General features: G+C 39.7%; 1 protein-coding gene and 2 pseudogenes across 7 annotated transcripts; 2 read left to right on the top strand and 1 right to left on the bottom strand.

Moving 5' to 3' along the window:
* The first annotated feature begins 49920 nt into the window (after positions 1 to 49920).
* On the top strand, positions 49921 to 50672 carry LOC103018501 (ferritin light chain-like; annotated as a pseudogene).
* A 22962-nt stretch (positions 50673 to 73634) lies between these two features.
* Positions 73635 to 74070, bottom strand: LOC103006416 (40S ribosomal protein S3a-like; annotated as a pseudogene).
* Positions 74071 to 93088: 19018 nt separating this feature from the next.
* On the top strand, positions 93089 to 288001 carry SCAF8 (SR-related CTD associated factor 8). 7 transcript variants are annotated; one of them, XR_003623742.2, is made up of 22 exons: positions 93089 to 93622; positions 125539 to 125622; positions 129559 to 129603; positions 134270 to 134431; positions 136668 to 136821; positions 137900 to 138030; positions 140057 to 140233; positions 141629 to 141708; positions 143447 to 143564; positions 149685 to 149816; positions 150075 to 150187; positions 151722 to 151915; positions 155145 to 155245; positions 157789 to 157902; positions 158887 to 159043; positions 160903 to 161039; positions 162667 to 162811; positions 164573 to 164641; positions 167020 to 167238; positions 169270 to 170737; positions 265100 to 265185; positions 287955 to 288001. XR_003623742.2 is itself a non-coding variant. In XM_028167450.2 (21 exons), the coding sequence occupies exons 1-20, from the start codon at positions 93593 to 93595 to the stop codon at positions 170721 to 170723; spliced, it is 3816 nt and encodes a 1271-aa protein (XP_028023251.2). In that variant the 5' UTR covers positions 93089 to 93592; the 3' UTR covers positions 170724 to 170737; positions 229037 to 230091. The 7 variants fall into 7 exon arrangements, 6 of the variants coding, with proteins under 6 accessions (XP_028023251.2, XP_028023252.2, XP_057384034.1 ...); XM_028167450.2 differs by lacking the exons at positions 265100 to 265185; positions 287955 to 288001 and adding an exon at positions 229037 to 230091; XM_028167451.2 differs by lacking the exons at positions 265100 to 265185; positions 287955 to 288001 and adding an exon at positions 99074 to 99138 and having other exon boundaries at positions 169270 to 171391.
* The last annotated feature ends 357 nt before the right edge of the window (positions 288002 to 288358 follow it).

The raw sequence follows: 288358 nt of genomic DNA, 5'->3' as shown, positions 1-288358 counted from the left end.
TTAATCAAGTCCTGGAAGCACAGAGAGTCCAATACAGGATAAACCCAAGGAGAAACATGTCAAGACACATATTAATCAAACTGTCAAAAATTAAATATAAGGAAAACATATTAAAAGCAGCAAGGGAAAAACAACAAATAACACACAAGGGGATCCCCATAAGGTTAACATCTGATCTTTCAGCAGAAACTCTACAAGCCAGAAGGGAGTGGCAGGATATACTTAAAGTGATGAAGGAGAAAAACCTACAACCAAGATTACTCTACCCAGCAAGGATCTCATTCAGATTTGATGGACAAATTAAAATCTTTACAGACAAGCAAAAGCTGAGAGAGTTCAGCACCACCAAACCAGCTTTACAACAAATGCTAAAGGAACTTCTCTAGGCAAGAAACACAAGAGAAGGAAAACACCTACAATAACAAACCCAAAACATTTAAGAAAATGGGAATAGGAACATACATATCGATAATTACCTTGAATGTAAATGGATTAAATGCTCCCACCAAAAGACACAGGCTGGCTGAATGGATACAAAAACAAGACCCATATATATGCTGTCTACAAGAGACCCACTTCAGACCTAGAGACACATACAGACTGAAAGTGAGGGGATGGAAAAAGATATTCCATGCAAATGGAAATCAAAAGAAAGCTGGAGTAGCAATTCTCATATCAGACAAAATAGACTTTAAAATAAAGACTATTACAAGAGACAGAGAAGGACACTACATAATGATCAAGGGATCAATCCAAGAGGAAGGTATAACAATTGTAAATATTTATGCACCCAACATAGGAGCACCTCAATACATAAGGCAAATACTAACAGCCATAAATGGGGAAATCGACAGTAACACAATCATAGTAGGGGACTTTAACACCCCACTTTCACCAATGGACAGATCATCCAAAATGAAAATAAATAAGGAAACACAAGCTTTAAATGATACATTAAACAAGATGGACTTAATTGATATTTATAGGACATTCCACCCAAAAACAACAGAATACACATTTTTCTCAAGTGCTCATGGAACATTCTCCAGGATAGATCATATCTTGGGTCACAAATCAAGCCTTGGTAAATTTAAGAAAATTGAAATCGTATCAAGTATCTTTTCCAACCACAATGCTATGAGACTAGATATCAATTACAGGGAAAGATCTGTAAAAAATACAAACACATGGAGGCTACACAATACACTACTTAATAACGAAGTGATCACTGAAGAAATCAAAGGGGAAATCAAAAAATACCTAGAAACAAATGACAATGGAGATACGACAACCCAAAACCTATGGGACGCAGCAAAAGCAGTGCTAAGAGGGAAGTTTATAGCAATACAAGCCTACCTCAAGAAACAGGAGACATCTCGAATAAACAACCTAACCTTGCACCTAAAGCAATTAGAGAAAGAAGAAAAAAAAAACCCCAAAGCTAGCAGAAGGAAAGAAATTATAAAGATCAGGTCAGAAATAAATGAAAAAGAAATGAAGGAAACAATAGCAAAAATCAATGAAACTAAAAGCTGGTTCTTTGAGAAGATAAACAAAATTGATAAACCATTAGCCAGACTCATCAAGAGAAAAAGGGAGAAGACTCAAATCAATAGAATTAGAAATGAAAAAGGAGAAGTAACCACTGACACTGCAGAAATACAAAAGATCATGAGAGATTACTACAAGCAACTCTATGCCAATAAAATGGACAACCTGGAAGAAATGGACAGATTCTTAGAAATGCACAAACTGCCGAGACTGAACCAGGAAGAAATAGAAAATATGAACAGACCAATCACAAGCACTGAAATTGAAACTGTGATTAAAAACCTTCCAACAAACAAAAGCCCAGGACCAGATGGCTTCACAGGTGAATTCTATCAAACATTTAGAGAAGAGCTAACACCTATCCTTCTCAAACTCTTCCAAAATATTGCAGAGGGAGGAACACTCCCAAACTCATTCTACGAGGCCACCATCACCCTGATACCAAAACCAGACAAAGATGTCACAAAGAAAGAAAACTACAGGCCAATATCACTGATGAACATAGATGCAAAAATCCTCAACAAAATACTAGCAAACAGAATCCAACAGCACATTAAAAGGATCATACACCATGATCAAGTGGGGTTTATCCCAGGAATGCAAGGATTCTTCAATATACACAAATCAATCAATGTGATACACCATATTAACAAACTGAAGGAGAAAAACCATATGATCATCTCAATAGATGCAGAGAAAGCTTTCGACAAAATTCAACACCCATTTATGATAAAAGCCCTGCAGAAAGTAGGCATAGAGGGAACTTTCCTCAACATAATAAAGGCCATATATGACAAACCCACAGCCAACATTGTCCTCAATGGTGAAAAACTGAAACCATTTCCACTAAGATCAGGAACAAGACAAGGTTGCCCACTCTCACCACTATTATTCAACATAGTTTTGGAAGTGTTAGCCACAGCAATCAGAGAAGACAAAGAAATAAAAGGAATCCAAATTGGAAAAGAAGAAGTAAAGCTGTCACTATTTGCAGATGAAATGATACTATACATAGAGAATCCTAAAGATGCTACCAGAAAACTACTAGAGCTAATCAATGACTTTGGTAAAGTAGCAGGATACAAAATTAATGCACAGAAATCTCTTGCATTTCTATACACTAATGATGAAAAATCTGAAAGTGAAATTAAGAAAACACTCCCGTTTACCATTGCAATGAAAAGAATAAAATATCTAGGAAAAAACCTACCTAAGGAGACAAAAGACCTGTATGCAGAAAATTATAAGACACTGATGAAAGAAATTAAAGATGATACAAATAGATGGAGAGATATACCATGTTCCTGGATTGGAAGAATCAACATTGTGAAAATGACTCTACTACCCAAAGCAATCTACAGATTCAATGCAATCCCTATCAAACTACCACTGGCATTTTTCACGGAACTAGAACAAAAAATTTCACAATTTGTATGGAAACACAAAAGACCCCGAATAGCCAAAGCAATCTTGAGAACGAAAAATGGAGCTGGGGGAATCAGGCTCCCTGACTTCAGACTATATTACAAAGCTACAGTAATCAAGACAGTTTGGTACTGGCATAAAAACAGAAATATAGATCAATGGAACAGGATAGAAAGCCCAGAGATAAACCCACGCACATATGGTCACCTTATCTTTGATAAAGGAGGCAAGCATATACAGTGGAGAAAAGACAGCCTCTTCAATAAGTGGTGCTGGGAAAACTGGACAGCTACATGTAAAAGAATGAAATTAGAACACTCCCTGACACCATGCACAAAAATAAACTCAAAATGGATTAAAGACCTAAGTGTAAGGCCAGATACTATCAAACTCTTAGAGGAAAACATAGGCAGAACACTCTATGACATACATCACAGCAAGATTCTTTTTGACCCAGCTCCCAGATAAATGGAAATAAGAACACAAATAAACAAATGGGACCTAATGAAACTTAAAAGGTTTTGCACAGCAAAGGAAACCATAAACAAGATGAAAAGACAACCCTCAGAATGGGAGAAAATATTTGCAAATGAAGCAACTGACAAAGGATTAATCTCCAAGATTTACAAGCAGCTCATGCAGCTCCATAACAAAAAAACGAACAACCCAATCCAAAAATGGGCAGAAGACCTAAATAGACATTTCTCCAAAGAAGATATACAGATTGCCAACAGACACATGAAAGAATGCTCAACATCATTAATCATTAGAGAAATGCAAATCAAAACTACAATGAGATATCATCTCACACCGGTCAGAATGGCCATCATCAAAAAATCTAGAAACAATAAATGCTGGAGAGGGTGTGGAGGAAAGGGAACACTCTTGCACTTTTGGTGGGAATGTAAATTGATACAGCCACTATGGAGAACAGTATGGAGGTTCCTTAAAAAACTACAAATGGAACTACCATACGACCCAGCAATCCCACTACTGGGTATATACCCTGAGAAAACCATAGTTCAAAAAGAGTCATGTACCAAAATGTTCATTGCAGCTCTATTTACAATAGCCAGGACATGGAAGCAACCTAAATGTCCATCGACAGATGAATGGATGAAGAAGATGTGGCACATATATACAATGGAATATTACTCAGCCATAAAAAGAAATGAAATGGAGGTATTTGTAATGAGGTGGATGGAGTTAGAGTCTGTCATACAGATTGAAGTAAGTCAGAAAGAGAAAAACAAATACAGTATGCTAACACATATATACGGAATCTAAGGGAAAAAAAAAAAAGGCCATGAAGAACCTAGTGGCAAGACGGGAATAAAGACACAGACCTACTAGAGAATGGACTTGAGGATATGGGGAGGGGGTGGGGTGAGATGTGACAGGGTAAGAGAGTGGCATGGACATATATACACTACCAAATGTAAAATAGATAGCTAGTGGGAGGCAGCCGCATAGCACAGGGAGATCAGCTCTGTGCTTTGTCACCACCTAGAGGGGTGGGATGGGGAGGGTGGGAGGGAGGGAGATGCAAGAGGGAAGAGATATGGGAACATATTGTATATGTATAACTGATTCACTTTGTTATAAAGCAGAAGCTAACACACCACTGTAAGGCAATTATACTTCAATAAAGACGTTTAAAAAAAAAAAAAAAGAAAACCACTCTCCCTTCAGGCCCAAGACTGTTCCTTTGGAGAGCCTAATGAGAGGCATTTATATAATTTTGCATGCATTTATAATTGATATATAAATTTATATAATTCATATAGTTATACAATTTCATATAAATTTTATATAATTTATAGTTGATTGAAACCTAAGTGTTTTTTAAATTTACAAACTATTACAAAGAAACAGTCAATTCACTAACCCAAATATGCAGGTATGACAAAATCCAAAATGTTTTTTAGATTAACAGCAAGAGCCAATGCTCCAAAGCTGAGAAATCAGGACAAAATGGAATTCTGATGCCTGGCACACATGGTGGCTGTTTCATATACATTTAACAACTGGAGAAATTTTTTGCCCAAATTTACTTGATTGGAAATTATGCCCAATTCAAGAATGAAAGTAACTGACAACTGAGTGTTTATAAAAATGTTTTTGAGATGCCACAGATTGAAACAAGCATCTCTGTTCCAGAAATACTAATGTGAAAAACTGTGCCTCAGAATCAATGAAGTACTAACAGAGGTTTAGAAAAGGGCATCTAGATTCTCTTATTGATACATTCTAAGTAGAACCCCAACCCGGGAAAGGGAAACCTTCCCATGATGCAGTCGCAAAGGTAACAGCTGAGCTTTGACTTCAGCAGTGAGGAGGGGAAAGCCCTCAAGGGAAGGCTGTGTTTTACATGAGGTGAAGAAAATGCAGAGGAACGTGGAAGATTTTGAGTGAGCATAAATGGCTCCTACTGCGGGTGTTCAAAACTACCCAAGTAAATTCTGAAATTCAGAACTGTTTTTCCATCTATGGAAAGAGTACATTGTTCCAGTTAAAAGCAAAATAGCCACCCAAGAGGGAAGAACTCTCAAGCTTCTCTTTCCAAGTTGCCCTTTGGGTTTCCGGTAGCTCCAGGTTTGGCACTCAACCATAATTACCGTCACCTGGGCCGGCTGGTCTTCATCTACTGGTACCAGAGCCCAGAGACCTTGCAAATAGCATTAATGAATGCAAATGGGTCAGGAGGCCCCAAAGCCAGATCCCCTTTGTAATCAATTCTTTCTATATTCCGATTCAACCAATGATAATCAAAGACTCTGGACTACATGCAGAGTATTGTTTTAGAAATGGGACCAGGTGCAGAATATTTGGTCCTAAGGGATGAGAAAGTGACTCAAATTTGGCATCCACCTGGAACTTCATTCCGTGCCGGGAATGAAGGGAATATTAATGGGGAGGGGGGCTAGGGAGAGGGGGAGGAGGAGAGGCAAGGAGAGGGAGGTTTACATCTATAAACAGTCCAATTTTCCTAGTGTCTTAGATGGCCCTAAAAAGAACTTTACACGGAAGTGTAGGAAAGCCTGCCTTCTGGTAATCCTTTGTAATCCATCAATCAGAAATTTGTAAGAAACTGACAAAGTAATCCCAAGTTTCTCTGCATCTCACTCTCCCCCTACCCTCACCAGCCTATGACTGTCTCATTTGTAAATGCGTAGCACATTCCCTATATAAGAATGTGACTTTTGGATCCATCTCCCCAGCTGGTTTGGAAGCATTTTTGCATAAAGTTTAATCTTTTGAGCAAACCTCTGAATGAACCTACTGCTGTTTTGCAGACGAATGGAGTATCATTCAAGACTGATTCGTTTTGGAACTTCCCTGGCGGTCCAGTGGTTAAGACTCTGTGTTTCCAATGCAGGGGATGAGAGTCAGGGTCGATCCCTGGTTGGGGAGATGAGATCCCACATGCCGCGCAGCCAAAAAAAAAAAAGACTGATTGATTTCTTACTATAAAACCTGGAAAATGATCAGCAGCATAATTTATCATCCTTTTTAAAATTAGGGTAGAAAAAGTATATCTTATTTTTATCCATTGAAAAATATCTTCTTTGTAGAATAATTAACAGTTATGTTTCTGTACTTTCATAGTTATTTAATAATAGTATTGCTCTTACTCTATTACAAGTAATTCTAAATGGTTTAATGTCTTCCATTTATGATTTGGATCTAATGTTACTTGAATTAGATCACTGAACATCTGGGACTTGGAGATCTTATATTTATACAGGGATTTTTAGAAAATAAGATTGGCATTTATTATAGCAGGATCTGGCAGGCGTCTATCAGGAGACTGTCTCAGATCATCATTTACCTAACAAATTTTCCTTGTTTTCTATTTTTCATCTTATGTATTTTTAAAAGACAACTGTACAAAACATATAAATAAATAGGTTTGGTTAAATTGTCTCTAGTCTTTTGTATAACTAACCCATAGATGTCATTGTTAAAGTTTTGTATCACGTTTTTCTCATTGGCAAACTGAGTCAGTAATGTATTCATAGCCTGTCAGCTCTAATTTTTGTATTATCTTTCAAGCTTACTGACCTCGTGGCAAAGAACTTGAAGTCTTTTCCACTACCCCCATTCTTCCTGGTATTTTTCTGACATGCCTGAGCGCTAGGGTTTATGCCATTATGTCTGTGTATCTAAAAGATGGAAATGATAAAGCACATGACATCATGTAAACTATGTAATTTTGACTTTTAAGTTTTCCTTAAATATAAATCCTGGCTCAGGCTGCCAAGAGGTCTGACAAAGGTCAGCCTGGTTTTACTCGAAGTGGGTGAAACCAGAATTCCTTGGCCTTATAAATTCCTGTGGTCTCCATGAACACCTCTCTTTTCTAACATCGAGTTCATATTCTGTGTTTACTCAAATGTGTTTGGCCCTCTTTTAATGAGAATGCAGTTCCCTGCCAGAAGTCGCATTTGGATCATTTACTTTTCCTTTGTTGATCATGTCAAGCAAGTCATTACAAATAATAATACTGTAATCACATAGTTCTTTCCAGGAAATGCCATCTTACTGATGGCATCTAAGACTGGATATTATTAAAATCTGACTTGTTTTTTCATCCTGACTGCACTGCAATTTAACACCCCTTGAAGAGAGATGACGTGGAGAGATTTTCTGGCTTGTGATCAGCATTTCAGGTTGGTGGTCAGATGAAAGTTCTGTTAGAATTCTTTCCAAGGATTTGTTGTGCCCACTCAGATTCCTTGTTCTATGTTGACTCTAGCTGTTTTATAACATACCTTTGTAAAAACAGGTCATGGAGGCAGTTCAGAATTAAATAGAAAATTTTTTCATCTTTTAAAAAAATTTTGGAACATGTATAATCCAAATAACTTTATTATCCCTTAATGACAAATTAATGCAAAATATGCCAAACCATGCAAAAACTTTACAAAAAGCTCATTCTGAAATAAAAGCATTTGCCTCAATCTTTTATTTCATCTACTCTTATTCCATCAGTTCTGATGTTCTACCAACCACACAGAAAGAGATTCTCCTCAATTAAAGAGTGAAACGGGGCTGGTTTCAATGAACCATACAAAATCTGTCCAAAGTAATATTTGTTTCCAACAGAATTTTGTAGAGCACACTGGTAAATCACTTCTCAGAAAAATGGCAAGAAGTACTTCTTTGGCAGTAGACAGATAACAAAAAAGGGGGGTGGTGGTTAGAGTCTAGGGGAAAAAAACTTTCAATCTTTTTTTAAAATATTTTTTTTTTTTTTTTTGGCTGCGTCGGGTCTTAGTTGCAGCACGCGGGCTCTTTGTTGCAGTGTGTGGGCTTCTCTCTAGCGGTAGCGAGGGCTTGTTAATTGCAGCAGGCGCGTGGGTTCCAGGTGAGTGGGCTCAGTAGTTGTGGCGCACCGGTTGTCTAGTTGTGGCACACGGGCTCAGTTGCCCAGTGGCACGTGGGATCTTAGTTCCCCGACTAGGGATTGAACGGGCGTCCTCTGCATTGCAAGACAGATTCTTAACGACTGGATGACCAGGGGAGTCCCAAAACACTTTTAATCTTAATGTCAGGATCTATTTGACTAAAATTACAGAATACCCAGTCAAAAATAACAGACAATATAAGAATTTCTGTTTCATTTAACCAGAAGCTTGTTAAAGGATTGATAGCACAGCTCAACCATGTCAGAGCCCTGAGTCGACAACGTCTATTGAATTCATTCATTCTTTCATCCAACATGCCCCTTTACTTATTCCCTTGGCCTCCTCTGTGCCAGCTCATGTGCCAGGAGAAGGTGGCACCTGCTGGTCCTGGACCCAGTACCATGCAGGACTCTGAGGCTGATACAAACAAAAAGCAAGGTAGGGTTTTGTAGTTCAGAAGTGAACTCCCTCTTTATCAGGAAAAGGCGCATATAAACGAAACCAAAGTCAAACAGTCTGACACAGTAGTCAGACATTCATTTGATTGTCACAGACAGTATCCGTCTGGATATGGGTTCTGGCAAACTTAAAGCCGAAAAAGAATTTTCTGGAAGGTTATTGAGTGGCTCACAAAATTGATTGGAAGGCTGGAGGACTACATTTGGAAAACAGGACAAAACCAAAGGAATCCACAACAGGGATCATGTAAAAGGAACTGTTTAGTTGCTAAGCCGCCACCAGACTCCAGGTACAAGACACGGCCACTGCCAGATGGATTCTAAATTGTCTTTGTTTGGTTGCCTTGTTGGCCCCTTCACAGTAAGAATTCATATCTACTATGAGTTTATACTCCGTGGAGTCTGTTCTAAGCAAGTTAACACCATCTCATTTAATTCTCACTGACACCCGGAGGAAAGTAATTGTCCCATTTTACAGGTGAGGCTACTGAGGCTCACAAAAACTGAGCAGCTTGCCTAAGGCCCTCAAACCCAGGCAGGCCAGCTCCACCACTTTATCTGCCTCTCAGAGTCTAAGGAGCAGCCTCTGAATTCCTGAGCCAATGGCTGGTATCCTAACTGCCAGGAGTCAGAAGAAGCACATGAGTGACTCTTTGGCTTCCAAAACTTACACATGGCTGATTCTCCAACGCAGGAAGGGAGGTCAAATGCTGGCAAGGACAAATTTACAAATATCACTCCAAAGAATACAGAGAGAGATGTGTAAGAAGTAAAATATGTGAGAGATCCAAACTTGGGAAGAAATATCCTAATTATTCTCAGAGTGTAATTTTCTACATTCAGCTATATTCTGAATGTTTGTTTCAGCTTAGGAATACCTCAATATTTTGTTGTTGTCTATGGGAAGACAAATTAAAGTCATGTAATACATTTTCCCTTTTCTCTCTCTTTAAATTGTGCAAAGACAATTCTGGCAAAAGATAGCTATCTAGTTTGAGTGTTCAAATCAATGAAGATAAAAATGTCCTTATGCCATCCTACTTCTCAAATATCTAAATGATTTTCAAGAAATCACATACTCAAGCATGGTTTTATTGAACGCAAAAGAAGGAAAACCAACCAAAACAAAAGAACCTTATATTTTTATTCTCCCATATAGCTCTGGCTATGGAGTAGAAGGAAAGAATGACCATTTTATGGATGCCAAGTTAAGCCAGCCAACTTGAGGCCATCTTTTCTTTCTAAGGGATATAGTTAAATAATTGTGACCAGAACTTGCCTTTGTCTCTCCCCTTAGCATTTTGCCCTGAATCTACAGACTATTTCAGTTTATATTCTAATAGTAGCACAGAAAAGACACAAATTGCCAATGTTCACATAGATCAACCCTATTTGTTCCCAAATATAGAGAAAAAGAGTGTTATTCCCAAATTACTTATTGGATTTATGTATCCAATATACATTACAACATATATAATATTGATGTATTTTCATAGCAGAGATAGGGAATGCAAGAGAGATCAAGGGAAATTTTAAACTCTTTAGAAACGAAGCCTTATTCCAAATCATAAGAATAAATTATAAGGGACTTCCCTGGTGGCACAGTGGTTAAGAATCCATCTGCCAGTGCAAGGGACACGGGTTCGAGTCCTGGTCCAGGAAGATCCCACGTGCCACAGAGCAACTAAGCCCGTGCACCACAACTACTGAGTCTGCGCTCCAGAGCCCGCGAGCCACAACTACTGAGCCCACGTGCCACAACTACTGAAGCCCACGCGCCTAGAGCCCGTGCTCTGCAACAAGAGAAGCCACCGCAGTGAGCAGCCCATGCACCGCAACGAAGAGTAGCCCCCGCTCGCCGCAACTAGAGAAAGCCCGCATGCAGCAATGAAGACCCAACACAACCATAAATAAATAAATTTTTTTAAAAAAGAATAAATTATAAGAACAAATTTTTGAAGAAAATGCTAATGTCTTTTGATAAAAGTATATACATAAATATCTAAAGTATATAAGTACTTAGTATTTTTCTTACAGAAGAAAGTCTGGCTTGGTAAAATCCAAAATGTGAACTTCAAAGGACACATGCCACAGGATCTGGCTTAGCTAAGTTAGGAACAAAGAGAAAAAAACTAGGAACACATCTCAGAAAAGAATTCTGTTCTATTTCCTTTTTCATATTTTGCAGACAATCTATCCTCAATTTCCTGAAATGTCATCACTCTCCGCTTAATAAACAACTGATAAAGAAAGATCAAGTCTTGAAATCAGTGACACAATAGTCTTCATTTAATTTTTTTAAAACCCTACAGTTAGTTCTAAAGGTCATTTTGATTTTAAGCCTAGAGCCAATGACTTTTTGAGAAGTTTCCTGTTTTCTTTTTAGAAGAAAAACAGCCAGCATGAAAGATAAGAATTTGTGGCAAATTCTAAACATAAGGACTGTTGCATTTAAATATTTCTACAGATTTTAATTCTCGCCACAGAACTCTGGCTTTCAAAACTTCATTTCTTTTATAATTCCACAAATATGAATTTCCCTGAATGTACCTCTTGACAGCTTTCCAATAGCCAGAATGGGCAATTGACTTTATTGTTTTTCTAATAACATGGGCAGTTAGGGAAAAGGAATCTCATTCATTTGTTAGGAACAAATATTAGGAACAAATACTGTTCCTAATATTTGTTTTTCATTTGTAAGGATAAATATTCTGAAAGGAAGTTTTTGGTGACTGGAAGAGACATAACGTTATTTCTATTTAAACTGACTTTCATTAAGAAAACTTCCTACTGATTTAAACCAGCCTATTATCCTATTCCTGACAGGGATGGATTCTGAAAAGCCATGGTTGCCTTCCATGAAGTTAAACTCAAAAGGTCAAAAATGTACTCAGAAAAATTCTAGTTTTTCTTAATAATATAATCCCCCATAAACTTAACCTCTTTGTAGTTTAACAGGGAGCATTTTCTGAGGAAATAAGTTCCATGAACTTACTCTTCACATAGAAAAATCATTCTTGTTTGTCCTAAAATGATTTAGTTGAGCTTTCCAAGCTGCCCCTAAACCTCTTTCTGATATTTGAAAACTTATTTCAAATATTTTCTTTATAAGGCAACACATTTTACCTTCTCTTAGGAAGACTGATGAATTAAAAGATTTTTTATTTTCTCTCCCTACTTTCTGTATTTTTATGCATTTCTATAAATCCATAAATACTTTGTTTTAAACCTGTTTGCTAGTAATATGAAGTCTGTAGACATGTTATCTGATCTTATTGATCCTTTATTTCTTAATCAGCAAAAGGAGAAGATTAGCTAAAAATTATCTCCAGAGTAACTTTCTGTGGTTCAACTGAACTTTCAACGAAAGCTTAAACTTATTCACAATATGCATTCTATTTCAGCCCTACACTACTGTTGACTTGGAAAAAAAAACACACAGTGTAAGAGCTGTGAGTTGAGTATATTCAGTGTTTTAAGGAGGACTATTGCCCAGGAGACTGCCTCTCAGAGAGCGCTAAGAAACTGTTACGAAGAGGTAAGGGGGGAGGTCAGGATATATGTGATTTTGGCAAAGGGTACGTGCAACCAAGCACACATCTTGGTAGAAGGTTCTGTTAGTCCCAAGGAACAGACATCTTAGTTAATGGTTTTAGTGCTTTTCTAAGTATGGGAAGATGCAAGAATCCAGTTTCATAAAAAATTTCTCCTGAAAATATCTAATTATCTGAAGGCCTGTTCTGCCAGTTTTCCCAGAGCATAGAGTGCCTCATTCCTGATCTCTGCCCTGAATTCCTTTCAGGGTGTGTTGAAGGTCAGCGACTGCTGTGGCTAATGACTTAATTCTTGTAGAACTGGGTGACAGCAAGTCGCCTTCTTTAGCAGGCACTACACTTTAACAAAAACAGAGTAAATAACAACCAAGGTCACTCTTAAGTAGACATAAATCCAAAATGTTTTACTTAGTCGAATTATCTGTTTTTACTTTAAATTCCTTAATTAGGTTCAGTAAAAGTTAGCAAAATGATAGAGAAAGTTAACAATTTTTCTTCTGCCTTTGGCCCTGAAATCTGTTTATTGACATTTCCTATCTTTCCGCTGTGGTATCCTTTCAATGCCCCCATGCTGGAGAAGTTAAAAGTTACAAAAGGCTTCTGTATGGTCTGGGCTTACAAAATGACCTCTTTCACATGGAAAAACATCCTAAAATACATCAATAAGACTTACTTTACCCAATATGTTAAACACTGATTCTTTTGCAGGAAGTGTTTATTTTTGAGAGGTGCAATTAAGTTCAGCCTCAAATTACGCAAAATACATTTTTCAATCCGTAATATTAAGATATTTTTTAATGATATAATGGAGATCTTGTACTACAGAAAACAATGTTTATACAGTTAACAATCTACTCGGTAGTGCTTTAAATGTTTCATAACCTTCATGGGCACACTGATTTATTTCTTATTAGATTCAAATTTCATTCCTTCTAAGAGCCATTGTTGGTTCTATAAACCACAATGATATGGTAACTAACTTTATGAGAGTGGGCATATCGATGACAAAGCAATCATCTGATATGGTAACAAATTTAAATTAAAGGATCTCACAAATCATACCAACATAAATTTCAGGTGGATCAAAGAATTAAATGTAAATGGAGAGAAAAAAAGAGAGAAAGCCTTAACAAAACTCATGGTGAAGCCCTTTTTAAATATGACTCAAAATATAGAAACCATTAAATAAAGAGTTGCTAATCTTGGCTACATAAAAGTAATATTAAACTGGAAAATACTTGCAATTCTTATCACTGACAAAGAGCTCATTTCCCTAATATGTACAGATATCCCAGAATTAAGGAAAAAATCAGACACTTCCCCGGTGGTCCAGCAGTTAAGACTCCGTGCTCCCAGTGCAGGGAGCCCAGGTTCAATCCCTGGTCATGGAACTAGATCCCATATGCATGCCACAACTAAGAAGTCTGCATGCCGCAACTAAGAGTCTGGATGCTGCAACTAAGAAGCCCACATGCCACAACTAAGAGTCTGCATGCCACAACTAAGAGCCGGTGCAGCCAAAATGAATAAATATTAAAAACGAAAACAACAACAAACCAGAAAAATAGGTAAAAGATATTACCAGACAGATCACAGAAAGGGAAATACAAATAGCTTTTTAACATATGAAAATACAGTCTACCTCACTTGAAATCAAGGAAATGCTAATTCAAATTTTACTGAGGTATTTTTTTCCAATGATCAGATCTGTAAAGATGAAAAATTTAATGATGCAGTGTGTTAGTGCATCCTTGGACATTACTGACTGAGTTGTACTTGATGCCTCCATGGAGGGAATTTGGTAATAACTACTAATATTTAAAATATGCATACCTACTGTATAGCACAGGAAACTCTACTCAATACTTCATAATGACCTGTATGGGAATAGAATCTAAAAAAGAGTGGATATATGTATATGTATAACTGATTCACTTTGCCGTACAGCAGAAACTAACACAACGTTGTAAATCAACTATACTCCAATAAAAACTAATTTAAAAAAATAAATAAAATAAAATATGCATACGTTTTAACGTAGCCAATTACACACACACACACACACACACCCTACATATATACTCACACCTCTATAAGATGATATATTTTAAGGCTATTCATTAATTATAGTAGAATATTAAGTAGCAAAATAGCAAGAGTACCATAAAAGTCAATCAAGAGTTGGCTGGTTTGAAAAATCATGACACTTCCTATGTTGGAACAGAATGCTAAAGAGCTATTTAAAGATAGGATGAGGAAGCTCCTTATATTCTTTTTTTTTTTTAAATAAATTTATTTATTTATTTTTGGCTGTGTTGGGTCTTTGTTGCTGCATGCGGGCTTTCTCTAGTTACGGCGAGCGGGGGCTACTCTTCATTGTGGTGCGCAGGCTTCTCATTGCGGTGGCTTCTCTTGTGGAGCGTGGGCTCTAGAGCGTGGGCTCAGTAGTTGTGGCGCACGGGCTCAGTTGCTCTGTGGCATGTGGGCTCTTCCCGGACCAGTGATCGAACCCGTGTCCCCTGCATTGGCAGGCAGATTCTTAACCACTGCACCACCAGGGAAGTCCGCTCCTTATATTCTGATGTGCAAGAAAAATCAAGATATATCTTCAGATGAAAAAAAGCAAGATGCAGAATATCATTTGGGTAAAAATGGGGCTGGGGGAACCAGACATGTAACTATTGGAATATGCAGAGATTGTCACTGGAAGGACATCCAAGAAACTGGTAGCGTTCCCTTCTGAAGAGGGTAACTGGGTGGGCGGGGAACAACGCAAAGTGTAACTTTTCAAAAGTCGTGGATCAGTGAGTACTTATTACTTATGTAGTACTGAAACCGCACAACTCAGACGGGACTTGAACCCATGCGCAGGGACCTGAGCCCAGCCAGAACCCAGATTGGGACTTGAACCCACTGTCTTCTAATTGAGATCACACACCTGGTCTCAGGACTTAATGAAGTTCAGGGTCTTGATGTCTCGTCACAGAAAGAATTCAGTGAGAGAAAAAGTGATAGGCTCTTACCTATCACTCTATTTATTTAGAGAGATACTCATTCATAGAAAGAATGCATGGGGCTTCCCTGGTGGCGCAGTGGTTGAGAGTCTGCCTGCCAATGCAGGGGACATGGGTTCGAGCTCTGGTCTGGGAAGATCCCACATGCCGCGGAGCAACTAAGCCCATGAGCCACAACTGCTGAGCCTGTGCGTCTGGAGCCTGTGCTCCGCAACAAGAGAGGCCGCGATAGTGAGAGGCCCGCGCACTGCGATGAAGAGTGGCCCCGCTCGCCACAACTAGAGAAAGCCCTCGCACAGAAACAAAGACCCAACACAGCCAAAAATAAATAAATAAATAAATAAGTAAAATTAAAAAAAAAAAAGGGATGAAAAAACTTAAAAAAAAAAAAGAAAGAAAGAATGCAATTTGTCTCAGAAGACGAGAGCAGCCCCAGGGCATGGGGTCATCTCAGAAAGTAAGAGCGGCCAAGGGAAACACACACTCCACAGGCAGAGTGTGGGCCATCTCAGAAGGCGAGAGGCCTGAGATATGGGGTGGTTAGTTTTTATGGGCTGGGTAATTTCATAGGCTAATGAGTGGGAGGATTATTCCAACTATTTGAGGAAAGGGCGGAGATTTCCAGGAATTCAGGCACCGCCCACTTTTTGGCCTTTTATGGTTGGGACAGCCTTGGGACTGTCATGGTGCTGGTGGGTCATTTAGCTACTGCATTACAATGAGCATATAATGAGGCTCAACTTCACTGGAAGTTGAATCTTCCATCATCTTGGACCTAGATGGTTCTAACCAGTTTATGTCCTCAAGGGCTATGTCATTCTTTTAAAGGTTGTACCCTGCCCGCTTCTCTCCTGTTTCAGTACCACCAGGCACTGTGACACACAGGGAGGATTTCTTATGAAGATACAGTGTATTAGAAAGAGAAAGCTAGCAAATATGATATATTAGAAAACCATTATGTATTAAACTACTTGGCCTTACTTGTCTTTTTTTTTTTTTTTTTTTTTTTTTGCCACGCCGCATGGATTGTGGGATCTTAGTTACCAGACCAGGGATTGAACCCAGGCCCTCAGCACTGAGAGTGTGGAGTCCTAACCACTGGACCACCACGGAATTCCCTCCTGGCCTTACTTGTAAATGCAACTGACATGCAGAGGAGCTAGAGACAGAAAGACTCGTGGAAAACATCTGTGCTGTCATGGAAGAGTCAATATTCCAGGCCGCGGCACTAGCACAAAAATGTGTGGGTCAGCCTGCCTGTGTCTAGAATTTGGTAGTAACTACGAATACTTAAACTAGTGGGAGCTAATGGTATCTTTTTCCTTCCTTCCTTCCTTCTTTCCTTCCTTCCTTCCTTCCTTTCCTTCCTTCCTTCCTTCCTTTCCTGGTCTGCTCCTGCTGCTTTCTCCTCCTCCTCCTCTTCTTCTTCGTCCTCCTCCACCTCCTTTTTCTTCTTTCTTCCTGAAAGTGGGGTCCTTAGCATTCATATTTCATGACTACGGGTCTTTCAAGCACTTTGATGATAAGCAAGTAAACACCAACCTCCAGTGATCTTGCCAGTACTTTCCTGGGCATAGAATGAGGTCTCTATGTTTCCTGTGTTTTGGGTAAGTACATACTAATCCAATGGTCATGAGATCATTCTTATGTACCTAAAGCATTGGATATGGCCAATTGATATATATATATATATATATAAACAAATTGATTAGAAAGCAAATACTAGGAAGTGTCCATATTTAATAATACCAAATTTACATCCACAGCAGTAGAAGTACAATAGAAGCTTCTCTCTCTCCCGCTCTAGCTCTCTGTATCTCTCTCTCCCTCTGATAAGCTATTGTGAATGAGAAATTTAATTAAAATGCATGTATTTTGTATATGGAAGAGTGAAAGCAACAAAGTTAAAACTTCAGTATCACTGGCCCTGATTCAGCAGGTTAGAGGGACCAAACCTCTGGGTTGTAGTTGCTTTTTTCATCATAAGATTTTTTCCATCTTCCCACATCAATTCTGAATTGAAAATTCCTAATAACTGTCCAAGTCTGCAACAGAGACACACACACACAGCTTGCTTCCTACTCTGGAAGTCTTCCCTGTGCCCTTGGCTGGAAAGAACGCAGGAATCAAAGCATTTCCTTAAACAATGGAAGCCAAGATAAATCTACTTATTCTGAGAAACAATAGAAATGAAATTTCCACTGGGATCAAACTCCACAGAGCTGATTAGCATTTCTTTCATGCTAAGTATTTGGCTCAGATGTCAGGTTAGGGGTTAGTAGAGGTGAGTCCATTAGCCATTATATTAAACATGGACATTTATTCACATTCAATTAACCTGTGTTTTACTTCTTCAAATGCCCTTTCTCATTCTTAATGATCAGAATTAAGTATCCTATCTTGAGCCATAATTTTTGTTTGGTTCTTACATTTTTCCAGTTTGACAGTAAGAGGCTTATTCTAGAACAATTAACAAACCAGACCACCCACCAACTGCCAACTGGTAATATTTTGTTGTATTTTATGTTGTGTTTTTTAATCCATCTTCAGTAGAATTTATACTCTGTTAATGAAAAGACTCAAGTTTCCTGTTGTTGTTTCTATTCAACATGTAACCTAAGTGGACAGGAGTAGGAATCTAAGAAAATACCAGAAGATGTAATATGTTCTTGGCAGGGGGAGAGTATGACCAACAATGTTTATGCATCCTTTACCAGGTAATTAAAACTTTTATCTTCTTTTTAATAAAGATGATACTTAAAACGGAATCAAGTGCAGTTTATCTAGGTTTGCAGTTAAGACAAAGCAGACCTAACCACAGGTTCTTGTGAGTTCCAGAGTTATATCACATTTCCTGCACATATATTTTTTCATCTGTTTTCTTTTGTTCCCCTGGCCACCTAGCCCAATGTACTTACCCTTAATATCAAACCTCCAACACCAGCAGTTACCTGTGCTTCATTTTACCCTTCTTCACTCTTTTTTAGGATGTTAATTTCCCCATTCCCTTCTACTGTGGATTCATTTCTTTTTGTTGCCCCTGTCTCAAATTTCTGGCTTTGAAACCTGGCCTGCTTATCTTCTACTGACCTGCTTCACTTTTTTACCAACCTCCAAATGCCTCACCGTGTTTTTAGATCTCTGCTTAGCTTTACTCTTTCTAACTACACATTTCCTTCATTTTTGGCATTCATCATGCAGCTCTCACCCTTGGGCAATCAGGGAATCAGGAAATATCCATCTTAGGAACGTGTTTTGAAAGGAGCAATCTATACTCATCTTTATACTGGAATCTGTGTTCATTGGGGTCCAGTATAAAATCATGTTCATTATTGTATCCCCAACATCCAACACAATGTTGCACCCATTAGATTCTCAACCAGAAAATGTCCACTGAATGAATTTCTAACATAATAACAAAAGATATTTCTGCCATTTGCCCACATAGTTAAACCAATGGTTTTGATTTGTTGGCAAGATGCAGGTTACCGTCCCTGTTATTTATTTTTCTGCTTTGTGAGCATAGCTACATTGGGTAGCACAGAATATGAACACAATGGATTCCATGGATTCATCTAGACCTCATGAAATGAACTTTCAGCAAGCAAACTGTCTGATGGAAATCATGACACTACTGTCTGAGATTACGATGAAATTCTAAGATTCCCAAATTAATAGCAAGTAGGAAAATCAGAGAAGGCTCAGAAGATTGGCTTAAAGGTAATCAAGAAATTTTAAAATAAAACATGTAATTGGTCTGGGATGCTGTCAGAATACCTATTATTTTCTTTCCCTAAAACCTCTATTTTCTTAAACCAACTTTCATAAGACTCTAAACCTTGCCACCAAACATTCGTTGTCTGAGACAAAGATGTATAAGAAAGTATATTGTTATGGAAAGATAAGGAGTGACTTCTTGAGGAGTGAGTTATAAAAACAGCATGGATAATAAAAGTCTGTTTCTGTAAAATTGTACAGACAGAGAGAAGTATCTGGAAGATTTTTTAATTGATATATAAAACATATACAGTTAAGTGCACAAATCTTTTACAGCTTGATGAATTTTTATTTTGTATACACCCATGTGACTACCACCCACATAAAAATATAAGACATTTCCAGGACTCCAAAAGGCTCCCTCAGGCCCCTTCTCTGAAGAATGTTTCCAAAAACATTGAGTGTGTACCCTACGGGAGGAATTTTAAGTGATTTTTCAGCTTTCTTCTTTATGCTGTTCTGTTGCTAGAGTTTTCTGCATTAGTATTACCTATATAATCAGAAGAATAATAACATCATTTTCCTTGTTGATTTTTGGAGCAGCAGAACTACAAATGAACCAATCTCAAGGAAAGAGACTTGAGGCATCCAAATTCCTGATTCCAGCATTTACATAGCTTTCAGTATTTAACGATTTTATTATTCTTGTTTTTCTTGGTATATTTCTTTTTTATTTCTTATACAATTTTTAAAGGTTACACTTCATTTACAGTTATTACAAAATATTGGCTATATCCCCTACGTTGTATATAATACATCCTTGTAGCCTTACACCCAATAGTTTGTACCTTCCACCCCTGCAACTGCTTTATTGCCCCCTCCCCACTGATAACTACTAGTTTGTTCTATCTGTGAGTCTGCTTCTTTTTTTTTTTAATATTCACTAGTTTGTTGTATTTTTAGATTCTACATATAAGTGATACCATACAGTATTTCTTTGTGTATTTCTTGCTTTCCTTTTTTGATCTCTCCTTAAAACTTAGCAAAGCTTTCTTTTCTTCCTAACAAGCTAATCTGTTCAACTGTGCAGGGTGATATGGCCATGCTTTCTGAGCCTTGCAGGAAGAACAGCACACTCCTGGACATTGTGTGGTGCTATAGACTGAATGTTTGTGTTTTTCAAAATTCATTTGTTAAATTCTAACTCCCAATGTGATGGTTTTGGGAAGTGGGAACTTCGGGAGGTGATTAGGTCATGAGGGCTGAGCCCTCATGAATGGGATTAGTGCCCTTAGAGCAGAGACCCCCAGAAAGTTACCTTGCCCTTTCCACCATGTGAAAGAACAGCCCTTACCAGACACCAAATCTGCTGGACACTTGACCTTGGACTTCTCAGGCTCCAGAACTGTGAAAAATAAACTTCTGTTGTTTATAAGCCACCGAGTTTGGTGTTTTATTATAGCAGCCTAAACAGACTAAGAACTGTGACCATCTGAAATCAAAGTGGAATGAGCCCAATTAAGAAAGAGACACAGCGTCAGAGAGAAAAGAGATCAAATTATAAGCTTTATTGCTGATGAGGCAGCTTGGACCTGTAGCCGCAATCAACCTCCTAGTATCTATGGCCATGAGTTCTGCTTAAATACCCACAAGCCCATCCACTGCAGAGACATCACCCTCTCCAGGAAGTGCTCCACTGGATGAGAGATAAAGCCAACAGCTTCAGGACACACCACTCTGAGAGACAGGGAACCAAGCCACTGAGGGCTCAGGGTTCTCTCCAATCTCATCAAGCAGGTAAGTCACCAAGTGGAGGTAGATGACAGAAAAGCAGAAGTTATCCTCCTAAGGTTCCCTCTAAGGAACTAGAGTGGACATTCTCTTTTACGAAAACATGAAGATTCAGAAATATGGTCCCCTCAAGTCTCTGGATACGTGGTTGACTGAATGATCCTTAAGGGCTCCATAAATCGAGATTCTGTGATTCCAGAGGAAAGAAATGCAGTCTTCCTTTTCTATCTTTCACTACAGGGTTTCTTTTTTTTTTGTTTGTTTTGTTTTGTTTTGTTTTTTTCCACACACACACACTGTATTTTATTTTTACAAGAGATAAATAGACTGACACCAAGCATTGTACATGGATGACCACAACAAAAGCAACAATGATTGCAATTACTAAACATGAAACACACTCATACTATGTCATAATATTGACATTCAGTCCAGTAATCCTCCACTGACACAGCTCCTTTACTTTGCAGTGAAAATTGATTTGTATATTCTTTGCCTCTGAGTCCTTGTGGGATTTTTTTTTTTTAATTCAGACAGAAAGTCACAAAAATTATACTCATCCTCATCAGTTCACTCAGTCCCATGTAATTAATTTTTTTTTTCCATCTTGATCTTTTGTTAGCACTTTTATGAGTTCATCAGTTTTTCATTAGAGTTCTGAAAATGCTTATTCATTCAGTTCAGCAGTACAGTCAGTTACCAGAAACCTGTACTTGTCAGAGTCTTTTCCATGAATTTCTTGAAGATGAAACCCTTTTATAGGAACATATTTGCAAAATCATCAGAGTACACCCAGAACTGTCTGTAAATGACAAAAGACTTAAAAATGACCATGGTTAAAGAGTTGATGAAAGTTCATAATAATGCAGTTGACAAGAAAATTAGTTATTTCTGAGATATACATTTTAAAGTAATAACTAGGATTATTACTTATAACATTATACCAGAACATATAAGATTTTTAGACGTTTCCTGTAATGTCTGAAACATTTATATTAACATATTTCCATACATATTTCCATACAAATACAAATATAAGATTTTTAGAAATTTCATGTAATGTCTGAAACATTTATATTAACATATTTCCATACATATTTCCATACAAATACAAATATAAGATTTTTAGAAATTTCATGTAATGTCTGAAACATTTATATTAACATATTTCCATACAAATAACCCAATGAAAGTTTAGTATTAGTTGTTTTGTTTGTTTTTTTATACTGCAGGTTCTTATTAGGCATCAGTTTTATACACATCAGTGTATACATGTCAATCCCAATCGCCCAATTCAGCACACCACCATCCCCACCTCACCACAGTTTTCCCCCCTTGGGGTCCATATGTCCATTCTCTACATCTGTGTCTCAACTTCTGCCCTGCAAACTGGCTCATCTGTACCATTTTTCTAGGTTCCACATACATGCATTAATATATGATATTTGTTTTTCTCTTTCTGACTTACTTCACTCTGTATGACAGTCTCTAGATCCATCCACGTCTCAACAAATGACTCAATTTCGTTCCTTTTTATGGCTGAGTAATATTCCATTGTATATATGTACCACATCTTCTTTATCCATTCATCTGTCAATGGGCATTTAGGTTGCTTCCATGACCTGGCTATTGTAAATAGTGCTGCAATGAACATTCGGGTGCATGTGTCATTTTGAATTACGGTTTTCTCTGGGTATATGCCCAGTAGTGGGATTGCTGGGTCATATGGTAATTCTATTTTTAGTTTTTTAAGGAACCTCCATATTGTTCTCCATAGTGGCTGTATCAATTTACATTCCTACCAACAGTGCAAGAGGGTTCCCTTTTCTCCACACCCTCTCCAGCATTTGTTGTTTGTAGATTTTCTGATGATGCCCATTCTAACAGGAGTGAGGTGATACCTCATTGTAGTTTTGATTTGCATTTCTCTAATAATTAGTGATGTTGAGCATCTTTTCATGTGCTTCGTGGCCGTCTGTATGTCTTCTTTGGAGAAATGTCTATTTAGGTCTTCTGCCCATTTTTGGATTGGGGTGTTTGTTTCTTTGATATTGAGCTGAATGAGCTGTTTATATATTTTGGAGATTAATCCTTTGTCCGTTGATTCATTTGCAAATATTTTCTCCCATTCTGAGGGTTGTCTTTTCGTCTTGTTTATGGTTTCCTTTGCTGTGCAAAAGCTTTGAAGTTTCATTAGGTCCCACTTGTTTATTTTTGTTTTTATTTCCATTACTCTAGGAGGTGGATCAAAAAAGATCTTGCTGTGATTTATGTCAAAGAGTGTTCTTCCTATGTTTTCCTCTAAGAGTTTTATAGTGTCCAGTCTTATATTTAGGTCTCTAATCCATTTTGAGTTTATTTTTGTGTATGGTGTTAGGGAGTATTCTAATTTCATTCTTTTACATGTAGCTGTCCAGTTTTCCCAGCACCACTTATTGAAGAGACTGTCTTTTCTCCATTGTATATCTTTGCCTCCTTTGTCATAGATTAGTTGACCATAGGTGCGTGGGTTAATCTCTGGGCTTTCTGTCTTGTTCCATTGATCTATGTTTCTGTTTTTGTGCCAGTACCATATTGTCTTGATTACTGTAGCTTTGTAGTATAGTCTGAAGTCAGGGAGTCTGATTCCTCCAGCTCCATTTTTTTGCCTCAAGACTACTCTGGCTATTCGGGGTCTTTTGTGTCTCCATACAAATTTTAAGATGATTTGTTCTAGCTCCGTAAAAAATGCCATTGGTAATTTGATAGGGATTGCATTGAATCTGTAGATTGTTTTGGGTAGTATACTCATTTTCACAATGTTGATTCTTCCAATCCAAGAACATGGTATATCTCTCCATCTGTTGGTATCATCTTTAATTTCTTTCATCAGTGTCTTATAGTTTTCTGCATACAGGTCTTTTGTCTCCCTAGGTAGGTTTATTCCTAGGTATTTTATTCTTTTTCTTGCAATGGTAAATGGGAGTGTTTCCATAATTTCTCTTTCAGATTTTTCATCATTAGTGTATAGGAATGCAAGAGATTTCTGTGCATTAATTTTGTAACCTGCAACTTTACCATATTCATTAATTAGCTCTAGCAGTTTTCTGGTGGCAGTTTTAGGATTCTCTATGTATAGTATCATGTCATCCGCAAACAGTGACAGTTTTACTTCTTCTTTTCCAATTTGTATTCCTTTTATTTCTTTTTCTTCTCTGATTGCCGTGGCTAGGACTTCCAAAACTATGTTGAATAATAGTGGTGAGAGTGGACATCCTTGTCTCGTTCCTGATCTTAGAGGAAATGCTTTCAGTTTTTCACCATTGAGAATGATGTTTGCTGTGGGTTTGTCATATATGGCCTTTATTATGTTGAGGTAGGTTCCCTCTATGCCCACTTTCTGGAGAGTTTTTATCAGAAATGGGTGTTGAATTTTGTCAAAAGCTTTTTCTGCATCTATTGAGATGATCATATGGTTTTTATTCTTCAATTTGTTAATATGGTGTATCACATTGATTGATTTGCGTATATTGAAGAATCCTTGCATCCCTGGGATAAATCCCACTTGATCGTGGTGTATGATCCTTTTAATGTGTTGTTGGATTCTGTTTGCTAGTATTTTGTTGAGGATTTTTGCATCTATATTCATCAGTGATATTGGTCTGTAATTTTCTTTTTTTGTAGTGTCTTTGTCTGGTTTTGGTATCAGGGTGATGGTGGCCTCATAGAATGAGTTTTGGAGTATTCCTTCCTCTGCAATTTTTTGGAAGAGTTTGAGAAGGATGGGTGTTAGCTCTTCTCTAAATGTTTGATAGAATTCACCTGTGAAGCCATCTGGTCCTGGACTTTTGTTTGTTGGAAGATTTTTAATCACAGTTTCAATTTCATTACTTGTGATTGGTCTGTTGATATTTTCTGTTTCTTCCTGATTCAGTCTTGGAAGGTTATACCTTTCTAAGAATTTGTCCATTTCTTCCAGGTTGTCCATTTTATTGGCATAAAGTTGCTTGTAGTAGTCTCTTAGGATGCTTTGTATTTCTGCGGTGTCTGTTGTAACTTCTCCTTTTTCATTTCTGATTTTATTGATTTGAGTCCTCTCCCTCTTTTTCTTGATGAGTCTGGCTAATGGCTTATCAATTTTGTTTATCTTCTCAAAGAACCAACTTTTAGTTTTATTGATCTTTGCTATTGTTTTCTTTGTTTCTATTTCATTTATTTCTGCTCTGATCGTTATGATTTCTTTCCTTCTGCTAACTTTGGGTTTTGTTTGTTCTTCTTTCTCTAGTTTCTTTAGGTGTAAGGTTAGATTGTTTACTTGAGATTTTTCTTGTTTCTTGAGGTAGGCTTGTATAGCTATAAACTTCCCTCTTAGAACCGCTTTTGCTGCATCCCATAGGTTTTGGGTCGTCGTGTTTTCATTGTCATTTGTCTCTAGGTATTTTTTTATTTCCTCTTTGATTTCTTCAGTGATCTCTTGGTTATTTAGTAACGTATTGTTTAGCCTCCATGTGTTTGTCTTTTTTACGTTTTTTTCCCTGTAATTCATTTCTAATCTCATAGCGTTGTGGTCAGAAAAGATGCTTGATATGATTTCAATTTTCTTAAATTTACTGAGGCTTGATTTGTGACCCAAGATGTGATCTATCCTGGAGAATGTTCCGTGCGCACTTGAGAAGAACGTGTAATCTGCCGTTTTTGGATGGAATGTCCTATATATATCAATTAAATCTATCTGGTCTATTGTGTCATTTAAAGCTTCTGTTTCCTTATTTATTTTCATTTTGGATGATCTGTCCATTGGTGTAAGTGAGGTGTTAAAGTCCCCCACTATTATTGTGTTACTGTCGATTTCCTCTTTTATAGCTGTTAGCAGTTGCCTTATGTATTGAGGTGCTCCTATGTTGGGTGCATATATATTTATAATTGTTATATCTTCTTCTTGGATTGATCCCTGGATCATTATGTAGTGTCCTTCCTTGTCTCTTGTAACATTCTTTATTTTAAAGTCTATTTTATCTGATATGAGTATAGCTACTCCAGCTTTCTTTTGATTTCCATTTGCATGGAATATCTTTTTCCATCCCCTCACTTTCAGTCTGTATGTGTCCCTAGGTCTGAAGTGGGTCTCTTGTAGACAGCATATATATGGGTCTTGTTTTTGTATCCATTCAGCAAGCCTGTGTCTTTTGGTTGGAGCATTTAATCCATTCACGTTTAAGGTAATTATCGATATGTACGTTCCTATGACCATTTTCTTAATAGTTTTGGGTTTGTTTTTGTAGGTCCTTTTCTTCTCTTGTGTTTCCCACTTAGAGAAGTTCCTTTAGCATTTGTTGTAGAGCTGGTTTGGTGGTGCTGAATTCTCTTAGCTTTTGCTTGTCTGTAAAGCTTTTGATTTCTCCATCAAATCTGAATGAGATCCTTGCTGGGTAGAGTAATCTTGGTTGTAGGTTCTTCCCTTTCATCACTTTAAGTATATCATGCCACTCCCTTCTGGCTTGCAAAGTTTCTGCTGAGAAATCAGCTGTTAACCTTATGGGAGTTCCCTTGTATGTTATTTGTCGTTTTTCCCTTGCTGCTTTCAGTAATTTTTCTTTGTCTTTAATTTTTGCCACTTTGATTACTATGTGTCTCGGCGTGTTTCTCCTTGGGTTTATTCTGTATGGGACTCTCTGCGCTTCCTGGACTTGGGTGGCTATTTCCTTTCCCATGTTAGGGAAGTTTTCGACTATAATCTCTTCAAATATTTTCTCTGGTCCTTTCTCTCTCTCTTCTCCTTCTGGGACCCCTATAATGCGAATGTTGTTGCGTTTAATGTTGTCCCAGAGGTCTCTTAGGCTGTCTTCATTTCTTTTCATTCTTTTTTCTTTAGTCTGTTCCGCAGCAGTGAATTCCACCATTCTGTCTTCCAGGTCACTTATCCGTTCTTCTGCCTCAGTTATTCTGCTATTGATTCCTTCTAGTGTAGTTTTCATTTCAGTTATTGTATTGGTCATCTCTGTTTGTTTGTTCTTTAATTCTTCTAGGTCTTTGTTAATCATTTCTTGCATCTTCTCAATCTTTGCCTCCATTCTTATTCCGAGGTCCTGGATCATCTTCACTATCATTATTCTGAATTCTTTTTCTGGAAGGTTGCCTATCTCCACTTCATTTAGTTGTTTTTCTGGGGTTTTTTCTTGTTCCTTCATCTGGTACATAGCCCTCTGCCTTTTCATCTTCTCTGTCTTTCTGTAACTGACTACAGGGTTTCTTAAAGCAAGTTTGTAAATAAGTAAACAAGCAAACAATTTCAGTGAAATAAAAAGAAACTTTAAAGAACTGTATGGAGTCTGATACTTAAAGGACATCGTCAGTCATACAGAGGGTTGAAAGCCGCTGAGAATATCTACATTATTGAAAAGACAAACAAAGTGAAACTGGCTTGCTAGTAACTGATCCTCTCTGTGCCTGAACTTCCAAACTCATCTTAATCTCATTGTCACAACCTGAGATGATGAGTCACTGGAGTATCTATGTCAAGTGCAGTTGGCAGTAGATTAAATACTGAAACTGAAATTCCCACCAAGCTGGTTTTTGTAACCTGTGAAACACATCCAGACTATTCAAGACCCATTTCCTGAAAGGATATTCTCAACTTTCCAGCTACTCTGCTAACTTAAAATTGGACCCAGCCTTCAGTTGGAGACTGTGAGGATCCTGAAAAGGAAACAACTTTTTCCTCAAGTAAAAAATTTCAAGGTGGGGTGGGAAAGGGAAAAGTTTACAAGATAATGATTTGCCTCCCCTTCAAAGATTTCTCAGAAAGACTCCATGCATATGTATTTACTTATTTTGTAAGTTAAGTTCATTTTATTGAAATATAACATACATGTAGGAAAGTGCACAAGCCGTGAGAGCTTGTTGAATGTTTTAGAATGAACACATCTGTGTAACCACCCCAAATCAAGATCTAGAGCATCACCAGCACTGCCAAAACTTCCCATTGCCTCTTCCTCTACATTACCATCCCCAAAGGGACTGCTATTCTGGCTTCTAATGCCGTACAATAATTTTGCCTAATTTTGAGCTTTATGTAAGTGGAATCAGACAGTATGTACTCTGTGTGTCTGGATGCTTTTGCTCTGTGTTACATCTGGGCGAGTCATCCATGACTTACATGTAGTAATAGAAGTAGTTCCTTCATTCTCATTGCTGTCTAGTATTCCATTGCATGAATATGCCTCAATTTATTTATTCATTTTACAGTTGCTGGAGATTTGGATAGTTTCCAGTTTGGAGCTATTCTGAATAGTACTACTGTGTGGATTCTAGCATATGTATCTTGATAAGTATTGGTACACATTTCTGTTGGGTTTAATGCAAGGAGTCATTCATAGATCACTAAGCTTGTGGTAACTTGTTATAGCAGCAGTTAGAAACTCACATAGTAACCTTTTCATATACCTATTGGCTGTATGGATACCCTTTTTTGTTAAGTGGCTGTCTGGTTAAGTCTTTGGTCCACTTTTTTAAATTGTTTTTTTGTTTGTTTTGATTTGTGGGAATTCCTTATATATTCTGCATTCAAGACCTTTGTAAATTACAATATTTATCATGCTTTCTTCCATGGCTTATTTCTTTCACTCAATGCAATCTTTTGAAAAACAAAGTTCCCAACTTTAATCATGTCCAATGTATCTGTCTTTTCCTTTATGATTACTGCTTTTTGGCAACTTTTAAGAACACCTTGCCTGGGCTTCCCTGGTGGCGCAGTGGTTGAGAATCTGCCTGCCAATGCAGGGGACACAGGTTCGAGCCCTGGTCTGGGAAGATCCCACATGCCACGGAGCAGCTGGGCCCGTGAGCCACAATTACTGAGCCTGCGCGTCTGGAGCCTGTGCTCCGCAACAAGAGAGACCGTGATAGTGAGAGGCCCGCGCACCGCGATGAAGAGTGGCCCCCACTTGCCACAACTAGAGAAAGCCCTCGCACAGAAACGAAGACCCAACACAGCCATAAATAAGTAAATAAATAAAATTTAAAAAAAAAAAAAAAAAAAAAAGAACACCTTGCCTACAAGTTCATGATGACATCTTGACCAAGTTATCTTCTCTAAGCTTTATTATTTTGACCCATCTGGAATTGATATTTGGATATCATGTAAAGTAGGTGTCAAGATCTACTTTTTTTTCCAATTAGATAACCAAATGATCCAGCATCATTTATTAAAAATTCCTTCTTTTCCTCACTGTATTGCAGTGACGTCTTTGTCATATATCAGGTATATGTGTAGATTCACTTCCAGAATTTTCTCCTGTTCTATTGCTCTACTTATCCATCTTTGCACCTGTTCAGAAAAGATTTAAAAAAGCAGGCCTGAGGATGCTATCCTTTGAGAGGCCTGCATATAGGGTTGGTCCTTGGCTTGAGTGTGGGAACTTAGATTTGGGGAGAGTTCCTATTACTCCCAGACCTAATAAGAGTGTCTCACTGTGTCTAAACTGTTTATACAAACAATATGGTTTATGCTGAATCCTTGTTTTCCTTCTAGGAGTTTGGAACTTGGGCGTATGCTAGGTAGAATGCGCGCACATGACAAGCCCCCGGTAAAAGTCCCGGGCAGTGAGTGAGAGCTTCTCTGCGAGACATTTCATATATGTTGTCATCACTTGCTGGGGTAATTAAATGTGACTCCACCAGGAGAAGACTTTTGGAAGCTTGCTCCTGGTGTCCTCCGGACTTCACCTCCTGTGCCTTTTCCCATATCTGATTTTGCTTTGTATCCTTTCACGGTAATAAATCATATCCCTGAGTATGACTACATGCTGAGTCCTCTGTGAGTCCCCCTAAAGTATCATCGAACCTCAAGATGGTCTTGGGGACCCCTGATGCAGCATTAGTTACTATAACTTTAGAGTCATGATATCTAGTAATAGAAGTTCGTCAAATTTGTTCTTCCTTCAGATAGGCCTGGCTATTTTTACCCCTTGAATTTTTACATAAATCTAAAGATCAACTCAATGTCCACAAAATTATACTTGCAGTGATTTGTATTGGGATTTTATTTGATCTACAAATCTACTGGGGAGAATTTTTTTTTTCTTTTTTTGGCTGCACCCTGAGGCTTGTGGGATCTCCATTCCCTGACCAGGGATTGAACCCGGGCCCACGACAGTGAAAGTGCGGAGTCCTAACCACTGGACTGCCAGGGAATTCCCTGGGGAGAATTGATATTTCTGCTATATGGAGTCTTCCAAAACTATAGTTAGGTCTTCTTTCATTTCTTCCAATTTTCTAAACAACATTTTGTAGGGTTTTTTTTTCTTTTGGTAAAAAGGTCTTGTGTAGCATTTATCAGATTTGTTACTAGGACTGTGGTGGTTTTGATGCTAACATAAATCATATTTTTCATTTCTATTTTCTTTTTTTTGCTGTTTTATAGAAACATGAATAATTTTTATATATTGACCGTATATCCAGCAACTTAATAAATTCATTTATTAATTCTAATAGTTTAGCCATAGAGCCTTTTGATATGCTATGTAAATAATCATGTCATCCATGGGTAACAGGAGCTGTGTTTCTTCCTTTTTAATCATTGTTATGGACTGACTTATGTCTTTCCAAAATTCATATACTGAGGTCCTAACCACCAATACCTCAGAATGTGACCATATTTGGAGCTAGGGCCTTTAAAGAGATAATTAAGTCGAAATGAGGGCCTTAGGGTGGACCCTAATCCAATATGACTGCTTATTAGAAGAGCTTAGGACACTTGTACAGATGGAAGATCATGTGAAGACACAGAGAGAGGAGAGCTGTCTACAAGCCAAGAAGGGAAACCAACCCTGCCAACACCTTGATCTTAGACTTCTAACCTCCATATAATTCACCCATTGTAAGCAAATGTGCACTTACATTGTACTGTAATCCAATGATTTTAAGTGAATTTATTGAGTTGTGAAACAATCACCACAATTTCCATCACCCCAGCAAGTTTCCTGGTGCCTGTTTACAGTTAATCCCCACTCCCACACTCAGCCTCAGGTAACCACTAATCACCATATCTATAGATTTCCTTTTTCTAAACATTTTATATAAATGGAATTATACAATACATGGTCTTTTGCATCTTACTTTTTAAATTTAGCATAATGTTTTTGATATAATGTTCATCAATGTTATAGCATGTAACAGTAGCTCATTTTTTTTTATTGCTGAATTGTATTTCATTATATAGATACATTACATTTCCAACAGGCACATGAAAACATGCTTCACATCAGAGCACAAAAATCAGAGAAATAAAAATCAAATGAGTTATCACCTCACACCTGTCAGAATGACTATCATCAAAAAGACTACAAACAACAAATGTTGGAGAGGGTGTAGAGAAAAGGGAACCCTCCTACACTGTTGGTGTAAATGTAAATTGCTGTAGTCACTGTGGAAAACAGTATAGTGGTTCCTCAAAAAACTAAAAATAGAATACCATATGATCCAGCGATTCCACTCCTGGTTATATATCCAAAGAAAGTGAAAACATTAATTCTAAAAGATACATGCACCACAATGTGCATAGCAACACTGTTCACAATAGCCAAGATACGGAAGCAACCTAAGTGTTCATCAACAGATGAATGGATAAAGAAGATGTGGTATATATATATACAATGGAATACTACTCAGTCATAAAAAAAGAATGAAATTTTGCCATTTGCAACATGGATGCATTTGGAGGGTATTATGCTTAGTCAGACAGAGGAAGACAAACACTGTGTGATATCCGTTATATGTGGAATCTAAGAAATAAAACAAACTAGTGAATATAACAAAAAAGAAACAGATTCACAGGTATGGAAAACAAACCAGTGGTTACCAGTGGGGCAAGAGAAAGGGAGAGAGACAATAAAGGGGTAGGGGATTAAGAGGTACAAACTACTATGTATAAAATAAATAAGCTACAAGGATATATTGTACAGCACAGGGAATATAGCCAATATTTTATAATAACTATAAATGAAGTATAACCTTTAAAAATTGTGAATCAGTATTATCATATACCTGAAACATATAATATTGTACATCAGTTATACCTCAATTAAAAAAACATTGTATTACAATTCAATATAAGTGCACATTTGCTTAAAATGGGTGACTTTTATGGTATGTAAACTTATACCTCAATAAAACTGTTAAAAAAAATAACCAACAAGGGATCAGATGTAGGGACACACAGATAAAACAAGGTTGGCAATATATTAATGATTATTGAAGCTGGATGATGGGTAATGGTATTTCATTATGCTATTCCTTCTACTTTTATGTATGTTTGAAATTTTTCTCGGTAAAAACCTTAAAAAAAAGGTAACGAGAGATTAAATTTAAATTGCTTTATAAAGACACACTCTATTAAGTATTCAATATAACTCAATTGTTATACTTACCTTTACTTTTCAAGGCATTCCACTAAATGTGGGAATATTCAACAGAAACCTGACTGAGGAGATGCAAATGACTGACACGTTAGCTATATCTGTATTTACATGTTGCATCCAACAACCTTAATTGGCTTAATACAACTCAAAAATCATGATGTCAAGAAATCATAAAGCTTAAAGAGACTTAGAGAAGTCACCAGATGACCTTTGCTTCTGAAAATGTCTCACACAATAAAACTATCTTTTTCTTTTTAAATATTTAGAGATGTGCATAGAAGAGTTATTCAAAACCCTTTGGTATTTTAGGTCAACACAATCCAGCTGTGTTAATAAATAGCTTGCTTTAATCTATTGACAGCCAAGTCAATAGAAAGAAGTTATGCATCCATTATATGTCTGGCTTTCAATAAATAGAAGAGGCTAATGAAAGAAAATTACTGAGGAATTCAACAAATGTATTATTAGAAAGTTTTTAAGAGACTTTGTTCTTAAGCTATTATGATACTCGATTGGCTCATGGGGCAGATGTACCTGAACCAGTGGTTGATTAAGTGGAGAGCGGGATTTTTTTTATTTGTCTGGAGGGTTTGCCCTGGAATAGCTGGCAGTAAGATAGCACCATCTGTTGGAAAGAAGCAATGTCAATCACCAGTTAAACATTTTTGATATATGAAAAAAATGTTTGCCTTTCTAAAGTGCTTGATAAAGAACCATATTAGGATTAGAAGCCACAGTTCAGTGGAACAAGTACCAAATTCTGTTTATATATCACATTTCCCATTTGTGTAGTAGTCTATTTGTGTAGGTTGGGCTGTTAAACACATACAAAGTCTAAATTATTTTATATATAATATATAATTTATATATCATTTATATATAAATATTAAAATCTTTATTAATTTTTGCAGCCTGTAGATATCTTTGAAATGTCACCACCTTTACTTCTTCCACTTCTTTAAACTCTGAAACAACTACACTTGTCACACAGAATCTGTTCCTCTGAATTTTTGGAAGTTTTTGATTTTGATAGTTACATATTATACTCCTATAAACCACTGCCAGATTTGAAGTGATTGTCAATAAATTTTGCACAGTACATTAAAACCCTCTTTCCAAAACAAATAAATTAAAACTTAAATAAATAGACATTCTCATTGCAATACCAATCCTTGGGAAAGATGATATGTTTATTTCGTATTTTGAACAAAATTTCTGGCCTATTACAATGCATAAACATCTAAACACCAGAGCACCTGGTCTTCCTACTTGAGTTCAGTAAGTACAAGAAGGGAAGAAAATGTATTATCACTAATCACAATGACCTAGAAGCCAATCTTTTAGATCCAAATTCTTTCCTCAACCTTTCAAGCTTCCTAAAAACTCAATGCTTCTAAAATCACTTTCTGTGGGCTTCCCTGGTGACGCAGTGGTTAAGAATCCACTTGCCAATGCAGGGGACACGGGTTCGAGCCCTGGTCCGGGAAGATCCCACATGCCGTGGAGCAACTAAGCCCGTGCGCCACAACTACTGAGCCTGTGCTCTACAGCCCGCGAGCCACAACAACCTGAGCCCGTGTGCCACAACTACTGAAGCCTGCCTGCCTAGAGCCCGTGCTCCGCAGCAAGAGAAGCCACCACAAAGAGAAGCCCGCGCACCTCAACGAAGAGTAGCCCCTGCTCACCGCAACTAGAGAAAGCCCGCCTGCAGCAACGAAGACCTGACACAGCCAAAAATAAATAAATAAATTTATTTTTAAAAAATAAATAAAATAAAATCACTTTCTGTGATAAAAATAAATAAAACATAGGTAGTTCCAACCATGAGCACAGAAAGTTCTTTAATCCTTTTCTGGAAGATATCAGCTATTACGCAAAAAATATATTTTTAAAAATCTGTCTAGCACATAGGAGTTCCTGTGTTTCAACTTTATGATTCCTAAATTTGTTATTAGTTTTGATATAAAAAGTTATAGATGAGTCAAAGTATATTCACTACAAAAAAGTTCAGGCGTCTTTCATATTATAGAAACATATCACATGAAATCTTATACATGCAATTTACAGTTTCTGGATCCAACTTGCTAACCACTGTTTAATTGCTTGCAGTTGTAAACTTTCAGATGCTTGTTGATTCCTCTGTACAATTTCCACTTGATCCAGCTTAGGAAGAACCCACTTGAAAGAGTCAAGAAAGAGTTGTCAAGGGGTGTAACTTACCATGATCTAAAAATGGAGACCTGGAGTGGGATGTCTTGTGACAATAGAAAAGACGCAAAAATGAATGTAGAGTAGCCAACCCACGTGAGAAAATCCTAACTCCAATCAGAGATGTCAACCATCTGGAGCATACAGCATCCTTCTCCCTTTGCTTGACAGACATTGATACTCAGTAAGAACTGAGCCTTCTCCCATGCTGTGGGTTGTTTATGGTTTCCTAAGCAACCGACAAGTGATTAATCTCCAAAATATACAAACAGCTCATGCAGCTCAATATCAAAAAACCAAACAACCCAATCAAAAAATGGGCAGAAGATCTAAATAGACATTTCTCCAAAGAAGACATACAGATGGCCAAAAAGCATACAAAAATATGGTCGACATCACTAATTATTAGAGAAACGTAAATCAAAACTACAATGAGGTATCACGTCACACCAGTCAGAATGGCCATCATCAAAAAATCTATAAATGCTGAAGAGGGTGTGGAGAAAAGGGAAACCTCCTACACTGTTGATGGGAATGTAAACTGGTACAGCCACTATGGAGAACAGTATGGAGGTTCCTTAAAATAGAGCTACCATATGATCCAGCAATCCCACTCCTGAGCATATATCTGGAGACAAACATAATTTGAAAAGATACATGCACCCCAGTGTTCATTGCAGCACTATTTACAATAGCCAGGGCATGGAAGCAACCTAAATGTCCATAAACAGAGGAATGGATAAAGAAGATGTGGTACATATATACAAAAGAATATTATTCAGCCATAAAAGAGAATGAAATAATGCCATTTGCAGTGACATGGATGAACCTAGAGATTGTCATATGGAATGAAGTAAGTCAGACAGAGAATGACAAATATCTTATGATATCGCTTATATGTGGAACCTAAAAAAATGGTACAAATGAACTTATTTACAAAACAGAAATAGAGTCACAGATGTAGAGCACAAACTTATGGTTACCAAGGGGGAAAGTGGGGGAGGGATAAATTGGGAGATTGGGATTGACATATGACATAGTAGACATATAAAGTCTACTATATACAAAATAGATAACTAACAAGAACCTACTGTATAGCACAGGGAACTCTACTCAACACTCTGTAATGACCTATATGGGAAAAGTATCTAAAAAAGAGTGGATATATGTATATGTATAACTGATTCACTTTGCTGTACAGCAGAAACTAACACAACATTGTAAATCATCTATGCTCCAATAAAAATCAATCGAAAAAAAAAAAAACAGGAGGAGAACTGAGCCTTAATCTAGCCTGAAAATCCAGTTCAACAAGTGCTAAAGAACTGTTGTTTCCAAAGTGGACAGATAAGACAGTTCTTTGTGAGGTACGTAAATATATATATGAGGGGAGGTGAAAGTAAATAAGTTGTATGCTTTACCAATAGGAATGAGAAATCAAAGAAGTCTGGAGTTTGCTATTTTAAGGTGCCATAACCAATCAATTGGAGTTTTTATAGAAGATAAAATCGAATTGCCATCCCTACTCTAGAATCTCTCTAACATACTGCAGCATCTTCTGCACAAAAAACAAACAAAAAACTTGACTTACTACTTTACTTCCTGATCAAAGAAGAGCTTCCTTCCCCCTAAGCTCATGACCAATATTTAATAATGACTAACATTAAAATCCCATTTTTCTCCTAACCTTGAACCACACTTCTCATTTAGTGACTCTAGCTATGAACAAGCATCTTAGAATAGTCCATCTTTTAGATAATTGTATCATCAACATCATTAGGAAAAAAGATTTGATTTACAGGATTTTATTTACCACGGTCTCATCTATTTATGTATGGAGTGTGAGAGCCATTGGCGCTAGTTTCCAGTAGTTCCAGTTTTCTGCCTTCTGGGCACACAGTAGGACTGGACGTCCTGGTCCCATTAGGGGTGGGGCCATATGACTGAACTGGCCAGTGGAATACGAGCAATGTCACTTCTGTTCTGGAGGATTTGATTTTCAGTGTGAGATTTCCTGGGTTCTCTCTTTTCTCCCTCTATCATGGCGACCTTCTCCATCAGCCTGAAGATCTGAAGGACCACTGTAAGCAAAGCCCCTCTGTCAACCCACTAGAATATGTAGCATGAGTGAGAAAGGAACCTTTGTTGTTTTCAGCCACTGAGATTTGGGGGTTGTTACCAGAGCATGACCTGGTCTGCCCCCATGACAGCTTGAGAGATAACTGAAATTCCACTCAAAACCCAACAAGTCATAACTCAAAGTTTTGGTTAATAAGCTATTGTATATTGCAAGAGATCCAGCCTTCATTTAAAAACTACAGGAAGTTCTCTATTAATAAATCCCCAAATAGACAAGTTGGTCCTACATATTCCTATAGTTTTGAAAGGGGAATTTCTCCCTTTGAAATTTCAAAGGGGAGTCTTTGGTATCAGGTGCCAGGTTGGTCTGCTCCGAGAGCAAAAAAGCAGGAAACTGTCCTGTTTGATCCCGACTTGGAATTTTCAACCTCAAGACCTCGTATCTCGAGGTAAGAGCAGGTAAGATTTGCAGAACCGCTTATTCTTCCCATTTTTCCTTAATGTCACTTTAAGTGAAAAGAGACTTAATCTGATGTAATCAATTCCTCCCCCAAAAGTCCATCTATATTTCACAGGGGATTAGTGTCCAAATATATTCTCATACCGTTTTACTTTCATCCTAAGTCACTATATTTTTTTCACCCCAGCAGAATAGGAAGGAAGAGATCTGTGCTAGGCTTCTCCCCAGAGCCTCACTTAAACACAGGAGGCAGCATGGCTCAGTGGGTGAGGACTGAACTCGGGACATGTGTGACTCGGGTCACAGCTCTGTCACTAACCAGCTGTGTGATCTCACAGGCCTCTTAACTTCTGTCAGCCCGTTTCGTCACCCGAAAAGGCAACTCATAAGAGTGTCCTTGCCTCACTTTAAGGCTTGTCCGTTTCTAAAGAGACTTTATATCTGAAAACAATCAAACAGTTGAATTACATTATTGGAAGGATCATCTGTTGTGGGTATTTACGATGCATCAACACAGATTTACTCTCTTATAACATTTTTAATCAAATAGTCTGACACTTTTCTACGATTTTTAATTTTTTATTTCTCCTTTCTTATTTTTTCTCACCTCCATTTACAGAACCAGACGCGCTAGTTTATCCCGCGAACTGGGTAGAGGCCAGTTCAAGGCAAAATGGGAAGCTTCAAGCTCTCAACCCGGGCCATCTCCCTCTTCCTCTGGGTGCCTGCCTTTGCTTTGATTCGATTTCAGGTGTGTACAGTCCCCTGAAGTTTGTCGTTTTTTCTGCCTGTCCATTGTCCTTACACTTCAGGATGTGGCTTCCCGTATTTACCCACTTGCCGGTCAGCTGACCTGACAGAATCATGTGCGCTAAGGAAGCCTCTCCTGCCTCTGGGATGGCCTTCTGCCCTCGCCCCACCTGCCTCACTAACCAGAAAAGAAATTACGTGGTTCAGCCTTGGGAACAGATAGAAAGGGAGAACAGTATTTTGAGAAAGGGGAACTTGAATCACATTCTGCAAACCACCATGTTCACAGCCCATAAACAGGGGACACTGGCCAAGCCAGTGTGAGACCTGAGCTGGAAGACTGGGCCAGAACCAGGAACCAGGCAGGGGTCAAGTTCTGCACCAGTCACCAGTGGAAACAAAAAGAATAATCCCAGCGACGCTGAGAAAGCAAAGGAAAAGAGTGTTTCTTGTCTCTTTTCTATAAGGGATGGAAAATATATGTTTGGTGTCTGCCTGCCAAAGAAAACCTCTGGAGTTTGTGTTGCTGGCCTTGAGCTGCAAAGTGTGGAAGGAAATGAAGGGAATGTTGTGAGGGGTGTGTGCGTGTGTGTTTGATTTTTAAATGATCACTGGGGGCTGGTTAGGAATTTCTGGGTTTGTGATGTGTTGTCCTGTTGTGTTTTGTTTTTAACGACGTGGAAAACGTGCCACTTTCAGGGAGGAGGGCCTGGATAGGAGGGAGGTTCATGGAAAAGGAATCAAAACAAGACTGGGAACTCCCCGAATGCGCAAGCATCTCAAACCACGTGACCGCAGAGGCAGCGGCAACTGAGGAATCAAGGCAGGCTTTCCCGTGAATCGTGTATGTCTTTGTGATCACAACAGCGCTTCCTGTCTGAGTCAACAGTGCTTTCAGGGTGGAGTTCATGAGAAAACCTTAGTCATGAAATATCAATTTTCAACTCTTTAATAGAGCCAAGCAATATTCTGTAAGAATATCGTGTCCAGAGTTTGCAAAAAAGATTTCTGAAGAAGTTTTGAATCTTATTGTTGGGCACAGAAGGGGGTACAAAATTAATTCAAGGCACGTCCCCTGCCCTGAAAGAGCTTTCGGAGGCCCTTCTGGGAGGTGTGGGATCTGAGAAGTGCAATGTGAGGATGGGGCAGAGAACCACAGTGAAAGGCACTGGACCCGACTTGCTTTCTGTAGCTCCCATTGAATGATCAGCCTATGCAGAGCCAGACCCTCTGAGCGCATGCACTCTGCCTGCTGGTCCTCTGGTTTTCTTTCTCAGCAGAGAAGGGCAGGAGAGTTCAGCTGTCACCATGAAGGGCCAGTCTCACATGCATTTGCCTGCCTGGATGACAAAATGGAAGCTGGGAGGGCTCCGTGACCCTAAAATATTGGTCCCTAATCTATTACAGCATCTGAGGTTCTATAATTAGAGAGTTCTTCCTGTATAGGCAGTGTGATAAAGTAGAGGGAGCTTGGACTTCAATTTCAGGCAGACCTGAGGTCAAATCTCAGCTCTTCTGCACACTATGGACTTTTAGCAGGTCGCTTCTTCTGTGAACACTTATTTCCACATCTGTTACCTGGGGATAATGTATGTGAAAATGGTGAGACATAGGAACTAGGCACAGACTATTTTCCTTCCTTTCTTTTCCAAGTCTAGTGGCATAAATACTCCAGAGCTGAGCAACACCCTAAGCTCTTATGTTCTGGCAAACTGGATGTCTCTGTAGGGAAGTTAATTACCACCTTCAGCTGTTATCCAGAATATTGATTCTCTAACCACTCAAGGATGTAATACCTTTGGCAAAGATTTCTCTCTTGTGATTTTTTTCCCCCTTATTCTCATAATCTTCTCACTTCACTAGACCATCCTGGAGACGAAGGGCTATATCTTATTCATTTTTGTATTCCTGGCACATGGCATAGAAGGTATTCAATAAATGTCTGCTGGATGAATAAATAAATGTATGAAAATAATTTCTAGGGAAAAGAGTAAAAGAGAGACAACGTTAGTTAAAGGAGAAAGTACCCCAGGACTAAGAAGAGGAAGATGAGAAGGCAAGACAATTTTTTGCCTAATTTATCACTTTACCCAGAATCAGAACTGCTGCTGCTGCTTTAGAGAGTACGGTACCCCTCCAACTCCCCTCCCTGCCACAGCCACCTGCAGGGTTACAGGTGCTGCTTCTGCTGCTGCGAATGGTGACAATGACGATACCGTGGAACAGGATCAGGAAACCACCTTTTCTTAAAATGACCTTGGCAATTTTTGCAACTATTTTGCTGCTGACTTTTTAAAAATTTTTTTGATTAATTAATGTATTTATTTATTTTTGGCTGCCTTGGGTCTTTGTTGCTGCGCACGGGCTTTCTCTAGTTGCGGCAAGCCGGGGCTACTCTTTGTTGCGGTGCGCGGGTTTCTCATCACAGTGGCTTCTCTGGTTGTGGCGCACGGGCTCTAGGCACTTGGGCTTCAGTAGTTGTGGCACGTGGGCTCTCAGTAGTTGTGGCTCGCGGGCTTAGTTGCTCTGCGGCATGTGGGATCTTCCCGGACCAGGGATGTGAACCCATGTCCGCTGTTTTGGCAGGCAGATTCTTAACCACTGCACCACCAAGGAAATCCCTGCCGCTGATTTTCTGAAGGATTTCAAGCCATATCTGCTTTCTAAGCCACAGCTGTTTTCAATCTTGACTACACTAAGTACAGAACAGGTGTGACTTATTTTAATACAAATCTGGCCTCACTGGGGATGGGATGAGCTCCTGAAGGGGGCATGCAGGGTATTTATTTCTCAAGCTTCAGGAGCTTTCCCGCTGCCCCTGGGGTACCCGCAGGTACCAGTTCATCAATGCAGGCTGAGTTGTGCCCTATCCTGGGTGCCAAAGCCTCATTTTGTTTGTTAGGGTAACTCCCACAGTCAGACATCACATCCCAAAACAAAACGAAACGAAAGCTTCCCACCTGTTATCAGAATGACCTTTATCTCTGCTTCATATCAGTAGCAGGTAGATGTCATATTTTAAACATGGCCATCTCATGGATATGCTCTACATGCAGGAACAGGTAGATGTCGTATTTTAAACATAACCATCTCATGGATGTGCTCTACCTGCAGGAACAGGTAGATGTCATATTTTAAACATGGCCATCTCATGGAAGTGCTCTACATGCAGGAACAGGTAGATGTTGTATTTTAAACATAACCATCTCATGGACGTGCTCTACCTGCAGGAACAGGTAGATGTCATATTTTAAACATGGCCATCTCATGGATGTGCTCTACATGCAGGAACTGGAACCCTGACTCCCCTCTCTGACCCCCCCTCTCTCCCCTCACCACTTCACTTTCAAACTCAAGAGCTGGGAGGCAGGATTGAGTAGACTATGCAGTGGAATCAGATAAACCCTGAAGTCTGGGCACTTTAGAACACCAGAAGTTTATTTCTCACTCACGACATACTCTGATGCCGGTCACATGGCTCTCTTCCAAGGGGTGAGTCAGGAACATATGTATTCTATACAAATGGGTAGTTTCAACGTGTCTCCTATTGATGCTTTTACAAACAATTCTGCATTTTCCAGGAGGGGAAGGGGGCAACAGGGAGGAAGAAGAGGATGGAAACCAGATATATCTGGGTAATATTTATAAGTGACCTTTATTAATAGTCTGTGTAAAAAATTCCTGTGAAAATGGCCGTTGTCTCAGGGGTAGAATTAGATTTGGTAACCAGGGAAAAGGCAAACTAACAATGGGTGAGGTAATACGTTTGTAACTCAGTGTGTAAAGTCTGTCCTTTGGAAGGTTGTCTATTGATGACACCTTGCAGTTTGGACCCAGCAATACAGTGAATGTGAAATTCAGACCCCACTTTCCGTACTCAAGCTTGAGTGAGCCTGTGATTCTGAGAGTGAGTGAGACTTCACAGAGGTCCATGCCCCAACTCGTGTGGTTCAGTGACCATTAGCAATAAAGGCTTTTATTTATAATGAGAAACAGTTGAAATATGGAAGGAAATGATAGAATGACAGGATTTCCTGTAAAGTGCACGAACAAAGCAATAATACACAAGGTACCTTTACAAAGAGCTCTAATAAATTTTACATAAATGCCTGACATGACCTTTTGTGCTTCTGAGCTACTTCAGTTACAGTAACATCAGAGACAGTGGCCAAAGCATTTACTATAAATTCAAATGCTTTGGGACTTCCCTGGTGGCGCAGTGGTTAAGAATCCGCCTTCCAATGCAGGGGACACAGGTTCGAGCCTTAGTCCTGGAAGATCCCACATGCCGCGGAGCAACTAAGCCCATGCACCACAACTACTGAAGCCCGCGCGCCTAGAGCCGGTGCTCTGCAACAAGAGAAGCCACCGCAATGAGAAGCCCGCGCACTGTAACAAAGAGTAGCCCCCAAAGAGTAGCCCCCGCTGGCTGCAACTAAAGTCTGCGTGCAGCAATGAAGACCCAACACAGCCAAAAAAAAAAAAAAAAAAAGCTTTCCTATTAATGTGAATCAATGTATGAAAATCAATGCATATTTCATACTGACATGCTCAGAAATGCTATGCACAGGCACATACACAGGGAAAAAGAATGTCTATGCCCTGATCTCATTTTCTTTAAAAATGTTATACTCAGGGAGCCCCAGCAAGTACACATAGCCTAGGGAAGGAAACAGCAGACTTCATTAAGCAATTAGGAAATGCAAGTCAACAAGTTAGCATTCTTAAATCGTATGGGAATGACTTCACGGAGATTTGTCCTAAATAATTAACAAGTGAAACACTTTTTCCTTAAGAGCCAAGAACTTTGCAATATTAAAGAATCATTTCATTAATTGACTTTTAAAATTCATGGACTTCTCCTTTATATGTATTTGAAACTTTTTAAGTTTAAATTTTTTAACTTTTAGAAATAAAGGGAGATATTAGTCTATCCTGCACTCTCAAAGCTTTTTTTCTTCCTTTATGTTACTTTCGTCAACTGTTGCTATCAAAGAAAGCAATTTCCTGTAACGTTTTATTTTACTGCAAAATGATTTTCCTGTACTTTATCTGGAAAATATATCGTGATGTTGCCTCAACACCAATATGGGAATGCCGGCAGGCAAGACACTGACAAGAGGGACCAGATGAGAGTAAGGGAAAGTGTAAGCCTCTGGGGACTTGGCACGTCAGAATAACAGGAAGAGCTATTTAAAATGTATGTCTGGGGCTCACCCTCTGAGGTTCTAGTTCACTACAAATATTATGAGTGGGCACACTTTTTTTGCCACAGGGGCTATCAGAACATTTGGGCCTGGTCTGGGGTTCACCTCCGTCACGTGCCAGCAACACGTGTGCATCGTCCGCCAACATCACTCCTGGGCCCACCTTCTTTCCTCCTCACGTTTTCTATTTACCTATTTTTTCTTACTTATTTTTAGTTGATCTTGCTAAATTGTGTGCATCTTTATATGCAGACTTCAATTCCTTTTACTCTGTGGATAATTTTAAGTAAGTGATTAAATAATAACGCTCCAGGGCAAGTTTTCCAATAGGGAGAGTTCATATTGCATATTACAGTTCTGTCCTTTCCATGACCTTTTGTCTTACTTCAGAATTCCAGTGCTGTGGTGTTCGCTCCTCACACCATCAACCCTGTTCTTGGGAGAGCACCTCATACTCATCATTTATACTCAGAATAAACTTAAACCAGTGTACAACCCCTGCCAAGGGTATTTGCTTTTCCTCTAATTGCAAAATAAGATTTACTACCTCAAATCAATTTTAGATATCAAGGAAATGGGAGAAAATAGAGGAAATAATCATGGACAGAAAGATGTCTTCTCAGTACTGCAAAAATGATACCACCCACCAAGGATTATTTTTGCTTATAACATTTTAAAGAAAAATGTTAGGGCTTAAGTTACAATTTTAATTTATTTCTTTATTGATGGCCTTCTGTGAGCCATATGAAAAGCCAAATTAACAAAGACGCTGAAGAGAGAATGAAAGAGAAGGCTATGTGAAAACTGAAAGGCAATCTTGAGGAAGGTAAGTAGCTACTGACTGTCCATTTGTGTGAAAGGGAGACAGAAGAGGTCCAAAATATGTATTAAGGAAGAAAAGGTTAAATAAAAATAACTTGATCATTGTTAGGCCTGGATGAGTGTTCAAGGATGGACTTTAAAACACAAGGTCAGGGACTTTCCTGGTGGTGCAGTGGTTAAGAATCCGCCTGCCAATGCAGGGGACACAGGTTTGAGCCCTAGTCCAGGAAGATCCCACATGCCGCAGAGCAACTAAGCCTGTGTGCCACAACTACTGAACTTGTGCTCTAGAGCCCACGAGCCACAACTACTGAGCCCGTGCACCACAACTAATGGGCCTGTGCTCTAGAGCCCGTGAGCCACAACTACTGAGTCCACGTGCCACAGCTACTGCAGCCCACATGCCTAGAGCCTGTGCTCCACAAGAGAAGCCACCTCAATGAGAAGCCCACGCACCGCAACGAAGAGTAGCCCCCGCTCGCCGCAACTAGAGAAAGCCCGTGCACAGCAATGAAGACCCAACACAGCCAAAAGTTAATTAATTAATTAATTAATTTTTAAAAACCCACAAGGTCATGTGTTTGAGTGGCTGTGGTGGCAATTGCTGCTTGTTCTGCATTTTGGAGAGAATTTTGCCTATTTGTTTGGACTCCCCTGTGTGGACTCAGAATACAACGTCTCTGTTATGGATTGAATTGTGTCCCCCCAAAATATATGTTTAAGTCTCAACCCCCAGTACCTGTGAACTTGACCTTACTTAGAAATAGGGTCTTGGAAGATCTAACCAAGTTAAGATGAGGTCATGCTGGATTCGGGTGAGCCTTAACCCAGTATGACTGGTGTTTTATAAGAAGAGGGAAATTCAGAGACAGAGACACACACAGGGAGAAGACCGTGTGAAGAGGAAGGTAGAGGTTGGAGTGATGCTGCTACAAGCCAAGGACACCAAGGATTGCTGGGAGTCACCAGAAACTAGGAAGAGGCAAGGGAGGATCCTCACCTACTGATTTCACAGTTCACACAGCCCTGCTGACCCCTTGACTTCAGACTTTTAGCCTCCAGAACTGTGAGACATTAAACTTCTGTTGTTTCAAGTCAAGTATGTATAGTACTTTGTTACAGCAACCCTAAGAAACAAATATAGTCACTGTAAGTGCAGAAAGAGATGTTGTGGCAGATGTAACAGCAAACAGAGCAGAATGAGGCCTCTTTCTGCCCCGGACCCTCCAGAACTCACGTACCTCTGACAAGAACACCTTGCAGGCCAGTTCTCAGCACAGCTTCCTTTCCAGGCATGTTTTCCCTCCATGGCCTCGGGGCTACAATTCCAAATAATCTAGATGACTCCCACCACCCCACAACCAGCCCTCAGAATAAGTAAAAATAAGAACACAAAAGTTCACGTGTTTTTATGGATTCCTATACTTCTCAAATATTTAGTAGGAAGCACGTATTAATTTTGCAGTAACTAGTAAAAAAAAAAAAAAAACTTTGTCTAAAATATCTTGTAAGAAAGGCTCTTTGCACAGTATTTAACAGTTTTCTACAACCACCATGAGTCCTGTGTCCTAAAATCTCTAATTGCACCTGAGAAAACTTAAAATTTTGGTGACATTGGTGTAATCATGTCTCTCAGCTCCCCAATAAGTCTACACCTTCTTTGTTGGGTGGGGGGTTGTCAAATGTTGGGGCAACCCTCTTTCGAGTTCCTTTTCACTCTGTTGAACATTTGAGAGAGACCAAGTGAAGACACGTCCACCAAGTGAAGACACGTCCACCAAGTGAAGACATGTCCACCAAGTGAAGACAGACACGTCCACCAAGTGAAGACACATCCACCAAGTGAAGACAGACACGTCCACCAAGTGAAGACACGTCCACCAAGTGAAGACACGTCCAGTGGTGATGCTCAGTAACAACTTGACTCGCCACCCAGAGGTCCGGACACTGCCCTGGGGCCCAATCTGCAGCCACTACACAACTACACAACTCTGGCTTCAAACATCTTGATAAGGGTCTTCAGACTCTCATCTTTGGGTTTCCTTCCATGTGTCATTGAAGGAATGGCCTGGGTATGAATTGTTGCCTCAAATTTCCCAAGGAACTCTTCTGCCCTGAAAGCTACAAGAATGAAACTCTGGAGTCCAGATGTTACTAAGAGTGTTGGGGTCCAGAAAAAAAAAAATCTCACTATAAAGGATGCTTTCCCCTCACACCCTCATATCCCCATCCCCATCTGAATTCATAGAGATGAAGACAGGTTAAAATAAAAATTAGGAGCAGACTTGAAGCCAATAGAGAACAGTTCAATCTCACCTCCTTAGCTTTAGCTTAATGGGTGGCTTGGAGGAGGATAGGTGAGGAGAAATAGGGGGATGCATATGGCCTTAGTTTCCTTGTGGTTCTTTTTTGTTGGTATACCAGATGGCTTAATGATCCATAATTATCCATACAGCTCTTTCTGTACACCCCCAACACTTCCATCTTTTTATAAACTACCATTTATTGAGAAATTTCTGTCAGTCACTATCCTAAGCATTATTTCATTTAACCTTTTCAGTGGAATGTGAGGTAGTTACTAGTATTATCTCCATACCTCAGATAGAAAGGTTAACTAACTTGCTCAATTCCATCCTGCTGATAAGAGACAGAGCTGGTCTATCTGATTCCCAAGCCCATTCTCTCCCCCTAAGTTATGTGCTGCCTCCGGACTGCTCCACTTGGCTGTAACTACAGTCTCTTAAGTGTCCCACAAGATACAATGGTGGGGAGAAGTTATATGAAATCCATTGACTGAGAATTCTGAAGAAACTAAATGGAATTTAATGAAGAAATTGAATGGGAAAAGGATTCCAAAGTCTGGAGGAAAACCAAAAGGATGGAGCATGGAAAAGGTACATTTTAGGAAAGGAGGAGAAGTGAACAGAAAAATAGGACTACGGCACACACTTATACACACTGTACCTGCTCAATTGCAAGAGGGAACCATTCACTTATATTTTATGTAAAAGATGTCTTCCAGGGTTGTTCAGTGCACAACCTGGGCAGCCGAGTGAGGTGGCCCTGGGAATGATACTGTACATGCTCCAGCATTGGTAGTAATTTTTTTAATATTTATTTATTCATTTATTTATTTATTTGGCTGCGCCGGGTCTTAGTTGCAGCACACAGGATCTTTGCTGCGGCATGCAGGATCTTTAGTTGCAACACGCAGGCTGTTAGTTGCGGCATGTGGGATCTAGTTCCCTGACCAGGGATCGAACCCGGGCCCCCTGCATTGGGAGTGTGGAGTCTTAACCACTGGACCACCAGGGAAGTCCCGTATTGGTAGTAATTTGAAGAAAAGGAGCTGGGGTTCTTGTTTAAAAGAAAAGGATGACCCTGAACAGACACAGTATAATATATGAATGGTTTTGTTCATGTCACTCAGGCTTCTGACCTGTATCTAATGTTAATAATTATTTATGGGACATACATATGTACATACATAAAATACATATGAATTGAATACTCGAATACAATGTAATTGTTGTATTATGATTTAAACTTCTCTGAAAATTAGTTTTTCTCCTTCACGGATATATTTGTAGTTCATTCAGATTACATTCAAATGAACTTTTGTAAGAGGTGGGAGTGAAAGTAGAGATTTGGCAAAGGTTAATAGAAAAAATGAGAGCGAGAACATGCAATAAACTTGCCAAAAAAAGAAAATGAAATTTTGGAAAAACGCTGCATGTGGTATAAAGTCCAAGGTTTTTTTAAAATTAGGGCATTGTTGGGCTTCCCTGGTGGCGCAGTGGTTGAGAATCTGCCTGCCAATGTAGGGGACACGGGTTCGAGCCCTGGTCTGGGAAGATCCCACATGCCGCGGAGCAACTAGGCCCCTGAGCCACAATTACTGAGCCTGTACGTCTGGAGCCTGTGCTCTGCAACAAGAGAAACCACGATAGTGAGAGGCCCGGGCACCGTGATGAAGAGTGGCCCCCACTTGCCACAATTAGAGAAAGCCCTCGCACAGAAACAAAGACCTAACACAGCCATAAATAAATTAATTAAATTAAATTAAAAAAAAATTTTTTTTAAATAAAGGCATTGTAGACAAGAATATTAAAGTGATCATTTTATTATACTTCAATAGGATTGAAGACTTGAAGAAACAGTGTGCCCTTCATATCAGTTGTGTAAATAATCCAAAATAAGAGACGCATGAACCCTAAATTTCTAAAACCACGTATTTGTGGCCTAAATTTGCTCCCAAACTCCTACATCTTCAGTTATTTCCTGCATGGGGGGCAGGAGATGGAGAGGCAAGGCAGCATAAATCTACCAGCTATTCCCAAAAGATGTGACATTTCCCAGATTAAATGATTTTTGCTCCCAAAAGTCTGGGATTACAACAAAATTCTCATCAAAGAAGGAAGGGGTAAAATAAGAGGAAATGGAGTGGGAGATACAGCAAATTAGAAGTCCTGGGGTCTTGATGGCACTCTGGTCCTCCCAGAGTCCACCTTTGTGAAGCTTTAACCAGGACACGGTATAAAGAATTCCTGCTCAGTGTCAAGGCCGTCCAGCCCCAAATTCAGTCTAACTTTGAAGTTAGATTAATCTGGGTTCATGTCCTATCTTATTTATTCACTTAATAATTATTCACCAAGCACCTGCCACATGCCAAACACTAAAAGTAAAAAATAAAATAGAGCATGTCTTTCCCTTTGAGAGCTTAATTACATGCCATGTGCCCTGGAGCAATACCAAACCTCTGCTGGCCTCATCCATGAATGGGGATTGTTAATAACCTCCTCTCAAAGGTGGAGTTCCTGGGGAAGGGGATAGGGTTCCCTTAAATGTTACCCTTCCTCCCCAACGTAGCGGGGTGATTTGAGGAAACTTTCCTGCCCCCAAAACTTTCTCTGTGACCAATGCCTAGATCATGGAAGTATGTTGAAAATATGAATGTTATAATATGGTAAGATCTTATCATATTCATTGACTCTCTATTAGAAGCCTTACTACTCATTTTTTATTTTTTTCCACTCTTGATTATTATGCAGTCCTTCACTCAAATATTCCTTCTTTATTTTATTGTGGTAAAATACACATAACATAAAATTTACCATTTTAATTACTTTTAGTGCAGTTCAGTAGTATTCAGGACATTCACACTGTTGTCCAACCACTACCACCATCCGTCTCCAGACCTTTTTCACCTTCCCCAACTGAAACTCCATAACCATTAACCACTAACTCCCCATTCCCCCTCCTATAGCCCCTGGCAACCACCCTTCTACTTTCTGTCACTATAAATTTGGCTACTCTCAGTACCTCATGTAAGTGGAATTACACTGTATTTGTCCTCTTGTGACTGGCTCATTTCACTGAATAATGTCCTCAAGGTTCATCCATGCTGCACCATGTGTCAGAATTCCCTTCCTTTCTGAGGGTGAATAATTATTTCATTGCATGCATGAGCCACACTTTATTTACCCATTCATTCATCAATGCACAGATGGATTGTTTCCACCTTTTGGCTGTTGCGAATAGTGCTGCTATGAACATTGGTGGATTTATTCACTTTTGCCTGCTGGGTACATATAGGGTTATGAAAATTACAACCACATAGTCCATAGATTATGAGTCTGAAAATGTGCTTGGAGATAATGGAATCAGGCTGCCACACTGTGCCAACAAGGAAGCAAAGTCACAGAGGGATTACGCGATACTTCCAAGACTTGAAGAACTTCCAGGTTCTTCATAGCAAAGCCTAGCAATGAAACTCACTACATCAGTGAAACTTACTACAAGTGGTAGTGCTGTATTCATATGTGGATCTAATCAACAAATCATCCAGCATATATAAAATATTTATCAACAAAAGAAGGGTTATAATTCTGGCCCTAAAGCAAGTCTCAACATATTTCAAAGGACTGAAATCACACAGACTATATTCTCTGACCAAAATGAAATTCAGATGAAAATTAATAACAAGCCATATGTAGATTACCATCTATTTAAAAATTAAGAAATATGCTTCAAAAAACCAATGACTCGATTCCATTGCACTCGGCGGTTCCCCGGATCTGTCTCTTGCTTCAACAGTGTTTGGATGGAACAGACCCAGGGTCGCCCTTTCCTCCAGCCTCCGACCACCCTCCAACCTTCGGAGTCAGCCACTCATCTATCCACCCTCCAACCTTCGGAGTCAGCCACTCAGCTATCCTCAGTCACCGGGACCAGCCAACACCATTTTTTGAGTCGAACTCCTTATTACCGATCAACCATGAGCTCCCAGATTCGTCAGAATTATTCCACCGAGGTGGAGGCCGCCGTCAACCGCCTGGTCAACATACATGTGCAGGCCTCCTGCACCTACCTCTCTCTGGGCTTCTGTTTCGACCGCGACGATGTGGCTCTGGAGGGCGTGGGCCACTTTTTCCGCGAATTGGCCGAAGAGAAGCACAAGAGCACCGAGCGTCTCTTGAAAATGCAAAACCAACGCGGCGGCCGCGCCCTCTTCCAGGACGTGCAGAAGGCATCTCAAGATGAGTGGGGGTAAAACCCAGGACGCTATGGAAGCCGCCAGTAACATGGAGAAGAACCTGAACCAGGCCCTTCTGGATCTGCATGCCCTGGGTTCTGCCTGGACAGACCCCCACCTCTGCAACTTCCTGGAGAGCCACTTCCTAGATGAGGAGGTGAAACTCATCAAGAAGGTGGGTGACCACCTGACCAACCTCCACGGGCTGGCTGGTCCCCAGGCTGGGCTGGGCGAGTATCTCTTCGAAAGGCTCACCCTCAAGCACAACTAGGAGCCTCCAGAGCCCAGTGGCCTTTGAGGAGCCCCTGTGGTGTCAGGGCTTCTGCCTGAAGCCTTCTCTGCAGCCACTAGGCAGCTTTTTAACCACCCTGGAGCCCTCTGCCAAGCCTTGGACCAAATGGAAACAATAAAGCTTTTTGCAGCAAAAAAAAAAAAAAAAAAAACCCAGTGACTCAAAGAAAAAATTATAAAGGAAATTAGAAGATATTTGTAACTGTGTAACAATAAAAACATATCAAAATGTATATCAAAATCTTGTAGTATTTAAAGCACACTTATGATCCTTTTGTATTAGAAAGGAATTAAGTTAAAAAGCAATGAGCTGAGTAACCATCTCACGGAGGTGGAAAAGAACAGGAAATAAACACAAAGAAAAGTTAAAAGAAAGTTAACAATAAAAACAAAAGCCAAATAAATAATATATAATGAAAAGAATCAAGATAATCAAAACGTTGTTTTTTGAAAAGATTAAGAAAATTAATAAAACAGTTGGTGAAACTGATTAAGGGAAAAAGAAAGAAGGCATGAAAGACCAATGCAAAGAATGAAAGGAAGCCATAACTATAGGTTCTACCAACATTAAAAACATAAGAGAACTTTGTGAATAACTATGCCAATGAAGTTGAAAATTTAGGTAAAATGGACAAAATTCCAGCAAAATGAACCTTACCAAAATTAGTTTATGAATATCAGAAAATCTGAATAATCAGTTTAAAGTCTGTGTCTGATAACTCTAACATTTGAGTCACTTGCAGATCTTTTCTTTCTCTAAATCTTGTGCTGAAACAAGTAGTAATTTTTATTGAATGCTGGACATCGTATATGAAAAACTGCAGAAACTCTGAGTGATCTTTTTTTTTTAACATCTTTATTGGAATATAATTGCTTTACAATGATGTGTTAGTTTCTGCTGTATAACAGAGTGAAGCAGCTATACGTATGCATATATCCCCTTATCTCCTCCCTCTTGCCTCTCCCTCCCACCCTCCCAATCCCACTCCTCTAGTTGGACACAAAACACTGAGGTAATCTCCCTGTGCTATGCGGCTGCTTCCCACTAGCTATCTATTTTACATTTGGTAGCGTATATATGTCCATGCCACTCTCTCACTTTGTCCCAGCTTACCCTTCCCCCTCCCCGTGTCCTCAAGTCCATTCTCTACATCTGCATCTTTATTCCTGTCCTGCCCCTAGGTTCTTCAGAACCTTTTTTTTTTTTTTTTAAGATTCCATATGTATGTTTTAACATATGGTATTTGTTTTTCTCTTTCTGACTTACTTCAGTCTGTATGACAGTCTCTAGGTCCATCCACCTCACTACAAATAACTCAATTGCGTTTTTTTATGGCTGAGTAATATTCCATTGTATATATGTGCCACATCCTCTTGATCCATTCATCTGTTGATGGACACTTGGGTTGCTTCCATGTCCTGGCTATTGTAAATAGTGCTGCAATGAACATTGTGGTACATGACTCTTTTTGAATTATGGTTTTCTCAGGGTATATGCCCAGTAGTGGGATTGCTGGGTCACATGGTAATTCTATTTTTAGTTTTTTAAGGAGCCTCCATACTGTTCTCCATAGTGGCTGTATCCATTTACATTTCCACCAACAGTGCAGGAAGGTTCCCTTTTCTCCACACCTTCTCCAGCATTTATTGTTTCTAGATTTTTTGATGATGGCCATTCTGACCGGTGTGAGGTGATACATCATTGCTGTTTTAATTTGCATTTCTCTAATGATTAGTGATGTTGAGCATCCTTTCATGTGTTTGTTGGCAATCTGTATATCTTCTTTGGAGAAATGTCTATTTAAGTCTTCTGCCCATTTTTGGATTGTGTTTTTTGTATTTTTGATATTGAGCTGCCTGAGCTGTTTGTATATTTTGGAGATGAATCCTTTGTCAGTTGCTTCATTTGCAAATATTTTCTCCCATTCTGAGGGTTGTCTTTTCATCTTGTTTATGGTTTCCTTTGCTGTGCAAAAGCTTTTAAGTTTAATTAGGTCCCATTTGTTTATTTTTGTTTTTATTTCCCTTACACTAGGAGGTGGGTCAAAAAGGATCTTGCTGTGATTTATGTCATGGAGTGTTCTGCCTATGTTTTCCTCTAAGAGTTTTATAGTGTCTGTTCTTGCATTTAGATCTTTAATCCATTTGAGTTTATTTTTGTGTATGGTGTTAGGGAGTGTTCTAATTTCATTCTTTTACATCTAGCTGTCCAGTTTTCCCAGCACCACTTATTGAAGAGGCTGTCTTTTCTCCATTGTATATTCTTGCCTCCTTTATCAAAGATAACGTGACCATATTTGCGTGGGTTTATCTCTGGGCATTCTATTTTGTACCATTGATCTATATTTCTGTTTTTGTGCCAGTACCATACTGTCTTGATTGCTGTAGTTTTGTAGTATAGTCTGAAGTCAGGGAGCCTGATTCCTCCAGTTCCATTTTTCTTTCTCAAGACTGCTTTGGCTATTTGGGGTCTTTTGTGTTTCCATACAAATTGTGAAATTTTTTGTTCTAGTTCTGTGAAAAATACCATTGGTAGTTTGATAGGGATTGCATTGAATCTGTAGATTGCTCTGGGTAGTATAGTCATTTTCACAATGTTGATTCTATTCTGGGTGATTTTATCCTCCATCAGAGAGGATTTACCTTATTATCTGGCAGTCAGCAGACATGGGTGTAGATCACCTCAACACACTTAGTGCATTTAGATTTGAGGTTGCCTTTGAGTCTTTTTAATGTCTAACCTTCCTCTAAATTGCACCCCTTCTCAGGTTCTTGCCCTCCAAACAAAGCTGGGGTGTTTACTAGAGCACCTGCTTCATGGCTCTGATTTTTATCTCCTTCTCTGGGACTTCAAGGCTGCCAGAAACTCCCACTCTGCTTTTCAACCATTTTCAACTCAATTCTTTCACCCCTCACCTTGCTCAGCTTGAGAATCAATAAATGTCCCAAGGAGAAAACTGGTGTCAGGCATTGGGCTTCCTTCTCTGTGCTCCCTTTCTCTTTCCAGGATTTTGTCCCCTCAAGTCTTGGCTGTCTTGGCAGTCCTCAAACTCCAAAGTTTTTCTCCTCAGCTTTGTGAGATTGCTGAAGGTTCCGCTGGTTTGATACTTCTTAGCATTCACCTTCTACCAACTTCACAGCCTTGTCCCCATGTCAAGGACTGGCAGGTGGTCCAGGGACCAAACTGCATGCAGAAAATAGGACTTACCTCCGTGCCATGCCCTTCTCTCCAGTGTGTTGGTCTCTCACGTCCGTGTTACCTCCGATGTCTTCAAACATATTTTTGGTATTGGGCTTTTCTAGATTTTCCTGATGGGAGCACTTGTCTACGACAAGCTATACCCTTCTCACTGAAATCAGAAATCTGTTCATTAAAGCATAACATATTAAAGATATAATAATGGTTATAGAAGTTATGTTTTTAACATTGGCATTTCACGAGTTACGTGGAGACTGCAGCAGCCAGGAGGAAGAGCAGAGTATCGAAGGAAAGGGTAAAGAGGTTAATAGCTTTATCTTTTGATGTGGTCTGTGATGGTTCTAGAAATAAAGGTATAAGAAATTTACCAATATGCTAAATCAGCACAACGCATGGGGTGTGATCAAAACACAACTTTAGTTTTCCATGGCTTCTTGCAAATGTATTCAGTGATGTTTACCTTCCCCTGCCCCTGGATGAAACCTTGGACTGATCCCATGATATTTCTGCTCACTAACAGGTAATAGACATACCTCTGTTACTTTAAATTGCATAGTCTGAAATCAGAAATTAACATCCAGTCCTCAACAAATCAAAATTTTGGATCGATTTCACATCAGTTCTTCTCTGCACTTTCCAGACCCACTGTGGGCTGAGTGTTGCAGAAGGAAAGAGATGTGTGGTCTTTCTCTGGCTTCTCTTCCTCCTGAAGCCAGGGCTTCTTGCCTCTCCAGGGTTGGAGCACAGGGAGGAGGGGAAAGGGGGCAGGGAGATTGCTACTTGAACTGATAATATTATGTTAGCTGCGCACTCTCTGGCCTGGCAGATGTCTAAAACTGTCTGTCTTTCGTGGGCACTTGCAGAGGCTTACCTGCTGGGTCCCTCTGGCTGAAGTACCTGTGACACAGATGATGCTTCACTTTCACTTGGCCTCTCTCCGCTCAGCCCTTGGTTCTCTAGCAATCCACTTAACAAGGCTGCTGGCTGCGTGCATCACATGACCCCTCCCAGTTTGTCTTCTTAGGCAGGGCTTTAAGTGGCTCTGGAGCATTCCACACTCTCTGGTCCATTGGAAATATTCATGCCCCTTTTGACTGGCCAAAAGTGCAGTATTTCACAGTCACAAGAGCAATCCCCTTGTACTCCATCATTTAAGCTGCTCACTGGCCAATGGTCTAAACTTTTTGTCCTCCAGATTTCCTAGGATGGGAATTAGACACAAGTCCACTCTGTATCCCAAATCCTAGGGGTATATATTCAACACCCCATTTGGTCTAGGTAAAGCCCCCCATATTCAGTTTGAGGTGATGAGACAGGTAATCTCTGTTCAACCCCTTGGTGGGAAATGTGGATGGTGCTCACAGCAGAACCTTCTCGAGGGAAATCTTCCTCACAAAATGCTCTCTTCCTCTCCACTTCAACATTTTTATATTCTCCAAGTAATAGTGGGTAAAGAGGGGAGTTCCCTGGTGGCCTTAGTTAGGATTCCAAGATTTCACTACCGTGGCCCGGGTTCAATTCTTAGTTGGGTAACTGAGGTCCTGCAAGGCACTCGGCATGGCCAAAAAAAAAAAAGTAGTGGGTAAAGACGAGCTCAAGTGTCAATAAACCAGTTCTCGACTGTTTTCTTTATAATTCTGCTTATGGGAGTTTATTTCACATCCATTGTGGTATACATCCTATTAGCACTTCCGTCAAAATGAAGACAAGAATCATCCTATTTTCACATTCTATTACTAGGATATTGCTTACAGTAATAAGGACAGCAAATAGAGCAATCAATGATCACAAATGCAAATGCATACAAGGGCAGACAGCTAAAGCAACTGAGTAAAACAGGCCTGAGGCAAGAAAGGTTATTGGAGCTGCTTTGTCCATTTTTAATTTTCCCACTTGGGTATGGTGAAATGTTTTGTTGCTATAAGAAAAAGAGACAGATGATGACAAATGGCAACTTATACTCGGCCTCAGTACTGAAGAGCAGTAAGGAGTGGTGAGGTCTGGGGAAAACTGGAAATCCGAATGACTGACAGTCACTACCCAGCTTGAGCCAACTGTTTCTATAAAGTAATGCAAATCCAGTTTTGAATATTTGATGATTTTTCAAGCAAAGCAGGAAAATCTACCTTGATCCTTTATGAAACTTTTTTTTTCAAACAGTGTGCAGACCAAGTAACTCAGCCAGTCTACACCCACTACAAGAGAGATGCTAAAATAGTGAACCGAAACCTCGTGTGTCAGAGCAGAAAGTCAGTAAATATTTTCTTACCTTGATACATTTACAGTGACTGTAGTACATTATTTAGACCTGTGAAGGTAACTAAGGGAATAAAAAAGCTAAAAGAGTTAAAAGTGGTTGTCTTTAAGGACAACATTAGAAGAACTATAGTTTGTATTAGTCTATGTACTATTTTAGTTTTTTAATGCTTATCTGTATTACTTTGATAACAAATTTAAAATAAAAAGTAACCAGAAAATCCCTTCACAGAATCCCAACTCTGATTTGAGCTCCCTTGCTGGAACATGTGTTACCATCAGAGAACAGAAGCAGCTGACTACTTGGTACCCCAAGGCAACAAGAGCACCTCCACCAGCTTTGCAGAAATGCTCATCATGCCAGGGTTCCTAAAGCTCTGTGTCTAGCTGCTGCCTCTATGCCCTCCACTCCCGCACTGTTTTGCCCGAGGTCTTGTTCTTCGTACATACTCCATATGTAATTCTGGCCGGCTGCTCAGGGAAGACGATGACAATATCTGAGGATCTACGTCCAATCCTAGAACCAAGTTGACCAGCCTTCTCCAATGTCCAAAGACTTCATGGCATTGTATCACCGAGCTTCCGACACACGCCGCCCTCACCGTAGGTTAACGCAATGCCATCCTTGTGACTGCATATCTGCTCACAAAAACTGGACTCTCTGTGACAGCCACAACCAAGCCCCTTCACACAGCTAGACTATCTTGGTCTCCGTGGATTCTCCATCTAGATTATATGAAGCGACAAGCACAAATGTGAACCCTCCCTTTTGTCAAATCTCTCCCCCATCCTCGGGATGAGTCTTTTGTCCTCAGCTTACTCCCGACAAAGAGATAGCTAAGAGAGTAATTTTATCACAGAATGAGAGAAACTGCAGGGATTTCGTTAATTTTCTTGTAATAAAAATAGCTAACAGTTGTTGAGTGTTTTACTTCATGTCAGGCAATGTTCTCATCTCTATGATGTAGGTACAATTGTCCCCATTTTAAGCCAGGAAAACTGAGGCACAAGAAAGTTAAATAAACTGCTCAGGGCAAAAATTTAGTAAGTGACAAATCCTGTGTTTTAACCCTGGCTCTGATTCCAGAGCCTTTGCTCTAAATGACTAAATTACATAGCCTTTTGGTATAAAACAACATGTCAACACAAAATGATAAATCAATAGAACAGGCTATAATCATCAAATTTTATTCTGGTACATCTAGGAGACTTCTCTTCACAGGGCAAAGAATTGAACATCACTGATGAGTTTGAATATGCTCAGTACTTGCACTCTTACCTTTCTTCTCCCTAATTATATATTGTCTAAATGGTATTCTGAGCCTTTATAAATTCAATTAGAAAGAAAATTTCCAAGGATCTTTCGCTAGAGGTCACTCTCCTAACTGTGAGGCCTGGTTATCTTTTGTCGCAGCGGAAGAGACAGAGTTAACCAACCAACGATGGCTACCATTTGATGAGTCCAGCAGGTGTCACTAGAATCCCACAGATCCTGAGGTTGATGTTTTTTCACCAACTACACTTCACAGACATAAGCATCTCACTTCTGTCAAGGCAGGTTATGCTAAATTTATTCTTTTCATAAAACTTAAAATATTTATAACACTACTTGGTTGTCAAGATAGTCTACCCAAAACTCAAACACAACTCACTTATCTTCTGAGAACGCAAAATAAAATACCTTGCTTGAAATAACAAGGTAACAGAGGGAAAGATAAGAGGGTTAATTGACAGGAATGACAGCTCAGACTGGGTTCAAGGTTGTTTTCTCAACGGCTTTCACCAAAAACCATACTACACCTAAGATCACGGATACAAATGAGTGTTTCCATTGTCCCCTCATCAGTGTGCTCCCAAGTGTCAGCTTGGTCTGCCGTAACCAAATACCATAGACTGGGGGGCTTAAACAACAGGAATTTATTTCTCACAGTTCTGGAATCTAGGAAGTCCAAGATCAAGGTGCTGGCCAATTTAGCTCCCTGGTGAGGAATATTCCTGGCTTGCAGACAGCCGCCTTCTTGATGTGTTCTCACACAGGAGAGATAGAGAGAGGAAGCAAACTCTCTGGTATCTCCTCTTACTAGGGCACTAATCCCATCCTGAGGGCCCCAACCTTATGACCTCAACTAAACCTAATTATCTCCCAAAAGCGCCATCTACAAATACCATCACGTTGGAGGTTAGGGCTTCAATATATCAGTTTGGAGGGGACACAATTCAGTCCATAGCACCAAGTTTAGTGGTCAACAGAGGTGGTCAATGAAGTGCAGGTTAAGTGAGGACTTGGCTGTGCCAGAGGAACCCAGAACACAGGTTCCTGGTCTTTTATACCATGTATAAAGGAGGCCATGTCAGCCTGGAAAGATCAACCCTATGACCTTATAAGGAATGTATTGCTGCACCAATTGCTTACTTCAGAGTTCTAGTTCTTATGCCATCAGCCTACCTACAGCAGCCCTACCCATACCTTACCTTTGGACTTTACTTGATTTATCTAGAAAGCTATCTCAATTTATCATTTCATATGCAGATGCAGCCTATATGAGACATTCATGGAGGTCTCTTGTCAACAAGCCTCAGAGTCTGGTGTATCTCATCCTATTCTACTTACTGCCTATTTCATAAAGATGACATTCCAAGAGCAAAAGGCTATCTGGTGAGGATGGGTATGGAGATAATCATTAACACCTTTTTGTTATTATTATGACAGCTGAAGTAGTTAAAACTAATGGTTCCATTTATGAAGACTATTTTACTTGAGGTAAAACCTACCCCACTTTATCAACACTGTTGCTTAGAAGAACCCAGTGCTGAGAAAGACCTGACCAAGACACCAACAAAGGCTTCCACTTGTACTTTTACTCATTTTATAGTTTTGAAAATGTTAAGTATATTAAAATATATGTCTATATATCTTGAAATATAAAGTGAGAGAGGAAAAGCACTGAGGAAAAGTGTACTTTTTAGGCAGGCTGGGATACTGAGAATAGATCATTCACAGGTAAAGGGTTTAAAGAGACTGGAGAACTCACCCAAAATACAGCACACGTTTCTGGAATATTCCATGCCCATCTTCTGAGTGCCTTTTCAGAGGATGTCTCTTCTGTTTGAACTCTCCTCTCTACCTATAAATCCTATTCATCATTAAGTTTAAGTTCAAATAGTTCTTCCACTGTAAAATATTCTCCAACCTCCTCTATCTATGGTCAAAATCAGCAGCTCTGACCTCTCTTCCCTCAGTACAGTTTACAAACTGCCATCATGAAAGAGCTTATCAAATTAAATCACTGCCAGGCAGGTAACATGAGGCAGTGTGTGTAGTGGTGAGAAACATGGGCTCCAGAGTAGACTCCAGCATTGATGTTTGGTTCTCCCACATACTAACTCTGTGGCCTTGGATATGTCGTTAAACTTTGCCCTGACTCGTTTGCTCATCCATAAATGGAAGTTGCAATATATTTATCCTGTTGGGTTATTGGAGGGATAAAATGATATAAAACATAAGAAAAGACTAGTGCCTGGCATAAAGCAGTCCTCAATATATGTTAACTTGTATTAGCTCACCTATTATGTTGGTTGGTCTTCATTGTATATTAGAATCTCCTGGGGAGCTTTTAAAAAGATACTGATGCCCAGACTCCACCCAAGACCTATTTTAAAAGATTCTGGTTGTGGCTGCTCAGGTATTGGTATGTTTCAGGGCCCCCAGGTGAGCTGCATACTCCAGGGCTGGGTATCATTGCATTCGATTGTTACCACTGACAGCAGGAACTACTCTTCTTTGTATCCCCATCACTTGGGTTAATGTTGCACACATGGGAGAATTCAATAATGTTTGTTGAATTGAACTGATGTGAGAAGATCTGGAAGGACATCAAATTAAAGTGTATCCTCAAAGCACCTCCTAAGACCTAGAGATGATTTTAGGTGTAACTATTTCCCAAGATTCCACCCATGTACCCAGGAGTGGAAGGCTTACCAGAGTATATTAACATTTGGGGAATAAGGAGTGGAGGAAAAACATTGATCAGGTGAAATGTTTTCCATACCAAAAATTCATACTGAACCCAGAATTCATACTGATAGAATGTCAACAATTGTAAGGTTAAGTTAAACCCTCATTTGGAGGGCTTCAGCATATTAGACTACTGTCCAGTCTCCAAAACTATTTTCTAGTCATTTCCTGGTTCTTCCAACAGAATTGGCCGTGCTCTGAACAAGCAGAATGTACTACACCAAGAAGCACAATGGCTAATAAAACTAACTAGCTCGACGGGAAAATGCTGAACCCCCAAAGATTAAGGAAAGATAAAGGACATGGATTTTAGGAGTTGAAAACAAAACAGCCCAGAGATTTCCCTCAAGAATTTAGAGGCTGTTAGAATTATGAGGGAATCATAGGGGAATTTTTATACTACTTCAAAAAGGCTAGGTGCTGGGAATTGTGCAAACTGAAAATATAAGGGCTTGGATTGTTGAAGTTAGAAGCTTTCATTAGGTCCTCTTCTTTTTGTGTATCTGCTTTGCAATGATTACTGTAACCGCAATGAAGACAGCATTTTGAAACCTTTGTTGTTTTTGAGTGTTCTTTCACCTGACTATCCCCAATTCAATAGAGTTCAGTTTTAGCGAGTGTTATAGAATTTTGCTAAAGATTTTCTTGTAATCAATCAAAAAGCATTTATTAAGTACCCATATACTCAGAGCACTGTACTAGATATTTCAGAGATTGGGTTACGTACATGATACAAGCTCTCAAGTGGTTCCTAATTCCAATAACTCAACAACAAAATGGTTCAACTAGTAACTCAGAGCTTGAACAGACTGAGATAATATATTTAGTACTTTGTGCTTACAATGCAATTTCTTTGGCTTAACACTGAGGGAATTTCAGAGTGTCTCAAAACAAATACCATTTATTACAAGCCTAGAAACACATTTCAGTAGGAACACCAAAGGCCAAAAGGTTTTTTCCCCTCACCTGAAAGCTCTATTAATAGCTGGTCATGTATATGCCGACCAAGTGATCTTTGTGAGTAAATCAGATGACTATCGATGAACTAAGTGAAAGATTATTCCTAATAAACTGACGTAGAGCTGTCACATTATTGTCTGCAATGAAATAAAGGTCCAAGCTCTTTCACTCTTAACCCTGAGCCCTGTACCGCCCCCCTGTCCCCTCTGATGTGTGCCTTCTTCCAAACTTCTTCATTCTCTCTACACGATCACCAGCCAGAGGCAGAAACCGAGACTTCTCCTTTTGAAAGTGAGAAGTGTCAAGTGAAATTCTTGATACTCTCACACTTTAGCGGCTTTCTGTTTTTCTCCTAAGTGTTAGCTACTGGAATCTGGGAATCTCTGATGGCACGTTATTAGGGAGAAGAATTTCAGAGTAAGGAATAGAGAGCGCACAATACAATTACTCGGCAATGAATCATTTTGTTCAAACTTAAAGCATCTTCATTAGGCACTGCTGTCCTCACTTCCTTCAGAAACTTACAGCTTGTGGGAAGGCTTCACCTAGTCTCTTCTAGTGACCCATGGGTTCTTCGCTCAGTCTCAGGTTTAAATTGTAACAAATCACTGCCACCCACCTCGTCAATCTTGAGATCTGGGTGCATTCCAATGCAGCCGATCCTTCCTATGGCCATGACCTAGGCTTTAATGTAGACCATATAGTCTCATTTTAATTATCTGAGAGCATATCTAGGGGTCTCTGACCCACCTCCTCATTGTTGGAATCCCTTATAGATGTGTTTCTGCCTTCTCCCATTTCTAACTTCCTTAACCCTATCTGCCTCTCCTTTTTCCTCTGATTTTCTTATATGACTCAGTTGTAATTTACAAGCAAAACTTTAAATGCATTTGCATCTACTTGTGACTACTTATAATAATCAAGTTACAGAATGTCTCAAAAGAAAACATGTTTACTTACAATAGTAGTCTTTAAACACACACACCTACACACACACACACACACACACACACACACACACACACATAGAGGCAGCAGTGGGGAAACCTCAGTCTTTTTAATAAATGGTACCAGGTCAGTTAGGCAACTATGCAGAACAATAATACTTTTTCCATACCTCACATCATTCACAAAAATTAATTCCAGGTGGATTATTGCTCTAACTATGAAATATAAAACAGTAAAGTTACTAGAAGATAGCAGAGGAAAAGATTCATTACCTTGGGATAGGAAAATCTTTCTTAAACAGGATACAGAAAGCACTTTCAACTGAAAAAAAAGTGATAGAAAAATTATACTTTATTAAGTTTCTGCTTTTCAATGAAACACCATTAAAGTCATGAAAATGCAAACCAGAGTAGGAGAGGATATTTGCAATTGATATAATTGACTAAAGACTTGTGTGCATAATATATAAGCTCTTACATATTAGTGAAAACAGACAACCTAATAGAAAAGTGGACAAGAGTCTTGTCAGGGGTTTTTTTTTTTTTTTTTTTTTTTTTTTTTTTTAAAGTTCTTTCGGTTTCAGAGAGTTTTTTTTTTTTTTAAGTTTTACTTGATTTTATTTATTTATTTATTTTACTTTTGGCTGTGTTGGGTCTTCGGTTCGTGCGAGGGCTTTCTCCAGTTGCGGCAAGCGGGGGCCACTCTTCATCGCGGTGCGGGGACCGCTCTTCATCGCGGTGCGCGGGCCTTTCTCTATCGCGGCCCCTCCCGTCGCGGGGCACAGGCTCCAGACGCGCAGGCTCAGCAATTGTGGCTCACGGGCCCAGCTGCTCCGTGGCATGTGGGATCTTCCCAGACCAGGGCTCGAACCCGTGTCCCCTGCATTAGCAGGCAGATTCTCAACCACTGCGCCACCAGGGAAGCCCTGGACAAGAGTCTTGAACAGATACCATATAAGAGGATAATTTAATGACCAATGAACATTTGCAAAGGGGCCTAAATTCATTAGTCACCAGGGCAGTGCAAATTATAATGGCAATGAGATAACATAAGCTGCCCCAAGAAATAAAATTTAAAAGACAGATTTTTGGTGAGGCTAAGAACTAATGAGAAATTTCTTACACTGTAAGTTAAGTATCAACTGGTACAACTATGCTGGAAAACATTGGCATCATCTACTAAAGTTGAACACACATATATATTCATATATACCCAACAGAAATGAATGCTCATGCACCCCAAAAGAAATGCACAAGAATGTCCGGAACAGTGTTACTCACAAGAGCCAAAATCTGGGGGTAGATTAGGTGAATAAATTACAGTTTATTTGTACAATGGAATTCTACACAACAGTGAAGAAGAATGAACCACTTCTATATGTAACAACCTGGTTGGATATCACAAACACAATGTGGAGTGTAAGAAGCCAGTCATGAGAGAATATACACTGTACAACTTTCTGTACATAAAGTTCAGCAGCAGGCCCTAGGAGACAGACTAGTGTAAACTTTGGGCAGTAAGGAGCAGATAGTGATTGGCAGGGAACACCAAGAGGACTTCCGGGGTCCTGATAATGTTCTATTTCTTAACCGGGTGTTGGTAATAAGTGTGTGCACATCAAGATAATCAATTGAGCACTTATGATTTGTGCACTTTCCTTTATGCATGTCATACTGTGCGTGTTATGGGGAAAAAAAAAGTTTTCAGAGAAAAGATAATTTCTAAATATTAGAAGTGAAGATAGGGTCAAAGCTGGATCATTAGCATTAGTGAGGAAGGTTCTACTGAATTCTAGACAGATTGCCGAATATGCTTTAATGTATCCTACTTAAAGACAGGATTGGTCCTAAAGATAGTGATATGAGCTGGTGGAGAAAGTTCAATAGTTACCGCTGTGGCAAAATGAGGGCTATAGAGGCCAGAGTATATGCTTACATTGACTAAAAATTACCCTGATAGGCTTGATATTATAAATAAGACTTCAAAAGCAACCTTCCAAAAGAAGTTGGCCAAATATATTCATGGAGCATGGCTCACTGAAAATAATTTGAATGGCTATAATTTAATGTTTTGCATTTAAGTGAAGCCGAATTCTATTTTACCGAGTCCTTTTACAGAAGAATAATAGTTTTAAAGAATTATATAATGCTGAGCACTTAATAAATGCTAGTTGTAGATTCACAGCAATCTATAAATTTCTAGGTGTCATCTTAAATAGCTTTATTTTCTTCTCATGGAAGGAGCTAAAGTCTTACTTAAACAAGATATTTCATGTTTCAGAAAGGAAATCTAACTCGTTTATGTGACTTTATTTTTTAACTAGATTTCAGTCAAGAAATTCTCTTTTTAAATAATCACATTTTAATAGCTTATTCATACAATAACATTTTGAGTAACCAATTCTTGAGCAATCACTGTATTTTTCCCACAGGTTATCAATGACAGTGAAGTTGTTGAAGAGGCTGAAAGTTTCATGAAATCTCTGTGATTTATCAAGTTGAAAAATCAAGGAGTTTCCATCTCAGGACCATATGTCGCTGCCCATTGGACCACAGAAGCACCTAAACTCATAAAAAGAGGAGATGCTGATACAAATTGAGTGATTAAGGGAAAAGGAAAAAATTAGGGAGCAGCTGTAGATCGATTTGTCAAAAGTCAACTGGACTTTTGGAAAATGATAGAATATGTAGGGAAGAGCAGTGTCCCAGCAGACAGAACACCTGTTTTCTAGACCAGGCTCTCCACTAACTAGCTCTGTGACTTTAGCCAAATCAGCCCTCTCTTGGTGCTTCAGTATAATGGCGGCTTCGTCCCTGATGGCCTTTGTAGAATTGAATTGACAATGATGAAATGTTTACAATGTTTAGGAGGAGGGCCAGTTAAAGTCAGCGCCAAGATTATATACTGGCCAAATTCCACCTTCAGAGATGTTTACTTTGGCTCAGAAGGCGCTGGTTCCACAGTGTTTTGTACTTGAATTTGTTGATCATATTTAGAATTTGGAAAATATCACATAAAAATCCAGATTTCCCGTTTCCACTGAAAATAGATATAGCAACAGTAAGTCTGCATATTCTTTTTTTTTTTAATAAATTTATTTTATTTATTTATTTTTGGCTGTGTTGGGTCTTCGTTGCTGCGTGCGGGCTTCCTCTAGTTGTGGCAAGAGGGGGCTACTCTCCATTGCGGTGCACAGGCTTCTCATTTTTGGTGGCTTCTCATGTTGCGGAACACGGGATCTAGGCACGCGGGCTCAGTAGTTGTGGCACATGGGCTCAGTAGTTGTGGCTCGTGGGCTTAGCTGCTCCACAGCATGTGGGATCTTTCAGGACCAGGGATCGAACCCAAGTCCCCTGCGTTGGCAGGCGGATTCTAAACCACTGCGCCACCAGGGAAGTCCTAGCTTCAGGATTTTTAATGTATCAGCCCATATTTTATAACATTCAGTATTGCTATGAGAAGCCTATGCCAGTCTGATTCATGTTCTTTCTAGATGACCTGGATTGTTTTTATGCTTTTTTAATCTCTGGAAATTTTTTAATCGACTTTCAGTATTAAAATATATATAGGGGACTTCCCTGGTGGCACAGCAGTTAAGAATCTGCCTGCCAATGCAGGGGACATGGGTTTAAGCCCTGGTCTGGGAAGATCCCACATGCCGCGGAGCAACTAGGCCCGTGTGCCACAACTACTGCGCCTGAGCTCTAGAGCCCACGAGCCATAACTACTGAAGCCCATGTGCCACAACTACTGAAGCCTGTGTGCCTAGAGCCCATGCTCCACAGCAAGAGAAGCCCGTGTACCGAAGAGTAGTCCCCACTTGCCGCAACTAGAGAAAGCCCACACATAGCAATGAAGACCCAACACAGCCAATACATAATTTTAAAAAAATGTTTTTTAATGTATAGAACTATTTTTTTATTTTTAAATACAATATATGATTGTAAATATACATCAGAATACCACTTTGCAAACTGCTTTTTTCCTCAACATTATGTTTTTGAGAGTTATCTATGCTGATACATAGTAATTTTAACTATTACACAAGCTGTTTTTCTATTATAAACAATGTTGCAAAGAACATTTTTGTTTCTGTTTCCTTAAGGAAAGGTAGCATTTTCTCCAGGGAATATATCTTTAAGCGGAAGTATTGAGTCATAGTCGTGTGTTACCTAACTCAGGTTCTGCTGCTCCTCACTCAAGAATCCAATACTGAGGCACAAATGTTGGGTAAAAGGAAAGATAACTTTATTGAGGGAGCCAGCAATCCTGGGGAGGAGGTTGACTCATGTCCCAAAGAACTGACTTCTCATTGCCAATCGGGAGCAAGAGTTTTTAAAGGGGTACACAGGTGGGAGCTTGGGCGGCGGGTACTACATGCAGAACAATACAATTAGCTCTGAAAATCATCTTGAAATTTGTCACGTGGGGGCTTCCCTGGTGGCGCAGTAGTTAGAATCCGCCTGCCAACGCAGGGGAAATGGGTTCGAGCCCTGGTCCGGGAAGATCCCACATGCCGCGGGATGTGGGACGCAACTAAGCCCGTGCGTCGCAACTACTGAGCCTGTGCTCTAGAGCCTGTGAGTCACAACTACTGAGCCCGCGCGCCTAGAGCCCGTGCTCTGCAACAAGAGAAGCCACTGCAATGAGAAGCCCGCGCACCGCAACGAAGAGTAGCCCCCGCTTGCCACAACTAGAGAGAAAGCCCCTGCACAGCAACAAGGACTCAATGCAGCCAAAATAAATAAATAAACAAATAAATAAATAAATAAATTTATTTTTTAAAAAAAGAAATTGGTCATGTGATGGTCTGATCAGCAACATTTTGATTGTTTTAAGTACAGTTAATCTTCAGTCCCACGGTTGGTTTGTTCCCATTTCCTTGAGGCCAGTTCTTGGAATTGCGTGAGATGGAACAGCTTGTGTCATGGCTACAGTCTGGTCATCATGTAGTTAACTTCTTCCACCTGGAGGGGGTTTCAGTATCTGTAAAACAGCTCAAAGGGTATGGTTCAGGATATTATTTATAGCCCTCGAGGAGGAATTAAGGTCCTTGACTTAAATGACTAAACTATTATTATTTTGTTCTGTTTGACTGCTTTTCTTTGCTTCTGCATTCTCACTTCTCTGATTAAATTTATTCTTTGGCCAAAGTTTTTCTACAAACAAGAGACAGGCAGAGGACATGGCGGGGGCCTGGGGGGGTCTGTTACAGGAAGGTCCTATAGGGTCCTGCTCCATTACATGTGTGCATTTTCAGCTTCACTAGATATTGACCAAATGCTCCTCAAAGTAACTGTTCCAGTTAACACTTCCATCAACAGTATATCATAGTTCTCATTTCCTCACACCCTCACTTGTATCTTTAGACTTTTATATTTGGGATACAAAATACATTGTCTGACTAATAGAAATAAAAATACTCTCTTTAGCCTCAATATTCTGAAAGTTTACAATGCTCAGTTTAAGTGCTGGCTTTTGCGTTCATTTTGTGGACGGCACAACCTGCACAATGACAAACAACTCACCTCTTGTTGGAGCCACTGCAATGATCATCTCTGATCCTTACGTTATTTTTTCCATGTGTTTTTACTCAAATTCCTGAGATTTCTCTTCAGCTTCCCCACCCGCCCCACCCCCAGGTATTCCATAATATTTTTGTTAAGAAAATCTTCTTCTTATCTGATTGTGCCTTTTTCAGGGTAAACTTCCCTTGTGTTACAAATCTAGAATCTTAAAGGAGCTATTCATTAGAGAAAAACAAAATGTTCTCTTACGTTTCCTAAGTCATCTGTTTCCTCTCAGGTCAATTTTCCTGCTTGCTGTCTTGTTCTTCCTCATTCATTTCCATGATCTCTGGTCATCCTATTGAAGACTGGAGAATTGGAAACGCTTATGGGCAGTTCTGAATCTATGGGTGAGTTTGTCAACAGGCAGGTGTTGCTTTAGAAAGTATGGACAGGGCGGAACCCCCATATTCCAGAATGCCGAAGCAGCCCGGATTTTGCCCAGACACTTCATCTTAACTCTCCAGATTGTGTCCACTTTACTTAATGTCTTCAGGGGAAAAAAGCCATACATTATTCCTCACATTGCTTTTTCTGCCTTTAGCATCACGCACTGTGCGTGGTACCCGCAGATTTTGAGTGTCTGCAAGGTGATGCACGGCAGATTGGCTCTCTTTTGGCAGCACCCCTCTGTACGTTGTTTCTAGGTTATAGGTCACCTATGCTGCAATATTAGTTACTGTTTCATCTATTTTCCATCTTACCCAACAAGTTAAAATCCTTGTCCATCTTTCCTTCCCTTTGTTGTGATGATTTTATATTTTTCATTATTATAAGTTTTCATAGGGGTGCGAGAAGGAAAAGTAAAAAAAGCATGAGCTCAGTTCAGCCATTTGAACCAGAAATCTCAAAGTTAATTGGAATATTAAAAGGAACTTTGTACCCCAAACTAGTGAACTAGACTACATTATTTACACATAACTAAGGTAATATATTGGAACTTCCTAACTTATGATCCATCATGAAATGAGCACAAACAAATAGCATCTAAACTTTTTCTGATTTTATGTGGAGAAGAATATTAGAAAATGAAAGGAGAGTAGTGCCTTAAGGAGGGGAACTGCTCAGAAAATCTAGGTTGGAAAGAAGACAGATAAACTGTCAAACAACCTCGTTTAGATTTGGCCTCACTGATTTTCAATCCTATAATGATGCCACACCAAGGAAAAAACAGTTTTACATGATTTGGGAAGTTTCTTCTTTTAATATGGAAAATATTATAGAGGCTCTCCATTACTAGAGGATTTATTGATCACTGTTGGTTGTCTAATTTCCCATCATTCATAATCTATTTATTGATGACTTCTTACTGTATGGCAAGTACAACTGCTCTAGGTCCTGAAAAAAGCAAGACCAGCAAAAAACAAGAAAAAACCCTCACATTCTGGACCTGAAATTGTTTATAGTCTCTTGATGAAATGGAGAAATAAATAGATACATTTACCTCAAAAGGCACCATGGGACCATGGAGCAGGAGCTGGTAAGTATATCTTGATACAAGGAAATAATTGTAGAAGCAGTGATGTTTCAACCTAGACTTAGAAGAGCAGGAGTCTGTTTTGTGTAAGCTGGGAAGGACATTCCAAACAGCAGTGGAGAAACACGAAATGCTCAGCGAGCATGGTACACTTGGAGACCTACAAGTGGTTTGGTATTTCCGGAGCATGAAGTGTAACAAGAGAAGAATTCTATTTGGCATCACATATAGCAAATGCAAAGTAGTGTGATACAGACCACTACTGTCACAAAAGTATTTATAAAGAAGATTGTTATCAAATGTGTAAAAATACTTTGAAAATACCGCAGAAACTCTGGCATTTCCTTCTGACCAAACTCATGTTTCAGCTTCTTTAAAATCTCGTTAGAGTATCTCTTAGCTTCTTCTAAAAAATCATTTTGGTCAGATTTTTTTTCCTCTAGAAATGGAGTTTTCTTCTTCCCTTAAGAAGTATGTTGAAGCTAAAACTAACTTCTCATACACGCATCCTTTATCAGACAGTCATGGATGTGTTCCTATAAAACTCTATAAACAGCTATTTACTGTATCATTTCAATCAGATCGATGGCATATAGAAGAGTTGAACAGAACACTTCATTTATTCTATTTCAAGTTGGAAAATAGGAGTTATTCGCGCCTTTCACACCTTAAGAAACCAGAGGTACCTTCTATTTTCTCATCTACACACGTGGATTCTGAAGATTAACAATTCACGAAAAGACATCCCATAGCAAAGACTTTCAAAATAAAATGACATACTGGTACAACTCAAATTGAAGAAGACACTTTAGTATTAAACCAATGTCCCATCCACTAAAGTTTTTTTAAAAAAAGAAAAGTGATAATGGAATTTAAGATGTTTGGCTCCAGTTTCAAAGGCCTCACCTTTTCATTTCACATTTCTGTCTTACTTAAATATTCATGGAGGATATTTTTTTATTCTTGAATTTGTTCCAACATCAGTGCTTAAATATAGAATCTCTGATGAGTAAGCATTTCACCACAGTTTACTCCTAAACAATCCCATATGCCCTTATTCATTTTTAACATTGAAACTGGGTAATATATTTTTCTATTCCTTTCCTAACCAAATAAAAAGGAACATTTTAAGCTAGAAAGTGTTTGCTCTTCACAAATACTTCTATTAGGGACCAATGTTGCAAATCACATTTTTTGAAAAGGTTTGCCTGGGCAAAATTTTTACTAAATGATCCATTCATGTAGCAGGAATTGGTAAAGTATCTATTATCAGCATACTGTTAGGCATGGAGAAGCAAACAGAATAAATATAAATATCATCCCTATACATCAAGAGCACATTATCTTACTGAGGAGAAAGACAGAGGAAACAGGTAACAATAAAAGGCTATCAATCATTCTATGACAAAAGAAAGTGTGATATGTTAGTTTCCTATACTTTCCTATCAAAAGTATTATCTCCTGGAGGAAATTTCCGGGCTCCTCCTCTAGAGAACTTATTGATTAGGTCTGGGGAAGAGCCAGGGAATCTGAATTTACAAGAACCAGATGTTGATTATTATTAAGATAAAAACAAAAGCAAAGTAAGCTGGTGTGCCCAAGGAGTATTTCATTAAGAAAATAAGCACCCAACCGAAGCTAACAGGATGGAGAGGATTTAATTAGTTTTGAGAGGTGGAACAAGGTTGTGTGTGTGTGTGTGTGTGTGTGTATGTGTATTTTAAGAAGAAGTGTGCTAAATGATGTGGTTGGCTGGTGCAAGAGGACTCATTTTAGAAGTAGCAAGCATTAAAAATAAAAAAGGATTTTATTCAGGCCCAGAACATTTTTACTTTGTAGATAATGCAAGGGTATTTGAGCTGAGGAATGACATGATGCAGTCAGCTTTTTAGCAATATTAATGCAACAGAGGCATTTAGGATAAATGCATGGTGAAAGCCAGGAGACCTAGCCTACTCGTTCATTCATGTAGCAAGTATATATTGAACAACCAAATTATGTGAAATGCCCTGTGCTAAGTGGGAAGAATGCACAGCCGTAAGCACCAACGGCCAGAACTACAACACCAATTCAGTGAGTTCTCTGTTTAATCTTTTTTGTTCACTAAAATTTCTTCTTGTAGCCCGACTTAATTTAGGACCATCCTAACAGCTTTCAGTTCTGTATGTATGCTAATTTGCCTAGCTATTTGGAGTGGCTGCATTTGCAATTAAAATGTTCTGTGTGGTTGTTAGAAAACTACTCTGTAAGTGAGATGAAAAACAATTTTGTTCCATCCAAAATATACTTAAAAGACTCTGAGAAAAAAAAATTAAAGGCCTATTGATGGGTAGCCAGATCTTGAAATACAGAGAACAGTTAAGGAAACCGGCTTAATGTTATTGCACCTATCAGAACAGAGAGGAATAAATCAGTATACATAATAATGATTACTGAAAAAGATTTCAGTTTAGAAGTTTGGTTAATCACATTCTGACTGGAGGCCTTGTCTCTGGGATGCAGCTTGCTAAATGTCATATCTATCACTGCAGAACTTTTGAACTCTTAGTAAGAAGAGACACCATCAGATACCAAAGTATTATTTGTGTTACGAGTTACTGTGAGTATCGCACATTCCAACCTGTCAGGACTAGCAAATTTCTCCATTTTCTTTCAATCAACTTAAATCTCTTCCTGAAAACCTCATCCCACCAAATGATGGGAAATTTAATCTGAATTATCTTCCCTGGTCAGTGTCAGAAGGTATTAAAGTCATGTACCTGAGGTCACAAACTGCCCTGAATTTAGCTCGTTGATGTGTTCTATTGGCCTACAAAGTATATATATTATAAAGAAATAAAATGTGTAACTATTAAAAAGTTTCTAAGTAGTCACCAGAATTAATACAGGAAGTATTGTTGTAAAATTTGTATTTGGGAAGATCTGGCAATATTTGGCAACAATTCTTGGCCACAGCTGCCTGGAGTTGGAAAGCCCCATCCCTCTTAGAAGGGGTATTTTCTCGTAATTGCCATAAACCCAATCTTCTTTATGAGTTTACGTACAACGCTTCAGTCATTTTGTTTTACCTCTTGGCCCCTACAGGCATTTGATTTTTGCCACTCTGGCCCAGTGAGTTTCTGGGGGGAAATGTAACCTGAGCTCATTAACCCAATAAGCCCACTATGTTTGTGTTTAAGGTGCTCTGAAAACAGGACCCCATTACATGAGAATTGTTTTTGAAATCTTTATGTTGTTAAAACACTGAAGTCTGCATGAGAAATGCCAGGATTGTACTGGGTTTTCCAATATCTATTTTACAGTTTAGGATTTTTAAATTTTTAATTAAATGGAAAGGGGGCACGTCAATGGTTTTTCAGCACCAAGACAATAAAAATCATGACATGGACCCTAATTTGGAATTCAAGAACTTTCCTCCCCCCGAGATTTTCAGCTATGTTGAATCAGAAATTATAGCCTCTACAGTTAAAATCACTTGGAGTACTTTGCCAGAGATCACAAATCAAATTATCACTGTAGCCAGTGAACTCTCATCTTCAGTGGTAAGGGTATAAAAATACCCAAGGGTTGGTGAGGGGAAGCTCCTAATTTTGTTCTTCGTTAATTGGGGTCAAAGCAGAATACATATGAAACACACAAAGCTATGCCAAATCCCTTTGATCGTAGCCTGTAGTCACTACCTTTCCTCGTATTTTAGTAAGATTTAAAGTTCTTTTTTGCTTCGTGCCCAGACAAAGCAGACCTCAGGGTTCAATAATGAGTGGTGAGAACTGAAACAAGTTAAAATATGCAAAAATAGAGACCTTAAGTTTATTATAAAACAAAACAAATATTAAAGATTACTCTAAAAATGAGATTAGCGGATATTAAAAGTACTTTTTTATTTTATTATTTTTATTATTTTATTATTAAATGTATATGAATTAATTTAAGATTATATTAGAACAAGAAGAAAAGGAGGAAGAGGCGGGTGAAGATTGAACAACTTACTCTAAAACTGCTTGCCAAAAATAAAAAGGTTTCAAAAGATTTTGTCTCACTATTGACATTGACCATTACAGAAGTATTGATTAACGACTGCTTTTGAAAAAAATTAGTGATCAATGGTCAGAGACCAGAAAAAAGTATTATAGATGAATTTAAAAGAGCAAGTACCCTACATCAGCAAATTTTAAGTATCTTTGGAATATTTATAAAATGTTCTCTCTTAGGACATAAAGAGACTCTCATGGCATAGGCCAACCTCCCAGTTCCGGAAGTGATAGCAAACAACTCAGGCTGCAAGCTCAGCTCTAAAGGAAAATGGAGCATTAAGACTAACAATATAATCAAGATACAATTCTTTTCTTTTTGGCAGCGCCCTAGGGCTTGCGGGATCTTAGTTCCCCCACCAAGGATCAAACCTGGCCCTCAAGCAGTGAAAGTGCTGAGTCCTAACCTCTGGGAATTCCTAAGGGAATTTCCAAGAAACAATTTCTTTTTTTTTTTTTTTTTTTTTATCACAAGTAAGATCTTTTATCTGTCACCATTAAAAGCCTGAATTTTAAACAGATCCTTGGACTGGTGGCTCATATCCATCAGCCTGTTCAACTTTAGCACCTGTCTCATCCCCAGTAGCTTTTCCAGAACTACTACCTTCACTATGTAGATCCATGAGTTTTCCCATTCAAACTTGCCATGGAAATTAGTCAGGCAGTTTTTTCCCCTGAACATCCTCAGTAATTAGCTTGAATTTTCTAAATGCACCTTCATCATTCTGCAGATCAGCAAGGCTCACTTCAGAAACATGACCTTGAGGCCATCAGATGCAATTCTGGTTCCTTGAGTTCTCATGACTAGTGTTTTCCCAATATTTCTTACATTGAACATAGCTGGTGCTTTCACATCATACCAATCTTTCTTAGAATATGGGTCAACCACTTTCTTCTTGGCTTCCTTTTGTCACCTTTCATAAGGTGCTTGTTCTTGCCGACTGCCATGGTGCTACTCAGAGAGCCAAAAGGGCCCAAGAAACAATTTCTAATGCCTTAAAAGATTTATAGCAATAACTGTTAGAATTACAGGGGGAGATTGATAAATTGATAAATGTAGCTGGAGATTTTAACAGACCCTCTCAGAAATTTAATGATAAAGCATACTAAAAGTAACTGAAAATATAGATTCTTTAAGTAACATGATTAATAAATTCACATTAATAGCTGTATAACCAACCAACAAACAAAAGTTCTTTTGGGGCACATGTGAAACTTGGACCAAAATTCCCCAGAAACACCTTCAGCATACTTTTGCCTACATCTCACTGACCAGACTGGTGTCTAATGGCCACTTCTAGTTGCACAAAGTTTATAAACAAGCACTGGGATTTACCAGCCTCTGTTGGAGAGGCAGGCAGGGGAGAAGGATGTTGGGAATGGAAACGGGTCAGCCAACCTTTGGTGTCCATCACATCTTGGTTACGTTACTGTTTTGCCCTAACTTAAGTGATCAAGAGCAACAGGAACTAAAAATTCACGTCCCAAGTTTTTACACTCAGAATTGCGACGGCGTTGCCTGCCAGCATCCAATCCATCTAAGAGAAGTTTTATATCTGTCTCTTCCAAACTCCTTTATAGTTGTCCTAACTTTTTACTCTCCGGAAGTTCTTAGGATATTTATATTTATTTATTTTCATGTGTTCTGAAATTGCATATGAATGTGTCTAGAAGTGGATCTTTTTAAAATTCATCCTACTCAACCCTACTCAATGAGCCCCTTTAATCTGAAGACTTGAATCACTTTACAGTTCCAGAAGTTTTCTTCTGTGGTTTCTTTGACATATTTTATCCATTTTCTCTTCTTGCGACTCTAATTAGTTGCATATGTTGGCTCTCCTAGATTGTCTTTCACTCCTCTTTCTTGTTTTATAATTTTGAACTCTCTTGTTTTTAACTTCTATAACTATGGGCTTTCTACTCATAGTGTGTACATGGCCCAGCAGCGCTGGCCTCACCTGGGAGCTTGTTAGAAATATAGAACTTCAGGCCTCACCTCAAAACTACTGAACTACACTCTTCACTAATAAGATCCCCAGGTGATTCTTATGCACAGTAAACCTTGAAAGGTAACGTGGGATATTTTTCAACTTTATCTTCTAGTTCTATTGAAATATTTTTATTGTCACATTTGTATTATTATTGTACCCTTTTTTTATACTGTTACTTTTTCAAAGGATTTTATTTTATTTTATGTATAAAATATTTTCTTGAGGCTAATTATTTTATTTCAAGCCCTTTTTTGTTTCTTGAATTATCTGTTTCTTCTGGGATTATTTTTTTCTTGTGTATCTTGGTCTAGCTCTTTCACATTGTTTTCTTTCCCTGATACATCTGTTGAAACTTGTTAGTTCTTTTATATTTAAGAATAAAAGATGTGATGGATTATTTCATGTAGTTGGTGTGGGTTTCTCCTTTTACTGCCTCCTTATAAGCCTCTTCCCTAGATGGGAAGTTGTTATATGTTGGAGGGACATTTATTGCAGATGAAGTATTTCATCATTAGGGAATCAAACCCAGTACTCGCCTTGGAAAACATAGGCCTTCAAACTGTTTAATTTCCTTAGAAATCAGAACTTTTTCTCCTCTGTGATGCAGCCTCTGGTGGGTGAGACAGGAAAGTTGGGATTAGATTAGCACAGCTCTTCCATATATTCAGCCTGACTCTGCATTCCTACTCTCTGATCTCCAGGTTCTGGCTGGTCTCCTAACTACACTGCTATCTCACTGAACTGCAGTTTGAGCTCCATCTCACCCATTAACACACTTCTGTCCCACTTTGTTTTCCAGATTTGTTTGAAATTTCTTATCTGCGGATAAATCCCCTCATTATCTTCCCTCTTCCAGTGTTTACATAAGTTTCTATAATTCCAGAGCATAATATTAGTGGAGTTTCAGAAGGAACACGAGACAAATATATGTGTTCAGTCCATTATCTTGAGCCAGAGACCTCTAAAACATTTTTGTGAAGCTGTATTTAAATCATAAGAGTGTGGTCTTTAACTGTAGGCTTAAAGCTATGATACCCACTATGGAGTTGTACTTAAAGATGATTTATGAAACAAATACTACAGCATTTAGAGGGAATGTCGAGCATTGCACGATGCTTTTGTAGACAAGATGACGTAACGTGGGTGGATTTGTACTCAATGAAGTAATCAGAAAAGACTGAAACAGTGCTGTTAGATGTCAAGCTGGGAAAGTGCTTTAAAACTGAAGAACAGACTCCTTAGTAATCAGACTTTTTTTATAGCTATAGATATAATGACATTGAGAGTATATTGCTTAAATCTTTAGATGAGGTAAAACTAGAAGGCTACTAGATTTGACAGAATCACAATCAAAAAGGTAGTAGGGGGCTTCCCTGGTGGCGCAGTGGTTAAGAATCTACCTGCCAATGCAAGGGACATGGGTTCGAGCCCTGGCCTGGGAAGATCCCACATGCCGCGGAGCAACTAAGCCCGTGCACTACAACTATTGAGCCTGAGCTCTAGAGCCCGCAAGCCACAACTACTGAGCCCACGTGCCACAACTACTGAAGCCTGTGCACCTAGAGCCCGTGCTCTACAATGAGAAGTCACGACAATGAGAAGCCCGCGCACCGCAACGAAGAGTAGCCCCCACTCACCACAACTAAAGAAAGCTTGTGCACAGCAACAAAGACCCAACACAGCCAAAAATAAATAAATAAATAAATAAATATATTTTTTAAAAAAAGGTAGTAGGTTGAAATGATGGGCTTAATCTAGGAGAATAAAGTTTAATATAGACAAATGTAATGGGTGGAACTTGGCCCAGGAAACCAACCACACAGGAGTACAGTTTAAGAGCAACAAATGCGATGTGATATAGATACTAAAAATAGCAAATGGAATTTTAAGTTATCCAAATAGAAGTATAATAGAGGCCTTCATAGGTCAGATCCTCTCTGAGTTGGGCTGTCCTTATTTGTAGTATTTGAATTGTAAAACCATACTCTGGAGCTGATCTGAAGACAAGGGTTTGGCTGGTAGAAGATCATATGAAGAATGACTAAAAGAAGTGGGAAAAAAGTATAGCTTTTTATGTCGAGTAAAAAACATGACAGTTTTTTAAAATGTTCTTTGAAAGATTATATTGTGGGAGAGGAATCAAATCTACATAGTGTGACTTTGGGTACAGGCCCGAGACAAGTGGGTGAAAGTACTATGGTAACATATTTAGGCTCAGTTTGAGATAGAACTTTATAGCAAACAGAGCTGAAGTCAATTGGTTAATAATTTGGACTTCCCCATCACTGGCACCACAAAAGCAGAAACTGTATGACCCCTTGTCAAAAATCCACATAGGAGCTAAGCACTGGTATATGCTTGCCTTCTTTTCAACTCTGAGATTTTATGAAAAATGAGTGAGGGGGAAGGAAATATAGGTTTGATGCTTTATTGAGTTAGAAATGATAAAAGTCAACTTAGTTATTTCTGGACAGTTAATCAGTACTTTACAAATCATGGCCTTGTTTTCAGCAAGGCCTAGGGTTTGTCCTATAGCCTACCATTTTACTTCTCAGATCCTTTGCAAGGGAAGAAAGAAAATATAAAATGGTGATTAATCAGATTTGCTATTCTGGTGTATCAAAAATTGAAAAGGCTTAAGCATCCAATGGAACACTTAACTGTTATCCAAAACTTTCCCATTTTCTGTGAATTTTAATTATTCATTCCATGCCTGTATTTAATACCATAGATTATGGATAATTATTTGAATGCTACAAGGGTGAAATTTCTTTTATGATTGATGTTGAAGTTTAATAACAGAGTCTTTAACCATTGTTACATTCTTGGTTATATGATAACTTCTGGGGATAGAAAAATGTTCAGGTTTGTAAGAATACTAATAATTACGTTCTTTAATTAATTAAAATAATGAGGTGATCACTTCACAGATTTATAGTTTGAAGAATAATCTCTAAAAAGCTAGTTTTACAATAAATTTTACAAAGTAATTTTGATGTGCTAGTTTAAAAGACCCAAGAAAGGTCAGAGTCCCTTGTCCCCTCCTGCCCTCACTTCTCCCCTTATCCAGCAGAAATGCCACAGTCACTGTTATTAACCTCAAACACTTCATCCTCAGTTTCCTTGCCCTTCTCTTGCCTTGTGATTCCTGCTTGGTTAAATCACAACCCTGAGTAAGTCCAGCTCTTGCCTCCTCCGAGCCTTTACCCACGTGGCTGACTGTGGCTAGAGAACTGTGCACAGCCATGTTGACAGTCCTCACCGTGAATTCACAGTCACTATTCTTGAATAGGCCCTTAGTGCTGCCTGCTATTAACACCAGGGTCCACTTCTCCTCTTAACACTGCCTTCCACATCCTCACTCTGTGCAACTTCCTATTTCACTAAGAAAACAAGAGACTGTCTACCCCAGCCTACCACCGCATCTACACATTGAACTGCATCTAGATGGGACACTCTGCCTGGTCTCCCGTTACTATGGGTGAGCTATTTGTGCTCTTAGCCAAAGCCAATTATTGAGGGCCTTTGAACTTGCCATTCCCTAGGTCTAGAACATGAACTGCCTCCCTCACTTCATTAGAGTCTATACTAAAATATTGGTGAGTCTCTCCTATTTAAAATAGCAACCTCCAGCCCCACCTTCCAGTCTCCTTCCCTGCTTTATTTAGCACTTATCATCAAAAAATATATCATATATTTAGCTTGCTTATTTTGATTATTGTCTATCTCTCCACAGAAGACTCAGTTTCAAAAAGATGTCAGTTCTTTCTAGTTTATTCATAAATTTAGTAGGATTCCAGTAAAAAATATCTAAGGCTATGTATGAGAATAGGCGAATGGATTTTAGTTTCATATAGAAAAAGAAGCAAGAAATAAGATAGGAAATCTTTTAAACAGAAGAGCAATAAGATGGAACCAACCATACCATATAATAAAATATATCATAAAAGCCTAAAATATTAGAGTAGTGTTATAGAGAAATATTAATAGACAAACCGATAGAGTAGAACAACATGTGGGAATTTAACATACAAGAAAGGTTGTATTGCAAACCTTTGAGAAAAATATAAACTTTTCAATACATGAGTTGGAAAAAATTCAGTAACCATTTGGGAAAAAATAAGAGTCAAATCCAGAGCAAAATGTAAATTTAATGAGAATCCCAGAAGATAATTTTGTTGGTTTTTGTACTATGTACTATGCTTCTAAATTCCAAATAAGACATTAGATGAATTGGAATTGTCAAGAAATTTGGAAAAATAAGACAATTAAGAAAACTGATATTATCAGATATTAAAACAATATAAACCTATGGTAATAAAAAACTATGGACTTGACACATGAACAGACATATACATCTACATCCATGCTCATGCCTTCCTAGAACATAATGGATTCTCTATACAAGTTTGTTGAAGATAGAATATAATCCTCAATTCGGTACGGTATTATCTTTAAATTATCTCCTGCCGTATAACTTAATTATTCATTATTCTATTGAAATTTGAGTTGTTTTCACTAATATAAATAATGTGTCAGGACTTCCCTGGTGGCGCAGTGGTTAAGAATCCGCCTGCCAATGCAGGGAACACAGATTTGAGTCCTGGTCTGGGAAGATCCCACATGCCATGGAGCAACTAAGCCCGTGCACCAAAACTACTGAGCCTGCCCTCTAGAGCCTGTGAGCCACAACTACTGAAGCCCACGTGCTAGAGCCCATGCCCCAAAACAAAGATGAGCCACTGCAATGAGAAACCCACACACTGCATCGAAGAGTAGCCCCGCTCGCCACAACCAGAGAAAGGCCGCGTGCAGCAACAAAGACCCAACGCAGCCAAAAAATAAATTAATTAATTAATTAAAATTTAAAAAAAAGAAATCAGTAAAGTTATTAAAATAAATAATGTATCAATGAGCAAATTTAAAGATAATGCTTTATTGAGTTGAAGATTATTTTTTTTTCTTTTTTTTTTTAGAAATTCACATTCTTTTATTTATTTATTTATTTATTTATGACTGTGTTGAGTCTTCGCTTCTGTGCGAGGGCTCTCTCCAGTTGCGGCAAGCGGGGCCACTCTTCATCGCGGTGCGCGGGCCTCTCACCATCGCGGCCTCTCTTGCTGCGGAGCACAGGCTCCAGACGCGCAGGCTCAGCAATTGTGGCTCACGGGCCCAGTCGCTCCGCGGCATGCGGGATCTTCCCAGACCAGGGCTCGAACCCGTGTCCCCTGCACTGGCAGGCAGACTCTCAACCACTGCGCCACCAGGGAAGCCCTGAAGATTATATTTTATCTCCAACAAATGTGTATATGTATATGTACACACACAACACATATATACATATAATTAAGTTTAAACAATAAAGTATGTGTGTATACATACACATACACACACACTAGGAAATGCAGATATTAACGTGGATGAACATCACAAGCATTATATAAATGAAAAATTGAAAGGTACATTATTCTACTTAGATAAAGTTCAAAACATTGCAAAACCGAAAATAAATTGTATAGGCATACATACATATAAAATAAATCTGTAGGAAAAAAAAGCAAGGTCACAGTAAATATTCATTAATATGGTGGTTACTTGATGGGTGGAGGGGAAGTGTTTGGGATTTGGGATGGGCATAAACAGGAAGTGGGTACCAGAATAAGTAGCAGGCCTGAGATGCTATCCTTAGAAAGACCTGCTTGTAAGTTTAGACCTTGGCTAGTGTCTGGGAGCTTAGATTTCATCTTGGGAGGGTTCCCACCATTGCCTGATAAGAGTGGCTCACAGTGCCTAAACAATATGGTTTATGCCAAACACCTGCTTTCCATCCGGAAGTCTTGAATTTCGGTACATGCCAGGCAGAGGGAGCTGCATGTCCAGTTCCCAGCAAAAACCCTTGGCACTGAGTCCCTAATGAGCTTCTCTGATAGGCAACACTTCACACATGTTGTCACGACTCATTGCTGGAAGAGTTAAACACATCCTACTTGACTCCCCTGGGAGAGGACTCTTAGAAGCTTGCACCTGATTTCCTTGTGCCTTTTCCCTACGCTATTTTGTTTTGTATCCATTCACTGTAATAAATCATACTGTGAATATGACCATATTCTGAGACTATGAGTCCTCCTAGCTAATATCAAAGCTAGTGTTGGTTTTAGAAATCCCTTTCAGTGAGGGCTATACAGGTGTTCTTTCAAATTTTTTTATATCTTTCATATATTATAAATATTGCATGTATTTACCAATTAATCAAAAGGAAAATAAAAGGTGAAATGAATAGGAGTTACCCAAATAAAGATGAGATGTAATTGTGTAGAAAGCATTCCAGTAAAATGAAATAGCATGGCAATGTCTAGAATCAAACCACAGAATATCTCATTCAAGGAACTGAAATTATGAACAGAGGAATCAGAGGAAATGATAAAACTGGAGAAGTAATCAGAAGTAGCCGTGGTTGTGACCTCCATGAAAAAGTCTTCCCAGTTCCCCCCGACCGCATCTTCACTCTATGTACTGCTCCTTCGCCTCCTAATCTTCATGTATGTTGTGATGCAAATGTTGAGACACCTTTTTTTCCCACATGGATCCCCTTTTTTCCATTGCCATTTATTAGAAAGACTATGAATTACCTTGGTACCTTTTTGAAAATGAATAAACTATATATGTGTGGGAATATATACATATATGTGTATATTTCTGGATTTTCTAGTCTTCTCTATTGATACATAGGTTTATTCATACTCCACTACCACACCACATTGTCTTGAAGCTGTAGCTTTATAATAGTATTTTAGATCACATAGTAGAAGTCCTTCCAATTTTCCTTAAAATTGTCTTAGGTATTCTAAATCCTTTTCATCCTCATGTATTTGGAATCAGCTTGTCTATTTCTAAGGGGGGGGGAACCCTGCTTTTTAAAAAATTGCACTGAACATTTAAAACATTTTGAGAAAAACTGACATCTTAACAATATTGCCTTCACTCCATGAATGAGGTTATCATTCTTGCTTGGATTGTAATTCAGTAATATTTTATTTTGTTCAAATTGTTTCTGCTTTGGCACTGGGAGCTCTTTCAGTTGGTTCTTTTGTTGCTTTGATACACACCATCATTGTGTGTGTGTGTGTGTGTGTGTGTGTGTGCCTATAGTTCTTCCCAGGTGTTCAGTGACGATTTCTCCACTCTGGCTGATGAGAACTCAATATCTCCTAGTTCTGAGAATTGTTCAGCTTTGGGCTCCCAAGTGCTTTTCTTTGCCTGACCTTGTAGAATTTTCTCTAGGCATGTGCTGCTTTGTAGTCAGCCAAAACTCAAGGTGACCTCTATGACGATTTCTGGAGCCCTTTCTTTAGGATAGACATTTTTTAAAAATATTTATTTATTTATTTAGCTGCGCCGGGTCTTAGTTGCCATGTGCAGGATCTTCATTGCAGCATGCAGGATCTAGTTACCTGACCAGGGATCGAACCCATGCCCCCTGCACTGGGAGCTTGGGGTCTTAGTCACTGGACCACCAGGGAAGTCCCTGGAGCCCTTTCTCCACATAGCTCTCTCCGCTCTAGCATCTTGTCCTCCAAATTCCAACCACCTTTCCAAAATCTGATCTCTGTCTCCTTAACTCAGTAAGACTCTCATGCTCTGTTTGGGTTCCTCCTCCCCACCTTGTGGTCCAGAAAGAGCCACCAGGAAGAAAGTAGAGGTATTGCCGGGATACCATTTTTATTATCCTTCTCTGTCTAGTGCCCAATGTCTGAAAACAATTGTTGCTTATATTTTGTACCTTCTCTAGTTGTTACTATAAAAGACCAAGTGCAGTACCAGTATTCCATCATAGGGGGAAGCACAACACCCTCTACTAGGGTTGGCCAAAAAGTTCGCTCAGGTTTATCCATAAGATGGTACAGAAAACCCAAACGAAATTTTTGGCCAGCCCAATATTTTGGTTGCTATTTTACTTGGTAAATATTTCTGTAATTGATTACAGTTACTGATATAATTTCCATGTATGGGCATATAGAAATGCAATTGTCAGGAATTCCCTGGCGGTCCAGTGGTTAGAACTCTGCACTCTCACTGCTGAAGGCCTGGGTTCAATCCCTGGTCGGGGAATGAAAATCCCACTAGATGTGCGGGGAGGCCAAAAAAAAAAAAAAAAAAGAAATGCAATTTTCTTAAACTATTAATAATTCTATAACTTATCTGTAGATGTTTTTAAAGTTTTATATTCAGATAGTTGCATTAAAATAATATTTTGTGTCTTTTTCTTTTCAGTTCTTAGAATTTTTATTTCTTTGTCTTGCTGCATTGGTTTGGGTTTCTGGGATAATGCAGAATAGAACTGGTAATAATGGACATCCATTCTTATTCCTGGTTTTAAAAGGCATGTTTGACATTAGCTGTAGCTATTTTTTTAAGATCCTGATTAAAATACAAGCTAAGGAAGCTGTCTTTTACAATTCCTTTGTGATTTGTTTTGTGGTATGCTGGAAGAATGTCCCCTCCCCACAAGTTATATTTACTTCCTAATCTCTGGAACCTGTGAATATCACATTACACAGCAAGAGTGAAAATTAATTTATATGGCAAATGATGTGATTAAGTTAAGGATCTTGAGAGGAATTTATCTTGAATTATCAGGGTTGGCCCTAAATGCAATCATATGTACCCTTAGAAGAGAGAGGCAGAGAGAGATTTTATACAGACAGACACAGAGGAGAGGTCCCAGTGTGGACAGAGGTAGAGATCAGAGTGATGTCACCATCAGTCAAAAAACATTAAGAGGTCTGTCATACAGAGTGAAGTAAGTCAGAAAGAGAAAAACAAATACTGTATGCTAACACATATATATGGAATCTAAAAAAAAAAAAATGGTCGTGAAGTACTTAGGGGCAGGATGGGACTAAAGAAGTAGACCTACTAGAGAATGGACTTGAGGACACGGGGAGGGGGAAGGGTAAGCTAGGACAAAGTGAGAGAGTGGCATGGACATATATGCACTACCAAACGTAAAATAGATAGCTAGTGGGAAGCAGCCGCATAGGACAGGGAGATCAGCTCCGTGCTTTGTGACCACCTAGAGGTATGGGATAGGGAGGGTGGGAGGGAGGGAGACACAAGAGGGAAGAGATATGGGAACATATGTATATGTATAACTGATTCACTTTGTTATAAAGCAGAAACTAACACACCATTGTAAAGCAATTATACTCCAATAAAGATGTTAAAAAAAAAAATTAGGAGAAGCTGTGAGAGGCAAGAACTGACTCTCCCCTAGAGCCTCTGAGGGGAGCCTGACCCTGCTCACATTTAGATTTTTTATTTCTAGCCTTCAGAACTGTGAGAGAATTATTGCTTTAAGCCACCAAATTCATGGTAATTTGTTATGACAGCCATTGGAATCTAATATTGTTTTTATTTAGCTGTGATACTGAATCACATCAAATGCATTTTTTTTGCATCCACTGAAACAGTCATATAGTTTTTCTCTTTTAATCTTCTTTTTTTTTTACTCTTCGTCGCAGTGCACAGGCTTCTCATTGCGGTGGCTTCGCTTGCTGCGGAGCACACGCTCTAGGAGCACGGGCTTCAGTAGTTGCAGCGTGTGGGCTCAGTAGTTGTGGCGCATGGGCTTAGTTGCTTTGTAGCATGTGGGATCTTCCTGGACCAGGGATGGAACCCGTGCCCCCTGCATTGGCAGGCGGATTCTTAACCACTGCACCGCCAGGGAAGTCCCTCTTTTAATCTCTTAAAATGTGAATTACATTAATGAATTTTTCTAATGTTAAACCAACCCTATATTCCTGTGATAAACCTAACTGGTTTATGATGTATGTGTGTATGAATGTATGTTTCATCTGTCTTCTCTGCTGATTCTCATTTATAGTATATAATCTTCAAATGTTGCCTCTAGAGCCTCCAGCTGGAAGAAATGCAGCCCTGCTGACACCTTGATTTTAGCACAGTGAGACCCACTGTGAACTCCTGACCTCCAGAACTGTAAGACAATAAATCTGTGTTTATTTTGTTTCTGTTTTTGTTTTTTTTAATTTTATTTATTTATTTATTTATGGCTGCATGGGTCTTCGTTTCTGTGCGAGGGCTTTCTCTAGTTGCGGCAAGGGGGGCCACTCTTCATCGCGGTGCACGGGCCTCTCACTATCGCGGCCTCTCTTGTTGCAGAGCACAGGCTCCAGACGTGCAGGCTCAGTAATTGTGGCTCACGGGCCCAGTTGCTCCGCGGCATGTGGGATCTTCCCAGACCAGGGCTCGAACCCGTGTCCCCTGCATTGGCAGGCAGATTCTCAACCACTGCGCCACCAGGGAAGCCCTCTGTGTTGTTTTAAGCCGCCAAGTTTGTGGTAACTTGTCACAGCAGCAATGGGAAACAAATACACTCATTTTCCTTAAGAATTCATTTGCAGGATTTCCTTAAGGCCTTAAAGGAAGGACCGATCTTTCAGAGAGGACGTGTATTTCCTTCTCCTAGTTGTCTAGGGCAGGGGTCCCTAACCCCGGGGCCACGGACCAGTAGCTGTCCGAGGGCTGTTAGGGACCCGGCCGCGCAGCAGGAGGGGAGCAGCGGTGGGCAAGCGAGCGAAGCTTCATCTGCCGTTCCGCATCCCTGGAATCACTGCCTGAACCAGCCCTGCACCCCGTCCCCCCCCCCCAACCCCCGCTCCATCTGTGGAAAATTGTCTCTCACAAAACCAGTCCCTGATGCCAAAAGTTTGGGGACCGCTGATCTAGGGGCACTACTAGCCCGGGAACACTTTGAACTACATTAAGGGCTAAAGGTAACATGATTTTGAGCTGCAGCTCCGTGTAAAGTCTAGGCTGTGTTGTACTCTTCACTATTCCCCTCTCTTCTTGTTCTGTTAGACAAGGAAACTTTTCTCAGAGTCCCCTGGGTGGAGAGAGATGTGAGTTTACTTCTGTTTCACCCTAATCCTGGGTTGTAACCCTTTGCAGGTCTAGCTCAGTGTAAAGAGACCCTCCTGTTAGACTTTCCAACTTGGGGGCTCCCAGGCTTTGATTTCTGCCCCTTTTACCCCAGAAGGCTGTCAAAACCCAAAGTTCAAGTTTGTCTGGAATGGAAAATGCACCCAAGGCAAAAGCAATTTCAGGGTCTCTCTGGTTCTCACTTTCTTTAAGTTTTGCCCTGTTTTCAGTGCCTTCAATGCTTTTCATATTTTTCTTTCTTTTAGCCAGCATTTGTTGTGGTTTTCAGTAATGGGACTGATCTGAATAACCTAGTCCAACATATTCCCAGGCACCTATTAAAAATTTTGTCTTCTGAATCTGTCAATTCTACCATCTAAACTTTTGGATGATCTGATTTTGCTGTCTTGTGTGTCTGTTGGCTCCCACTCACGATGCTTTGTTTTCCTGTGCATTTATTTGTTTGTTTAATTATAATCTCATTTTCAATAGACCTTTATTTGTCAAACTTCTTTGAAGGTTAGGTTGAAGTCACTTTCCCCCAGTTGTATTTTCAGTTGCCTGGAGGCATGCCAACCCAGTACCAATCAAAAATAATTCCTTTGCTTGAGGTTTTTTACATCACCCAGGTATTATGAAGTGGACCACAAACATGCATGAGGTCTGACTCGTGGTTATACATTCTTGTGGGAATTTCTTCCCTTTCTTTACTCAGTTCTGATGTTGATAAAGGAATTTCTGTGCCGCTCCCTCCTCCCGCATCTGCCAACACCTTTTGTTTTTGTTTTATTCTTCCCTTTACACTTTAACCACTTTGCTGATGGCTCCCTTCTGACATTTAGTTTTGTACAAGTTTCTTTTATAAGACTAAGAGAGTAGACCTTAAAAGTTCTCATCATGGGCTTCGCTGGTGGCGCAGTGGTTGAGAATCTTTTTAATTTAAGTAATTAAACAAATAATACTGTATTAGTTTTAGGTATACAAGATGATTCGATATTTGCACGTGGCAACTAAGACCCAGCGCAGCTAAATAAATAAATAAATATTTTTAAAGAATGTCTATCCTAAAGAAAAGGCTCCAGAAATCGTCATAGAGGTCACCTTGAGTTTTGGCTGACTACAAAGCAGCACATGCCTAGAGAAAATTCTACAAGGTCAGGCAAAGAAAAGCACTTGGGAGCCCAAAGCTGAACAATTCTCAGAACTAGGAGATAGTGAGTTCTCATCAGCCAGAGTGGAGAAATCGTCACTGAACACCTGGGAAGAACTATAGGCACACACACACACACACACACACACACACACACACAATGATGGTGTGTATAAGTCTTTTGTCATTTACAGATAGTTCTGGGTGTACTCTGATGATTTTGCAAATATGTTCCTATAAAAGGGTGCAAAATATATACAAACAAATACACGTCAGGGGGAAGGATATAAAAGTTCTAGTCACTAAAAGTTTCTTTTCACAATTTAATAATTCAAAGCAACTGTCAGATTATTAGTTTCCCATCTACCTTGGTGTAGAAGACTTTGCCCTGAATAGTAGACATGAGAATTCCAGTCACTTGAATGAGATATATCGTATAGTAAATTAATAAACTTGCATTCTGGGGGGCATATGTCAGTCTCTTGTGTTTGGTTATTATTGGTTTGTCCATGAGGCTCTGATCTACTCTGGATGAATTAAATTGAGTTACTAATCCATCAACATATGAGGAATATAGTGGTCACAATGTATTGTCAACATGTGAGGCCTTATTTGGACAGCCAGGTTGATGCCACTTAGCACAGTGCCCTCAATTTATAACAGCTGTTTGTAGCAGAAAGGTAGACAGAGTTTAGGAATATAAGAAAATGCCTTTTGGGTGATATGACCTCTTTCATCATACCTGAGTCTTCTCTCATTGTATTGCAACAAAATAATTTGGTCTCCTTTTCAATGATCTGAAATGAATGAAAATTCCTATAGTCAGAAAGTTCCTCTGTCATTTCACAATAGCTGCATAAAACTTTAAGGCAGGCAAAACAGCTCCTTCTCACCAGCAACTTGAAGTCATGTCCATTTGGAAAGTCTGGGGAACAACTGAAGGTTGTGTCTGTGGGTTGGGCATATACTTTGGGTCAGGAGTGTGTGTGTGTGTAAGTAGTAAGGAAAGATTCATCGTGAAGGAGAAAGACACGAATCTGTTGGTTTACTCATTGAGTGGCAAAGGTTAAGCTTAAATCAATACTCAAACTACAAAGCCTGGAAATTTAGAGTTTTTTTTTTTTTTAAATCTTTGACCACTACTACTGATAACATGTGTTGTTTTACCTTTAGCTATTTGAAGAACCACTTCTTTAACAGAAAACAAAACACATCTGCCAAACTCAAAATTCCTACTTAATTTAAGTGAAGCTGGTAGAAGTAAAATATTTACTTTGTACCTTTAACATCTTATGATTCTCTCAGGAAATATACCTGGTTTCACTATCAAGTTTGGTGAGTTATATTGTGCTCATTTAAAATAATAAGATTGGGAACTCCCTGGCAGTCCAGTGGTTAGGACTTGGTGCTTTCACTGCCATGGGCCTGGGTTCGATCCCTGGTCAGGGAACTAAGATCCCACAAGCCACATGGTGGGGTCAAAAAGAATAAAATAAAATAAAATAATAAGATACAAAATTACCAAATTATTGAAATGGGGCAAAAATATTTTTTAAAAAACCCTCGCAATCCCAGCACCCTAGTAGAATTATCTTTATTTTTTATATCATTTTTCAATCTTTGCATATATACTCTTAAAAACTAAAATATCAATACATTAAGTTTGTTTTGTATTTTTTTGTATTTAATAGGCTAACGTATTCATTTTCCCTTTCCTGTATTTCTAGTCTTATTCTAACCATTAAAAATATTTTAAAAATTGTGATTAAGCAAACATAATATTTACCATTTTAACTATTTTTAAGTGTACAGTTCTGTGACACTAAGTACTTTCATACTCTTGTGCAACCATCATCCCCATTCATTTCCAGAACTTTTTCATCTTCCCAAAATGAACTCTATGCCCATTAAACACTAACTCCCCATTCCCACTCTCCCCTGGCAACCATCATTCTACTTTCTGTCTTTATGAATTTGACTATTCTAGGTACCCCATGTAAGTGGAATCATACAACATTTGTCTTTTTGTGACTGGCTTATTTCACTTAGTATAATATCTTCAAGTTTCATCCATGTTGTAGCATATGTCAGAATTTCCTTCCATTTTAAGGCTGAATAATATTCCATTGTATGCATATACCCCATTCTGTTTTGTTTGTCCATTTATCTGTCAATGGACACTTGGGTTGCTGCCACTTCTTAGTTACTGTGAAAGTGCCACTATGAACATGGGGACACAAATATCTGCTCAAGTCCCTGTTTTCATTTCTTTTGGGTGAATCCAGAAGTGCAATAGCTGGATCATATGCTAATTCTATTTGATTTTTGAAGAACCGTCGTATTGTTTCCCACAGTCTAATCATTTTAATTGGCTATATAATATTCCATTTTGTTTCTCTGCCCTGATTTACTAAACCATTCCCGAAGTGTTTCCTGAGGAATCTCAAGTTTTCTTTTTTTTCATTAGATGGAAATTAGTTCTGGTTTAGATAGTGCTCCAGGTTTTTTGCCCTTGTTTAAAAATAACTCATATACATATATAGCTACTTCTGATAGCTGATCATTGTTTTTTGCTTACTGCCACCTCACAATGATTCCCCTTATCCAGGACGTGCCCTATCGATGGGACTAAGTCCTCTCTAGCTAGACCTCTGCTTTCCAATGTGGTGGCCACTAGCATATAGTTAAACTTGAGTCAATTAGAGTGAAATAAAATTAAAAACTCATTTTCTGGGCTTCCCTGGTGGCGCAGTGGTTAAGAATCCGCCTGCCAATGCAGGGGACACGGGTTCAATCCCTGGTCCGGGAAGATCCCACATGCTGCGGAGCAACTAAGCCCACGCGCCACAACTGCTGAGCCTGCGCTCTAGAGCCCACGCACCACAACTACTGAAGCCCGCAAGCCTAGAGCCGGTGCTCCGCAACAAGAGAAGCCACCGCAATGAGAAGCCCGCGCACCACAACGAAGAGTAGCCCCTGCTCAACGCAACTAGAGAAAGCCTGCGCACAGCAACAAAGACCCAACTCAGCCAAAAATAAATAAATAAATAAATTTTTTAAAAAACCTCATTTTCTCAGTTGCGCATGCCATATTTCACATGCACGATAGTCACACGGAGCTAGAGCCACTGAATTGGGCATCACGGACATAGAACATGTCCACCATCTCAGAAAGCTCTGTGGCGAGTGCTGCTCCAGACTGTTCTTGACTCTGACCACTTGGTTACGGCTGAATTAGAGCCTATGAGTTACTCCCTAGAATGATTAAGTCCTAGGGGAGAGGCCAATGATAACCGCACTTGGAAGAGAATGCCATAAACTCTGGAATGTGAGTTTCATAATTCACAATTGGGAATATCGCTTCCAGTGGCTGGGCTACTCCTGCCCGCTATTTCCCATACTAACCTTCTTCAGAAAGTGAATTATTGGTCTTAAGTTTCTCGGTGATGATCACCTAATCCAAGCTGGGTCGATCCAGTTCCTTACTTTCCTCTTAAGGAATTTGGAACTGGGAAGGAGAGGCTATCAGTCAGTTCCTCTAGGTGTTTAGAACTATAAAACCAGGAGCAACAATCATATCCCACTATGTAAAACAGAGAGTTGGATAAAGCAACAGAAGGAAAACTCAAGCAGGTAAGCAGATAAGGCTGCTTTAGGCTTTCTAAATTCTGGTTTGGGTGCCTTCCTTAGGCCCATCTGCATTCCTGACTTTGGGTTACAGGAGAAAAATCTGCATGTTAATGGTGAATTCTTTAATGCTTAAGCTAGCTCAAATTGGTTTGTTACCCGGGAATCAGAATCCTAATATACACACATACATAAACTACAGACATGGGCATTGACATGTTCACAACGTAGAGGTGTGTGTAGTTGTGCACAAACTTTGCATTTACTCTTTGCACTGGGCCTCCAGACTCCCCTTTACCCTCCTCTAACTTTTCTCTACTTTTCCTCTTGCTTTACTTCCTTCTCACTAAAAGAGTGTGCTTAGGTTGTCCTCTGCTTTTTTTTTCTTTTTTTTTCTTTTCCGTCCCTTGGTCAAAATATGCCTTCTGCAATCCTTCTGGCTATGGAAGCTTTATGAAATCAAGTGCTGTATGTTAACAACGGATTTAATTCTTTTTTAAAAATATACTTCTTTAGCTTGTATTGCATCTTAATCTCTCAGGCCTAAGTAATTCGGTCAACATTCATTCATGAATGACTGAATAAATAATCCCTCATAGGCCAGAGCAGCAAATGTTGAATGTTAAAATCTGGCATGACCAGAACTGAGTGGGTACTTCCGCAAGTCACAGCATGCTACTGTAGATGAACTGATTAGGGGAGACCTCTGGCAGGAGGAAAGAGGATGAGGAGTCAGCTAGGAAAGAACAAGAGCAACAGCACCCCAGAAGGCAGAGGCACACAAGTGTCCTAGGTAGGAAAGCACTCAGTGTTGTCAAGGAACAAAGGAGACCACTGTGGCCAGAGTAAAGAGGACGGGGAAAGTAGTGTGAGCTGAGATAGGCAGGACCTTCGGGCCATAATAAGAGGTTAAGATAATATCTGAAGTGCAATGGGAAAGTCTTAAAAAGATTTAAACAAGGGAGTGACCTGATCTGAATTGTGTCTTAAAAAATTCCCCTCTGGCTAGAGTCTGGAGGATGAATGATAGGGACCAGTTAGTTAGGAGGCTACTGCAATTGTTGGCAAGAGATCATAATGGCTTGGCCTATGAACTTTGTGACACATTTGAGATTTTGAAAGTGGAAATATAAGCTCTTACGAAAAAGTTATCCGATATTTTACCTTCTAAGTAGCCAGCCACCGTATTAAAGCTGTCAATGAAGTAGGCTCTAAAAAGCATACCCTAAAATGTCAAGAAGCGCCTGCCTTCCTCAGTTTCACACGGCTCTGGGCTCAGCTCTTACATTAGTACCTTGATTCCAACAATCCTCTAGAGAAAAATTCTGCCGTCATCATTCCCCCCTTTCCTTTGAGTGAACTTCGGAGAAGTGATGGCTGAAAAATGACTCCCAGTAAGACCACAGTGGTGTTTAGGGTTCAGTGATACACCCCTAACTTTTAATTTAAATGCTCGCTTTGAATTTGGTATCGGTTACCTTACATTGCACGAAGTGAGAGAGAAGGCATTTTGCTAGCAGCATCTATTTCATCTAGGAATACGGTATTCACCCTCTGCCTCTAAACCTAGGTCAAAATTCCTTTAGAATAATTCATCTTTCATAAAAGATGGGTTCCCTTTCGCCTATGAAAATCTTGTGCGTTCTGGGCACGGCTTCCCGCTGTACAGACAAATGCACTCATTGTCTAGACCACGCCGGTCCCCCTGGATTTTATGCAGCGTGCATTTCCTGCACTGAGCTGCTTGCTCGCTGCAGGCGTGCTTCCCTCGTCCCCCTGCCCCCGCCCGGATCCAAAGCTTTTGTTTCTAACGTTTTCTCCCGACGCTATTAAAATGCTTGGGAACATCGTTACCAAATAAGTGACTGACTAGGAACTTTTCCGGCTGTTAACCTTTAGGCCAACGTCCAGTAAAGTTCTGAAAAGCAACTAAACCTCGTGTAAAGGGGCCAAGCCACATGGAAACAACGGAAACGTGTATATTATTGCCTAAACTTGCCGGGGGGACATTTGGGTTTTTCTTAGAGCAATGCTTTGCAGTGGCCCCAAGGGCGCTGCAAGAGGCAGCAACACTCGCTCCCCCAGCGGCGAGGAGGTGGGGTGCGGGTGAGGGGCAGGGGACCCCCCGGGAGCCGAGATGACCGGGGCCTCCTGGCGGCGACGCTCTGGCCCGCGCGCGCTCGATGGTTCCGCGCGGCGGCCCGGGCCTGCGCGGTCCCGTCGCCAGGGGGCGCGCTGGCGGGCGCCGCGGATCTCCGAGCTGCGCGGCCCGACTCGTGTCCGCCATATTGGATGCCGCAGCCGCTGCTGCCAGCGCTTCCTCCTCCGTCTTCGCCGTGCGCTGCTGGTTCCTACGGCCCGAGCGGCGGGGAGGTGAAACAGGAGCCTGTCGGAGGAAGAGGAAGAAGGGGGTGGAGAGTGTAGGGGACCGGGCTAGGGGGTGGAAGCCCGAGACCGAGCGGGGCGGAGAAGAGAAGGCGCCCAGCCCCTCCCCCGCCCGCTGCCAGCCAGCCCCGGCAGCGCCTCTGTTCCCCGGACCGGCGCTCCGCCCGCCCTAGCGGCCATGCCGGGGCCTCGCTGCCCCTAAGGGAACCCTGCCCCGCCGGTGCTTGCCCTTCCCCTCCAGCCCGGGGTCGCAGCGGCCCGGCCTCCCGCCGGCGCCCCCTCCTCGCAGCCGCGTCGCCGCCCCCGTCTAGTTCTCCCCACCCAGTGCAGTGGCCGCCGCCTCTTCCGCCGCCGGGCTCTGGGCCTCCGCACCGACAACATGGAGGCTGTGAAAACCTTCAATAGCGAGGTTGGTATTGTACTTTAACCTCCCCTCCTACCCACGCTCCCCCCAACCCGGGACGAGGCCACCGCGGGAGGGTGGGCACTGGCCCGCAGGGCTTTTCAGGGTGGGGCGAGTGGCGGCCTAGCTGTGTCCGTGGGGGAGGGGTGTTTCTCAGCCCCGGCGCCCCACCCCCGACTCCGGGGGGGAGGGCTGGAAGAGGGCCGCCCCGGGGCGGAGGGAGGTTCCGGTGTCTCCAGCAGAGTACTGAGTGGCTGCGGGGCTGGAGGGAAGGCCCGCTTGGGCCCTCCCCCGGAGGCTTACGGCAGGTCTCTCCGGGTCAGTTCCGCCGATTCCTGGCCCTCCCACCTCTTCCCTGGGCCTGCGGGATTTTAACTGGAGGCCGGGCATCACCGCCCAGACCTTTCCCGGGTCCTTAATGAGGCAGGCCCTGATCGGGGGTAGTGCAGGAAGAGCACCTACAGGGGTGATAACCTGTGGTCACATTGCAAGTAGTGTTTGTTTATAATTGAGGTATTGTTGGCTAGCTAACCTGCCAACTAGGGACTTAAGCTAAGGGCATGGTTGATCTGGAGGCAAGATTATTCTGCAATTTCTCCTATTACTCCCCCCCTCTTTTCATCATCCGACATAAAGACAGGCAGGGAGAGTTGTGCATGCAGAGGGAAGATGCTGGAGATGCATTTCCCACAGGCTCCTTCACGTGTCGTATATAAGGCTAGATTTTTAACAAGCAGGTGTCCAGTTTTCACTATTGAGTTCACTAGTTTGAAGGGACACAAGTTTTGATAAAATATATAAAATCTTTTAAAACTCCGGTAGGAATAGACCTTAATGCTAACATTAAACAAGCATTTAACAAGTACATATCTACACAACCAGAGTTATCCTTACCTGTATGCCTTATTTAAAAATATTTTAATGTGATGTTAACTAAACTTACATAAATTTTATGAACTTTTCATGTGGAAGTGCTAATGCTCTATTCAGTAGTATAATAGTGATATTCTGAACAAGGCAATGCTTTAAAAAGCTGTTTTACAATTTTATTTGTTTTCCAAAAGGAGAAAACTCGTTCCCTCCTCCCTCCCACCGTCCCTCTTTTCTCCCTCCCTCCCTCTCTCCCTAGAATTGACGTTTTGGAAACTTAGCAAAGAGGCTAAAAGTTAGATAATATGTGAATTAAACTCTCCATATTAGACTAGATAGCAGTGACACAGTTATATGAAAGCAAACATTTTTTTTGGAAAGGATTTTCTTTTTGAATACTGGATTTTCTTTTCTTTTTTATCTCTTCTTGATACAAATTAGAGCAGTAGACTTGGGAATCTTTTCCATTTTATTTATGAATTTATAGCTGATAATTTGGGTCAAATTATAAAATTTGGTTCCACCCCACAATACTCTTGTCCTTTAAATCTGGAATAAAAAGTAAGGATACTGTATGTTCCAATTTATTGCTAATAGTTTCATGGTTCTGCAGGGGGAAAAACAACAGGTCTGTAGCCTTTTTATTTGCTGCATATGGTGCTATAGCACTAACAGAATGTTAAAGTGTTTTTTTTTAATTATAAAAAAAATCTTTTCTCTTATTCCCTTGCAATTATTTGATTTACCCTATGCCTTTTTGATGAGTGCCTCTCCTGTTTATCTTGGGGGTTCCTAATATGTACCCTCCTCCATTCCCAGCCCTCCCTGCCATGTGGTAGATATAAACAAGTGGTTAGTACACTGTGGTTGGTCACAGTAAAGCATGGTGGATTACAAGTGTTAACAATTGGTTTTTCATTTTAGTATTGACATTAAGGATAAGGAGCCTAACATGTAAATGGCTAGCTTGATGTTTCAACTCTTTTCTCATCTAATCTGTATGAGAACTTGAGATTTGTAGTAGTATTCCCATTTTAGTTTATGTAGCACTCTCTCTTTTCCCCTTATGTATTTCAGAGAACTTAAAACATCTTTTAACTTCCTATTTACTAATATGCTCACACTTCACCATATTTGAAAATGGGGTTGGCTTAAAAATTGTAGCCGTAAGAGTCATAGAATTGAGGAAGGGCAATAGATTTTGAAGAAGATTCAGAAGAATATAATTTTTTTTGCTTTAAACTCGAAGTACATAATCCTGCTTTTTCTGATTTCTGAATATAGTTTCTGTGAATATCTATAGTACTTGCTGATGTAGTAAAAATTTGTTGTTGCAAGGAAGTATATAGTGGGAACTAGTTCACTAATGATGTTTTTCCATTAAGTCACGTGTTGCAAAGTGCAAAAATAAAAAAGGAATCTGAGTCACAGGATTAGGAGAAAAGGATGTTTTAGAGTGTTTACTTGCAGTGAATTTGGCTTTTAAAGGCATCCTTGGGCTGAGCCCAACAGAACTTTCCCTGGCAAGTTTAAAGGTATCTTTGAAGCACTGAGTTGTCAAGAAGTGCCATTTGCTTTATAAGGCACCACAGTTTAGCTCTAAGTGCAATGTTTAACGTAAGAAATGCTTAGCTTTTATACCTTGCCAGTTACCAGGTGTTTCAAAATTAAAAAAAAAGACAAGCAAGCAGATCTTGGCTTGAAAACAGGAACGTGCCAGAGATTTTAAAAGTTCAGAATATAGGTTTTTAATCTGCAAATTGTGGCTAAGTCTCAGTCTGAAAGTGTGTGGTCTTCTGCAGGATGTGTCCGACTCATGATTGGCGTGTCCGCCTGCCTGCCTGCCTGCCTCCACCCCCCACTCCCACCTCCGCCCACCTCCACCCCCCCAACCCTTTTCTCAAAGGGGCTTTGTGCCTCCCTACCCCATTTTCAAATGCACTGTCAGAAGATCCTTAACGTGGTAAATCCCTCGTACTTATCATGAGTTAAATGAGATTGAAGCTCAAGAACTGATATTTAAGTGCCCATCGTGCTAGTTTTGTGGGAAAACTTTAATTTCCAGTGAAGCATCATCCTTGGGATAAAAGTTTATCCCATGACCACTAACGTCAGTTCTGAAATGATGAAAGAAAATTTGTCCAGGGTGGAATATGAGATTCCCTAACGGTCAGTGCTTGACCTGAGCAGTTAATTGCAGAAGAATTATTACCATGACAAGGTATTGTAGTTGCTGCTGCTCAGAGATGGTGGCGTTTACTTGTTATGATGGTTTAGAGTTCTCACCGCAGTGGAAAGGGTCTCATCTTTATCTGTTTAAATCTGTGGATTACGTTAGGACCACAGTTGATTACTGGAATGCAGCAGTTTTACGTGAGCTGCATATTTGTACTCTGTCCTTAAGACTCCTACTGTATGGAGGTTATTGTGGTAGGGTTTTTGTTTTTGAAAAGAGGGAAAAGAGAATAGCAATACAGGACCCTTTCCTTAGAAAATTATAACTTAATTGGAGAGGGCATTTTAGTAATATAGGAACTCTTAAAATAATATGTGGAAAATATAAGAATTTCTTATGCATTATAAGAATCTGATATGCATGTATCAGGAAAATTATTGCAGTTTAATTTTTGAATTTACCTTGGTTCTTAAATTCTTTACTCATCTTTAGGATATCTAAGTTCTGAGTGTCTTTTGTTCTTAGGATCCTTTGGTTAGTCCGATAGCTTACTCTTTGTTTCAGGATGTAGCCCTTTCCAGAGTCACTTTAACACCCAGTACATTTTCCTCTTCTGTGCCTTGTCTTTCACATCAGTAGTGAAATCCCATCTTCATTTTATTCCATTGCCAAGTTTGTATCCAGAGTGTTCATTTGGTTAACTACAGGACTTTTAATATAATCTTTCCACCAATATCTAGTAGTAGGCATGGGTTGGTAGAGAACAGTGGGAAAGGTAATGGGAATAATAAAAGCATGTGAAATTTGTTTTTATATTTTCCCTTTGTGGTTCAGGAAAGGGAATTTATGTGAAGTAGCTATAAAACATTGCCTTTTTCTTTCTTTTTCATGTATGGGGGAAATCTCTCTCTCCTTTTTCTCTCCTGTTTTGATTTTCCAGTGGGAGTTTCAATTGTAACAATTAATCTTTTTTGTTTCTACCTTGTGAAAATCCCTTAAAGACGTAGCAGTCTTAGTGTTATAAAGGAAGGAAGCCTTCACTAACCCCTCCCTGCCCCCAGTGGTTTAGATCAAGGTTTCTCAGCCTGGACCCTATTGATATTTTGGGCTGGATAATTACGTGTTGTGAGGAACTGTCCTGTGCATTATAGGATGTTTAGCAGCAACCCTGGCCTCTGCCCACTAGCTCACCCTACTGGGACAACCAGCAATGTCTCCAGATATGACCAAATGCCCCTTGGGGGGCAAAATCGACCATGGTTGAGAATCACGGATTTAGGTCCCCTGTTAAACTGTCTTAAAACACTCTGTGCTTTTCCTTCTAGTGAAAACTACAATTTTAACTAGTTAGCAGTAATCTTTCCCACGAGATTGTAAATTCCATGAGGACAGTGACCACATACCTTTATTGCTTCATATCCTTGGTACATAGCATAGTGCCTTAGTACATAGTATATGCTAAATAAAGATTTCTTGAATGGATAGATTGATGATATAGTAGGTAGCTGAATGGCCTGGACCAAGGCAGGTAACATTTCTGGACATTTGGTTTTCTCCTCTGTGAAATAAATGACTGATTTGAGGTTTTTAGGTTCCCTATTAGTTGGAAGATTGTTTGACTAATATGAAATTAATGTTTTGGAGGACTTAGTATGTATAAGCATTATTTTGAAGGTCATTTTATGGCATTGTAGGCATATAGGAGTTTAGATGGGAAATTTAAAGTCAAAATTCTGATTTGTTTATGGTTTTCACTTCTTACTAAGAGGGGATAGTGGGAAGGGGACTATTCCATTGAAAATTCCAGTTAGATTAAATCCATCCTAAGTTTTGTATTGTGTAATTATGCTATTTTCAAATCCTTTTCGCTTTGTTTTTCACTTTAAAACAACATATGGTAAAAGTTGTGTTTTTAACTAATTAAAAAAATTTAGAATACAAGGATAATTGAGATTGATAATAATGATTTGGGGGACTCTGATTTGAGAGTGTTTCAGTCATTCAGGATTAAATATAAAAATTTTTTGGCAACATTGAAATTCATGAGATATATATAGTTCAGCTGTTTTACTTTAGGCTAGCATTGAGTTTGTTACAGTAATTTTGATTGGCATTTAGGGGACATCTGTATTCCCCCGTCTTCTAAATAGTCATATTTTATGATCACTTGCTCCTTTTTTTTAGAAGTATAGTTGGCTTAGAATTAGTGCTGATATTGCTGCTTGTACGTGGAATTTTAGGTATTTCTTCTGGGCCAGTTTTCCTGTTATTGGACAACAACTAACTCATAATGGTTTGAGAGAATGTAATCAATCTTGACCTTGAACACTGGCTGAGCTCCTGAACTCTTAAGTGAGCTCATTTTATCTGGTTTTGTTTTCTCAACATCTTTCTCTGCTCCTCTCTCTCAGGATTGCGCCTCTCTACTCCTGCTGGTACAGACTGCTTTCCCAGCAGCATGGACACAAGAAGCATAGTAAGATGATTATAACCCACGTAAGGCAGGCCCTTTGCAAAATACTTAGGGTTAAATTGGTAGTGAAATGATGTCTTGATTATGTGGGAAGTACTTGGGAAGCAGAATAAAGCTTGTCACTTAGAATATGTTGGTAATCTTAAAGAGAACATGTAGGGAATAAGTTGAATTTTTCACAGAAAATAGGTTAAGTGAAAAAAAAGTTACCGTGCTCAGTAGTGAGTATAAATCATATCTGAACTCTTGTGCATTTACTTGCATTCTGCTCCATGTAGTTTTTTGTATAAGAAATATTACTTATGTATATAATATGAGTAAATTGCAAATCTCTGAATTTGGTAGTAGGAAGTAAAATACATCTTATATTTTGAGGAAGTTCTTCAAACTATAAGATGACAACAGATCATTGACAGATGTTGTGTAGTAATGGAAAAACAAGACTAAATCAAATTTTTGATTTTCTAATTATAGAGGAGCAGATTTTGTTAGCGGTACTATTATGAGAAATAAATGCTGGTGAGAAATGTTTCTAAAGCTTCTGATTCCTTGTCTGAGTTAGTTCTATCTTAAGTTTGATGGTAAACACAATGCATTTGATCTTTCTGATTCTGAGTTTATGCGTTTATTTCGTCTTTGTAATTCTGCTTTGCCGGTTTCTGATACACCATATTTTAAAGTCAAGGAAGGGTATGTAAATATGTTACAGTATCTACTGTAGGTCAGGAAATACGTTAGGAACTTTGACACTATTTAGTCAGAATGGGGAATATAGATTATTCATGTTTTTAAAAGACAGTTTGTGGCTATTAATTTAATGTATGCCGAATTTGTTTTTAAAATAGTTCTGCAACTTAGTATATGTTATAAAGGCTGACTAGTATACTTTATAAAGACTTAGGATTTCATTCGTTTATTCATTTAACCAGTACTTAATGAATGCTTACCATACACCAGCCATTTTTCTGTCTGCGGGGATAGAGTTGTAAACAAGACAAGCAAAAAGCATACCCTCTTTGAGCTTACGTTCCTGTAATCCTTTTTCTTTCACCTCATCAGCTTTGTGTGCAATGACCTTGCTGCAGAGCTAGAGAGGCTGGGCAGGCATTACTGACTCTGGGCTTGCTTCTTTGCTAGGAACTGGGTGAGATTGAGCAAGTAGACTTCTTAAATAAGAATGTGATCTTATATTTTCAACAATGGGGAAATAAGACAGGCTACCCTGTTTTAAACTAAATTGTCATATTAAATCTCCATTTGGCATTTTGGAATCACAACTGTTTTTAGAGAACAGGGTTTTAAGGATGTTTTCTTTTGTGAGTGAGATATTAATTAGTCTCCACATGTAAACAATTAAAAAATACTTTTAAGTGGTGACCAAACCCTTATGAATTTGGAAGGATAAATTAATGAATATTTTTATTTTTGAAACAAACTTTTCCTTGATTTGAGTGCATGAGTGCATGAAAAAAATTTGGTGTCTCTCTTTTTCTGTCTTCTATAAAGACTAATTTTCTGAATTTGATTTAATTCCTTGGGGCTTGTGAGTGAAGGATGAAAAGTTTGGATCATGTATTTTATGATCTTGGGAACTTGGGAAATGATATAATCTTTTTAATCTGGGTCACAGTGTCTAAAAGATTGACCAGTACCCCTGAAGCTAATACAAGTTGTATGTCAGCTGTATCTTAATTTTTTTAAAAAGGTTGACAGAGTCCTGGTTAATGACTTTCTTTAGTTTAGTAATGTTTTTGATACTGTAAAGTTTTATGGTTAAAAAAAAATGATACAGGTATTTGAATTTATTGAAATGGTAAAAAGAATGTTGGTTGAATAAGTTAAATTTTTTGCAAACCAAAACACATAGCAAATGTCTAGTTTCTAAAACAGCCACTTGCTATGGTGAAAAAAATATCTGGCTTGTGTAATTTTTAAGTATTTTTTATTTACCAAACATTGTTAAAAGTGAGCCACTTTATAATATATAGTGTTTTGTGCAACCTCTTTTCCCCAACCATTATTATGTTTCTGTGGCTCTTTAGGATTAATTTGTGAGAAAAGTAGAATAGGTGCTGTCTTCATTTTACAAACCAGGGAACTGAGGCCTACCATTGTGATTTTACCGAGGAAAAGCAGCTTTGTGTTAGAGCTGAGACTAGAAGGGCCGGGTCTCAACTCCTGGTTGAGATGTAAAGGAGAACCATCTGTGTAAAGGAGAACCATCACTCGATTTTTCACAATTCTTTTTGCTGGTATAATGTCCAAATATAAATTAACTATTTTTTCCCACTTTTTAAACTTTATTTTTACGACTTCAGATTTACAGAAAAGTTGCAAGAGTGATAAAGAATTTTTATGTACACTTCATCCTGATTCCTCTATCTAGTTAATTTAATCATATTTGCTTTCTTATTCTCTTTCTCTCTTTACATACACGTGAACGACACATGTAAACTTTTTTTCTGAACATTTGGAGAGTGAACTGCAATTAATGCCTTTTACTTCTAAATATAACTGTATTTTCTGAAAACAAGGACATTCTCTTATGTAACCATAGTACAGTTATCAAAATCAGGAAATTAATATTGATATAATGCAGTTGTCTGCAGACCTTCAGATTTCACTGTCTGTACCAGTAACGTCCTGAATAAAGAGAGTAAATCTAAATCCTACATCACACCTTGCATTCACTTGTCATGTCTGTCTAGTGTCCTTTAATCTGGAGCAGTTGGTTATTACTTTGTCTTTTGTGACCTTTGATGATTGATGAGAATAGGCCAGTTATTTTTAGAATTCCCTCAATATGGATTTGTCTGCTGTTGCTTCATGATTAGTTTAAGGTTATGCTTCTTTAGCAGGAATAATCCAGAAGTAATATTTTGTCCTCAGGAAGCACATGATGTCTATTTATCCCATTAGTAGGGATGTTAACTTTTTTCTTCAAGGTTTCTCCATTGTAAAATTACTGTTTTTCCCTTGTGGCAGATATCTTTTTTTTAAATTAATTTATTTATTTTTGGCCACGCCATGCGGCTTGCAGAGTCTTAATTCCCCAACCAGGGATCGAACCTGTGCCCCCTGCAGTGGAAGCACGGAGTCCTAACATCAAACTTCACTCTTTCTGTTTTTTTTTTTTTTTTTTAGCATCCAGTTAGTTCTTGCCTGAATCGGGACTAAGATGGTTGTCAGATTTTCTAAGTCTATTGTTTATTTATTATTGGCAGTCCATAAGAGCTTTTCCTTCTCCCCATTTATGTATTTATGCATATCGGTATGAACTCAAGGATTCCTTTTTTATTCATTGGGGTGTTTTGATGTCAGAGCTCCTTCAAGCTGGCGCCTGTGTCATTTCGACATGTGCTTATCATTTTTTGAGTACTCACTTTCTTGTATAATAAGATATTCCCACCCCAGCTCTGGAATCAGCCATTTCTCTGAGGAACCCTAGTTTCTTCTGGTGGTTATCTGTTAACAGATTGAGCTAGAAATTGTGTATATGTCTGAATATGCATATATGTGTATATATATATATATATACATATATATATATACACACACACACACAAATTTTTGTTGTTTATCCATCTGCCTATCTAAAAAGCCATGAGTTCTTCCTATCTCCAATAACAGTCCAACACTGTAGGGTTCATTCTGGCCTTTCCCTTTTGCAAATCTGTAGTTCCTTTCTCTGATAGTGAGAAAACGAGTTCCCATTATCCACAATATATTTACTTACTGTTTTATCAATCCTAAAATTACTTGTTGTTTTATCAGTCCTAAAATACGCAGAAAGTAGTTTCAGAATTCTAAACCGTAGGTCTGAAAACAAACCTATTAACTAGAATTTAGTATTTGTTTATAGTTCATCTTTTTAAGCCTGAGGATATATAGTCAAAATGCAGTGTTCAAAAATTGCTTTGTTAGTTTTTTCTCCCTTAATGTAGTCTTGCTATTCTTTTGAAATACAGTTTGGCATTTTTTGGTTTTTTTTTTCCTGTTTGTATTCCTTTGTTTTTTCCTCCATCCGTTTTTGTGATGTTTTAGTATGTAAAATATTAAACATAAATTAACTTTAATCCTCCTTTACTTCTTATTAGTCTCAGCGTTATAACCACTTATGCTCTGGTGGAAAAAAAAAAAGAAATGAAACAAAAAACCATTTCCTTAGTATTCGTCAAATCAAATAAACCAAAATTTAGAGGTTTAGATATGGAGAAGGTCTTAGGTGAAAAATATGTTTCTAGTAACAGAGATTCAATTCATAGGTGAAAGTACGTATTCAAAAAACTTTCATTCTCTTTTGAATGGAATCTCCATTCACGGTTTCTGTAGAGGGCCAGATGGTAAATATTAGGTTTTGTGGGCCGCTTATGGTCTCTTTTGCATAGTCTTGTTGGTTTCTCACAGTTCTTTTAAAATGTAAGACCATTCTTGGCTTGAGGGCCTACAAAAATAGGTCATGGGCCATACCCTTAATGGCCTTACTGCACTCTGAAACCTAAGAACTTGGTTAATAGCATGCTACTTGCAAATCAGAATTATAATTGAGCAGGAAGATACATTCTTTTATAGACTTTATAAGCCTTTTTGACATCAAAAACAGAAACAAAATAACTTAAAAAGCTGCCTTAGTGAAAATATTTATTCAACATGTTTTTTGAGCACCTACCACCATGTGCAGATTTGCAGACACTATTCTAGGCTCTAGAGATGTAAGTGTACAGAACACACGCACACACAAAAACCTCTGTCCTCTGGAGTTTACATTCAGTTTTTTGTGTGGGTGTGTACTGGAAATGAACGTTTCTTGTTTTTCCACATTTAGTGACTTCTGATCGACTAAAAGTTTTTTTCGTATTAATTGCAGAGTGAGCATTCTTTCTTGAAAACTTGATAAAAAATGCAGCAAAGGGAGCAGACTTTTAAAAGCTTTGTTCATTTCTTCCTGTCTCCCAGTCATGATACTTTCATTGTGTAGCTACACTAACTCACTAAAGGAAGAGAAGAGAAACCTCATTAATTGGGCACACAACCCAGACCTAATTTAGTGACGAGTACACACGTGTTACAGATTCTTAAAAAACTGTTCAACAGTGTACATAACAGTAAATCAGCTAATCTTCCTTTACTGCTTTAATGAATGAATGAGAATTTTTTTTAAATTAATTAATTTGTTTATTTATAAATTATTTTTGGCCGCGTTGGTTCTTCGTTGCTGTGCTTGGGCTTTCTCTAGTTGCCGCGAGCGGGGGCTATTCTTTGTTGATTGCGATGCGCAGGCTTCTCATTTGTGGTGGCTTCTCTTGTTGCGGAGCACGGGCTGTAGGCGTGCGGGCTTCAGTAGTTCTGTTGCACGGGCTTAGTTGCTATGCGGCATGTGGGATCTTCCTGGACCAGGGATCGAACCTGTGTCCCCTGCATTGGCAGGGGGATTCTTAACCACTGCGCCACCAGGGAAGTCCGAGAATGTTTTTTAAAGTATTGCCCAAAGTTAAGGACCACTGTGAAAGAAGTTGCCTGTGTAGTTTTCTTGAAATAGGGAGAAAGTCTCCTGCTAATATGCATTTACCTAATAAAAGCTTTAAAACTAATAAAAGCTAATAAAAGCTTTAAAACTATGTGCAGGTTATCTATCTTGTGCCTGGCTAAATACCAACACCTTTGAATAAAAATCATCAAAATGAGTTTTTACCATGTTGTATGTTAGTTGCTGAAATGACTTCTAGCTTTGAGTAGTTTTTCTATAAGCATTTAATAAACCAGTTAGTGCACCCCCCTTTTAATGCTTTATTGAAATACGAGTGACTGCTTTTGTAAGGATTATTAACATGTTTGGCTTTGTTTTTTTTACACCAGGTAAAGTGGTTTTTATTTTTATAGCAATTCCTCTTATTGGGCAGAATTTTCCAAATTCTTGTTCCCATTCTGTCAGAGAACTCAGAACCTCTTTTAGAGGCCTCTCTCTGCTTTGGTGACAATTACAAGAACAAGAGTTGTGACCAACTTAGCTGAAGAGGATTGATATCCCAAAGGAGTAGGCCAGAGGCTGCCCCATCATTCCTAGTACAAAATTTCCCAGTCAGTACTTGGATTCATTTGCAGAATCAAAGGATTAGATATCTCAGGCATCTTAGAGCTGTTAGCAGAGAGTAGTTCCAAATAATTCTGTGAGTGCTTCCTTTATTTTGCTAGTCCCTCAAGATTGTCAGACAATTTTTTCATTCTATTTTAACTATAATACAGTTTTCAAATTGCTAGAATGCAGTAATAACCCACGAAGGTTCTAATGTAATAGCAACTAGTGGTTGGAAGGAATGCTGGGAAGTAGTGGCTGGTCCTTTGAGCCTTGTTATTTATGCGTATTTGCCATCTATCAGGCATTGTATTCTGCAGAGTGGTTACCAGGTTAATCAGATACCTATGTCCTTTTTCTCAGACAGCTTATATTTTAATAGGGGTGGGGTTGGGAATGGATCACCACAAGGGGTAAGAAGCTAACGTGATATGAATACTATGATACAAAGAGTAGTGGTGTAGACAGTTTATAAACAGTATGTGTATACTCTTCTGTGTATATCATGTTGTACACAGTATGATGGAGGAGACATTGTGTAAGGCAAAGGCTAAAGATCATATTCAAGGAAATGGCAGCTTTGGGTAGGGGAGGTGGTTGGGAGGACTGCTGGAGGGGTAGGCAAGGGTCTTCTGATGAAGGGTCTTTGTATACTATGCACAAGACCTCATTTTTAATCAGAAGGGAATGGAGATTCTGAAGGGTTTTTAATAAAAGCGCAAGTTTTAAATTTGTATTTTAGAATGATGATTAATATCTTTGCGGAACAGGGCAGGTCAATGGAGGGGTGAGATTGAGGGAAGGAAGGTTAAATTAGTATAGAGAAGATGAGCTCAACTCCAGTAATAATGGGGAAGAGATGACTAGATGAATGCAAAATAAATTTAGTAATAATAGGGAGCTGGGTACAAGGAAGAGGGTGGTACCACAGGGCTTTGGCTGAGTGACAGCGTAGATAAAATGATATGGTACCAGTCATTAATAGGGCAGGTCAGAGGAGCAGAACACTTGGTACCAGTCATTAATAGGGCAGGTCAGAGGAGCAGAACACTTGGTACCAGTCATTAATAGGGCAGATCGGAGGAGCAAGATAATTTGGTGGGTTGGATGAGGGATCATTTTTTCCACCTAGAATAAAAGAGTATGGAAGGAGGATTGAAATCACCCATATCTCAACCACCCAAAGACAGTGTAACTAGTTTGTTGAATACAGTTGTAGTTTTGAGCATCTTGAAGATTTGGTGTCTGTGGGACATCAAGGTGGAGATAACCAGCTGGATATAGGTCAAGCACTTAGAGAATAGGCTGGAGATGGAGATTAGGGGGAGATGATGTAGAAAAAGAAGAGAAAAAGGCTTGGGGCAAAATCTTTTAGAATCTTTTATCTTACTCAGTTTTTTTTTTCTTCTTTGTTTTAGATAAGGATTGACCCTCTCTATCATATTGTATTTGTGAATGTAAGGACATTTTAAAGCAACTCTGCTTGGAATTTGCCTGATTTTAAATTCTGTTTATACAACCAGATGTTCTGATATGCAGTTAGAAGTTAAGTAGTAAATTGCATGGTCTATGAATAAAATTAAAGATTTAAATTTTGTTTAATGAAACTTTATTAGAATTCCTTAACATTGAGCCTACTTGTATCATTGAGTGTTTTCTTAGCTCCTCTTGGTCATGTAGTTTTTTATCATAACTCTGTCTGCAATAACCAATTTATTGTGAACATGGAATTGTGGTGAATTTAAATACTGTATTATTAGAAATAGAACCCATATTTATTTGAGAAATTCCAGCTAATATGGTTTGTAATGAAGAGGATTGACAAATGAATTATTCTTTCTCTTGTTCTCATTTTGGCCATTTCACGGTTAATAGATTACTTATCAGTTATTTAGTACCTCTAAAATTAAGAGGAGGTAAAATTCACATCTTTTTATTTTAATGTTACAAAAAACATAGGAAAGAACTGAAATTAAAAGAAGGTGGTTGTTTGGATTCCTGGGGAAATTTAAACTGAAGACTTATTTTTATATATGTACATGTTTGTTTATATTTATACATTTTGTTTTCTCTCGTGGAGAATCATTTCTGTTCTCTTTGGTTTTAGAATGGAGTAGCTAAAGACCATTACACTCATGTTAAGCATTTGTAGTTATAGGTTCTTTTTTTTTTTTTTTTTTTTAAAGTAAGCACTACATTTCTTTTTTTTTTCTTTTTTTTTTTAATTAATAGCTACTTTATTTATTCATTTATTTTATTTCTTTTTGGCTGTGTTGGGTCTTCGTTTCATGTGAGGGCTTTCTCTAGTTGTGGCAAGCGGGAGCCACTCTTCATCGCGGTGCGCGGGCCTCTCACTATCGCGGCCCCTCCCGTTGCGGGGCACAGGCTCCAGACGCACAGGCTCAGCAGCTGTGGCTCACGGGCCCAGTCACTCCGTGGCATGTGGGATCTTCCCAGACCAGGGCTCGAACCCGTGTCCCCTGCATTAGCAGGCAGACTCTCAACCACTGCGCCACTAGGGAAGCCCTAGTTATAGGTTCTTTGATTGGGTTTCTTGTTTACGTCCTTGTTAATGCTTAAACTTGATTTCCAGAAATTACAAATTTTAGACCTGAAACACTTGTGATAGTATATCATTTAATAGACAGATGAAGAATCAAGACCCAAAGGTGATGAAACTTGTTAAGAATCACAGTTTATGAGAGGTGTATAGTTAGCTGCCAAATAAGAAGAAATTTCTGTTCTCTGCGTCTCAGTTCATTGTTTTCACTTTTTCAGTATAATTTTTTGAGTGAGATTTCGGTAGTGTTCATGTATGTTGTAGGTGGAGGAGGAGTGGGAATTGGTGATTCTTAGTAAATTATTATCCCTTTATGCTAACCCTGGACCAGAATGAGGAACAAGCTACTAGGCTGCTGCTTCCCTGCTCATGAAATAGGGCGCCAGAGGAAACCACGCACTCCTTGGCAGAGAGGTATTGTACAGTGACACCCACCTAGCCAGCAGTTTTCTAGCAACCCAGCCCTCTGCAGAAAAGTAAAAAAAGTCTTTTTTACTTATCTTATACCTTCTTCCTAGGAGAGGGATACAGTTACTCTGTAAGCCTGTATCATTAGCATGTTTCTGATTTTCATTTTAATAATGGTGGCTACTCTGTAACTGCTTTCTTTAAATTTTCATAGACTACTGTTTAGAAAGCTCCTTGTACAGGTATTTTAAGGCACAACAATGCTACAAAATTAATGTGGTTGCTTTCAAAGTAAGATGTGATAGATTACAGTTGGCAAGGAAGGAGGTAGTTGTTTTACCATTTATAAAATGTGATTAGACAAGATAACTTTTAGGATCTCTTAAGTATTAGCCCTAATGAATAAGTTTTCTAATTAATTTTTCTTAGCTTCAGTTTACTCATTTTAAAAACAGGGATAGTGATACCTTCCCTGACTACCTCTCAGAATTGGTTTAAATATTTAAAATATTGGCTGGTTTGAAATATTCAAAAAAGTTGGTGTATATAAAATTTTAAATATTCAGAGAAGTTGGTTTTAATATATAAAATTGTAAAATAATTTTATAAAGTACTTGGAAAGCTAAAGAATACTAGTTCTAATATTCTTAGTTTCTAGAGAAAACTAAAGAGTACTAAGAAAAGTAGTTGGTTTTTTTTTTTTTTTTTTTTTTAAAGCTGCTACTGGGAACATTTACTGTCATTGTGGATGTCTCTTTTGCCCTGGAAAGTATTTTCATATTGTAACATTTTAATAATAGATAAAAGTTTTGGAGAGTATGAGCTATAAAGTGCTGTATTATAGTCAACATATTTTCCAGGTTGGAGAAATATTTATAAGTTGAACAAAACTTTTGAATATCAGACAGTAACAAAATACAGACCATGATGTATTTTGGACCAATATTATTTTTGGTCATCATTTATAAGAATTTCAATGTTCTGCTAAATCCAGCAAGGCTTTTAAGATGATCAATTTTAAATAGTTACTAGGAGTATAATTTTGCACCAGATTGTAATTAAAGTATGTATGTCACATATATACATGTACACGTTTACGTTTATATATACACACACAAACACACATATAGATGCGTATAGAAAATTCTGAAAAGTAGCCTACCAGCCTTTTAGCAGTGGTTGTTTCTTAAGAGAGAAGTAGGTCGATAGGGTGCAGCGAATGAGAGTTTTCAGTGTTTGGAATTTTTCATTCAGCATCTATTACCATACCAGTTTTGTAATATTTCCCTCAAACCCAAAATATTATGTGTCTTAGCTTTGGGGAGAAAGATGGAGTTGGTCTGTTTTAATGTTATTTGAATTAAATCCTTTAGAGAAAGTGAGGTTCCTTGTTAAGGGTTGGAAGACTCTTAAAACTTGATCAGTAGGCATATAAGCTTCATAATCTGTTGTCTTTAAATTTTCTTGGTTATTATTATTAGTTAGGTTGATGCTATTACATGGTTGTCTCCACGGTCATCTACCATCTCACTCAGCGACTCAGTTGTGTATGTTCAGTTGGATGCTACCTGAAGGACTTTGCTTTGTTTTTGGAAACTGAGTGTTGGGGTAGCCAGAAGAACTGGGTTTGAGACGTGGCTCTGTAGCTTAATACCAGTTTGAATTTAGTTAAGTCATTTACCCTAAGTTTATATATCTGTAAAATGAGAATAATAAATACTAATCTTACTGGGCCATTCTGAAGGTAAAAGTGATATCGCGTGTATAACATGATAGTGCTTAATAGTTGACAGAGTGCCATAGAGATGAAAAGTAATATTTACTTTAAAGATTTTTTATATCTATATATAAATTTATTTATTTATTTTTGGCTGCATTGGGTCTTCATTGCTGCGCGCGGGCTTTCTCTAGTTGTGGTGAGCGGGGGCTACTCTTTGTTGCGGTGTGTGGGCTTCTCATTGCGGTGGCTTCTCTTGCTGCAGAGCATGGGCTCTAGGCACGCAGGCTTCAGTAGTTGTGGCGAGTGGGCTCTAGAGTGCAGACTCAGTAGTTGTGGTGTATGGGCTTAGTTGCTCCGCGGCATGTGGGATCTTCGCGGACCAGGGCTGGAATCCGTGTCCCCGGCATTGGCAGTTGGATTCTTAACCACTGTGCCACCAGGGAAGCCCGTAATATTTATTTTTATCTTCTTTATTATGCTACTGCCTATCTCTTTTTTTTTAGTCTCTGCATTTGTTGCTTATATTTCTGAAATGATTTTACTGTGAGGCCTGCTAGGCTTTTGGTCTACTTATTCTCTCTCTGATACTTAGTCTTAAGTATTTTATTCTTCATCTCTTCAACCCTTAGCTCGTCAGGAAAGACTGTAATTTTGCTTTTCTCTTCTGGAATTCAGTCCCATATCTTCTAGGTATTATGTGTTCATAAAATGGCATTGTTATCACCCCAATCTAAATTTGTCTTTCTTCTACAAACTTACTTTTAGACTTCCTCTTTATGTCAGTAGTAAAAATGTGTTCCCGAACACTCAGACCTGAAAACTTGGAATTTTCATAAGTGCCTCTCTTTTATTTGTATCTTTTCAGTCATGAAATCCAATGAATTATTTTAAAAAATATGTTTTGCATCCTTCCCTTCCCTTTTATTCTGGACAAATACTTTGGTCCATGTCTTCATAACTCCGCACTTGGTTTGTTATAGTCAGTTTTTAATTGGCTTTTAATTTATTATTCTCTCTTCTCTCTTGTTCATAAAGTAGAACTACATTTTTTAAGATTACTAGATTAATTTTTACTAGGTTAATCTCTTTGAACAACTGTTCTGTTTGAATCACTTTGTATTTTGAAAAACCATTAAGATTCCTTTGCCTTCAACTGTGCAGATTTCTTAACTGTGGATTTAATGCTTTTTATAAGACTATTTTATAAATAAATTATTTATAAATATTTATAAGTAAATATTATCAATATGTTTATCATATGCATTGCATATTTGGAAATGCTGTGAAATAGGAAGATTTACTATATGCAAAGCTATGCTATACACTATGTATTCCCATCTTTGTGTCTTGTTTTTGGTACTTAGTGATACTCCAGTAGGAAAGCACAGCAGTCTGTTGAGATTTTAATGCATTCCCATTAGGAAATAGCCACTTCTCCAATCCTTTGTGAAAATTACTGTTTGTCAAGAGATTTATTGATGAGTATGCTATATGTGTAAATAGTGTAGAAGCAGAATCACAGCTGTAACAGGAATGCTCTCTTTTTCCAATCAGTCCATTTCACTTCCATTTTCTTTATTAAACCTTTTATTTGTTGTTTCTAACTACATTTCATTTGTCTGAATACCTTCCCCAGTAGCATTTTTTATTTTGGCACTGAATTATGCCCCGTGTTCTTGTTTTCATGAGGCAAAGTCTTAAGGTCCTCATGGATTCCACCCCCCCCTTTTTTTTGTTAATTTTAAATTTATTTATTTATTTATTTTTGGCTGTGTTGGGTCTTTGTTTCTGTGCGAGGGCTTTCTCTAGTTGCAGCAAGCCACTAGGGCCACTCTTCATCGCGGTGCGCGGGCCTCTCACTGTCGCGGCCTCTCGTTGCGGAGCACAGGCTCCAGACGCGCAGGCTCAGTAGTTGTGGCTCACGGGCCCAGCTGCTCCGCAGCATGTGGGATCCTCCCAGACCAAGGCTCGAACCCGCGTCCCCCGCATTGACAGGCAGACTCTCAACCACTGCGCCACCAGGGAAGCCCTGGATCCCCCATTTTTAAATACTAGTTTGGTATGTTATTCCTTTGTTAAATGCGTATGGGAACGTGTGAGAAGAAAAAGATGCTCAGTCACTAATGGTTAAGTAAATTGTTCCCCCATACACCAGCTTTTTAATGTACACACTTCGGATTAGTATCTCCAAAAAATTACCTGTGATTACATTTTAGAGACCTTTGGGATCATTAGTGAATTGTCACAGCTGACAGTGGTAAATCTCAGAATATGAAGAATCTGCTATATTAGAGTAATGGTGTGTCTATGACCCTCCCCTTCCACTTCAGTAGATTGTTAGATAGTTGAGGTGAAGGTCTTTATGTTATCTTTTATCCCCTGAAGGGCTTAATATATTGTGCCTATCTACAGTAGCTAATCAGTGGATGTTGGTTTGATTTAAGTCACCGATTAGCTTTGACTTGTTAATCAGTTCAGTTTGGCTTTGTATTTCCCAGTTCTTTTTGTTCTATTTGTTTTTAGTTGGTTTTGTTTTGTTTTTAGTTGGTTTTACCTTGAAAATAAAGCTTGATTGATCTGAGTAAGATTATTGCATGAGTGCTTATGATTAACTCTCAAAGTAAATTTGAAAGTAAGTACACAATGGTGATTGTTGTACGTCAGTTATAAGTTATATTGAGATTATTTCAGAGTGAGACATTCCACTCCTTTGAAATAGTTCTTTATTTCCATGAATATTGGCATAGGATTATAGATACAGGGTTGCAGAGATTATTAAAAGTAAAGTTTGGGGGGATGGGAGTAAAGAAATGTATGTCATAACTCTGGCTTTGGCATTCCGCTCCTTTGAGCACAATAGAGCTGTTGCATTCAGGTGAATTTAGATATGAAGAAGGTGGATAGATTTATTTTTCTAGCTGTATTTGGTTACCTGATTATCTTTGGAACCTAGTAAGCTAATTTATCAAAGTTAAATCAGCTTATATTTGAATAACTAATATGTGCAAGGAAGTTTTTGCGTTTAATTCTTATATTTATGAAGTTGCAGTTATTGCAAATATTTTCTATTTGTCATGTAACATTAGACATTTCCATATTTTTGCATTAATAATGTGTATATCAGGTTAACTTTCTCTCTTAGTATACCTTACTAAATCTCTCTTCCTGGAAATTTTTTTTTAACTGCCATATAAAATGTTGATGTAAAAATAATCATGATTATGGCCTTTTGCTTCTTAAAATGTGTAAAGTTACTGGTGAAATTTTATAGCTCTTATATATACTGCCATACTGTCTTTTTCTTCCACATACTGTAGTTTTCAGTTCTAAAATTTCCATTTGGTTCTTTTTTGTAGTTTCTCATTCTGTGCTGAAAACTTCTATCTTTGCATTTATTTCAAGAGTTTTCTCCTTTACCTTATTTAGAATGATTATAACTTCTTTAAAGTCCTTGACTGATAATTCCAACATCAGCGTCATTTTGGTGTTGGCATCTGTTGATTATTTTTTCCCTTGATCAGTGTGGACAGATTTTCCAGGACAGTGAGAGAGAGAGAGAGAGAGAGAGAGAGAGAGAGAGAGGGAGGGAGGGAGTGTGTGTGTGTGTGTGTGTGTGTGTGTGTGTGTGTGTGTTTTGGTATGTCAAGTAAGTTTGGCTTGTATACTAGACATTTTCAATATTGTATTGTAGTATTTTATTAAAATCCTCTGAAGAATGTTGATTTTTGTTTAGCAGGTATTCAACTTGGTTTGGTTCAGGATGCAAGTTCTGTCTTGTCTTTTTGGGTGGTTCCAATGTCAGTTCAGTTTTCAAAGCATTTCTTCTGCTGTTTAGGTGTGCCCAGCATATGTGCCACTCAGTTGTCTAGGTATTGGGTAATGGTTTACGTAGATATTAGTTCTCAAAGCCTCTGCTGGGCTTCTTTGGGTCTGTTTCACACAGGCACAATTTTAGGACAAGCCCAGGACTTACATTGGGCTCCTCTCTATCTCTCTCTGGGGTTCCCATACTCTCTCCAGATCCCAGGGCATCCTTTTCCTTGTTCTCTGGCCAAAAAGTCAGGTTTCTCTCCAGGTTTAGCCTTCAGAGTGAAGTGCAAGAGAGAGAAGAAAATGGTATTTTTGGATAGTAGGGGCCCTTTTCCTGTCTGGAGATGGCTTTTCTCTTGGCGTTTTTGGTGCTGGGGTGGCAACAGTGTCTGTCCTTTAACCTTTAGCAGGGCCTGGGAAGAAAAGGGGGAGGAGGAGTTTCTTCCCTCACCGCTGCTTCCCCAATAGTATGGACGATTCCTTTTACCTAGTCTTCTGGCTAGATGAAGGGGGTTTCCCCTGGTATTGTGTTTTTAATTCTGGTATTGGCTGCACCATTTAATAATGCTGGCTCTGGGATAACAGCCCGGAAATAACAGAGGAACACAAAACACTGCGAAATTTTTTACCTTAACATCCACACACAGCTCCCCGCCCCGCTGTAACTGGTCATTTATTCAAGTTTGACTCCAGTGGGCTTGGTGTTCCCTTTTACAGAGTCCTCAGGTAGTTGTTTTTTATATGTAGTCAGTAGGGTTTACTTGTAATCAGTGAGAGAGAGAAAGGCTACAGTTGCTTACTCCATCTTGGCTGACTGTAACTCCTGTGTACTTTTTTTAAGAGTATTTTTTAACCCCCCTTTTCCAGGGACTTGGGAAGGTTGTATAAATTTGGATGTTGGATTAAAGGACCATGCAAATAAGTTCTTGCGGCCTAAATTTAGTTCTTTAAATGGTAATATTTTGGGGGGAGAGATGATAGTTTTTCTTTGTTACTAACACAGTTTTAAGCTATAATTTAGATTCTAAAATAGGTTCCTTTTTGACAGTATTTAAAACCATAATATTAACCTTAGATGTCTGCCATGCTTGAGAAATGGGATATTCTGCTTAATAATATAAAAGGTTAATTATTTATGTGAAACTGCTTATAGCCGATAGCAAAAGATAATTATTTATGAAGGATATAAACATTTGTATTTGTCATAATAATCTTGTTAGCACCTTCATATATCAAATTCTGGCTTTTTGTTTTTCATTTTCTGCTTTTTTTTAAATTAGAGGATCTCTAACCGCCCCCGCCAAAGCTTGGTGTATAGATTTGATCTTACTGGACAGATGTTTGCATAATTCAGATTTATAATTAAAAAAAATAGGCATCATTTCCTTTTATAATATCTTACATGTTTAAAAAAAGGGATTCTGGGGCTTCTCTGGTGGCGCAGTGGTTAAGAATCTGCCTGCCAATGCAGGGTACGCGGGTTTGAGCCTTGGCCTGGGAAGATCCCACATGCCGCACAGTAACTAAGCCCGGGAGCCACAACTACTGAGCCCACGTGCCACAACTGCTGAAGCCCGCGCGCCTAGAGCCCGTGCTCTGCAACAGGAGAAGCCACTGCAATGAGAAGCCCACGCACCACAAGGACAGTAGCCCCCGCTTGCCGCAACTAGAGAAAGCCCATGGGCAGCAACAAAGACCCATCACAGCAAAAAATAAAATAAATAAAATGAATAAATTAAAAACAGAAAAATTAGAGAAGCAGCCATCCTTTTAAAAAAACAAAAAAGGGATTCTAGATTTGAGATTCTGAAAAAGATGTACAATTTTGCATACTCTTCACCATATCACATTATTACCTTCATTATGTACTTAACTGTACTCTGCAAAGTGTGTCTATTTGTTTATTAGAATGTTGTCCATCGCCAAAAGCAGCCCATTAGTTCCATGAGAACAGAGACTGTCTACCTGTTCTATTGGATCCATAGTGCCTGGTGCTAATTGAGTATATTTGGAATGAGTGATGAATTGTTGGATCATAGATGATTTGCGTTTTCTGCCGTCTTCATGCTTTTTTTGCATTTTCCAGTTTTTCCATAGTAATTTTTTTAAAAATAAATTTATTTATTTATTTTTGGCTGTGTTGGGTCTTCGTTGCTGCGCGTGGGCTGTCTCTAGTTGCAGCGAGCGGGGGCTATGCAGTGCACGGGCTTCTCATTGTCGTGGCTTCTCTTGTTGTGGAGCACAGGCTCTAGGCACGCGGGCTTCAGTAGTTGTGGCTCGTGGGCTCAGTAGTTGTGGCTCGCGGGCTCTAGAGCGCAGGCTCAGTAGTTGTGGCACATGGGCTTAGTTGCTCCGCGGTACGTGGGATCTTCTCAGACCAGGGCTCGAACCCGTGTCCCCTGCATTGGCAGGCGGATTCTTAAGCACTGCGCCACCAGGGAAGTCCCATAGTAAAATATTTTTATAACCAGAAAAAAGTTATAAGATTTTTTTTTTAAAGGTGATTATTTTTTATGTTCTCTCACTGGTTTTTAGGTATTATGTAACATTTCAGGTTTTGTGCTTTGGTGTTTGCGATTATTTATGGCCTTCCCACCCCCGCCCCGCCCAGAGATGCATTTGAAACTTTGTTCTGAAGTTTTCATGCTGGCACAATATTTAGTGTAAAATTGGGAGTTCTGCCTTTGTTAAAAGCCTGATCTGGTGGTCCTCACAGAATGTCTGTGATGTATCTTTTATTTAGCCTTTGCTCTTTAAAACATTCTGATTGCTCAAGAATATTGCTACTTCAGTAGAAGTTAACCCAAGTTTACAAAGAGCTTTGTTTCAAATACTTTTTACAAAGAAATTTACTTTAAAAATCTTAGGAAAATGTCGATATTGGTCACATTATTCTTTTAGAATGTGCTTTTCTTAATGTTGGCTCTACTACTGTTTTTCTTAATGTTGGATCTACTACTGTTAGTCTAACGTTAATGTTTTCTGATCACATTTTGTCATGTCCTGTGAGTCTGATTTTATATGTCACTTTTTTACATGCTTGTATTATCAGATAGTTTATGTTGTATTCCAAACCAAAAGTAATATGGAAGATTGTGCTCTGTGAAGAAAGGAGAACTCATATGTCAGGGAGTGGGAAGTGTTGGATGTGGAGAATGCCTAGTATTTGACTTGAGGTAAAATTTGTAATGAGGTGTATTGGTTCTCAGGTATTAAAGTTGGTGAATACTATGCTCTTTAAAATGACTATCAGTGAAACAAGTCTCTTATTTACTTTTTTTTTTTTTATAAATTTATTTATTTTTATTTTTGGCTGAGTTGGGTTTTCGTTGTTGCACGAGGGCTTTCTCTAGTTGCAGCCAGCGGGGGCTACTCTTTGTTGCGGTGCATGGGCTCCTCATTGCGGTGGCTTCTCTTGTTGCAGCATGTGGGCTCAGCTGCTGTGGCTCACGGGCTCTAGAGCACAGGCTCAGCAGTTGTGGCGCACGGACTTAGTTGCTCCGCGGCATGTGGGATCTTCCCGGACCAGGGCTCGAACCCGTGTCCCCTGCATTGGCAGGCGGATTCTTAACCACTGCACCACCAGGGAAGCCCTCTTATTTACTTTTTATTCCTATATGCAAAATACTGAATTTCTATTTTGAAAGTTAGGAAAAGACAGGTAACTTTTATATTGAAATTTTAATTTCTGTTGAATACTTTGAATTATAAAAAACGTTTTTGCGAAAATATTTATGAAAAGTAGAAAAATCTATACAGTCAAGTTAGAAAATTAAGATAAATCGTTCACAGCTTTCTTCTACTTTATTCACTTTCTGTTGCTGCATAACACATTGCCACAAACTTAGCTTGCGGCTTAAGCACCATGTACTTATTTCACAATTTCTGTGGGTCAGGATCAGGCACTGGTTAGCTGGGTCCTCTGCTGATGGGCTCACTAGGCTGAAATCAAGGCGTCAGCCAGGCAGGCTGTGCTCTCATTTGAAATTTGTGATCCTCTGCCCAGCTCATTCAAATTGTTGGCTTAATACAGTTCCTTGCCATTGTAGGACTGAGGTCTCCATTTTATTTGCTGGCTATGGGCTGGGAGTCTCTCGGAGTTCCTAGCAGCCACCCTCAGGTCCTCGTTGCCTTGTAGCCTTCTCATGTGTGTCTTCACATGGCTGTGAGAGGGAGCTAGTTCTCTGGTGTCTCTTCTTAGAAGGACAGTAATTTTATGGGATAAGGCCTTCACTCTTATGACCTCATTTAACCTTAAATACAATACCTCCATAAAGGCCCTATTTTCAGAGACAGTTGACCCTTGAACAACACGGGTTTGAACTGTGAGGGTTCACTTATATGTGGAATTTTTTCAATGGTAAATGCTACAGTACTAAACAACCCGTGGTTGGTTGAATCCACGGATGCAGAACCGTAGATATGGAGGGCTGGCTATAAGTTATATGTGGGTTTTTGACTATGTGGAGGGTCATCACCCCTAACTCTTGCATTGTTCAGTGGTCACTGCACAGTCACGTTAGGGATTGGGACTTCAACATATGAATTTTAGGGGAGAGATATACTGTAGAAGGCCAGGGTTGGCAAGTGGAGTTAAAACAAGATTGTATTAAAATATAATGTTACATTTTTCAAAATAACGTATGCATGTAGTTTCTTTTTAAGCACAAAAGATATTTTATTGGAAGCTCTTTCTTTTCACCCTATGCTGGATCTCCAAAAAGAACAGTGTTTTAATTCATAACACTTCTTCTGATGATAACCTTCATATCACTAAACAGTAATTTTATATGTGTTTCTTTAATGGTCAGTTTGAGACAGTGACATTTTGCAACAGTAGGTGAGGCATTAGTTCACTTGTGCCGCTCTTGCCCTCTGAATACCTTGATTTTGAATGGTGAGACTGGCTTTTTGCAGGGCAGATTATTTCCCTCTTTGGCCATATCTGTGTGTTTGGGGGCTTGTGGTTTTCTCTTTGTTTCATCAGTTAACCAGTCCTCTTATCACATTTCCATTTTCTGGAAATTTTCTTGTCTGCTTATTCTGTTCCCATTCCCACTCTACTTTTTATTGTGAGTTTTAAATACCTTTAAAAAATTATTCCTTTTTTGTCCTGCCAATGAGAAGAAGAAAAGGAAAAGGTGGTCAGCATGCTATCTTGAATTGAAAGTACCAAGATTGTGTTGGATCCAGGAACCTTTGTGATTGTCTGATTTCTTAGGAGATTTGAAGGATCCTAACTCTGGTACTCTCAAGGCCCTGAAGGACCATTGTAGAGAAAAATGAATTGGATTGATTAATATTTTAGGTTCACACTTAAGGTTAATTCGTATTGGACGTAGAATCAACCTTGAAGGCATAAGATTAATCTGTAAATGAGCAAGATTTTACCCCAGTTTAATGGTTCTCGTGGGTTTGTCAGGTCACAGGTTTTTTTGTTGCACTCTTCCAGGGTCATGGTAGAGTTCATTTAATATTGCTCAAATTGGGAAAGGCACTAACATTTTTGAAGTGAAGAGTTTGCTCGAAATAACAAGCATGAAGTACAACATTTTGTTAAATTTGGGGTAATGAGCCTTACTCAGTGCATAGATGAGGAAAGGCCTGAATACACTTTGCAGGACGTGAGAGTGTTGTGTTTATCCAAAAACAAACAAGTAAACAAAGTTGCATGTTTGTAGGATTGAGAAATAAAATTGCCCAAAAATTTACCTGGTTTTGTAAAAAAGTTATGTTGGAACACACCCTGCCCATTCATATACGAATTGTTTGTGGCTGCTTCTTTACGCGGGGGTAGTGCCGAGTACAGGCATACCTCAGAGGTTTCGGGTTTGGTTCCAGGCCACCAAAATAAAGCAAATTTTGCAATAAAGCGAGTCACATGAATTTTTGCTTTCCCAGTACATATAAAAGTTGTGTTTACACTATACTACTGTGCAGTAGTGTTCAGTCTAAAAAATGTACATACCTTTGTTTTTAAAACTTACTGTTAAAAAATACCATCATCTGAGCCTTTGGCGACTTGTAATCTTTTTGCTGGTGGAGGGTCTTGCCTCACTGTTGATGGCTGCTGACTGATCAGGGTGGTGGTGCTGAAGTTTGGGATGGCCATGGTAATTCCTTAAGACAACAGGGAAGTTTTTGCTGCATGGATTTATTCTTCCTTTTACAAACAATTTCTCTGTAGAATGCAGTACTGTTTAAAAGCATTTTTCCATAGTAGCACTTTCACATTGGAGTCAGTCCTCCGAGATCCTGCCTTGTCAACCACGTTTATGTCGTATTCTGTATCCTTTGTGGTCATTCAGCAGTCTTCACAGCATCTTCACCAGGATAGAATTCCGTCTCAAGAAACCACTTTCTTTGCTCATCTATAAGAAGCAACTCCTCATCCTTTAAAATTTTATCGTGAGATTGCAGCAATTCAGTCACATCTTCAGGCTCCACTTCTAATTCTACTTCTCTTGCTATTTCTACCACATCTGCAGTTACTTCCTCAGTGAAGTCTTGAACCTCTCATAGTCAACCATGAGGGTTGGAATCAGCTTCTTCCAAACTCCTGTTAACGGTGATATTTTGACCCTTTCCCATGAATCATGAATATTCTCAATGGCATCAAGAATGGTGAATCCTTTCCAGAAGGTTTTCAATTTACTTTGCCTAGATCCATCAGAAGAATCACTCTCTGTTGCAGCTATAACCTTACGAAATATATTTCTTAATAAGACTTGAAAGTTGAAATGACACCTTGATCCATGGGCTGCAGAATGGATGTTGTGTTGCAGGCATGAAATCTCATTGTACGTCTCCATCAGAGCTCTGGGGTGACCAGGTGCATTGTCAGTGAGCAGTAATATTTTGAAAGGAATTTTCTTTTTCTGAGCAGTAGGTCTCAACAGTGAGCTTAAAATATTCAGTATGCCGTCTTGTAAATAGATGCGCTGTCATCCAGGTTTTCTTGTTCCATTTAGAGAGCACAGGCAGAGCAGATTGAGCATGTTCTTCAAGGTGGTAGGATTTCCACGATGGTAAATGAGCATTGGTGTCAGCTAGTCGCCAGCTGCATTAGCCCCTAACAGGAGAGTCAGCCTGTCCTTTGAAACTTTGAAACCGGGCATTGACTTCTCCTCTCTAGCCAGAAAGTCCTACATGGCATCTTCTTCCAACATAAGGCTGTTTTGTCTACGTTGAAAATCTGTTGTTTAGTGTAGCCACTTTCATTAATTATCTGAGCTAGATCTCTTCTGGATAACTTGCTGCTTCTCCTTGCACTTTTATGTTGTGGAGAAGATGGCATCTTTCCTTCAATGTCATGGAACACCTCTGCCAGCTTCACACTTTTCTTCTGCAGTTTCCTCTCCTCTCTCGGGCTTCAGAGAATTGCAGAGAGTTAGGGACTGGCTCTGGCTCTGGATTTGGCTTTGGCTTAAGGGAATGTGGTGTCTGGTTTAATCTTCTATCCAGACCACTAAAACTTTCTCCATATCAGCAGTAAGGCTGCTTTGCTGGCTCATCATTCACGTATTCACTGGAATAGCATTTTAATTTCCTTCAAGACCTTTTCCTTTGTATTCACAACTTGACTGTTCGGTGCAAGAGGTCTGTCACCCTGCACCCTTCACTGACACAGGGTTGCCACAACCTTCAGTATGCTAAAAATATGCCGTCTGCACAGCACGGTGAAATGAAATATGCCTGTTGTGCGGTAGCAACTGTGTAGCCTCCAAAGCCTAAAATATTTACTCTGCTGACCCCTGGCGTAATCAATAATGGACAACTTAAAAACTCTTTATTAGAAGTGAGTTTTTTGGGGGAGTAGCCAGCAGCCACTGAGAAATCTCCGTTTAGGTTAAAGATTTCTCAAACCTTGATAGAAATCATTAGAAACTGATTTGATTTGAAGTTGTTTTCAGATCTAGAAATGTGCATTTCATGTGGTACCTACAAGTGACAGAATAGAAAATTTAAATGGTACTGATGGAAAGAGCACTCTTCAGTGTAACTGAAAGGAGTTGAAAAACAAAAGAATGAATGAGTTAGACTGAAAACCCAGGCTGTTGTTTAGTATCTTTCCTTTGAATCCATAAGTCTTGAGTAGCCAAAGGAAGGACACGTCAGGACTGGGACTTCATTAAATTTTAGTAAAGGCATTCTGTGAAGAATTAGATGAAGTGATCTGTGCCTCTTTTCTGGCTGTCAGATTTAATAAAGAAATGAGATTTTAGAGAATCTAGATAAATGGTTAGTTGGAAGCACATGTATTCAGTGGGCCTTTGAAAAGTACTTAATTGCTTAGTATTTTTCTAAGTAATACCTTAAGTTTCTGCGTATTAAAAAGAGGGTCTCTCAGACTTCCCTGTTAGTGCAGTGGATAAGAATCCACCTTCCGACGCAGGGGACACGGGTTCAAGCCCTGATCGGGGAACTAAGATCCCACATGCCAAGGGGCAGCTAAATCCGTGCACTGCAGCTACTGAGCCCCTGCGATTTGGAGCCTGCACGCCGTAACGAAAGATCCTGCATGCTGCAGCGAAGACCCCAAGTGCCGCAACTAAGACCTGACACAGCCAAATACATAAAAGTAAATAAATAAATTAAAAAAAAATAAAGAGGGTCTCTGATAAGAGCTGACTTTGCATGCTGTTGAAATGTTTTATAAGTCTAAGTTATATTTCCCCTACCTCATTCTCCCAACCCCCCCCCCCCGCAAAAAAAAAGGAAGGAAGAAAGAGAGCAAAGGTTTTGATCTGCTAGAATATGGACTAGTGCTTGATTGAAACTTTAGGGCTTTACCACACAAAATGAAAGAAGTAATGTGTTGTCAACTATAGGAAGACCCTGGTGCCTCTTCATTGCCCCAGTCATATAAATTACTATGGAATGTACCTTCAGGTACCCGAATGAATCAATGTTTGATGCATACTTTAATATTATTCATTTAAATGGAGAATGCCTCCAAAGAGAAGGATTTTAATTTAATAATGACTAACCCTGTTGAGTGACTTAAGTGTGTTCTAAAAGCTTTATATGCAATGTTTCTGTGAAATGAGTATTGCTTCTGTTTTCTAAATGAGAAAACTAAGGTTCAGAGGTTTAGCAACTTTGTAATAAGGTAACATAGTTGGAATTAAAATCCAGGTCTTTCTGTGCAAAGCTTGTACAATGCTGTGTCTTATATGTTATTTGTTCATTTTAATTTATTTTTAACAAATTCTTATTCTCAACAAATTCTTATTCTCTGCCAGACACTGAGGATACAGTTTGGACAAAGGGGAAAAAAAAAATCTAAGCAAAAAAGGCAGTTTCTCTTCTTAGAGCTTATTCTTTAGTAGGAGAGGGCAGGCCTGGATCTCAGATGGGCTGCAGTCTGGGCCTGCTAAGAACTTCTGGGAAATTGACCTTTGCTTTACACAGCTTGCTGAAAATACTGTGTTCATGTTATTTTGCACCTAGTGAGGTGATGGCATACAGTTAGATTTTCTAAAACAGACAGGTAGGAATTGAGGCCATGAGTATATTAAAATTCCCTGTGAGTTTGACAGAGGTAGCTTCTTAAAGGATCTGATGGGATCCTAACCCCGGTTGGGCAATATCATCAACAAGTGGACACCTCTGTGGGAACTTAAAGGGAAAGACGTTTTATACTTCTCCCAAGGTTGATTTCAGTTTGGACAGCTCTTGGTGTTCAGTTAACGTCTTATTGCTTAAACTGCATTAAAGGAACTTATATCCTTTGTCTCAAGGATGTCAGTCTTTGTCACCCTTTGGGACAGTCCTTTTAAAAATCAAATATTAGTTAAATAATCATGCAAGTAAGTGTCAAATTCTGTGATGAATGCTTCAAAGGTGAGTGACAGTACAATGAGGGTATAAAAGGTGGTATAGCTCTGGTTGGGGAGATGTAGGTAAGGCTTTCCTCATTAGGTGATGCTTTAACTCAGATGAACGAGTATGCATAAACTAGTAGGGAGGCCCTAGTTCTATTCCAAATAGAGGAAACAAGCCCATTTTTAAAGGCTCTGTGTCAGGGAACTGAAAAAAGACCATTGTGCCTAGGGCAGAGCTGGGGAGAGGAGCATGGTGTGAGATGAGACTGGAAAGGTAGACAGGAATTAGATCAGGCAAGGGCCTTGTATGTGTAGATTTTTGTGTATCTCCAAAGAGTGGGAAGTCATTGAACTTTTTAGGGTGGTAGAGGAAGTAGGTGAGCATCAGTCACCTGATCAGATTAGTTTTTGAAAAGATAGACATGCCATCTCAGTGTGCGCGATGAAGGTAATTTGGACTGTGGTCGTGGTGGTGGTTGGAGGAAGAAGAGGAGACACACATGGAAGAAACTGGGTAAAAATCAATAGAATTCAATGATGAATAGGTTATAAGGGCTGCTGGAGCAAAGGCTATAGAGCAGCGGTCCCCAGCCTTTTTGGCACCAGGGACAGGTTTCGTGGAAGACGGTTTTTCCGTGGACGGGGTCGGGGGGCCGGGATGGATGGTTCAGGCGGGAACGGGAGTGACGGGGAGCAGCGGATGGAGCTCCGCTCGCCTCCTGCTGCGCGGCCCGGTTCCTAACAGGCCGCGGACCACTGCAGTCCCGCCCCGGGGGTGGGGGACCCCTGCCATAGAGGGCTCCCTAGTTGTTTAACCAACCAGTGTTGTTTCGAGTTGCTTTGAAAGTCTGTTCAAGTTGTTTTTGCGACGTTCTGAGGGCCAAAGCTTAGTTTCCAGGCTTCTAGTTAATATCTTATAGCATTGCAGTTAAATTCCCAGCATCATTTAGTACCAGTTTTCATCAGTATTTAAGCTTAGTTATTTGTCTTTTGCCTGATTTCCCCACCTTGTCTTCATCCGTTTTCTCTCTAAGCAGTATTATTATCCTTTGCGTATATGAGAAATCTTGAAACAGCAATTTGGGGCGGGGGGGGGGTGGGATTATTGCTAAACATTAGATCCCTTGACTTCTAAGAACGATTATATTGAGATATAATTCACATACCACACAATTAACCAATTGAAAGTGTATAATTCAGTGGTTTTTAGTATGGTTGTGCAGTCATCACCACAGTCCATTTTAGAATATTTTCGTCACCTAAAAAACATGCTTTACTCATTAGTTATCGCTCCTCATTTCTCCCCAGCTCCCCCAGCTGTAGACAGTCACCAATAGATTTGCCTTTTCTGGACATTTCGTATAAATGCAATTCTGTAACATGTTTTAAATATGGCTTTTTAAACTGAGCATGTTTTCAAGGTTCATCCATGTTGTAGCATGTATCAGTACTTCATTGCATTTTCATGGCTAATATTTCATTGAATGGGTAGAAGAAATTTTGTTTGTCCATTCCTCAGTTGATGGACATTTAGGTGGTTTCCACTTTTTAAATGAATTTTTTATGAATAATGCTGCAGTGACCGTTTGTGTACAAGTTTTTATGGGAACGTATATTTTCACGCCTGTTGGGTGTATACCTGGGAGTGGAATTGCTGGGTCATGTTACATATTATTTTTCATTTTTTGAAAAACTGCCGAAATGTCTTCCAAAGCTGCTGCACCATTTTACATTCCCATTAGTAATGTGGATAAGGGTTCATTTCTCTACATCCTTGCTAACACTTGGCTTTTTGATTATAAGCAAGTAAGTGTAAAGTGATAATCTCATTGTGGTTTTGATTTGTATTGCTTGATGGCTAATAATATTGAACTTGATTTTTAAAAGAAAAGCAGCACTTTAATTTCATTGAGGATATAAAAATAGAAATGGTTGGTAATTTCATGTAATTGCGTAGAGACCATTAGTTTTGCTGTGTTTAAAATTTGTTCTTCTTTTTCATCAGTTGTATTCCCTGAATGACTACAAGCCACCCATTTCTAAAGCGAAAATGACCCAAATTACTAAAGCAGCCATCAAAGCTATTAAGGTGAGTAACACATTTTACTCTTGTGTTTTTCAAAGGAAATACTACACTAATATTTTGGAGGAGGGATGATTTTTATAGATTATATGTTTTCTTCCTCTTTTCAGAGTTAGTACATGTTCAAGGGAGAAAACACAAAAATGAAAATCTGTCACCTGCAAACTCTCTCACCTAGAGATAAACACTTAATATCTTGATAAATATTCTTCCATAAACTTGGAAGCAATCATTTTCCCTTAGTTTTCTTAGGTAAGATTTTAGATGTAGCCACTTTGTGGAGAATGTGTTTAACATTGTTATTTGTCACACTGACTTTACAGAATCTTGAAATACGAGTTAAGAAAAGGTTTCTTTAAAAAAATTAATGTATTCTTTTTCTTACTGATTGTATTATAGATTTAAAAATGGGCCATTATGGAAAATATTTGGGCTTCATTGTACATAGGACATTTAAACTGTGGGAAGAGGCCACAGGTATTTAGCCATTGTTCTGATAACAGTGGTTTTGACTTATGGATACTTCTGAAAATCTCAGGAAAAGGTTGGGTCATCTCTAGAGAAATACACATATGTACAGAATTTTGCATAAAATGTCTTGGTTTTAGGGACCTTATGAAGCTCGATCATAGACATCTCTCCAAAATGTTCTTGTCCCCAAAGCTAAGACTCCCTGCTCTAGTAGGTTGTTAAAATTGAGAATGAGTGAGTGCTTATTTTTAATTAAGTAGGTATTAACCTATAGATATTTGGTGATATGTTTTCCTACTCTGAGCATTAGCTCATAACCAGAAGCACCATTATTTAAGTAAGTCGTCTTTTTTGTTTGTTTGTTTTTGGCCACACTTTGCTGCTTACGGGATTTTAGTTCCTCGATCAGGGATCAAACCCAGGTCCCGGCAGTGAAAGCGCCTAGTCCTAACCACTGGACCACTGGGAATTCCCTGAGTAAATTGTCTTTCACTAATAGCATTATCTGTTAGATTTAACGAATTCTTCTTTACAGAGAATCACTACTAGGAGAAAATTTAGGTAGTTGATTTTGCAGTGTTCTAATGCCCCAAACTTAGTTTTCCAACTTATAATTAATATCTGACAGTATTATAGTTCAAATCCCTGTATTTATGTGCAGAATATCAAAGAGGGGATAAGGACAGTGACCAGTAGACACATTTAAGGTAGAGAATTCTTCAAAGAAGTGGTTTTTCCGTTTACCTGATAGACTCAATATAGAATGTCAGTCTCTTCTGCTTGCTTTATACTCTTCTTCATTGTGATCTGATTTTTATGGTCATGATCCTGAGAGTATGTGAACGTGTATATTATTATCATTTTTATTCGGTGAAAATTAATAATTGATGCATTTAATATAACCTTTTGTTGAACAGAATACTTTTTAATTAGAAGACTCTTTAAGGAATAGGTACTAACATTATTTCCATTTTTCAGATGTTGGAAGGGTCTAAGAGAAGTAATTTGCAACAGTCAGAATAAAAACAGCTAGATTTTGATTTTCTCTCAATGAAGAGTCTAAACATGTTATACTGTACTATTTTGATTTATTGGTACTGTCTTAATGTTTTTAATTTTGAAAAAACACAAATATGTTGCAAAATATCATGAGCAACACATATCCTCTTAGATTCACCAGGTGTTAATATCTTGCTACATTTGGTTTATTTCTACACACGCGCGTGCACGTACACCCACACACACACACTGAAGCACGTACACACACAGTTTCACGTTTTTTTGGCTGAATCATTTGAGAGTTCGTTTCAGTGTTCATTGAGAATAGCACGTAGTCCCTAAATACTTGAATTTGAATGTCCTAAAGCAAAGAGATTTCCTAGGTAACCAAATACACATCATGTGCAAGAAATTTCACTTTGATATAATATTATTATCTAATATATAATCTACACTTTCATTTACCAGTTGTCTCAGTATTAACTTTAGCACCTGCACCTGTGCATTTTCAGGATCCAGCCGAGATCCTGTCATTTATTTATCCTGTCACCCAGCCTTTTTGCTTTGTTTTGTTTTTGTTTTCTTTTTCATTACATTGACATTTTTGAAGAGTTCAGACCAACTGTTTTGCAGTACTGTATTAATTTAAACTGCATTTGATACATATGTAAGTTGATATTTGAACTGTCTTAAATCAGATTTAGATGATATTGTGTTTCATATTAAGGTAAGTCATTGGCTTTCTGTCAATGTTTAGAGACATGATTATTTTTCTGGGTGCTTGTTAACATTGCACACTGTCAACAAAACCTCTGATAACCTATTGTGGAAGAAGGCCTATGTGAGTTGAGAATCTTTGAATTAACAGTAAGTTGTTTTACTCTGAATTACATATAGTACATGAAGTAACTAGAAGCAAGAAGCACTGCCAAGATGTCTTCCAGAAAAATTATTATTTATTAAAAACCACTCAGTGTGTAATTACTATTTTATATATTGATTTTAAATGTTTAGTTACTTATAAAGTTACTTATAAAGTGCCTAATAACTTTTTTTTTTTTTTGACTGTCTAAACTTTTTAATATAAAGACTTCAGTTTTCAGTAGGTAGATTTGAGGAGCAATTAAATAGAGCTTACCACTCAGTAAAATTTGCTTGTCCATCGTTAAATTTAGCCTAGTAATCAGTGGCTGTCCTTGAACAAGAGTAAAATACTAGAAAATGTTGCCTAATAACTTTTAAGTAGTTGTTTGGCTTTTTTTTACTTAAGTAACTTAAACTGTAGCATAAACTGTTACTTTGTAGTAAGGAAATTTTTATTGTAGATTTTGATTTGGTGAATATAAATAATGAGATTTTCCTTTTTTTAAAAATATGCCTTTTTATATACATTTTATATACATTTATTTATTTATGCATGCATGCATGCCAGGTCTTAGTTGCGGCATGCGAACTCATAGTTGCAGCATGCACGTGGGATCTAGTTCCCTGACCAGGCATCAAACCTGGGCCCCCTGCATTGGAAGCATGGAGTCTTAACCACTGCACCACCAAGGAAGTCCCGGTTTTCCTTTGTTTTTGACTTTATAAATGTTGGATTTCTTGCTTCAGTTCAGTTGAAAGTTCTTGTGTCTCTTCAGTCTAAGGGGATGTCCCTTAAGAGCATAATTCATGGGATCAGAAATATAAATAGAAGTACAATTCAGGATAGTTTTTTAAACAGAAATGTGCTGATTGTGCAGTTGCCATTGAGCTATTAAAATTAAATTAGGTACAAATTCCAGATAATTTTCCTTTAACCTGTAAATTTCATCTTACTTATTTTCAGGTTTATTCATAGCGTTGTTTCATAAAACTTAAATCTAAGTTTTCAGATAATTGATAGAAGCCCATTTCTAATTTTTAATGTGTGTGCTCACTTCTCTTCCTGCTGATTCATTTTGGCTGATCCATTAGAACATTATACATCTCTGTGTTTTGTTATATATACTTGCAGTTCCATTTTCCAGGAGAAGCAGAAGAAGATAATGAAGTTGAAAACATCTCCCTTGCACATATTTATTAATGCTCTTTATTTTCAGTTACTTGATTTTTCTAGTACTAACCTAATTTAGCCAATAAAACGATACTAAAGGAGATCTTTACTTTTTTTCCAGGAAGGAAGAATGTACGTCTACCAGTGTCTTACCACCAGTATTTTGCTGTCAACCTATTTGTGAAAGTTTGCTTTCTTAAAGACTGTAATAGAATTCTTTTGTATCTGTGTTACTGTAACACACTTTGGATTTACTGATCATATACCTACTTGAAGAACCCTTTACTAATCATAGCTAGTTTAATCATGAAGTTAATCAAAATTCATGATTAAAATTCATTGCTCTGATAGACCTTTGAAGCTATGTTAAACCGTATGTTTAGCAGGAAAGTTGTAATCAAACATTTAAAACCACATTTCTTTTTTTTTTCTTTTAGTTCTATAAACACGTGGTACAGAGTGTTGAGAAATTCATTCAGAAAGTAAGTATATAATTTTCTATGTATATGCTAAATATTCTGTAACTATAGATTAATGGCCTGCGCTCTTCTCTTTTAAATCAAATACCCAAGTTTAAATTGTTTTGATGGACTGTTCAAAAGTGATTCCATTTGTTTTAATATCTGATTAAGAAGTAAAATGAAAGTGCTTTTTGGATAATTCTAAAAACAAAAGCTTTCAGATAGATGTTTTTGTTAATTTCCGTTGCCATAGTGAGCATCCGTCCCTTGAAGAAAATGTTTCAATATGATTGATTATTTAAAAAATTAATTAATTAATTAACTAATTTTTTTGGCTGTGTTGGGTCTTTGTTGCTGCGCGCGGGCTTTCTCTAGTTGCGGCGAGCGGGGGCTACTCTTCGTTTCGGTGCGCAGGCTTCTCATTGCGGTGGCTTCTCTTGTTGCAGAGCACGGGCTCTAGGCACGCGGGCTCAGTAGTTGTGGCACGTGGGCTCAGTAGTTGTGGCGCATGGGCTTAGTTGCTTTGTGGCATGTGGGATCTTCCTGGGCCAGGGCTTGAACCCGTGTCCCCTGCATTGGCAGGTGGATTCTTAACCACTGTGCCACCAGGGAAGCCCCCCAATATGATTGATTTTTTTTTTTTAACTCATTTGCGGGTTTTTTTTTTAATTAATTAATTTATTTATTTAGTTTTGGCTGTGTTGGGTCTTCATTTCTGTGTGAGGGCTTTCTCTAGTTGTGGCAAGCGGGGGCCACTCTTCATTGCGGTGCACGGGCCTCACTATCGTGGCCTCTCCTGTTGCGGAGCACAGGCTCCAGATGCACAGGCTCAGTAGTTGTGGCTCACGGGCCTAGTTGCTCCGCGGCATGTGGGATCTTCCCAGACCAGGGCTCGAATCCATGTCCCCTGCATTAGCAGGCAGATTCTCAACCACCGCGCCACCAGGGAAGCCCCATGACTGATTTTTAATGAAATTATAGATTCATTATTTTTTATAGCCTTTAAAGAAATTCTCCCTTGTTATTTGAAGCTGAATGCTTAGAGAGCAGTCTTCCTTTTAGATAAGATGTAGTAAAATGTAGTAAAAATACCAGCCACTTTCCTTCTGCTGATTCATTTTGTCTCATCCATTAGGGCATTACACATCCTACATCTTATTATATAGACCTGAAGTTCCATTTTCCAGGGTAAGCAGAGGGAGATGAAGTTGAAAAACAGCTGTTTGGCATACACTTAGTAATTTTTTTTGTAACCAGGGCCCGAGGTGACTGGATTATATTTCTCTGCCCCTTCCTTGTGATCAGTGCCCTACTTGTGCCACGTCTCTTTGGCAGGAGTGCGCAACTTGTATAACTTGTAAAATTATACTGTGGGAAATCTGTAATCGGATTTAGGTTTTGTATTCTGCCCATTGTTCATGCCTAGATGTAAGCAGAACCAGTTTGAGGGTCAGAGGTAAACGGCATTAAGGACTTGGCAAGGTTGCAGTGTGCTTCTTGAACGAAAATAGTTGACTGGAGCGTGAATCAAAGTGATATTACTGTGTCACTAAACCAGCTAGATAATCTTGAATAGATCAGTTAACCTTTATGTGATTCAGCTTTTTTCCTCTTAAAGTCTTGTTCTCTCAAGACTTAAAGTATTGGTAAAACATATTTTGAGGTGAACAACTCGTGAATTGAAGCTTAAGGCATGGGGTAAAATAACACGTATGCTGTGTTTTAGGTAAATCCAACTAGAAAATACAAATGTTGGTGATTGGAAAATTTCATTGTTCTAAAGCTTTTAAAAATCTTTTTAAAAAGGTTCAGTGTCTAAACAGTGCTTCTTAAACTCTTCTTGTGCACAGGAATTACCTAGAGATCTTGTTGAAATGCAGGTTCTGTTTCCCTAAGTGTGGGTTAGTTAGGCTCTGATAAAACCTCGGCAAGTTAGGCTCTGGTTAAAAAGTTTCTCCTGAGAGAAGACCTTGTTAAGAACTGAATGCTCGGGCTGTCTCAGAATGGTTCCTTTTCCTCTCCTTCTGTTGGAGGTATGCACTGTTCCCTGTGGGAATGCGTTTGGTGTTAGGTGTAACTGTTTCCTGCGACGGCCCTCTTTTCTTACGTGCTGCTGTCAGCATCGTTTCGTGCTCTGTTAGTACAGCCACAGTTGTTATTCAGAGTGTAACAAATACCTCGTGACATCGGAGTCTTAGGAATTCTTGTGTTTTCAGTACTGCTAGAACTTGAAAAAGAGATTGAAAACATTTCAGATTTTTTGGTCTTAATTCTTCTCTCAAGTTTCTAGTTGGTGACTTAGCTAAGTTTACCAAATATTGTAATTTTAAAACTTCTACAACGTTTAAATCATACATAATTTTTTTTTGCCATTTTATGTGGCAGACACATAAAAGTGCCTAGTCTATCAGTGAAGGAAATTCTGTACCATAACATGTTAATATAGTGTTTCTAAAGATATTGTGGAAGAAGAATTATCTTTATAGCTTAATACTAAAACTGCTAACATTTTTTTTTTTTTTTTTTTTAAAGTATTCTGCAATCTGTTTTACATGGATGTAAACCTTCTGATCCTCTTTTCTTTTTTTTTTTTTTTTTTTTTTTTTTTTTTTTTTTAAGGATTTTCTTATTTTATTTATTTATTTATTTATTTATTTTTGGCTGTGTTGGGTCTTCGGTTCGTGCGAGGGCTTTCTCCAGTTGCGGCAAGCGGGGGCCACTCTTCATCGCGGTGCGGGGACCGCTCTTCATCGCGGTGCGCGGGCCCCTCTCCATCGCGGCCCCTCCCGTCGCGGGGCACAGGCTCCAGACGCGCAGGCTCAGCAATTGTGGCCCACGGGCCCAGCCGCTCCGCGGCACGCGGGATCCTCCCAGACCAGGGCCCGAACCCGCGTCCCCTGCATTAGCAGGCAGACTCCCAACCACTGCGCCACCAGGGAAGCCCCCTAACATTTTTGAAGCTTTGGAATCTTCACAGTAGGCGAGGAAGGCCCATTTATTGTGTTATGTACTCATGATTCTTATGCGTTGTGAGTTTATGATCGAGTTTTTATTATAAATCAGAGAAAAAGGTGTATTTGTTTAAACAAAACTCACTGCATTAATCGCTTTTATTACTTACCATTCAATATTAATTTTAATAACTCTTACCAGCAACTTATAAATTTTATTTAGCCTTAGTCTCAAGATAATCATTTCTATAAAGTAATAGATTATATATCAGATTTATTTTATCTGTGTTTTCGGCATTGGGAAATAGATGATTTTTAACAGAGATGTCTTGCTTTTCATTAAATTTAAAAAAATTTATTTTCTTTACTGGTTGTATTATTTGCCTGGCTAGGTAAATATTTCTTTGAATGTATGGTAGTCAAAGGAAAATAGCCTTGGCCAGATATATGAACTGAGGGACAGATATGCTAGATTTGGGGGGAACATGAGGGAAGAAACTATTTCAGACTTTTAAAACAATAACTTTCAACAGAGCAGACAGTTTTGAACCTTTTTGGTGGATTAAACCTAAAACTTTAATGTCCAGTCACCAGCATTACTGCCCTTTTATTAAATGTTTCAAGTACTAAACAGCCAGAACCTTGCAGTAGATACTTGTGAATTGGTGCTAAAGGTCTCTTCATTTTCTTAATAATGACCTTAAAGAGAAGGTTCTTAAAAGGGATTTGAAGGAACAAATGAAGAGTCATCTAGTCTTTTTGCAGAATGAAATCACTCATTGTCTTGACTGAAAATCCTGTTTAGAAACATGTATGTGTGTGTTGGACATGGATTGAGGATCCTTTACCCACTGGTCCTTGGGTTTCCAGGAAGTTTTTCAAGAATGCAATTTTGATTTAGTCCATATATGATTTCTATGAAATTACTTTGGGTGAAATACTTACCTAATTACACCCAGAATTTGAACCTGCTTTTTGCAGCCATAATTTCATTTTAATCAGTATATGTTTGGGAGGCAGGTGTTCTTATGCTTCTGGATATGGAAGAAATCGAAGCAGTGAGCTTGATAGTGAAAGGATTCTTCCTTGTGCTCAGGAAAGTAGGAGACTTTCATATTCTTCAGATTGGGTAATGGATAAGGCTGAGAAACACTGATCAGTGGAGTAGCTAAAAAATGTTTTCATAGGATAGATTCCTAGAATCATAATGGTAGTGTCTTGTCTTTTGTATAGGTGTGGTATTTGAGAAAAGTTTTGAAACTTTGGGTTCATTGTGTTTGGAATGTTATAATTTGTCATTTGATTTGTTCCTTCATTAGTGCAGAAATCCTTTCCCTATATGTTTCAGACGAAGTCTAAGGCATGTTGGCAATGCTTTTACCAGTGCTTTTCTTTCCTGAATTTGCTACTTCCTTTTATTTGGCTTTTCAAAATCATTAAACAATTTTTTTTTATTATAACAGTACCTTACCTTTTGTTTTTTATTGTTCAAGCCAGTTACTCAGTGCTATTTCAGAACTTAGGTGATTGGCAGTTGAACTACATATGTAGAGTAGCCAAAGTAGATTCTTTCAAATGCCATTCCAGAGACAGACGGTGTGGAATAGTCAACCTCGAATGTTCATCACCTCAGCATGAGCAGTGTTTTTGTGTTTGTATAGGATTTATGGTGACATTTGTATATCAAGAATTTTAACCTTCTCATTTGCTTCCCTTCCCACTCTTTTTTTCTCCAGTGTAAACCGGAATACAAGGTACCTGGACTTTATGTTATTGACTCTATTGTACGACAGTCTCGACATCAGTTTGGTCAAGAAAAGGATGTGTTTGCACCCAGATTTAGTAATAACATCATTAGCACTTTCCAGAATTTATATCGTTGCCCTGGAGACGACAAGGTATGCTGCCTTTTTTCTTTTTTTTTAAGTCACTACAGTAATTACCTTTTTGGTCTTAATGAGACTCTTTACATTATCTTAATTTTATCATTTTATGTTATTGTTTACTCTTTGTTATTCCGAATTTGAATATTTAGTTATCGCACTCTCCATGTTCCTTTTTGTTATTAGACTTTTCTTAAACAGAGTGGAAAGATATAGTTGATTTTGCTACTTTTTAATTTATTGAAGCAGTTGGTGTTAAAGAAACTGGCTCTAATAAGCATTTGGAATTATCCTAAAATCTTATTTATTTACACGCACAACCAATTCAGAATTTTGATTATTTGACATGAGCTGATATTTACCTATTTAGTGTCTGTGAAAAATGGATTTACCAAATAATTAATAGAAAATAACTGCATATCAAAATTCCTTTGTCGTGGTAGAGTTTTCTTAGTGCTAGAAACCACACTAGTGGGTCTGCTCGATCTGAATGAATAAATATTCTATCCCACATGAAACAAAAGCTTTGGAACCTGAGGGAGAATAAAAAGGCGCTGTTTATCCTCATAGGTGCTCAAAGATAGTAGAAGGTTATGTATCTTGGATGTTGATTTGGAAATTTAGTGTCCTTTTTCTGACAGAGTTGATTGCAGTATTGATTTTGTAGGAAAAGGAACAAACAGGTGAAGACTAACTGTTACTCTGAGGAAGAGCCACAAAACTTAAAAGCTCACCACAAATCTTTTACCTTCCCTCAAGTACAAGATTAGGTAGTTTTTATTTTTAATAACTATTGTACAGTTTTGAAACAAAAAAAGTCTTGTTATAATAGATATGGAGATAAAATTATCATTGTATCATTCTTTGTAAACTGTTCTTGGATATGCTTCTTGAAGCAGATTTGTTTCTTTTAATTAACTTTGGTACGTTGATAATTCTATGCAGGCAGAAAGAATGCTTCTAGTTTTTAAGTAACCCATACAGTTGAGACTTAAAGCAGATGCCTTAGAATCCCACCTAAAATAACTCATTTGAAATTTTATATAAACATTTTTTGAAGTAACTTAAACACTTTGATTTAGGAATTTCACTAGTTTGGACTTGGATTTCTATCAATTACAATGAACAAGTCAGTCTTGAATTTGTAGATTTCATAATAATAATGTTTTCTCATTTATAATAAAGTTTAGTATATAGGAATTTTTTTTAATAACCATAGTAGGAAAGATTACATTGCTACTGTAATCTCAGTGCATAAACTCCATAAAGGAGAGGCATTATTTGTTTGTGTGTAGGTAGATACATAGAATGATACTTACCAGACGGGGACTACTTTTAGTGCTTGATGAGTATCTTGGGAACTGGAAGATTTTTTTATGTAAAGCAAAAAAATATAAGGCACTTTCTTAGTGCCCACATCTTTGGAAAAATAGTTAGAAGATATGAAGCATTCTTTGTGTAACTTTTTTATGCTTCATTTGAAATACAAAAATTTGCATGTTAATTTAGCTTGGACATAGTTTGAAAATATGTCGATATAATATTGTGAGTGATTTAAAGGTGAACCAGATATTCTTAAAAATTCCTTATTTTACTATTACAAAATAGATTATTTAACAAAAGGCTCTTTTTAATACTTAATTTCAGCCTCTGTCATTTAAATTATTCTACTGGAGTTAAGTAGCATTACAGTAGTCAGTAACTAATACTTACTGCTGTTTACAGAACTTTTATATGCTGAACAGTGGTGGCAGAAAGTAAATTTGGTTAAATTCTTATGTGAGGAAATACCCTTTCTTGTTCTTAGATAGTTTTAAAATGAAAAAAATTTTTTTAAAGTCACATAAGATAGGGATTTTCTCTTGAAGTTACTTTTTTAAAAGATAAAATTAAAATCAACAGTAAATATAACTTCAGTGCTAAGCCTCAGAATCCGTAACACAGTTCTCCAGCTAACTGTAACCATCTCATTAGTGTTCATGTACAAGGAGAAACCTAGTTACTATTCCTTCCTTCTTTCTGCTAAATATTGCTTTCATTAACTTGTATATTCATCAGAATGAATATTTTTGCAAGTGAGTTAAAGTTAATAAATGCAAAATTATGGAAACATAATTTCAGGGCTGGGAAGTATCATAGCAGTATTTTAATCCATCCTTCCTATCTACTGCCCAAGTAGCCTCTATGATATGACTGTGCTAAGGTTTTGAAAGCAAAAAAAACAAAATATCATTTTTCTTTTTTCCTCTAGAGTAAAATAGTGAGAGTATTAAACTTATGGCAGAAGAATAATGTATTTAAAAGTGAGATTATTCAACCTCTTTTGGATATGGCAGCGGGGATTCCTCCTCCAGTTGTCACACCTGTTTTGGCCAGTACTACTGCTGCTATGAGCAATACCCCAGGTATGTTGCTTTGATAGATTTTCTGAATATTCTACTCATGCTTTTCAGGTGATTATTCATATATGAAATAATAATTTGACAGTGCAGGAGAATTTGTCTAGCATTAGGTAAATGAAAGGAAATGCAATTTATGTGAAAAATAAAATCAGAAGTTATATTTGTGTGTAATTCTTTTCTAAAAATTAAAAAACTTAGTTTTTAAAATCCCTAGAAACATAATCAGCTTTGGAAATTGGTGTGTCAGTTAAGTTTTTCCTGATTTAGACTGTAATCTTTTAAACTTGCATATATATCATCTTGATATTCACAGTGAACTAAGACTACTAATATAAAGAAAACCTGAAAAAATTTATTTAATGGAGTAAAGAATGTTTAGTAATAATCTCAAAATCACGTGTTTTTTTTTTTTAAGGTATTTAAATGACATTTGAAATTTTGCATCATAGTCCAAGAATTATATTTGTTAGCATTTTGGTATATATTTAGTTTTTGATATGTGTGTATACATATACACACACACATATTTTGGAACAAAAATAGTTTTTTTATGTTATGCACACTATTTTATAATAATTTTTTTCATGAAAGAGTGCATTTTGAATATTTCCTTATGTCATTGAATCTTCTTCTTTAGTAAGATTTTTTAATGACTTGCAAGTATTATAGGCTCCTTTATTTTGTTTATTTTTTTAAGTTATTTTTTATTTTTGGCCATGCAGTGGGGCATGTGGGATCTTAGTTCCCTGACCAGAGGTTGAACCTGTGCACCCTGCATTAGGAGCGTGTAGTCTTAACCACTGCACCACCAGGGAAATCCCTGTAGGTTCCTTTAAAGTAGTAACTTAGTTAATTGAGAACAAGTATGGATAGCTCTTTTAGGTCAGTTTTTTTTAAATTGTTGTTGTTGTTTTAACATACCTAATTCTGTAATGGTTTATCAAAATGGAGACAATAAAATTACATTTATATAAATCTGTACATATTTTATAAAAGTGACAGAACAAATCTCTCTACTTTCCAAGTCTTATTTATGTACTTACATATTTATTGGGGTTGGGTTTGATGTCTTTTCTAAAAGGAACTCCTGTGACACCTGTTACTCCAGCCAATGTGGTCCAAGGTTTACCTGATCCGTGGGTGTCTCAGATAACAAATACAGATACACTTGCAGCTGTAGCTCAGATCTTACAAAGTCCTCAAGGCCAACAGGTGAGCAGCTTTTTTATTATGTCAATGATTTAGAACTCATTATTTTCCTAACACATTGTTTCATTATGTACCACCTAAAGAGTATGTGTTTTATTTTTAAAAAATGACCACACTACATATAGTACTGTGTAACTTGCTTTTTTTTTCATTTAGTAATGCATCATGAACACTTCTATGTCATTAAAGATTATTTTACAAATAATTCATTCTACACCAAAATAATTGATTCAGCGCACAGTTTGTGCCAGACGTTATTAGGTGCTATTGTTATTCCAGTAACAAGGCAGGGAAGTCTTCTACCTTGGAGAAGATACCTATCTATCTTAGGGGAGACAAACAATAAAGAAGTATAAAACATTATTTAGATAGTGATATATGACTTAAAACAGGGTAAGTCTTTACAGTGACTAAGTTTGGGGGAAGGGGTCAGAATTAGGGTAGCCAGGAGAAGGCATCTTTGACAGAGTGGCATTTGAATTGAGACTTTAAATGGAACTAGTCATGGCAAGATATGAGGATAGTCTTTCTTTAGCATCTGTTGTTTTTTTTTTTAACTTATCCTCTAAAAACCAGATTAATTGTGATCTGAATAAGTGAAAAATGGTACAGTTGTGGACTCTTTAAAAAGACAATCTCAAAAAAAAATATTTAGTGATTTACAAATGTAAAAAAACAATTCAATTATCATCTTAGATTGGATCCAGTTTCTACATTTTTGGGACAGTTGGGAAACTGAATTGGATATTAGATTAAATTATAGGGTTGCTAACCTTTTGTGATAATGATATTTTGAAAGTAATTCGTAAAACAAATGTCATTTTAAAAGACATCTATTTAAAAAATATTTTTGGCAAGAGTGTGGATTTTCTGGAAGAATAGTACAAGGAGTCAAGAAGACACAGTAATCTATAAGATATGAAGTCAGAGCAGAGGAAAAAGTAGGGTGCTGCAGTGTTTGAACCTGGGTGACTGAAAGAATAACAGCGCTATGGGGGCAAATGGAGATGTCAGAAGAAACACTTAAAATGTGTAAAGGAGAAATGTGATATTGCCTTCCTTTCTTCCTTCCTCCCTCTCTCCCTCCCTCTTGTTCATCCATCCTGTCTGTTTTGGAGCTTCCTCAGTGCAGTAGCTCAACTATCATGTATTTTTGTAGTTTTCTTTCCTATCACATTAGTAGTTTGTAGTAAATGTTGATATGATAGGTAAAGACTCTAGTTTGTTTCTTAATGTTGCTATTTCAGATGAAATTATTTTACTTACTGTCATCGTGCATATTTTTACCTTCTCCCACTGTAAACTGAACTTTACTTAAAGAGTGCAAATGTCTTATTTAGCAATAGCTTTTCTATTTTTGTTTTTCTATTCTAAACTGATAATTTTCAGATTTAACTTGGGTTTAGATCTTGAGTAGGAAAGTATTAATTACTACTAGGTTATATATAGGGTTTACTGAACTGAAATATCTTCAGAATCTTACTACTGTTTCTATTTTTTAAGAGGGAGGGTGAATGGGGGGACAGGGGTTGCTTTCAACTCTTGTTGACACTATTCACCTTTAATTTCCTTAGTTTCGGACTGCACCAAGGGACAGATTTCTTATTTTCTTAGATGCTTTCAGGAATGTGTTATCAGATGGTAAATCTGAATGAGAGCAAAAGCAGTTGTTGCAAGTGCTTGTCCTTTTACAGAGATTGAGTTAATTGAAGAAGGATGAAAAAGCTTAGTGAAAAAAGTCTGCTTGTGATGAGTTTTTTATCCGTTGGTCATGGTGTGATCATTTTATTTTGTTTAAACTTCCCTGACTTTCCAGAAGCGAGACGGACGTATTAAGGACTGCATTCTAAATGGCACACGCAAAAGCCCTTCAAAAAAAATTGTTTTAAGTTAGTGTATATTTTCTCTTGGTCTCTAGACTGTAGAACGGTAAATGTTATTGACCAAGAGTTTTAGGTGAGTATTCTTAGTACAAACCCAGCACCTGTTTGTAGTAATTTTCTTTTTTTCCGCCCCCCCCCCCCTTCAGCTTCAGCAGTTAATACAGACTTTGCAGATACAGCAGCAGAAGCCTCAGCCTTCCATCTTGCAAGCCCTGGACGCCGGCCTCGTGGTCCAGCTGCAGGCTCTCACGGCGCAGCTCACGGCAGCGGCCGCAGCAGCCAGCACCCTTAATCCCCTGGAACAGGGGGTGTCTTTGAACAAGGTAAAAATTAAGATAAGAGATCTGTTCTGTATGAGGAACTGAGTTTTCTATACTATCATGTATATTCCAATTCTGTAAATTACATTTTACCGTAGCACTGTTTTATATTTTAACATCCATCGTACTCTATAAGATATAAATTTTAGAAAAGGTTCAAATTTCTGAAAGAAATTAAGTAATTTTGTAATTCCACTCGAAACATTTAGAATATTTTCTTTTGACTAATGATAACTGGTCAGTAAAATTGTGTATTCACTATTTTTTTTTTAATAATTTTGTTTATTTTATTTTTGGCTGCGTTGGGTCTTCGTTGCTGCATGTGGGCTTTCTCTAGTTGCGGTGCATGGGCTTCTCACTGCGGTGGCTTCTCTTGTTGTGGAGCACGGGCTCTAGGCCCACGGGCTTCAGTAGTGGTGGCTCGCGGGCTCTAGAGCGGCAGGCTCAGTAGTTGTGGCGCACGGACTTAGTTGCTCCCCGGCATGTGGGATCTTCCTGGACCAGGGCTCGAACCCATGTCCCCTGCATTGGCAGGTGGATTCTCAACCCCTGCGCCACCAGGGAAGCCCCCTGTATTCATTATTGAGGCAGATGATTGTTTTTTATACTTCCTAATTTATTTTATGGATGTTACAAATATATTAATTATGGTGTCCGTCCTATAATTTTAACCTGCTAGAATTAAAATTGTAAAGTATATGAAAGTTCAAAGGAAAGCTTCTTTACAAGTTGTTACTATGCTGTGATAAATTGAGGTCTAACTAAAGAATAGTGTTTTTAAAGTTGAAAATCTTTTATGTTTAACTTGTGTGATATGCTTAATATTCTTGCTAATTATGGGACTATTATAATACTTGGGAAGTGTTATCCGTATTATTTTTATTTCTGCTACTGTTATTTTCATAGAAATATAAATATTGATTTATTAGATTATTACTTAGACTTTTTTAGCTTGCAGCTTCCAAAAAGTCTTTAAATTGATCATTTAGAAGACAGTGGAGCATTCTGAGAGAACTGCACTAGTAACAGATCTGTTGATTATAGTTCTAGATTTTTTTTTAATCAAGCTATGTTACTATTGACAAGCCACTTAATTATTTTAATCCTAATCCTTTCTTCTATAAAGTTAAGAGTATTGGTATTTATCCTGCGTGTCATGATTGTTTTGCTTCATAAGGCAATGTCTGTCAAAATGCTTTGAAGAAAAGTAAAGATCCACTCAAATAAAATGTTTTATTGGAGTATAACAATAAAATGATATGAAACATTTACATTTTAAATGATAGAGATAAATTAATGGGATGTCATTGACCTTCAGAATAGCATTTACAACTTTTATTTGTGCAAAGCACTTTTAAATTTGTCTCTTTCTCTTTTTTTTTTTTTTTACCCACTTAGAAGTTGATGGATAGGTTTGATTTTGGGGAAGATTCTGAGCATAGTGAAGAACCCAAAAAGGAAATTCCAGCTTCTCAACTGTAAGAGTCATTATGTTTTTCTTTATAAACCATAAATTTTTTCTCTTATCTTTATAAACATTGTATGGGACATTGCCATGGAGCTACTAAGTGTACTTTGAGTTGAGTTATTATTTCAGGTTCTTGAGCTCTCACATTACAGAAAGATGGTGGAATTGCTGCTTGTTGCTTCCCTGTGTTATTTTGACTCTTCCTAAGAACTTTGCAGATAATTGGGATATATCAAAATTCTTTACTGGAAAATTGATGTGTTGATAAATCTAGTTGTGTTATTTTCTGTTGTCTATATTAGGCTTTAAGTTATTTAACTCAGTTGTAAGAATATTTAAAATAATAGGAAAGACGTTTGCTTCTAGTGCCAATGGGCACTACTAGGAAGTATACTAAATTCTGGGAGTAGATCAGACTAATCAGAAGTAAGGAATAGGGTTGTAGGGATTTTGTTTGTTAAAGAAATGGATTGTATGTTTTTCTTTAAATCAGTGATACAGCTCTGCAGAGCCTTAGGTTCGGTGAGAGTTCATGAGAGGACCAGTGGGAAGGAGGATGTTGGAGAGTAGGGGTGGAAGGTGGGAGGATTGGAAAGGGATGATGAGTGGGGAAAGCCTCTAGATACCTTATTTCAGCGGTTATTTAGTTTTCTATATTGTGATAATATATTAAAAATATACTTATATAATATATAAAATTGCAGTTATATGCTAATGATAGAGATTCTAGTTGAAAAAATTAAAAACTAATGTTTTAGATTATGAATTCTAAAGTTATAAGAAGCATTTGAGATCATGTAGGTTAGTGTCCTGAGCAATGTAATAATCTCCTTTAACCGTCCGGATAGGTTATTTATCCATTGTTTTAATGCCTTCTGTGACAAGAAGGTAATTGTTAATACTGTATGATCTTTTGTTACTGAATCTTATTTGATTTGCTTTCTATACACTGATCCATTTTGCTTTCTGAAGCAAGGAAACAAATTTGCTCCATTTTCTTTTGAGACATAGCCATTCCAGTATTTGAAGATAGGTATCATTCTTCCCCTTAGGTTTATTTGCTCCAGATGAAGTACACTTTTTTCGAACTGTTTCAAGACTTCTCACCATCCTGATTGCCCCTTTTGGGATGCCCTCTTTTTTGTTCATGTCTTGCCTTGTGGCACCCAGAATTCCAGGTGTATTCCAGGTGTGAATTTCCCAGAGTATAGTTAAATTATTAATTCCTCTTACCTAAACACTGTTTCTGTTAACATACCTAATAATGTGAATGCTTTTCTAAAGAAAGCAGATTCGTTTTATGAAGTGTATAATCAATTATGATGGTAGATTTCACACATACTGATTGATGGAACATTTTTCCCACTGTCTCATAGTTTAAAGAAGGAGTTAGAGTGACAGTGCTTAAGTACTTTTAACTCTTTTTATAAGTGTTTTATTGAGATTTTCTTAAAATGCTGTAATGTAAAAAGTACTAATTTATATGTATTTTAATAGTGTGAGGCAGTAATATCAGATTTTCATCAGAGTATCTCTAACGTGATCCATCTATTGAAACACCATTGAAGAGTATATTTCTATTTTAACGTATTAATGTTCTGAGGTATTCTATTTTCTGTGTTAATATTTTAAAAGTAAACATAATAGTAGATGTGTTCCATTTAATTGCAATATTCTTTTCGAATATTCAGTTATTATCATATCTTTATTGGATTTTAATATACATTTCCACTTGTTTTTCCTTTTAGTTCTCATGTTTCAGAATCTGTGAACAATTCCATCTTTCATCAGATAGCAGAACAGCTACAGCAGCAAAATCTTGAACATCTCAGACAGCAACTCCTGGAACAGCAACAGCCTCAAAAGGTTTATAACCCCATCTTGTGGTCTTTAGAGTTACTGCTGTGTACGGTCTGTCATTTGGTGATTTTTTTTCTTCAGCTGTTTATTACTAGGAAGATCAGTCTTTTCAGGACCTTTACAGTTTTTGTTTGTTTTTTTGTTTCATTTTGTTTTTTGGTAATTAAAATGTTTTCTGGCAACTTATGTATCCATTGAGAACATTAATTTCAGTATACTGGAATTAGAGAACAGGAGACAGAGATGGTGTTTCAGTATTACAGCTGAAAACTTTCCTTTCCTCTCAATTCCCTGTCAAGTCAAGATAGTGATGATTTTGCTGTTGTTGGTGGTGATGGTGACAAAATAGATTGCTGTCTTTAATTAGACTGTTAGTATGTGACAAGAGCTTTATTAGGCATGATTACAATTAATGCTTATGCGATAGGTATTTTGAATCTCATTTACATTGTAGGAAATTGAAGCTTAGTGAAATCGAAACATCCACTGTTAAAGTACACAGTTAGTATCATATATCATCAGTCTTAAGACCCACCATTATTTTATGTATAGCTAAGAATTTTTAGATACTTGTATATATAACATCCCTTGGAGTTTTAAGAATCTTCTAAATTTCAAGGATGATAAAATGTAAAGAAAAATCATACCTTAGAATTTATAAAATATGTCAAATTGTTGTGAAGCTAGGGTTAAATCCATTACAAAGCCTATTTTTGCTCTATATGAGAAATACTTACAGATGTTAAACTGTTTGGATATGAGTTTCTGGGAATTCCCCCCACTAAACACTTCTTCCTAATCAAACCTTTTTGACTCTAATGAATTTAATACAATACCACAAATATTTTTAAAGTATGAGCATTGTTAGGTAATACATACAGAGATGAACAAAGAAGTGTCTGGCCTCAAGTAAGCTCTTCTCTAATGGAGTGCATATATCTATATGAACACAAGGCAGAATCCTGGTTTCTGTAATAGAGGTATATGTGAAGGACTATGGGACTATGGAAGAGGGAAGGATTACTTTAGAAGGGATGGTCCCTGAACTTGTCCTTTTAATGCAAAGAGTAAATGTAAAATGGATTTTGATGATATTTGTATGTTGGAACTTGTACCTGGAATTATGAGAATGGAATTCCATACCTTGTTTTGTAGAAATAATTCTGATAGAAGTAGTTGGGTAGGTGTATTATTTTATGTCAAGAAAATAAAATATATCTGCCTGAGAATTCAGAAACTTGAAGACAAAGCACAATAAAGAACATTTGGGGACTCCCCTGGCAGTCCAGTGGTTAAGACTCCACACTCCCAATGCAGGGGACCGGGTTCGATCCCTGGTCAGGGAACTAAGATCCCACATGCCACACAGTGTGGCCCAAAAAAAACCAACAAAAAACCTGGATGTTATTTAAAGAAAAACACAAGTTGTGACTCAAGGAAGAGAAACAGGTTGTCAGAGCTGTTGCAGAGGCAAGAGGTAGTAGTAATGGAAGAGTTTATCTAAACAGATTTGTTCAGCTATAGATGTGACACTTTTGAATTGCCTTAGTTCCAGTTTCATTTCAGAAGTTTTAGCAGAAGCAGTAGAATGAAGGTTTAGCAGAGACAGTAAAGGTGTAGTACTCTTGACCTTGATCTTGAGCTTGAGCTTGTAATTAACACCAAGTCACTGAAGTGAAAGTTACTAAAAACTTGAGAGTGATTTTGTTTTAAGAATCTCACCAACCAAAAACAGAAAAAAGAACTCTGGTCTTAGTTGATTACTCTATACCATCTCCAAAATTTTAGAAGATATAGTAATAAGATCTCTTTGAAAGGAGTAGATGTTCTTAAAAGCTTCCTTATTCAAAAATAAGCAATGAAGAAAAGGGAGTAGTGAAGAAAAAAAGCAACTTTTCTAATGCGTAAGGTGAATAGTGTTTAAAACCTATCACAAATTTGAAGTTGAAAAGTAAATATCAACAGAGTAACAAATTTAATAAGTTGTGTAATTGGCTCTATCAAACCAGTTGCCTTTAGTGTATTTAAGATGGGGTGAAACATGCAGAAAAATTAAGCACTTTTGTTTACCAGTAAGCTCCGTGTGGCTGCCTAAAATTTACTAGAGTGCCTCAGAGGAAAGAATAGGTTCGCTAGTGCCACTCTGTTCCTTGCAGCCTTGACCACGCTTGGGTGTGGGTTGAGGTCTTTTGTCTAATGATGGAAAACCAGTGAAAAATGGGAGCACTTTCTGAGAATGGCTGAATTGTGAAGGGACTAACAGTCATAAGAGGAATGATTTCTGTTGTCTTGAGTAAGTTGGAGTTGTGATTTTGATAATTGTTTTATCAGGATATCCAAAAGATGTCACAGTCATAACTCAGAATGAAATACTGATGATGAAAATGATAAGACGAATAAAAGGGCTTTAAAAAGAATGTTAGGAATAAAAAGATTATAGAAGATTCAGCCACTTAATAAAGAGCTGTCAGTGGGATATCAGAAATACGTAACTTATTTTGCTTCAGTAGTTTTTTATAGGGGAGAATATAATGGAAAGAGGAGACTTGAACATGATAACTAAGATGGGATATACATTAAGAGACTTGAGTTGCATTTCAAGGTACTGAGGTTGATGTTGTAAGGTTATTAGACTCATAAATTAGGAAAATGCTGTAGGTGTAGCATAGCATGTGTGGATTTCAGTAAGGTTTTTGACAAAGTCTTTCCTGCCACTTATACAGAAAAAAATAGAGGAAAGTAGATTTATAAGTGATAAAAATGTGATACTTAGTGAATGTTAATCCAACTTTGAAAAAAGTCTCTGCTAGCTGCTGTTATCCTTGTCTTCTATTTTTTTCGATTTTATCTTTATTTATTTATGTATTTATTTGGCTGCGTTGGGTCTCAGTTGCGGCACGTGGGATCTTCGTTGCGACATGCAGGATCTTTCGTTATGACACGCGGGCTCAGTAGTTGCGGTGTGGGCTTAGTTGCCCCGCAGCATGTGGGATCTTAGTTCCCTGACCAGGGATTGAACCCGGGCCCCCTGCATTGGAAGGCGGATTCTTAACCACTGGACCACCAGGGAAGTCCCTCAGTATTATCACTGATGCTTTGCCTGAAGACATTGTTGAAGAAACTAGAGATGAATATACCAGGATGTATACTAAGGACGTATATCAGTATATCAGGATAAAAAGTCGTTTGCCACCTGGGTCCTATGGAGTCTTTTTGGTTTTTTAAAAATATTTTTTAGTCGTCTTACAAATAATTTAAAAGCGAGACTAAAGGGATAGGGGAAAATAAACATAATTAGGAATTTTAATATAGTTGAAATATATAGCAAACCTTTTTATGTCAACTAAGTTCAAATGTCACATGTTCTTTTAACAAAACAGAACAGTCCAGGTTCTTGTTCCAAAATACTATAAGATGAAGTCCTTCCTGTTGAATGACTAATTGAATGAAAATACCCTTAGAGATTTTTGTCCTTAGAGATACATTTTTTGCTCATCAGTTCTTGAGTTTGAGAAATACGTTTGGGATGCAGTCATTTGAAAACTCACCGTCTGGTATTTCACTTAAACATTAAATTTCACCGTTACCATTAGAGTCTAGAATGCTGCTGTCTTTTTTTTTTGCATTCATCATCTGCTTTGTCTAAGTATTGTGAAATATTGGGGATTGCTGGTGGTCCAGTGGTTTGGACTCTGTGCTTAACTGGCAAGGGCACGGGTTCAATCCCTGGTCGAGGTAAGATCCCGCAAGCTTTGTGCCCAAAAAAAAAAAAAGTTTTGTGAAATATGTTTCTTTCAGTTTTCTTCTCTTTGTCATTATGGACAGAAAATGAAACATCTAAATATCCATTGTCCAAGGAAGGCTAAAAGCAGACTACAGATATGTCGCCAGTCTTATTTATACCTTCTTGAAATGTAATGCAGTGTTTCTGGTGATGCAGTAAAACTGAATGATGATGGTTTCACTGTTGAATCACCCTTCTCAACAATTCCATTTTTTTTGTTGTTATTATTTTAGTCTTTTTGGCTACAGTTGGGAGTAATTGATGAGTAATAATGGAATAATTCTTAGGATGATGAAATGACAAAATGTTTCAGTATATAGGAAAATAAGGCCTCTACGATCCCATAACATATCTTAGATATAGCTAAGGGTCCAGTTGGACCTAATGCTAATTGCAAGATCATAAGATAAAATTGGTAGAATATTAAAAGTAGATTTTCTCTTTGTTCTTCATAAGATTGTTAAGAAAGAATAAAAGTCATGAATCACAACCTTTTCAAATAGGTAAAACTGCTCAAAAAAGAACCTGCAGTGGATTCTGCTGGTTCTACCAAGGGTTGACCATTAAACAGAAAATCAAAGGTGAAAAACAAGTGGGTGGATGGTAGGTAGGATGCTCAAGGTGAATGGTGAGGTAAGAAGTAAACAATGTGAAGGATGTATGAGTACTGAATTAGGACCAGACAATACGGCTCAGGATAAAGTTGAAAATTATCTTGCTGTGTTGTTAAGAATTTTATTTTTATTGTACCATTTTAAAGGCATAAGCCAGGACTGTGCTTTAAAAACATTTTGATTTGTTCTCAAACATATACTTATTTACCAACTTTTTGGTCAGTTTTGTGGAATAAAGGCTAATAGCACTTTAATTCTAATTTTAGCTTTAATTTATTTCTAAACCTTGAAAATGTTACTTGTCTTTGGGGAGCCTGTTCATAAATTAAGACACTTGGAACAGTTCTTTACTGCTCTTTTTGGCTCTTAATTTTTATGCTGCTTTCTTTTCTTTCAGTTTAAATGTCATTAGAGTAAGAGTAATTTTTTAAAAAATTTTTATTGAGATATAATTGACATATAACATTGTGTAAGTTTAAGGTGTACAACATATTGATTTGATATGATTATATATTGGGATATGATTACCTCTGTAGTGTTAGCTAACACCTCTATCGTGTCAAATAATTATCATTTATTTTTTGTGGTGGAAACAATTAAGATTTAGTTTCTTAGCAACTTTGAAATTTATAATACAATATTGTTCTTTATAATCACTGTGTTTGTATTCCTTTTACACATAGGGAGACAAATTCAGAGTTGGAGTAACTTGGTTCACAATCACAGAGTTTGTAGCAAGGGAACAGTAGTTTTGAGTTGCTCTTTTCTGTTAATTATTATAATAGTTCCCAACTTGTGTACCACCAGGAACTCTTCTTACTAATCCTCAACACCTGTGAGATCATGTTTTAGGAATGTTTAACTAGGGAGTCATTTCTTCATAATAATCAGTTTCTCGATTTTAGTTAACACCATAGTATATGTAATTGCTAGTCAAGTTCATACTGATTAGCACCATGTAAGCAGTATCCCTATAGCAAGTTGCTGTAATTCTAGTCCTAGGGGGGCAAACAGGTTTAAATTTTAGTTTTTCCTATAATTAGGCTTCATTGCCTAACTTTTATTAGTCTTTCTGAAATATTTTACATATTTGAGTACTTCCTAATACTCTTTTGTGAATTCCTAGAGGTGGAGGTTGAAAAAGACCCAAGTTGAGAACTGATTTTGCAAGATCAGTGATTTTGATAGTGGGGTTTGAGCTTCGTTTTGCTTCTACATGTGCAGTGGGTAACTTAGTTCTTTATATATCATTCATGATACAGTCCCTTTATTATTATTATTTTTTTTAATATTTATTTATTTGGCTGCACTGGGTCTTAGTTGTGGCACGTGGGATCTTTAGTTGCAGCATGTGGGATCTATTTACCTGACCAGGGATCGAACCCGGGCCCCCTGCATTGGGAGCATGGAGTCCTAACCACTGATCCACCAGGGAAGTCCCCCTTTATTCTTGATAGTTTATATTTTCCACAATATAAAATTTGTTTGGAGACCTACTTTATCTTACCATTCTTTTCTAGTGTTATAATATCTCCCTTTTATGGAGGTGTTCTGTGCTTTTAAGTAAACTTGGATTTATACAAAAGTGCCATTTTAGATTGATCATAAAAGATGTAATGGGATTTCTTTAGGTATTGGGCTCCTTTTTAAAATTGTAATTGTGATGTTTCATTTGTAATAATATTCATTATTTCCCAATGTTTGTGTGTTTGTGTACATTCTCAACAGGCAACTCCTCAGGATAGTCAAGAAGGAACATTTGGGTCAGAGCATTCCGTGTCACCATCACAAGGGAGCAGTCAACAGCATTTCCTTGAACCTGAAGCAAATTTGGATGATTCCATAGATATTCAGCAGCAGGTAAAAAGTAAATGTTTTTCTGGGGCATAAATTTCTAAAATTAATTACAGAAAAAAATCTTAAAATATAGTAATAATTTTTATTGTATGTAAAATAATGTAAACCTGAATGGTTTTTTCCTCCTCATTAAGCTCCACATTCTAACCATTTTACTATTAGTCATTAATGCTACTGTGGTGAATATTTTGTAAGGCAGAATTACCAATACACACTGAATCTCAACCAGGCATTTTGTTTGCTGTTCTTTTGACTTTCAAGGATATGGATATAGATGAAGGGCAAGATGGAGTGGAAGAGGAGATCTTTGAACAGGAAGCAAAGAAAGTGGCTGTTCGCTCAAGATCAAGAACGCATTCACGATCTCGTTCAAGGTTCTACAATACTATTTAAGAATATATATGTAATAAGTATATATAAATATATTTGAAAATGTATGATACATATTTTTAAAATCAAAAAAAAAAGATTAGCTGTGTGCGAACATTTAAATTGTTGGCTTTACTTTTTTGCATCCTTTATTTCTTTGCATCAAGATTAAAGAAAATGTTTTTTGAGAGTGACATCTTATTCTCTCAGGAAGAAGTAATTCAGAACTTCAAAAACAGAAAATATGTGTTCTGTTTTTAATTGGGTGTGGCTGTGGCCATTTATTTGAATAATTTGCATGAGTCACGGCAGTATCATGAGACTTGGATTTGGGGTTATATCTGGTTTTAGTTAATAACGTCATGATAGTCAGCTTAGGGTATTATTGCCTCTGAGCAACAGTTAAATCAAGCTATAGAGGAACAGTATTAGAAACTCCATTGTATTTCTCACATTCCATTTCATCTCATAATACCAAAAATGATTATAAAAATAAAACTACAAAAATTATTTTTATAAACATTAAGCATATCAGACTTTACAAAACATATCCTAGAAATGGTTTTCTTTGTGGGCTGTTCAGCATCGCTGAGGCTCATTAATGTGCCTGTTCATTCAAATTTGAGTTGAAGGTGCCTTATTCTTAACCTGGTAAATTTTCTTGTAGCATGTATATGTTGTTTTTGCTATAAATTGTCTTAAAACTTAAAGTCATTCATCTTTAACATTTTAACGCCCTATTTTCTACACACAAATACCCAGAAAATCTGAACAGCGAATGCTGGAAGAGAGGCATTATCCTTGATGACTTTTTCAGTCATTTCTTGTGTGTTTCAAGAACTCACTTGTATTTACCTCTTGCAAATGAGAGCCTGTCAGTTCATCTTTCTCTAAGCTGATCTCTCTTCAGTGAGTTACAGTGTTAGTGCTGAAACTTCTTTGTCCTAACCACTTCTTTATTTGTCTTAGCAACACCTCCTTACTAAGTATTTTGAAGAGAGTTCAATGGCATATGACTGACAGGAAAAAAGAAACAGTATTTCAGTATCACATTATATTGTAAAGTCAAGCACCGAGATTCTAGAAATTGAAAACTTGTAAACAGAATTGTATAGTGGCCTAATGTTCTGTTGAAAACATTCTTTGTTTCTTAATTTTAAGAATGTAACATCTTTGTCACCTAAAGAATCTTTTTGTGTTCTTCCATCTTTCATCCCTGTTCTTGACTCTTGTTTGAAAAATGAGTTGGAAGACACTAAGAGAAAGTGAGGCCTTACTAGAATCTCTTTCTCTTATTCTTCTTTGTGGTTGTGAATGATAACCCAGACTCAGAATCATTGCAAACAAACATCTGTGACTAGTGTGGACCTAAGCAGTATAGAGATTTGAGAAAATACATGTTTGATACTTGATTATGCTTGAATGTTTTTTAAAGGGTAGCTAAATACAAGACAGTCTTGCCCCCACCCCACCTACAAGGGAGAAATTTGATAGAAAAATAACTTTGTCATTAGAAGTAAAATAAGATTTTTTTTGTAGATCACCAAGAAAACGAAGGTCTAGGTCACGATCTGGTTCTCGAAAGCGTAAACACAGAAAGCGATCACGCTCTCGCTCTAGAGAAAGAAAAAGGAAATCATCACGTTCATACTCAAGTGAAAGAAGAGCTAGAGAAAGGGAGAAAGAACGACAGAAGAAAGGATTGCCTCCAATTAGATCTAAAACATTAAGTGGTAAGTGATGTACAAGCTTTGGTTTCAATAACATTGAGAAAATAGTATCTGCTACAAAGTCTCCCAACCTTATTTTCAGACTAAGAGGTTAATAACTGGTTTGGTATATGAGTAATTATATTTTTGGGTTTTGTAATGTGATAGAGGAGAAAAGAAAAAGGAATAGCAGGTTCTACTCAAGTACTAAAGTCATTGAGAGGTTTTTTTTTTTAATGCTAGTTAGAAAATATGACTTGACTAATGATTTATAAAGTAGACTAGGCCTCGGGTCTGTTTCATGGACACCGTGACTTCTATGCACAGCGTCCTAACCAATTATGAACACTAGGTCTGTAGGAGTAATTATAATAGGAAGCATGCAAATTTTAAAGCTAATTATAAACTTACTGGATCAGTACTGAAGGAGAGATTTCTCTTGTAAAAACTTTCCCTCCTTTATATGTTAATCTATAACATATGATTAGAACAAATTTGGTAGTAGTGGGAGTTTGTTTTGGGAGAGTGCTGCAGGAGAGTTGACTTGGTAAGCATGTGAGGTATAGGAAAATAAGTTGTAATTAGTGCCAAATTCTGCCTAAACAATTCTTAGCGAGTTATGGCTTTTAAGGTGAACCAACAGACTGCAGATGGTTAAAGTACATAAAACAAAGCAAATTGTCATTCTTCGCCAAGAGCGAAACACTGGTCAGGTTATCTAATTTCTGAATGTATCCAAATAAACTCCTTCTGCCACGGAGATAGATGAATAACTGGTATAACTTATAATGCTGAAGCATCCTAGAAATCTAGGCTTAGGATTAAAGGTGACAGCCATCTTACTAAATTCTAACCATTTGAACAAGCCTTGGCTATCTTTCCAGAATCTTACCTGATTATGAGAGCCAGTGCTAATTTAATAATGTTGACATTCCTAACTCTGAAAGTTTCTATTTATCCCTTAGGGTGAGGGACAAAATTCAAACATTTTACTGCTGTCTGATAAAATAATGTCAAAGGTCTGATTGTAAAATCTGAACTACGCCTCCTCCCGTGATTACCATTAGGACATTCAAAATAACCAGTTTTATGATGGGCTTTTATGTGGAGTCTCTCATTTAGTTCCTCACCTAACTTGTCATGTTCTGTTGCCACCGTTTACATAGTTATTGACTGTGGAATTTATTTTCTGTTGCTGTTTTATTTTCATGGGTAAAACACACAATTAAAAAATTTAGTAAGGACATAAGAAAACACAGTGAAAAGTATATCTTGTCTTTTACCTCAAAACTCTCTTTACTGAGAAGCAATAACAATTTGATGTGGTCCCAACACATTTCAAACACACGTGGTGGCGTTTCTCTGCCCATTGCTTCTCAGAACGTGAGTCTTCATGAACAGTCCAGGGGCTGTGAAACATCAGCAAACAGTGACGTTCTAGGCATCAAGTGTCCCCTTCTCATGGGGTGGAGGAGACTCATTATTACTTTCTGGGGGGGGAATGGAGTTGTCCATGGGATAAATTTGTAGAGAGACAATATCAAAAGAGTAGGGGAAACATGGAACAGATTTTGGGGAGATTAAGGCAGCTGTAATATGTAGAACAGAGTAATGAAGAGGTGGGAACTATTCAGTGAAAGAGGTCCAGAAATTTGCTGAGGGTTTGTGGTAGGTTGAATAGTGGTCACCCAGAGATGTCCATGTCCAAATCACTGGAGCTTGTAAATATGTTACCTTACATTTGTAGATCTGATTAATAAGGAGCTTCAGATGGGGGGATTAACTTGGATTATCAAGAAGGGCCCCGTGTAATCCAAGGGTCCTAATAAGAGGGAAACAGGAGGGTCAGAGAGAAAAGGTGATGTGAATGTGGAAAGGAGAAAGAGATTGGTAAATGCTGCACTGTTGGCTTTGAAGATTGTGGGTTGGGATCATGAGCTGAGGAATGCAGATAGCTTGTAGAAGCCAGCAAAGGCAGAGAAACAAATTCTCTCCTGGGGCCTCCAGAAGGAATGCAGCCTTGTTGACTCATTTTAGACCACCAGAGCTGTAAGAGAATACCTTTTTGTGTTTTAAGGTACTTAGTTTGTGGTGTTTTGTTACAGCAGCAAAAGAAAACTAATATGTTGCCCTTTGAGACTTTGGTTGAATATTAAGTTATTTATGCACAGGGTAAGACTGCATGAGGCAAAGAACAAAGAGCAGGGAAAGAACAATTTCCAGGTATCTGTTAGCTGAAGGATTCCTAAAGCTCACACAGGCCTGGAAGACGTTCAAGTTCTGACCAGCCAGAGTAGAGAAGTAGAGACCTTATTGAAACCCACATTCAGTAGAATGTAATGTGAAACCCACATTGCAATGGTCACATCTTAGTGTGGGGCTGAATTAGCTCTGGAGTAAAACCTGCTCTAGGCTGTGTTGTAGATGAAAGATAACCCAAAAGCTGGAGACTTCTTTTTTTTTTTTTTTTTTTTAATGACATTGACATAAATCCAAATATGTTAAAACTCTGCAAATATATCAGCTGTAAATATTTTTAAAGTCAGTGTTTTCAGGAAAAGGAGATGTTCATGGAGACATGAACAGTGCAGCTCAAAGTAGGCAAGATGTCTCATGTGTAGCATTTATTTCTTAAAGGGAAGTGGCTTCCAGCCCTTAAGTATCCCTAAGTCTTTCATGATAAAGAGTTCTAAATCAGCCTTTTCCTTTTTGTATATATATTTTTTGTATATAATTATTCTTTCCTTAAGGATAAGATACTGTTTTCAGATTTAGCTGTTGATTAAGGAGAAACATCCATTTAATCATTCCAGCACAGAAAGATACTTCAAAGGTACACAGATAGGATTGCAGTGAGAAGTGGTTTTGAAACTTTGTTGCACATTAGAATCACCTACAGAATTTTAAAACTCCCAGTTCCTGATCTGTCATACCCCATACCTTCCATCATCTTTTAGAGTGGGTTCCAGATATCCACAGGTGATTGATGTGTGCTGCCACGCTTGAGAACAGGTGATAATGCAAGAAGTTGACTTGGCATAGATGTGAATGGGTACCTGGTATTTTAGTTGATTTTAAACTAAACTAAATGTTTAAACATTTAAACATTTTTAACATAAAAATGTCCGTTAACAAGTATTTAAAATATACTGTCTTAAATTTTAATTTATTGTTGTTAGTGTTTTTTCCTCACCTACTTGAAAGAAGTAACTGTCTATGTGACTTGGGTTATTTGTCTCTTATGTCTTGACAGTATGTAGTACTACTCTGTGGGTTGGTCAGGTAGACAAGAAGGCGACCCAGCAAGATTTAACCAACCTGTTTGAAGAGTTTGGACAGATTGAATCCATTAATGTAAGTATCAGTTCTTAAATAATTTAAAGTTAAAAAAAAAATAGGGAGTTTTCAGAATCACTTTGGTTCCTAATTAGCCCAGTAATATCTGCCTTTAATCAAATTTTAAAAGGATTGTTTGACTCTAATCGTTTCTGTGTTTACTCTGCTGTTGTTTATCTCTTTGCTTAATTAATTTTTCTTTTTTAAATGGAAGTCTAACGAAATATTCTTAGGAGTTTTATAGCAATGTAATAGCACTTGATTCCTAAAAACATCGAATGTTTGAGTTAGCGGGAACTGTATGTGTGATCTGGTTTAATTCCTGTTTTTTTTAATGAAAGTGAAGGAGCTGAGTTAGAATTGTAATCGCCTGCACGTGAGCACACAGGTAACGGCGGAGACACAACTGGGCTTGAGGCCCCAGTCTTTTGCCAGCCTCTTCCCACCCCTTCCCACCCCTTCCCACGCCTCCCCCTTCTCTTCCTCTCAGAGCAAACCTGAGGCAAGAAAACCCGTGTGGTCACAGCGTAGCTCTGTCACTCCTCTTGATGGATTCTTTCCGTGTACCCAGTCTCCACCTTTGAGTATCTTCTTCCTCCTGCAGGGCTGTTGTTCTTCCTTGAGGCTAAAATAAGTAGTGGAATAGTCATTTGTTTGAGGAGACTTATTCCTTAACTCTCTGATTTTATTCACTGTTATTATACTTTTATGTCTATTGGACCTTTTTATCATTATTTACCAGGAAATTGGCTGGTTTTCCTTTCTAGTCTTAGATTCCTTATATTCTCAACATTCCTTATATGGCCAAACTTGACTTTTTGGTATTAATAACAGCAGTCTTTATTTAAATTGAATTTGACCATTTTGTATTTTACTTTCAACTATGTATGATCTCATTGGAGCCTCACAAGAAGCTGGTTAAGTAATTCAAATATTGTTATTTTACCAGTGAGGAATCTAAATGATTTGTCTAAGTTACACAGATAATAAATAGCTGATTGATTGGTTAATTAATAGGTAATTGGTTGAGTGTTTCAACTTAGGTATTTCAGATTCCTCTTTTTACACCATGAAAGTGTTGTAGGCTTCTTTTTTTGTCTTTTTAAATTTCACCTGTCAGAACATAAGTAACCTCTGAGTCTGTGATCATATAACCTCTGAAATTTTTTCTGATTTTCCCCTGCCTTTAAACTAGTGGTTCTCAGCTCTAGTTGCATATCAGAAATGGGTTGACATTTGAAAACACAGGGATGCCTTACAGGGATGCCCATGATCACTGCCTTTAGAGTCTTATCGAAGTGTCATAGTTACACAGGTGGTTTTGGTGCAAAGCCAGGAATCACTGCTCTGAACAGATCCCGAATCCAAGTAGCATTTTGTATTTTCACGTTGCTTATGACATTTGTAGTCTTTCTTATACCACAGTCATTTGGACATTAGTTTGTCTTGTCTCCCTCTTCTTCTGTATTACCTTTTAAGAGTGTGGTACTTAAAAGTAATAGGCACTAAGTTATTTTGTGAACTGAAGTGTACTGAATGGCTAGTGATAAAATCCAGGGTTTGAAAAATTAATGGAAGATTTATAAACCTTTCACTTCGTTTTGGGGGAGTTTGAAGACTGAGAAAAGTCCATTAGATTTAGCATTTAGTAGGTCATTAGCTCGAATAAAGTATTTTCGGTGGGTTGGTAAGGGGTTGGATCTGCGTTGCAAGAGATGAATTATGTAAGGGGTTAGATAGACTTCTCTTTTGAGAAGTTTGGTATTAAAGTGGCAGCTGTAAGCAAGACTGAGGGAAACGTTATTTTGACAGCTAGAGCTTATTAGGTATTAAGTACTAACAAAGTGATAGAATACCTTTTGAGTTCTTCATAAAGAAACTGAAATGCTCTGTGTATTTTTCTGAGTTAATACATTAAAGATAATTTTATGATCTGGTAGTTTATAGAGTAGTTAAATGCTTTGTAAATAAACCTCTTGAGAGCCTTACACTGAGGCTATCTTCTTATTCATATTAAAATCTTTGTCCAGAAGTACTTGGACAAAGTTAAGTTTTATAAAATTGAAAAGCTTTAGTTTTATTATTTGTTGTAGATTTTGGACTTTATATTAAGGATAGGATACTTCCCCAAAACAAAAATCCTTCTCACATTACTCAACATAACATTTGGCAAAATTTAAATACTATAGTAAATAAATTGTATGCCTTCAAATATGTTGGCCGTACAGTATTGTTTTCCTTTTATCTGGTGGTGTTATATACGCATCTTTATACATTGCCTTGTTTTAATAGTTCTTCATTGTGTGTTAAAACTTTAGTTGACACGTGATATTCAAGATTTCACATATATCATGGCTTAGAATGAGACCCAACTAGCTTCTGAATTTTTTTTTTCAACTGATTGTGCATGAATTATACCAGTAAACAGATAGCTGGAGGAAGAAAAGGGGAAACAATTCAGTATTAATAATCAATGTTCTGTTCCATTAAAAACCATAAAATGCCAGAAATGACTTGCCCTCCTCATACACCCTTTCTAAAGAAAATAATTTTTTTAATAGATGATTCCTCCCAGGGGCTGTGCTTATGTCTGCATGGTTCATCGACAAGATGCATTTCGGGCTCTTCAGAAACTTAGTTCCGGGTCATATAAAATTGGGTCCAAGGTCATTAAGGTGAGACTGGGGGGCACATGCTCTTATTTTATTGGATTGTTAGAATGTTTCCTGTATTTAAATTCATCTTCTTCTTTAATGTTATAGGCAAACCTTGACAGAAATTTATTATTTTAGTATTGTTGAATTATAGAATTTGGCTATAGGTAAAACAATAACCAAAACTTTATTCAAGCAGTTCTTCAAAATCACACATGCACAGTACTCTTAGTCAACCAGGGCACCATTTTATGAGCAGAACGTTTTCATTTTTACAAGTTTGTCTTTCATTCACTCCTTCCCAATGCTTCCTAATCCTACCCCTTAATTATATTATTAATGTCTCCTTTTTAACATCTTGTCTTATACAACTCAGGCCCTTGTGAAGGGTTTATTTATGTATATTTGTTTCCTCTTAGTCTTTAAACTGAGTAGTATTTATTGTGTATTTTTCCATTTTTACTTCTTATAACTAATTTACATTTTATTTCTGCTATTTGGAGTTAATTTATTCCATAGTTTCAGCAACTGAATTAAAAAATTTAAAATTACTTTCAAGGGAGTTAATATGCCCGTGCTTTGTCATTTTATGGCAGAGAGTTTCTCTATGTAAGCAAAAGTGTCACTGGTCTCTTGGAATACCAAGATTTTGTTTAACTATTCTAATTATCGCTAATGTAGGTTGACATTTTTATGGTGAAAAGTAGATTTGGTTTATTTCTGGAAATGTGTTGTTTTAAGGTCATAGTAAGAAGTGGAAATAAATCCCATATTATAAACACCACTGCTGTCTAATGCAGGTTTTATTTTACAAACAGAGTCAGAAAATACATGGAAAAAATTTCATTGGCTACTGTTATTCCAGCAGTGATGCTTTTGCCTGTCCTGCTGATTTTTAAAACTCATTTTATTCATATTTACATTGTTAGCATATAATTTTGTATGTTTTACCTTGTTCTTACAGTAAACATGAGCTTTCTTTTTTCCTCTCCTCATTCCTGATAGATTGCTTGGGCTTTAAACAAAGGTGTGAAAACAGAATACAAACAATTCTGGGATGTGGATCTTGGAGTAACATATATACCATGGGAAAAAGTTAAAGTGGATGACTTGGAAGGTTTTGCAGAAGGAGGCATGATTGATCAGGAAACTGTAAATACTGGTAAGAACCCTATGGGTAGTTTTATTGTTTAAAAATATGCTTAAAGGGTTGTAATAAGAGTTTTGCATGTTGGGGTGAATTGTGTTTATTTTATTTCCTGGATTCTTCCCCATCGTGCAAAAGAGGGGAAAACGTGAAACATGACCCTGTTCAATGTGTATGCTTAATGGGATCTATTTCATAAATGTCAGAGTATAGATAGTGTTCTAAAACTCTAAATGTAGCATTTTTTTATATATGTCTTTTAAAAAGTTTCCGTCTTTGAGAGCGTTGTATATATGGAGGCTGCTAAAGAATAATTTTTTCAGTTACTTGAGTTTAAATGAGAACTGGGGATTTAGGAAATTTATTTTAAAAATTTCCTAGATTATTTTGATTAGTATCTATGTTGAGAATGCCAGGAATAGAATCTCAGAGAGCTGTAGTTCAGATTCATGCTGCTCTAGAAAGCTTATAACCAAGTGATAAGCTGGCGTTCTTTTGAAAAATTTGTCTTTTTGTTTTAAAATTTTTTAGTTATAAATTCACAGAATAATGGATGCTTGGGAAAGAATTGAAATATGTTATACTTATTTCTTGACATCTTAGCTCTTCTACCAAAATTAGCTAATTTTCAGAATAGTATTTTTGTTCTCAGGCCAATGTACATATTTTCAAACACTTTTTCAGTTGTTTTCTTCTTGTCATTCTCTCTCTCTCGCTGTCTTTCTCTCTCCTTTTTGGGTGGATGTTCCTACAGAACATTTATTCATTCAAAAAATATTTCAGTTCCTACTGTGTGCCAGGCATAATTTTAGGAGCTGGGATTATAGCAGTGAGACAGACACAAAAATCCTTCCTCTCTTGGAGTGCACATTGTAGTACAGGGGTTGACAACAGCCCATGGGCCAAATCTTACTGGCAGCCTGTTCAGTAAATAAAGTTTTATTGAAACACAGCCATGCTCAGTTGTGTTTACCTATTGTATATGACTTTTTAAAATTCAACAACAGTTGAGTCATTGTAACAGAGAACACATGGCCCGCACAGTCTAAAATACTTACAGTAGGAAGAGTTTGCCAACCCACGTTCTAGTGGGAAAAAAATGGATGATAAGATAGATAAACTAGGTAGTATTTCAGTGTTGGTTAAGTTCTAAGAAGAAAAAACAGGGAAAGGGGATAGGCAGTATGGGTGTGGAGCTATTGGAGTTTTGTTTTAAGTGGTTGAAGAGGGTCTAATGGAGAAGGTGGTATTCAGAGGCATGAGACATGCAGCTATCTGGGAAAGAGTGTTTCATGCAGAGAGAACAGCAAGTGCCAAGTCTATTAGAAGGTCATGAGACGAGTATGGCTTGAGCACAGTGAGGAGTGAGTAGTAGGAGATGAAGTCAGAGAGGTACAGAGGGGCGAAGTTGTGTAGTCTTACTAGTCATTCTAATGACTTTGATCTTTAAGGGAGGTGAACCTTTGGAGGAACCATTGGAGCTTCTTTGTTCTATTTTCGCATTTTTCTGTATTGGGTTAATACTTGTTGTTTCCCCCTTATACCTTGTGACAAAATATAGAATAAGGTTGGTTTGTCTTAAATCAGACAGCCTTTGAGATACGTATCTATTTATATCCCTTTTAGGTGTTTTCTCTAGACTAAATATTTTAGTGTCTTTGATTTGTGCCTCATGTCGTGCTCTTTTGAACTCCTTAGTATCCTAATCAGATTTATCTCAGCAGAACCCAGTAGGTTGGCACCTACAGCTGTGGACACATCTTAAAGATGTGCCAAGGTAGATGAAGGACTCTTCAGACATGACATAAATGTGTACGTATAAAATGAAAAATTGCACCTATCCAGAGGAAATCAATTTCAAATATTTTGTTTAGAGTGGGAAAGCGTGAAAAGCTCAGAACCCGTTAAAGAGACGGTCCAGACAGCTCAGAGCCCCCCACCTCCAGCTGAGAAGGAGACGGTGGCCACGACCCAGGCAGAGGTCTTCCCGCCGCCTGTGGCTATGGTACAGGTTAGTGCTGGGTGTTTTCTTATTGTTTAATGTGTTGTCTTACAGTTTTGTTTTTACTCACATCTTTACTTTATAAAACTTGGAAGAAATTGTCCAAAATAGATTAATATTAAATACAAGCATTTTTGAAATTTTCCTTTTAGAAAAAGTATAATTCATACTTAAATGTTAATTTATTGAACAAATATTTATTGATTGCCTGCTCTGTGACATGCACTGTTCTAGGCACCTGGAATAAGGGATACATCAGTGGGGGGAAAAACCAAACAAAAGTCCCTTCCCTTATGGAGAGTTTGTTCTCATAGGGGTGACAGAAAATATAAAATTAATAAGTTTATAAGATACTGTGGAGGGGAGAAGGTAGTGTAAGGATCATCAGGAGTGCCTAGGTAGGTGTTTAAACTTTTAACTAAAATGGTGAGGTGGACTTAATTGAGAGCAAGACATCTGAGCCACAGCCTAAAGCTGCGGAGGCGGTTAATCATGTGGCTATCTGAAGAAAGCGTTAGGGGCAGAGGGAACAACCAGTGCAAAGGCCTGCAGCCAGGAGCATGTTTCGTGTGTTCCTGGAATAACAAGCGGGCAAGAATAAAGTGAGTGAGAGGCAGCTTAGTGTAAGTGAGACCTCGAGGGGGACTTTGGTTTTCACTCTGAGATGGGGAGCCATTAGAGGACTTTGACGGAAGGAGTGACTCAGTCTGGCTTAGAGTTTTAAAGGATTGCACTGGCAACTATTTTGAGAATAGAATAGTGGGCATTGATAAAAGCAAAGAGACCAGTTAAAAGACAGTTGCAGCAATCCAAGTGAGAGACGATGGTGGCTCAGACTGGACTGACGGCAGTGAAGGCAACGAGAAGTCGTCAGATACGAGGTGTATTGTCATGGTATGGCCAGCGCGCGTGGTCAGATTTGAGTTGTGAGAAAGATCAGAGGCAAGGTTTTTGGTCTGAGAAATTGGAAAGATGGAGTTACCATTATCTGAGAATGAGAAGGACTGTGGAAGTGTGGTTTGGGAAGGACAGTTGGGAGTTCAGTTTTATGTGTGTGAAATTTGAAGTGTCTTTGTAGACAGCAAAGTTGAGATGTTGAATAGACCATTGATACAATGCGAACTTTAGAAGAGAGGTACAGCCATGCCATAATACAGATAAATATTTGGGATTTGTTGTACCTAGGATGAGTTAAAGAATTTATGGTTAGGAGTAGAAAACAAATTAATGAGAAATTCAAGCCATTTTAAAGCTGTTAGTGACATGCTTCCTAATGGTGATTAGATCGCATGACATAGCTAGGTATAAACTTAGTGGGAGATGGCAGTGTAAAATTGAGCATGGTATTCACTGTTGAAATAGGTGCCCACATCTTTACATCACTTGAATATAAGGTAGATTTCACAATCTCTACATATACTGTTTGTTGAAAAATACTGTGTTGCTTTTACCTCAAGTAAGTTCACTTATAAGAACACGAAAAGGAAGAAAAAAAAACCCAAAACAACTTAATATAATGATATTTGTTACCTTCCTATAAAAGAAACAGAAATAATTTACCTTTGGTTGTCCTAAGATGTAATTGTTACAGATGGATAAAATGATACCTGGACTTTTTATTTTCTATCCACAAAAGATTCCAGTAGCTCCAGCAGTGCCTACAGTTAGTTTAGTCCCACCAGCCTTTCCTGTGTCAATGCCAGTTCCTCCTCCTGGATTCAGTCCAATTCCTCCACCGCCTTTTCTCCGCGCGAGTTTTAACCCTTCACAACCACCTCCTGGTAAGAAATTTTCATCTTATTGTTTGAACTCTATTTAGAATACCATTTAAAATGTTCTTTTTCCAGGTTTAAATGCTGTAGAGCAGTGATTCTCAAACCATAGCTTACATCCGAATCACTTGGAGGGCGTGTTAAAGCACAGATTGCTGGCCCAGCCTCCTTTTGAGTCAGTGGAGCTGAGGTGGGGCCGGACAGTTGCATTTCGAACAAGTTCCCAGCTGATGCATATTGTTGGTGGACCGCACTTTAAGAAGCACTGACAGAAAAGAAATGGAATCATTTAAAATCATTGAAATGCCTTAAAATAATTTAAAATTTATGTTGAAGTTTTTATATAGAAGTTCTCTATAGTTATCACCCATTCATCAGAAAGTATGCATTAAATTATATAGATTAGTCCTCCTAAAAATCATTAGATTTCCATTTTGGCATTAGAAGTTATAGTATATCTTAAAATGCTAATTGAACTCATAATACTTTTTTTGACCTAATAAATTATAGATAAACAGAAGTTCCTTGAATCATTGTTTCTCAGTAAAAACTATAGGTTACTTAACACTTATCAATTAAATATAAATAATTGCTTACATAAGTTAGAGATAGAGCTTTCCGTATTAGATCATGGGAGGTTTAGACAAAGGAGAGAGAGAATACAAGGGATCAAACGATATATGTTGTTTTTCAAAACTATTTCTATTTTTTTTGAACTTCATGAATTATTTGTGTACTATAGAAAAGAATTACTGAATTGACTTCTGTAATTTAAGTTCTTAGTCATTGAATAGAGTTCCTAAAAACTGTCAACAAGGCCAAAAAGTAAATTCATTGTCTGAAAATGGTTGTAATTTGTCATGTAGTGTAAATTTTTTAAATTACAGTTTAATACGTAATTTGAAATTGATGCAGATTTTAATAAGAACTTTATCTTTTTATATTTTAAATATTGGAAAACTACTCATCAAATATCTTCAATCACAGATCTGTATTTGTGATTGAAAATTAAAATTTTTTCTCAGAAGATATTTTTAAATGATTTTTTCAAAAACCATAACACATGGATTTTATAGAGCCTTTATCTAGCATTCATTTGTTGAAAATCACGTATCTTTTTTTCCCATTATTTTTAGCCACTATTTTCTCATGGAACTTAATGGTAGCTCTATATTTTAAAAATGCAGGGAAGCAGGTTTATAGTTTGATCATCTGATATTTAAAATCATAAAACAGCCAATATTAAATTTATTTTATTTATTTCTTACTTATTTTGTATTAAGATTTGTTTCAGTGCTCAAAATAAAATATAGTAACATCCAAGGTTAATTAAAGTATTCTGATATAGTGGGTAAACAGCATATACATCAAAGAAGTACAATAGCACATTTTACAGATGACATTATTGCATATAATGGTGTCAGCAGCTTGAAATACAATGTTTAACTTCCCGTGCAGTCACCATGCTAACACATAAACAGGTTGCCTGGCTTGACTTAATCATTGATTTTACAGCATCATAGAGCGTGCCAAGTAAATAAATAGGATATGCTCATGATAGGGATCTCTATGCTTTACTTAGCTTACTAAGGATCAAATAAGGTAGAGTATATAAAAGTAATTTTTTAAATGGAAAATATATTCATAAATATGAGGTAGTAATGACTGTTTTAAGAATGTAGAATTTCATTTATAGCTGTTGGAATCTTTGATTTAAAAGAAAGTGACTTTTTTTTAATTTTATTTTTGGTCTTTTTTTTTTCCATGTAGGTTTCATGCCACCTCCAGTTCCACCACCTGTTGTACCACCACCTACTATTCCACCAGTAGTACCAACATGTGAGTTTTCTACTTTAAGAATTTTCTTTCTTTATGATAGTGGTAATGTGTTGGTTCTCATTTTTGTGAATTATTGTTAATTTTTTTATCATGGAAGTTTTCAGACAAATGCATTTTTTTGGTTAAATGATTTCTAACAAATTAACAATATCATATGACAGTCCATATTCAGATTTGCTCTGTTGTATCAAATTTGTGTTTTTTGTTTTATGTATAAAATGTCTTAATCTAGAGCAGCCCCACCCACACCGCCCTTTTTAAGAATGCTTCATGTCTTTGACTTGTTGAAAAGCAGTTCACTTCTGTATGCAAGATCCCAAATAATGGGTTTGGTTTTTTTGCTTCTTTGTGGTATCTTCCTTGGATCTCCTGCAGATAGAAAGTTTTTAGCACCATAGGCTTGCTTAGAATATGCTTCAACTTTTTTGGTAAGAATACTTAACAAGTGGGGTGCTGTGGGCTTGACATTATATCACATCAGGAGCCGGGCAGTGCCTTCTTGTCCCACTTTTAATGATGTCATAATGGATCAGAGCATTCAGATAGTGGGACCTGGTCATTTTAAAAAGTCGCCCTTCAGATTTTCATCAGATGGTTTCATCCTTTGATTATTATTGCTGAATCTGCTTTTCATTAGTTGCAAAGTGGTGACCTTCCGAATTTTGTAATTCCTTCCACATTTCTTAGCAAGAATTTTTTCTGTAAAGAAAAACTTTCTCTTATCAACTAGTAGTATTTAGTTACCTTGAAGTACAGTTGTACAGGAGATGCTAAATTCTTTCCTGTAAGTGCAATTTTTCAGAGTAATGAGTTCTATGGATATTATCTGTGATACCCAGTGACTGAAGGTGGGGGAGGATTTCCCTTATTTCTCCTTCTCCACTCCCTTCCCTCTACTTTTTTCTCCTTCACTTTTAGTAGTGTTTATGGATTAATGGATTTTTACTTCCAAGTGGTTGCATTCACCTTTCTTTTTGCAGTTCAGTTTGTTCATTTTTGGACAGTAAGAGCCTTTCATGTTACTTCTCTATTCCTCTGAGATGACTGCATCAGTTTTTGAGAGCTTTTTGGCCTAATACTAGACCAAAGGACTTTATTGTAAAGAGAGTGTATATGATACAGAGCTTTACGTTTTGGTGTTATAACCCATTTTTCTTACATTTTTAAACTCTTTTCTCTCCTTCAGTGTTTAGACAACATTAGGATCCTTTTTGTGTTACTGTTGGTTAATTAGGAAGAATTGTTTGTTCTTTCTGAAAATTAGAGAAGTGCTCAGAAGCCGTTTCTGAATTCACCATTCACAGAGACTCACCTTACTTAGAGCCTCCGTCCCAGTTGTTTCTCCTTACGCTGTTCATTTTGGAAAACCTGGGATCAGTTAAAGGAGAACGAGAAACCCCCCCGTGTGCCGGCTGCCCCCCTAATTGCTCACACCGTCTTACCTCGTTCTCATAATCCCCATACATGATCCCGGTTGGTTTTTATCCCTAGTTTACAGCTCTGTTCTGTGCTAAGAGTTAGTCTAGGTAGTCCAGAGTTAAACGTGAGGATAAAAGTTTCTAAAATCCCAAAATACATGATTTAGTAGTGTTGTGAAATAAATTTGATTAGAAATTCTGTTTGTGATTTTTATATTCCTCTAGCTTAGTTTTTTAACATATAGGTGACATATACAGAAGAGTTTTTCTACCCATTCTTTATGCCTTTTTTTATATCTTTATAAAAAGGAAATGTTTTTACCTTTTTATTTGTAGTTCTCGTCTGATGAGTTTCCAACCTCATTTGACAAAAAGTAGTGAATGTAAAGACCCTAGTACTTACAGTTTCAACGGGATTGGGCAGATTTTCACTCTCATATTTGTTGGTCTTCACCAATCATTTCTGTATATTTAGATATTCCCATACTGGCATCCTTGAAAAAAAATTACAATTTTTTTTTTAATTGCTGGGATTTTGTTCTTAAGTATGGATCCTTATTTTACTAAACATTTCTCTTGAAAATATTTCTAAAAATTGTTGTCTTTCCCTATTTTTAAAAAATGAAGCTTTCTAAATATGATTTAGCTTCTTCAGGATGACTCATTTGTCATTTTGAGCATCAGTTATTATAGAATGTGCTAGGTAATACAGAGATGCCATTAAATGAAACACTCAAGCTGCCAGAAGTTAGTTTTCATTATAAACGAAATACAGGGACCAGAAGAGAATTCACATATGTCATGTTAACTGAGCAGTCTTACCAAATAATTGGGGAAAGAGGATAGGAAGTCATTTAAAACTTTGGCAAGACCGGTGTTGGTCATACTTAATATTTTAACCTAGCACATGAATTGATTAGCTAATTAAATCTGAAATATATATTCTCCTTCTTTAAACAGCTTTAGTGCAGCCGCCATTATCTATGACTCCAGAAACTGTGAAAGATGTTGGATTTGGTAGCCTTGTTTTGCCAGGTGGTTCTGTTGCCAGCAGTCTTGCTACTTCCACTCTGCCAGCTGGAAGTGTTTTTAATCCTCCAACTAAACAAGCAGAGCCTGAAGAAAAAGTACCTCATCTTATAGACCACCAGATTTCTTCTGGTGAAAACACCAGATCAGGTAAAAAGAAAAAAGAAATCCCCAGAAATACATAGCTAAATCATAATCACTACTTCTCTATATTGGTGTTTAATTCTTAGGTGCCATGAATGTGTAAAACATTTATCTCCTAAAGTTCCTGTGAAAAACAAATTTGGCATTCCCTTCAGGATAGTGTATAGATTTTGACACCTTCCCATTAAGACTCCTTCTCCTCCTTTTTTTGGCCTATTGGAACTGTTCTAATGTGTTATCAAAATAAGATTGCACAAAATATGTATACTTACAGAAAGATTAAAACAAACAAGTATTAGTTATAAGTAACTACTACAAGATATTCAGCTAGGTCTAGAAGATATAATATAGTTTTGAAAGCAGCAAGTCCTTTTTTTTTTTTTTTTTTTCTTCCTGTAACTGTAAAGCAGTTTATTTACTTGCATGATGCCACACACAACACAGGCTTTAAGTAGCAGGGCCAGGAATTAAACTCTCTCTTTTAGTTTTTTGAAACCTGCAAGCTCAGTGTTCTTTTGGCTACACTATACATCTTTTTTTTTTTTTTTTTTAATCTTGGAGTATGATTGCTTTACAATGGTGTGTTAGTTTCTGCTTTATAACAAAGTGAATCAGCTACACATATACATATATCCCCATATCTCCTCCCTCTTGCGTCTCCCTCCCACCCCCCATCCCACCCCTCTAGGTGGTCACGTGATCTCCCTGCGCTATGCGGCTGCTTCCCGCTAGCTATCTATTTTACGTTTGGTAGTGTACATATGTCAGTGCCACTCTCTCACTTCGTCCCAGCTCACCCTTCCCCCTCCCGGTGTCCTCAAGTCCCTTCTCTACGTCTGCGTCTTTCTTCCTGTCCTGCCCCCGTCCTCAAGTCCCTTCTCTACGTCTGCGTCTTTCTTCCTGTCCTGCCCCCGTCCTCAAGTCCCTTCTCTACGTCTGCGTCTTTCTTCCTGTCCTGCCCCCGTCCTCAAGTCCCTTCTCTACGTCTGCGTCTTTCTTCCTGTCCTGCCCCCGTCCTCAAGTCCCTTCTCTACGTCTGCGTCTTTCTTCCTGTCCTGCCCCCGTCCTCAAGTCCCTTCTCTACGTCTGCGTCTTTCTTCCTGTCCTGCCCCCGTCCTCAAGTCCCTTCTCTACGTCTGCGTCTTTCTTCCTGTCCTGCCCCCGTCCTCAAGTCCCTTCTCTACGTCTGCGTCTTTCTTCCTGTCCTGCCCCCGTCCTCAAGTCCCTTCTCTACGTCTGCGTCTTTCTTCCTGTCCTGCCCCCGTCCTCAAGTCCCTTCTCTACGTCTGCGTCTTTCTTCCTGTCCTGCCCCCGTCCTCAAGTCCCTTCTCTACGTCTGCGTCTTTCTTCCTGTCCTGCCCCCGTCCTCAAGTCCCTTCTCTACGTCTGCGTCTTTCTTCCTGTCCTGCCCCCGTCCTCAAGTCCCTTCTCTACGTCTGCGTCTTTCTTCCTGTCCTGCCCCCGTCCTCAAGTCCCTTCTCTACGTCTGCGTCTTTCTTCCTGTCCTGCCCCCGTCCTCAAGTCCCTTCTCTACGTCTGCGTCTTTCTTCCTGTCCTGCCCCCGTCCTCAAGTCCCTTCTCTACGTCTGCGTCTTTCTTCCTGTCCTGCCCCCGTCCTCAAGTCCCTTCTCTACGTCTGCGTCTTTCTTCCTGTCCTGCCTCCCCGGGATCCTCAGAACCAAAGTCCTTTGTTTATGGCACTACTGTTAGTATATTAAGAATTGTTTGTACTTTAGAAAGACTTTTGTTAAAGGTGGAGAATCAGTATAAAACCTGATATTTTTGTTTAACTTAAAAAGATTTCATGTAAAGATTTTAGGTAGCAGCCCCGCTTATGTTTTAATATGTAAATTTCACTATGAATGGTATTAATAATTTTAGCTTTAATTTTTTAATATCTAGTATACCTGGATTCTTGGGGGGCTACAAGTAGCTGATTAAGCTAACTACTAGAAATTATAGCATTAATAATTATAAACGTAGTTTCCTTTTCACACCAGAATGATTGTTTGTGTTTTTTTCTTCTTTCCATTTTAGTGATTCCAAATGATGTTTCCGGTGGCTCTGCGATTTTAGGAGGACAGCCGCCAAATGTGACGAACAATTCTGGAATTCTGGGAGTCCAAAGACCAAATGTATCGAGTAATAATGAAATTCTTGGAGTCCGGCCATCTAATGTTTCCAATAGTTCTGGGATTATTGGAGCCCAGCCACCAAATATTCTAAATAACTCTGGCATTTTGGGAATACAGCCACCAAGTGTGTCGAGTAGTTCTGGACTTCTGGGCATGCTTCCCCCGAATATACCTAACAATTCCGGACTTATAGGAGTACAGCCACCCGGTGTTCCAAATACTCCTGGACTTTTGGGAACACAGCCACCAGCTGGGCCTCAAAATTTACCCCCTTTAAATCTTTCTAATCAAAGGATGCCTGCAATGCCAATGTTAGACATTCGTCCAGGACTAATACCACAGACACCTGGACCAAGATTCCCTTTAATGCAGCCTGGAATTCCACCTCAGCGGGGACTCCCTCCCCCAGTGGTACTTGACGCAGCTCTTCATCCACCACCCCGTGGTCCTTTTGCTCCAGGAGATATTTTTAGTCCACCTGAAAGACCTTTTCTAGTTCCTGGAAGACAAAGTGTAGACAATGTTGCTAATCCAGAGAAAAGGATACCACTTGGGAATGATAACATTCAACAGGAAGGAGATAGAGATTACCGGTTTCCTCCCATAGAAACCAGGGAAACCATTAGTAGACCTCCCCCGGTGGATGTTAGGGATGTGGTTGGACGGCCTGTAGATCCAAGAGAAGGTCCTGGAAGGCCTCCATTAGATGGTAGAGATCATTTTGGAAGACCTCCTGTAGATATTAGAGAGAATCTGGTGAGGCCAGGCATAGATCATCTTGGTCGAAGAGACCACTTTGGCTTTACTCCAGAGAAGCCCTGGGGGCATAGAGATTTCGACGAGAGAGAGCATCGGGTTCTGCCTGTCTATGGTGGTCCAAAAGGCTTACATGAAGAAAGAGGTAGATTTCGGTCTGGAAACTACCGGTTCGATCCTAGAAGTGGTCCTTGGAACAGAGGATTTGGACAAGAAGTTCACAGAGATTTTGATGATCGCAGAAGACCCTGGGAGAGGCAAAGGGATAGGGATGACAGAGATTTTGATTTCTGCAGAGAAATTAACGGAAATCGTTTTGGACGAGAGAGAATTCAAAACACCTGGGTCCCCCCTCCTCATGCTCGGGTTTTTGATTTTTTTGAAGGGGCCACTTCTCAGCGAAAAGGTGATAATGTGCCTCAGGTTAATGGTGAAAACACCGAGAGACATGCTCATCCACCACCTTTACCAGCGCAGAGTGATCCTGAACTTTATGAAAAACTGACATCTTCAAGTGAAATAAACAAGGAGAAGAGTGACACAGTTGCTGATATAGAGAGTGAACCAGTGGTAGAAAGCACAGAAACTGAGGGGACATAATCATCACTCAGTAGGTAAAAGATACATTTTGTAAAGTTGTCATCTCTCTGTAATAGATTAATGGCTGACTGGACCATAGTTGTTCACTTTCGTCTGCCAGAATTAAGTTAATCTGATGTTCATGTTCACCTTTCTCTTAAAATAATTGTACAACTGACTTGTATAGACATTGTTCTTAATATGAACATGGTAGGTAAACATTTTTTTATTTTTCTGATAAAATATAAATGTTGCCCCCAGATTCTTTTAACTTCAAGGAAATGAATAACAGCTTGTCAGAGACTTCCTATGGAAGAAAGAATTTTTTAGATACTACCATTAGGTTGGATATGGTAATAGATATATTTCAAAATAGCAAGCGGTGGTATATCTTATCCATATCTTTAGGCTGCTGCAGAATTTTAAGGTAATAGACAAAGCTGTGATATTTTATGCAAAGACTGGCTCTAGATATTTGAGGAGCACAATACAGAGATTTTAAAAAGTGATTTTGTAAAATCTACACTATGGTCTCTGTTTCTCCAAAGTAAGTGTTTGTGATTTGTTCCTCATACTGCAGTGAGTAAAAAAGAAAAAAGAAAAAAAGAAAACAACATAAATATTAAAGTACGTTTCAATGTTGGGTGAATTTTGTTTTTAGATGCCAATAAAACTTATTTGTTTGATAACAGTGTTCTAGGAATTGTATTTTTTTAACCTACAGATTCTTAAAACCATGGATCATTAGCAGCATGTGCTTAGTTGGTGCAGACTTTTTCCGTTACTCGTAAAACAACAGCAAAGAACCATGTGGTTGGAAAGAGCATGTACTTCGATATAAAAATCATGCAGTCTCGTTAGTATGTGTGTAATATCTGTGTATATTTATTGCATAAGTCATATGTAGAGTTTTCTTTCTCTGTACGTCTATTTTCATGCACATACAGAGAAAAATAGAAAGTTGGTAGTTTAGATAATAAAATATTCTTTAAAACCGGATAGAAAATAAGAGAGATTTGGCTAATTGACATTGCTCATAGTTACAGCTCTTAGCCTTTATGATGGTAAAATAAGAAATATTGTAAAGAAATACATTGGCAGTTTGGCAATTCTCTTTTAATACAGTTAAGCATGAAGCCAGATTTAGCATCAAGCTGAATTCCACGTAAATGCTTGCATTGCTTTGTTTCACACTATTTGCTATTCTGCATAGATAGTGCTTATACTAAAGTACTTACTGGTCACTTGCCTGAAGTGAATTTCTCAATTGCACAAAATGTAGAGTAGTGTTGGTGGATTTTAAAACATTAACTTGTATACCAGAAACAATGTGTCTGTCATGTGTTTTGTAGGCTCTGCATAAGGCTGTTCAGATTAGCCTCCAAGGTAAACTGAGTAGCAGAAAATTTGGGATAAGTTTCCTGTTTTATTTATTATTACTATGTTTTTGCTTTTGCTTTTCATTTATTTGCTGTTTGTTTCTTCTTTGGGTTTTACATATATACACATATATATAAAACCATTGGTGTTTTTTCGTTTCTAATGATGGTTTCATTTGGTCCCATGAATAGTTGCTTTGTCTCCTATTCCAGTAATTCCTCATTTGTTCTGTTTACCTGAAATTCTTAAGTTACATTTGTCAAGCCCCCCCACCCAACCCCGCACCAAAAGAAATGATGGAGTACACCAGCCATTGAACATTGGGTGGTTTTTGCTTCCCTCTGATGATCTATAGATCTTTAAGGATTCTCGCCAAAAATAAAGTCTTTTCTTCTTGTAGGTTCTGAAATAGAAATAGTACGTTATTTATTTTGTTTTTTTTTGGAGAAGTGGATGAGAGGGGGAGTTCGGTGTTTATTTCTAGGGTAATTGAATTCAGTCCAATAATTCGAGTTGGTTTCAGATCATTTCCTTGGGGTAATGGGAAGAACTGTGACATTGGTACAAAGTTTTAATATTCTGGAAAGATTTAGCCTTGTCCTTAAGGAAATTATATTAACTGGGATTTCTCTCAAACTACTTTAGTTATATTTATCATTATCAAAATTAAGTGACATTCACTTGGATTAAGTAGCAATAAAAAAGAAAGTGAGACTTTTCAGTGACTTGATCCCAAGCTTTTTATCACCCTTGGGCCTTCATGTGCAAACTTGAAAACAAAATGTGTACAAGTATTGCACTGGTTTGACGATTCTGATGGTGGAAGTTACCTAATCAGTTGTCAGTACTGTCTCCTAGAAACCCATCGTGGAAATGTGTGACACTCTTAAAACAGCTGAAAAATAATTCTGTGTAGTTAGGCTCACTTTAGCCTTGTATTGTTGTGTAATGTTTGAGTGAAAGGATATTATTCATCCTCATACTGAATTTCCAAAATTGATATTTACGTTCGCTGTTTTTTTTTTTTAACGATGGAGAGAAAAGTTAATTGTCTTACTTTGCTAAGTTTGACATAAGACCTATCACATTTTTGACGCTTTTGATCACAGTACTGCTGTCACTAGAATGCTAGCAATTAGAAATATGCAAGGAGTACCTAAATACTTTAATAAAACAGTTGAAGTGCTGCAGGCAATAATTACATTAGACAGGAGATGGCATAGTGTTTTGATTTGTGATATGTTAGAGAGAGAGAGAATGATAGGACTTAGTGTGGTATTAGTAGATTGCAGCGTTAATAGACATTAATTTCTAAATTTTTTTTATGTGTTTAAACATTTCATTAAACATTGACTTCTGTTCTTAGCATGAATGCATATACTGTACTTTGATCATTTTATATTGTAGATAGAAACTTACTTTAAAGCAAGGTAGTCTTTATCTACAGCGTATCATAGGTGGAATGTTCCTTTATTTTAATTTTATTTCAATGTGTAGGGTGTACAGAATACTTAGAAAGCATTGGAAGATAGAATAGTATAAAATTATTTGTTTAAAACTCTGGAAATGACTTCATATGATATTTAATTAATACAATTTGTTTATTATTTAAACTATTACATTCTTACCAGAGCAGTTGCTTTTGTTCTGATAATTTAGCCGCTTCACCAAATTTATTGGCCATTTTTCACAAATTTGGGGTTGTTTTGTGAATGGGACAGTTTCGTTACATTTAAAAAGAAAGTTACCTCTTTTAATTTGAAAAAGTATTTTTTTATAAACACTAGTTCATCAGATCTAAGGTGTCATTGATTGTAAGAAGCACCATTCAGAAATTTTTAAATGCTTCCAGTATGACATGCCAGCGATTATAAGACACATTTGTAATTCAGAAATGTCAAAATGTAAAATGTGTCTTAGGATCAAAGAAATATGGTATTTCTTTGGTGTGTGTGTGTGTGTATATATATATATATATATATATATATATATATATATATATATACACACATACTCCATATATATATATATTCCCTTAGTAAGTGATTTAGAAAAATTCTGATTTTTTTTTGTCATTGTATATATTTTAGATGGGCACAACATTTAATGAAAAAAAAATTTAACATTTGATTAAAAATAATTGTTATACCTTATGTGCCTTCATCGTTATTATTGGGTGCTATATTAATAAAATGTTTTAAGGGCTTTTAACTCTTTCAAAGAAAAAAAGCATTAACATTTCACTCTTTAAATATTTTACATAACGAAGAAGAGGAGAGCAAGTGTATATTCATTTTTAAGATAGGCAAAATAAATTAAAATTATGTAAGAAATCATAAATATTACAGTGTGGCAGAGAAGTATAAATGCTTCCTTAATTGGTGATGCTGTGGTTTTATAGGAAACGTCTTTTACGCTAACTTAAGGTGTAGGCTCTAAAAACTTTATTTTCTACTTCTGAAAAAGTCAGGTTGCTACACTTTTTAATGGGAGATTAAAAACAAGATACCTTGATCCAGCAGAACTTTCTAGAACTAGAATTTAAAATCAGTGGCACAAATTGTTTCCTTTGGGGGCATACTTTAAATGAGGGCATGTGTATTGAAAGCTATATGAAATACACTTTCTCTGTGGTTCTCGGCCAGGAAATGTGTGACAGAAGAATCACCTGTGGAGCTTTTTGAATATATAGGGAGGGGATGGTCACCACAGACTTACTAATACAGAATCTCCTGGGGAGATACATATTCATGTTCATACACCAACACACACACATACCTTCCACATATCACCACTTTAGATATGTTAAAATATGCAAATGTTTAATGTACCATACACGAGATTTTTTTATGTTTTTTTAAAAATAAAATAGTGATACAAAATTATTTTTAGTGTTTCAATAAAGTATACAGTTAATTGTGGTGATTGGTATTGGAGGGTGAATAAAAAATAGGGAAGTCCATCACAGATGTTTTAAATTCAAGTGTTAATCTAAAAATGAATTATTATAGCAAGAAAGGGATGGAAGGATGACGCATGTGAGATGGTTTTGTTGGAAGTATTTTTGACCCAGGTGAAACTTTGTTATCGGATACCTCAAAGAAAAATTTACTAGATGTATCGTGTAATTAAATGCTTTGATTATAAAAAGGGTCCCTTTGGGACCAAAACCGCAAGCATTAAAGCTTATCAGGGATTAGGAGTAATGTTACTAGTAGGACTACTTAGATGTGGGTTGCACATCAGAGACTAATGCAAGTCAGTGGTTTATTTTGGCATGAGCTTTGCTCAGACATTTTTCTTCCCCTCTACTTAGATCTTTTTTTTTTTTTCCCCCCCAGGGAGCTCTTCACCTCATATGTACTTAGAATTACTCTGCCTTGTTCTAGTCAAGATATAGAACAAATATTCTAAGTAATCTCTAAAATATGTGTAGTATATCAAGGGGTAGAATGGTGCTAATGGGCTAACTTTATGTTGTATGAGAAATGTGAGATGCTTTGGATAGTAGGGTGACCTGTAGTGAAGGAAGCTGAGGGCATGCTTATGCAGAGCCCAGTAGGTGGTAGAGAGTGCGCTTGGAACTTGTGACCTTGAGCCCTGAGTTTAGTGAGAATTAGATGAGTTAGTTTGATGAGCGTATTAAGCGCGCGCAGCAGCAGCAGCAGAATGTAGCACTTGATTGACCTGCGTTGTTTGTCCTCCCACCTCCCACCACTATCACTCAGCCCATGGGCGGCTGTCACTGTTGTATCTTATTTTTCTGCCTTTCTCAGAATTCTCATCACAGCACCTCCCAGCCTCCTTTTTGACCTGTCATTCCAGGCAGAGGCTATCAGTTGGATTTGTCTGTTGAAAGCAATTTGCTGCTCCTTTGCTTAGTGATTTCTAAGGTCGTTTCCAGCATTTAAATACCTTGAGTCAATGAAGTAAGTTTTCTCTTCTGTAAAAGACCAGCTGAGGAAGCAGGAGGAACAGAGGGAAAGGCTAACAATGTTGGAACACTTCTTAAGAGCATAGGTTTTATCGCCTTTGGGTTTTCAAAACTAACATTTCTAAATATATGTCTTCAGACAAGTTACTGCACCTCGAAGCGTCATTTCTTAAAAGCTGGCCTGCAGGGCTGCTTTTTGTTTTTGTTTTTTAATTGATGATAATATTAGCTAATATTTAATAGACATATACTGTGTGACAAGAACTGGGATGATTTTATTACCTGCGTAATAGAATTCTCATTGACAGTCCTGTGAGGTAGTTGTTGCTTTAATATCTCTTATTAAGAGAAACCTGAGTCACGGATTTAATATCCTGAGATCTCACCACTTGTAAATATTTGAGCAAAGATTGAAACCCAGGCCTGTCAGATTAAAAAATTATCATGTACCACTTAATAAAGTGCCAGACACATGTGGCAGAGGTTCACCAACTATTAGTTCCTCTTCTCTTTAGAAAAGGCAAATAAATTGGTGCGGAAAAACGTAACATGCGTACCAGGCTTATCCTTACAGGGTAAGGCTGCAGTGAAACACTGAACTTGTGTTTTCACTGTTACAGTTGAACTTGGGGCTGTCTTCTTTTCCAGTGTCTGAACATTCACTTCAGCTTCATTTTCTTAGATTCTACTTTCAGGATATGTTTTTTTTTCTTAAAGTGATACCATACCATAATATTGTTAACTTTCTAAATAACTTGCTACTTTGAAGGCAGGTTTGTGTTGCATTGATATTAACTAAGATTTCTTTTTGAAAACACCTTTTCCCACAAATTAAATAAAATTTCAAAACTTTTTTATTCTTTAAAATGTTTCAGTACTTGTAAAGCAGAGCCAGTGATAGCTTCCAAATTTATATTTTTGTGGCTTTGGCAGCTCCTTTCTAAAATGTGGCGGTTATACACTGTATATTTAGCCAAAACTTAGTACTCAGTTTTCTTGTGTATAAAACTCATATATTAGGAATATTCCGTGGCTTGAAATAAATAAAATATGTAAAGTTACCTTTACACATAGTAAGCATTCAATGTTAGTCGTTATTCACCACTTGAATTCAAGCAGTCTGGAGGTTAGCTGTTGTCTTTGGTAGTAGTGAATAATTTACAGTAATTTTACTTTATTAGAATGTATAACCTGATTCTAGGCTTTCTTCAAGTCACTAAACTTAGATTCATATGAGGTTTAATCCACAGCATGTCATGGTGCTGGCCTTTGATCACCTTTTCCAAAGTCTTTGGACAGATGATTCTAAACATTGTGGCCATTATTACTGCCTAATCCACACATCAGGGGAACATGCTTATCATATTTGTGAGTTATACTTCTATTTCTACTAATCTTGCCAAAGTTAATTATTATTTGCTTATGTTATGATTATTACATGAAATAAAAAGTTCTTGCATTTGAACAGTCGCTTTTTAATGACATGAGTCTTGTGTTTATTACTGAACTTGGGTCAGTTTACACATTAGTAAGAATATTAGTAAAATCAGAAGACTTGTATTAAATAAATAATCTTTGAAAGTATAAAAGATAACTTGTTTAAGAATTGATCTTTCCTTCTCTGGTTATTGAAACTACTTTGAGCCTTTTTAGATAGGCAAGGGTAGCATTTACCTTCTTAGAAGGTTCTGAAAAACATCGTATCACATAGCACTGTGGTCATACGCAGGGTAAAGATTTAGAGATTTCTAAGTAGTAATGCTATCAGGGCTTCATTTAGGACAGTGTTTTTTATAAAATTTATTCAATTAATTACAGTCCTCTTTTTATCATATTACTGTCTGAATTGTTAGCCAAATAGTGTCTGACCATATGTTAAAATACATTCTCATTACAGGGAGAGGGCTTTGAGAGTGGACAGAGAAAATTTTTAACCTCTGTGTCATTGACATTCTATATAATTTATCTTCAGAAATACACTGTTTGGTAGGATTCATTTTCCCTTCTTTACAAATAAGCAAACTCAAATCCATGGTCACACAGCCTTTGATTTGCATAGATGTTTGAACCCTGGGTTTGCTGACTTCAAAGCTATGCCTTACTTTAAAAAATGCTCTTTTGGACAGGTAGATTCTAATTATAATATATGGTCTGTATAATTAATTTCATAGAGCTGCTGTAACAACATACCAAAAAGTGGGTGGCTTAGAACAACAGAAACTTAATTTCTCATAGTTCTAGAGGCTAGAAGTCTGAAATCAAGGTGTTGGCAGGGCCATTCTCTCTCTGAAGGCTCTAGAGGAGAATCCTTCCTTGCCTCTTCCCAGCTTCTGGAAGTTCTCAGCAATCCTTGTTGTTCTTGGCTTGTAGATATGTCACTTCAATCTCTGCCTGTGTCGTCACATGGCTGTTTTCCATCATGTGTCTTCACATCATCTTCCTTCTATGCTTGTCTGTATCTAAATTTTCTTCTTAAAAGCACACCAGTTATATTGGATTAGGGGCCCACCCTACTCCAGCATGACCTCATCTTGACTAATTATATTTATAATGACCCTATTTCCAAATAAGGTCACATTCTGTGGTACTGGAAGTTGGAACTTAAACATACGTTTTTGGAGGACACATTTCATAACAACCTATGACTGAATTCTGTAACTATTTAAGATCTAAGTAAATACACCTGGAACAGTTTAAAACACACATACAGGGGGGAAAGATAGTCACATTTTAAAGTGATGAAACATCTTTATAGAACTCCATTTGTAAATTACTTTGGGTGTTATAAACAAATTTAAAACCTTCATACAAGTATTGTTGTATAAATTGTTAAATACGATAGCCACTGCCTAGCTTTTAAGATGGATTTGTAATGCCCATACTTTTATGTTCTTTTAGTAATACTTCAACTAACAAATCAGCAAAGAAAATCCAAAAGTATTGGCATTATGTAGCAAAGAATCTATTTACTGCAAATTATTCTTGCACTTAAAAAAATTCATGCTGACTTTTAAAAGTGAAGGTTTTTTAGACTTCATTAAATACAGCTACACTGAAAATATGCAGTGTGTCTTTCCATTTCATTTCTGTTGTTTCTTTTTTATAGTATATTAGCATTTGTTTTGTCTGCTCATTAAAATTTCCTGTTAAGCAAGTGATATAACTATCATTTTGCTGTTTCAGTGGTCTGTTAGAAATAGGTTTTTCATTTACCAAATAAATTAACAATTTGTTCACTATTTTTATTTATCTAGTAGCATAACCTTAATATATTTCTCTGTTTCTTCATACAATTATCCAGCAAAATCTTTGAGTGAAAAATGGCTTTGTAGCTGACTGACTCCGAGTTGTATAAATATATAGGTCTTTACTAAATAGGTGTTTTAACAAGGTCCCCTATAACTTTTGTAGAAATTTGAATGGAGAATTCTGATTTTCATTTGAAGAGCACCAAAGTACTTAGAACACTGCCTGGCATGTAGTATCCCTGGGTGTTCACTATTGTTATAATTGTCCAAAATGGCTAATAGAGACTTTGGGGGCATGCAAGTCACTGTTGTATATTAATTGCAAATAATTAAGGGATAATTTATGCAGATTTGAATATTAACAACCTCACATCAGGGGGTAGGGCAAGGGGATGGGATGGAGTTATGTGTTCTTGGAACCTTAAAGCTCTGAAGTTTTTTCTTCTGCCTCTACAGCTTACTTAGTTATTCGAGCTATATTTGTGTTTCTGGTCCCCAGTACCAGTCTGAAAACATAGGGAGTTTGATTTGTTAGGCTGGTGGCAAGCCTGCTGGTGCACCTGGCTTGCTGGTAATAAAGAGATGGCTGTGATCTAATTTCAGGAAGAACAATTAGACGGCTTCCTTCCTTTTGTTAATTGTCTAAATATGTCCAGATAGTAACAATTTAATGGTGAAAACATAGTATTACTCATTTTCTTATTCAGCAAAGCAGGAACTCAAGTTTTTAAGAGTAGAGATTTTTCCATGGGACTTGAAAAACGCTGATTCGATTAAAATGAAAAAAAAAGATTTATACTTTTCTCATAAATACACTCATACTAAAAAGAAAGTTGTTGGGACTTCCCTGGCGGTCCAGTAGTTAGGACCCCACGCTTTCACTGTTGAGGGCGAGGATTCGATCCCTGGTCGGGCAACTAGGATCCCACAAGCCACGCCATGCAGCCATGTGGGGGAGAAAAGAAAAGTTGTTAATCACTGAAATAAACAAATTACGTTTTAAAAATTGTGTCTGACTCAATCCATTGTATGGGAAGAATTGTCTTACTCAAATCATTTAGAAAAATGCTTTAAAAATTTTTTGTTAGACCTCCCTATATGACACTGAGAATTTGAAAAGCATATTTAGAGTTATCTTATCCCAAATTAAGTCTGTCGAATAAAATTTGAGGTCTCAAAAGATATTATCTACTGGAGAGAGAGAAGTGAAGTTATTTAATTACTGTCCATTCTGGACTATCTAGTCATTTATAGCAACCAGTTCAGGAAGACATAGTAGGGATCTTGGTTCCATTGGAAATCATGAAATGCCACAATAACTGTAGTTACCTGTACTTCCAAATGGAAAGCAGTAATTTAATTTCTCATCAGAGCTTTAAAAAAAATAGTAGCTAGACTCTCTAGGGGATAATGTAAAATTTAATTGTTACCTTGATATAGAAAGCTAAATTTGGAATTTGGCAATCCCTTCAACTGTGTTACAGCTGTACTTTTTCTTTGCCACATGCTGTAGATGCAGTCCTTTAAATGGGGAGGTGTAAGTACAAACTGTACCTGTCTCCAGATCCACAGTTCAAAGCCTTTGCTTTAATTTGAGCTCTGTGTTGGAAGTTTTCTTCCTAACATGACTTCTATACTCTGAGCAGATAAACTCAGTAGTGTACATTTTAATTAATGGCAGACAAGGAGTGACTTCTTAAATTAGTATCAGTTTTCAAAGGGCCAAAAAGGATTTCCCTTATGCCAGCAGCATTTTCATTTAACTGTTAGTAAAAGTAGGGAATGTGGGAATGTTTATGGATGAAGGAAAAATTCTAATGGAGGATTCACCTGAGAAACTATGAGAATAAAGGCACTGAGTAGCCTTGGGATCTTATGAGCCTCCAGCTATGTGATTATTCTAACTATCCAAGGGTTGTAGATGAGGGTATGGCCTTGATTCTTTTCTAAAGCACTAAACATCAGATGGAAATGATTTTCAGAGCATATAGGAATAGTATAACCAGGTCTTGAAATCAGGATGACATCTAAGTCCAGAGAGTTGAGTAAGGCTGACATTTTGTGATTTGTCATTGAGTCCTTTCAAGGTGTGATTTTCACAGTTTCTCCAGAGGAATACTTTGCTACTTTTTCCCTTTGTTCTTAGCAGTTTAGACAGCTAGCTCTCTATCCATTGTCGTTAACTCCAGGGGTTGATGGTCTGGTGGAAAAAGAAAGTCGCTACTGACTACTTATGCCTTTTGTTGCGTTTTGTTGTCAGATATCTACTTTGGCATCTTAAACAAAGCATCTCTTCTGGCTGTAAGTGGTTGAGCCAGGTTGATTTTTAATGGTATATATTTTTTCTGTTGCTCAGTGAGTAGTCTTTGCTTTTGTTTCTCTCTTGATTGTTTACATTTTTAATTTAACATTTCAAAATGGTTTCTGATAATCTAATACAATTTATAATACAATTTATACACATATACGTATATATGTACATGCATATGTGTATATATCAGGCACCTTCTCAACCTTTAGCAAGCTTTGTAGATTTTCTTTTGATCTTTTTATGATTGTACTTGAATATTCTCTCAGGAATCAGACAACTTAAAAGCAATATCTTTTCTTTCTCTGCTTTGAGTCTCACACATGCTTAGCAGACATGTAGTTCCTAGGAATTAGATCTTTAAAGGCTGATTGATATAGTCTCATCAGGGCCGACTCAGTCTTTATTAGAAAAATGACTCCTTTAAATGCCCCAATAACTAGAAATTAATTTGTACTCAGTACTAAATGTATTCTCAGGGAATGAGAGCGAGCAAGAGAGCTGCCTTTAATTTTTAAAGCAGTGATATTTCTGATAGCCGGCTAAAAAAAAAAGTAGCTTTAAATGATTTTTGAGTTATGATTCATCTTCTGATTTATTATAGCCTAATAGCACTCTCTAAAATTACTGTCCAGTGCTCTCAATAGCATCAGTACTATGGTTCACTTTGTGGATTTTCTTCAGCTTCTTTCTTTGCACCAGCTGGTTCCAAAGACGCCAAAAGTTAATTGAGACTGAATAAGAAAGACTTCAGAGAGAAGACAGAGATGTGAGATGAGTGAGAGGGATACAGCAGCGGGCAGGCATGTGCCCCTTTTTGGCCTTTTGACTTGTTTCATATTCAGTGTTCTACCAAAAAGAAACCTTTCTTCTTTTACTTTTCTTTTTTGTAAATTTTTTGAAGGCTGTTTTATGGGCGTCCTCTTGGATGTTCTAATTTATGAACCACCATTCTAAGCGCCTTTTTATCAAACTGATTAATTCAAAGTGAAGTACATGATTTCATTGAGCCATTGTGCCTAGAATGGATTGATAGGAATAAAAGCAGTATGTTTGGCTCATCATGTATTTAGAGTACATATTTGAAACCCAAGCAGTAGACCTCTTGGGATGATGATAAACAAGCAAAAAACCCAGACATTTATATGGTTTTGGAATTTAACCCAGGAAAGAACACTTCATGGGTGGTCCTGCACAGATAGTCTGATGTACACCCTTGGGCCCTCTTTAGTATTACAACCTATCGTAGTAAATGAGAATTAATAACGTTCTCAATGCCTTTGTGCCAACATGGCTGTTCCTACACCCTTCTCTCTAAGCATTTTATGATCTGGAATTCACTTCTGTTAACAGGACTGCTGAGGCCCTAGCACCGTTCTTGCTTCTGGCTTTCTCATATTCTTCTGATCTTATAGCTTTCATCTTTAATTAAAGATCTTTGAAGCCCCAGGAGAGGGACTCACATATTTCAGGGTGCTGTTTTTCCTATAACTTGCACAGTAGAAAGAACCGTGAGTCTGGGGGAAGTTAGCTTTGTGATACCCATCAGTAACGTGATTTGTTGCCTTGTGCCAGCACTCTAATTTTTACCTAGAGCAAGGTTCAAAAATATGGAAGGTGTACCAGCATTTTCCTTCTTCCCTCAAAAGATGTATATACTTTACAGGTCCAACTATGACAGGCACCATTAATGTATCCAGGGACTCTTTCTTGCTAAGCCACGAATTTGCCACATTTCTCTCGGTGGCCAGTGCTAGTCACAGTTACTAGCATTAGAACTGAAACCTCTTCATTCTGGCCCTGAAGCATTTTACCATTTAAAATTATATACCTTTCTTAAACAGTTATCCCAGCATCCTCTCAGTGTGCAGTGTATACTTTTTTAGTTCTTAAGGTGACATTACATGATGTTACTTTCCATTGATTAACACCATTCACAGTTAGTATTGTTTTGTCTGTGCCTCACTTGAGATGCAGTCACATCTTGCATAATTTAGTCAATTAAGGGTTCTGTTCCTGAATTCTTTGAAGTATTGTAAAACAAAAATAGTAATATAGTTAAGATTATTTATTGACTCTTAATTTTATAGAAATCACAACGCCCCAATTGTGTTTTGGCCTTATTTTCAACTTTTTAGGGAAAAGAATCCTTAATGAAGATGTTAAATGGAATAATTACATCCTTTGCCATTTGTTTTAGGTTTACTTTAACCTTGTCAATAAAATTGTTATAAGTAATTATTAGAAACATGCTAAGGCATGACCTTTGAACCCAGTTAATTTTTGTTTCCAATATTAAAACTTTTTTTTAAATATTAAGGGGACAGTTTTTTAAATTAAATTACATTGGAGGAGGAAAATTGAAAAGAACTCAGAGAATAGAATTAGGACTAGCATACTTGCATTATTTCCCACAGAAAATAAAGCCAGTGAGAGGCCAACACAGATTGTTTAAGAAAAGAACGAGCATTGTTTAGCACCTAAATATACCCAGATTTCTTTTTGAAATGAGAAAGTTAACCTTTATGTCAAGGTTTCATGTTTATGTAATCCAAATATGTTAGAATAAAATATTTTAAGATTATGAGTCATCATGGAAATCAGTGCTTTTATGGCCTTTTTGACTTTTTAGTATTGAGCACCCTCAGAGATTGGATCCAATTTATATTAAGAAAAATAAGTCTCAGAAGTTTGTCCGCTTTGGAACTTGACTGAACTCAGTACATTGTTGATTGAAGTGTCTAGTGAATTTTTATTTGCTTAATGTTGGTTTTGAAGTAATTTGATTTAGTAACTTGCAACAGTAAATAGACAACAATTGTTTTTTTTAATCAGTAGCTTAAAATGTGGGCCAGGTATTGAAATCCTTAGATTTGTTAAGCATAATTGAATTATTTATATCTAGGTGGTTCTTTAACTACACTTACATTCCCTTTCTCAATTCTTACACCTTTTAACATGTTTCCAAATCATGTGCACTTTTCATTTCCTTTGGGAGGAATAAAGACATAACCTAACAGCTTTAGAAATAACCCTGATTGCTGTTATGAATATGTTTGCCTTCAGTAAATTTCTTTCTCACTTGGTAAGAGAGAAAAATGGCCTACACACCATTTTGTAGTCAGTTTTGAGTGAAGTGCATGGGCTTTTCCTGATGATATAATGCCCGTTATCAGAGCTCATCTTATATAGAGGCTTCAAGTGTGCAGATCATGTTGCAAATTAGAAATGCAGCTGAATGATGTTGTTCACATTGGTCTTTAGAATATGGAATTTCAGCTTAATTTTTTGTCCTTTGATCAGTACATGTAGCAGATCGGAAAATGAACCCAACTTGAATTTACTTTCTTTGAAAGAGAAGTGGTAACATACCCAAAGTGCTTATCATTCAGTATTGAGACCAACTTCAGATGATTGTGGAGCCGAGAGGAGTTCTGTTTAGGCCGTGAGACTAACCATAGTGAAATTATAATCACCACTGTGGCTTCTCTCTAGCTGAAAAAAGTCATACTTCTGAACATAGGCTTATGCTGAGGTTTATTTTAGCAGATGAGAATCTTTGCCTGTTACATCTGGAATTATTGTTTGAGCATATTTTAATGTGCTAGATATTTGTGTTGAGCTGCATTCAGTCTCTTGAGGGAGATTTGCAGTTCTCTTAGCTGCGCATGAAAGTGCTACAATAAGTTTATGGATCCAGGAAAAGGAAAAGAGAAAAATTTCTGGGGCAAAGTTCCATATCTTTTAAATACATATTTTGGGGAGATTTTTAAGTGAGATAAATTTCTTTGCAGATTACTTTCCTTGGAAATAATGTTGACAAACACTGGAGGTATTATCATACATCTGGCCTCTTTTCACTTGTATAAGGGCAACTGCCTAATGTGTACCGTGAAAAGTATACTTTCAACATTTTCAGAAAATTAGGTTGTTAAAACATAAACCAGATTTTCAAGTCATAAAGACTTTTTAGAAGATAAGTTTAAGTGAGGTAGCTAGTTACAACATCTTCTGACCAGTCACTTTGTAAGTATGCAGTCATTAAGATTTGGGGACCTAGATATAAATATTAAATTTTTCTCTACACTGAGCACAAATATTAATGTAGACTGTACCCAGCATATGGAAGTTAATATGACAGTTTTTCAAAGGTGATGCATCATTTAAAATATTAGATTGTTTTACTTTTGTGTCTTAAAATAAAAAAGTATTGGTTGTAATGGATAGGAGTGCGAAAATAAAACAGAAGACTTCCTATTGAAGACTTTACAAAATTTTGATAAGATTGTATATTCTGAAAAAAAGATCAATTCACTTTTTACCCCTAAATCTCTATTCTGGTGAACAAGAAGATGGTTCTTCTAAGAGTCAACACACTTTTCAGAATGATTCACTTCCTTAAATTTTTAAGAATATTTTGATAAAGATCTTTAAGTGCATTATTCAAGCTCATGTCCTTTTGTGTACTGTTTTCTGGAGAGCCCATAAAGGGAAATGTACTTGCTTTTTAGGCCTAGGAGAATAGAAAATATTTCTAATACCCAGGTGATTTTGTTTCCCTGCTTATGTGCCTCTCCCATTCCCCACAAAATCATTGCAAATTTTTTCTCACCCACAGCAATACATACTTTTCCCCCCCTTTGAGCAGAGGACCCTCCTCCTTTCTCACGGTACAACTGGTAGATGGGAACCACTTTGTTTCAATCTCCCTCTAAGCTTTGTCAAAATGATCTAGTCCGTGCCTCTAGACCAGTAGTTCTGAATCAGGAAGGTTTTGCTCCCTCCTTCCCCCAGGGGACATATAACGATGTCTGGAGACATTTTTGGTTGTCACAGCAGGGCTGCGGTTGGTATTACTACTGGTATTCAGTGAGTATGAGGGGCAGGGGTGCTGCTGAAAGTCCCGCAGTGCATAGGGCAGCACCCCGACCCCCTGGCGACAAAGAATTCTCCCTCCAAATTCAGAAGTGCTGGGACTAGAAACCTTACTCTCTAGTCTTAGGAAGAAGTGTCACTCCTTAGGTCCAAAGCGAATTTCTTGGTATTCTCTTCATCCTGTTTTACTTAGGACACCACTTCGTCAAATATCATCTCTTTCCTGTGTTTTTAAACTTTCTCTCTTCATTGACCCCAAGTTTTCCTGTTTAATGTGCTCAGGTGTCTCACATTTATTAAAAAAATGAAAACTTGCCCTTGACTTTTCGTCCTTTTCCAGTTACTGGTCTCTTTATTTGCTTTATAGCAAGATCTTTGGAAAGAGTTTTCATTTGTCTCAATTTCTTCTTCCTTTTATTCTCAGTGCACTGTCGTCTGCTTTTGACCTCACCAGTCCACTAAAGCTGCTTTTTCTAAAGTCACCAGTGGCATGTTGGACTCCATGATCTAATAACTCTGTTTACCTTTCCCCAGTCACCTATCTGTTCTCCACCACAAACACCATGTGTTCTGGCCTTTTGATGTAATCTGCAGTTCCTCCAGAGTGCTTTACTGCCTGTCTTGCTGTTTCTTCTGCCTGAGATGGGATCCTCCTCTTCTTCACTCTGTGGACTCCTCTTTATCTCCAAGACTCAGTGCGAGAGCCACATCTTTAGCCTTTTCTGCTCCCCCTAGCAAAGTGGCCATTCTCCTTGAGGGCTGAGATCAGATCTTATTTATGCTCCTAGTGAAATGCCTGCCTCATAATATACCTTCAGTAAAAATTTGTGGAAAGAATAAGTGAATATTAAAAAGAAATTAGAAGAGTCCAAAAAAAATCACAGATTTGGAGAAATTAGTTCTTAGCTACACAAAGCCTTAGACCAGCAATTTCAGCATCACACCTGGCAGCTTGATAGAAACTCAGAATCCCAGGCTCCATCCCAGACCTGCTGAGTCAGTATCTGCATTTTAAAAAGATCCTCAGATGATTTGTAGGAATGATAAAATTTGAGAAATAGGATTCTACTTCATTTCTTCCCCAACAAATGTGGGTTTTCATATGTTCAAATGGAATATATATGTATATATGTTCATACACACGTATATCTATATACACACACACATATATATATACACACACACATTTTTGATGTTTTTAAGGACTAGGATAGCTACTTTTATAAATAGGCTTAATGGTAAGAAAAAAAAGTAAAATGGAAATTTAAGGCAAGGGTAAATGTGATGATGTGTTACATATTCTTTAAAATTATATTTCTCATAAGACAACAGCAGAGGCCCTGTGTGATACTCGTTTCTGAAAAGAAAGAGATCATTTTTTAACTAGAAGGGCTTGGTGTATTTAAGAGTTTTATTTGATACCATCTCTGATAATGTTTGTAAACAAGAGCCTTGAGTACATTTCTCATGTGACTATTCCTATTTTGTCTATAAGTTGAATTTCATTAATTCTTGGGATGGGGGTGGGGCTATGGATTTGGATCGAGGGCATGAATTCCTAGATTTCTTTTGGCCGTTTCTGATTGAGGAGGGGGGAGGTCCCAAAGGTCATCTTGGCCTCACTTTACCCTGTAGATACTAGCAATGTGCCCATAAAGAGTGAATATAATTTAATAAAGTATGAAAGGCTAAAAACAAGTCATTGATAAATGAGATGAAAAGATTGGGAACTCTCAAGGCTTTAAAGTTACTTCAAGCAGTATGCCCCAGCTCTGCTTTAAGATGAACATATAAGGGTGAATGGTATTATATGACCCAACTTTTGTGTAATGTAGGATTTCAGTTGTAGTACTAAAATTTTTATAACATAATTTCCAGAAGCATGGGAAATCTGATTTTTTTGATTGAGTCTGAAAAAACAAGACAGCTCAAAGTTACATGTTTTGATCAGACATTTAAACTTCCAAGTTCCTTGCCAGATTCTTTGAAACTATTTACAAACCTTTATTTTAAATGCTAAGATTTAAATTTGACTCTAAAACTCAAATAACAATGCTTGAGGTGTAAGAGTTGGAAAAAGCATGTTACCACATGGGTTTATCATTGGAATAGAGAAACAAATTCATAGTAAATTCAGCAAATACTATTCAAGAGTATATATATTTCAAGTGCTTTGATACATAAAAGTTGGTGGTAGCAGGTGGTTGAGAGTGATAGTAAGGAGTTGACAGAACACGGTCCCTGCCTTCAAGGAGTTTACCTTTTAAGTGGGAAACAGCCAGTAAACTACATTTCAGTATGATGTGTGAATTGCAGTAACAGAAGGATGTACAGGATACAGCTGGATCATAGAGGAAGGGCACTTGTTGCTAGATTTCAGTTAGAAGATGCATTTTTAGTTCAGCACCTTAACTCCCTAAGTCTCAATATCCTTATCCATAAAATGAAGATAAGAAATATATCTGGAAGACTTGAGGATTAAATGAAAATACATGTACAGTGCTTAGTACAATATCTAAAATGGACTGATTGCTTAATAAACGTTAGCTATTACGACTAAGTGGCAGCTCCTGTGTAACCATAGAGAATCTTTCCTTCTGGCTTTGTGGGTTCTGCTTCCCTTCTTCCTTTCTTTTTATATTCAGAGCCCTCGCGCATGGATTTGAAGGAGGCTCTCTAAAATCTTGGAAGTCAAATTTAGATTTCTTTGGAAGTTTATTTTCCCTCATTGTCCTTCTCCTCCTTCAATATGAATAACCCCAGTCTCTCTCACTTTTTAAAGTTTCCAGAACATGAGTGGTGTGGCTCTTTTACGGCATGTTGCCTCTCATTCAACACCTGCACTGTTCAGTAAGGAAATGCTTAGTCACATGTGGCCATTTAAATTGTTAAAAATTCAAAATTCGGTTGTCAGTCACACCACCCACACTTAAAAATGCTCAGTAGCCACGTGTGCTTGTGGCCCCCCAGTTGGACAGCACAGATGCAGAACACTTCCTAAAAGCTCTGTTTTGTAGCGCTGTTCTAGAACAGCGATTGCTGGTCTTACAGGACCCAGAAAGTGGGCTGTTTACCTGAGCAATTCTATGATTCAAAATCCTTTCTCCCCCACTATGTTAAAGCAAAAAACACCTATCACCTTTGGTTAGTTTCCATTAAAGAGTTATAATGCTTGCACAATTTTAAAGTTTTAAAACAACATTTTTAGACAGCTTTAAAATGCTGTTTCTGACCAAAGATAATATTTGATTAGATTAAATATATTCAACACTGCTTTAATCCCTTTCTTCAATCTTTTATAACTTGTATTTGCCATTTGTTTTTTCTGAGCAACTCAGCATGTATCTTCCAAATATAGACAGTGTTCATTTAGGGTTTTCATACTGCAACTGCCATTTACATCTACATTGTTACTGTGGCAGACACACCAACAAATATGCTGACAGATAATTTTGAATAAATCAGCAAAAAACCAAAAAAGGCTAAAAAGTTTCTCTACTGACTGCTCCTGGCAAATTTACAGTGAGTGGAAGTGTTCAGTTTTACAAACGTTCCATACTGGTTTGCCAAGAACCCACCTATAATTCATCCCATAAAAATCGACATGTGTGCCTATCAGGATCTTTCCAGAGTGACCTTTTTAAAAAAAATTCTATAGTCCCCAAAACTGATGTTCCTTATTTTCTGATTTGTTGCAATAAAAACAGATTGGATTTACAGATAATGTAAGTAAATGCTGAGTTTATTTTTATAATATGAAATATATTATTAATATTGTTGCCCTGTTCCTTTTACTGTATACTTTATTATATGAAGCAGTATTCTCTACAATATAGAGAGATGTCTATTATAGTTAGTAAGTGTAATTGTAGGAATTATTTTGAAAGATTACGAATCAGATAAAGAGTTGAAGAGAAAGTAAATAAACCCTTAATGTTTTTGAGAACAACTTGAATTTAGAGTTTGAAAGCATCACAGAGATCATTGTCTGTATTTTTAAACAGACAAAATTTAGAGAGAACATGACTTTTACTCATGGTAGCCGACGTAGGTGGCAGTTTTTAAAAAAATATGTGCAGTTGACCCTTGAACAACAGGGGGGGGGTTCCGTAGAGTCAAAAATTTGCGTGTAACTTATAGTCGGCCCTCCATATCCAAAGTCCCACATCTGTGGATTCAGCGAACCTCGGATCACTTAGTACTGTAGTATCTACTATTGCAAAAAAAATTCGAGTATAAGTAGACCCGTGCAGTGCAAGGGTCAGCTCTTGTTTATTCTATATAATAAGTTTGTATGTAATTCATATAGTGTTTATACTTTCTACATCTCCATGGAAGTGCAGTGAACTAATTTGAGTTCAAAGAGACTCAAAGAGGGCAAGTTACTTCATCTCTCAATCTTAGGATTTTTATGTAGAGCCAATTATTGTGTCTAGCTCACGTGTTTACTTTGAGGTCTTAAAAAGTAATGCATGGTACCAATACAGGCTACAACGCTGTTGAACCTGGAGAATATTATGCTTAAGTAAAAGAAGCCAGACACAAAAGACCACATATTGTATGATTTATTTATATGAAGTGACCAGAATAGGCAAATCAGTGGAAACAAAGTAGATTAGTGGTTGCCAGTGGCTGAGAGGGAAGGGGGAATGGAGGGTGCCAACAGGTACACAGTTTCTTTTTGGGATGAGGAAGATGTTCTCAGATTAGATAGTAGTGATGATTGCACAACTTTGTGAATACGCTTGACTACTGAATTGTACACTTGAAGAGGGTGAATTTTATGGTATGTGAATTATGCCTCAGTAAGAAAACAAAAACCTGTGATGCATATAAAGCACTTACTAGCAGGTACCTGAAACATAATAAACTCTCAATAAAGATTATCTGCTACCGTTATTAGAAACCATTTGTGAATTTGAAGAAAATGCAGGAAATCTAGGAAGTATAGTATTTAGTATTTTATTTTACTACCTGAAATATAGGTGACTTAACCATTAATAGCATATTTTAATTTTTTTGTCAGCAGTAGCAGTATGTATAATGTGCAAAAGGTATTTGGTAACATTAGTTTCCAAATTCAGTTGTTAACTATAGCAGTTTTCTTTTGCAGGAAAGAATCCCATGTTTTAGTCAATATTACAGTATTATTTCAACAATTTTCTTAATATAAAAATATATACCATTAAAGTGGTAAAATTTTATGTTGTGTATATTTTACCACCATTTGAAAGATGATAAATAAATACCAAGTCTAATGAGAGTTGTTCATCCATAGGTAGTCTCTACTTGCCGTGTTTATAGACCTATTCTTTTTTTACTAATTCAGAAAAAGATAATCATAGAGATAGAAATTTTTAATGATGACAGATGAAATGTATCCTCAGTTTGGAACTTTTAAAATCAAAATTATTAGCAGCTAACATCTCATGGTCATATATACCAGGTACTGAATAGGGCGTACAGGAAATAGACTCCATACCTTAAATTTATCTCAAGATGTTACTATGATCAAATAAAAAATTCAGTGCTTTTGGTCTTGGGTCGGGGAGGAGGGAAAATGATGCCTCAGCTTCTCATCTTAGTTGTAATACCAATGTCAGTAACTTATAAAAGTAGAGAACTCTCAGAGTCTATAATAAAGAGGTATTATAGGGCTTCATGTAATGCTATAATGTTGGTAGCAAGAGGAAAAAAAATCAGTTGTTTTTGTTTTAAAGACTCACATGAGAGAGAATTGAAGACAAAGACAGTTTACTAAGTGAAGCCCTGGTGCCTAGGAATAGTGCTTGATGTGTAATGATTACCCAGACGTTTGTCTAATAAATTAATTTGCAGGTATTCAATATAATTTGATAAATAAATACAGAAATTGTGGCAGCTGTTATCAAGCTGATTCTATATGACGTGTTTTGAGTGGGAGTTGATGGGGTTGGCATGGAGATAGCGAGAAATTCTTTCAATGTTACTGCCTTCAAGGATCTTGGAAGGTTAATAGGGGAGGGAAGGGTGTGGAATACTACAGAACAGTTGTGATAAAACACAAGGCTGAATATACTCAAGTGCTTCCATATTTGGTGAAGGTGTGAAATGCTGCAGCTAATCAGAAAAAGGAAGGGTGTGGAATACTACAGAACAGTTGTGATAACATGAGGCTGAATATACTCAGGTGCTTCCGTATTTGGTGAAGGTGAGAAATGCTGCAGCTAATGAGAAAAGAGATGCAGTGGAGACTGCAGTTAACAGTCGTCGACCCTTTAGAGGTTGATAAGGTGTAAGACCCATCTGACCAGAGCTGGCAAGGTCACTCTAGGAGTAAGGTGACATATGGTTTGGTTGGTTAAGTGAGACTGGGTTACACAGAATCTTAAGCATCAGGAGCTGAGAGGTTCATATTTCATCACTTAGGTTGTGAGGAACCACTTAGAATAGGTTCTCAAACTGAAAAATGGTTTGGTGAATTGGTGTTTTAGGAGAGGTTAATTTGGTAGTTTTATGTAGCATAGGTGAATGGTTGTGGAGAGACCATTGGGGTAGTGTACACTTTTATGTGACGTATAAGTCTGGTCCTAGGCAGAATTTTAAGTAGGTTGTGAACCTTTCTTTCTTTCACTTTTTCCTTTCAAGGCAGTTAGATGTTATTCATTAAGTCAGTGATTTTTTTAAAAACTCACTTTAATAAGTGAATTTTGTAAACAGAGCTTTCCTTGTCAAATTTTCATTGGAGGTTAATGATAAAATGGTAGAGAATTCATACTTCTGGACAGGGCACACTGCCCAGTAGAATCACAGTATAGAAGGGACCACCTATAAGGATATCCCACTTTTTAAGATCAGTGTTTCTCAAAGTGTGGACCTGAATTAGAATACTCAAAGGGTTGTTTAAAATGCAGACTGAGCCCCTTCCAAGACCTAATGGAGCCAAAAGCTTTGGGAGTAAGTGGGGGAAACCTGCCTCTTCAACCAGCAATCCAAGTATACTAAAGGTATAACTAAATTTTGAGAACCACTGATAAAGGAACTGTAATTTTCTATGGAATTATTCTAGCAGGTAGTCTTCTTAGATTTCATTTCCTTCATATTAGTTTCTTTCTTAGTGGAACATTTCTCAGTAGACCTAATTATATGTAGCATCTTATTCTCAGGTGGAAGCTAAAAGAACTTAAATAATCTACTGGTGTTTTGGGCCTAGTTTTGCAGTTTTTCCTAGAGTGCAGGCAATTTCTTGTTGCATAGTAAAGCAAACAGTTTCTCCCTTGGAAGGGTTGACTACTATCAGCATAAGTAGCCCATCCGGTGTTTGGTTTGGTTTGGTTTGTCAAATCTCATTAAATCAAATTCCTTTTCTATAATAATGTCAGTGTTACCAGTGTCTGGAGTTGAATGATTCCTGTTCTACCTGTTGGACTGTTTACTTCAAATCCCCTATAATTATTAGGCTCCGACTTAGAGTGTTATATTAATCATTGAACATGTTTTTTTTTTAATATATAAATTTATTTATTTATTTATTTTTGTCTGTGTTGGGTCTTCGTTTCTGTGCGAGGGCTTTCTCTAGTTGCGGCAAGCGGGGGCCACTCTTCATCGCGGTGCGCGGGCCTCTCACTATTGCGGCCTCTTTTGTTGCGGAGCACAGGCTCCAGACGCGCAGGCTCAGTAGCTGTGGCTCACGGGCCCAGTTGCTCCGCGGCATGTGGGATCTTCCCAGACCAGGGCTCGAACCCGTGTCCCCTGCATTGGCAGGCAGATTCTCAACCACTGGGCCACCAGGGAAGCCCCTGAACATGTATTTTTAAATTCTAGTAACAACTTGCCAGAGTTAAAAAACAACAACAACAATGTTAAAACAGGAGTTCCAAAACACTGTCTCAGAAGTTAGAGAAGTAACTGAAGTTAGCCTGTTTGGGGAAGTGGACAGAGGGAGTTTGCTGGGTAAAAATTCAAACAATTGACCTTATAGCTGCCTTTTTGTTGCACCTGGCTCCCCTTTACCTTTATCGACCTTTGTTCCATATAAACATGAGTAAATTTAAACTGTTACCATTTTGTTACTTACTTGACTGAGAAGCAAATTAAATACTTAAGAAATACTACTAAGATAAATGGATTTCTTTATATTCATTTTAGGTGAGTTTAGGTATGGAACCAGAAATGTTTGTTCCCCATGACTGTAACATACAGCATGCTGCTTTTTAATCTAGTTGTTTCCTGGTAACATTGAAACTAAAATATTTCTTTCTAATGTGTCCAGGCTGATAGTCATCCTTATGCTACTAGAACCTCTTATGTGTAGTGTGAGAAGAGCCACAGCAGGAAGGAAGCAGTTTATTGATCTATATTCTAATTAGTCTGTAAAGCGGAAGAGCAGTATTTAAGAAGATACATATAAACAGCAATAATGCACTTTGCATTTTGGGTGAATAAGTTACCATCTAAGATGCAAGTGTGCTTTCTTTTTTTCCTAAGAAAAACATTTTAACAAGGCAGATTTGTCCCTGGCCTCCCCACCCCCTTTTTTTTTTCTATATATCTCCTGTGTTAATTTTTAATTTGGAGTGTTTTCTGCTAGGCTAAAAATGTTTTTTTAAAGGCAAGAAAAAGGATTTTTGTAGTTAACAGTATTTCAGGAGTCCATCATAGTGTAGATTCATTGTACATCAAAATGTACAGTATAGTTAGTTTGATGTAGACTGTACAGCATTTTGGTTTGCAGCTTAGTTGTGTATTTAAACGAAGAATAAGTAGCTAACTAGATTCATCGAGGTGAGTGTGAGAGCCTCTCCATTAAAGGCCTGATCAGTCAGTTTCCAACCAGAAAAGTAGGATTTTGAAATTCCAATTAGTGGTCAAAAAAATAAAGTGCTCATGACACAGCATTACTATATAGTAGAAGTCATTTAGCCATAACAAAAATTAATTTTCAGTTTTTCCAAAGATCTTTTTATTTTTTTATCTGCTGTAATGTTACATTGTGCTGTTAGTTATTAAAATAGAGGACCTGGAGTCTCTGCTATGAAACTCAGAAATGAAGGTGTTTCTAGTTCAATTTGGTCTTAGAAGCATGAAAGCTTTTAGCTGAATATAAAATATTTTAAATTCTTTTAAAGGATAAATCTTCATTTCTTCAATGGTAAAATGTCACTTCATTTTACCATTCATGTGGTGCTGGGTGTACCCCCTTTGGAGTATACTGTAGTTTTTAATTTAAAGTCTGTTTGTTTGTTTTTTTTTAATTTTAAAGGACTTAGTTTAGAGAGTTATTAACATTCCTTTCATTTTGTAAGCTCCAACAGAATTTTGCCATTGCCGGATGATTTAACTGGTGTAGGATTTTGACTCTAATAAATACTCATAAGTTGCAGATTTTTTTTTAAAATAAATTTATTTATTATTTATTATTATTTTTTAGATCAACAAGTGTTTATAGCCTCTTACAATTTCTTTTTTTTTTAAACATCACCTTTTTTGACCAGGATTCCTTCTTTCTTAATTTATTTATTTATGGCTGTGTTGGGTCTTCGTTTCTGTGCGAGGGCTTTCTCTAGTTGTGGCAAGCGGGGGCCACTCTTCATCGCGGTGCGCGGGCCTCTCATTATCGTGGCCTCTCTTGTTGCGGAGCACAGGCTCCAGACGCGCAGGCTCAGTAGTTGTGGCTCACGGGCCTAGCTGCTCCACGGCATGTGGGATCTTCCCAGACCAGGGCTCGAACCCGTGTCCCCTGCATTGGCAGGCCGATTCTCAACCACTGCGCCACCAGGGAAGCCCGGGGCAGATTTTTAAAATCATTTGATGATCAGCTTTGCCAGAAGATGAAGAACGTTACTGTTTTAGTCTCCCAAGATAATAAATCTGAAAGTGGACAAGTGAATTGACTCTAAAAATTATAGCCACAAAAACATCTGCATTATAAAATCATTCTCATGGCTGATAAAATTGACTTTTTTTTAAGGTCAGTCAGGACTCAGAGGTTTGTTTTTGCTTTCTTTACATGCATTATTTTCATACAACTTGTAAGGTGCATACACACACATACACACACACACACTTTGGGAATTTAATCTGTAAAATACATAGTTAGCCTCAGGTGATATTGTAAAATAAGTGAAGTTTGCCTTTTCCTAGCTTTCTTTTTTTGCTTTCCTCTGTCAATCTTTAATCTAGCCCTGAACCTTTCAGGAATTAAAAAAAAGTTATTCTTCACACCCTACCCCAACCCCCAGTGAACTGTCCCTGTCACAACACACATTTTTATATAGAGCAAATCTCCCCTTAACTGAAATGAAAAGCCAGTGAATGATCGGCAGTTCACAGGTCCAGACTACATTCCTGATGTTCCGTGACAGACCTGCTTCGTTCTCCCTCCCCACTCAGGCCCCAACTCCACCGTGGTTTCGTTTTCTTCCTCCTGATTGCTTTTTGCAGTTAATCTCTACCTATACTAGTTAGTAAATTGAAATTTATAATGTGGAATTTCATACTAGATAGCATAGTTGCTTTTGTTGTTGTTTGGGGTTTTTTCTCTATGTTATTTTCAAAAAATGAAGGAGAAAAGGATCTCTCAATTACAGCATTTCGGTGCCTTAAAATCTGATCTGCATTTAAAAGCAGTGTTACGTGTTTCTGAATTGTGGTTATTTTCAAAACCATTTTTACTGCCTATAGTCCCCACAGAGAATTCTGTCCTAGGCACAGAACTTGTCATCCGACCATGGCGAGGATTTGTACACATCCTGCACGCTGTGTTACTGCATCGCTTATGCTTCTGAGGTGTGTGCAGCGACAGCTCCCACTGGAAGGAGAATGGAGTGTTGCCCACAGCTAATTCTTGGAGTATTAACATTTGGAGCAAAGCATTGAATAAAGCAAACAAATAAGAAAACTTGCGAGGGTAACAGTGGAAATAGAAAATATTTTATAAAAGATGATAACACTCCCACACTGAGTAACTCTCATGGAAAGGTTTATTTCCTTTTAAGAATACTGGCATTTTACCCAATTTGGTCATTGTTTATTTTTTTTCAAATTGACATTAGCTTATTTTGACAAATGAATTTATCGGAGTATTCATTTGACAAAAAAAAATTGATGTACTGTATGTCGTTTATTTTTTTCTTGTGAAAATCTCTCACACTCCTGTTTTCATTCCACTGTCTGCAGAACAGTGGTTGGGTTTTTGTCATTCAAAATAGTATTTATTTTAGGATTATTTTTCTGTTTTGTTTTTTAAATACTATGTTTATCATGAAAAATTCAACAAGTACTAAAGAATATGAAATAAAAAATTCAAAATTAACCAGCCCGCCAGTGGTCCTGCAGAGGCAACCACTGTCATCAGTTCCCCATGTATTTATCCTTCCAGACACGTCAGTGCATAAAAGCATATCATTCTTTTTAATACATCCATAATATTCCAGTTTAGTTACCCGTAATTCAGTTAACCAGTCTTCTGAGGGACGTTGCAGCCGTCTCCTGTTTTTCTGTTTATACTTAGTCTCAGCAGAGTTTTCAATGATGATTCAGTCGTCTACTGAGGAATATTTCAGTTGTTTCCTGTTTTTCTCTGTTACACCCAGTCTTGGTAGAGTTTTAAATGATGTTATTGCTTTTTTGGACATGCTATTTTAGAGTACTGTCAAGACTTCAGTGTTTACATAGAATTTTGTGACTTACTGTTTATAATTTTGAAAACCATTAATTCTTGCAGTGAATTAGAGATAACTTTTAGGAAATTGGTGTTGTCATGTCGTATGTTATCCTAGGCTGACAGTAGAGACTCTGATGGCCTCACACTTCTCATTTAGGCTTTCTCTCCTAAAAACTACATGTCCATTCAGTCTGTGATTCCAGGCGTCCATTCAGTAGTTGATTCCAGGGCATATTTTATGGATATGATTGGTTGAATAGGAGGAGATTTATGTGGTGGTAATTGCTTTAACAACTGTGTATATGGATAGATCTTGTGCTGGAAGCATAATTTCCCCACCCCATCCCCGATAAAAGAGAGGAGAGAGAAGATACTGTCTGGTCTGCAGAAGCAGGCCTTTCACGCGGCTACAGATATGTATGTGGTGGGGTAAGGAGTTGCACAAACTCTTAGATAGCTTTTTAGGGAAAACTTCATATTTTAAGGCTAAGTTATTTAAAATATGTCCTTGTAGTTATTTGTATAGCAATCCTATTTTCCCTACTAGCTGCTACTTCCTCAAGAGCAAGAATAGTGCCTTATTCACCCTTTTTTTCCTGATTGTGCCTCACATGTAGTACAACAAATACTGACTGATAAATTAATAAGTGGAAATAATGAAAAGGAAATACAGTATAGAAATATTTAAATCCTAATTATCAAAGTTAAATAGAAATGTCTTCATTTTTCCTAACCCATTACTCTTATTTAAGCAATAAATAACATTTCTGGAAAAATAACTCTGCATTTAATCTGTGTATATATTCTGTGCAAAACCCAACTAACTCACCAATCCTCAACTATTTTTATTATGCTTGGTTTATAAAAAAGAGCAAGATTAGAGAAGCTGTATTTCCCCACTGTTGGAACAAAATCTGGTTTGAGTCTTCATCACTGAAAAGTATCATTTTGAATTTTTTCATACTCGTTTTCTGCAATGGAAATTTATGGAAATGAAGTTTCAAGGAAATTATTTCAGCCTGCAAGAATTAAAAATAGTCCTGTCGGTTTTTTTAAACTCATACTTTCCTGTGAAATTGTGTACAGTATTTCCATCATAGTTGCATGTGTGTGACTATTATGTAACAAAGCACATTAAGGCTGTCTTTAAGGTCAAGTACAGTTGACCCTTGAACAGCGTTGGGGTCAGGAGTGCCTACCCTCCCCGCATGTAACGCACAGTTGTTTCTAGTTGGCCTCCATATACTAGGTTCCTCGGTAGCTGCGGTTCCACATCCAGGGACTCAACCTACCTTAGATCGTGTAGTACTGTGGTATTTACTCCTGAAGATAAGCTGTGAAAGTTCTGTGAATAAGTGGACCTGCGCAGTTCAAACCTGTGTCGTTCAAGGGTCAACTGTATTATTTGACATTTTTTTCACATGTATTGAATAGTAAAATTTGCTCACTGCAAGTTTTAGAAACTTAATAAACCTATCTATAATTATTTATTTTATTTCTGATAACCTTTGAGATTTAAAAGAAAAAAACCAAAGCTCTAAGTATTATTTTGGAAACAAGAAAGCAAAATATTCATGAGAATGTGGGCCACATAATAGTTGACAGCTGAAAGTTTCGAATTCTTGTTCTGTAGTTGGTGCCTTTGATAACTTTTACGGTGTATTAGAGGTATTTCCAAAAAGGTTGTTTTTTTAATAACAGCTTTGATACCATGACACTTAACTGTATTATTGCTATCACCAGCAGGATTAATTTTTTAATGAAAATGCTGTTTAGTTCTTTCCATTCTGTGATATTATTTATGTGGTCTGTTTTAATTGGAATGTTTAATACTAGTAGAGGAGGAAATTTATTTTTTAATCAAAAAATGTAAAAGGTTCCCAAAGAATAAATATTCTTATTTATTTATTTATTTATTTATTTATTTTTGGCTGCGTTGGGTCTTAATTGCTGCGCGTGGGCTTTCTCTAGTTGCGGCGAGCGGGGGCTACTCTTCGTTGCAGTGCGCAGGCTTCTCATTGCGGTGGCTTCTCTTGTTGCAGAGCATGGGCTCTAGGCGCGTGGGCTTCAGTAGTTGTGGCACACGGGCTCAGTCGTTGTGGCTCGCGGGCTCAGTCGTTGTGGCTCGCGGGCTCTAGAATGCAGGCTCAGTGGTTGTGGTACATGGGCTTAGTTGCTCCGCGGCATGTGGGTTCTTCCCGGGCCAGGGCTCGAACCCGTGTCCCCTGAGTTGGCAGGCTGATTCTTAACCACTGCGCCACCAGGGAAGCCCCTGAATAAATACTCTTAATTGTGCCTCTGAAAATTCACGTATGGAGAAAGTTGCATTTCAGGATTCCATATTTACACCAGTAGAGGTCACTGTGCACTGCACCTAGGAAAGGAAACCCAGTGCTGTCTTCCCGTGATGAGCTGGGTATCCTAGAACTAAGACTCATCATCGGTGTTTCTGGGAACCTAATAAGCACGTTCCTGCTCTCCCCTTAAAGTCACTTGCCTGTTATTTAAGAGATAGTCACTCGTTTTTCCACATAAAGGGAGCATGTCCTGATGATGTTTAGTGGAGTCATGACACACCTTCCCATCCGATGCTTAGGTGCATTCACTAAAGTACCAGCAATTATGATTTCACAAAATCATAGGATCTCCGAATTTGAAGGAACGTTAATATTCATCAGACTCAGCATCTATTTTAACATTTAATTTGCTAGCTGAAAATAGTCTCAAAGTAATTCTTTTCAGTACAGTCATCTGCTAGTTAGTAGTATGTAATTTCACTTATTAAAACTGCTTGTGTCTTTGTACCATTATGGTGTGTTCGTATTACATAGTGATTCATTCTCTGAGTATGTAAACAGATTATTTCATAGGAGAATATTGTTTTTGAAGTAATCTCCACAGATGTGTCTGCTCCTAATAACAGAGGAGTATTCAAGAATTAAACAAATGCTGGTTACCAGATAGTCAAAATCTGTAGCCTGTATAGTGATCCAAGCCCCTTTTAAGGTGGTTGTGAAAGGTGATAAGGAATGCTGTGAAAAGAGGCAGTTGGGAATCAAGGACGACTTCTGTAGGCCAGTGTGATTGGGCCTCAGTTTATAGGATGCGAGAACATTGTTCTAGATGCTTTTACAGGTCCCTTTAGCGCTAACATTCTGGTTGTCCGTGGTCAGTGTATACTGCAGGGGCTGACAGCACGGATCCTGGAAGGCGATTACCTTACCTGGATTTGAATCCTGGCCCTGCCACTTGCTAGTTCTCAGGTTATCTTGTGCTTACCCTCCCTGTACCTCAGTTTCCTCATCTGTAAAGTGGGGTTGATAATAACACCTGCAGTAGTATTAATAGATGTAAAGTACTTAGAATAGTATGTACCCAGAACATAGTAAACATTCAAGTGCTGTTATTACAGACCCTCATTTTTTCCTAGTAGAACCCATGCTGTGATATGATAGCTGAATTCTTGGACCTTATTCTGTTCTTGACTGCTCCCTAAGGATCAAAATAGAGTTTATTCTGTGTTTTCTTTAATTAACCCTCAATTAATGACATCTGTATCAAGGAACCAGATGTGTATATAATTTTTAATGATTTAAGCTTTCTCCTTTTTTTTCTTTAAAGTTGTTCTCACATTAATTCAATGAGTTTCCTTCTTTCGATCCAATATTTTGCTCTGGAGTTTTTCTTGTGGAGTATATAATCACATTTCAGTTGCTGTTTTAATGATTCATATCGACGCTTTTTTAATGTTTAAATGTCCTAGGTTCGTGAAAATCACAAGACAAGTTTTTTTAACCGGATTTCTCTGTGACATTCAAATTTTTACAGAATGTTTTTTTTTTTTAATTTTATTTATTTATTTATTTATTTATTTATTTATGGCTGTCTTGGGTCTTCGTTTCTGTGCGAGGGCTTTCTCTAGTTGCGGCAAGCGGGGGTCACTCTTCATCGCGGTGCGCGGGCCCCTCACTGTCGCGGCCTCTCTTGTTGCGGAGCACAGGCTCCAGACGCGCAGGCTCAGTAATTGTGGCTCACGGGCCTAGTTGCTCCGCAGCATGTGGGATCCTCCCAGACCAGGGCTCGAACCCGTGTCCCCTGCATTGGCAGGCAGATTCTCAACCACTGTGCCACCAGGGAAGCCCTACAGAATGTTTTTTTAATCAAAATCCATTATGTCATTTATAAAGTATTTTGTTCAGTCAGCTCAGTAAAAAATTTAGAACAGTGACCTGACCATTTATCGAAAAGGTCTCTATTAACTTTCAAATTCTATACAATAAAAATGTAACACCCACATAATCGGTTCCAAGTGAGGAAACCAATACCTGGCACATAAATATACAGACACATTTTTATAGGTGTGGATTTTTGGTCTTGAAAGGTGAGACCAGTAAATACTTTCAAATTTTAAGTAAACATCTGGCATTTCTGTAGGGGAGGAGTGGAAGGAATTCCCCAGAATAAATGGAAGGCCATAACTAGACTGTCCTCTCCATTAACCTAAGAGCCATGCATTTCTTAGGTAAAGGGTGTTAAAAATCATGTTGACTGAGATATTCCCTGAAAGAACGCACCTCATTAACACTCAGATATCTGTGCTCAGAGTTTTAAACTAGTCACGTATGTGGATACCGCTTCCCTGTGCAGACATCCCCCCACGTGTGAAACATCCTGGTATAGAACATTACATAAGACAGTCTGATACCAGCTATTTCTTACATGCAGCTGTATTTTAACTGTTCTGTAAGTCAGCCATTGGAGAAGGAGGCAGCCTTTTCTCTACATTTCTCCCAGTGATATTAGCATCTGTTATGTGTTGGATTCAGCATGTTGAATTAATTTAATTTATCCAGAAAGCGTAATGGCTGGGAGACAGAGGGAACTTTTACTGGAAGATACTTTGATCTATTTCATAAGTCTAAGTTACAAGCCTTTTTTTTTTTTTAAGTAAAAGTAGTTATTACTTTTCAATGTTTTCCATGCATTTTATGAAGTTTAATAAATAAGTTAAACTTATTTATTATAAGTTTAATTATTATAGTTAAAATTTCAGTTTCCTAACTTATTTTAGTTTTCCAGAATGACATTGTGTCAAGATATGTTTTGTGAATACGCTGTAGTTCTTTTGTGGAAACTCAGGAAATAGCCAAGAATACTATTTAGGTCACTTTCCAGTATTTTTTTTCTCTCCATACCCTCTTCCTTCTACCCAGACCTATTCTCCAAGTAAAATTGTAGCTAAAGAATTTTAAATTAGGGCATCAGGACAATGTATGGGTAAAGAACATAACTTTGGAGCAAACTTCTCTGTCTCTCCAGAGTCATATGACATTGGGCAAGTTACTTTGTTGCTCTGTTTCTTCATCTGTGTCAGAGGGTTTATCATGGCATTTAACAGTGCATATGGCATTTAGAATAGGACTGGCACGTGGTGAGCACTTAATTCATGGCAGTTATTATTATTTTCATTGTAATCTAGATTCTAGGGAAAAAGATTTTAAGACTGCAGACCTTAGGAGTACCAGGCCCTCTGTTAATTTTCATTCTTAAGAGAAATTTTCCTGTAAAATGTATGGAAATGGAATGGGGGTATCTTCAAAGTCTCCCTCTCTTTTTTAGCAGTGCTTGGCTTTCAGAAAGCATACATTTTACAAGACATGTGTGTGATAATGTGCTGGATGTGGGATAAAGCCAATAAAAGCTACGGCCTCTGCCATCTTGTCCTATTTATTCAAAAATAGATAGCATTATTGTTCATAAACATGTAGGAAAGTAGAGAGATAAAAGGCAGCCATTCAAGAAATAGCAACCAGAACTAGAGGGACAGAGCAGTAAAGACTATTCCCTGAGAGTATTACCCTCGCAGTTTGTGCACTCTTTTTATTCCACCTGAAAAGGCAGAGGTAGAGACAAGCGTCTGCAGAGGAAAAAAGGGTGCTTTGTGCAGAGGAAAAGCCAAATGGCCTTCAAAGAACTGGCTCTAGTGAGGCAGGTGATGGGGAAGGAAGTGATGGGCCAGCGCTCCACCTGCCCGCACAGGTAACCTGGAGTCTGACGCTGACTGCAGTGAGGTATCACAGGTGACAAGCTGCGTAGTTGTAGTGACAGGCTTTGACAAGCTCCATAGGACCCGCGTTCCTTTAGTGTAGAGTAGAGTTTGTCTTGCAGGGGTGAAGTGCAAGAAATAGCAGGCTGCAAGGCTGCAGCATCTGGAGGTACAAGTTCTGTTTGAGGTTGTTGAACAAATGGGCCTTGAGACTTAGCAACTTCGTGGGTCATAGTTCAGAGAAAATTAGAGCCCAAAGGCACTTGAGAGATTATCTAGTCCGTGAATAAGAATTTGGGTATGTCAAATTGGGGAGAATAGGAGGGAGTTTGAAAAGCATGTTTAACACGCTTTGTTTCATAATGCGAAATAAAACGTTTTCAGATCCCCTGGGTTGAGGGAAGATGTGTGGAATCTGGTCACATGCAAAGGATTGCAGTGGGCTTGAGTTAGCAGCAGCTGTGCAAGGATGACAGCCAACTCTCTGCCGTGGTTTCCTCATCTGTAAAGCAGGAGTGCAGGTACCAGCTGTTTAGAATGAGCATCAAACGACATCCCAGTAAAAATTCCTTGGAAGTTTCGGGAAAGTTAGAAAACCTTGTATAAATGAATGATGCTGTTTGTTGCACTGGTAGACACCACCTATCAGTCTCTCAGAATTGAAGATAAAATGGAATTCCCTGAGGCTCCCTTTAAGTGAATTAAGTGAAGAGAAAAGAGGCAGTAGAAATAGAGTTGCCAGGTTTCACAAATAAAAATACAGGAAACCCAGCTGAATTTGAGTTTCAGATAAACAATGAATGATTTTTGAAGTATAGGTACAGGATGTCTGAAACTCAAACTTAACTAGGCATCCTGTATTTTATCTTGGACCCCTAATTAATTAGAAACCTAGAATCACAGTAGAGCCAAGACATGGGCTGAAGGCTTGATGTCCTGGAATGTGTAGGGATTTCACCAGTGGCCTTGGTCTCCTTGGACTTTTCTAGATACCTAGAAACAATGTCTCACTGCCTTTCTTCTTCCTCCTTCCTCCTCATCCCCAGAACTGGAGAGTGTTGGAATCAGCACTTTGACCTCATTATTGAGCCATGTGTGGTTGTCGGTGTTATTGTAGAATAATAGTAATGATGATTCTATAGTGAAAACCTGCTATTCTAGGCCTTTAACAAGTTATTTTTTCTGTGAGAATATTATTTCACTTCACAGATCAAACAAGCAGTTTAGCCCAAATTATACAGCTAGTTTGGGCAAAAGGTGGGTTCTAACCCAGGGGCGTCTGATGATATAAATCCTGTGTTCTTAATATCCACTCTGCGTGTTTTGGGTCAGGATGATTTGAGGCCAAATCTATGACAGAAAATTACTGAGAGCTTTTCCTCTTTTCCTTCACTGTCTGTTATGTGAATTTCTCTTCAGAACCGTGTCCTGTGTGTTCAAATTTCATGCTCTGTCATTCTTCTTTTCAGATTTTGACTCTGTTCACTTTGCCTAAAATAATATTTTATCTTGTTAATTAAAATAGTACACTTTGATCCCTACAGAAATATTTAGGTTCTCTCCTTACATTTGTAGAGATCGGCATGAGAGAAATGAACTCATGCCAGGCATTGCATGTGACAATCTGGAGAAAGGCATGCAGGGGTCTGTAGAATCATGTGGGTCTGTGGTCAGCATTTATCTATTCACTGTACACAGCTTTTAAATGAGTTACATCCAGTTAAAGAATGGAAATCCATTGTCGAAAAAATATTTTATCAATCAAATTATGTTTAAAGTTATTTTTATTTTCTTTCAGCTCTTACACACAGCTCTCTTCTCCATCTGATTTCACTTCTGCCATGTTCTTAGCTACAGAGATTTTAGAAAGATGACAGTTGACTATGAAATGTAGAATCTGTTCTTATCCAAGATCACTGATTTAAGTTTGACAGACTAAAGGAACGTCATGTTCTATTCATTTATACGATTAGTACCTGCCCAGTGAGTTCTTCTGGTCTAGAATATGTTCCCATTTTTCTAGTGATTAAAGATTAAGTTTTGGCTTAAGTAAATCTGTAAGGAGATTTTAGTTAAAAATAAAACTCACATGCGCCCTGACCAACTTTCACCACGTGGGCCCACTTTTTGCTGGATATTTTTTCTCTTTGGCCCAGTTAAAAGCTCCTGAGGGCTTATGTGTGTGCTGTGTCCTGTAAGGCCTTGTCTTTGTCATCTTATTTTTTTAAAGCTGTTTTTAACAGCTGCATGTGACATTTGGGAAATTGCTTTCCTAATTGCATTTGGGTGTTATTAGCTTATTGAAATGTATAAGAAAACCACATCTTTAAAAATTTTTAAGTTGAAAGCATTTACATTCAGTATCTTTTAAATAAGGAATTAAGTGAATGAACAATGATAAAAAGGGTCCAATTTTGCTAAGTGTCTTTCGATAACATTTTGGGCTAAGGGGCATGGAAAATACTCAAATGCAATTCAGTACAGTACTCCAGCATAAACTCAAACTATAGGGAATTCCCTGGCGGTCCAGTAGTTAGGACTCCGTGCTTCTACTGCTGGGGGCCCGGGTTCGATTCCTGGTCAGGGAACTAAGATCCCGCAAGACAAGTGGCACGACCAAAAAACAAAAACAAAAAAACCTCAACCTATAATCATTAATAGCTGTAGATTTGAATTCGCTCAATATTGAAATCTAGTTAAGAAATTAAAGTCAAAATATATATTTGATGTCAGTTTTGCAGAACCCATTTATATGTGGGTTCTTAAGCAGAATTATGTTAAGTAATAATCATTCACGACAGAAATGATCAGGAGAGAGATTTTGTAAAAACTGCCAGTAGAGCAAGTGTAGAAATTCCACCACATGAATATGTTGATAATTTTTAGTCATAGTGTTTGTCATAGTCAGAGGTATTTGCTCGTAATTATTTTGCTGGGCAATTCTATCCACTGATTATTTGACAGGTAATTTCCACGGCTTACTGTATTATCAATCTGGGAAACTGTGGAGCCAACTTTTTTTCCAGTTTGGTTATTGATATCCATGAGCTGATTTTATTTAAACATAAGATATTACTGGTATGCAGCTTTTTATCTCTGCTGCTTAGCAAAATGCCAGACCATGCCTAGCTCTCAGTAAATATTTGTTGAATTAAAATCAAATGGCCTAGTTGGGGTATTCATATTTATTTATTTATTTATTTTTAAGATTTTTTTTTTTTTTGATGTGGACTATTCTTTTTTTTTTTTCAGTCTTTATTGAATTTGTTACAGTATTGCTTCTATTCTGTGTTTTGGTTTTTGGGCCATGAGCCATGTGGGATCTTAGCTCCCCGACCAGGGATCGAACCTGCACCCCCCGACCCTCATATTGAAAGGCAAAGTCTCAACCACCGGACTGCCAGGGAATTCCCGATATTTATTATTTTTAACAGGGAAATAAAAAGATCCTTTGTCCTTTGTTCATTTCACTTTACGTGTTCCTCTTATTGTTAAGGAATATAGGAACAGAAAATTTGAGGTTCTAAAATATTTCAGTGAACAACCAAGACAGGTAACGTTTTTAGACATATCAATAAAATTATTTGTAAGTAAAGGTTTTTTCTTAAAAAGCATAGAAATATACTCACCTCTTCATACATATACACCTATAAAAGTGAGAAAATGATACAAGGGACATTGATAAAATAGACATTTATGAAGATGTCATATATATTTATACACGTTTGTTTTTATCAGCATCTTTTGCATTGTTTACCCATTTTTTTCTGGTTTCCCAAAACAAGTATGATAGAATTCTCTAGGTAGTTTTTTATAGTATAATGATAAACATTCTGCCCAGAAGCCAAAACTTCCTGTCATTAAAAGTTTGCTCTTGTGTATCAACTGTATCTCAGTTTTAAAAAATTTGCTCTTAAAAGCGAGAATCATAGAATAGCATTGGCTTTGTATTCTAACTTTCCTTCAGGTGTTATTTTTGGATACCGTGACAGTTAACATCTCTATTCTGGGGCACATAAGTTGCACCCTGTGCCCAGTGACATAACAGTAAAACTTCGTGACAGTAACAGTATAACTTTGTTCATCCAAATATTAGCTAAAAGTCATCTTGCAGAGGTGTCCACTGTATTCCAGTTGTTTCACTATATTTTTCCAGTAGGAGAAATCCCACTTTTATAATTGAAATAAGTGCGTAAAAAAATAAGTAAAAATTTGAGGCCTAATGGTTTTTGCTAGAATTTATTCTCCTAAGTAAGAGTTATGCCTATAAAGCAAAGTAACTGACTAAAAGAAGAGGCCCACTGAGTGTAAATAGAAAAGCATTTCAGAAAATGTGTTCCTACTCAAAACTTTTATATAGTAACTAACAATGTTGAGTCCAGTTCGCCTGATTTTTTATCTTCCTAATAATTTAACTTCAGTGAGGGACAGTATAGGGAAATTTGGGGCTAAAAGGTTCTGGCCCAGGAATCTTGTCTGGTTGCTGAGAAAAGTATAAAGTTATAGGGGGAAAAAATCTTGTAATTTAATTCTCTAAAAAATATTTTATACTTCCAGTCAATGCAAATTGTTTCATTTTTAAGCAATCTTGTAGTAGTTCCCTTAGAATTTGCCAGTCTTCCTACCTTGTAGCATTTTTGCCTCTGATGGTGTAACCTGAGATAGAACAGGGCCACCACTGTACCCTTGTCGCATTTAACTTTTCCTCAAAATTGCTCCAGTCTTATTTGTTTTAGGTCCAAGATATGTAGTTGGGATTCATTTTGGCCAGGTTGAGATTCTTTGTCACCTTACTTAAAATTAGCGTGACCGTATGTCCAGGTTTGCTGCAGAGAACCTCAAGTTTATGCCTGTTGTCCCAGTATAATTATTAATAGTGCTTCTTTTCACTTTTCCATGGACAATAAATTATAAGTTCATCATACTTTTAACTGTGATTTCAGATGAATACAATACGGTCGTCACAAGTCACACAGCCACACGTGAAATCTGAATGATTTAGAAAGGCGAGTGGGACTTGTCAGAATTTGGCAGGTTAATCTACTGAGTCTGAAGTGGAAGAAATAGCAACTTCCTGATATATTTGAGGAGGACTGGTGCTAGACAGCCGAGGCCTCAGAATGGCTTCTAATCTTGAGTTAGACATTTATCTCAGCAAACATTTGTTGCACCCCTGCTGCGTGCCCAGTGCCACGGGGAGCCACGGGGGACGACAGAGACCTGGCCTTATCCTCAGGATGCTGCCCCGAATTGCCCAATTAGGCCCTGTCCAGCCCAGTGACATAACAGGTCACTGCAGAACTTCTCTTTCATTCTGTAAACCAAAGTCGTAGGCTGTATGTTTATAGTCTGCAGACTAAGTGATATTCCAACCTCCTGGCCTTAATATGCTCCTTTCTTGGATCACAAATTCAATGTGGTGTTTCCGTGTGAAGAAACCCCTGTAAGAACTTGGGATTCTCTGCATCAGTTATGCACCTGCAGTGCCTGATGCCCATTGTACTAGTATCATAGCAATTCCTTCAGAGAGACTGTCAGAATGTCCATTGTGATAAACGCTTGAGAACAAAACAAACTGATGATTTACTTCCAAAACCATTCAAATCAAGTACTTCTAAAAAATCCTGGCTTCTTTAAAGTTACTTATGCAGGACCTTCCATCGTTCCTAAACACAACTGCTTAAAAACCAGGAAGTGAGGACCGGGGGCTCCCGAGCAGCCCAGGCCATCGTGATGAGGTCTGTTTTGGAGGATTCCGTAGAACTGGAAGGGCTAGGCGACTCCTTGTGGCTTGGGAAGGCTAGAGGCGTGGCCAGGGCAGGCGGTCAAGGTGGATGTGGTCAAGCCAGTCCTACTGTCGGGGGGCATCAGGCCACCCGCAAGTTGGTGAGGTGTGTATGTGTTTGTAGGCAGGTTGAAGGGCAGGACCTGTGTGTCCAGACCACCCCTGGCCTGCTTGAGTGCAGACAGGTTTCCTGTGAAGCCCATGTGTGGCATCAGAGAATGAATTCAGGTTCATATCTCATAAATGGCTCTAAGAATCTTGATCATCTGGTTTTCTGCACCACACTCATTACAGAGATGGGGCTGACAGGCGTCCTGATAGATCAAGAAATTCCACCATAGTCCAGCAACGAGATTAGCCTCTAGTGTGGGGCTGACAGCAGCCAACAGTGACAGCTAGTAGCTTTACATTGTGAGATAAGACAGAAAGCGCTTAATAAAGAGCGAAAACCAGCCAAAGGCCATGCACTGTGTCCAAAGATGCCACTGCAGACCGAGTTGAATTTACGTTCCACGTGCAGTTATGCTTCTGGAAAAATATCTTGTGTGGAATATCTCATTTTTCAACATTGTAGATGACTGAGATTAAGCGTTTATTGTAGACAAGTCATCTGTTTTCTCTCCAAGTTAGTTCTTATGTCTAAACACAACCAGAAATTCACATTTAACTCTGAAGTCTGGGGGGTTTTGAGTTTGTTTTGTTGTTGTTGTTGTTGTTGATTGTTTTATTTTTTCTGGTTGATTTTCAAGGGACCAACTTTTGTTTTTTAATTTTAGGCCTATGAGGGATGTGGTTAAGGCTTTGACTTTTTCTTGCATATGTAGAACATTGAGGACCCTTCTTTTTCCTCTCAACACCAAACGGCTTTCTGAATGTGCGCTGCTTAATTGTCTTTTTCATTTGAAAACACTTTGAAGTTCTTCCAGTGTAATGAAGAAAGTTTAATTTTGTTGAATAAAAACAGTAGCAAGTCTGTTTTACTTGCCGAGCAAACTAAGTGCAAAGATTGTTCCATGTCCCATGCAAAACTTGCAGTGCTATGTCATGTTAAAAGCATGGGCCTCTGAGGTTGACCCGATTCAAATCCAGTATCTCCCATACGGAACAGCACTGAGATGGCGGGGAAGACACTTTAATTGTCCAAGCCTCAGTTCCCTCGTGTGCCAGTGAACAGGCGTGCTAGTGACGGGGCGTTCCGCAGAGAGCTCTTTGGGGACTGCAGGAGATAACATAGGTCAAGTGCCTGGCATGTACTTGAGTACTCAGGACTATTATTATTCTATTTACATGTTTCTTTCGAAGGCTCCTATACACTTATATAGACTTAAAGATCCCTTCCAATAGCAGGCAGTGGGTGTTGCCGCGCCACGAGCTGGCCCTGACTTGAGGGCGGACAGGACGCAGAGAATCACTGTGATGCCCTGGGACATGGGGGGTGTGGCCCACAGGGAAAGGAATATTCAGGAGAGATGAGTGGGTGACTGATAGGGAAAATGCACGTTCGACATTACCTACTAAAGGAAAAGAGCTTGGTGTTTACTCTGAAGGATAATAAACACCATAGCAAGCCTTCATTTTCCGTAAAAAATCACTTTTGACCTTCGGTAACCCTGTGTGGAAGCAATCGTTTCCCCCCCCGCCCCCCCCTCCCCCCACCACCTTAGGTCTTACATAGCTATTGACGAACAATGACTTGGGTGGATATTTCATTTTTCATTTTATGTCAGGCTTATAGTGTGTATGCGTACGTTGTATGTATTTCTGTCTGAGGAGCGAACAGAAGGTATCTTGTATTTATTGGATTTGATGGTTCTTCGAGAATCTAAATGGGAAATGGGTGTGGGTTGCATGCTGACTTGTTTCCGAAGTCCGAACATCTCTGGTCGCCCAAGCAGGCTCCTGGTGATAGCGCTGCCCTGCCGTGCAGCTGAGCCGCTTCCCCTTAGCGGGGAAAACTCTTGACGGAAAGCAGTTTATAAAAGACACTTGTTTGGGAAAGTCCTGAACATTCCTTATATTCTCCAAGGAAGTTCTATTTAAAATGACCACTCTTCATTATGCTCAGCTGAAAATGTTCCTCCCATGTCGTCATAAGTGCTCAATTAGGTTGACTATTTATACACTTTAAAACTTAGCCTTGACCATGTTTGTGAAGTGTAAGGGGCACTAAGTAAACCTGCTCCTTCTTCCACTGCTGTGGCAGAGCAGCGCTGGTCAGATCGTGCACGTTTGTGTTTGGGGTGGGAATTCTCTCTCTCCTACACGGTGTTGGGCCTCCCTTGTGGAATGCACGTAGGGCCCGGAGGAGCGGGGAGCAGGGTGCAGCTGGAGGTGATGAGAGCGAGGGAACCCCGGGCAGGTGATGTAGGCGGCGCCGGGAGCGCGTCCAGGGAGAGCTGCCGCTGGAAGACACAGCCCAGTGGCTCCCAGGCCCCCTGGGGAAGGGCGGGAACAGCGGCGTGAGGGCCGACCGCAGGTGGGCGGCTGTGTCCATCAGGAGGTCACTGGGAGCGCACAGTACAGTAAGCCTTGAGAGAAAGGGCTTGAAGAATGAGGGGGGCACAAGCTATAGATGTGTTTAATGTCAGCCAACAGATTATGTGTAGCAGTATTATCTTCCTGTTCTTCTAGAAGGAAGGAGCCACTCAGCGGCGGGGAGGTGGTGAACTGACTGTGGGAATTCTTATTCCTCTGCCTGCTTTTCAAATGGTAGTGCTTTAGCCACGATCCCTCTAGTTTGGAGCAAGGAGATAGTGTGTAATTTTTTTTTTTTATTATGATAGTGTGTAATTTTAATCAATAGTTTCCTACCAATCGAAGGTGGGGAGGTGGGCTTTCACAGGTAGCTGGGATAGAGTGAAAAGAGCGTTGGAAGTTGGGGCTCGAATCCTGGCTCTGACACCTTCCTTACGCAATCATCACACCTGAGACCGTGCTCATCCACGAGGCAGCCTTAACACCTGTCTTGTAAACATGTGAGGCTAACAGGAGGCCTTGCTCTGGAGACAGGCCTAGCACATGCTCTGCAAGCGTTCTGTCAGTGATGTCACCTCTGATGAGACCATCGTCACCCAGGGTTTTCCATGCAGCCAGCACGTCAGCATTAAACCTGTGCTTTGTATAATCAGTGTTACAAGCACAGAGCATCTGTGGCCGCAGAGTGTAGGAAGACTTCCACCATGGCCACCTGCAGTAGCCCTAGAGCATCCGCAGCGTTCAGGACTTAGTACGAAACCATTCATTGAGCACAGAGACACTCAGTACCCGTCGCATGTTGCAGGCATTTCAGTGGACACAGGTTCTGGTCTCCTCTAATGGTAAAAATGCACATCCCAACTTGGAGTTCGAAAAGAGTGAATGTGCCCCCATGCCTGTTCTGTGCTGCTGTGCATAGTGTTAGAAAACAACTTCAGCAGCAAAACTGACAAAAATGATTATAGTTTTTTACTGCCTGTGTATATTTGGCAGTTAAATACTCTGAGAGCTGTAGGCATCTGACCGTCGATTGTGCCAAAGACCAGATGACCAGTTACCTAAAACGTCTCCCCTGCCCACTGCTCTCTAAAGCTACTGTGCTGTCCATGGTGGCCTGTGTGGGCCTGGATCAGCATGTAAAAAAGACACTTCACTTCCTGCTTTTCCTTTCCAAGAGGTTAATACACACACCACGCTTCCCGTTTCCTCTGTATTTCACTGCTTGTATTTGTGCTGGTTCTAGTAATAGTCTCTTGTGTATACACATACTCTCTTTATCTGCTTCTTTGTTCTCTCTTTCCCATCCAAGGAGAGCAAAGAACGTCCTGCCCAGCCTTCTAGGCATTCCCCCAAATAATTATTGGGACCTGGGGCACGACCCTGTACTGGCTTTATAGTTGATACGAGGTTGAATGAGACGTCAGCCCCATCCATATCCGCAAAACTCACAGTCTCATATAGCTAATGGCTTCTAAACCGAAAGCTATGGGACCAGGTAGAATGTCAGTGCCAGAGTGTGAGGCTTCTTCTACCATATTTTCAGTTTTCAAACGAAAAGAAATGCCTTAGTATAGATTTTCAGATGTTCTATGTCATTGTTCGAGATATAGTATAGAAAAAGGAAACGTTGTTAACTGTAAAGAATGAGTACGTATTGGTCATTAGTTTGGCTTTAGGCTTTGTTTACTTTAGGCACCGTCGTCTATTTAGAAGCTCTGAGTGTAGTAGTAGCAGAAGGCAGGAAAGGAGAGAAGCCAAATATGTACCCCGTGTGAAGCACGTGACTCCATGGGCTCCAGGTCTGGTGGCTGAGAGGGATTTACCTGCAAGGACAGTTCGTCTCGTGAGTTCTGAAGGTGGTAGCGGCTGTGATTTTACAGACAGATGGACGGCTGGGGGACAGGGAAGCCAGCCTAAGAGAACCAAGTGAACCTCTTTGGGAGGGTGAATGTTTGTAAAGTCTGATTCCAAGTTTGCTAAGGGCAGAACGCAAGGGAAATTGCATAATGCTGAGAAAGGGAATGATGTAAATATAATGTGATGTGGTTTTAAGTGTTTTTACGACTTTATCCAATAGGTTGGGAAAGATTAAAGGCAGGTTGCCTATTAAAGAGTCTCGGTTAAGCTTTTTTAGAAAGGCAAACAAAACATTTTTCAAGACATTCTGCTTATTAAGCTTAGATGTGAAAGATTTATAAAAGGCAGAAACTACAATGATGCTTCATATAACCACGTCCCAGAAAATCTTGGCTCTGGTTCCAAAAATCTTGAAATAAAATGTTTTCTGGAACATTAATTGGAAGACAGCTTGCTATCACCAAATTGTTAGTCTGCGGTAGAAACTCAAAACTGCTAACAGATGCACCCTCCAGATTTTTAAAATATGGAATTATTTCAGCCAGCTGCCAAACCATTGATCTATATAACTTTCTTAAACTATAAAATATGCATATAAATCTCCATAACTGTTCAACTGAGAAAAAGTGTTCCTTTTTATACTATATACTGTAAACATCTGATTTCCAAACAGCCTTGCCTCACTAGAATTAAGCTATTTAAATTAACTCAAGAGTTTATCTAAAAACAACTTAGATTAAATTCAGTTTTTAAAAATCAGAATTTAGATTGTAGTCCTTGACTCTGTCAGTAACTGTGTAGCCTTGGATAGGTTTCTTAGCATGCCTGAGAAATTTCCAGATTCCTTTAAGTCCATGTCTCCAGTTTGTGCACTTAAGGTTAGTATCATGCACATATAATCAATATCTGTTGTTAGACTATACTTGGGAAAACTCCCCAAGTAGTATTCGTGTTAGTTAGTTAATGAGGTTACTAGGGCACTGGGGCTCAGGTCCACTCTATGCCCATTTACGTTAGTCATATTTGCTCCCATGTAGAAGTTGAAGAGGGTGGGGCAAGTAACCAGAGGGTCTTTGGGAGTTAGACTTCACTGCTGGACACATGTGCCAGTCAGCTCAGAGTGGGTGCGTCAGCACAGACCCGCGGGACCATCAGGGGTGGAGGGAGCTCCGGCGTCTGCAGCAGAAGGATGCTGTTCAGGCTGAGACGCGTGGTCACCCTGGGCAGTGTCATCCTCTCCCAGACAAATCTCATCACATCTGAAGTTTTAAATTCAGTTCGTTTCCATACACTGAGGGACACATTTTGAGTGAGGGCTAAGGTGATCATCTTGGAGAACATTTGAGCGGTTTTATGGCCACTGGCTTAAGGGAAGCACAGTTGAAGGATTGACTGTCCCTTGTAACACCAGAGGGCACAGATCTGGGCTTCCTGCCCTTGGAGATGTCCAAGTAGAAGCGGAAACCTCAGGAGAGAGGCCCAGCCACTGGAGAGGCTACTGGACACGGGCCACTTTCAGGGAAGTCAGACAACTCAGAGATCCAAGTAGACATCCGTCTGATGACGTGTAAGCCCCTATGGGCTTGAGGTTCTGTGCTTCTGGTTCTTTTGTACTTGCCTGTAGTTGTGGTTACCCAGTGTATCACGTGCCAGTTCCAAATTGTTGCTGTGAAATATGTGCTATTTGAGATTGTCTCCTTCTTGTTAGTTGTATGACTCAAAACTGACAAGTTTGGGTAATCTTGTTTGAAAAGGGCATCAATTTCAACCTGGTTCGTTTCATGAGACCCATTATTATCCTTCAGGGAGGAATTTGACTGAAAGGTAGAGGGAGATACAATGAAACTGCAGGGCCTAATCTGCATATCTATGCTTCTCCGTGCCAAAGAGCAGAGCAATTCTTTCAGGTTAAAGTGAGCTGCAGTTTTTCCTTAATTCTTGAAAAAAAAAATCATGTAGGCAAGTTGTTAAGGAGAGACATTTTAATATATTTTGAATTTTTTTAAAAATTAGTTTATTTATTGTAAATGTAAAAGGAAAATCCTTCCTTAGAACTTTGGGTGCAAGCCAAAAGCCCAGTGTCATTAACTAACTGATAAATGATGGCTAGGTCCCTGGTTCTGGTCGGTGCTGCAGTGACCTAAGATCAGATGTTTGTCCTTGTCCTTTTGAACAGGGGAAGGGCTTCAGAAGCCATGGGAACTTTGTTTCCAACACGTTCCCAGGTGGAGACAGCGATCCACCAGTTGCTCTGATGGGGAGTGTTGGTCCCCTTAGCATCCGCACTCTCTTCCTGGTCACACATTCCTCCTGACCCAAAATGGACATGCCCTTAGGAAATGAGGGAGCTGTTTTCCTGGTCACGGATGTACCTTCTTATTGCAATTTGTAAACAATGTGAGCTGTCGACTTCCCCCCTAGTAGATGGGCGGGTGTTCTTTTTTTTTTTAAATTAAATACCATATATATATATATTTTTTTAAATTAATTTGTTTATTTATTTTTGGCTCTGTTGGGTCTTCGTTTCTGTGTGAGGGCTCTCTCTCGCTGCGGCAAGCGGGGGCCACTCTTCATCGCGGTGCGCGGGCCTCCCACCATCGCGGCCCCTCCTGTTGCGGAGCACAGGCTCCAGACGCGCAGGCTCAGCAGTTGTGGCTCACGGGCCCAGTTGCTCCGCGGCATGTGGGATCCTCCCAGACCAGGGCTCGAACCCGTGTCCCCTGCATCGGCAGGCAGATTCTCAACCACCGCGCCACCAGGGAAGCCCTGGGCGGGTGTTCTTAAATCCAGGCGCTTTCTCCATCAATTAGGATGCTGGTTTCAGGTGCTGTAGGATTGTCCTGAAGCCTCTTGCTTTTCTACGCTAAGCCGCTGCAGAGTGCTTTGCTCTGGGAATGTCGGGTGACCACTCCTCTGTCTTTCTCCCCTTCTCCCCCCGCCACACACCCTCTCTCTCATTTTCCACACTCCTCACCCTCTCTCTCGCACATTCTCTCTGTCCTAATTTAGAGAAAGCCTAAAGAGCACTCAGTAGGAAACAGTGCCCAACCCCCCCATTCCCTGTGACTCTCTTTTTTCCCACCCGGTTTTCTTTAACAGCACACTTCTGTTCACTTGTCTGTTTAATTCTCTCTCTCCGGGCATGCAGGCAGCCTGAAGACAGAGACAGTGCTTTATTCAGCGCTTTGTCTCCCGCTCCTAGAACAGCATGTTGGGAAGCTCGTAGTAATTATCTGAGGGAGACAAAGGAGAGAACTTGTAACGGGAGTATTCTCACAGTCCTGACAGACATCTTCAGGTCTAGACTGCCCATCTGGCTGTGGACATGAACACAACCTCTTATGCCAGCTCGGTGTCTCTGAGGCACCCACCCACTCCACTCCCTGGTAGGGTGCTAGGTAAGGTACAGGATGCCCAATTAAACTGAATTTCAGGTACACAAGGAATTTTAGTATGAATATGTCCCGCGCAGAATTTGGGAAGTACTCATACTAAAAATTACTTCTTGTGTATTTTCATCTGCTAAGTTTGACAACCCTTCCCCCTAGGTCCCTGATATATATTGATTTGCCATAAGTTAGGATGTTTACGTGTTCTTTACAGTTCTCCTAAAAGAAATCAGCTCTATGTCAGCCTTGCCCCCAGTGTATAGCACCACTGATGGAGCCATGGTTCATTCAGAACCTTCCTTTGAGTGAAATACATATGAAAGGTGATACTGATGTATGCAACGCACCCCCACCAACCTCTGCTCTTTTTCTCCCGCTCGACAAAACATATTGAATATGAGTGATAAGGACTGTTACACGGATAACCTTGAATCCTTTCTGATTGATTATTTAAAACAGGTAATTTGCAGATTTGGACTTCATTATTGTAACTAAACCTAAGACATGACTTGAGACACCTCTCTTAGCTGACTGCAGATTTACTTTGAGGTTGAAGATGGGTGGGCTAGATGTAGTGTTAAAAAAGGAGGGTTGTGGATTTTATTTTACTTCTTTGAAAGAGAAAAAAATACCTTGGACTCAAAGAGGACCTTTCTGAGGAGCTAGGGATGGCTCAGTAAAAGCTCACCTAACTGCTAGGACGGATGTCATTGATAGTGAGTTGACAGTTTCATTTTTACATGTAACAAGACAGAATGGGAATCCATCTAACTCCACTGGCAGGACCATTGAAATAGATGAATGAAAAGCTTTTTGACAACACAAGAGGATCACATAAATGAGAAATGAGAATATCTTTTTCAGTTTCTAGTCACCACCAAATGTTTACTTGTTACTTAACTGTAAAAATTGCTTAGGCAGTTTAAGAAACATCATATCAGAGGCCTGAGGCACAGTTGGAATAAACCAAAAATAAAGAATATACCATAGTACCCACCGAGATAATTTTTCAGTTATTACTTTGAAATGTAATTGAGTATAGGTAGAAATTGTTTTAAAGACAAACCCTAGTACACTACCAAAAACTACCAAATTATAACTTGAGTTTCATTTCTTTTTCTTAAATAAGAAATAAGTGAATAGATATATTTATTTGGGTCTTTTGGTTGCAGTCAAGTATCTGTCTATCTATGGTCAGCACTTTTGAGATCCCTGAAGCATGGTTATTTTGAGTATAATGCAAACAAAAGAGTAGCATGTGAATGCCCATTTTCCTGTTGCCTGGGACCTTCTAGATTTATGTTATTAAAACCACTAGTCATGGGCTGCCTTCTCGCCTGTGTCATGACTCTGTGCCCTGTTCCGATGTGTTGGTGTAAGTCCAGCTACTACTGTGTAAACCTTGGACCACTTCTCGAGAGTGACACTCTATTAAGCATCCTGGGAGGTGTTCCAAAGTGTGAGCTATAGCAAGTTTAAAAAAAAAAAAATTGTAGTTTGTCATAATTCCAGAGAGATAGAAAGCCAGAAATTTTGACAAAATTTTTGGCGAATAGACCTTCTCAAGATGATTTGCTCACATGTGCTTCGCTGGCATCACAAACTCAGCTGTGGGTCATTGATGCAGAGAAGCACTTTGTCGGGCTGGGTTCGGCTTACAGACTGGCAGAAGTTTCCTGGCACTTGACCTGCACCTAAAGCATCAATCACCACACAGCTGGAGACCCCTGTTGGGTTGAAATGCAGTCCTCTGTGGAGGCAACATCACAGGGAAGAGGATGGACTTTGGTTTCAAGTGTGGGCTCCACCTTGCCGTAGCAGCACGAGCTGAGGAGGCGACAGCTGCTTAAAGGTGGGGAGAAGGACCAAGGTCCAGGCCCGCCTCACACCTGGCACCTAGCACAGGTGACACAAACCCTCATTTCCCCTTCTCCCCGCTGCAATGAGACGGGTTTACAAGCCCATTTGGGCTCCCTTGGCAGGGTTTACAAAGGTTCGCTGAGTTCAAGCAGTCATTGAAGGAAAAGGATAATTAGTTAAGGGCAAGGCTGTCCAAAGAGGCTGGAGTATTTTCTCAGAAATTGCCAGGGAGGACACAGGCTTTTGGATGTGTTTAGTGGTAGGTGGCTTGAAAAGTAAGTAACAGTTTCTTTTGAAGATGTAAAGAGACAACTGAATAGCAAACTTGTAAAATTGGCTGTCTCAAAATGGACATCATTTTCTTGTTGTGTAATACTTTCCTGTAAATAGTTGATAGTCGGGGCTCTTCTCAGGTTGTCCTGGGACCTGTTAGAATTTTGTTTTCAGTTCTCCTGTCTCCCGGCCAAGCCACTTATGCCAAGAACACCTAGCCCTGTCCTAACTTTCGATCAGATTTACCCTGCTTTGTACCCGTCATTGTAAACGGTGCTGGGTAAGTGCCGTTCTTCTTCGGGGGCCACAGGGAGTTCATTTACTTTAATAGTTTCCTTACCAATTGTATACAAATGATAAAAGTACCTACAACTTGGAAGTTTTCTGTGGCCTGTTTTTCAGTGTATATGTGATTGGGGGAAAGGAGGGAGAGACTTAAAGAGAAAGAGATTATTTAGGATCAGCTTGTATTTCTGATGTTTGTATAACGACTACCTAAATGAAAGAGGTTATTTCATCTTGAATTATTATTTGTTAAGTGGATCGAGCTTTCCTTCAATACCCATTGTAATTTTAGGGAGGAATTCATTCCCAGGGAAACATTTCAGTTTCCCAAAATGTGATGCTTGACGTTGACAAGGATCTGGCTCCTAAAAGGCCTAAAGAAATCTCGCAGGGCCTTAGAAGATGTCAATCAAGACGATGGCCCCTGAGTTGACAGGAAGAGAGGTCCATCCTAGGGAGTCCTCAGGAGTTCTCGTGTGGATCAGGGGCAGGTGGTATTTCGAGCGCCCCTAATTTGACCTGATTCATTGGTAGCGCCTAAAATCGTTTCAGAACAAATCTTTCCAAACCAAAGTTGTAAGCGTTAGATCTGTGGCTTTTCAGACTCTGTCTGCGGGGCAGGGGCCTGCAGGGTCCCCTCAGGGATGGGGAAAAGCCGGCTTCTACTCGGCATTCCCGTGTCTCACACGGTGGACTCGCACAGCTTGAAAAACAGGAGACGGGTTACGAGCTAATTCTGGGGTTCCTTGTCATTTGTGGCTCTAAGTGTCTGCTTTTGGCTGTTCCAAGCCGACTCATAGCGTGTAATAATCTGTAGTTTTACTAAGGCACAGATGTGAACAGCCTTGGCTGCAGGACGCGTGCGGGGCAGTGTGTCTCAAGTGGTGAGTGGACCCTGGTCACTGCAGTCATCTGTGTCTCCACTCGGCCTTTTTCTACTCATCACTGCATACCTGCTTTAGGGGGAAATTACAGACTGTAATGGGATTTGTACTTTGGGGGCTTGCGGATATCTGAGAGGTGCCTCACAAATAAATGTCTAAGGTCTTCTGTGTAAAGGCCCAGGACGCTGGACAGCTGGATGAATGGGGGTGCCGTGGGCCGGGGATTATGAGACGGGTCCTGGGAGGGTCCATGTCACAGCCCCTCCTGAGCGCGTGTGGGGTGCAGATGCGGTGCATATCAGCTCTCAAACACTGCACGTGAAGGGACTTTCTTATCCCACAACCTGGACTTCATAGGAGTATGACTATGGAAAGCCACCCATTAAAAAAACTCTCCTCCCTTTCTATTCTGTGCCTTCAGATCTGCCCAAGCCAAGACAGATGTTCCTGAGACTGTGTTGTGTTTGTAGAAGAATGTCTATTAGTGGTTCATTAACTTGGATCATGTTTGGAAATCTCTGTGAGCTTGTTAAAAGAAGACACTGTGCTTTCCTGAAAACTGCTATTCTGTTAAAAAAAAAAAAAAAGCAATTCTAGTGCAGTGTTCCTTCCTCATATCAGAGTTACTACTTGAGGCGCTGAGGGGACCTCAGGCGCAAGCTGATGTCGATTAGGTATGGAGTAGCTGGCAGGAGTCTTAGTGTGTCCTCTCTGCTCTGTGGCTTTAAGTGTAAACATGACCCCAGCTGTTGCGTTTGCTGATCCCGCACCTTGCCTCCCCGATGGATGCGGAGCCGCTCTTCCTGTCTTAGTCATTTTAAGAGCTCATGAGAGAGAGACTAAAATGAAGACAGATGGACATAACTCAGATAACTTATCAGAACAGGCATGAAAGCATTTTCCAGCTATGCCCCGTCAAATGCACTTGAGGAGTAATAGTCTGTCTTTTTTTGTCTTTCTTTAATTTCGTTCACTTACCTTCCTGGTGATTCTTTGAAACAGCCAATTCCCGATTTTAAACGCTTGTTCTGGGTAAGGAGTTAAAGTGTATGCATACAAAGTAAAGATCTGACGGAGGCACTGCTGAGCCCACTCAGAGGGACAGCGTGTGCAGAAGGCCAGGCGTGGTCCCGGGTGTGTTCTTCCTGGCTGCCTGTCCCCTCCAACCCCAGGGCCTTTGCTCCTCCAGGGCTTGCTGTTCCTCGGAGCTGGGAGAGGGTGTCCCTGTCCTGAGAATTCCCATGGTCATCTTTCCTGGGGTCGTATGTTCTGGCATCCAAGAGAAGTGAGTGCCTCGTCATTTCCTTGACTAAGTCATGTCAATTCTCTGCCACTAATCCAGTTTGCAAATTGAAAAAAAAAAAAAAGCGAAGCATCTGCTCAACTGGGTGGCCATCTAGTCTCTCCAATTGTGAAGACAGCTGAGGACACCAGATTGAATTTGCTTTAAGCAAACTGGATATATGAAAATTGAAAATTGAAAAAGTGGATGATTGTTCACTTTTCAAAAGTTCCTTTACCCTACAAAAAAGATGAACAGGAGGATTTCTTTAAACACCAACTTCTTGCAATACTCTAAAAATAAGATGTAATTAAGGTCCTGTGTTTCTAGAGCATACTTTATGCATAAAGGTGGTATGCCAGTACAAAATACTGGAAGTCTTTTAAAATTAACTTTTTAAATTACTAAAAATTTTTATCTGATGGGTTTAATTTTATTGAATACATACATGTTAATAGTTTGTGCTCCAGGTTGGGGGAGGGGAAGAATACATCCTACTATGGATAGTTTGAACGTAACAATTTTAAAACTGAGGGCAGTGCGTCATGTGACCTGCCACTCATTAATCTTACAGTATCTGTTCTTGGAAACCCAAAGTCAAACCTTTTAACCTTTAAGCTAGAAGGAGCGCTGTCTTGAGCAAGCTCTCATGTAAAATTCATGAGCTCTTAGCCTCAGCCCCCAGCCTAAGGGCCTCCAAGAGTCGAGGTGATTCCACTGCCCGCAGGATGAATGTCATAGGCTGTTTTATACAAGTTGTCTAGGAGGATTAAGGGTTTAGCTGGGTAGACTTTATATTTCCAGGATGGCTGCGTGGGGTTATTCCGCTTCCGTCCATGCAGACCTTCATTCAGCGTTGAATGTCCGTTGAGAAGCCCCGTGCCAAGTGGCAAAGACAGGCCTTGGCCTTGCTCTTCTGGAGCGCAGGCTGGTCCTCCCGGCCCTCGCAGCTGGCAGCCGGCTTTAAGGTCCCAGAACGGCACCTGTGATAACCCGTTCTTTCCCTCTTTCTCAGTCTGCTGCTTGTCACCTCTCCTACCCACTGCCCCAAAGTTCAGGGTGTCAAGGTGTCAGCGTACAGACTTGTCAGGCCACATGTGAGTTGTTCACAGAAACTGTTTTTGTTTTTCTTGTACCTCAGCAAGGGCATAAGCTTTGACTTTAAAATATATATATACAAGTACTGATTCCTTGTTGCTCGTAGCAATTCTCTCCTCCGAATAGGAGTGGCCCAGAGAGAGAGAGAGAGAGAGAGAGAAGTGTTGGGAGGTGGAGGAAGAAGGGGGAGGCTAGTTTGGCTGCTGGGAGCAGAGTGGAGAAAGGAAGGGCCCTGACTCTGTAACGGCCAGAGTGGCGTGGAGCGTGTGGGCCGTAGAACCACTGGCGCCTCCAGGAGCAAGGCGAGGGGCTGTGGGCCTCTTTCACTCGCTTTTTCAATCCGCCATGGCAGCGCTCATAGTGCAGGAAGGGAGGGAGAAGACGAGGATGAGAGCAAGGCCCTTCCGGGGGTGTGGACCAAGGGGGGCCTAGGGGCGGGGCCTCAACTGATGCAGAAGGCCTTGCAAGGAGGCAGCCGTCAAGTAGCGCATTTTCAGTGGCTGACTGAACACTGTCAGGTAGAGAAGGGAGCGTTCCATGCAGAGGGAATGGCAAACGTCAGCCTCGCTCCTAAAACCCAAGTACCAGCCAGCATCTCTGCTCTCCCCTTGCGTCGCCAGGGCTCCTGAGAAGACGGCTGGCAAACGGGAGTCTCCATACCTCCTGCCTCCTCTGCGATGGGCACTTCCCACGCAGCCCCTCACATCCTCCCCACAGCTGGCCTTGGTGGTGGGTAGTCATCTCCATTTTACGGTTGAGGAAACTCACAGTAGCTAAGGAACTTGCCCAGGGATTGCATATCCAGTAAGGAGCAACTTCAGAGCTGCAAGGCCACCGATGGGTCCGATTCCAAAGGGCACACTTTTAGCCAGAATGCTGAACTGCCTTGCCATAAATGAGCTCGCTGGAGGGTTCTGCTGGACCCTGAGACCCTGTGCCTCCCGCCCACCAGCGCACATGAGGCTGGATCTCAGCACCTCTGGCGACAGCTCAGTCCATCATGGACCCGAAGTCTCTGTTATATTTGGATCGTTCAAAAGTCCGTATTATATTTGGATCATTCCTGCCAAGCGGCGTAATTTTCCAGGATTTAGTATCTGAGAGATTTGAGTTAAATGAATAAAGGACGCTGTAGGGCATACAGTGTATGGTAGGACAAGAAATCTGAGCGTTAGCTAGATTCCCAGCCTTTGTGTGCCCATGGGCAAGCGGGAAACCTCTGAGCTTCAGATTTCTAATGTTTAAGAGGAGAATTTTGTGCCCTGCAATTCCCAAGGTCTGTTTTAGCACTAATGTATATGACCCTGCTTTCTATTATGTTGGAATTACATAGCTTCTTTGGGGAATCCAAAAAAGGGTATGCACCGTACATGTGTAGGCGGGACGCAGGAAACAAAACGTGATCTCCATTTAACAGAGGAGCCCTGGGTATCCCCCATCGTAGAAAGGAACTTCCGTAATAGGAAATCGTTCCCTTTCTTTTGTTTTAATTACTCTTACACCTGATTCTTGGGAAGACCTGACTTCATACTGTTCTCATCTAGTGGGACATGGCTCCACACATTTGAAGTAGGTTTTTGTAGAACAATAAAACATTTAGCAAATTCTGTTAGAACATGTCTGCACACACTGCTACTTTTAGATCTGTGCCAGCCGTCCTGCTCCCATATGGGCTGACCAAGCAGATCAGCTGGCCGAGGCAGATGGGGGCCTGGCATCCATGAATAACTCTGGCACCTTCCCTTCAGCGTGGCAAGGCAGGCTGGCTGAGGCTTGGATCTGAAAGTCTTTTGAAAGGACCTGGTTTTTCTTGGTATTGCTCTATCTCCTCCCTATTTAGCCCACTGGTGGTTAATCCAATAGCATCAGTGCCGGGACAGATCATACCCTGGGTAGGTTTTCTTTCCCCTGGCTTCACACGCCTCCTCCTTTTGTGGAGGACAGGAGACAGGGTGGTGTATTCCGGTCCGTCAGCTTGGCCGATCGCTGGCTACTCTGATGAGACTTTTCCTGGGGCAAGAAATGAAGGTTAATGATAAAGGGCTCAGAGCCTCTCTGTAGATTTTGTCTCTTTCTCAACAGTAATTTAGAAGTGATTCTTTAAGCTGTAGGTAATTTTCAGTCGCTAATAGGTTATTTGGAAATCAGATCACATTTACTGAAGGAGGAAGAATGGGAAAGAGACCACAGAAGCCTCTATGCTGTGACTGACGTTAACCTAATACCTGTTTCTCCCTGCTGTTGGTTCACCTGTGGTTATTCCTGCCTGTCCTGATTCCCTCCTCCTTCTGTGGCCCTGTATTCACGGAAGCCTGGCCACTGGTTCTAGAGCCAGGTTTCCACGGGTAAGAAAGGGTATGGCTGCTTTGGAAGCAGCTGGACCTCCCCTGCCGGCCCCTCAGCAGCCGTGTGGCCCACGGGTCCCTGTATGGGGTGACCATTCTTGTGTGTGTAGCTCAGGGATGTGTGAGGAAAGGCAGATAATTTGGGCATGAGGCACACTTAACCTGAAAGCCAGTCTCAGCTGCTTTCTAGCTGTGTCGTCTTTCCCAGGTTATTTAACCTCTTTGAGCATCATTTTCTCATATGCAACGTGAAGTTAATGAATCTGTCTGCTTGGCAGGGCTGTTTGCGTAGGTTAAGTGAGACGTGTACGTCAGTGACCTGGAAGCAGTGGGACCCCCCAGTGAGTTACAGCTGCATGAGGGGCCTCCCAAGTCAATTCGCCTTCATTGTGCCCATTTTATAAAAGAATAACTGCATTTCAAAATTAAGGACAGTTGCAGCAAATGCTTCATTTATGGCAACTTGAGCTGCAGAAAACTGGTTCTAGAACTTTTACAGTTACCTTCCAGGTATTACTTCTACCTCCGGGCACTGCTACCTCTCAGTTTACTTAAAAAATTTTTTTTCGTACCATGTTCTCATTGAAAAATGCCGTGTTTGGCCTCCTACTCGTCATTTGCTATGAAATGAGAGCCCATATCATGGGCAGTTATGCAGCACACTGATCACTGCTAACAAAGAGTGATCCCTGAAGAAGTGAGAACGCTCTTCACAAAACCTCTCTAGTTAAGGAGTTTGGAATAAGCCGTCCTGCCCACGGTGCCACTCGGTGGCAAGTCTTGGGGGGAGCGGTGGTGTCTGTCTTTGTGACTAGACTGTAGACGCAGAAGCTCGTGTTGGATTCGCCATGTAAAGATGGGACTCCACAGCACGCGTAGACGCTTCTGCCCTGTGGCCCAGCGCGTACCGCAGCGGCGTAGCCGCGAAATGAGCTGGAGCTGGGGGACCGCAGCTGCCGCGGCTTTGAGTCCTAACTCTGCTATTTGCTGGGTGCCTTGTAACACGGGGCAAGGCGTTTCCCCCAACCCAGCTTCTTTGTGGAGGTGGTTAGGTCTCGCTTGCAGGGTGTTCTTTATAAGACACTCAATATATGAGGGATAAGAGTAGGAACAAAACAATGCAGAAGAGATGCATTATAGTAAGTAGTGGATTCATCGCTATTCAGGGTTACCAGCCAGAGGTGGCACCTAGAGGAGAAGGAGCTGGTCCTCCTTCTGCCCAGTGACTCAGTGACCCGCATACCCATGTAACGCCAGGTAGGTCCCCTAACCCTCAAACCTTAGCCGCCTCTCATGTCGGCAGGGTCCCCATTATACGTTCACGCCAGAGAGTTCATACATGTGAAGGGGCTTTGAAAACTAAAGTGCTGTCCAAGCATGAGCTGTGCTACCGTCATCTCCGGCCCTCTGTACTGTTACTTGCACGAGAACTTGATGTTTCCGTCTTAATGTCCCCCTTCTCCAGTGATGGAGCGGTTTACTGTACACGCTCCTGTAGCGATTGCATCAGGCACTTACGGTATACGCTATCACAGCCCAGAAAGCCACGGTCATAAAAATACTTGCCAGAATTCCATAATAAATTTTACTTACTGTTTGTTTATTTCGAGTTCATTTGTCAAGACAGCAATCTTTATTTCTCTTACTTGGCAACAAAGAAACCCAGAAATTTAGTCTGTGTTGATATACGTGCATGTGTTACTAGATCATTCTCGTGGATGATTCTCATTCCCCACCACACGATTTGAGTAAACTTGTGTCTTTTCCCTTTTGTTCCCCACTGGGGTCTCTATGCCTTTTATCCCACGAATGCTGGTTTACTCTGGACAGCAACCCTATTGTATTACAGCAAATCTTATCCAGATTTAAGAAAATGGCTCTGTCCCTTTAGCACTGTAGCTTATTTTCATTGTCGTTTTCTTTCTTGAGTAGCTTTTATGCCAGCATTTGAAGGATAAACTCATTAGCAAAGCACTTAGAATAATCCAAGTAATAGATGATATCTTGGTGCCCGTTTCGTTTTGTGTGAATCATTCACACATTTCACAAAGTTGTGTCTCCCCTTATGCCAAAGTCACAGTAGAAAGATGAAAAAAATTATTAAGCTTTTTTTTGCCCCACATGACAGCCATGATGCCTTAATATATTTATATACATATATAATATAATAATGACACAATATAGTAGTATGATATGATATGAACGGTTGTTTCAGCAGCATCTAAGTTTTACCAGCCTCCGAAGCATAAAGATCAAATCAAAATTGCTAAAGTTTTTCAATTGTTGAAGCTTATCATTTTGTTACTAATGGGAACTAATGGCCCGAAATTTCCAAATATTGAACCTAATTCCTGGTTGTACCTATGACAGCTGTGAAAGTCACAGTAAACTTTACAGTCCCAATTCATTATCATTTTAACAAGGCATGGTGAGGTAGTTTGCATAGTGGTTAAACACTTCAGTTTTAGGGTCACACTTCCCGTGTCTAGGTCCCATCTCTGCTTGCCAGTTTGTATGTCTTTGTAAAGTTATTTGAAGTAATTACTTAAACTAGTCCAACTAGTTGGATCTTAGGGCTAGGTACTGTGCTCTTACAGATTGCGTCCATGTTGTTATACTTATTAATGGATCTTTCAACTTTTACATAATTATTTCTTAATTTAAGGAAACCAGTAGCTACCCCAAATAAAGAGACAATTCTTAGATCTTAAGACACTAAAAGCTGTGGAAATATGTATTTTCAGAATTTTACACCCATAGAGCTTAATGACATCATCATTTAAGAAGATCTTTATTGACTTCACATGCTAATAGATATGTCGCGACTTCTCTGGTAGTTCAGCTGGTTCTCGTCACCAGTCTAAACTAGGATGGTAGGCACCCCAGACGCAGGGGTTTTGTAAGCCTAACCATTGCCACAGTCGGAAATGGTTCTACCTGGGTGTGTTCTCTAAGGAGCCACGAAGGCAGGACCACATGGACCCATTAAAAGTTAGTCGGTGGCTTGCTTTTTAGACCTCATCCACTGAAGTCCTCAGTGTATACGTGAAGGAACCACGGCCCAGCAAGGTTAGGTGACGTTGTGAGTTACTGGCAGAATCTCGCCTGGAGCCTAGTCATGCTGACCTCCAAGACAGGGGTCTCTCCTGACCCATTCCCCCCCGAGGAGAGCGATGAACGCTCCGGTTCTTCCGGTTCCACTGGAGGAAGGCATGGCATTTTAGAGCACAGAAATTCATCAAACATTGAAACATTTGCTGTTGTATTCACACCGTCTCTTCTTTAGGAATTATCTTGGAAAAAAACAACTAGGAAAAGTTATTCCATTGACCAGTGATGACCAGTTATTGTTCCTTTTGTCAACAGGCAAGATGATGAATGAAGTTCGGGCAGCTTCCTGTGTCCCAGGCCTTGTAGACATAAATGAGACGTGCTTCAAAGTTCCAATGTGCATCACATCGGATCTTGTTTAAGGAAGCGTTAAAAGGAACCCGCCGTTACCTATTGAAGGCTCTGTGCTCTCAGGCATTGTTTCTGATTGAATCCAGAGGTTGCAAGCATGCCTCCCTGTATTACCTGTTGGAGCAGGTTTAATTTTATAAATTTTAAACACAAACTCTATGAGTTTCTAGTCCATAATTGTTCTTTTTGAGGATCCACTCAGACGAACAGTATTGCATCTGTAAGAGATACACACTTCCACAGGACCAGAATTTTTTTTGGAATATAAATGGCAACAAACTCCAGCTGTAGCATCATCCTGTACCAGTGATGAAAAGGACAGATTGCAAGGAAACCGTTCGGGGGGAAATGTCGTGTTGTGTTGCAACTACAGATTACTAGAACCATAGCTTTAGCAAATCGAGGCTTTTTTCCTTGAACATGATACGCATAAACTGTAGTTCTTGACTGGTGGCTTTAATCCATCATTATTAGTCATCTCCTTGGACAATCTCAAATGTTGAAAGCCTTCACCTTTCATTAAAAAAAAAGAAATGCAGCTTTGAGAAAATCCAGGTTCAATGTAGTCTTCCAAGTATCTCACTTCAGCCTTCGTGTCCTGGTCGTACAGCGGGTACCTGGTGGCAGATGAGAAGCCTAGTGGGAGAGGAAGGAAGGGACAATGAGTGGGTATATCACATTGTATCGTCAACATACTTTATAAGTACGTTTCTTATTCGCTTCTTATTCAGGCAGAGATTATAAAAGTTTGTTGCAAGTATCCAGACCAGGATTTGTGTTTCAGAAATTATCAGTGTTCACAATACCTGCAGGGAAAAATAGCCAAACTCAAATATGAGCACTCTTTACACTTAAAAGAATATTTTTATCATTCTTTTATTTGTTTTGGCTCTGTCACAAATTAAAGTGCTTGGAATGCTGTAGTCTGTGGTCTCTTGACATTTAATCAATGAGAACCTAACACTTTCACAGTATGCTGCCACTTGGGACATTCATAATAAAAATTGAAACGAATTTTGGTTGATAGTCATTTATTTTGCTTTGTAGCTTAGCGCATCTTTCGTGGTTCACCTGTGCCTATCAGCCAAGTGATTTGTATGGCCATATATCTAGACATAGAGATACATACATAGTTAAGGCCTTTCACAGTCTCTCATTGAATCACTGTCGTTTTCTATATTTTAACAACTACTCTTTATTTGTTGAATGCATTTCGATTATGCATTCTACAACACAGATTAAAAATAATTCTTGAGGATTCTGCCTTGGCTTTCTTCAGTTTCTGATCATACCATATTTTCTATTAGATTCGTTATAATATATTTTGATATTTTCTATTAAATAAGTAGAAAATTGGAGAAGGCTGTGGGCAATCTGGCTCCAGCTATGGGCTTTTCAATCACATCTTTCTTGTTTGATTCTGCCCCGTGTGTTGTGTGTTGGAGTATATTTTTATGTATTCCACAATATTGTCCTAAGAAATTAAAAAACTCCAAAGAAACCCAACACGTGAGCCTATGTAGAAAACGTAGACCTTGCTTGACACTTTTACTGCATTTGATATGGAAATAAGAAAAGAGCCCTTTCCCTCTATTCTTTTGTAACTAAACCTGCAATTGGCAGATACACCACTCATCCAGCTCCCAGCTCCCACCCCACTGGCATCCCCCAAAAAAGGAACAGCATGGATTTTGGGGTCAACATAGACATTCTAGTACATCTATGAGCAAATGACTTTGGAACTCTTCAGTTAGGGGAAAGAAAACCTAATAGGAGGTTCTGGGTTCTTTTCAGTGGGTGGTGGCAGGAGAAAGAATAGAATAGTGAACAAACTTAACAATAGGATCAGTCCTTTAGACTGAGTTGTGTACAGTGTTAGCACTTAGCCGGAGGTGCATTTCTGTGATCAGGTGTACATCCAGGGCCCATCTGTTAGAAGAGTAGTCTTTTTAAAATCCCAAGGCACCATAATAAGGGCAGAGGTTGATGCTTTTGTTCCCTGGATGAATTCCCTTTTCCAAAGCCTCTGCTACCTTCTCTCTGCCTGAGCATCTGGACAAGCTCTCTTTTGAAGCAGCATGAATATTTAACAGTCCACACTCCATCCCTGCCTTCAGCCTGTGGCAAAGGAAAGCTTTCAAAAGTCACCATTCTCTAGGGACTTAAAACATTTTGAACTGGATTTAAAGACAGTATTAGGTGACTTTGACAAACTGAAGCTATTTGGTATTTACACAATTAGAAAGAATCCTTGATGTGGGTTGTTTGGTTTTATACTTGAATTCTAATACTGAGATCTCATTTAAATGAGATGGGTGGTCTTAAGCAATGTCTTTGTGGTTAATAAATTCTTCAGAGAGGAAAAAGAAAACAACCTAAACATCTGTTTCATAATGGTCCCCGTGTAGGAATTACACATGGATGATTACTTATATTCAAAGCAATTTGTGTTTTAAATGATTGAAGAACATAAGTAGTCAAAATGGTTGAGTTTGATTGTTTAGAAGAAAGTCTCTTTATGTTCATTTTAGTAATTTTCCTAAATTTGCTATTTCTGCATCCATTTGTTAAAATTGGGGAATATTCCACACTTCTGTGGATGGCATCAAATCACATCCTTTTTATGGCTGGGCTTTCCTTCAGGGGACTGCTTCAAGATTACCAGGAAAGGATCCTGGCACAGTATTTAGACTGGGGCATATTTACTGTTTTATAGATACTTACTTCACCCTTTAGCATCTGAGAGAAATGTTATGTTTACTTCTCTTATTTCTTCTGAGGTACACATCTCTTTCAAAACATTTTTTAAAATATCAGAGAAAAAGACTCTACCCATGGGCTATCAGGAAATGAGATGGAATTCCCTGGCAGTCCAGTGGTTAGGACTCTGGGCTTTCACTGCTGAGGGTTCTGGTTCGATGCCTGGTCAGGGAGCTAAGATCCCACAAGCCATGCGCTGCAGCCAAAAAAAAAAGGAAATAAAATGAAGCTCATTTTCACATTCTTTTGTTATTGCAAAAATAAATTATTTTTTAATCCAAAAGTATACAAACAAATCAAATATAGACAGTTTAGGAAAGAAAATTGTAAACTAGAAAAAATATATATATATGTTATTATCTAAACTCTTTATATACAGGCCCAAGTACAATACTCAGTTATATTTTTCTAAAAAGATGTAACATTCATAATTTTTTATAAGAATAAATTTTTATAGTAAAATATATGAAATAAGACAAGTGAACTAAAAAAAAATTGAATAAAAAATTATTTTACAATAAAGACTATATTATAAGATGACCAAAGGAAAATGATAAAATAAAAAAATCTATTAAAGGTATTTGATAAAAAGTAAGGAAACACTAGAGTCATTCTCACTAACAAGGCAAGGAGTTTCACTACCATAACATTCATAATATTAATACAAATTTTAAAATCCACCAAAGGATCTGCAGCCTAGAAATAAATGTGGCTTTCAGCTGGCTGAGACTAACAGCTTGCATGGCTAGGAAAGAACCTAATACACCTTTTATAATTTTGCCTGGATGATCATGGGTGAGAAAACTATTCTCAAGTAGAAGCAATTGCTATTCCAAAGATAAAAAAAAAAACTAGATGAAGACTGAGCCAAATTCTCATTTTATATCATCTTAAAGGATCCTCCTGAAAGAGTCGCATTAATATTTAAAAGTCCCCCGCACAATGTCAAGCAAACAAAGAACCACAACAAACACACTCAGTGGGCACCTCCCTCCTTCTCACTGCATCATTCCTGTCCTTTCATTACTGACAGGAAAAAGAAAAATGCTAAGGAGGAAAGAAAGTCATTTTTGCCAGAAATGTCCATGTTATCAAGAGTTTTACTTTGCCTGTGTAGACGTAAGCACATGTACACACTTCGCGGGCCTGGAGGCCATGGCAGAGTGACCCAGATCCACTGAGGTCACAGAGAAGCAAAACTTCCCAAGACGAGGCCTGGCCAGGGACTACCAGGAGACCCCGGGCAAGGAGAGGACATGCTGTGGTCCTGCCACTAGAGCTGGTGGGGAGATGCCTCCCCAGAACGTGGCCACCAGCACTAGAGATGGAGGCCCTCACCTGTGTGCCTAGGCCTGACCCCAGCTGAAGCCCTGACTCCTTCACACTATCTGACTCCAACCCCAAAGTTTGGCTTTTTACTAGAATGTTATACATTTGTCTCCAAATACCAATACTCCTTTGTGTGTCCAGCGCATATTTATTTAGTGCTTACTAAATGCGCAGGACTGGTTTGAGATCAGAGGTAAAGCAATGAATGAAAATGAGGCTTGTGCACATCACTCAGATCTGCATGTTAGAAAGGAAGACAGGTGTGCATTGTGTATTAAACAGAAGCTGAATGCAAAAGAGGCTCACGTGGGCAGGTATCAACCAAGTTTCCCTAAAAATAACTAGTTTTTTATTAGCTCGTTTCCACTGTAGAAAAAAGAAAACAGTTCTTACAGTTTATCTTTTTGCTGTTTTCTAGCCAGTGATCAGTTTATTGTTTATTTGGTTTTAAGAATCTTGGCATTATGTTTACTTACAACAGTGAACCATCCCTAGTCAAAAGTATAATATTTCTAAGGACTTATCTGATTTCCGTGGCCTGGCAGCAAAGTTCCCTGGAGAGAGATTTTGCAAATAGGTTCTCTGATTGGACATTCCTCGCAACAGATCCTAAACAGGACCCCTCTTTTTTGAAATCCCTAAACTTTAGCAAAGAAACAAGTACCACCGTCCATGAATGTGGTCATTAAATTTGACACAAGAAGTGACAGGTTTCAGCTGTAAGTGGATGGAGGGAAAAACTCAAACTGCTCTCAGGCACAGTGACTTTGGCTTTACAGAATGACTTTGGAAAACTATAAATAGAACAGGAGAAGCTATTTCTACTATTAAACCATTCGAATTCAGAGTTTCTTGAGAGATCTCTCATTTCCAAAATATATGTATATTTAATGAAAGAAGGACAGACTAAAATGAGAGGGTGGATAGAATACATGGAAAGTTATTCTTTGCCCTCATGTCTCCTTGAGCCATCTCAGCAGTACACAAACAACAAGGCTGGTCTTCCCAGATCCTTGTCACAGTAAACAGATGCATAGAAGTAGGTTGACTCAATGTTTTCAGTCTAGTTATAGCATGCTTAGGAAGATACTACTATTAAATACAAAAGAGGAAAATAAAAACAATAGAAAACCAGTGAATTGTGGATTTCATTATCATTAGCTCCTATCTTTATCTGAGATAGAAGGATGCATCAGATCTAAGTACAAGAATTTACCTAACTGGATTATAAGATTTGTGATGTGTAGGTTTGCTTTGGAAATCCAAGGATTTCCATTCAGTGACGAACACTATAGACCTATGCAGGCAATACATGTTACTTAAAACAAAGTATTAACTCTGATAAGTATAAGCATGACCACCACCAAATCATTTGCTAATTATCCTTTCTTGGACTTCAGCCAAGACATAAGCAGTAAAGTTTCATTCAACTAAAATTCGATTTACAGTCAAACTAAAAGCAGTAATTCCTCAGGATGCTTAACTGGACCATCAAATTTTTCAAACAGGTTCTGCAAGATGACATCAAAATAAACTCTTATTTCCTAGCATAGTAGGGGATTGAGGCTTTTCCAGTGAACTCCTATTTTTAAGGAATTTGAATATATTTCTTATATGCACTAACACAAATGCCCTACTGGCTGTAACCCTACTGTCTTTGCTGTTGCCAAAGGCCATCAGAAGGCTCCTTACCACTCTGGAGGCCATGGCAGTGCCAGCCACAGAGCCTGCTGTACTAAGGACTAGCTTCTAACATGAATAAACATGAACTAAAGAGTCACTTTCCTCCCAAGAACGAAGCAAAAAGGAACCCCAATTAAAAGAAGAGATTTACGTAGTGCATTTTTATTCAGCCCTTAACCATGGAGTCACTAAAAACCAGCATCCTATTGCAATCCTTGGTGCTTGCACTAAGTAAGTTTCTTCTCTTATCAACTTTGTTCCATTGCCTTTAAAGAAAACAGATTCCCTTATTCTGGTGTGTCTCCTCAGCTACTCTCAGCTCAGTCTTCAGTTTGCTCCATTTTATTCTTTGCTTGAGTAGCACTTGGCTTGTTTGGCAAATACTTGCAGCTGAAGATGCTTCCAGGCGCTAACACGCACATTAAAATCACCTGGGCAGCTTCAAAAAATACCTATGCCTGCATCTTTCCCAAGAGATTGTGATTTCTAGGGTGTGCCCTGGGTGCTGGGAGTTTTAAAAGCTCTCCAGGGTATCCTCCTATGCAGAAGTTTGGGAACTGCTGGGCTAGAGGGAAGAAGGGAAAGGTTTGGTGAGCCTGAGCCTGGATCCTAGCCCTGCCTCCCGTTTGTTGTGTGATTTGGGGTAAGTTACTTCCCCTCTCTGAGCCCTGATTTCCTGTCTGTAAAGTAGAGATAATCATGCTGGCAATTTTCTCAACTGTATAGTGAAAATATCATGTACATTACATGATCAGTGACAGCGCGCGTGATGTGTTGGGCACAGGAAGTGGTGGCTGCGGTCATTTATCCCGAGGGTAAAATAATGTTTACTCCGTTCCAAAGACAAGGAAATGCACTGTGGGTGATTACGTGATGGGCTTAATGAAAGTGAAAATAGGTAGGGTGACAACCAGGCTTGCTGCCACATGGGATGCCTTTTTTTACCCCCTGACAATTGAATTGTTCATCTATTGCTAGCTTGTTGGAGAGAATGATACAACGTTATACTCAGAGATAAGGCTATTGTGTTTATCTGTTTTCCCAGGGTGGGGTGAATCTACCCAGTTCTTTGTGAACAGGATCTGGTTGGCAGATCAATCTGAGAAAAACTGGAAGTGGATGCTTTTGAAAAGGCCAGTTTGACTCCATGGGTTTGGTGGGCACGTTCGCTGCTCACAGCTGGCCCCGGCCAGGGACATCCCTGGGGACAGATGTGACGGGAAGTAACGGGGTGGAGCTGTCATTGTCTCCCCACACCGTGCCTGTCACCTCTTAGGTCCTGGTCACAGTATAATCTGACACCTAATTGTATTTTTTAATCTAAGGAATCTCTCTTCCACTCCCCAATCTTTATTTCTTGTTTTGCGTTCATCTCAAACAAACAAAAATTAACTTCATTAAGAAAGAAAGGAAGAACTATAAACACAGTGTCTATTGGGATGAGTGTCGTTCCTGCATGCAGACTCAGGGACCCGGGTGGGGTGGGGATAGACTTTCTATCTCATTTTGCCCAGTGTAACCCTGGGGAGGTGGTCTTTTGTGGAGTGAAGAGGGGAGGTGAGCGGTGTACATTCCCTCCTGATAGAATCAGAGGAAGATCGAGTGTCAGAGCCCAAAGGAACCTGAACAATCACTTGAACCCCAGGGGTTCCTAACTGGAAACACTCTGAAAGTGTATGCAACATCTTAGGCAGGTGGAAATGTTTCTTTGATGGAGGCCATGGCCTTTTCAGCAGATTTGCAAAGAGCTTGGTAACCCTCCAGTACGAACCGATTTTACTAATAAGGGAACTGAAACAAAGGAACCTGTTCATAAGCACATAGGCAGTCACAGTGGGGACAGAACTCAGGTGGCCACGTTTTTCTCCCAGCTCCGCTCCCCAGGTTTCACAGCAAGTTTGAAGCGTCATCGGTGGGTGAGGGGCGCTTAAGCCGCAGGTTCTGCTAATTCCCCATTTATCACAGCCCGAGTCAGCGCTAATGTGATACAGAATGAGGTTTCCACTTTCCTCTAACCAGGGACGTTTCGTCCAAAAGGCACTAGGAAGAAGGCAGGGCTGTTATAGCTGCCAAAAATCCTCCTTATTTTAACCTGCAGTGAAGATTCAGTCTGGCTCAGAGTTTTAGCAGGAATCAGACCATAAATTGGGGGAAGTAGGTGTCTTAGTCTGTCAGGCTGCTGTAACACTGACTTTGACTGGGGGGCTTCTAAACAAGAGACACTTATTTCTCACCATTCAGGAGGCTGGGAAGTCCAAGATCAAGGCGCTGGCAGATTTGGTGTCTGGTGAGGGCCATCTTCCCTCGGAGCCCTCACGTGGAGGGAGGGGGGAGGCAGCTCCCTGGGGTCTCTCATATAATCTCATTCCTAAGGGCTCCGCTCTCACAAACTAATCGCCTCCCAAAGGCCTCCATCACACTGGGATTAGATTTTTAATTTATGAATTTTGGGGGGACACAAACACATGGTAAATAGCAGTAGGCAAAGGCCTCTAAGATAAAGGATGCTTTGTATTTTCTTTCTCTTTCTTTAGCATAGTTTCGTTTTCACGAGGGCTCCTTAGCCAGACAGGTTTGGCAGGATGAAGGGATCTGACAACCGTCTGCGGGACTCAGTTAGACCCCGACACCAACAGGACCATCTAATTATTGTAAAACTATAATTAGAGAGAAAATGGTAGCACACAGGGCTCCCTTGTTGTGGTCTGAGCTGTAGGTGGAAGGATTTCGTGGGATCCACGGAGAGCTCCACGTAGAAAAGGCTTTGGTGGCACCCCTGCGCGCCCCCCAGGAGAGAGTGCGATCTAGTGGTTAGCAATTCAGGCTCTGGAGTCGATTTGGCCCGGATTGGAAAACCCCGGCTCCAACACGCGTTAGCGCTTAAGCTCATCTTCCTCTAAGCCTTCGCTTCCCGTCTGTCACATGGAGGCAACTGTGCCTGCTTAGCGGGACTGTTTCGAGGACAAATGGGAAAATGATTGAAAGTGGATTCTGGGTCTGACAGATCCCATCTGTTTACTCTGTTGAATGTATTCTGCATTGTGAAATTATATTGTCACTTTCATATTATTTAAAAAATGAATGTTTTAACTGCACTGGGAAGGAATCAGTCCTGATCGTTCAAGTTTTAAGTTGATGATGAAAATAAGGGACTCTTGAATGACCACCTCCCGTTCACCTTTTATTTCAGCTGCTGTGTCATATGACCGACCTCAAACTTTTCCTGATTTGTTTTTTATATTTCCAAGTCAGAAAAGGATACATTCTTGTTATAAGTGATTCTCACAAGCATAGAAATTTATAGAGTCAAAGATGACTAGTCCATATTTTTCTAAAACAGCTGCTAATAAGCTTTCTAGGTAGATTGGTCTGGCTGAGCCTTCCATGTGGAAAAGCCTAGAAAATGCCTTTGATGTGCATTATTTTTACACATGCCTACTGACCTAGCCTCATCCTGGTTTTCTTGTGACAAACGTTTGAGGAGTTTTGCACTCCAGGAAATAGTATTTTTTTTTAAATTTTATTTATTTATTTACTTTTGGCTGTGTTGGGTCTTCGTTTCTGTGCGAGGGCTTTCTCTAGTTGTGGCAAGCGGGGGCCACTCTTCATCACGGTGCGCGGGCCTCTCACTATCGCGGCCTCGCTTGTTACAGAGCACAGGCTCCAGACGCGCAGGCTCAGTAGTTGTGGCTCACGGGCCCAGTTGCTCCGCGGCATGTGGGATCTTCCCAGACCAGGGCTCGAACCCGTGTCCCCTGCATTGGCAGGCAGATTCTCAACCACTGCGCCACCAAGGAAGCCCCCAGGAAATAGTATTTTGACAGGATTATTTCCTGCTTTAGAAGGTTTCATGGCTGCTCTAGTGGTGTTGAGCACAGGAGGCAGAGTTTGGCGGGAAAGGAAGACCCACGTCCCATGTAGGGATGTGGAAGGAAGGAGAGGAGAGATGCAGACTCTTCTGGGGGACAGAGAGTCCTCATGGAGGCAGAGAATTTGGTACTGTGCTGCTCGAGACCAGTAGGTGCCCACTGATGCTATGGTGCTGGGGACTAAGACCAGACTGACCCCAGAGAGGGCAGGGCTGCTGCCAGCATGGCCTGTGCCTTGTGCAGATTGCAGAAGGGGCCCCCTTTGCCCCGAGGGTACACAGCACAGAGAGAGGAACAGAGCTGGATTTCAGCCCTTGCGCACCCCTTCACAGATGCTCTTGTGCAGTATGCAACGTGTGCAACTGTGCTCAGCAGCTCAGTGACAGATGCAGGAGTTCAGTCATCCCCCACCAGCCAGGAAGAACAAAGGTAGTACTGAGGAGCAAGATCCTGCTCACTTAGACCCAGGTTTTGGGGGGATGTGGATGGTGGAGACGGTACTGGGGAGATGGAGAGGTTAAGGATCTTCCTTTTCAGAATCTGGAGAGCATCTCCATCAAGCTTCTCCATGGCTTTGTGGTCATTCACAGCCTCTGTCGTCCCCCCTACCGGCTGCCCTCTCACATTCTTCCTGCAGCCAGGCTCTGCTCCCCTCCTCATTCTAAGGCCCCTCACTCCCTTCCCTGGCCCCTAGGATTGTGACCTTGACTGCGAACAGCCATAGCTGTCGTACAAACACACACACATCACACACAGAGACACCCCCTGACACACACCCGTTCCCATTGCTCTTAAGAATAAAACCCAGATCCCTAATGTGCCCTGCACTGGTCTGTGGTGACCTGCCCCGACCCTGCCTACCTGCCAGCCTCCCCCCGCCCCGAGCTTGAGCTGCACCGGTGTCCTCTATCCTGCCAAGATGCCGTGCCCTGAGGGCTGTGTCAAGGCTTTATTTTGAAGGCTCCCAGCTCATATATCAAACACTCAGATGCACCCACATGCCACATTAAATATTTTTTGGTGCAAATAACATTTTTTTTTTTTTAGTTTTATTTATTTATTTATTTATTTATTTATGGCTGTGTTGGGTCTTCGTTTCTGTGCGAGGGCTTTCTCTAGTTGCAGCAAGCGGGGGCCACTCTTCATCGCGGTGCGCGGGCCTCTCACCATCGCGGCCTCTCTTGTTGCGAAGCACAGGCTCCAGACGCGCAAGCTCAGTAGCTGTGGCTCACGGGCTTAGTTGCTCCGCGGCATGTGGGATCTTCCCAGACCAGGGCTCGAACCCGTGTCCCCTGCATTAGCAGGCAGATTCTCAACCACTGCGCCACCAGGGAAGTCCGGTGCAAATAATATTTTAAAGGTTTCCGTATTTCAAATAATTTTGAGATGATTGGACTATGAGTGACTCCTTTAATTTGAACGCCTGTGACTTCTCAGCCATCTTCCACATGATCAAGTAGGAGTATCTAAAGCTGCACATTTTCCCCAAACACAGTGAAAGATTTATGACCACTAGGCCCTAAGACGGTTGATAGCGTGTTTTGTTTTATTTGCATTTTATTAAATAGTAATGTCAACTTTGTAGTTTTCCTTTCATATTTGGGGGACAATGTTGTTTTCAGGCCTCACACCTTTCTCTAACGTCCCCCCACCTCTCCCCACCTTGCCTGGCCAACTTCTGCTCCATCCTCAGATCTTGCCTCAATGTAAACTGCCCCTGGGGAGCCTTCCTGACCCTCCTTCTGGGTCAGCGCCTCCTGTCGCGTCATCTCATAGCGCTGAGTCACTTTTCTGCAGAGCACGTCCTCAGACTTTCGTTTCAGGACCATCTGTGTGACCTGCTCTTCAGGGTTGCTTTCTAGCACCAGGCAGACTATAAGTGCCGCTTTCATGTGGATGTAAGCGGCCCTTCCTCACAGTCTCGGAATAATCAGAGTCGGCCGTGTAAGCAGCAGCCAAGCTGAGTGGCATTTTCTTTTCACATTCACTGGGCTGTCATGCATTTGCCTCCTGGCAACTTTAAGAAGTCCCACCATCTTTACAGAATCAACATGCCGGTGTGGGGAAGATTGGTGCAGTTTCCAGTAACAGAATGTAAATGAAGACCCATGGCAATTCAATGTTAGTATTTCCATGGATCCAGACTGCTCGAGAGGTCACGCAAGCAAAACCTGTTCCAACCCCCAGCTCCCCGTCCTCTTCCAAATCTTTCCCAATGGTCTGGGGACAGCGCGTAAGGCACACTGATCAAATTCACGGGGGCCCTGACTCAGTGAGGTCCTTCAGAAGGCCTCAGTAAAAATCCAAATGACCTCAACTAGTTTATAAAATGTCCCCATAACACCAGCATGAAATTCCTTGGGATTAATGCCAGGTGGTTGGCCCCGCTGAAACCGTTCCCCTTCCCCTCCCCCCCAAAGGAAGAGGACAGGCGGGTGGCCGGCCAGAGGGGGTTGTGGGACCCCCTGGGGTGACTGACCCCGATAGAGACTGGCCTCCTACGCCATGGGCTCGGGGATGGAGGGCACCAGTGTCGGGGCCGTCCTGTGAAAGGATGCGCCCACACCCCTCTTCCCCTCACACACACCCGGCTAGTGACACACACACAAGGAACAACTCGTTTGTGGAATACTTCCTATGTGCCAGGCTCCCCACCGGGCCCTTTAGACACATTTTCTCCCTTAATTCTCATAGCACATCTAGCAAATATTCTGTGTGTGATGGCATTTAGAAAGGTAGGGTAACTCGCTTAATGTCACGGCTGGTGGGGCTGCAGCTGAACCCTGTGTCTGTCTCCCTAGCTATTGACCTACCCAGCCAACCACCAGGATCACCCAGACAGAGGCTGAGAGAAGGATGGCAAACCTGCGGAGGTGTTTGGTTCCCCGCGCAGAGCCCGAGTAGGCCAGGAGCCTGGTGAAGGGGAGCAGGGCTTTCATGCCCTCGGGCGAGTTCCCAGCCAGGATTAACCTGCTTCCTCTCCTGAGATGTTTTGGCCTTATATTTCAGCAGACTGGTAAAGAAAATGAAGAATGTGTGCTGGTAAAAGAAAAAAATGTTCAAACCCAGTGAATCATAGGAAGCCCCTTATCATTCTGGGGCCTCCTATTTCAGGATTGCTTGTAATATGTCTTGCATCTCGAAGCTGCCTTGGCCAGACAGAAATGTAGCCCAGGAATTCCACCTGCCTGTGACTTTAGGCGCGGCAGTTCTTGAGGGAGATGCTCAGGGAGGTGGGAACCAGGAACCAAAGGTCTCCAGTGGGACGTCTGATCTCCTTCCTCTGGCAGGAAGGCAGGCTATGGGGGAGAGCATTTCACTAAAACCAAGAGAGCTGAAAAGTGGAGAGTTGAATGAGGTAGGTGGGGTGGAGGGAAGGGGTAGGACAAAATCCAAGTACCCGATGGGTCATTTATTCAACCTTTAACAAATGTTTATCAGGGCCCTGGGATACAGTCGTGAACAAACAAGCACCCTTCCTACATAGGACGTAGGTTCTGACGTATGAGCTACGTGCGTGGTCTGTATGTTCTAAGACAGAAAGCCACAAAGCTGTGGCTAAAATGATTTCAGTTGTAATAAGTGCAATGATGAAAGTCAGAGTCTGAGGGAGAGAATTGGGGGGAGGGGTGAGAGGAGATAAAAAGTACTGCCAAGGAAAACTCTTTTAAGAGGTGACATTTCACCTGTTACTATAGTTCAGATTCGTTTCTAGGTGCACCGGGCAGGCCCTGAGGAGTGTTAAGTGGGAGAATGTTATCATTCTAATTACATCACTTCTGCTGCCCTGCGAGGAAAAGAAGGAAGAGGGCCCAGTGGGAGAGCAGCCCCAGGGCTCTCCCTGAGGTCAGGGGGGCTACACAAAGATGAGAGAAGGAGAAGTGAGAGAAGAGGGTGCATGTTTTTGGAGGCAGCCTCAGTAGGACTTCCCGGTGGGCTGGGAATAAAGGTGTGTATGTGGGGGGGGGGGGGGGGCGTGGTCAAAAGATTTCCGTCCGCATAGACGCGGCGCCATTTTTCTAGGTGGAGAAAGTAGCTGTCTAAGCAAAGCGGCCCTGGGGTGGCCGTATGGGGTCTTGGAGAGCCGGGGGCGTGAGAGGGCAGGATGCACTGTGGGTCCACTGGTCAGGGGTGACGTCGGTGAACAGCAGAGATGGAAATTGGTGTGAGGATTAATCAAGTGCGGAACGTTCGATAAAGCCATCAGCACGGCGCTGGGAGCATCGTGATGACTCAGTAAACGGGAGCTGTCATTTCACTAGGAACGGTCCAGATCCCTTGTAGGAGCCAGGACAGGATGGGCAGAATAGGAAAGGACAGGAGTGAGACCTGCAGGGCAAGGCTGGAGAGACCCTATAAACGCCGTATGTCCTCTTGGGGTCATCAAGGGAAACCCAGAGAGTGGTGTCAGAAGGGAGTGGGTTTCCAGCCCTGAAAACCCGCAGGCGGGACGGGCACAGCCATCAGTCAGCCCTGGGAGGGTTGTGGGTCCTCAAGGTCAAGGGGTGGGCGAAGCCTCTGCTGTCGGACTTCTGACCGCAGAGCCTGGCCCGGCTCCTGATGCCCTTGGGTACGTGGCCCTCGGCAGCAGCAAATCCCCTCCCTCGTGCTTATCCTCCTTCCCGTGGAGAAGGTCCCCTCCAGCCCCCATGGTTTCTGCCGTTCCCCTTTCCATCTGGTCCCCCCTTCACCTCCCCACGGGGTCCGGTCTGGCCCATCCACTCAGTCACGACGTGCTGAGAACACAACTCAGTGACGTGATGAGCAGGTGAGAGACCGGGACCAAATGTTTTCCTGCCATCCCGACTCTTTCTGTGCCCAAAAAATACACTCAAGTTTTAAATGTTCCCTGTTTCAGACTTATAAATGGAAAGGGGACCTCGATGTCAGGTCTGCACTCTCAAACTAAATTCCCACTGACTTGAAGCAGGTGTCTGACCTGAATAAGCTCCGTGGAGTCAGACCTCATAGGGAAGAACACTGATATTAGGAATCCATAGTGCCCGTCTTCTTATCAGAAAATGGGGGGAATTCTGTTTACCTATTTCATAGGATGTGAGCTGTAATTATTGAAAGCTAATGCTTTTAAAAACCAGAACTTGAGATTTCCTAGGGGATGCTTTTAAACTCAGGCTGTTCTAACACAGACACACATGTCCACACACACACACTCTCATTCCTTTTCAGACCACGCACATCTCCACAAGGTTCACTGACCATCCTAATGAAAACAGCTCACGGTGGCTGTGACCTTGCAGAAACAAAGGCCAGAGCTGCAAGCTTTAAGTAGTGTGTTCCTGATTTTAAAAGCTGCCTGCTTATGACCTTCCCTTCTAAGTTTTCCATCGAAGACAAGTCAAGATTTGAAAAGATGTCATGGTGGGGCAGTTGGGAAATGCGATGTGTGGCTTCTGTTTTCACTGTGGGGACATTCCCAGGCCTTCCTGGGTCCCTGCTTCCCTGACACAACTGGAAGTCTCTCGCCTTTAAAGCCTGGGGAACCAGGTGGGCCCGGGGGTGTGGTACCTGCTCTGAAGGGAGGGACATCGGGGGAGTCAGGGTGCCCCATATGGGCAACATCTCGTGCCCCTGGAAGGTTCTGACCATCCTCCTTGCACGCCCGCTCCCCAAGTGAAGACTTCCATGTCGAAGGCACTTTGAAAGGCCAGCAGGGTGAAGCTGAAAAGAGGTTTTACAAAACCCTACCCGGGATGGGGGCATTTTCCTGATGTTCTTAGGGCAGCATGTCACACTTTTTTCCCATCTACTTAATGGCAAAGGGGAAAAAGTAAATCCCCATATTCTGGGGGCCAAGGGCACAGCTGTGGTCATCACACACGTTGAAATAGCTTGTTTTATCACAAAACTCCTGTGTGATCATAAAAACATGTGCAAACTTTGCACTTTATTCCAGCAAGTAGGTTTAATTTAGTACACAAGTCTTGGGTTGTACTATGTCAAACTACCTAACTCTCCGACCACACCTCCCCTTGGTCTTTAAATTTAATCTGTTGGAAACCGAGATCATTATCTTCCTGCCTCTTGTTCCTTCTTGTTTTCCCAAGACTGTTCAAATCTTGCAGACTTCCCTGCCAGTTTCCCAGCTTTGTCTGCTGTTTGAGGGTATGGGCAGAGGTGGAGACCAAAAACAGACAAACAAAAAAAAAATAAATAGGAGACTGACGAAGAAGTTCCCAACAATGTCCCATTGGCAAGTTGCATCTGCAAAAGAGGGTGTGTCACCTCTGTTCTAATACAAGGCTGGGAGGTGGAGGGAGTTAAAGGAACAGCAGCAGAAATTCTGGACAGAGTCTGTTCCTTCTACTTCTCAAGCATCACGTCAGAAAGCTCGTGAGAGCTTCGGGAGGAGACCCAGCGTAATTCCCTTGTCAGTAAGTTTAGTTGAACCGTGAAAATCAGGCAGGTGACTTAACTGACTCTTATCCAAGTATCCTCTGTACGCTGCCTTAAAGAACTTCATTCATTGCTGTGCGAATTTAGCAGATGATGCCCCAAAGGAAGATGAAAAACCTAGGGAAAAAATTAGTTTTCTTAGCTAGAGTAGGAAGTGTGCAATAATCAGGAATGCAAGAAGCATCCTGGTGATTTCTCTTTTAAGTGGTGTCCTGCCCTTCATCTAAGAGTCTTATAAATGGAGGTAATGGGGCACTTAGCACCCAAGCACTTCCCGTGCCTTGGGTCCTTTGCTAACGGTCCCCCTGCAGCCTGACGCTTCATTCCCTTCACACCCCCTGAGGTGGGCTCTCTTGTCACCCTCATTCTCAGATGGCTTAAGGGGATTTAAAGACTCCCCCAGACTCACACAGCTGCAGAGTGGCAAAGTCAGTCTCCATACCCTGGTCCCTCCGACTCAGGAGATGCACCCAAACCCACACCCGCCATCTCTCTCTCTGGAGAAAACTTGCCTTTCTGCAAGATAAGGAACAATATCTAAAACCAGAACTCTAGAACCACATTTATCTTTCTGGTTGTTAGTGTATTTTACATTTAGGGCACGCATTTAGTGAGGCACTGTGTTTATTTTTCTGCCGGAGTTTATATGGTCTTCTGGGAGTTAGAATTACTTATAATAAGAAGATATTTACTTCCATAATTTAGCCAACATAGCTTTTGGATTAATTTTATTAGCTCCTGAAGCTGGAACTGTAACAACCAATTCATACAAACGTAAAGTTTTCAGCATCTTTATAAAGGCTACCTCAAGAGGGAGCTCCTTGCAAGCCTTAGATTTATTCAGTTCTCTCAGGCCTGAAGCTTGATTATAAACCGTATTTTCAGAGAATGGATTGCAATCCTGTATGAGTAGAGACGAAGTTCACAGAAGAGGCTCAGGGAAACAAAACAGAAGTTTAGGAATTTGAATCCTTAGGTGGGTGGCCATGAAGATCCAGGGATTTAAATTTTATAAAAATTACTATCAAGAGAACTTAAAGAAGAACTTCTACAGTCTTTTAGTGTGTGGAATCATAGCACTAGAAGGGCTCTCAAGAAGATAGGAAGAATTGTCAGGACTTCCCTGGCGGTCCAGTGGTTAAGACTCTGCTTCCACTGCAGGAGGTGTGGGTTCGATCCCTGGTCAGGAAGCTAAGATCCCACTTGCTGCATGGCCAAAAAAAGGAAGAAGAAGAAGAATTGTCTTTCCCTATTGATAAGGACTTTGGGGCAGGGAGGTGGAGGTGCAGGATTCTCAGCTCTGCTCAGTAACTGGTTACGTAGTTTTCTGTACTGATACAGTATCCTGAAGCAGAGGGCACCAGGGCATTTGTTTTTGTTCTCTATAAAGTTGTATTAGCTCTTCTGAAGAAAATGCAGTGAGGCACAGTTAAAAGACAGAAAGGAAATGAGAATGGAAATCTATTTAACCCAGAAAGAAGTAAGAAAGGAGGGGCAGCGGAATTTTTTAAAATCCAGATGGGACCAACAGAAAACAAATCAGAGTAGCAGAGCTTAAATCCAACCACATCAGTAACTAACAGTAAATGGATATAAACGGAGTAAACGCTCTAATTTAAAGGCAGAGATTATTATTAAACTGGAGAAAAAGAAAGACCCAAAGACGTGCTGCCTTTAAATATAAATACAGGTAGATCAAAAGTAAAAAGATGGAGTAAATATGTCCTACAAACAGTATGCTTTAGAAAGCTGGAATAGCCAAATTAATGCAAGATAGAATAGATTTCAGGATGATGAATATTATCTGAGATAAAAGGGTCAATTCTCCAGGAACACATAACAACCATAAATCTGTAAATGTCTAGTAACAGAGCTTAAAATATGCGAAGCAAATATTGACAGAATTTAAGGGAGTAATAGACAAATCTACAATCACAGTTAGAGGTTTTAATATCCCTCTGTCAGTAATTGATAGAACAACTAGAGAAAAAAGCATTTCCATTCATCTAGATCGGCCATCCACCAGGGACTGAGCTGGTATCAGCCAATGGGTGCTCTGCTCACGATAGGCTTTTATTTAATTTCCTTGGCTAATGAAGAAGCAGCTGTCTCTGCATCCTCTGTTGCCCAAAGGATGTCTTGAGATTGATTATAATTGCCGTGAGAGTGAAGCTGAGGTCTTTACCTTGGCAAGTGAGCTGGAGAGGGTTTCCTCATCACTTGTAGGTACACTTGAGATCAACACTGTAGTCTAGACAGGATGAGTTTCTAGTGAACAGTGTAAACTGCTTCTGCCCAAATAAGGTGAGGCCCCTTTCTCCAAGGAGCGTTTTGTAACTGCTACAACACCAGCCTCTCAGGGAAGTGGGCTCCTTCAAGGGTCCTCATGTTCAATGTTTGATTATGCTGATGAGCCCTGGAGTTTGGGATTGGAGTTTTACCTCTACAGCTAAGTGACACTTAAAGACTCATTCATTATCTTACAGCCACTTCAAGCCCAGATTGTGTTGTGCTGGGAACCACTTAATAGGATTATTGCAGGACAAGGAGCAATCTCACTCTCTGGGCTCCAGTCAGATCCCCCTGTCATCCTGCCACTTACCAATTCTCAGCCTAACCGTCTCCTAAGAAGAGAATTTTTCAATCTCCTGCAGTGATCAGAACTAACGGTTTTCCCAGCCTGCAGAAAGAATGGATTGAAAATTGTGGACATGCAATCAGGATAATACAGAGCACTTATTTAGGTTAAAGCATCTGATGCTCCTGGATCACTTAAGATACGTGTGGTTGTAGAGCGCCGACTCCCTGGCCTGGTCTGAAACTAATTCTTATTTTAAATTTAATTTTTTTTGAGTTCAATTTAAGCTTTATTTTCTGAATTAAGGGCAGTTAGAAAATAGAAGATCTGCTCTTATCCAACTCTGTGGTGGCAATAAGTGCATTCAACCTCAGGTTGAACCAAGAAGCCAAATTAAAGAAATTGCACATGTTTGGTGGTAGGGAGAGAATATCCTAGATCAAAATTTTGTCAGGCAAAGGGAAGTAGCCCTAAAGTGTATTTAATAAATAGGGAGCTGGTTTCCAATGGGTTTTCATCTATAGACCAATAACATGCATTACATAAAATCCTACCCAGAGCAGGAGAAAGTCAGAAAAACATTAGGGACTAATCCATGGAAAAGAGATAGGACTGAGTATTCGGGCTAGTCTATGAATCATTCAATCCCCTCTGCCCTGAGACACTCAGGTTCCCAAGTCAATTCTTTTATTTTTAGAATCAAGATTGTGATAAATGCAATATTTGTTTCTTTTGTACAGTACATTTTGCATCTATTGTTCTTTCCATCTGGTTTCCTCAGATAGGTGAGTAACTCTGCCTGATGCCAAAGAAAGCCTTTGTGTGCCCCTTCAATCCTTGCTGGTCCCATTGGTGGGTCCCCAAATGGAATATGGCATTTTTCCATTTTGTCTTTAGTGAAAGTAACAGAACATGAAAGACTTTTTGCTCCAGCCTCCTAAAAGGCCCTACCATTTTACCCTAACTTTTATTACTATTTAGATAATAAGGGGAAAGGGGGTGTTAATGGTATTGTTTCAGAAATATTCTGATAAATCATCTAAATTATTTACTTTTCTTCTAATGGTTTAATTACATCTTCCAAAGGGAAGAAAGACATTTGGAGCCCATTTATTTTCATGTAATTGATGTAGGAAAGGGGGAAAAGGTGACACACTTTGAGCACTTTAATCGAAAAAGAGCAAAGGACTCAAGTCAAGTAGGTCACCAGTTATTGATTTTGTGCCCTTGGGCATGCAAGTCTCTTCTGAGCCTGTCCCCTTGTCTATAGACTGGGGGGTTCTGTTCTTCCCTGTTTGCGTCATGAAGCAGTGTGAGAACACACTGCAGGGGAGAGGCTAATACAGTGAGAGGCCTCATGGACAATCCTTATTTACAAGTTTTCATTATAATTTGGAACTTTTCTTTTCACTTAGTTATCCCTTCTCATTGCTAGTTTGTCTGTGCCCTAATCTCAGGCCGTTATTCTTACTATGGCATCTTCTTACTTTCCTTTTTTCTATTTGCTCATTCACTTGGCAGATCAGCTATCGTGTTTCATCCTTATTTACCATGTAACCAAGCTTCATTTTCTATTATTATTTTTTTAAATGGAAGTATAGTGGATTTACAATATTATATAAGTTTCAGGTGTAAAACATTTTTACATTTTTTAAAGGTTATACTCCAGTTATAGTTATTATAAAATATTGGCCATATTCCCTGTGCTGTACAATATATCCTTGTAGCTTATTTATTTTATTTTTAAATAGATATTTATTGGCGTATAATTGCTTCACAATACTGTGTTAGTTTCTGTTGCACAACAAAGTGAATCAGCCATACGCATGTACGTGTCCCCATGTTTCCTCTCTCTTGAGCTCCCCTCCCATCCTCCCTATCCCACCCCTCTAGGTCATCGCAAAGCACCGAGCTGATCTCCCTGTGCTATGCTGCTGCTTCCCACTAGCTAACTATTTTACATTCGGTAGTGTATATATGTCGATGCTACTCTCGCTTTGCCCTAGCTTCGCCCTCCCACCCCATGTCCTCAAGTCCATTTTCTATGTCTACCTCTTTATTCCTGCCCTGCAACTAGGTTCATCAGTACCCTTTTTTTTTTTTTTAGAGTCCATATATATGCGTTAGCATACGGTATTTGTTTTTCTCTTTCTGACTTACTTCACACTGTATGACAGACTCTAGGCCCATCCACCTCACTACAAATAACTCAATTTCGTTTCTTTTTATGGCTGAGTAATATTCCATTGTATATATGTGCCACATCTTCTTTATCCATTCATCTGTCGATGGACATTTAGGTTGGTTCCATGTCTTGGCTATTGTAAATAGTGCTGCAGTGAACATTGTGGTACATGTCTCTTTTTGAATTATGGTTTTCTCAGGGTACATGACCAGCAGTGGGATTGCTGGGTCATATGGTAGTTCTATTATTAGTTTTTTAAGGAACCTCCATACTGTTTTCCATAGTGGTTGTATCAATTTACATTCCCACCAACAGTGCAGGAGGGTTCCCTTTTCACCACACCCTTTCCAGCATTTATTGTTTCTAGATTTTTTGATAATGGCCATTCTGACCAGTGTAAGGTGATACCTCATTGTAGTTTTGATTTGTATTTCTCTAATAATTAGTGATGTTGAGCATCTTTTCATGTGCCTTGTGGCCATAGGTATGTCTTCCTTAGTGAAATGTCTATTTAGGTCTGCCGCGCATTTTTTAATTGGATTGTTTGTTTTTTTGATATTGAGCTCCAAAATATACAATTTTGGAGATTAATCCTTTGGCTGTTGTTTCATTTGCAAATATTTTCTCCCATTCTGAGGGTTGTCTTTTTGATGGTTTCCTTTGCTGTGCAAAAGCTTCTAAGTTTCACTAGGTCCCATTTGTTTATTTTTGTTTTTATTTCCATTACTCTAGGAGGTAGGTCAAAAAAGATCTTGCTGTGGTTTATGTCAAAGAGTGTTCTTCCTATGTTTTCCTCTAAGAGTTTTATAGTGTCTGGTCTTAAGTCTTTAATCCATTTTGAGTTTATTTTTGTGTATGGTGTTAGGTAGTGTTCTAATTTCATTCTTTTACATGTAGCTGTCCAGTTTTCCCAGCACCACTTATTGAAGAGGCTGTCTTTTCTCCATTGTATATTCTTGCCTCCTTTATCAAAGATAAGGTGACCATATGTGCGTGGGTTTATCTCTGGACATTCTATTTTGTACCATTGATCTATATTTCTGTTTTTGTACCAGTACCATACTGTCTTGATTACTGTAGCTTTGTGGTATAGTTTGAAGTCAGGGAGGCTGATTCCTCCAACTCTGTTTTTCTTTCTCAAGATTGCTTTGGCTATTCAGGGTCTTTTGTGTTTCCATATGAATTGTAAAATTTTTTGCTCTAATTCTGTGAAGAATGCCATTGGTAATTTGATAGGGATTATATTGAATCTGTAGATTGCTTTGGGTAGTATAGTCATTTTCACAATGTTGATTCTTCCAATCCAAGAACATGGTATATTTCTCCATCTGTTTGTGTCATCTTTGATTTCTTTCATCAGTGTTTTATAGTTTTCTGAGTACAAGTCTTTCGCCTCCTTAGGCGGGTTTATTCGTAGGTATTTTATTCTTTTTGTTGCAATGGTAAATGGGAGTGTTTCCTTAATCTCTCTTTCTGATTTTTCGTTGTTGGTGTATAGGAATGCCAGAGATTTCTGTGCCTCAATTTTGTATCCTGCAACCTTACCAAATTCATTGATTAGTTCTAGTAGTTTTCTGGTGGCATCTTTAGGATTTTCCATGTATAGTATCATGTCATCTGCAAAGAGTGACTGTTTTACTTCTTCTTTTCCAATTTGTATTCTTTTTATTTCTTTTTCTTCTCTGATTGCTGTGGCTAGAACTTCCAAAACTATGTTGAATAAGAGTGGCGAGAGTGGACATCCTTGTCTTTTTCCTGATCTTAGCAGAAATGCTTTCAGTTTTTCACCATTGAATATTATGCTTGCTGTGGGTTTGTCATATATGGTCTGTATTAGGTTGTCGGAGGTTCCCTCTCTGTCCATTTTCTGGTGAGTTTTTATGATAAATGGGTGTTGAATTATGTCAAAAGCTTTTTCTACATCTATTGAGACGATCATATGGTTTTTATTCCTTAATTTGTTAATGTGGTGTATCACATTGATTGGTTTGTGTATATTGAAGAATCCTTGCATCCATGGGATAAATCCCACTTGATCATGGTGTATGATCCTTTTAATGTGCTGTTGGATTCTGTTTGCTAGAATTTTGTTCAGGATTTTTGCATCTATGTTCATCAGTGATATTGGTCTATAATTTTCTTTTTTTGTGATATTTTTCTGGTTTTGGTATCAGGGTGATGGTGGCTTCGTAGAATGAATTTGGGAGTGTTTCTCCCTCTGCAATTTTTTGGAAGAGTTTGAGAAGGATTGGTGTTAGCTCTTGTCTAAATGTTTGGTAGAATTTGCCTGTGAAGCCATGTCATCCTGGACTTTTGTTTGTTGGAAGATTTTTAATTATGGTTTCAATTTCATTACTTGTGATAGGTGTGTTTATATTTTCTAATTCTTCCTGGTTCAGTCTTGGAAAATTGTACCTTTCCAAGAATTTGTCCATTTCTTCGTGGTTGTCCATTTTATTGGCATATAGTTGTTTGTAGTAGTCTCTTATCCTTTGTATTTCTGCAGTGTCAGTTGTGATTTCTCCTTTTTCATTTCTAATTTTATTGATTTGCATCCTCTCCCTTGTAGTTTGTACCTCGTAATCCCTTACCCCTATCCTACCCCTCCCCTTTCCCTATCCCCACTGATAACTGCTAGATTGTTCTTTACATCTGTTAGTCCGTTTCTTTTTTGTTATATTCACTAGTTCGTTTTGCTTTTTAGATCCCACATATAAGTGATATCATACCATATTTGTCTTTCTCTGTCTGACTTATTTCACTTAGCATAATGCCCCCCAAATCCATCCACGTTGTTGCAAATGGCAAAATGTCATTCTTTTTTAAGGCTGAGTAGTATTCCATTGTGTGTGTGTGTGTGTGTGTGTGTGTGTGTGTGTGTGTATCTCGCATCTTCTTTATCCATCCATCTATTGATGGACACTTAGGTTGCTTCCATATCTTGGCCATTGTAAATAATGCTGCTATGAACATTGGGATGCGTATATGTTTTAAATTAGTGTTTTAGTGTAACTAAGCTTTAAATACAAAATTTTTGTCTCCAAAACTATCTTTAAACATTTCACAATAACCTTCCTATCGGCCTCCTGTTTTAAGGGATGAATTTTTGGGAATTTCTTGATGGTCCAGTGGTTAGGACTCTGTGCTTCCACTGCAGGGGAACTGTGTTCAATCCCTGGTGGGGGAACTAAGGTCCTGCGAGCCTCACGGTGTGGCCAAAGGAAAAAAAAAAGGATGAATTCTCCACGTTTATTCTACAGTTTTCTAATCTTAACATTCTGTAGGTTTGCATCTGGTACTGAGTACCCAGGATTTGCTCTCTGGTTGGGGACTTGACTGACTCATGACTTGAGAACATTTCTTTCCCCACTCCCTTTCCTGGGGGCGTTGGATACCTCTGGCCTCACTCCATCCTCAGAGCTGCTTAGCAAGACTTCTGTCTTCAGCAAGCAACTAGCACCCACTGGGTTCCAAAGCACCTTTTTTTTAAAAAATAAATTTATTTTATTTATTTATTTTTGGCTGCATTGGGTTTTCATTGCTGTGCGCGGGCTTTCTCTAGTTGCAGTGAGCAGGGGCTACTCTTTGTTGTGGTGCACGGGCTTCTCATTGCGGTGGCTTCTCTTGTTGCGAAGCACGGGCTCTAGGCGTGCGGGCGTCAGTAGTTGTGGCACGTGGGCTTCAGTAATTGTGGCTCGCGGGCTCTAGAGCACAGGCTCAGTAGTTGTGATGCCCAGGCTTAGTTGCTCCACGGCATGTGGGATCTTCCCGGACCAGGGCTCAAACCCATGTCCCCTGCATTGGCAGGCGGATTCTTAACCACTGCGCCACCACGGAAGCCCCAAATGCAACTTTTTCTGTTGCTTTTTGTTTTGTTTTGTTCTTAGCTTCAGATGAAAGTCCCTTTTCAAAGAATGTTAATGCTTGATTTGTTGTAAGACATTCTGGAAAGTAGTATTATCCTACACTGCTCTAATACTCTAGTGTTTGAGGGTTGGTGGCCTGATTCTTCTTCTGAGGCTCTGTCTCATTGATGTAATTCGAAAACAATTTTAAACCCACAGATTAAGAACATGTGTTTCTTCACGTCACATGTTAAGAGAGACTTTAATTCATTCTGAAATCTATACTGAAGAATATCTTAAAGCAAAATTGCAACTTTGCAGCTATACTAACTACAAATTACATCGAGTAGGAGTACAGTGACCCGGAGAATCAGACCAGAGGCCCATCCAGCTAGAATTCTTCCTCGACAAAGGCCTCAAGTTTTTTATGGTTGTGCAGGAGGGTGGGTGGAATGGGGCATGTGATAAGGTGGAAAGATAGGTTTTCCTTCTCTGGTCTCAGTCTCAGAATGTCTGGAATGTTCTTCAAAGGTGGATCTGTCAGCATGACCTTTGCTAACTCCTTCTTGAATCCCTTTGTATTTTATCTGCTCTCTCACGGGACATAAGTTTCATATTTTTATTATCTACAGTAGCACAGTACTTCCTCTTTTTGTCCTAAAATTACCTCTTTCAAGCTTTAAGGAGTGCCCTCTGCCTTTAGGATTTGGAAGCGATGATTCCATCTGCGTTTTCTCCCTTCAGTTCCACCCTATCCCAGAGGCTTTGATAGTATCTGCTCAGCCTTTGTTGTCAAGACTGAGAAAGCTAATTTGGGTTCAGAAAGTGGAAAATTTTCAAAGGAGCCAAATAATTTTTGAGTCAGCGTCCAGTGGTCCTCATTGTTGCAATGCAGGAGCACATTGTGGCAACCGTTGACAAAGGGTTAAGCATCACAGACAGCCTTAATAGAAGTAAAAAAACAGGACCGATCCAAAACATATAACGTATACTCCAAAATAAGCCAGGCTCGCCCCTCTTAATGGGATAACTGCAGACATGCCAAATTCTACAGCTAGTCAGTTGTATACATATGGTAAAACTTTTCATACCATTCAATGTTTGCCTCAATATGATTTTAATTACGTACAGATTGGGTAGCTGGAAGAAAGCACTGGAATTGAATAAAGTTAAACACAAGCCCTTTTATAAATGGCCCCAGTTTAGGTTAGAACGTATGCAAATGACCGCCGAGGACAGTGAGAGGAATGTGTGGTTTTGGGGAAACTCTGGGGATGGGAAGTGACTCATCTTCAACCTGGGGACCCTGTTGATCTGGAAGGAGAGAGTTTCCGGAAATGCTGATTATACTTCTTTTGAAGTTGGGACTTATGCTGATGCTTGCGCCTTTTTACTCAAATCCTTCCTGCCCCAGGACAGGGTTGTCTTCTGCAAGATGAAATCGCTCTCTGGGCAAACGCCGCCTTCAGTTTGAAAGACTGTGGGGTTGCATAGGCAGATCGGTAGTTTTGAAACTTTTTTTCCCTAATGGTACTTTCTTGGGCTGTGTTCCTCTTTTCTCTGAAGTTAATTTGACATAATGAATTCAAAAGTGGTGCTGTTTACTTCATTCAAGAAAAGAAATGGAGGCAAATTGTGCTTTATCTGGCCCTTGGCCGTGCAGAGGAGAAAACCACGGCTCTGGAATGTGCTTTTCTCAAACTTTAACAACATAGCTTTGGTTTTCCTCATAACTTACCAGAAGGCTTTGACTTACTGAATATCTTTTGGGTAAGCCACTCTGAATTCCAGCTTCTCTTTTGTGAAATGAAGATACACCCCACAAAGCCAATTTACTGAGGCTTCAGGACCCCAAAGCTGGCCCATTACAGACCCTGCACACAGGGCTGCTGTGACCTCCAGAGGAGAAAAGATGGAGTTAGTATAATAAGGAGTAGAAATAACACCCGGTTTTTTGGAGCCTCTTAGGATCACATCAAACCGTTTCAAGAAGGGGGCAAGCCTGTATTCTGTGCCTTTGCTGGTGAGATGGGAGGACAAGGAATTGAACCTGTTGCAGGAAGGGGGACACCCTTCCAGGGCCCGAGAGTGGGCTCCTGTCTAACATTCGGAAATGAATTGTCCAAGAAGACACAAGTACTGACCAAGCAAAAGACTTTATTCGGAAGGGGCGCCGTGTGGAGGGCAGCAGGATAGGGAACCCAGGAGAACTGCTCTGCCACGTGGCTCACAGTCTCAGGTTGTATGGTAATGGTGTTAATTTCCAGGTTGTCTCTGGCCAGTCATCTTGCTTGGCCCATATTTGGTCTGACTCAGGGTCCTTCTGGTGGCACATTGCAATTCTCAGCCAAGATGGAGTCCAGCGTGAAGGATTCTGGGCTGTTGGCAGGACAGTATTATGGGTTGGCGTCTCCTCCCTCCTTTGGGCCCCTCCCAGTTTCTCCCAGTTGGTATTCGGCTGCAGCACCATGTTCCTTGTCGGGACCTCCTGTTGTGAGACAGCTCACGCAAGTGGTTATCATGGTGCCTGGCCAAGGAGGGTGGTTTCGGTCAGTGGTTCCCTAACAAACCTATTAAAGGAGCAGGTTGAGGTCTGGATCCTGCATGGAAGGTTCTTCTCCCCCAGTATCCATGGAGAAGGAGGCAGAGTGAAGGCAATCCCCAGGTCATGGGGAGGATGGGCTGCAGGACCCCAGTTGTTGGGGAAGAAACCATGCTCCCCACCACTGCCTTTGGCCAGGTGAGCGGCAGCGATTTCCACCTGCCCTCCGGCCCCTTGGCTGATCTGGACGGCGGCCACGGCAGTGGGAAATGTCTGTGTCATGTTCAGCCCCCTGTCTTTGTATTTACGAATATTTGTATACAGACGCTAAGCTGCAGACATACACACTCTAGCCTAGTTTTCTATTGTTTGGGCTTCGGTTCAGTAACTTTTCTTGGAAAAGTCACCAATTTTAGCCTAGAGGGAGTTGTGGGCTAATTAATTAATCAACTAATTAAAGTTCCTCCATAAGAACTATCTATGGAGTGAAATGTCTCACTCTGGGGGAAAAGGCAGGGCTGTCAATGAACTAAATGTGGCCTCCAGACTGTGAATTTCTTGAGGGCAACTTTCACATCTTACCCTCTTTTGTGGGATAAATGAAGACCAAATGAATGACTCTACAATTAATTAATTTCACTTGGTGGAAATGGATTTTTTAATGGACTCTTTAATAATGTGTTCAGATATATAAAAATGACATCTACCAGTCATATGAGTTAGGTTTTCCACTTTTAGGAAGGAATGAAAGGAGGGAGAGAGGGAGGAAGGGAGGGAAGAAGGAAGGTCATTTGTACCTAATTTCAAATATGGATTCCTCATTTCTTCTTTCATATTTACTCCAGTAGCCTTAATATATTGGTTCCAGGCAAACTTTACCACTTCTAGAAGCCACTTCCATGGAGCCCAGATTCTTGGTTACCAAAATCAAAAGAAGCAAACGATACTGGAGTTGGCTGCTGTGCACAGCAAAGATCCACTGCAGCCCAAAGAATCAACCTTGTTCAGAGTGATGCAGTCCTTTCCCCGTTGCTACCCAACTCCGTCCCCTGTTGAGACTGCAGCCCTTTGTGGCCTAGGATGAGCTCAGACACAAAGAAACCATCCTTCCACACACTAGGAAGCAGACAGGAGTGAGGCCGGGGCTTGGACAGCACACAAGGGGTGACTGATTTGGGTGGGGTTTGCCTCAGGCCCTTCACTCTGGGGGCCAGTTTTCCCTGGCTGGCCTTTGCCGCTCTGCATTTAGTTCCTAATCCACTTGTGTGCCAAGTGATAGGTGAGGAGCTAGAAAAGCCACAAGTCCTTAAAACATAGGGGCTACCCTCAAAGTAGCAGAAAGCACAGACATTTAAACAACGATTGCAGCACAATGTAAGAATTTGCTAGAGTAGAGGTATAAACCAAGAAGAGGCAGCCCTAAAAAAGAAGCTAATAGTTATGCCTGGGAGTATCAGGGAAGGCCTTACAGAGGTGGGGATACGGGGCAGAGTCTTGAAGGATGAATAGGGATTCACTGGGCAGAGGCTCAGGGAGGGCATTGCAAACACTGGAGATGAAGTAAAGATATGCAGGTATGAAAGAACCTGGCACATTTCTAAATAGCAAAAAATTCAACATGGTTGGAAAACAGGAAAAATGGGTGAGTGGGAATTCACTGAATATGAGACTGGTGCACCGGATTGGGGCCAAATTGCAGTTATGATGGTCGATTATAATTATTTATTTATACGTCTGTATCTCCTGCCCAGGTGTCTGCGCTCCGAGGTCAGGGAATGGGTTTTACTGACTTTCTTCAGTCTTCCTGAATCCCACTGTGTTTTTAAGAGGGCCCAATGAATTTTCATTGAATGGATGCCTGAATGGATGTTGGGTGGTATTAGAAGTTATTTTAGCCCAGACTGATGAGCTGATGGGACTATAAACTGGTCCTACATCACAGCAATTTGTTTGGACTTTACCTCGGGGAATATAGAGCCATTAAACAAGAATGATCTAAAGCTATCTGTGTTTGAGGAGGTAACTCTGGCTGTAATGTGACAGATTCATTGAGAGAGACTGGAAGTTGGAAGGCCAGTTAGAAGACTACCGTAATGATCTGGAGGAAATATTAGAAGGCCTGAGAGTGTGGAGACTTGAGAAATATTTATAAGGCAGCGTTAACATCTAGCCCAATTTTTGGTGACCAATGGAATGGGAAGGGGAAATCAAAGATCACTTTTGACTCAAGTGAAACTAAGTCTGACTTTCAAGTAGATTTATATTCAGAGATGAAAAGGAAAGGAGTTCCTAACACTTGGGCACTAAGCATAATTAACTTATTGATGTTGGTTTAGAACAATGAAACTAAGAGTTGACTAACCAATAAGATTTATGTGGACATAGGATAGAAGGAACTGATTTATATAGAATATGTAATATACATATTCATTTTGTAATATAAATAATATGCAAATACACAAGGAAAGCGTGTGTTCTGACATCATAAGTATAATCAGGGCTGCCACACGTGGCCTCACAGGTTGTGCACTGCACAAATCTAAGAAGCAGCACTAGTAATAGCAACAGGTCACCCTGTAAAGCTATTGTATGTCCCTCTTGGCCTTCAGCTCAATGCATTCACGGACTGTTGCTTTTAGCCACAAAGGAAGGTGTTTTGGATGGGAACTTGATAGACTTGCAAGGTTAAATCATCTGACGGGAGCCCTCCTATAGCCAGGTCATTCGTGTTAGGTGTATGTTGGGTAGGGGGTGTCTTTTCATGTTAAAAATGAGAGAAGTTTTTCTCCCTTTAAAGGACTTAGATTATGCTCTTATCCTGCCTTCTGACAGCAATGGGAGAACCCAGCGTTTTGTTAGTGGTGATGTTTTAAGGCCTCCTAGTGTGTAATGTGTCCCTCGCCATGGTGCTGGGCGTTTGTGCATCTTGTTCAGGGTGAGTAATGCAGAAAGCCACGTAGATTCAGCCTTTAGAAGGAACAGACTCACGGAAGCAGATGAAGAGAATATAGTTCCATATATTCTTTCACAACAATCACATGTTGCTTTAAAATTGGTGTGGATTTCGCTCACATGCTTCCGGGGAAATAGCTTCCAAAGGCAATGGACCACAGTGTAGCTTAGGCTTGCCCTCCCCTGTGACATGGCCTGCCGTGGCTGGGGTAAACCATCACAGAGCTTCCCAGCAGCCGGAGACTCTGTTCGGGGGATGCAGGAGGCTCTTCAGAATGTGTCAGAGAAGAGCATCTTCTTCCATGTCAGACTGCCAAGGGCTCACGGAAGGGAAAGCAGCCCAGACGACTGCATTGTAGACAATCTCCTGATACTCAGGCACTGGGGACCCAGTTGCCCAACTGTGGCCTGGACTGGGGCCTGGGCACAGCGCAGGTAGTGTGTACAAGTGTACAAGGATCTGTGCTTCCTCACACTTATTCATCTCGTGGAAACATGTCAGGCTGGCTCCTCCAGGGCCCTGCATTTATTTTAAAGAATGTTAGAAAGGAAATAGATCGCTTACCGTCTTCCTCCCTCTTTGGGCGTGTTTATTGTGATTGGAAGTCCTTCTCGGCCACGTGGTTGTAGCTCTCACCCCACTCGTTGTGCTCCTAGGTTAAACAGCCCTCTGTGCAAATAAACAGAAAAGGGAGAACTGTTTTATTCAGCTGCAGAAAAAGCAGCGAAGTGAGAGCCTGGAGACCTGGGAGGGGTCAGCATGGCTTGTGCCCTCTGCTGGTGCTTTGCCCTCGCCCGCAGAGCCAGGCCAAGAGGCACAGAGCAGGCCTTCGCCAGCGCCGGCCGGGAGCCCGGACCCAGGTGCTTGGCAGTGAACGGGACTGCCGGCCCTGGATTGGTGTTTGCTAGAATTTACCTGGGGATTATCTTGACTATTCCTGGTGGGGGAGGAAATCTGGAGCTGCTCTGAACTTGATTAAAACCTGAAAGCAAGAAATAAAGCTGAAGAACTTGTACCTTTTGGATACCATCTATTTAAAAATTTCGTTCCAAAGCTAATGAAACCTCCAGCTGTTGGTACAATGGATTAGACTTACTTGCCATCGAAATCATTTTGAACACATTCTTAGAAGGAGCCCGATACTACCTAAGACTACTCAGTGACTGACACAGGTACACTGCACCAGAGCCCCTCAAAACGCGGCATTTGTATGACAAATGAAGGGAACGTAGGCTTAAATTGTCATTCCTTTTGTCCTACAAGACCTGGAAATAACAGTTGATTATTATATTGTTAGTTCCCTATTTCAAGCAAATGATTTCTTTATGTAAATCCCCCTTTAGTTTAAAAGAGAAAAAAGGGAATTCTCTGGCGCTCCAGTGGTTAGGACTTGATGCTTTCACTCCAGGGGCCTGGGTTGAATCCCTGGGAGGGAAACTGAGATCCCATAAGCCGTGCCCCGCCCCCCCAAAAAAGACTTTCTCCCCACGGATGGGGCTGGTACCATCAGAGTCCTCTTCCCGCCCCCCACCCCCCAAAAATAACCTCCACAGATACAGAAAACCACAGAAGTCGAGTGTATGGCTTAATGAATTACCAAAGCCAAGAAGTAGAACTGTACTAGTGCATCCCCCCAGCCCCTTCTGTGGTGACCACTTTCCTGTGTTTAACTTTTAATAGTTTTATCACTCAATCGTGCTTCATCTCTAGATTCAAAAGTTTAATTTGCCTGTTTAAAAATATTTAATATACCTTTTAATACTTTTAAAAACTGTAGATACTTCCTCTAACTCCTTATAATTTATCTATTGAATGACCTTTAAGTAGGACTTAAAGTATTTAAGTTAAATTCTACCAGCCACACACTCGCTCACAAGTTACCTTGTGTTAGCTATAATTTTGAGACTTTTTTTTTTGCAAGCATAGTGATAACACCTAATTTTAATTGAAACATGGTAAAACCTAAAGATAGAAATAATTTAAAAGGCTAAGAAGCCAAAAAACTTCTTTTGAATCTAGACTAGCAATGGAAAGGTTGAAGTTGTCTGGCTGATGTTCAAGGAGAGCTTTTCATTCTCTGATACCATTTTGTGACGTGTGTGCTTATATATAATCATTAATTACCTATGATCATCTCTCTTCTGGACAAAGAACAGAAATCAGCTATGGCTCTGTAAGAAAAAGCAAACCCCAAACCAAAATCACGAGCAAGCTTAGAAGTTAAAGTGCAAGGGCTCTGGTGTGACAGGGGTCTGCCTTTCTATTCTGGTTCTGCCACCATGTGATGCTGGGCAAGGCATCAGCTTCTCTGTCTGTATGGTGAAGATCATATTTATTAATCAAAGTCCATCCAGGGCCTTCCCTGGTGGTCCAGTGGTAAAGAATCTGCCTTCCAGTGCAGGGGACGTGGGTTCGATCCCTGGTCGGGGAACTAAGATCCCACATGCCGCGGGGCAACTAAGCCTGCGTGCCACAACTACTGACCTTGCGTGCCTCAACTAGAGGACCACATGCCACAAACTACAGAGCCCATGCGCCCTGGAGCCCGCAAGCCACAGCTAGAGAGAGAAAAAAAAAAAAAAATGCATGCCACAACTAGAGAGAAGCCTGCACGCCACAACTAAGACCCGATGCAGCCAAAAATATAAAGAAAAATAAATAAATAAAACTTAAAATGTCCATCCATACTTCTGTTATGATTACTTATTAAACTCTCTGCCTTATTATTAATCTCTCTGCCTTATTATTAATTACTTATTATTACTTATTAAACTCTCTGCCTTATTATTAATCTTATTACTTATTAAACTCTCTGCCTTATTATTAATCTTGATTCTTGAAAATGTTAAATCTGAGTCCTTGGTGTAAAAATAAAAAGGTGTGAAAAACAGCATATTCAGGAGCCATCAAATATAATTTCATTTACTTGTGGGTACTAATACTTTACATTTTTTACCTGATAATAGCTTATTAGCATTGATAATAATAATGATAATAATAACTAAAATGGCGAATACTTGCAGAATAACATTTAGTTCATGAAATGCTTTCATATGAACTATCTCTGTTTTAATAGAATAAAAAATCCTACCCTAATTATTTCTCCTGCTCTCAACATGTGCTAGTATTCTCTCCTCAGCCGGTAGTGAAGAGGAACTTATTAAAGACGCAGGTGATGGGTGAAGAAACATAAAACATAAACATGTAGTAACGTTAACGCTTTTCTATACATTTCTGGGGCTGTTTATTTTGTATAGTACCCAGTGCTTGTCATCGTCACATAAGTCTGTACCACAAAAAAATATGGGTTAAATAGCGGATAAGATCATTAATCTTGACATTATTTCATGTCATTGCTTGTTAAAAAATAAATATGCAATAACCAAGTCACCAAAATGACACAGTGAATTTAGCTGCTGCCCTGAGCTAGGTCTTACTGCATAGTCACCTAAACCCACATCAGAGAGGCTTACAACATGAGTAACTCAGGTTACTCTACAGGAAGATCTTCTTTCTCTCACCTGAGTCCATACTCAGACACCTGAGAAAGTATCTCCGCGTGGCCATCCAGTGGACTGCCACAAATCCTCAACCTGTAAGCATGGTATCTAGAATATGTCCAAAGGAAGTTGTGTTAAAAGAAAAGAAAATTGAGTAACTGTTTTATCCTGCTAAGGAAGGTTGCAGTAACCTGTCATCCCAAAGGAGGCTCTGTTCTTGAGATTAAGGTCATTTAAAGGAACCCACATCTGGCTCCCTGGCCCACCTTCCACACTCCGGAGGCTCTCCTACACTCTCTTCACAGTGGGATGCTGGGAATTGAGAGACCTTCCAGCAGCTTCCACAGTTCTAGCAATTCGGGCTAGATTTGGGTTCCATCTCCTTGAGGTTTAACCCCCTCTTCTTGAGTCTGGCTCCATTGGTGTCATTGTGCCTTTTGTGGCTTCATGGGTGCCACCTTCTTTCCCAGACTGTGGGAGAAGGGCCCCTACTCTGTTTTCCTCTCTAGTCCTGGAAACTTCACCCCAGCCCTTCTCAAGCTCTTCCTAGCTTTGAGCATTAGATGTGGGCATCCCATCCTCAAGAGACTTGTCTTTGGTGAGGAACCAAAATTGTCCCCAGCTTACTCTGGAGCTAAGTGCAAATTAATCTGCAGGCAGACGTTCCCTCCTGTTTGCATTTACCATTTTGCATGACCTCCTAACAGAGCGCTTGTCACTTTGCTCTATAACTTGACAGCTTTCACAATTTTTTCCACCATCACCTACAAAAGAAAATATATTTTCCATTGCAAATCAATGCACACAGATGCATATATATGACTGATACAGAGATATAGACATATATCCATGTGAGTTGCCTTACCTTTACTCCATGCTCTCTGATATTTTCCATTCTGTGCTATTCTGTTCTACTTTGTTCATTTATTTATTTAGAGTGCTGTTCAAGACCCACTAAACTGGTTTCATGATCTTCTATCTAATTGGGCTACAAGCTGCTGTTGGAACAACATAGTTCTGATTAACGTGCTTGACACCCCCCTGCCCCATCCCTGCTAGACTGTGACCTCGCTGTGGGCAGGAGGCGGAGCTTATCCATTTCTCCTTTGTAGACTGACCACCCACCTTGGTGCCTGGCAGATAGCAGATGCTCAGGGAAATACTAGTTGAACCAAAGAAGCCAGCCTCATTTGTAAAATTTGTGAAACGGAGAGGTGCTCAGGCATACCTGTGGGACAGTTGTGAGAACAGAATGAGATCATGTATTTAAAGCAGAGAACACAGGGCCTAGTACCAACAGACGTTCAATTAACACATGTTTCTGGTTTTCTCCAACTGGCTCACCCTTTAATTGATGATCTGAACTGCACTGCACTTTCTTTAAGTGTAATGAGAGGTTCGAAGTCCATCAGCCTGAGGCCTCCAGCCACTCAGCACTCTGAGATTTTCCAAGTGCCATGGATCCTGGGACAGATAGCCCTTCAGGAAGAGCAATTTCTTCTAGGGTTTAGCCCAGGCCAGGCTCTGGCTGAAAATAGGGGAAGGTCATGGGGGCGAGTTGGTTTTGTCACAACCTAGTGGGACTCATTTCTCCATGAAAAGTGGAGACGAGCTCATTATTAGAATTTCTTTGCAAAAATGAAAATAACTTCCGCAGTTTAAAAGACTACAAAATAAGTTTAAAGTCAGCGTGAAATTTAAAGTGTTTTGTGACTCAGAAGTCTTCATAAGAGGTATTGTTTCAGAACGCCGACACCTAAATGAAGTCTGATGTAGCAGGAAGAGCACACTGGTCGAAGAACTTGTGGTTCGATCAGTAACTGGCTACTAGATTGTGGGTAGGACAGCTTCTCTGGATCTTATTTCTTCATCTGTGAAGGAGAATCCTACCCACTCCCAAGACTTTGTGATCACAAATATGAACTTTAAAGCCCTTCATTTTACATTCGCTGGATCGTATTAACTAGCAAGGAGATAACATTTCACTGAAAACGTATCTCAGCTGCAGAGTCTGAATCAAATACAGGACCTGCAACCTTTTCTCTTTATAACCATTTCTTGCTACTCTCGCGCAGCAATACTAAATGACGCTTTAGCTGACCTGATCACCAAAATGAAGGGTCAGGTTATCTGTCATCTGCATAAATGAAACTTCAAAAATCAGGCTTTTGCATGCATCGTCGCAGTAGTAATTCGTTCTGAACTGTACTTCATCTTGTCCATGAAATGTCAGCTCTTCGTTTAATGCAGTGTGAATCGATCATTCACATACGAGTAATTTAACGAGCCCACTTGCTGTTTTCTTCCAGGACAGAATGACTCGGAAGATAATGGAGCTTCGAAGTCTAGCAGAATATGAAGTCCTTCCTCTTCGTGGACCTCGTCTAAATTTAAGGTAAGTAGTGAATTCCATTTGCTACCAGCTGGTCCCTGCCCTCTTCCCCAGCTCCTAACGAGCAGGCCGTCCTGAAGTTAGCAGAGCGGTTAGAAATGCCTCTCCTGCATTGGTATGAAAGTCAAGATTTTTTCAGATGTCTAGGAGGAGTAAAATGCTTGGTGTGGAGAGGTTAGCAGCGCAGTTCTGTGCCCCCAGCTCCCTCATACAGAAGCTTCTCATTCGCTCCTCCTCGGCACTGCCCCTCCCCCCCACAAAGATTCTGATGGAAAAGAAAATCGGATAATAAGTGGTTCAGCTCGAAAGGTTAAGCTCCCTGCCAAAAATGTCAAACAGGACTCCCTTCCCTTTGTTGTTTTCAAAATGAACATAGAGCCAGCTTCCACGGGGCACAGAGGGTGGTGTCACACTGGTTCTTGCATAGAGAGACAAAGAAGTTGGTGTCAAAAATGGTCTTCTGCTGACTCATTTGCTCTCTGTTGCTCGTGTTTGGCCGATTATGTTAACCTTCTGGTCAATCTCCCTGCCCTGCTGTAGTTTTACCACCTTCCACCTAAAATTAGATGCATGTCCAACCACGTCACTCCCCGGGAAGGCCCCTGTCTCCCCCAGGATTAAATCCAGCCTCCCAGCCTGGCTTCCAAGGGCTTTGGGGCCCATCCCTACTCCCCATCCTCAGCCTCATCTCGTGATGCCCCTTCCTCACTCCCGGGCCCATCGTCTGCTGGGTCCCTCTGTGCCTTTGCTCTCGCTGTTCTCTGTCTGGCACGATCTCGAGCCCCCTCCTCCCCCGCCTGCGTTGCAAGACTCACTCACGTGTCAGCCCCTCTGGGCAGCCTTTCTGGGGCCCCCGGCACTGGGTGACAGCCTCCTCCATTGTCCCTGCACGCACACCTTCGTTCCTACACCCACGACATCATGTCCATAGAACAGTTTTACTTTTCTCTTGAAACATGACAGCATTTCTTGAGCCATTTGTTAACAATGGATCCAACCAATTTTGTGAAACCACGTCAGATTATTTCAAATAATTTTTTGAGTAGAAAAAATATAACTCCTTCCCCCCAAACAGGATGATCTCTGAGTTTGATTAAGAAGAGTGTGCCTCCTTTTCACCCATGTGGGGAGTAGTATTTTGCCTGAATTCCTATTTTTTAAAAAATTTATTTATTTTATTTATTATTTATTTTTGGCTGCGTTGGGTCTTCATTGCTGCGCGGGGGCTTTCTCTAGTTGCGGTGAGTGGGGGCCACTCTTCGTTGCGGTGTGTGGGCTTCAGTAGTTGTGGCTCACAGGCTCCAGAGCGCGGGCTCAGTAGTTGTGGCATGTGGGCTTAGTTGCTCTGCGGCATGTGCGATCTTCCCGGACCGGGGCTCGAACCTGTGTCCCCTGCGTTGGCAGGTGGATTCTTAACCACTGCGTCACCAGGAAGTCCCTGAATTCCTATTTTTGAAACCACTCTTTTAAAATTTCTTGTTATTGGTAAATATCCCATTGAACTGTTATATGAACATTAAAGTTAAATATGTGGCTAATGTGAAAATGGTCTTCTTATAGAGTTAGCTCTTTTTGTCAAATACATGAAAAAGGCCTGGGTTCAGATGAGCTGAGATGCCTGGTCAGTTCTGCACTCTTTCCGGGCAGAGCTTGAATTTCAAGAGCTCCCCTCAGCCGCTCCCTCCACAAATAAATGTGGGGTGAAAACCTCGGTGAACTGAGGATCTCAGGTGGAGAGAATTTCATTTTTGTGGAATTTCACAGCCAGTGCTCACGGAATGGCATTCCTGAGACTGTTGCGTTTGGATAAGAAGAAAAATTCTCTGTGACCTTGAAACTTCCGTTTTGGAGGATTCCTCCTCTATGACTTCCTCGTTGTATTCATGGCTGCCCGTGGATCCAAGATCAACCATTTCTTCATGTCTGCTGAGGGACCGCAGCTTCAACATTTACAGTTTTGTTGCCACATTATTAGGAGCTGCCTCCTGGTTTGCACCGTAAAATTCTAGAGTGTAAACACTTGGACATCTATTTTCATGTGTGGCAGTCTCACACTGTGGGCACACACCCCCCTTTTGTTACCTCTTTGAACTCTGAATGAGATTTCAGGAGTGTGCACCTCAGGGGTAGATCCCTACCTTTGCAATGGGTACATACCCTACTCCACCCCGCCTGTACTTGTCCCCCTACCTGAACCTCTGAGCCAAGGGGGAATAAACGAGCACATGCCAGCCCCACCCTGGCCTACAGGCAGCCCTACCTTCCAGACAGACACGCATGTGCACACGTGCACATTCTTGCCTGCAATCTCCCCGCCCCCAGGCATAACACACATACCTAAAGGTTTAAGGCTCTCCTTAAACACGCACTGGATGGGGACTTCCCTGGTGGTCCAGTGGTTAAGACTTCACGCTCCTAATGCAGGGGGCCCAGATTCGATCCCTGGTCAGGGAACTAGATCCCACATGGCGCAACTAAGAGTCTGCATGCCACAACTAAAGATCCCACGTGCCACAACGAAGATCCCGCACGTGGCAACGAAGGTCTCACGTGCTGCAACTAAGACCCAGAGCAACCAAATAAATGAATAAATATTAAAAAAAAAAAAAAAAGCACACACTGGATGTCCACCTGGGGGTCCAAATATGGGACGAGACTGCACAAAGGCACACCTTGAGTAATTTCTGAATATTCCTCCCGTTTTTCTTTGTATATCACCCCTCCTCCCCTCCCTTAGCCAAGACGTATTTCCATGAGGCCGTATTTCTCCTGGCTCCTGTCTTTCTTTCTGTCATTGTCTTTTCTCCCTGGCAGAGCGCCAGCCTGAGGTCTCCCTGTGTGGATGCTACTGTGATCTGATTTTCCCAGAGGCCCACGCGGTGATTGTTCTGAGCCACTCACGCTCTGCCTCACGCTGTCACGACTGAGGCCACTGGCAGCAGACCTTGGGTCTGGATGGGAAGCCAGTCCCGAGTCCCATCATTACGTTATTCAAACCAGTTATGCTCTCTGGTACAAACAGTTCATTGTCGGCTTGAGCCAGGGACTGATCCTGTAACATCAGTTCCACTGATCTCAAGAAGACCTCTTAAGCCTAACGCGAAGTGACCTGTTGAACCACTCTCTGAGAATTTATACGAATCATATTGACCCCGCAGTCATGTCAGGTTTTATTTTTTGAGTTTAGGCAAGTCACTGTGCACAAAAAACCATTGGGTGAGTGTGTGCACATTGGCACAAAAAAATTGTAAGTCATTATTGCAGAAAATTTGGGACCTCACCAGTGGGATCAGAATTTTGAAAGATGTGCAAAAACATAGAGAAGAGTGAATAACCAAGGATGAACATGAGAAGGAATTTAGGACAGCAGAAGCCTTAAATGAACCTTGGCTTGCAAAGATGCAAAAGATGGTAAAAAGGACTTTGAAAACTATCTTTAGAGAGAAGAAAGTGAGAATGGGGGCTAATCAGTGCCCAGCTGGAGAAATTGAGCATGGGGTGGGCTGCCATTTTTTAATAGATATCACAGAAGGCATTTAATGAGCAAAGGGGTGTCAGGATCAGGTGTCCCCTCCAGACCTGAGAGTCAATGATTCTAAGAAACAGACGTTGAAATTCTGTATGAGGTCCACAGACATCCCAGGATGTGAACTAGTAAGATAATTCTAGAATTGGAAAGATTGCCTGCTGAAGAGTTATTGGTAATTATGGCTTTTCACCTAAAATGTTTAATGCATTTTCCACAATTACTGAATTTATTCCCAGGACATAGTTTATTCTCTGGGAGAATCCTATTCGTTCAGTGTGCTCCACCGTTAGCTGATAATACTCTGTACTTAAACAGTCCCTTTCATCTGTGAATCTCAAAGAATTTTATAAGGATTCATTAGTTCTCACATGTGACTTTGAATTTGTCTGCACACTTGTGAAATGGATAGTAAACAATTTTACACCCAGGCAAAGGCAGAATACTGAGATGGTGTCTTCTGGGTGTCCGATTGCTGGTGGCCAAGATGCCCAAATGAACTCCAGCCTCTTCCTGCCATTTAGTCCCACCCTTTATGTCAGATCTTCTGACATTCAACTATCAAAGAAGGTATGAAATTTGGGAGAAGTTCCCAGACTTCTAATCAGCGTATGGGTTTGAGAATTGTGTATTCCGTCTGGCTTTGTCTTGTATTCTGTCCCACACACAAACTCACACACAAAGCCAGAGCTGTCTGGAAGGCTCTGGGACAGGACTGACCACTTTATTGTTGCCTCACCATCCCCCCTCACCCCCATGTCCCACCTTTCCAGCCCCCGTTACCACTTAACACTGTTTAACTAGTAACAGGGAATTCCTCAGGGGTCGGAGATGAAGGGAAAGCTTACCTCCCACCCCCTGCGGTTCTGACTTTGACACATTTTAATAGTTAAAATCTAAACATAACCTGATGCCTTCATTTCCTCCCCATCTGTCCCTTCTTAACCCCCTACAGTCCAGCTTGCATCCTCTCCCCTCTACCAGAGTCACTTTTTAAACGTCTTCAATGACCTCCTTGTGGAATTCCACAAGACATTTCTTGGGGTCGTTCCACTTGACCTCCTTGATACTGTTGCCCACCCTGCCCTCCTCCAAGTCTCTTTTCCCTTGACCTCTGTGGCCCTGCAATCCCCGTTTTCCTTTCCCCTCTCTGGCCATATCTCTTTCTCATTCGGAGGACATCCAGTGCTGTGGTCCTTGAGCTTCTCTGACCCTCCCGTGGGATCAACTCTTGCCATCCTTATCTCCCACGGGATAGAGATAGCTGTCCCGGTCTCCCAGACTGAAAATCCCAGAGATCACGTTCATACTTCTCTTCCTCTCATTTTCTATATCCAGTGGCTCACGGAGTTCCTATTTTTCCCCTGAAGAAGCTCTTAGCACTTCCTGCCTTCTCAACTCGGAACCCTAGCACCCAGAGCACTGTCCCCCAAACTCTTTCGATCATGCGCATTAACAAAATCTGTACAAGTCATTCTTCCAATTTTTGACTGTTTATGTATTATGTGCTGTATTAGTCTGCTAGGGCTGCCACGGTCTGGGCGGCTTAAAGAACAGAATTTTATTTTCTCACAATTCTGGAGGCCAGAGGTCCAAGATCAAGTTGCCATCAGGGCTGGTTTCTTTTTTTTTTTTTTAATTGTTTTTTTTTTTTAATTTAATTAATTACTTTATTTATTCTTGGCTGCGCTGGATCTTCGTTGCTGCGGGCGGGCTTTTGCAAACGGGGGCTACTCTTCATTGTGGTGTGCAGGCTTCTCATTGCCGTGGCTTCTCTTGTTGCGGAGCATGGGCTCTAGGTGTGTCGGCTTCAGTAGTAGTGGCGCACGGGCTTAGCTGCTCAGCGGCATGTGGGATCTTCCCAGACCAGGGCTTGAACCCGTGTCCCCTGCATTGGCAGGCGGATTCTTAACCACTGCGCCACCAGGGAAGCCCAGGGCTGGTTTCTGATGAGACTCTTCTTGCTTGTAGCCGGCCACCTCCTTGTATCCTCACATGGCCTCTTCTCTGTGTGTGTGCAGAAAGAGAGAGAGAGAGAAAGAGAGAGAGGCCTGGTGTCTCTTCCTCTTTTCATAAGGGTCCTATCAAAATAAGGCTGCACACGTATGACCCTATTTAACCTTTAATAACTCCTTAAGGCCCCATCTCTAAATACTGTCTCATTGGGGGTTAGGGCTTCAACATGTGAATTTGGGCACAAGTCAGTCTATAATATACATATTTTCTATTAAACGGGTATGTTCATTTAAGATACATAAAATAGACTCAAAAAAGATGAGAATTTTAAAAGTAAGTACAAGTAAGAATTCTGATATTTTCTCCCTACATGCCAGGGCATCACCTCGGCGTACCCGGGATACACACCCAGCATTCAAAACCACGGACCTGAGCAATGACTGCCGTGTCCTAACAGATCTGTCCACTGCCGGGCTTTCATGTCGTCTTCCCATCCAGCTCAGCCTCTGTATTAGCCTTTGTAAAACGGTGGTTTCTTCTTCCCCCTTCCTCAGAAAACATTGGTGCTCTGGGTTGCCCAGGAGAGGCCAGGGCAACTGCCAGCCTGAGCTTCAGGGCCCTCCATGTCCCAGCGTGACCGCTGCTTCAAGCCGTTGTTCCTCCCGCCGCCTCCTGCGGTGCCCCCTTCCTCCTCCTCTGCGGGTCCGGAGCCTGTAGTTCGCATCCTCGCCACCTTCCCTCTTCACTCCCACACGTTTGTCCCTCCCTCCTTGGAGCTCTGTCCCGTCCTTTGGTTCAGGCTCACCTGCCGTTCGGCAGTGTTACTTGCACTTTCATGGGTGCCACCTTTCCCCCTCAACTGGATTACGGTCTCCAAAAGCTCATGGTCCAGGTTTCTTCTTCATTTTACATCCTCCTCTGAGCGCAGACTCCGAGCCTGCCCTCTGTCACTGCAGTGCTCCTCTGTCCTCCTTCCAGTGGTTGTGGCTGGATCGAGACCGCCGCGGGGGCGTTGGAAGCAGTGACACCATCTGACTTGCTGTGAACGCACGGCCTGGATGTGTTCCGAGCAGGCAGCTTAACACGGCTGAGTTCCTAAACCTACTCCAGCTCAGCTTCTTGCTGATGCTATTTCCCAGAATTTGGTAATATATTCTCCTAAAAATTTAATAGAAGGAAAGTTGGCTGCTCATTGAAAAGTGTACGCTTGACTGCAGACTCAGATTACCTTAATTAATGTTGACGAATGCAAGATTTATTAGCGAAGCGGCCATCTCTTTAGTGCCCAGTGGGGCTCAGGACATGCATGTAAATCATTCCGATAACAATTTCCTGGATTGAGCACTTGGCATTCGCCTACCACAAGGTGCACCTATTCCCAGAGAGCAGAGCTGGGGTGCTGAGGATGATTTGAGTTGATGAACACTCAGGAAAAGAACGACTTTGCACACTGAAGAGGCAGCAAGCCTGGAGCTGTTTCCAAACCATGAATTCTCCTTTAAAACTCACCAGCTAATGCTGGCCTGAGAATTTCAAACCAGTGGACTAAAATGAAGATACCAACTCACTTCCTGAATTTTATCTTTATGGCCCTGTGGCTGCAATCCGGCCATCCAGGTCCCAGAGGCGTGCATGGGGACCATGCCATTACTGGGATGAAGGCCTTGGAGACCTGTTAGCTGAAACCCACTGTTCTCTGTGAAATGAATGTGTGCAGGCTGCAAATTAGTTTCTTGGTCCACCTTTAGGAGGGGATTGCCCCTCACATTGAACTGTTTAATATTTAAACTCTGTATTTTTTCCTTATCTACGTGGTAAACTTGGCAGACTCAGCAAATGTTATAATTGTGTCCAGAGTCCAAAAGTCATTTCATAGTATATGTTTCAAGTATAATGTGGTTCAGTGTCCTGAACCAAGATTATCTCGCCCCCCTCTTTGAGTATTACACAGTAGCCAAGGATACTAACTGGCCCTGTGGGTGACACCCACGTAATCTGCAGAGACCATGCGGGTAACACTCAGGCCATGTTTGTCAGATTAAAGTATAACTGCAACAATCCTGGAACGGTTAGTTGTCGATTTTCTCTTGGTTTCTTCATACTTTTGCATAAGAGCTACCTGTATCTCTTACATGGAAAGCAAAGGGCTGAGTTGGAGAGAGGGACGGACCTGGGAAAGGCCGGGGGACACATAGAAATGTCTGCTAGTTGAATATTTCTTTGAGATTTTTGTTCTTTTCATTTCCACGAGAGACCCACAGAGAGGGAATTCCCTGGCGGTCCAGTGGTTAGGACTCCGTGCTTCCACGGCTGAGGGCCCAGGTCTGATCCCTGGTTGGGGAACTAAGATCCCGCAAGCCACGCAGTGAGGCCAAAAAAAAAATTAAAAAAAAAAAAAAAAGAGAGAGAGACCCACAGAGAAAGAAGGAAAGAAGGAGGGCGGGGGAGAGGAGAGAGGGAGGGAAGGATCAAGAAAAGGAGACACGAAAGAAAAAGAATGAGAAGAAAGGAAGGGAGGAAGAAGAGAAAGAAAGAAAGAAAGTCTCCCCCTGGATCTCATGCGGTTTTATGAGGCCACCTCTTGGAGGAGAGTTTAACTCAGGACACAGCTTCCCTTCGCAGCCTCCCTCCACCGTGGCTGTTGGCAGGGGCCGCAGGGACATTACAGACGCCACCAGAGAGGGCTGCGGGGCCGGCCTTCTTGCTTCTCCGGGCCCTCGGCTGAGGCCCGTGTGGGGAATAGCCACGTGGGTTGCCAAGTCAAGCATTTTCAGGGCCTGAGTCACACAGACAGAGCTTTAACTCTGTGAACACAAAGCAGGCAAATAAAGACCAAAATGCCAATCCCGGAAGGCGAGGGAATGATCATTAAGTGCCACTACAGGCCCTCAGGGTAATTCTCTGCACCGTTCTGTTCTGGGCGAGGGAAACGCAAACTCCTATGGCCTTGGTGAGTATCAGGCCTCCTCACTGTTTTCTTGAAAGCCTGCTTGGAAGCATAAGGGCGCAAACCAGGACGGAGTTCGGAAAGTCTGCGTTCATCGTTGGGGTTTAATTAAAACACACTGAGCCTTGCAGAAGCTTGTGGTTTAGAGTAATGGAAAATTTAGGGAATCAGAAACAGAGACGGATCTGAGGAAGAAAGGTCTGATTTTCTCCTCAAGCCTCTGGATTTCTTGCCTTCCATTTCCTCCCAGACTTGTAGTTGACACCTTCTTAAACATGTGAATTATTTTTCTAATAAAGGATTAATCAATTTCAAAATCACAAGTATTTGGTATTTACTTATACAGAGGCATTATCCAAATGTTCATTCTATTTCATATTCCCTTCTATTAGGTTAATTTATAAACATACATTTATCATACACCTCCCATGTGCAAAGCAAATGAAGGGTGCAAGGGGTACAATTGTGAGCAAAACTAGACTGGCCTGGCCCCCTTCCTCATGGAGCTTCTTTTTTTTTTTTTAATTTATTTATTTTAGCTGCATTGGGTCTTCATTGCTGTGCGTGGGCTTTCTCTAGTTGCGGCGAGCAGGGGCTACTCTTCGTTGTGGTGCGCGGGCTTCTCATTGCGGTGGCTTCTCTTGTTGTGGAGCATGACTTCTAGAGCGCAGGCTCAGTAATTGTGGCTCACGGGCTTAGTTGCTCCGCGGCATGTGGGATCTTCCCGGACCAGGGCTCGAACCCGTGTCCCCTGCATTGGCAGGCGGATTTTTAACCACTGCGCCACCAGGAGAGCCCGCAAAGGAAGATTTTAAGAACATTATTTTCCGGGCATTCTTGTCAAAATCAATGTACAAGCAATCAATCAATTGGTCAAACCAAACAAACTCGATACCGTGTTGGGGGTTAGGGGCTAATATCAGGCAGGTCTATGAGAAGTTTTATTCATCATCATAGCCCCTCCTCCCCCAGAGCAATAAATAATGATACAATACTCCTTACGCACAGCTGGCTGTGTCAGTGACCTTAGTCAAGTCATTTGATTTCTTACTTTCCTTATCTGTGAAGTGAGGGTTTGGGCTTAATGATCTTTAAGCACCCTTTTTTTTTTTTTTTTTAAGCACCTTTGTCATTACTATCAACACACTAAGCAGGTACCTGCAGTGGTGGCCAGTGCTTTTACACTTTCCTATCCACGCCGTCCTCCCACATACGACACAAACATTGGCCACCAGGAGATTAAAGGCAGAGAGAAGGAAGAAATAGGATAAGCACAGCAGGAACATGTCAAGTAAATTATGCCTTCAGACTCGAATTCTAATTTTCTCTTGTCTTCCTTCTTCTACTAAATCATGTTCTTCTTTCTTCTGTTATGTAGTGATTGAGTTCATCATCTTTAAGTCATTCATTCATTTGTGGAACACTTCAGAGTGTCCAGTATATTCCAGGACAGGGCTGTGTGTTGAAGATGTGGACATGAACAGTTTGACCTCATATGGTTTTCCCTCTACTAAAATCAGTACATTTTACCCAAAATAGTCCGTTGACACCCTTTTCAATCCTAGGCTCCTCCTCCTGAAAGGCTAGTGTGGAAAATATTTTGCAAACATAATGATCAAAAAAAAGACTAGTCGTTTTTTTTTTCTTTGAGCTATATCTAATTGCTTAAATTTCAAACGTAAATTTTTGAAAAACAGACCCTACACAGTCATCCATTACTCTTGTCCACACACATAAACAAATAAAACTCATAGTTGCGTCGTCATATGTGCCTTTCCTGTCGTCCGTAATAATGTTCCCTGGGAAGAAGTAAGACAGGTGGAATTTTTAAAGTTTTTTGAGTCTCTAGTGACAGAGATACTTATTCTCATTTTATAACACCTACTGTATACCAGATAATAAATGTATACTGATTCATTTTCTGTTTTGGTAAATAACTTTCAGAGAATGGCAGTTTATCTTCAGAGGATGATAGATGAAGGACCTCCTTTTAAAAAGAATATTTCAAACTAATTTTCCCCTAATTATATTGGAAGGTTTTTAATGACAAAGTTCATGAAAGGGTCATCGGATTTCAAAAATTCTCCTTGCTCTGTCGATATGACTTAAACATTTTAAACTAAGAGGGTATCTGGATTTATGAGCTTCCACCTACGTCTTGGATTTAAGGGGGGAAAAAAAGGTATTTGGATTTATCTTCATGACAGATTTTATATTCAAGAGAGAACTCTGTCGTGAGGTTGCTTTCCTCAACTATTGTTCATTTCACACAATTTGAGCAGATTTTTAATTTATTTTTAAATTTTTTTAAAATTTAAATTAAAAAAATTTTTTTGGCCGAGCCTCATGGCATGCAGGACCTTAGTTCCCCAACCAGGGATCTAAACTCTGCCCCCTGCAGTGGAAGCGCGGTGCCCTAACCACTGGACCGCTAGGGAATTCCCATGAACAGATTTTTTTTAACTATTTTGTTCAAGTAGAGTTGATTGACCATGTTGCATTATGAACAGATTTTTAATTAAGGTTTACAGGTGAGTCACCATGAAAATGATGCAAACTCTTCTCCCCCCTACGGTGAAGCCATCGATGGACCCTGCGCTTGTTTTGTGTGAAGAGGCCGTGAGTGAGTGTTGGAAGGTCCCCTCCCCTCACCCCACATCTGAGAGGGGAATTGCCTGCTGTTTCTCCTCCTCAGTTTAAAAAGATCCTTCTGGGGCTTCCCTGGTGGCGCAGTGGTTAAGAATCCGACTGCCAATGCAGGGGACACAGGTTCGAGCCCTGGTCCGGGAAGACCCCACATGCTGCGGAGCAACTAAGCCCGTGCACCACAGCTACTGAGCCCGTGCACCACAACTACTGAGCCTGTGCTCTAGAGCCTGAGAGCAACAACTACTGAAGCCCACGTGCCTAGAGCCCATGCTCCACAAGAAGAGAAGCCACCGCAATGAGAAGCCTGTGCACTGCAATGAAGAGTAGCCCCCGCTCACTACAACTAGAGAAAGCCCGTGCGCAGCAACGAAGACCCAATGCAGCCAAAAATAAATAAATAAATAAATAAATAAATTAAAAAAAAAAAAGATCCTCTGGACTTCCCCATCACCAAGACACTCAACTATCATGATGACTAAATTAAAGCAACTCGAAGAATTGTTTTTACTTTATTGTCTGCATAAACTAACACCCCCAAGAACTTGCAGGGAGAGTTTAAGGGTGGGTAAACCACACACGTGACTGTGAGAGGGACGGGAGGTCTCCTGTAGCATTTTCCCCGGAAGGTCGGCAGAAATGTGAACCAGTAATTCCTTCAGAAGACAAGCTGCTGTGTCTGTGGGGAAGGAAGAGTGCAGCATTCAGCCTCCCTGAGCCTCGAGACGCTGGGCGGGCAGCACACGGGCCCACGGTGCTCAAGGCGCCCACTATTACACAGACTTCCTGTTTCTGATTTCAGGCCTTTCAGAAAATTTCCTGTGAAATGGAAATCCTGACTGGTCTTTTCTGGTGCATTCTTACTACGTGGTAGAGAGCTAATTTCATACCATTGAGGAAGCTTTTCCCAAAGAGACTAAAACCGGGGTGCTGGAGAAAGTATAAAAACACACGTGCGGGAGACAGGTCAGCGCTCAGGCCCAGCTGCACTGGGTGACTGTGAACGCTTCACACGCCGCAGAGGAACTCGGAGCCCCAGCACGCAGCCCTGCGCAGGGCAACTTTCAAAAGCTGCAGCAGGCCAGTTTCTTTCTGCGTCGAAGAATCACCTCCTTCAAAACCCTTGGGAATTCTCAAACTTCCATATCTATATCATGAATTACAAACAACACCAGTTCTCCTCTTGGAAAATTTGATATTTAAACACTAATGATGTTAATATTTTAAAAAAAAGTGTACATGTCACAGGCAGGGAACGTGCCAAACATCACCCACACGACTCTTCACAACAACCTCACGAAGTAGGAATAGCCCCACTTTACCCATGAGGAAACTGAGGCCAAAAAAAAAAAAGAAAGAAAAGAAACTGAGGCCAGAGGAAGAGGAAGTCATTAACCCAAAGCCAAACAGCTAAGAAGCAGCGGAAGCAGGATTGCCATCAACTCCATTTGACTCCAGAGCTCATGATCTCAGTGAGTTTATGCTGTATTGCCTCAGTGTAAGTGATACAAACAGCTGCTCTAGTTAATGATTGACTTATGCAAGTGAGGACAGCTTGCGTGTATTTATTCTGACGAGAGTTTATGGTACCATATCCAAATGCGTCTGCATTTCCTTAGCAAGGATGGGAGCAGAGAAGCTAAGTGCAGACGGTTTGCTTGTCCTCTTATCATCTGGAATATCCTCTACTCCGAATGTCTAATTTTCTTGTCCCTGTCTTTTCATGACCACTGAATCAACAGCCACGTTTGTCCCTGTCCTTTAAATAGTGTATGTGTTTTGGAGTAATCAGAAAACAAAGCTACATAAAGAAAACACGAAGAATGTTTTCTGGTGGAGATTGTATTGCAGAATCAAGCTTGGAAATGTGACATAATTTCCAGTTTCCCCGTTGATTGAGGCTCTGATGTAAGGGGATTTTTTTTTTTTTTTTTACTTGATTTATTTACTTTTGGCTGCGTTGGGTCTTCGTTGCTGTGCACGGGCTTTCTCTAGCTGCGTGAGCGGGGGCCACTCTTTCATTGCGGTGCTCAGGCTTCTCACTGCAGTGGCTTCTCTTGTTGCGGAGCACGGGCTCTAGGTGCACGGGCTCCAGTAGTTGTGGCACGCGGGCTCAGTAGTTGTGGCGCACGGGCTTAGTTGCTCCGCGGCATGTGGGATCTTCCCGGACCTGGGCTCGAACCTGTGTCCTCTGCATTGGCAGGCGGATTCCCAACCACAGCACCACCAGGGAAGCCCTAAGGGGATGTTTTACAAAGTCCTTTTTAGTGGCAACTCAGACACACCTTCAAGTAGAGACATGCCACTTGGGCATCAAGCAGAGGCTCAGCTGTCTGAAAGCCACCAGCCCGATGGAGAAGGAATGACTCCGAACCCCCAGGCTGGGCTTGTTTGCTTTCCTCCTGGAGGATAATAGGATGCTAAGTATTGGGTCTAGCTGCCCCTCTCCCCCGGCCCCCAGAATGGTCCGGAACAGGATCAGCCTCACAGCCATCATGCTCTGGACTGGAACTTCCTCTAAGGCAGAGCCACGTCGTTACATCCCCAAGGACGTGCACTGCGCCTGGAGAAGCTCATGGATGAAGGCGTAGCTAAACGAGTGGGGCTGTCTGAGCACAGGGAAGATTCAGCGGCTTCTGGCTCTCAATGTCACCCTGTTTTTGTGAAGATGTTCCCATAGAAGAAGGTTTCAGTTTGTATGTTGGAAGCTCATGGGCCAGACTTTCAAACAATGAAAGAATTCAATAAAAGGATTGGAAGTTAAGAAGATCTCCAAGAAAGATTTCTCTGCACAAATAAATTGACAGTGTTGCTTGAATAAGAGTCTTCCTCGTGTTTCCCTCATTACCAAATTCTCGGTACTTTAAGCTGGCCCTAAGTCTATAGTCCTTGCTCTAGAATTTAGAGCCCCAAACAAAAGCCATGCTGGGGTATATGCCAAATTAAGTAAACCACTGTGCCTGAATATAAATATAAATGCCTGAATGTAAATATCAAAGTTTATTAGGACAACTTGTAGCAGCTTCAACAAAGGGTGTATGACAGTAAACACATGGTAATGACATTGAAACCATTTTTTGTTTAGAAATAAAATGATTTATTTTATTATTTATTTTTATTTATATAATTTTTAATTTATATTATTTATTTATTTATTTATTATTTATTTTATAGAAAATACATCTATTTTCTATAGATGATAACATACCCCATAATCATTTATCAAAGTAGTTTTTCCCATGTTGCTTTTCTTTCAAACAGGTAAGTGGCGTGATGTATCTTTACACGTTGGACACTGTCTATATTGTGATAAACATTCATGAAAACACCGTGGTCCGTGGGGTATTTTCAGGGCACCAACAGCACTGTGCCTACCAGGGGCCCTGGTGGTCTTTTCCAGATCTTGCCCAGGGCGCCTGGAGGGGTCAGGCCGAGGCGTGTCCATGCGGGGGCTTCCTAGAGCCAGCTCCGACTTTTAGATTTTATCCCATTGATATCTAGATCCAAGATCTTTCCTCTCCAAGGAGGAATTCTGAAAGTGTCTGCTCTCAGCCTGGCTCTACCATGTCATTACGGTAGACGATTCAATCTGACTTTCATAATATTGTAACATGGAGATGAAATTTCCTCACTCACCTTAACTACTGGTGGAATCTCCTGCAGCCAGAAACGATCATTACCCTTTGCTCGTTCTCTTCCCCTGGCACTTACCACAGTCTGTCTGGTAAGATAGATATTTATGTGCACGTCTTATTACATCTTCGACTCCTTTAACTATCTATCAGTTCTTTATGTACCTGTTTTCCTTAGACCCTGCTTCGGAGGTCAGGAGACTTGGATTTGAATGCTGGCTTTATTATTTCTACTGCCATGAAAACTTGGACAAGCTATTTTCCCTCCCTTAGCTTTAGTTGTCTCTTCTGCAAAATAGGGAGAATGAAGTTTCTACCTCTGTGAGTTGCTTTGAAGATTAGATAGCACATGTGAAATGCTTCTGTTGATGCCTGGCACATTGTAACAACCAATAACTATCATCTGTCATTCGTAATGATATTCTGGAGTAGAACCAAGCCTTGGTCCGGGAGCTTTGCTCATCTGGGAGGAACTCTGAGTGTCTGCGCTCAGCCCATCTCTGCCGGTGCTGCTCGTGCCTGGCATCCTTCTCCCAGCACCGCACCTGCTTTGGGACTGCTGCCCTGCAGCGGTGTCACCCCGCTCTGCCACTTTTCCTTGTCAGGGAGTCGGTGCATCAGGTTTGTGTCATGAAACCTGGAGTCACTTGAGTATGACAAGTTCTTTTTTTTTCTTTATAACTTTATTTATTTATTTATTTTGGCCGCGCTCCGCTCGGCATGGCGTGTAGGATCTTAGTTCCCCGACCAGGGATTGAACCTGTGCGCCCTGCAGGGGAAGCATGGAGTCTTAACCACTGGACCGCCAGGGAAGTCCCTATTTATTTATTTGTTTGTCTGTTTATTTAATTGAAGTATAGTTGATTTACAATATTGTGTTAGTTTCCAGTGTCCAGCAAAGTGATTCGGTTATATATATACATCTCTTCATTCTTTTTTAGATTCTTTTCTCATATAGGTTATTGCAGAATATTAAGTAGAGCTCCCTGTGCTATACAGTAGGTCCTTGTTGGTTCTCTATTTTATATATAGTAGTGTGTGTATGTTAATCCCAAGCTCCTAATTTATCCCTCCCCCCCCATTTCCCCTTTGATAACCATGTTTGTTTTCAAAATCTGTGAGTCTGTTTCTGTTTTGTAAATAAGTTCATTTATATCATTTTTTAGTTAGATTCCACATATGAGTGATATCATGTGATATTTGTCTTTCTCTGTCTGATTTACTTCACTTAGTGTGATCATCTCTAGGTCCATCCATGTTGTTGCAAATGGCATTGTTTCTTTCTTTTTTATAGCTGAGTAATATTTTATTGTGTGTGTGTATATATATATACCACATCTTCTTTATCCATTCATCTGTTGATGGGCACTTAGGTTACTTCCATGGAGTGTGACAAGTTCTTATATTAAAAATATTCAACTAACCTAAGGCTGTTCCTGTGCTCCCTTCCTCACCCCTCCAGAGATCAGGAAGGAAAAATGGGTTGTTATCCATCTGACAGCTAATAATTCTAGGCAGTGACTGCACAAGATACCACCCCAAGGCTGGTGGCATTTAAAAAGTAGTGTGAGGTGGACTTCCCTGGTGGCACAGTGGTTAGGAATCCGCCTTCCAATGCAGGGGACACGGGTTCAAGCCCTGGTCTGGGAAGATCCTACATGCCACAGAGCAACTAAGCCCGTGCGCCACAACTACTGAGCCTGCACTCTAGAGCCCGGAAGCCACAACTACTGAGCCCGCGCGCCTAGAGCCCGTGCTCTGCCACGAGAGAAGACACTGCAATGAGAAGCCCACGCACTGCAACAAAGAGTAGCTCCCGCTCGCCGCAACTAGAGAAAGCCCGCGCGCAGCAATGAAGACCCAACGCAGCCAAAAATAAAAAGATAAATAAATAAATTTATATTAAAAAAAAAGTAGTGTGAGGTGCGCTCTGCCTTTCAGGATGCTACAGTCCCTGTGGCCAAGATGGGATACAGTATTAAAAAGCAGCTGGCAATGCCAGGAGGGTTCTAAGTGGCAAAGGAGTGGTACAAAGGAAAGTAAGCTTACGAGACAAGGAAGATCTAGGTGTCTGGAGGAGCTGGGTCTGGGAGTGATGATCCTCGGCCTCGAGCACGACTCTAAATAAAAATGTGCTGTCTTTGTATTCTCCAAACTGAAAAACAAAAAAAACACTGCGAGGGCAAGTCTGTTTCTCACGGAAGAATAATTCCTTTGTTGATTGACTCTAGGAGGAATTAAAGAACATTCACACCTAATTAAAACAAGTAAAGTCTGGAGGTGAGCTCAGGAAGGTGGGGTGATTTATGAATCCCACCTCAAGACCTTCAACTTGAAGGTGATCAACTTGAGCAGGACTTGCCTTAAGGCAAATATTACCCGGTCTAATTATTAGACCTAAAAAGCAATATCAGTCTTTTTAAAATTATTATTTATTTATTTATTTTTGGCTGCGTTGGGTCTTTGTTGCTGTGCACGGCTTCCTCTAGTTGCGGCGAGCGGGGGCTACTCTTCATTGCGGTGCGCGGGCTCTAGGCATGCGGGCTTCAGTAGTTGTGGCACACAGGCTTAGTTGCTTCACGGCCTGATGGGATCTTCCCGGACCAGGGCTCGAACCCGTGTCTCCTGCATTGGTAGGCGGATTCTTAACCACTGTGCCACCAGGGAAGCCCCACAATTTCAGTCTTAATGATGCTTATATCCTATTTTACACAAAGACGAGATGTACTAGGAGCGATAGCTCTAAATTTCAATGTTAAGAGTCTATGTGAGAAATGTTTGTTTAAACAATATTTTTATTACAGTTTCATAAATACAGAAAATGCACTGGACATAAGTTACAGTTTTGTGGATTTACTCAAATAAACACACCTGTGTAACCACAATCCAGTTCAAGAAATAGAACATTACCAGAACTCCTCCCTTCTCCCTGCCCCTCACAGTCACCAAAGGTAACCACCCTCCTGACTCCTGCACGGTAAATTAGTTTCACCTATTTTTGAACTTTATATAATTGGAACCACCTAGTACCTATTAATTTATGTCTGCCTTCTTTCTCTCAACATCACGTTTGTAAGATTCATACATGACTTGCTTAATTTACTATGCTGTACAGTATTCGTAATATAAATATACCACACTTGATTTATCCATTCTACTGTTGAGGGACATTTGAATTGTTTCTCATTTGGTCTATTTCATACAAGTAATGATGCTACATTCTTATACCCACACTGTGCACACTCTAAGTGCATTTCTGTTAGTGTATAGACTGGGGAAAACTTGCCCAGTCATTGCAGCTATTGTTTTTGTGGTTATTGTCAGAAAGTTTTTCCAAAGTGTTTGTATGAATTTACACTCCCACTGGCAATTTATGAGACTCACACATGTCCTTGCTGACACTTGATATTATCGTCTTTTTAATTTTAGCCATTTGGAAGGTATGTAATGGGGTCTCTTTGTGGCCTTATGCCTGAGGTGGAGCATCTTTTCAAGTGTTTATCAGCTATTTGAGTATCTTCTACTGTATAGTAAATGTCCAATCTTTTGCCTATTTTTTAATTGCAATGACTTTTTTATATAAATTTATTTATTCATTTATTTATTTTGGGCTACGTTGGGTCTTCGTTGCTGCCTGCAGGCTTTCTCTAGTTGCAGCAAATAGGCGCTACTCTTCATTGTGGGGCGCGGGCTTCTCATTGCGGTGGCTTCTCTTGTTGCAGAGCACGGGCTCTAGGCACGTGGGCTGCAGTAGTTGTGGCACGTGGGCTCAGTAGTTGTGGCTCCTGGGCTCTAGAGCGCAGGCTCAGTAGTTGTGGTTCACGGGCTTAGTTGCTCCGCGGCATGTGGGATCTTCCCAGACCAGGAATCAAACCCGTGTTCCCTACATTGGCAGGTGGATTTTTAACCACTGCGCCACCAGGGAAGTCCGACTTTTTTTTTTTTTAATTAATTGATTCATCAACGTTTATATGTATTCTGGATACCAGACCTTTATGGGGTCCATTGTCACAGATACCTTCTCTCTGGCTGTCTTGGCAGCTTAGTGATTGGAAAACGCCTCAAGGGGAAAAGGAATCCAAACATTGTGCTCCTGTCTCCAAAATTCCCTTTTCTCAGGGATTTTGGTCTAAGACTTCAGTGTCTGGGCAGCTCTTTGATGACTTGCAAGCATGTGAGTGTGCGCTCATCTGGATTTCCTGCTAGCTGTTTGCATCAGTAGGGTTGGTCTAATATAAGCTGTTTCTTTATCTTCAGAAGCAAAACGTCAAGAATGAGACTGTTGGTTTAAAAAAAAAAAAAAGGTGGGGGGGACCTCCCTGGCGGTCCAGTGGTTAAGATTCCACGCTTCCACTACAGGGGGCATGGGTTCGATCCTTGGTCAGGGAAGTAAGATTCCACATGCCACAGGGCGTGGCCAAGAAATTAAAAAAAAAAAAAAGAGACTGTTGGTTTGGGGCATTTCCAAGGAAAACTGTAGAATAGAGAAGCATGTCTGATATCCTAAGGGCCATCTGCACACACAGAGCAGAGAAACACCTTTCTTGGGCTGGGGCTGAGGTGGTGTGGAGCTGGGATAAAGGCAGGATGAGAAATGCTGTGTGGGGTTCTGCCCTCTGACCCTTGGGCCTTGTCCCTGGGGATGGGCATAAAATAAACCAGAGAAAAGCTTGGGGATCCCCAAGCGTGTTCCTCCGGTTTAGCCCACAGAAACTTTGGGAAGCCCCCATCTAGCGGAGCAGTGAACTGAAAAATAAAAATAAAAAGCTAGACTGAGAGCCAGAGGACAGCTCTCAAGTCCTGTGTGCCCAAGGGCCCCAAGTGCGGTGGAAGGGGACTTCCAAAGCCTGTCTATTCCTCAAAGCAAAGCACAGAGCTGGGCTGAAAATAGCCCGGCAGACGGGGGGAGGCCTCCCAGTTGAGAGAAGGAGGACACAGCCTGTGGAGTCCTATTCATGGAAGTCCATGGTGGGCCGGGTGATGGCAGTGTTTGCTACAAAGACCAAGGTCGATGCCCAGGTCCAGGCAAGACGGACTCGGGGAGGACTGGGGCAAGTCTGCCAAGTGCATCCCTCACCCAGGCCGGCTTGGCCCTGCTTCTCGAGAGCACCTGGCCTGACCCACACCCAGCCTCCTCCTGGTACTTACTTGCGTCTAGAGAGAAGAAGAAAAGAGATCAGGAACTGAGGAAAACCCAGAATTGACAAACTAAATATCAGAAAGAGATTAGATTTTTAAGCCGGAAGGGACTGAATTTCTTTGGGGGTGAAATTTCTTTTTCCACAACTGTTCTGGATTGAATCATGTCTCCTCAAAAGATATGTTAAAGGCCTGGTACCTGTAAATGTGACCTTATTGGAAAGATGGTCTTTGCAGAGGTAATCAAGCTGAGATGAGGTCATTAGGGTAGGCCCTAATCCAATATGACTGGTGTCCCTTTAAGAAGAGGAGAAGAGGGCTTCCCTGGTGGTGCAGTGGTTAAGAATCTGCCTGCCTGTGCAGGGGACACGGGTTCGAGCCCGGGTCCGGGAAGATCCCACACACTGCAGAGCAACTAAGCCCGTGCGCCACAACTACTGAGCCTGCGCTCTAGAGCCCGCGAGCCACAACTACTGAAGCCACGTGCCACAACTACTGAAGTCCACGCACCTAGAGCCTGTGCTCTGCAACAAGAGAAGCCACTGCAACGAAAAGCCCGCGCACCGCAACAAAGAGTAGTCCCCGCTCGCCGCAACTAGAGAAAGCCTGCAGGCAGCAACGAAGACCCAATGTAGCCCAAAATAAATTAATTAATTTAAAAAAAAAAAAAAAAAAGAAGAGAAGAGGGAATTCCCTGGTGGTCCAGTTGTTAGCACTCTGTGCTCTCATTGCCAAGGGCCCAGGTTCAATCCCTGATCCGGGAACTAAGATCCCACAAGCTATGTGGTGCGACCAAAAAAAAAAACAAACCGAAAAACAAACAAAAAACCCAAATCATTAAAAAAAAAGAAGAAAAAGAAGAGAGACAGAGATCCAATGGGAGATGCCATGTGACGACAGAGACAGAGATGGGCGTGATGTTCCTACAAGCCCAGGAGCTCTGAGGATTACAGGCAACCCCCAGAAGCTACAAGAGAGGCATGGAACAGAGTCTCCCCTCGAGCCTTCACAGAGACCACGGTCCTGCAGACACTCTGATTTCAGACTTCTGGCCTCCAGGACTATGAAACAATAAGTTTCTGTTGTTTAAAGCCACTCAGTTTGTGGACATTTTTTAGGGCAGCCTTAGCAAACGAGTACAACTACAAACTGGAAATGGGGGCTGATGAACTAAGTTGAGACCAATTATGGAAAAGGAAAGACAATTAGATTTCTGTACCTGTCCCCACATTTTATATTAACTCAGGCATTGAGCTCGTATTCTATTCCTTACAAAGGTAACCTTTCATGTCACCTTTGCATCTGGGCGACCCTGATCTGCTTCTCTCCATGTAGCAATTCCCCGAGTTTATATGCTTTCCTGGTTCTTGTTTCATTAAGCTAGCCTGAACTGGCTCAAGTCAGAATTCACACCAACTGAGGAAATAGATACAGTTTACAACCAAGTATACTTTGCAGTAAAACGAACAAACAAACAAACAAACGAACAAAAGCAACAACCACAACAAACAGGTCAAGGTCTCACCAGGAAGGGAATTAGTGACAGTTACAGTGTTTTCTCATACAGACGTGTACCATCAGGGTCAATCTGTTGGGGTGACTGAAGGGCTCCGGGGAGGCCTCCTCGGTCAGATCGCTTGTACAGGTGTCTGAGATCCATCATGTGGCATCATTCCTTTGCTTCTTGAAGGCGTCATCCGTTTTACAATTAAAGCACAAATATCTCCCAAGAAAGTTCAGTTCACAGCTTAAGCTCTTAGCAACAGCTGACAGATGTTTATTGTGTGATTTCTGTCCTGGGACTAGGGGAGAGGTGAGGATGGAGCAAGGAAGGCCGTGGCCAGGTTCCCAGTGTGGCCGAGCGCGAGGTCATCATAATCATCAACAGGCAATATTCGATGAGCATCCAAGTCATTATGATGACAATTAACTTAGAAAGCATGAACTGTATTTTCAAAATAGAAAGGAGTTCATTAATAAAACAAAGAGTCCTGTCTTCCCCATATGATTGGTGGTGAGGCCCATCTACTCTGGGTCAGCTAACCGCTAGCTCTGTGACCATGGCAGGCTGCTTATCCTTTTTAAACCCCAAGTTATGGCTCATCTGTGAAATGGGCTAATAGTGTTACCTACCTCATTAGGTGTTTACAAGATGCAAGTGAAATAAATTATCTAAAGCCCTGATGCTATTGCTTGGCACAGAGTAAGCGCTCAAGAAATGTTAGTATATCATCCATCTGTGACTTTTCCCCCGTCAGGCTAGTGCGTGGTTGGATTTCTTCATGCAGTGCTGGTTTTGTGCTAAAATCATCTGTGTTGTTCCACAGAGTGTCCAGGGCTGTATTAACATGAATTCAGACATCAGGGCATCAAAGAGCGGTCAAGACCCCCAACACTGGGCAGCACCCGCACTGTGCCGCTTACGGTGTATTTTTCCTGTTTGAAAATATGCTTGAAGTAAAAGAAAGCATCAGGATGAGAGAAATCCCACGGCTGTTTTTAGCTTGTAAAACACTTAGATAGTGCTTACTCTGTGCTTTACAAATACAAACTTGTTTAATCCCCATACGATTCCGTCAGGTAAAACCTATGATTATCCTCATTTTACACAGGAGGCGACGGCGACACGGAGGGGTAAGTCATTTCCTGGGGTCGCAAGGCTAGTGTAAGAAGGGGACGCTTCCCCTTCCATTATGTCTCTATCCACTTTCCTTGAAAATGTGTGCCAGTCAGAGCTTTATGGACACTTTCAGTGTGACCACACCTGGGATGATGGAGGCTGATCTGGCCAAAAAAGCAAGTGGATTGAATTTTTAGGAAAGAGGAACCTCTGTGGACCATGTACCATCTTCTGGCAGGCGGAGGGTGAGGGCAAGACTTGGCATCCCTGCAGAGTTCTGACAGCCTTCTTTATCTCCACCCTCAGGGGAAGAAGCCGAGCAGCCTGAGACGGTGAGGCAGTTATCAGTCGCCAGCTCCCGGATGACAGAGGAGAGGAGAAAGGAGATTTTCAGAGCCCAGTTATGTTAGACATATTAACAGAGGAATCTAACGTGACAGAAGAAAAAGAAGGAGGAGATTCTTGCCCCCGAGGGCAAAGCATTCAGTTGCCACGTCACTGAACGGGACTTTGCAAAAGGTGTGTGCACAGCAAGAGTTGAACACAGCTCCAACTGAGGAAACAGATATCCCCCCCGTGGAGCGAGGGCCCGGAGCGCCTGGGGTGTTCCAAGTCCCCGGCCAGTTACCAGGACACCTCCGACCGGCCGTCGCCAACCAACGTCCACTGTCCCACTGGGGAGGGGGCAATGGTGAGGGAACCAGAGGCCT

Source organism: Balaenoptera acutorostrata, chromosome 14 (genome assembly GCF_949987535.1).
Source record: "Balaenoptera acutorostrata chromosome 14, mBalAcu1.1, whole genome shotgun sequence".
Taxonomy (NCBI): Eukaryota; Metazoa; Chordata; class Mammalia; order Artiodactyla; family Balaenopteridae; genus Balaenoptera; species Balaenoptera acutorostrata.
Note: the sequence above shows the minus strand (reverse complement) of the source record. Positions and strands in the feature narration are given on the sequence as shown.

Bases quoted from the DNA above. Each gene is read 5' to 3' on its own strand.
- SCAF8 (XM_057528052.1), top strand. From the start codon at position 93,121: ATGCCGCAGCCGCTGCTGCCAGCGCTTCCTCCTCCGTCTTCGCCGTGC. The intron at 125,623-129,558 runs GTGAGTAACACA...TTTTTCTTTTAG, and splicing joins CAGCCATCAAAGCTATTAAG to TTCTATAAACACGTGGTACA. The intron at 136,822-137,899 runs GTATGTTGCTTT...CTTTTCTAAAAG, and splicing joins TGCTATGAGCAATACCCCAG to GAACTCCTGTGACACCTGTT.